Source organism: Mobula birostris, chromosome 6, assembly GCF_030028105.1.
Source record: "Mobula birostris isolate sMobBir1 chromosome 6, sMobBir1.hap1, whole genome shotgun sequence".
Classification (NCBI taxonomy): Eukaryota; Metazoa; Chordata; class Chondrichthyes; order Myliobatiformes; family Myliobatidae; genus Mobula; species Mobula birostris.
The window spans coordinates 119,269,648-119,513,440 of NC_092375.1; the positions used below are offsets into that span (position 1 = coordinate 119,269,648).

At 44.6% G+C, this 243,793-nt stretch overlaps 3 protein-coding genes across 5 annotated transcripts; 2 read left to right on the forward strand and 1 right to left on the reverse strand.

Annotated features, from left to right (window-relative positions):
• The first annotated feature begins 48,236 nt into the window (after window positions 1-48,236).
• LOC140199320 (myosin light chain 3, skeletal muscle isoform-like) lies at window positions 48,237-243,527 on the forward strand. 3 transcript variants are annotated; one of them, XM_072261165.1, is made up of 7 exons: window positions 48,237-48,443; window positions 60,895-60,922; window positions 63,407-63,550; window positions 63,676-63,849; window positions 68,070-68,147; window positions 68,250-68,292; window positions 243,517-243,527. In XM_072261165.1, the coding sequence occupies exons 1-6, from the start codon at window positions 48,318-48,320 to the stop codon at window positions 68,276-68,278; spliced, it is 579 nt and encodes a 192-aa protein (XP_072117266.1). In that variant the 5' UTR covers window positions 48,237-48,317; the 3' UTR covers window positions 68,279-68,292; window positions 243,517-243,527. The 3 variants fall into 3 exon arrangements, with proteins under 3 accessions (XP_072117266.1, XP_072117265.1, XP_072117267.1); XM_072261164.1 differs by lacking the exon at window positions 243,517-243,527 and adding an exon at window positions 70,208-70,502; XM_072261166.1 differs by lacking the exons at window positions 48,237-48,443; window positions 60,895-60,922; window positions 243,517-243,527 and adding exons at window positions 60,573-60,666; window positions 60,758-60,782; window positions 70,208-70,502.
• Window positions 91,870-98,557, reverse strand: LOC140198716 (uncharacterized). Its single transcript, XM_072259733.1, has 2 exons — window positions 97,761-98,557; window positions 91,870-96,128 (listed from the first exon to the last, which is right to left on the reverse strand). The coding sequence occupies exons 1-2, from the start codon at window positions 98,555-98,557 to the stop codon at window positions 96,104-96,106; spliced, it is 822 nt and encodes a 273-aa protein (XP_072115834.1). The 3' UTR covers window positions 91,870-96,103.
• On the forward strand, window positions 115,853-234,537 carry acadl (acyl-CoA dehydrogenase long chain). The gene is made up of 11 exons (XM_072261161.1): window positions 115,853-115,909; window positions 119,985-120,161; window positions 143,244-143,381; window positions 167,665-167,829; window positions 182,030-182,096; window positions 185,330-185,494; window positions 191,596-191,697; window positions 197,032-197,145; window positions 209,582-209,709; window positions 223,883-223,969; window positions 232,480-234,537. Exons 1-11 carry the CDS (start codon window positions 115,860-115,862, stop codon window positions 232,568-232,570), a joined length of 1,284 nt encoding a protein of 427 aa, XP_072117262.1. The 5' UTR covers window positions 115,853-115,859; the 3' UTR covers window positions 232,571-234,537.
• Window positions 243,528-243,793: the final 266 nt, after the last annotated feature.

Here is a 243,793-nt window from a genome sequence, read left to right on the forward strand (position 1 = left end):
TCTGGATTTCCAGGGCTTTCTCAGCCACCAGGAATTCATTAGCTCCCTCACACTGTGCTAGAATAAGCTTCTCTTTTGGTCTTGTTGCCAATGTCATTCTGTCAGGCCCAAGAAGTTTTCCTTTTCTTGTTCTGCCTCCAAGTCATTATCATCAAACCAACCCTGATGTTTTCTGGACCTGTACCCAAGGATGTTTTTGCAGGTGTCAAGGAAGGTGGAATTAAGCAGACCCAGTACTTCGATATCCACCGGATATTCCTGTTTGAGGTTTCCCCAAATGAGGCCCGATGGTGCTGTTGGGTGGCAGTGTCAAGCAGGTTTTCAAGTTTTAATCTTGGCCTGGTCTGCTTATTAGGGACCCTCCTCTTTTTTCATGAGTCTGATGGACAAGGTGGAGCAGATCAGATGATGACCTGTCCATCAGTCATCTGAGCCAATCATGGCCCTTGTGATAGTTACATCACAGTGGCCCCTAGCTCAGACAATGACATAGTCAATAAGATATCACTGCGTAGATCAGGGGTGCTGCCAAAGTGCCTTGAATTTCTAGCAGAAGAGTGTTTGTGATGATAAGATTGTGTTCAGCACATATGGTGAGAAGTAATACTCCACTGGAGTTGATGTTGCCAAAGCCTCCCTTTTCTATGGTACTCTTCCAAATGTCAAAGTCCTGACTGACCCTGACATTGAAGTCCCCTTGTTGCAAGGGCGTGGCTGGGGATGAACCCAAGTGCAGGACACAGATGCTGAGGTGGAGTTGTTAGGCGTAGCACCTCCGCAAACGGGGAGCCGATATCCAGGAGACAATGCGAAGCTTAGAACTAACAGTTCTCAGGAATAGGAAACAAGGTTTACTCTCACAAGAGTCGACCAATGAACGGGTGGCTTCTTGCTGTGGTCACAGGGTTTTTATCCTGCCGTTTCTGATGGGAAGCAGGCACGTGTAGTTAGTGGAACCTGGGAATGACTGGAATCTAAATGAGGTGATTGAGGCCCAATTCTTGAGGCAAATAGCAAGGTGAGGAATTGCCAGAAGGGACCATGACACCCCTAAGAGAATCATCTTAACCTGCTTGGGAATGTTCAACAGTGTCATGTCTAGGCAAGCATGGAAGGTCTGTTTTTCATACTCATGTGAGTCCAGAGTTGGTCCATAGGTACTCATGACAGTTGCCATCTGGTTGTTGGCTAACGTCAAATGGATCATCATGGGATGTTCACTGATCTCCACAGAAAGTTCAGAGAGTTGACTGACAGCTGGTTCTCTATTGCAAACCCAACACCATGGACCCTGGGCTCGTCAGTTGCCTTCCCTTTCCAGAAGAAGGTGTAACCACTCTTCACCTCTCTCAGTTGCCTTTCATCTGGCAGACAGGTTTCAGAAAGAGCAGATGGGTCAATTTGGCATCTCTGCAGTTCTCTGGCGATGATCACAATTTTCCTCTCTGATCGATCACCCATTTCACTATCTATCAGAGTGTGCACATTCCAGGCTCCAAAGGGTCTGCTTCTTTGTCTCTGACTGCACATGCTAGTCCCTCTGGATGCAGTAATACAGTCTGAAGGTTTTTAGGGCACCTTTTCCAGCCCCTTTCCCAAATAGGGCTGCCCAGTGGTGGAGAGGCTTGTGAGTTCCCGAGATCCCGAGAGTGCTGTCTGGAGTTTAGCTCCTGGTAGGGTCACTTACAGCTGTGACTTCAAGGGGGAAATTCCAGACAAAGAGGGATCCAATCAAGACCTCGGTGGTGGAGCTGGTGGAAAATGACGACACATCACAACGTCAGTGAAGCTGGGGGAAGGCTGCAGCAGTGAAGGATTCCACGTCACTGGACCCTGACCCCGATCTGCCAAGGACCGTGTGGTGGCTGTCCATGCATCAGCCCCACCGTGTTAAACTGTTGTGCACAGGCACTCTCCATTAAGGCAATCCATACTAGCATCCCAGATTAAGTTCTGTGGCGATCAGCAAGTGGCGAAGGGGGCAGGATTGTGAGGTCTCAGAACCCCTGGTCACAAGCTGGCACACTGGGCAGTGGGTGTTTGATTCAGTCACTGGGCCCTTACACTGAGGCAGAAAGAGCCCTTCAGCAGCTGCACCCACAACTGAGAGTCATTGAACAGAAACAGACCCTTTGGTTCATTAAGTCCATGCTGAACTATAACTCTGCCTAGTCCAGTCGACCTGCACCTGGTCCATAATCCTCCACACCCCTCCCATTCTCCCGTCCATGTACCCTATCCAAACTTGTCTTAAATGCTGAAACTTAACCCACATCCACCACTTCCGCTGGCAGCTCGTTCCACACTTTCATCATCCTCTGAGTAAAGTTCCCCTTTAAAGATTTCACCTTTAACCTATGAGCTCGAGTTGCACTCCCACTCAACCTCAGTGGAAAAGCCTGTTTACCCTGTCTATACACCTCATAATTTTGTATACCTCTATCAAATCTTCTCTGTCTTCCCTACGTTCTAGGGAATATAGGCGTCCGTTAGTCTCGTGAGACCATGGATTTGCGTCTTGGAAGGTTTCCAGGGCGCAGGCCTGGGCAAGGTTGTATGGAAGATAAGCAGTTGCCCATGCTGCAAGTCTCCCCTCTCCACGCCACCGATGTTGTCCAAGGGAAGGTCACTAGGACCCATACAGCTTCTACAGTTCCAGGGAATAACCTGTTCATCCTTTCCCTATAATTCAAGTCCTCAAGTCCTGGCAACAGCCTTGTAAATATTCTCCGTACTCTTTCAATCTTACTGATATCTTCCCTGTAGTATGTGACCAGAACTGCATATAATACTCCAAATTAGGTCTCGCCAACATCTTATACGGCATCAACGTCCCACGTTTGGATAAACATGTGGATAGGAAAGGTTTTGAAGGAGCAACCCACACAAAATGCTGGAGGAACTCAGCAGGCCAGGCAGCATCTCGGCTGGAGGGACCCCAAATGAAGGCAAATAGTACTAGCTGAGGTGGACACATTGGTCAGCAAGGATGAATTGGCCCCATGTCCCTGTTTCCTTGCTGTATTACTATCTGATGCCTTGGGTCTAAGTACTTTCATTAGGAAGCTGCTGTAAACAAGCAGATAACCAGACCACTCAGAGGCTAATAAACTCAAACAGCTGTAAATCTGCAACTGTTTGAACATTTCTGGTTCTCAGCTAGGTTATCAAAATTGGTAAAACTGTTACGAAGCATTTGATATTCTTTATTATGTTGATTGTGAAGAAGGACAACAAAATATACCTTCACTGGCAGAAGGTGTCCCTAACCTGTTTGCTCAGAAGGTGTCTAACGTAAAGGGCATCACTGAGCACAGGATTAATTAGGGCAACTCTTTATTTTTAACTGAAGATGGCTGATGGCCATAAGGAGGGAATTCTCTTGTGTAATATTTATAGAATGCAGTTGTAAGGTTAAGAGTTTAAATTACAATCAAGTATCTGACATTGATAAATATTCACGTAGCATGCTTGTTCAGTGGTCACGGGTGCCCCACATTGACATAATGGGTTTAATCTTTTGATGCATTCTGTTCCCCTTGTTTTTCTGAATGATTGCTAATCCGACCTGATCTTTTAGCACACTTTTGGTAGGGAGCTTGGGAGTTTCTGGCTGGTGCACTCTGACCTACCACATCATATGATGCCAGACTATACCCCTTGGCAGATTTGGTTACTCAAGTCCTTGTGCCTGATTGCTGGCGAGAGGATAGTATTCAGCAAGTTAGGAACTGCAGATTGCAAAGTACTGTTTTGAGTGCTTCAACATGATACTCTTTCAAGGACATTTCACTACATGTTAGCCTAGGTAAAAGGCAGTCTTAAGTCAGTTGTTTGTGATACTGATATTCTGCATTGACTCAAGAGATTATTCTGTAATATCATGTCATGGGCAAATCATGCAATATAATATCATGTATTAATGTACTGTGGCTGTGTAATGAGAATAGCTGGACTGCTTCGCAATTGGCAACCCTCTCTCACAACTCAAAGTTAATGTTCAAAGTTAAGTAAATTTATATCAAAGAATGTATATGTCATCATGTACTACCCTGAGGTTCATTTCCTTGCAGGCATTCACAGTAGATCAAAGAAATACAACAGAATCAAAGACTAACAAACAACCAATGTGCAAAAAGACAACCCATGCAAATACAAAAAGTCATAATAAATCAATAAATTAATTGATTGATAATATTGGGAATATGATGTATAGAGTCTTTGAAAGTGAATCCACAGGTTGTGGGATCGGCTCATTGCTGAGGAGAGTGAAGTTATTCATGGATTCACACAGCCTTATATTGGAGAGCTGAATCCTTCTGGGGTATTTGTTAAATTGTTCCTTTTTCCCAGTACTGTTGGATTTCTGTACTTTCTCGTTCTTTCTGTGTCCTTGAGGGAAATTCAAAACCACCTCAGCAGCACTTCTTGCTTATGTTCTGCGTGGGTATCTGAGCCACTAATCCCACATCCAGTCCGTTGGCTAAGATCCAGACATCTATCTCCAGAACAAAGCCGCCAACTTCTCGTTGGTGCCTGCCCATTCCGGAGAAGGGAAAACCGGAAGTATTTTAGGGAAAGAACAAATGGTTCCTCTGTCGAAGGAACAGAACAGGTAAATCGGCACAATTGTCTTTACCACATTGTACGAAATCCTTGCTGTCCACTTGAGCTTGGTTCTGAGAGCTGAGAGAGGGATTCTGTTAAGTAATAAGAATATAGAAATTAGAGGAGGGAGACTAGCCAACACTTCAAGCCTACTGGACCTTTTCCAGTATTATTGCTATATCATCTGATTCCCCTAAAGCTCATCTATCAGTGTCAGTTTCAATGAACTCATAACTAAACTTTCACAGCCATCTGAGGCTGTGAATTTCAGTGATTCTCCAAGGTCTAAGTGGGGACACTCTCCTCACCTCAGTGCAAAGCAATTTCTCTCTCACCCTTTGCTTCATGGAAAAAAAAGGATAAATGTATACACCTCCATAAGGTCACTCCTCAATCAGCTAGTTTGCAAAGAATAAAGTCCTGGCCTGCCCAGCTTCTACTTATAATTAATGCCCTCAGGTCCTAGTCTCCCAAATCTTAGAACGTAGAACATAGAACACTACAGCACGGTACGGGCCCTTTCGTGATGACATTTTAACCTACTCAAAGATCAATCTATCCCTTCCTTCCTATATAACCCTCCATTTTTCTATTAACTATGTGATAATTTAAAAGTTTCTTAAATGTCCCTAAAGTATCTGCCTTTACTACCACCCTTGGCAGGCTGTTCCAAGCACCCACCACCCTGTGCAAAAGGAGAACTTTACTGAAGAATCGTTGTGTGTGACTTTGTTTAATGTGGGGAGACTGACGCATGGACAGCCGCCGCGTGTCCTTGACAAATCAAAGTTAGTGTTCAGTGATATGGAATGCATGATGATCGGGGCCCCTTCATTGCTGCAGCCTTCCTCCACCTGTCGTCATCTTCCGCCAGTTCCACCACTGAAACCTTGTTTGGACTGCCCTCTGGAACCGCCCCCTTGACCTTACCTCCATGGGTGACCCTACCAGGAGTTAAGCGCCTGAGGGCTGAACTCCAGCGGCTCGGAATCTTAGGAAATCACAAGCCACAACAAACTGACAATCCTCGGAGAAGGATCAACCTCAGAGGTTGGTTTTCTGTGTGAAAAAAACAACTTTTGACCTCCTCCTCCCCCCATACTTTCTCCCAATCACTTTAAAAATTATGCCCCTTTGAATTTGCCATTCCTGTCCTGAGAGAAAGTCTCTGACTTTCCATGCGACCTTTACCCCTATCATCTTGTCCACCTCTGTCAAGTCACCTCTCATCCTCCTTCACGCCAAAGAGAGAAGCCCTACCTACTTTGCACCTTCTGCAACTTAAAGATGTCTCTCCTTTAACAGGGTGATCAGAACTGTAAATGGTCCTTCAAGTGCAACCTCACCAATGTCTTATACAACTGCAATATGAAGTTGCCTTCAGCTCCTCTTTAATTCATTCCCCTCTCGCCTTAAACCTACGCACTCTTGTTTTAGATTTCCCTACCCTGGGAAAAGACTATGATCATCAATTTGGCTATGCCCCTCTGATTTTCTAAATCTGTATAAGGTCACCCCATAGTCTCAGCTCCAAAGGAACACTGCCCCAGCCCATCCAGTCACTGACTGGAGCTCAACAGCTCTAGGATTCAGGTTCTTGAACTACTGGGATCTCTTCTAGAGTAGAGGTGACATGTAGAAAAGGGACAGGTTGCCCTTGAACCAAAGAAGGACCTATATTCTTCTATGGAAATTTGTTAGTGCTAAACAAGAGGCTCTAAACTATATAATCAGCGGGTTCAGACTCTGAGTAGGAGCATGACATGGAGTCTAAAAGTATGGGGCATAAATTTAGGGTGAAAGAGAGAAGTTTTAAAACTGATTTGGCTGTCAACTTTTCTACTCTGAAGATGGTGGGGATATGGAATGATCTGCTAGATGAAGTGGTTGAGGCATTTACAATAATATCTTATCAGGTGCAATTGGATAGAAACAGGGAGAGGTGGGTCTTAAAGGGATATGGGTCAAATGCAGGAAATTGGGACTAGTTAGTCAGCATGGACTCACTGGGCCAAGGGGGCTGTCCCTCTGAGACTCCTAACAGACCCCACATCGTCTGTTACTGCAGGAGTATACAACCAATAACCTGCACGTTACCTTGTCTGGTGTCTGCCTTCACCACATTTTCTGTAAGCAGTTTTGTGCCCCTTATCCAAGAAAGAGTGTGGTCGCATTAGGGAGGATCCAGAGGAGGTTCACAAGGATGATCTCGGGAATGAAAGGATGAACATATGGGGAGCGTTTGATGACTCTGGGTCTGTACTCACTGGAGTTTAGAAGAATGAAGGGGTATCTCACTGAAACCTATCAAATATTGAAAAGCCTAGATAGAGTGGGGAGCATGTTTCCTGTAGTAGGACCTGAGGACACAAGTCCCAGAATCAAAGGACATCTCTTTAGGGCAGAGATTAGGAGGAATTTCTTTAGCCAGAGGGTGATAAATCTGTGGAATTCATTGTCATAAACTGCTGTGGATGCCATGTCATTGGGTATATTTAAAGCGGAGATTTATAAGTTCCTGATTAGTAAGGGCATCAAATGTTACAGGGAGAAGGCAGGAGAATCGGATTGAGAGGGATAATAAGCCTGCCATGATAAAATGACAGAGCAGACTCAGTGGGCTGAATAGCCTAATCCTATGTCTTATCATCTTATAGAAACACAGAAACATAGAAAATAGTTGCAGGAGTAGGCCATTCGACCCTCCGAGCCTGCACCGCCATTCAGTATGATCATGGCTGATCATCCAACTCAGAACCCTGTTCCTGCTTTCTCTCCATACCCCCGATCCCTTTAGCCACAAGGGCCATATCTAACTCCCTCTTAAATATAGCCAATGAACTGGCCTCAACTGTTTCCTGTGGCAGAGAATTCCACAGATTCACCACTCTCTGTGTGAAGAAGTTTTTCCTCATCTCGGTCCTAAAAGACTTCCCCTTTATCCTTAAACTGTGACCCCTCGTTCTGGACTTCTCCAACATCGGGAACAATCTTCCTGCATCTAGCCTGTCCAATCCCTTTAGGATTTTATACGTTTCAATAAGATCCCCCCTCAATCTTCTAACTCCAGTGAGTATAAGCCTAGTCGATCCAGTCTTTCTTCATATGAAAGTCCTGCCATCCCAGGAATCAATCTGGTGAACCTTCTTTGTACTCCCTCTATGGCAAGAATGTCTTTCCTCAGATTAAGGGATCAAAACTGCACACAATACTCCAGGTGTGGTCTCACCAAGGCCTTGTACAACTGCAGTAGTACCTCCCTGCTCCTGTACTCAAATCCTCTTGTTATGAATGCCAGCATACCATTCGCCTTTTTCACCGCCTGCTGTACCTACATGCCCACTTTCAATGACTGGTGTATAATGACACCCAGGTCTCGTTGCACCTCCCCTTTTCCTAATCGGCCACCATTCAGATAATAATCTGTTTTCCTGTTCCTGCCACCAAAGTGGATAACCTCACATTTATCCACATTAACTTGCATCTGCCATGAAATTATCCACTCGCCTAACCTATCCAAGTCACCCTGCATCCTCTTAGCATCCTCCTCACAGCTAACACTGCCGCCCAGCTTCATGTCATCCGCAAACTTGGAGGTGCTGCATTTAATTCCCTCGTCTAAATCGTCAATATATATTGTAAACAACTGGGGTCCCAGCACTGACCCTTGCGGTACCCCACTAGTCACTGCCTGCCATTCTGAAAAGGTCCCGTTTATTCCCACTCTTTGCTTTCTGTCTACCAACCAATTCTCTATCCACATCAATACCTTACCCCCAATACCATGTGCTTTAAGTTTGCACACTAATCTCCTGTGTGGGACCTTGTCTTATGATAAGAGGCATAAATCATGTGGATAGGTGAGACTTTTTCCCAAGATGGAAATGGTATAATTTTAGTGAGATTGGAGTAAAGTATAAGGGGGGGGGGGGGACGTCAGAGGTAGGTTTTTTACGCAGCATGGTGGGTGTGTGGAACATCCTGCCAAGGGTGTTGGTAGAGGCAGATACATTAGGGATATTTAAGAATCCCTTAAATGGGTACATAGATGATAGAAAGATGGAGGGTGACATAGGTGGGATGTGTTAGATTGAACTTGGAGTAGGTTAAAATGTCAGCACAGCATTGTGCGCCAAAGGGCCTGGACTGTGCTGTAGTGTTCTTATGTTTCAGGTAGAGTACAGGGCCCATGGTTGGAGAATTCAAGTCATAGAGCACCACAGCACAGAAATATGTCCGTCTGACCATCAGATATCCATTTACACTGATATTACACTAATCCCATTTTTGTTCTCATCAAACTCTCCAGGTTCTACCACATACCTACACAGTGGACAACCTACATGTCTTTGGAATGTGGGAAGAAACCCACATGATCACAGGGAGAATGTGCAGACTCCACACAGACAGCACCTAAGGTCGGTGTTGATGCTGCGAGGCAGAGGCTCTCCTTGAGGTGCCGCTGAGCTGCTCCAGCATCAGAATTTCTGATACCATGCTGCTTCAGGTGGTTAGAATGTCTCCCATAGTTAACAGTAACTGTCTGCATCAGCGCCTGGCATGAAGGAGCCACTGCAGAGGACCAGGCTCTTCAGGAGGCCGTAGAGGCTCGTGGAGAATGTCCGTGCATGATTTTGTCTACCATGGGGAAGCTGATGCATGGGCAGCCACCACACAGTTCTTGACAGGGTCAGGTCCAGTGGCATGGAGAGCAAGACAACTGGGGATCTTCATTTTTGCAGCCTTCCTCTACTTTCACTGCCATTGTGATGTGTCATCAACTTTGGCCAGATCCACCATTGAGGCCAGGGTTGGATTGCTCTTTGTCTGGAACCTCCCCCCTTGACCTTCCCATCATGGGTGACCATACCAGAAGCTAAACTCCAGGCGACCTCACTCTGAGGATCTCAGGGACTCACAAGCTCTTCTTCACAACCAGGTGACAATCCTTAAAGAAGATCCCATAACATGGAAGGTACCTGACAATACGCTGACTCAGCCTTCAGTAATTTTGGTCACACGGGGTGTGTGGAGCAGGATGGAGACATTCAGTCCATGACTCTGCTCTTGGACTCACGATCCATACTTCTCTTCTCTCAACCTATTTCAGTTCATCCTAATCACTTTGTGCAAGGTAACGCAGGCATTTTTACACACTCATAACTTCATAAGCAATTGAGTTTCCAGAGAGAGTGCAGTGGAGATTTACAAGGATGTTGCCTGGACTGGAGGGTGTACCTTATGAGAATAGGTTGAGTGAACTTGGCCTTTTCTTCTTGGAGCGACGGAGGATGAGAGGTGACCTGATAGAGGTGTATAAGATGATCATGTGGCTAGCCAGAGGCTTTTTCCCAGGGCTGAAATGGCGAACACGAGGGGGCATAGTTTTAAGGTGCTTGGAAATAAGTACTGAGGGGATGTCAGGGGTAGGTCTTTCACACTGAGAATAGTGGGTGTGTGGAATGCACTGTCGGCGGCGGCGGTGGAAGCGGATACAACAGGATCTTTTAAGAGCCTCTTAGATAGGTACACGGAGCTTAGAAAAATAGAGGGCTATGCAGTAGGGAAATTCTAGGCAGTCTCTAGAGTTGGTTACATGGTCAGCACAACATCGTGGGCCGAAGGGCCTATAATGTGCTGTAGATTTCTATGTCTATGTTCTAGAACACAGAACAGTACAACCAAGGAACAGTACATCAGCCCGCAAGGTCTGTGCTGGCCATGAATGCTGATTTTAACTACTCATCTTTCTGCACGGGATCCATATCCCTCCATTCCCTGTCAATTCATGCGTCTGCCTAAATGCCTCTTAATCATCGCGATTGTTCTGCTTAGACCACTTCCCCTGCAGCACGTTCTTGGCAGCTACCACTCTTAAACAGTTGCCATGGAAACCCCCTTCATACATTACCCCTCTCATCTTAAAGCTATGCCCTCTAGTATTTGACACTTCCATCCAGACTAAACACAACCATGGTAGAAATGTATCAACTACTTCAACTGGACGTGAGCTCTTAACCTCATGATTTATTTGATTCTAGGCACAAAGTCTCTTATTCCAAGTGGTGACCAACCCGATGGTTTAAGCTTTCATAATGAAATTTAATATAATTTGAAAATGGGAGCAAAAGGTGATGGATATTTGCAACACAAGAGATTCTTCAGATGCTGGAAATCTCAAGCAGAACACACAACATGCTGAAGAAACTCAGCAGGTCAGGCGGCAATTATACAAAGGAGTGACGATTCAACATTTTGGTTTGAGACTCTAGAACAGTCCTGGTGATAATGGTAGTAGAATCACTTCAAGCGTGTATAAGGGTTTGTCAAATCATAAAACACATTCGACTTCATACATTAAAACAAAATGGGAGAAGGAAGGAGGGATAATTATATCTGAGGAAGAATGGACAATAATATGGAGGTATCAATGGAAGTGTACCCGTTCACAGAAATGGAAGGAGTTTGGATGGAAAAACTTGATAACATATTTTATTACACCCTCTCAGAAATCCCATTATGATAGTAACCTCCCTGTTTGATGGAGAATTTGTGGAAATCAAAATGCAAACCATTATCATATTTTCTGGGATTGCACCGTTATCAAAGACTATTGGAGTGGGATACATAATGCCCTACAAGACATTTTTAAATGTGAAATACCCTTAGAAAGTAAGACCATATATTTTGGGTATATACCTCAAGAATGGTTGAAAAGAGATAAATATTTAATGAATATACTGCCGGTGGCTGGTAAAAAGACCCTTACCAGGAAATGGTTATCACAGGAGAGCCCAACTTTAAATGTATGGATGGAAATTACAATGGACATTTACAAAATGGAGAAGATAACAGCATCTGTTAATCATAAGTTGGAACAATTTTATTCATACTGGGAAAAATAGTTCAACTACATAACACCTCATAGGCCTGATTTTATTCTCACAAATCGATGAATATGTTGTAAAAAAAAAAGATCACTCCCTACTTGTACATAGTTTTCTCCTTTTGCTTGTTCTTTCTTTCCTCTCTTTTTTATAGGTGTGTACCTCAGATAAATATTATGTGGAGATTTGTGACAAATATGATTATATGATATATATGTACAGTATCTGAAATACATCTTATGGAAATGTTTGTTTGATGATGAACTTCAATAAAAAATAAATTACAAACAAAAAGAACAGTCCCTGATGAAGGATCTCAGCCCAACATGTCATCTATTTATTTCCCTCTGTGGATGCTGCAACTTCTGCCACTGGGCAAGAGGTATAGAAGCCTAAAGTCCCACAGCACCAGACTCAAGAACAGGTACTTCCTTTCAACCATTTGTTTCTTGACCAGTCAGCACAACCCTAATCATTAATAGTTTAGCGACACTATGACCACTTTGATACTTTGGACTAAAATCAACTTCTTTGGTTCTAATTGTGTTCTTCCTGGTAAAAATAGTATATAATTTATGTTTAAGCTATGTTTTTCTTGTGAATGCTACTTAAATAATGTTATGTGCCTGTAACACTCCTGCATGTAAGTTTTTCATTGCATCTGTGCATACTGTGCTGCTAGGAATTTTGTGAACCCTGGAGAATTTTCCTTGTTTTGCATAAATATGAACTAAAATGTGATTTGATCTTCACATAAGTCCTAAAACTAGAGAAAGAGAACCCAATTAAATAAATAACACAAAAACATTGTACTTGCTCATTTATTTATTGATGAAAAATGATCCAATATTGCATGTATTTGTTGGAAAAAGTATGTGAACCTTTGCTTTCATTAACTGATGTGACCCCTTCAAACCAAACGTTTCTGGTAGCCGTTGATCAGCCCTGCACGTCAGCTTGGAGGAATGTTAAGCTATTTCTCCTTACAAAACTACTTCAACTCTGGGATGCTGGTGGGCTTCCTCGCATGAACTGTTTCCTTCAGATAATTCCACAACATTTCTATAGGATTAAGGTCAGGACTTCGACTCGGCCATTCCAAAACATAAAATTTCTTCTGCTTTAACCATTCTTTGGTAGACTGACTTGTGTGTTTAGGGTCGTTGTCTTGCTGCGTGATCCACTTTCTCTTGAGCTTCTGTTCACAGATGGATACCCTAATACTTTTTCTGTAGAATTTGCCGGTACGGTTCAGAATTCATACTTCCATCAATGATGGCAAGTCATCCTGGTCCCAAGGCAGCAAAGCAGGCCCACACCGTGACACTGCCACCACCATGTTTCACAGATGGGATGAGGTTCTTGTGCTGCAATGCAGTGTTTGCTTTTGCCAAATATAGCACTTCTCATATTAGCCAAAACATTCTATTTTGGATTCATCCGTCTACAGAACATTCTTCCAATAGCCTTCTGGCTTATCCACATGGTCTTCAGCAAACTTTAGACAGGCAGCAATGTTCTTGGAGAGTAGTGGCTTTCTCCTTGCAATCCTGTCATGCACACCATTGTTGTTCAGTGTTTGCCTGATGGTAGACTCATGAATACTGACATTAGCCAATGCAAGAGAGGCCTGTAGCTCCTTAGATGTTACCTTGGGTTCTTTATGACCTCCTGGAATATTACACTCCTTGCTCTTGGAGTGATTTTTGTTGATCAACCACTCCTGGGGAGAGTAACTATGGCATTGGATTTCCTCCATTTGTACACCATCTGCCTGACTGTGGATTGGTGGAGCCCAAACTCTTTAGAAATAGTTTGATCCTTTTCCAGTCTGGTGGTGTCACGTACCCCGTGACGGGTTAAAGAACCAGCAGAAATGGAAAACACCTTGGAGTCCAGTATTGTTATATTGCTATTTACTAATTTATTAGTAACTACGCAATACAATAATATAACTGCAGATAAATCAAACAGGTTATCAATGAATATATATATATATATGTGTGTGTGTGTGTGTGTGTGTGTGTATGTGTGTGTTTGTGTGTGTGTGTGTGTGTGTGTGTGTAAATATATGAAAATCAAGCTTCTTCTAGTCTAGGGGTAAATAGATAGTCTTACAATGATGAGTAAAGTTCAGTTCAGTTTGTTAGATTGAGTTGAGTAGTGACGGAGAGAGAGAGAGAGAGGGAGAGATTTGAGTCTTCAGGTGAGCTGACGCTGTCGATTTTCCTGTTGTCCTCCAAAATCTTTTAGAAGTTACCAACAGTGACAACAACAAAGGGGACCGTTCTTCTGTGGCGGAATTATCAACCCAGGTGAGGGTTAGACACACAAACAATTCCCCACCGGTCACTCCTTTTTCACACTGCAAGAGCCATTGATCAATCCACCTGATCCATCCTCCAAAACCCACCTTTTCTGTGGGCACAACAAAGCACATTCGTGTCCAAAACCATGTGTCTGTCCGTTTACCATCTGACCTTCTATTTATCTCACTGTGCGGAATACTAGCTATCACTCAAACAGCTCCTCCCTTCTCTGTCTGTAAGAGTTTCCAAGCAGGCAGTGTCCTTGTAGAAATGTAAATATGCTGCAGAAAACCCATAACATCATCCAAAGCTATCTTCGTCTCTCTCTCTCTCTCTTAAAAATGAAATGTCGGTGTTAAATAACTCTCTCTTTTTAACAAGGTGTTTGTGTTGGGCACCTCTCTCTCTCTTTTCAAAAGCACGGTTCATAGGGGTAATTCAGGACCCCGTCACAGGTGGAAACACCTGACTCTAATTTCCCCTTTAAATGAATCCTAGAGGTTCACATAATTTTTCCAACAAATACATGTAATATTGGATCATTTTTCTCAATAAATAAATGAATGAGTATAATGTTTTTGTGTTATTTATTTAACTGGTTTCTCTTTATCTAGCTTTAGGACTTACATGAAGATCTGATCACATTTTAGGTCATATTTATGCAGAAATAGAGAAAAGTCTAAAGGGTTCACAAACTTCCTAGCACTGCTGTACATGTACTTGTGCCAATGGAAAAAACATGACTTTGACATTCTACTCTGTACCCAGTTTAAAAGTTCAAAGTAAATTAATTATCAAAGTACATATATGTCATCATATACAACCCTGAGGTTCATTTTTTGCAGGCATACTCAATAAATCCATAGCAGAATAATTACTATAACAGAATCAATGAAAGACCCACCAACTTGGGCTTTCCACCAGTGTGCAAAAGACAACAAACTGTGCAAATATAAAAAGAAATAATAATAATAAATAAGTAATCAGTAAATATCGAGAACATGTGATGAAGAGTGAGTCTATAGGATGTGGGAATATTTCAGTGATGGAGCAAGTGAAGTTGAGTGAAGTTATCCGCTTTGTTCAGGAGCCTGATGGGTGAGGGGTAGCAACTGTTCCTGTACCTGGTGGCGTGAGTCCTGAGACTCCTGTACCTTCTTCCCGATGGCAGCAGTGAGCATATCCTGGTGGGGGGGTCGTGATGATGGATGCTGCTTTCCTGTGACAACATTTCACGTAGATGTATGTGCTCAGTTCTTTACCCAGTGGCTGTCAAGGGCTTTACTGTAATGGACAGGGCTGTATCCACTACTTGTTGTAGATTTTCCATTCAAGAGCATTGCTGTTTGCATAACCAGGTGGTGATGCAGCAAGTCAATGTGCTCTGCACTACACATCTATAGGAGTTTATCAAAGTTTTAGATGTTATGCCAACTCTTAAGCCCCATCATTGAAACATTCCCACATCCTCTTCACAAACTCCTAAGGAAGTAGAGGCACTGATGTACTTTCTTCATAATTTCACATACTTGCCGGGCCCAGGACAGCTCCTCTGAAATAACACTGAGGATTTAAAGTTGCCAGTCCTCAGTACCACTGATCCTCCAGCGAGGCCTGGCTCATGGATATAGAAACATAGAAACATAGAAAATAGGTGCAGGAGTAGGCCATTCGGCCCTTCGAGCCTGCACCGCCATTCAGTATGATCATGGCTGATCATCCAACTCAGAACCCTGTACCTGCCTTCCCTCCATACGCTCTGATCCCTTTAGCCACAAGGGCCATATCTAACTCCCTCTTAAATATAGCCAGTGAACTGGCCTCAACTGTTTCTTGTGGCAGAGAATTCCACAGATTCACCACTCTCTGTGTGAAGAAGTTTTTCCTCATCTCGGTCCTAAAAGGCTTCCCCTTTATCCTTAAACTGTGACCCCTCGTTCTGGACTTCCCTAACATCGGGAACAGTTTTCCTGCATCTAGCCTGTCCAATTCCTTTAGAATTTTATACGTTTCAATAAGATCCCCCCTCAATCTTCTAAATTCCAGCGAGTATAAGCCTAGTCGATCCTGTCTTTCATCATATGAAAGTCCTGCCTCCTGAAGTCAATAATTTGACAATTTAGGAACTGTCAAAGCCAATCCAGAATGGGAACTACTTTACATTCCACAATACCAATAAACTTAATTAAGGCTCAGATATGATGTCAACATACAAAAGACGTTACATTCTAATTGAAAAGTCCGTATGGGCTCCACCAGTTCAAACATGATTGATTTTTCCTGGGGCTTCCTCCAGATGCTCTGGTTTCAAAGGTAATTTTAATGTTAGAGAAATGTATACAATATACATCCTGAAATATGTTTTCTTCACAACTATCCACGAAAACAGAGGAGTGCCCCAAGAATGAATGACAGTTAAATGTTAAAACCCCAAAGCCCCCCAGCTCCCCCATCCCACACATAAGCAGCAGCAAAGCAACGATCCCCCTCCCCACCAGAAAAAAAAAATGCATCGGCGCCCCCCCCACTGAACACTTAAGCGTGCAGCAAAACATCAATAAAGTCATAGCCACACACATCAAAGTTGCTGGTGAACACAGCAGGCCAGGCAGCATCTCTAGGAAGAGGTACAGTCGACGTTTCGGGCCGGGACCCTTCGTCAGGACTAACTGAAAGAAGATCTAATAAGAGATTTGAAAGTGGGGGGGGGGGGGAAATCCGAAATGATAGGAGAAGACAGGAGGGGGACGGATGGAGCCAAGAGCTGGACAGTTGATTGGCAAAAGGGATATGACTTGCAGTACCCAAAGAATACCACATGCTCTCTCTTTCCCTAATAAGGGAAAAAGAGGTGTCTCCGTTTCACAGCAAGAGGGGAGACATAACAAACAACTCACTGGTTTACGATGTTAAAAGTCCATTGCGCCGCTTTTTCTGAGCTCTGTGCCCAAAGAACACGGGTCTCTGGGCACAGAACCAGAGATTTTCTGTCTACCACGACACACCGATTTCCTGCTGAGGCACCAACCTCAAGCCTGCCCGCCTCCAGAGCCACAATATCCCGAAACTCCGAAGGCGAGCTAATCCTCTAGGCCATGTCTTCGGCAAATCAAATAACAGCCAGTCGTGAGACCTCGAGAGCAGGTCCCATTCCCGCAAAGAACCAAAGTCAGCGTGTAACTCCAGGTCAGGGTCTTCAAAAGAACACTGAAAGGGAAAAATAGAGATACGAAAGAGAGAAATAAAGCTGTTTCCGAAGATGCAGGCAAAGGAGTTGCTATCAGCGCCATTGCCTCTCCTAAGCTCCTCCCAGAGATGTGTGAGTTAGGAAGGTAACTTCCTCTATTGTGTCAGTTATAATAGAATCCAGAAAGAAAATGGATTGGTTAAAATATGGGGAAAATAAGCTGTAATTTATCTAACTGGGTGCTTGATGGTTGTCATGGACTCAGTGGTCCAAAGGGACTTTGTGACTCCATACAACTGAATGGAGTCATGAGCTTACAAAAATACCACCCGGGAATTCTAGGATCACCTAGAAACCAGACCTGATAAGAAACTGGCAGTCAACTGCTCCTGTTTTACTCCAGATTTATTTAACTTCCTGTATTAGCTGACATGAGTAGAACTTTATTTCCCAATGCTCCCTCAGCTCCAGGTTACATATCTTTATCTTGCTAGTCCTCAGTCATAGAGTCATAGAGCAACACAGAACAAAAACAGGCCCCTTGACCCATCTAGTCCATGTCAAACTGTGAGTCTACCTCAACCAGGGGTTCCCAACCCAGGGTCCATGGACCCCCAAGTTAATGGTAGGGGTCCATGGCATAAAAAAGGTTGGGAACCCCTGCCCTAGACCAACCAACACACACCTGGACCATAGCACACCCCTCACCCACCCTGTCCATGTACTTACTGAAATTTCCTTAAATGTTGAAATTGGACCCATTTCCTCCACTTCTTTTGACATCTCATTCCACATTCTCACCTCTCTGTAGATTGTCATCTTGTTGTGGTGAGAAGCTTGTGTGGCCCTGTGATCCCGAGGGCAATGCCGTCTGGAGCTATGCTCCTGGTAGGGTCACCCACGGCGGTAAGGTCGAGGGTGAGGTCCCTGACAAAGAACAATCCAACCAAGACCTCAACGGTGGAACAGGTGGATGAAGTTACTTCGAACTCAACGGCTGTGAAGGCGGATGAAGACTGCAGCAAATCCATCGGCTCCAATCGTCGTGGTTTCCATGCCATTGGAATCAGTTGGTTGATTTGTGAAGTATCGTGCGCTTCTTGGAGTGCAAAATCAAGTACATGTTAAACAAATACACGCACAGGCGTCTTCGCTCTGTGGGCCACTTCTTCAGAATGAAGACCATCATCCTCGACCTCGAGGGATAGCCATGACGACGACACTCTCGCCACCCCCTGTGAGGACATTCCCTCTCGTACTCATCTGAAACGTTTTACCTTTCACCCTTGACCTGTGACCTTTATTTCTAATCTCATCCACCCTCAGTGGAAAAAGACTGCTTGTGTTTCCCCCATATACACTCAGGTGTCTCCTGTATCTAATAAAGTGGCCAAAGATCTTCTGCTGCCATAGCCATCCACTTCAAAGTTAGACATGTTGTGTTTTCAGACACTGTTGTAATACTTGGTTGTTTAAGTTACTATCAACTTCCATCAGCTTGAACCAGTCTGGCCATTCTCCTCTGACCTTTCTCATTAACAAAGTGTTTTCACGCTCACAACTGCTGCTCGCTGGATGTTTTTCTTTCTCACACCACTGTCTGTAAACTCTAGAGACTGTTGTGTGTGAAAATCCCAGGAGATCAGCAGTTTCTGAGATACTCAAACCATTCCATCAGGCACCAACAATCATTCCATGGTCAAAGCGACTTAGATCACATTTCTTCCCCACTCTGATGTTTGGTCTGAACAATAACTGAATCTCTTGACCATGTCTGCATGCTTTTATGCATTGAGTTGCTGCCACATGATTGGCTGATTAGATATTTGCATCAACATGCAGGTGTAGAGATGTATCTAATAAAGTGGCCACTGAGTGCATATTGTCTGAGAGTAGACCTAACAAAAGTACAAACGTTTGTAGAAAGTATAAACTAGTTCAAATTAACCCACCAACCCGCACATCATTGGGATTTATTTTATTTGGTAACATGGTCACAGGTCCTTCCAGCCTAAATAGCCTGCACTGTCCAGCTACACCCATGTGACCAACTAACCTGCTAACCCATACATCTTTGAAAAATGGGAGGAAACCAGAGCACCCTGTGGAGACCCACATGGTTGAGAGACAAATGGACAAGCTCCTTACAGCCAGCGGTAGGAACTGAAGCAGGGCAGTAGCAGCATTGCGCTAACCACTACACTACCATGCAGCACCACATTGAATACTGGACTAGGGAGGAATTCTTTCCAGCAAAGGGCCAGGACGTAAGCAGGCAAAATATATTCAAGGGGAAGGTGGACAACTCATTGGCCCCAAAGGGGAGACAAGCCACGGAAATGGAGTAAGCCAAGACTAAATCAACCTTGATCTTATTCCATGGCACAACAGCCCCCTCCTCTTCTTTCTTACGTTCTCATCTTTGTCTTCACGGTCTGCACATCTTGTTGTAACCGGATTAGAAAAGAATTACTTGGAATTATAAAGAAAACCCGCTTTGACACTAAGCTCAATGGTCTGATTTTGCATGGAGATCCTTGGTGTTCTGGAGAGCTGGAGGAGAAACATTCAGTCCTCAGCTGGCTCTACTCACGTCTCTGCTGTGGCTTGGAATACTCAAGGTGCTGAAATAGCAGTGAAGGCCCTGTAGCGGCTGCCCTTAAGAGTGACTCCAGAATTAGAAGCTACGATACTGCAGGCAGGTGGCCAGAACTGCACAGTCAGCTGATGACTATAAGTAGCACGGGGTCCAGGAAATCTCCCCAAGTGTGATAACACAAATGTGAATGGGTACAGTGAACAGAACAACGTCTTTGATTCTAAATTTTTGAACTGACATTAGTTGAAATGCTACTTTAGATATCACCTAATCTTATTGCTGTCATGTTAGTAAAAAGAATATTCTGAACATTGTTAATGACAGCTTTGTACCTTTGCTGCATCCCTGACACAATAATTCTTGCCCCTCTGGTACAAACATCCATCACTCATCTTTATTCATCACCCACATCTCAGACAACAACCAATGAATGTGAACATGCTCCACTTTTGGATTGTTCAAGAAATTGAGAACCCAGCTTGATAAAACTTTAAAACACTCTGGTTCAGCTACACGTCTGGGTTATTGCACTCAGTTCTCATTGCCCCATTATAGGAAGGTTTTGGAGAAGTTGCATTAGAGGTTTACCTGCATGCTGCCTGAATTAGAGGGCACGTGCTATTAGACAAACTAGTTGTTCCGCATGGACTAGATGGGCTGAAGGGCCTTTTGTTGCGCTGTAGTGCTCTAATACTCTATGACTAGGGTTGCTTTCTCTGGAGCCTTAGAAGCTAAAAAGAAACTTGCTAGAAATTTATAAGATTTTGTGAGGCATAGATATAGTAGACAGCTGGTATCTTTTTCTCCCAGGATTGAAATGTCTAATACTAAAGGCCATGCATTTAAGGCGAGAGAAGATAAGTTCAAAGGAGATGTGCAGAGCAAACCTCTTACATAGAGTTGTGGGTGCCTGGAATGCACTGCCAGGGTGTTAGTAGAGGCCAAAATGATGGCAGCATTAAGGAGGTTCTTAAACAGTCACATGGATTAGATTAGATTAGATTATGAGGACACTCAATCCTCGTTTATTGTCATTTAGAAATGCATGCATGCATTAAGAAATGATACATTGTTCCTCCAGAGTGATGTCACAAAAAAAACAGGACAAACCAAAGACTAACACCGACAAGACCACATAATTATAACATATAGTTACAGCAGTGCAAAGCAATACCATAATTTTATAAAGAGCAGACCATGGGCATGGTAAAAAAAAGTCTCAAAGTTCCGATCGACTCCCGATAGTCCCCGGTAGCAGGTGGCAGAAGGGAGAAACTCTCCCTGCCGTAAACCTCCAGGTGCCTACAACTGTCGATGCATTGGAAGCACCCGACCACAGCTGACTCTGAGTCCGTCTGAAAACCTTAAGCCTCCGACCAGCCCTTCGACACTGAGCACTGAGAACCATCTCTGCTGAGCGCTTCGACCCTATCCCAGCCACCGAGCAACAAGCAAAGCCAAGGACTCGGGGCCTTCTCCTCCAGAGATTCTGGATCACACAGTAGCAGCGGCAGTGAAAAAGGCATTTCAGAAGTTTCTCCAGATGTTCCTCCGTTCTCTCACGTCTGTCTCCATCAAATCAGGATTGTGCACGGCACCCTACTTGACAGATAACAGATATCATTCACCGGAGTGGCCGCTGAGCGCTGCGTCGCGCCGCCATCTTCTCTTCCTCCTGATATGCAGAGAATGGAGAGACATGGCCACTATGTAGGCAAAAGGGATTTGTTTAGTTAGACCTTGAATTAGGCACAATCTTGTGACCAAGGGGCTTGCTCCTGTACCGTATTATTCTGTGGTCAGCATACTAGGCTAAATATTATGATATCCAAAATTCCATGGGGACGTTGCAGCTACCTCACAGCTCAAATCACCCAGGTTCAATCCTCACCTCTGGTACAATCTGATTGAAATTTACACGTTCTTCCATGTTTTTTTTGTGATCAGCTCTCAGCCTCTGCGGCTCTGGTTTTGTCCTCTGGTGCTGTAAGTTATCTGTGTTTTGCAAGTGTGCAGCAGGACCTAGGTCAAGTCGAGGAGAACGTGGACAGAATAAAAAGGATTTGGCATAAATAGGTGCTTCAGGATTCAAGATTGTTTCCTGTCAGTCATCAGTACACAAGTGCAAAGGAAAACAAATTGATGTAAGGGTGACCGTTTGTGCATAGTTCCAATGGGAATCTTCAAATATTCCCCTTTAGGACCGCTGTAGCTGAAATCCACAGTCAGAGCTATAGGTATTTAAGTAAGCAGCATTGCTTTAGGATGTTTAAAAAATCTATCAATACTCATAATCGATGAGCCTCAGATGGCAGGCTTGGTTCATGAGTGCAGTTCCCCTTTAAGAAAACAGAAGAGGGGATGCCAGCCCATCTGCAAGTTCATTTGAAATGCAGAGGCTTCAGTCCCCCGCTCCAGACTATCCTGCTGGCAAATGTACAGTCTCCAAAGGTAAAACTGAAGAGCTCAGAGCAAGGTTGTTGTATCAGAGAAACATCAGGCACTGCTGTGTTCTTTGCTTCACAGAAACTTGGCTCACACCAGCAATTTTGAGTGCAGCGCTGCAGCCCAATGGCTTCACCATCCTCTACAAAGACAGGTCAGTTCAATCTTTTAAAGGTAATAGAGGTGGAATATGCTTCATAGTTAACTCATCGTGGTGCACGAACATACAGTTCTGTCTCAGTCTTGCTCTCCTAACCTGGAACATTGAGCGGTTAAATATCGTCATTTAGCTGCCAAGGGAGTTCTCTGCCATCATGCTGATAATGATGTACATTCCACCCCAGACTAATGTCACAGAAGTGCCAGAAGAGCTGAGCGATGTAATCTGCAGTCATGAAACTGCGCACCATATCATTGTGAGAAACTTCAATCAGGCCAGCTTGAAGAAGTCTCTGTACAACCACCGTCAAAGTATCACCTGAGGAACTAGAGGTGCAACACACTTAACCACTGTTGTAAACCATCAGGAGCACTTACCGTGCCGTCCCATGCGCACACTTTGGAAAGTCTGATCACCTGCTGTAACGCTGTAACTCTACTCCCAGCATATAGGCAGAGACTAAAGACTGCAGCACCAGTGGCGAGGACTGAGACTTACAGCATGGCTTTGAATCAGTGGACTGGACAATATTCAGGGATTCATCTCTAAGTGTGAATGAAGTTGACACCGACTTCATTAAGAACTGTGTGGATGTGTGCAAACCTTCAAGAACATACTGAACATACCCAAACCAAAAGCCATGGGAAACCAGGAGATTTATAGTCTTCTGAGGGCTCGATCTGTGGCATTCAAGACCGGTGATCCAGAACTATAGAAGAAGACCAGGTACGACCTATCATAAGGGTGAAGAAACAACTGTGGTTGAGGTTAGAGTCAGAATCGGATGCACGTGAGCTCTGGTGGGGTTTGCAGGCCATTGCTTCCCACAAGATGAAACATTACATCATGATTGGCTCTGATGCTTCACTCCCAGATGAGCTAAACACCTTTTATGCACGCTTTGAAAGGGAAAATAAAGTTATACCCGTGCAAATCCCTGCGGCATCTGGTGACCCTATGAACTCTGTCTCAGAGGCTGACGTCAGAATATCTTTCAAGAGGATGAACCCTTGCAAGGCATCAAGCCCTGATGGTGCACCTGGCAGGGCAGTGAAAACCTGTGCCAACCAACTGGCAGGACTGGTCGAGGAGATCTTCAGTCTCTCAGGTCTACAATCGGAGGTATCCACCTGTTTCGAAAGGGTGACAATCGTACCAGTGCTCAAAAGCAGGGTGAGCTTCCTCAATATTTATCACCCAGAAGTACTGTGATGAAGTGCATTGAGAGCTTGGTAATGGCTAGAATCAATTCCTGCCTAGGAAAGGACCCGGACCTGCCACAATTTACATATCACCACAATAGGTGGACGGTAGAGTCTCTCTACTCGGCCTTGCATCTTCTGCACAGTATCGATACCTACGTCCGGTGACTGTTTATTGACTACAGCTCAGAATTCAATATAATAATACCCTCAGTTCTAATGAACAAGCTCCAAACCCTGGGCCTCTTGCCTCCCTCTGTAACAGGCTCCTTGATCTCCTCAGCAGGAGACCACAGCCTGTGTGGATCAGAAATAACATCCCCTCCTCGCTGATATTCAACACTGCAACACTTCAAGGATGCATGATTAGTCCACTGCCCTACACTCTCTACTCCCACAATTGCGTGGCCAGGCACAGCACAAATGCCATCTATAAACTTGCTGACAACACAGCCATTGTTGGCAGAATTTCAGACGGTGACGAGGAGGCGTACAGGAGCAAGAGAGATCAGCTGGTTGCGTGGTGCTGCAGCAACGGCCTTGCACTAGAAGTCAGTAAGACCAATTAATTGATTGTGTACTTCAGGAAGGGGAAGTCAAGGGAACACACACCAGCCCTCATCGAGGGATCAGCAGTGGAAAGGATCAGCAGTTTCAAGTTCCTGGGTGTCACCATCTCTGAGAATCTATCCTGGGCCCAGCATATTGATGTAATTACGAAGCAGGAATGACAGTAGCTGTATTTCATGAGGAGTTTGAAGAGATTTAGCATGTCACCAAAGACACTCACAAATTTCTACAGAAGCACTGTGGAGAGCATTCTAACTGGTTGCATCACCGTCTAGTGTGGAGGGGTCACTGCAAAGGCTCGGAAAAAGCTGCGGAAAGTTGTAAACTCGGCCAGCTCCTTCATGGGCACCAGCTTCTCCAGCATCAAGGATTCCTTCAAAACGTGATGCATCAAAAAGGTGGCATAGTTTATTAAAGACCCCCATCACCCAGGGCATGCCCTCTTCTCATTGTTACCATCAAGGGGGAGATGCAGGAGCCTGAAGCCACACACTCAATGGTTCAGGAACAGTTTCTTCCCTTCTGCCATCAGATTCCTGTATGGGCAATGACCCATGAACGCTATGTCAGTATTTTTTCCTCTTTTTGCACTACTCACTTAATTTAATTTAATTTAATTTTTTAACATATATACTTCTTATTGTAATTTTTATTTTTATTATTATGTATTGAAACGTACTGCTGCCACAAAACAACACATTTCATGACACATGCCAGTGATATTAAACTTGATTCTGATTCTGTTACTCTGGATCTAATACAGCATTAAAAACACACAATAAGCATAAAGGACACAATCAAAATTATAGGCATCCGTTAGTCTCATGAGACCATGGAAGGTTTCCAGGGCACAGGCCTGGGCAAGGTTTTATGGAAGACCGGCAGTTGCCCATGCTGCAAGTCTCCCCTCTCCACACCACCGATGTTGTCCAAGGGAAGGACATTAGGACCCATACAGCTTGGCACCGATGTTGTCGCAGAGCAATGTGTGGTTAAGTGCCTTGCTCAAGGACACACACACTGCCTCAGCCAAGGCTCGAACTAGCGAACTTCAGATCACTAGACGAATGCCTTAACCACTTGGCCACACGCCAACACTCGATACAATAAATATAAATACATAAGATCAGCTTATTTACATAGACACAGTCTGTACATAAGTGGAGTTCAGTACGGGAATGCCTGTACAGAAGCTGACTCTGACAGCAGATGATAAAGTAATGGTGGCGGGGAGCGTGGCAGACTTGGTTAATCAGTGGAGGTGTTGATCGGCCTGACAGCTTGGGGAAAGTAACTGTTTTTGAGTCTGTTGGTCCTGACGTGGATGCTGTGTACCCTCTTCCCTGACGGGAGTGGGAAGGGTGGGTAGGAATTTTCATGATGTTACTGGCCTTTTCCCGGCACCTTTCTGTATATATGTCCTTGATGGTGGGTAGACTGGTGCCAGTGATGCGTTGGGCAGTTTTAACTACCCGTTGTAGAGTCTTTCTGTCCGCTGCAATGCAGTTTCCGTACCATATAGTGACGCAGCAGGTTAGGGTGCTCCCTACCGCACACTTGTAGAAGGTCATGAGTATTGATGCGCATAGTCCAGCTCTCTTCAGCCTCCTCAGAAGTAGAGGCTTTAGTGAACTTTCTTCATTGTGGAGAACGTGGTCAATTTCAATGTGAACTTGGTGGGCCAAGTGGCTTTTCTGGTGCTGCATAACTCTACTGTATGTCATATAAGGAGAGGCTGGACAGACTAGTGTTGTTTTCTCCAGAGTGCTGGGGACTGAGGGAGACCTGACAGAAGCTTATAAAGTTGCGAAAGGCATGGATTAAGTAGAAAATCAGAATCTTATTCCCAGAGCATAAATCACCAATTTCGAGGGTGAGAGGGGAAAGGTCCAAAGGGATGTGTGAGGCAAGGTTTCTTTTAGACATAGAGTAGTGCTGCCTAGCATGCCAAACCAATCTTGGATCCAGTTAGTTAACACACCCCGTGTCCCATGCATGGACCTGCCTACAATGCTGGACCTTGTCAAATGCCTTTTTTGAAGGAAGCATTGTATAACATTTATCTTGCTGCCCTCTCATGCAGGAAATACTGCAGAGTCTTGACAGGGTGGATGTGGAGAAGATGCCTGTCACTGTGGGAGATTCTAGAACCAGGGTCACTGATGAAAACAAAGGGGCCACCCATTTTACAGAGGTATGAGGCAATTTTATTTTTCTCCAGGGATCTATAGTTTGTAGAACTCTCTTCCTCAAAGGACACTAGAAGCAGGTTCTGTGAATATTTTTCAGGCAACAGTAAATTGATTGTTTGTCAGTGTTTGATTGTGAGTTCATCAATTCTATTGTATTTCATTGTTCTTCTGTGAATGCCTGCAAAAAATGAATCTCAAGAGTAGTGTATGGTGACATACAAGGGATGATTGATAAGTTTGTGGCCTAAGGTAGAAGGAGTCAATTTCAGAAAACCTAGCACATTTATTTTTCAACATAGTCCCCTCCTACATTTACACACTTAGTCCAGCGGTTGTGGAGCATACTTCCAAAAGTGTCCACAGTGGGGGTGATTGATAATTCATGGCCTAAGGTAGAAGGAGATCTCTTGTTACATGCACGTGCAGTTCAACTCTTTGAGTGATTATGCAGAAGGTTTGAAGTTAATAACTCATCTCCTTCTACCTTAGGCCACGAACTTATCAATCACCCTTGACGAGTTATTAACTGATGAGTTATTAACTTCAAACTTCCAAAGGGTTAAACTGCATGTGCATGTAAAGGGAGCTGTATAACTCATCTCCTTCTCAACCACTGTTCCCTCAATAATTGCAAGCTGTCCAGGCCCTGAGGCAGCAAAGCAGCCCCAAACCCTGGTGCTCCTTCCACCATGCTTCACAGTTGGGATGAGGCGTTGGTGTTGGTGTGCAGTTCCCTTTTTCCTCCAAACATAGTGGTGAGCATTTCTGCCAAAAAGTTCTTTTGTCTCATCTGTCCACAGAACATTGTCCCAGAAGTGTTGTAGAATATCCGGGTCTTCTTTTACAAATTTGAAACGTGCAACAATCTAGTGTTTTTTTTTGGAAAGCAGGGATTTCCTCTGTGGTGTCCTTCCATGAACACCATTCTTGTTCAGTGTTTTCCTTATAGTGGATACAGGAACAGAGACTTTAGCAAGTTCTAAGGTATCAATAGGTCTTTTGCTGTTATCCTTGGGTTCTTTTTCACCTTTTTCAACATTGCACATTGTGCTCTTGCTGTGATCTTTCCAGGACACCAAGGGAGAGTAGCAACAGAACTGAGTTGTCTCCATTTGTAGACAATTTCTCTTACTGTGGATTGATGGACATTCAGGTCCTTAGAAATGATTTTGTAGCCTTTTCCAACTTCATGTATCTCTACAATTCTTCTATGGTCCTCTGAAAGTTGTTTTCGAGGCATGGTGCACATAAACAGATCTTTCTTGAGAAGAACAGGCTCTGTCAGTAACCTGACTTAATGTGTCTTTTTATAGGGCAGGGCACCTCTGCAATCCACACCTCCAGTTTCATTGATTGGAACACTTGACTCCAAACAGCTTTTGCAGAAGGCATTGCCCCAGAGGTTCACATACTTTTTACAACAAATACATGTAACATTGGATCACTTTTAGAAACCATAGAAACCATAGAAAAACTACAGCACAGAAACAGGCCTTTTGGCCCTTCTTGGCTGTGCCGAACCATTTTTTGCCTAGTCCCACTGACCTGCACACGGACCATAGCCCTCCATACACCTCCCATCCATGTACCTGTCCAATTTATTCTTAAATGTTAAAAAAGAACCCGCATTTACCACCTCGTCTGGCAGCTCATTCCGTACTCCCACCACTCTCTGTGTGAAGAAGCCCCCCCGAATGTTCCCTTTAAACTTTTCCCCCCTCACCCTTAATCCACATCCTCTGGTTTTTTTCTCCCCTTGCCTCAGTGGAAAAAGCCTACTTGCATTCACTCTATCTATACCCATCGTAATTTTATATACCTCTATCAAATCTCCCCTCATACTTCTACGCTCCAGGGAATAAAGTCCTAACCTATTCAACCTTTCTCTGTAACTGAGTTTCTCAAGTCCCGGCAACATCCTTGTAAACCTTCTCTGTACTCTTTCAACCTTATTTATATCCTTCCTGTAATTTGGTGACCAAAACTGAACACAGTACTCCAGATTCAGCCTCACCAGTGCCTTATACAACCTCATCATAACATTCCAGCTCTTATACTCAATACTTTGATTAATAAAGGCCAATGTACCAAAAGCTCTCTTTATGACCCTATCTACCTGTGACGCCACTTTTAGGGAATTTTGTATCTGTATTCCCAGATCCCTCTGTTCTACTGCACTCCTCAGTGCCTTACCATTTACCCTGTATGTTCTACGTTGGTTTGTCCTTCCAACGTGCAATACCTCACACTTGTCTGTATTAAACTCCATCTGCCATTTTTCAGCCCATTTTTCCAGCTGGTCCAAGTCCCTCTGCAGGCTCTGAAAACCTTCCTCACTGTCTACTACACCTCCAATCTTTGTATCATCAGCAAATTTGCTGATCCAATTTACCACATTATCATCCAGATCATTGATATAGATGACAAATAACAATGGACCCAGCACTGATCCCTGTGGCACACCACTAGTCACAGGCCTCCACTCAGAGAAGCAATTCTCTACCACCACTCTCTGGCTTACTCCATCGAGCCAATGTCTAATCCAATTTACCACCTCTCCATGTATACCTAGCGACTGAATTTTCCTAACTAACCTCCCATGCAGGACCTTGTCAAAGGCCTTACTGAAGTCCATGTAGACAATATTCACTGCCTTCCCTTCATCTACTTTCCTGGTAACCTCATCGAAAAACTCCAATAGATTGGTCAAACATGACCTACCACACACAAAGCCATGTTGACCCTCCCTAATAAGTCCCTGTCTATCCAAATGCTTGTAGATTCTGTCTCTTAGTATTCCCTCCAATAACTTACCTACTACCGACGTTAAACATACCGGCCTATAATTTCCCAGATTACTTTTCGATCCTTTTTTAAACAACGGAACAATATGAGCCACTCTCCAATCCTCTGGCACCGCACCTGTAGACAGCGACATTTTAAATATTTCTGCCAGGGCCCCTGCAATTTCAACACTAGTCTCCTTCAAGGTCCGAGGGATCAGCCTGTCAGGTCCCAGGGATTTATCCACTTTAATTTTCTTCAAGACAGCAAGCACGTCCTCCTTTTCAATCTGTACAGTTTCCATGATCTCACTACTTGATTCCCTTAATTCCATAGACTTCATGCCAGTTTCCTTAGTAAATACAGACGCAAAAAATCTATTTAAGATCTCCCCCATTTCCTTTGGTTCCGCACATAGCCGACCACTCTGATCTTCAAGAGGACCAATTTTATCCCTTACAATCCTTTTGCTCTTAATTTACCTGTAAAAGCTCTTTGGATTATCCTTCACTTTGCCTGCCAAGCAACCTCATGTCTTCTTTTAGCCCTCCTGATTTCTTTCTTAAGTATTTTCTTGCACTTCTTATACTCCTCAAGCACCTGATTTACTCCCTGTTTCCTATACATGTCATACAACTCCCTCTTCTTCTTTATCAGAGTTGCAATATCCCTTGAGAACTAAGTCTTCTCAATAAATAAATGAACAAGTATAATGTTTTTGTGTTATTGATTTAATTGGATTCTTTTTATCTAGTTTTAGGACTTATGTGAAGATCTGATCATATTTTAGGTCATATTTATGCAGAAATAGAGAAAATTCTACAGGGTTCACAAATGTTCTAGTACCACTGCCCTATGTACGTACTTTGTTAATTTTCTTTGAACTTTGAACCTTGAAATAGACATTTTTCAGGCAAAGGCCTGAAAGGTTACCATAAGTAAATGGGAATGTAAAATTGAGGTTACAATCACAGTAGCTGTCATCCTTTTAAATGGTGGAGACATCTTGATGGGTTAAGTTGGTTCCTTCTCCCATTCCTACTCTATTTCTTCAGGAGACTAAATAAATATGGCACACTCCCTTGGACCATTACCAATCAATAAACCAAAGAAAGCACCCTATTTGGGTGTATGATGGCTTGGTATGGCAACAAGAAAATGCAGAGAGTTGTGGACACAGCTCAGCAAATCACAGAAACCATGGACTCTGTCTACATAACCCATCATCTCAGTAAAACAACCAATGTAATCAAAGACCTCACCTATTCCAGATGTTCTCTCTTCTTTCCACTCCCATCAAGTTGAAGATTTTTAAAAAAGCTTGAAAGCACTGACACCAGGTTCCCACTGTTATAAAACTATTGAACAGTTTCTTAGTACAAGATGAGCTCTTGACCTCACAGGCCTTGTACCTTATTACCAACCTGCTCTGTACTTTCTCTGTAACCGTAACACTTCATTCTGCATTCTGTAATTGCTTGTCTTGAGCTACTTCTAAGGCACTGTTGGAATAAATTGATCCGTATGAATGGCATGCAAAACAAGGTTTTTCACTGTCCAATGTAACAATAAACTTTGAATGTATATTTGTTATTGAAAAATCAATGCCAAGGACACATTCAACAGAACAGCAAGGGTTTAGTGAGAGAGGGAATTGACTGTCGTGAATTCCATGGGTTTTACTGTGACTTAACACAGAGCGAGCCAGCAGTAATGGTGACTGTGTGAAGATGCAAGGTGCAAGTTGCCAGTAACTAGTCTCCTGGTAATTACTTGAATAGCAACATGTTGTAAATCTGCAACACTATCCTGGAGACTACTCCAAGGAAGTGGAAGGATCTATGGTTCAACTCGAGGATACTCTCCCTGCACCTGTTACACTTTTATGAGTGTAGATCCTAAACACTAATGAGTCTTTGGGGTCCTCTCTTGTACGCACAGAATGTCTGTGCTCAAGCACATTGGACTGCAGGTGCTGAGCAACATATCCAGAGAAGGGACTTCTTACTTCTCTCATGACTGCTCCCACCAGCCCGAAACCTGACACTGTCCAGCACTGAGCTGCAAGCCAGCAAATCATTCAAAAGGATTTACAGAAAAGCTGCAAGTGCTGGAAAGGTGAACCCACCAAAAGACTATTGCAGCAAAACTGGGCGGCACGATAGCATAGCGGTCCACGTAATGCTATTACAGCACCAGAGGCACTAGTTCAATTCTCACCGCCGTCTGCGAGGAGTTTGAGAGCTCCTCACGTGGGTTTCCCCAGTTTCCTCCCACATTTCAAAGGCGACAGGTTAGTAGGTTAACTGGTCATGTGGGCGTGCAGGCTTCTGGGCCAGAAGGGCCTGTTACCATGCTGCCTCTGTAAATAAATTAATGCGGGCATGAGCCACTATCACCTGACAGGGTAAAACAAGCTCCAGGCTTGAGCTGCTCGTACTTTCTGCCTTCATGGTTTGCTCTCACAGATCTGAGGTCAGTCAGCAGTCTCTAGTTTGCCTAACTTATGGCACCGCTCAGTCTTTGAGACCTGCTTTGCGACAAACTGCCACCACTACCGGACGGTCCGCAATGCGTCAGGAAGGGAAGTCCCTAGTGGATGCAGGCAGTGTTATGGGGACAGAGAACACACCGCACCAGTCTACTGTGCAAGTAATAAGATCAATATTTACCACTGCAGTTCCAGGATCGCGTGGGGTTCCTGGGTGGCCCAGTTTCTCCCACCTCACGAGACATGCAGGTGATAGTTGTCCATCGACGACAACGACAAAGACCTATGTGGGAAAGTCTTTCAAGCGGAATCGCCATTGCGCTGGGCAGTTCCACTCTCTCAACCCCAGAGGTACAAGCAGCCATCACCAACCAGGAATTTCCAGTGGATAACCATAACTTCTTCTGTGCCTTGTCAAGCCCTTTGCTCTCCACGAAGCATTGCAGAACTGCCTTCCTGTCCATTGGATCTCACTGTTAATCTCATCACCCAGTCTGCCAAAGCTAACTTCACATGCTGGGACAAGCATGTCCCTATCTCACTGGGGTATGGCTACCATCACCTGGTTTAGCCCACCTGTCGAAGCGGTGTACCCGGGGTGTGGCCACTGCTGCGTGCGAACAGCTATATGAAGCTCCAGAATGGAATGACAAGCCCCTTTATCAGAGGTGTCACCCCTCCCTGGATGCCCCAGGCATGCAGAAATCCAGGCAGGAAAATGCTGGACACACACAGCAAGTCAGCCGGCTTTCATGGGTAGAGAAATGACTAACATTTCAGGGCTGTAAGCTTTTGTCAGAGCTGGGAAAGAAAGTAAAGGAAGTATTTTTCAGTGGTGGAGGAACTGGGGAGAGATGGGAAGAACAAGGCGATTAGTTTGACAGTGCATGCAAATAGAGGGGAGGGTGGCACAATCACATTACGTTTCTTTGTCTGTGTAATATGCTGTTAATGTCACATGAGGCCACATGACATGCCGAGCAGGCAAGACTATGAAAATACAGTAAAAAAGAAACTGAGCCAAAGTTTTAATGAAAATAACCAATAAAGGAAAACAAGTTACCTACAAGTTGTAGAATTCAATACCAAGTCTAGGAAGCTGCAATGTTTCAAAAGAAAGATGAGGTGTTGTTTTTCTAATTTCCAGTACTAAAGACCATAGAGAGGAATGGGAGTGCGATGGTGAATTAAAGTTATAGGCAACACAAAAATCAGGATATCTTCTACTGATTGGACATGTGTGTTCTACAAAGTAGTCACCAGACCTTGTGTCTGGTTCCTCCAACTTAGAAGAATGAAAGGGGATGGCATTGAAACCTATGGAATATTGGAAGGTCTAGCTAGAATACACGTGGAGAGGATGTTTCCTATAGAGGGGGAGTCTAGGAGCAGAGGGCACAGCCTCAGAATACAAGGATGTTCCTTTAGAACTGAGGTGAGGAGGAATTTCTTTAGCCAGTGGAATTCATTGCCACAGATGCCATTGGAGGCCAAGTCATTGGATATGTTTAATGCAGAGGTGTAATAGGTTCTTGATTAGTAAGGGTATCACAAGTTATGGGGAGAAGGCAGGAGTTGAGAGGGAAAATAAATCAGCCATGATAGAATGGTGGAGAAAACACGGTGGGCCAAGTGAACTAATTCTGCTCCCATGTCTTCTGGTCAAAGTAGTGGGCTGGCGCTGTGAGCACTGAGTCCACTACTCTAGATAATGCAGTACGGCCTGGGAACTGGCCCTTTGGCCAGCTGTGTCTGTGCTGAGCATGATGCCAAACCAAACTAATCCCTTCTGCCTGCAAGTGACCCATTTCCCTTCATATTGAGGTTTCTCTCTAAGAGCCTCTTAAATGCCTCTATTCTACCTCCCTCCACTAGCAGCCATTCCGGGTACTCTTTGTGTAAAAATTTGCCCCACTCACCTATTTTAAACTTTCCCCTTCTCACCTTAAATGTAACTCCTCTAGTATTAGACTAGACTGGGAGAAAGATTCTGACTTTTGACTCTATTTATGTCTCTCATAATTTGATGAACTTCAATCAAGTCTCCAACATTCCAGAGAAAATGAACTAAGTTTGTTCAACATCCACTTTTAGCTAATATTCTGTAATCCAGGCAACTCCTAGCAAATCTCTCAGCCCCCTTTCCAAATCTCCACGTCTGTCTTATAATGGGCAACTAGAACACCACACGATTCAGTCTAATCAAAGTTTTATGCAACCACAACATGACTTCCTGACCTATGCACATAACAATGAAGGCAAGGATGCCATATGCCTTCTTTACCACTCTGTCCACTTTCATAGAGCTATGGATTTGCATCCGAAGATCCCTCTGTACATCAGTGCTGTTGAGGGTCCTGTCACTTACTCTATACCTTCCTTTGCATTTGGCTTTCGAAAGTGCAACTCCTATTCTAGCCCAGATTAAAGGAGGTTGTTCTTGGAGCTGGTCAGAAGGCCAGCACAACATTGTGAGCTGAAGAGGCCGTACTGTTCTGTCACAAGCAAGAGAAAATCTGCAGATGCTGGAAATCCAAGCCACACGCACAAAATGGTTGAGGAACTCAGCAGGCCAGGCAGAATCTATGGAAAAGAGTACAGTCGACATTTTGGGCAGGACTGGAGAAAAAATGCTGAGGAGCAGATTTAAAAGGTGGGGGGGAGGGGAGGGAGAAACACCTTCCCAGAGGGGAGGAATGAGTAAAGAGCTGGGATGTTGATTGGTGAAAGAGACAGAAGACCATGGAAGAAAGAAAAGGGGGGAGGAGTACCAGAGGAAGGCAATGGTTAGGCAAGGAGATAAGGTGAGAGAGGGAAAAGGAGATGGGAAATGGTGAAGGAGAGGAGGGGTGGAGGACATTACCAAAAGTTCGAGAAATCGATGCCCATGCCATCAGGTTGGAGGCTCCCCAGATGGAATATAAGATGTTGTTCCTCCATGCTAAGTGTGGCCTCATCACGACAGTGGAGGAGGCCATGGATAGACGTATCAGAATGGGAATGGGAAGTGGAATTAAAATGGGTGGCCACTGGGAGATCCCGCTTGTTCTGGCAGACGAAGCGTAGATGCTTGTTGAAGTGATCTCCCAATCTATGTTGGGTCTCACTGATATGCAGGAGGCCACACCATGAGCACCAGATTCAGTAGATGACCCCAACAGACTCACAGGTGAAGTGTGGCCTCACCTGGAAGGTCTGTTTGGTGCTCTGAATGGTAGTGAGGGAGGAGGTGTAGGGACGGGTGTAGCACTTAGGTATTGTGCCCTATGTGACCCCCCCCCCCCTGTCCATTTGTCCTTCCCCACTGATCCCTCTCCTGGCACTTATCCTTGCAAGCAGAACAAGGGATTTTCCCTATTTCTCTTCTTAAATAGAGGAACACTGCTTTGGTTACTTTCCAGTCCTCTGGGCCCTTGTCTTTGATGAAAACATTTGTCAAAGCCCCAACTTGTGTCTCGCACTAACCTGGGATAGATCCCATAAAACATAGGAGCAGAATTAGGCCATTCCGCCCATTGTGTCTGCTCCACCATTCCATCATAGCAGCATAGCCCAGAAAAATGAAGAAATTATCACTATTGAAGAAAAGGTTAACCAATGAAAAAGCATGACCCTCCATGAAAGACATCCCCATGATCTGAGCAGAATAGATGTCAACAAGGAAGTATCGAACTCCTGGCTCAGATTTGGAGACCTCTTCCCAGAAACAGAGGAATTCCTTGTGCCAATAAAGGACTAGATGGTTAACACAAAAAAAAATCAAAAATACTTAATAGAAGACCAACAAATTCAAGATGATAAATATAAAAAATGCCAAGAAAAAACAGAAATAATCCAACACATTACAGGATCCTGTAGCGGTTTAACTCAATCTGATTACTTAACACGAGCACGATCAAATGGCAAACATCATTCACCGAAACTTTGCTTTAAGATACAAACTCATAAAATAAATCATGCTTTAATATAAGTACAAAAGTCTGATCTAGTTTTAGAGTCAGAATCCCACAAATTATATTACAATCGATCGTTATTACAGATAGAATAATCCATAATAACTGTCCAGATATAATATTACAGTATAAATAAGCAAAAAAAATGCACATAACATACAGAAATCAGTAAGTGCAAAACACCAGAAATATGCTGAAATAAAAGAGGAAATTGAAGGACTGTGGAACATGATCAGGGTTTACATTGTCTCGGTAGTAATATCTACAACTGGTATCATTCCAAAATCACTACACAATAGCATAAAATAATTAGGACTACACAGCAATATCTATGTAAGTCTTCAGAAAGGTACAATACTAAACACCAATATAATAGTCTAAAAGTCCTAGCAATTGAGTGTGTTTGGCTATGCCCCTACCTTAGGTTTTACCAGCTTGAGCAGAGAAAAAAAAGTAAGTATTTAATAATAACTTATTTATAGAGCACTTTTCATACAAATGGTGTCATTCAAAGTGTCTTATAATGGGATAAAGTGTAAAGATGAAAAAGAAAATAGTTGAATGGTTGGAATATGGTAAACACATCCCACTGGGGATCTAGATAGGAGGAGGTGCTGGTGATTCACGGTTTCCACTGGAAGGAGCATCTGAGTCTCTGGCTGGTGGAAGGGAAGAGATGAAGTGTTGTACTTCTTGCAGCTGCACAGCAAAGCACAATAAGGCAGTGGTTGTTGGGGTTGGAAGAGTGAGTTTGAGAGTCACAAAGGGAATGAAACATTTCCATTTTCATCTCTATTGTTTCATTCATCAGATGTTTAGATTAATTGACTACTATAAATTGCCCATGTGTGTAGGTGATGGGTAGAATGTGGAAGGAGTTGACAGGAGTGTGAAGAAAATAAAACAGGATTAGTGTCGATGGATGGCTGATGGCCAGTATAGACTTGATGGGCTGAAGGGTCTATTTCTGTGCTGGATGACTCTATGAATTGAATTGAATTTTATATTTAAAGTAAAGGAAGTTGGACATAAAATAAATAATTCCAGTTAAAGGAATGGCTTTGTTTTAAACCAACACATACAAAGTGCTGGAGGAACTCAGCAAGTCGGGCAGCATCGAGGTAGGAGGATAAGTACCCTCCTTACCTTTCCATTTCCAGCATCTACAGTGTCATGTTTCCAGTTACTTTCCAACCTTTGTCTGCCTCCCATCCTCACCACCACCCCCTCCTGGATTCAGCTGTTCTGTTTTACCTTACCTTGACCCTACCTGTCGTGCACCAACTACTGTCTCCCAACTCCAGAACAACATACGAGGGGTGATTGATAAGTTTGTGGCCTAAGGTAGAAGGAGTCAATTTTAGAAAACTTAGCACATTTATTTTTCTTATATTTGCACACTTGGTCCAGCAGTCTTGGAGCATACGGATCCCTTCTTCGTATAAGTCGGTGTCTTGGACCTCCAGAAGTGGTTCACAGCAGGGGTGATTGATAAGTTTGTGGCCTAAGGTAGAAGGAGATGAGTTATTAACTTCAAACTTCCTGCATTTTCACTCAAAGAGTTGAACTGCACGTGCATGTAACAAGAGCTATATAACTCATCTCCTTCTACCTTAGACCACAAACTTATCAATCACCCCTGCTGTGGACCACCTGGAGGTCCAAGACGTTCTCGTTACATGCACGTGCAGTTCAACTCTGTGAGTGATAATGCAGAAAGTTTGAAGATAATAACTCATCTCCTTCTACCCTAGGCCACGAACTTATCAATCACCCCTGCTGTGGACCACTTCTACAATGAAGGAATTCGTATGCTCCGCGACTGCTGGACTAAGTGTGTACATGTAGGAGGGGACTGTGATGTAAAATAAATGTGCTAGGTTTTCTAAAATTGATTCCTTCTACCTTAGGCCACAAACTTAACAATCACCCCTCGTACAAAATGCTGGAGGAACTCAGCAGGTCAGGCAGCATCTATGAACGGGTATAAATCATCGATGGGCAAAGACCCTTCATCAGGACTGGGAAGGAGGAAGGCAGAGGACAGAATCAGAAGGAAGGGGTAGAGGGAAGAGTACAAGCAGGCAGGTGAAAGGTGAAGCCAAGGTGAGGGAAAGTGGTGGGTGGGAGAAGAGGGGGATGAAATAAGAATCTGGGGGGGTGATGGGTGGAAACGGCAAAGGCTGAAGAAAAAGAAATCTGTTAGGAGACTATAGAAGAAAGAGAACTAAAGGGAGATGACAGGCAGGTGAGGAGAAGAGAAGGGGTAAAAAGGAAACCAGAACGGGGATTGGAAAGAAAGAGAGAAGGGGGAAAGGGGAAGTGATTACAGAGAGATTTCCAGCACCTGTTGAATCTGGCTTTGTTTTAAGTATTACACTTAAAACTGAAATTCTGATCTATTTCTGCCATCTTGTGTGGCAGAAGTGTGATGGAGCAGACTCATTGTGGGACAGATTAGACTCTCATTTAGTAGTTCTGCTAACGTTATAGAGATTGTGATGTAACCACCTTTCTCCCCAGAAAATTTCTCAGATCTCTTCTCAAATGATTGATAGATTCCTGAGAATATTCAATAAGCATTGACCCAGTGACCGGTGTAAATATTGACTCATTTCTTGGGGACTTCCTGCACATGCTGACATACTGCAAACAGACTGCCATTCTCCCAGATTCTCGCTGGGCTCTGGATCAGAATAACTTGCTTGCATTCCTATTTTGTGGGCTCTGAGATGGCCGATGAAGCTAATTTAGGAACTTCACTCTCTTCTGCAGGAGGCCGACAGGGCAGGCAGGTAGATAGTTTGTGAGGTGTCATCTGCCCTTCCAGGGCTTCTGTGTGGACTGGAGCTACTCAGTACCATACCATCACCACTGCCTCTTCCTCGCTTTGGAGATTCACGGCCCAGGGGTCCTCAGGAATAGTTGGGGACGTCCCCCAGAAATTGGTCAATATTTACAAGGGCCACTGAGTGTAGGTCAGTGTTTGCTGAATATTCTTGGGAATCTATCAATAGTTCACCAAAACCTTACCCATCTGCACCAATCCTACAGCAATCTTATTTTATTCTCCACACATTCCCTTTTTCGTCACCCCCAATGCCCCGCCCCCGCCCAAATGCTACCCCTCACTGACATTTTTACTTTTGTTTTATTTTGAGCTTTGAACACTAACACAGTCTGGGTCTCCCCTGTAAATACAAACATATGCTCTACTCATCTCCACCTGTCTCTTGTCATTTATTTGCCCAATGAAGACTTTTGGTTTGCTTTACGCACTCAGTGGCCACTTTATTAGTTAGACCGGTACACCTGCTTGTTTATGTAAATATTTAATCAGCCAATCACGCAGCAGCTACTCAGAGGATAAAAGCATGCAGAGATGATCAAGAAGTTCAGTTGGGGAATGGGGAAGAAATGTGATCTAAGTAATTTTGATCATGGAATAATTGTTGGTGCCAGATGGGGTGGCTGGAGTATCTCAGAAACTGCTGATCTCCTGGGATTTTCACACACAGCAGCCTCTAGAGTTTACAGAGAATGGTGCAAAAAACAAAATAAAAACATCCAATGAGTGGCAGTTCTTTGGGCAAAAACACCTTGTTAATGAGAGAGGTTGAAAGAGAAAGGCTGGACTGATTCAGATTGACAGGAAAGCAACAGTAACTCAAATTACCATGCGTTACAATAGTGATGCACAGAACAGCATCTATGAATGCACAATCTGTTGAACCTTAAAATGTATGGGCTACAGCAGTAGACGACCATGAAACAGGAAGCACCTAATCAAGTGGCCGCTGACTGTATATCAGAGTTCTACTTTTCCTTATACTCCTTTCAACTCTAGTTAATTATTTAAATATTTAACTAATCTTATGATGCTGCCAACCTGTGAGAAATCACAGAATCGAGAGAATTGAAAGTGTGGAAGGGGCAGCAAGTCAAGAGTTAAACAGACAGTGTTCAGTCAGCCCAGACAAGAAAGGTCTTTAAAAAGCATACTGTCCTTTGCACAGCAGGGGACTGGCGCTATTTGCCATACAGGGACAAGATAAGAATGTAACAGAAGGATTCAAAGAACACAAATCAATAAGGCGCAGATATTTTCCTAACTTCCAAGTATCTTCGGTCATTAGCTTGTAGTTTCTATTGCCTTTTAACACTTGAAGTGTGAATGGCGATTGATCTTGCAAATAAGGAATTCAAACATACACAGTTTACCAAACTGTCAATATCTGTAACTGCTCATCAATTTTGCATAAAAATGGCATTTCTCTGTTGAGATTTCGGAACAGTGGGGTGACAGTGGCTGTGCTGTTCTCTTTGTGCACAAGTAAATAAAGTGTGTTTGAGAAATACGTGTGAGTTTTCAGAGTCCAGTTAATCAGCGATGACACTGCCACAAAGGAATGCAGTTGGTTCCCTGCTGCCCAAAAGTAAATCATTACATTACTATTTCCCTGCCCCTATGCGATGACCTTCTGAAGTACCACCTCATCAAGGGCTCCTCCAGGAGCTGTCCTCTGCCAAGCTGGTTTAACCCACCCACTGTACCAGCAAACGCTCTCACACAGGCATTCACTCTTGTGTGTGTGTCTCTCTCTCTCTGTAGTTGCTTGCTGACTTGCTGAAAGTTCTCTCCAGCTTCTGTTTTAACTTCAAACTTAGTCTGTTGACCTGCAATTTTGTCTCCACAGAATGTGGGCTTTTCCTGCCTGTAATGTTCAGCATTTTCAATATGTCCAAACTCCATTCTTCACCCTCTTTTCATTGTTAAGTGTTGCTGCTACATCACAGAGTCATGGAGCATTACAGGCCTGATGCATGTGCTTATCCAAGATTCTCTTAGATGTTGAAATTGAACCTGCATCCACCACATCCATTGGCAGTTCATTCCACACCCTCACCACCCTCTGAGTGTAGAAGTTCAAAGTTGAAAGTAAATTGATTGTCAAAGTACACATATGTCTCCATATGCAATCCTGAGATTTGTTTCCTTGCAGGCATACACAGTAAGTCCAAGAAACACAGTAGGATAATTGAAAGACTGCACCCAAGAGAACAGATAAACAACCAAGACAACAACAGTGCAAATACAAAAAATATGTAATAAATAAGCAATAAATATCAAGAACATAAGATGAAAAGTCCTTGAAAGCTGGTGCATAAGTTGTGAGAACAGTTCAGTGATGGGTGAGTGAATCTGAGTGAAGTTATCCCTTGTGGTTCAAGAGTCTGAGGGTTGAGTGGTATTATCTGCTCCTGAAGGTGACGCAGTGAGTCCTGAGCTTCCTGTACCTTCTTCTTGATGGCAGCAGTGAGAAGAGAGCATGGTCTGGAAGGTGTGGGTCCCTAATGATGGATACTGCTTTCCTGCAACAGTGCTCTGTGCATATGTGCTCAAAGGTGGGGTGGGCTTTATCTGTGATGGACTGGACACCATCCACTACTTCTTGTATAAGATTTTCCATTCAAAGTCATGGGCGGGTTCCATTCCAGGCCATGATGCAACATCAAAATACTCTCCACCACACATCTACATAAGTTTTATTAAAGTTTTAGATGACATTGTGAATCTTCGCAAACTTCTAAAGGAAGTAGAGGTACTGCCATGCTTTCTTCATAATGGCACTTACGTGCTGGGTGCAGGACAAATCTTCTGAAATGATAGTCATAGTCATAGTCATACTTTATTGATCCCGGGGGAAATCGGTTTTCATTACAGTTGCACCATAAATAATAAATAGTACTAGAAATAGTAATAGTAATACTACTATTAGTAAATAGTAAATAGTAATAGTAATAGACACATAATAGTTATAACACAGGGGAACTTAAAGTTGCTGATGCTCTCCACCACTGATCCCCCCCATGACTGGTTCATGGACCTCCTGTTTCCTCCTCCTGAAATCAATAACCAGCTCCCTGGTCCTGCTGACATTGAGTGAGAGGTTGTTGTCATGGCTTCATTCAGCCAGATTGTCAATCTCCCTCCAATATGCTGATTCATCACCACCTATGATTCAGCCAACGACAGTGGTGTCATCAGCAAACTTGAATATGGCACTGGAGCTGTGCTTGGTCACATAGACATAAGTGTAAAGCGAGTAGAGCAGGGGCTAAGCACAGAGCCTTGTGGTGCACCTGTGCTGACGGAGATTGTGGAGGAGATGTTGATGCCATTCTGAACTGACTGGGGTCTGCAAGTGAGGAAATTGAGGATCCAGTTGTGCAAGGGGTTATTGAGGCCAGGCCCTGAAGCTTATTGATTAGTTTTGAGGGGACGATAATATTGAATGTTGAGCTGTAGTCGATAAAGAGCACCCCAATGTATGCATCTTTGCTGGCCAGATGTTCCAAGATGTTCCAGGATTGAGTGAAGAGTCAGTGAGATGGCAGCTGCTGTGGACCTGTTGAGAAGGTAGGGAAATTGGGAGTCGCGTAGGGAGTGATCCCTTCAGGAAGCAGAAAGTGGGTGGGAGGTGTAGGATGTGCTGGGTGATAGAATCCCATTGGAGATGGCAGAAATTGCGGAGAATTATGTGCTGGACATGGAGGCTGGTGGGGTGGTAGGTGAGGACAAGAGGTACCCTATCCCTGGTAGGGTGGCTGAAGGATGGGATGAGAGCAGATGTGCGTAAAATGGAAGAGATGCAGTTGAAGGTGAAGGCAAGGAAGCCCTTTTTTTTTGAAAAAGGACATCTCCTTCGTTCTGGAATGAAAAGCCTCATCCTGAGAGCAGATACAGCAGAGATGGAGCAATTGAGAGAAGGGGATGGCATATTTACAAGAAACAGGATGGAAAGAGGTATAGTTCAAGTAGCCGTGAGAGTCCGTGAGTTTATAATAGACATCAGTAGATAAGTAGTCTCTAGAAATAGAGTCAGAGAGATTGTAAAAGAGGAGTGGGGTGTTGGACATGGACCAGGTAAATTTGAGGGCAGAGTGGAAGTTGGAGGCAAAGTGGATGAAGAAGACAAGACCCCATGGGTGCAGGAAGCAGCACCAATGCTGCCATCGATGTAGGTAGGAGAAGTGGGGGACGGGCACTAGAGTGGGCATAGAACATAGACTGTTCCATGTAGCCGACGAACAGGCAGGCATAGCTGGGACTCATTCGAGGGCCCATGGCTACACGTTTTGTTTGAAGGAAGTGGGAGCAGCCAAAGGAGAAATTATTGAGACTGAGGACAAGCTCTGCTAGGCAGAGGAGAGTGGTGGTGGAGGGGAACTGGTTGGGTCTGGTATCCAGAAAGAAACAGAGAGCTTTGAGACCTTCCTGTTGGGATATGAAGGTGTATAGGGACTGGACATCCATATTAAAAATAAGACAATGAGGGCCTGGGAATTTGAATTCACAGAAAAGATCCAGAGTGTGTGAAGTGTTAGAGATGTAGGCAGGAAGGGACTGAACCAGGGGGGACAAGACAGAGTCGAGGTATGCAGATATGAATTCAGCAGGACAAGAACAAGCTGAAACAATGGGTCTACCTGGACAGACAGGGTAGGAGGTAGAAACGGGAGGTGCAGGGGGAGGGAACTATGAGATTACTGGCAGTGGATGGGAGATCCCCAGAATTAATAACGTGGGTGATGGTGTGGGAGACAATGGTCTGGTGCTACTTACTGGGATCCTGTTCGAGGAGTAAGTAAGAGGAGGTGTCTAAGGGTTGTCGCTGGGCCTCAGCAAGGTATAGGTCAGTCTGCCAGACTACTACAGCACCCCCCTTATCTGCGGGTTTGATGGTGAGGTTAGGGTTAGTGCGGAAGGAGTGGAGAGCAGAGTAATCAGAAGGACTGAGGTTGGAATTGGAGAGAGGAGCGGTGAAGTCGAGACGGTTGATGTTCCGTTGGCAGTTGGCAGAGCATGCAGAAGACCAGGGCAGGGTGCCCAGGAAGAGGAGGAGGGCTGAAGATGGAAGAAAGGCTCATCAGTGTGGGATGGAGAGTCCTTGCCGAAGAAGTAGGCTCAGAGACGGAGGCCACCCTACCAGGGATAGGGTTCCTCTTGTCCTCACCTACCACCCCACCAGTCTCTGCATCCAGCACATAATTGTCCGCAACTTCTGCCATCTCCAGTGGGATCCCACCACCGAGCACATCTTTTCCTCTCCACCCCCACCAACTTTATGCTTTCTACAGGAATTGCTCCCTGCATAACTCCCTTGTCCCTCCCCATTAATCTCCCTCCTGGGACTTACCCTTACAAGCAGAACAAATATTACACCTATCCCTACACCTCCTCCCTCACTACTATTCAGGGCCCCAAACAGTCCTTCCAAGTGAGGCAACACTTCACTTGTGAGCCTTGTGGGGTCATCTACTGTATCCAGTGCTCCCAGTGTGGCCTCCTGTATATCGGTGAGACCCAACGTGGATTGGGAGACCGCTTCGCTAAGCACCTATGCTCTGTCCACCAGAAAAAGCAGGATCTCCCAGTGGCCACCCATTTTAACCCCACTTCCCATTCCCATTCCAATATGTCTATCCATGGTCTTCTCTACTGTCGCAATGAAGCCAAACTCAGGTTAAATGAACAACACCTTACATTCCATCTGGGTAGCCTCCAACCTGATAGCATGAGCATCGATTTCACGAACTTCCAGTAATGATCCCACCCCCCTCTTCACCATTTCCCATCCCCTTCACCATTCCTCATCCCCTTTATCATTCCCCATCCCCTTTTTCCTCTCTCACTTTATCTCCTTGCCTGCCCATCTCTGGTGCTCCTGCCCCATTTTCTTTCTTCCAGGCACTCTTGTCCTCCCCTATCAGATTCTCCCTTCTCCAGCCCTGTATCTCTTTCACCAATCAACTTCCCAGCTCTTTCCTTCACCTATCACCTTGTGTTTCTTCCTCCCTTCCCCCCACCCTTTGACACCACCCCTCACCTTTTGTTCTCCAGTCCTGCTGAAGGGTCTCGGCCCGAAACATCGACTGTACTGTTTCCCATAGATGCTGCCTGGCCTGTTGAGTTCCTCAACCATTTTCTGCATGTTGCCTCTAGTTCTAGACTCACCCTATCCCAGTGGAAAAAGCCTAATTGCATTTACCCTGTACAAAGTCATACACTTCACAGTCATAGAGCTATACAGCATGAAAACAGGCCCTTCAGCCCAGCTGGGCCATGCCGACCACAGCATCCTCCCTGCTAGTCCCTGTTGCCTGAGCTCGGCCCCTTTCCTCCACATACGCTTCCAAATACCTCTTAAATTGTGCCTATCTTGACCACCATCTTACAGCTCATTCCAGGTACTCTGTGTGAATCCATTACCTCTCGACTGTCTTTTTTAAATCTCTCCACTCTTACAAAGTATCTGTGTTCTCTAGTTTTGGACTCCCCAACCCTAGGGAAAGGACTATGACCTTATCCATACCCCTGATTGTATAAACTTCTATGAGGCTGCCCCTTATTTTCTTGCATTCCAGGGAGCAAAGATCGAACCCAGTCAGTTTTTCCCGCTATCTCGGGCCCTCCAGTCCAGGCAGCACCTTGGAAAATCTCTTCTCTACCCTCTCCAGCTCAACAATGTATTTCCTATAACAGGGTGACCAAAGCTGTACACAGTTATCCAAGTGCAGGCTCACCAATGACTTATATAACTGCAATATAATGTCCCAACTCTGGTGAAATGATACTGTATCTGTTAAATAGGGGCCGTGGACAATTCTGATTTGATGGAGACAGACGTGAAAGCACAGAGGAACATCTGGAGAAATTTCTGAAATGCTGGTTCCCTGCCGCTGTTACCGTGCGATCGAGAATCTTCCAGAGGGAAGGCTCCAAAATCCCCGGCTTTGCCTGCTGCTGGTGACTGAGGCTGAGGTCAAAGCGCCGGGATAGAGATGGTGCTCGGTACTTGGTGTCAGAGGGCTGATCGGAGGCTTGAAGTTTTTGGACGACTCAGAGTCGGACTGTGGTCAGGCATGGCAGGGAGAGTTTTCTTCCTTCTCCCGCCTGCATGTGATGTGGGACTTTCGAGAGACTTTGAACTTTTTTACTGTGCCATGGCCTATTCTTCATCAAGTTATGGTATTGTTGCACTGTTGTAACTATATGTTATAATTATGTGGTTTTGTTAGTTTTTCAGTCTTGGTCTGTCCTGTGTTTCTGTGATATCACACTGGAGGAATATAGAACACAGAACATAGAACATAGAATAGTACAGCACATTACAGCCCCTTCGGCCCACATTGTTGTGCCTACCCTCAAACCCTGCCTCCCATATAACCCCCCACCTTAAATTCCTCCATACACTTGTCTAGTAGTCTCTTAAACTTCACTAGTGTATCTGCCTCCACCACTGACTCAGGCAGTGCATTCCACGCACCAACCATTCTCTGAGTAAAAAACCTTCCTCTAATATCCCCCTTGAACTTCCCACCCCTTACCTTAAAGCCATGTCCTCTTGTATTGAGCAGTGGTGCCCTGGGGAAGAAGTGCTGGCTATCCACTCTATTTATTCCTCTTATTATCTTGTACACCTCTATCATGTCTCCTCTCATCCTCCTTCTCTCCAAAGAGTAAAGCCCTAGCTCCCTTAATCTCTGATCATAATACATACTCTCTAAACCAGGTAGCATCCTGGTAAATCTCCTCTGTACCCTTTCCAATGCTTCCACATCCTTCCTACAGTGAGGTGACCAGAAATGGACACAGTATTCCAAGTGTGGCCTAACCAGAGTTTTATAAAGTTGCATCATTACATCGTGACTCTTAAACTCTATCCCTTGACTTATGAAAGCTAACACCCCATAAGCTTTCTTAACTACCCTATCCACCTGTGAGGCAACTTTCAGGGATCTGTGGACATGTACCCCCAGATCCCTCTGCTCCTCCACACTACCAAGTATCCTGCCATTTACTTTGTACTCTGCCTTGGAGTTTGTCCTTCCAAAGTGTACCACCTCACACTTCTCCAGGTATCATTTCTTAATGCATGCATTACTAAATGACAATAAAAGAGGACTGCGTGTCCTCATAATCTAATCTAAACTCCTAAACAGATGCCCCAACTGATGTTGTCCAGTATGCTAAGTGCCTTCTTCAACATCCTGTCAGCTTGCACGACTGCTTTCAGAGAACTGCACACTTGTACTCCCAGGTCCCACTATTCCACAACACGCACAACATGCTGGAGGAACTCAGCAGGTCGGGCAGCATCCGTGGAAACAAACAGTCAACGTTTCGAGCTGAGACCCTTTGTCCAGTCCTGATGAAGGGTCTCGGCCCGAAACATTGACTGTTCGTTTCCACGGATGCTACCCAACCTGCTGAGTTTCTCCAGTGTGTTGTGCGTGTTGCTTTGACCCCAGCATCTGCAGAGTATTTTGTGTTTACTATTCCACAACACTTGGCAGTGCCCTGCCATTCACTGTATAGGTCCTACTCTGCTGTGAATGTCCAAAATGCACCACCTTACAGTTATCTCAGTTGAAATCCATTTGCCCATCTCCTGAACTTATCAAGATCTCTCTGTAACCTGCTTCACATCAACTACACCCCTAATTTAATATCATCAACAAACTTGCTCATTGTAGCACATGCAAATTATTTATATGCATAATGAATAACAGAGCTCTCAACACTGACCCCGGGGGCACCCCACTATTCACGGGCGTCAAGTCAGAGAACCAACCTTCACCCATCATCCTTTGCTTCCTATCGTTGAGCCAATTCTGAATCCACTTCCACCTCACTAGCTTCCCCTGAATCCCAGGCGACCTAACCTGCCTGATCAACCCGCCATGCAGGACCTAGTCAAAGGCCAACATTCACTCCACTTCCTACATCTATCTCCTTAATTACCTCTTCCAAAAACTCCAGATTCGTCAGACATGAACTCTGCTGACTATTCCTGTCAGGCCTTAACTATCCAAGTCTTGTCCCTTAGAATGCTCTCCAGTAATTTCCCTACTACTGAAGCCGGGTTTGCAGGCCTGTGGTTCCCTGGCCAATCCTTACTACCCTTCTCCAGCCTGTGCCCAGGGTTGATCAAAGGCCAGAGGATGTAGCAGGCACTGCGCACATCTGGACAGAGGAGCGCGCACCACACATGTGCTAATAAACTGGGCTCTGTCTTATCGATAGAGGTAAGGACTGAAGCAGGTTTTGGGCGCATCTGCCCAGATGTTTGAGCTTCTGGTCTACGGTGCATATCTGCTGATGGGCTGGGACTGTGGAGGAGGCACGCTGCTCATTTGGGCAGAAGATGGATGGAGTGGGGGTGGTTGAGAGGTTGGAAAGCCGGTACTGCGCGCTGATGCGCGAATTTCTCCAGGTTTCTGCGCCCCTTGCGAACAAGTTGGAGGCGAATTTGTTGGAGCCCCGGGACAGAGTCGTCTCCCACCGTGATGCCTGGTCTTGGGCCGAGGCAGCTGTGTGGATTACGGAGCCCGGGGAGGGTCTGTGAAGTCTGGGAGGGTGCTGTGCGCTTGATTCTGGCAGACTCTCCGTCCCAGGATAGGTTTCAATTTATTTTTATCCACTCTTCCGCTTAATCAGCACTTTTAGCAGAAGGGGCTGCGGGGCGCCTGCGACCCCGAGGAATTCCCGGAATTCCCGAACGCCAGGTGGAACCAAGTTCCTGACAGCGATGTCAGGAATGTCTAACTTCAGCCGAAGTGAATTCGGTAAGTATGTTCCTCAATGTCAGCCCGTCAAGAGACTTTCGGCCGCGTACTGCTTCTCAGAATGAAGAGGAGGTGGGCTGCAGAATTCCTGCTAGTTTGGTGAAGACGCAGTTCCATTTATAGTCCGGGCTGATTATCTCCCTCCCTGTCCACTGTCCAATCGAGCGCATGTGACACGTTTGTCTTATCGATAGGGGGCATAAATACCCCAGCTCACAGCCCGACTCTGCCCCGCTCCACGCCGACAGTCTCTCATTAACCTGCACACGGCCGCACTCCGCACCGGCTATACCCCAAATGGCACCCAAGAAAGACATCAAGAAAGCCGAGCCCAAACCGGCGGCTGCTCCTGCCCCGGCGCCAGCTCCCGCTCCCGAAGCAGCCAAGCCCAAGCAGCCAGCCGTCGACTTGTCCAAAGTCAAGGTGGGTACGTTCTAGAGCAAAGCCGGCGGCTCGGAAGTGATGGAGAGCTTTGGCATTGCATTTTAGCGCGGTGACTAGGTTGCTGCCCGAGGAAGATCAAGCGAGATATCCTCAGTGTGTGCATGCTCTGAGAGTGTGAACGGGTACCAGTAAGTTCGATTGCAGCTGCCTTGTCTGCCCCGTGTATAACTCTTCCGAAGCCTGTTTTTTTTTTCATTTGTTTGGAAGTTAGAATGCCGGTCTAATTTGTGAAACGCTCGTTCTCGAAGGACCGCGTCATAACGCACCGCGGTAGAAAATTGCAACAGGGTAACTATTTCCCGTGGATTCTGGGGCCCCTCAGCCCAAATTATCAGCAGCCCCCAGCTCCCCGCTCGCCGCCCACCGCGGGGCGAGCCAGGACACAGAAACCGGTGACAGAAGTATTGCCAAATATGGGAGCGGCACCCGGGCGTGCCAGCTAATGTTACCATTAAGACGTCGTTGCTTTAAAAGGACAAACCTGGGAATGTGCCGGTCTCCCATCTGTTCCCCTAACTGGTAGCTCTCCGAGTTTGTCACTGTGTTGGACAGATCTCCGCACGGACAGACATCCTCAGCGCTCTGCCGATACCTGCTGAATGACAATTTAAGTGCTGTCCAGGAATCCGTCTTGTGCTGTCAACCAGATTCGCCTTCTTAACTTTGCGTTTCGCGTGCTGTTAACACCGGGAGCACGGAAATTAACACAGCGAACCTCCACCACCACCTGCAAGTTTCCATTGAAGTAAGGGACTCCCAGGTTCACGACCCCACGCCAATCCCACCCCCCGCGGCCGGCGTTGTGTCCCGGCTCTAGGTTTCTCTGGAGAGCTGGCTCCTTGATACCCGTGCCCACTGACCGAGCAGGAAGGCTGGCTCCTGCCTTAACGGTATTCCGAGGATATTATTGCCCCCCCCCGATATGAGGTGAAGTGACAGAAAGACGAAAGTCACCCTCAAGTTCCCGCCAAACGCGCCCCTCCCCGATATCCAGCATCACAATAACCCGATCCCGGTGGGCGTCTGTTCACGGTGGTGGGGTTTCGGTTGGGATCTGCAGGCGGGGTGAGGTGGACTTGGAGGGGGTACACGTACGGGAGTTCCCAGGCGTTAACCAGGCTAGGTCAGATTTAGAGGCAATATACAAGGGGGCTTTGAAGATGCGCTCATACGGCCTGGTGAATGAAGTAGGGTAAGGGGCGATGGGAGGGGGTTTAACTTAGTTCATGTAAACGGGCTGTGGGGACACGTACACGGGGGTTCTGCTTGACGTGAACTCAAAGGACATATGTAAAGGTACGCTGCGAGGGTATAGTTAAGTGGTCTTTGGTGAGGTTTAAATGTACTGGAAATACATAAAGGGAATTGGACCATGTAACCCTCAGCACTCTTACATATCCCACTCATTGTCCTCATGCATATAAATCATGGTCCCCCACCGTCCCCCACTTACATATACCCTGTTGTCACCTTTACATATACCCCACAGTCCCCCTTTACATGTACACCATTGTCGCCCTTTTATGTACCCCACGGTCCCTCCTTATATATACCCCACGGTCCCAATTTACATAAACCCCACAGTCCCCCATTACATAAACCCCACAGCCCCCCCTTAAATGTACCCCATTGTCACCCTTGAATGTACACCGCGGTCCATCCTTATATATATCCCATTGTCCCTCCTTATATGTACCCACTGTCCCCCATTACACATACCCTATTGTCACCCTTACATATATCTCACAGACCCCCTTGTATGTACCCCACAGACCCCCTTGTATGTACCCCACAGTCCCCCCTTGTATGTACCCCACAGTCCCCCCTTATATGTACCCCACGGACCCCCTTGTATGTACCCCATGATCCCCCTCTTGTATGTACCCCACGATCCCCCTTGTACGTACCCCACGACCTCCCCTAGTATGTACCCCACAGTCCCCCTTGTATGTACCCCACAGTCCCCCTAGTATGTACCCCACAGTCCCCCTTACATGTACCCCACTGTCCCCCTTACATGTACCCCCAAAGTCCCCCCCTTGTATGTACCCCACGATCCCCCCTTGTATGTACCCCTCGGTCCCCGCTCGTATGTACCCCACGGTACCCCCTTGTATGTACCCCACAGTCCCCCCTTATATGTACCCCACGGACCCCCTTGTATGTACCCCATGATCCCCCTCTTGTATGTACCCCACGATCCCCCTTGTACATACCCCACGACCTCCCCTAGTATGTACCCCACAGTCCCCCTTGTATGTACCCCACAGTCCCCCTAGTATGTACCCCACAGTCCCCCTTACATGTACCCCACTGTCCCCCTTACATGTACCCCCAAAGTCCCCCCTTGTATGTACCCCACGATCCCCCCTTGTATGTACCCCTTGGTCCCCCCCCTCGTATGTACCCCACGGTACCCCCCTTGAATGTATTCCCAAAGTCCCCCCCCTGTATGTACCCCATGGTCCCTCCTTGTATGTACCCCACGGTCCTCCCCTTGTATGTACCCCCCAGACCCTCCCTTGTATGTACCCCACGGTCCCCCCTTGTATGTACCCCTCGGTCCCCCCTTGTATGTACCCCACGGTCCCCCCTTGTATGTACCCCACGATCCCCCTTGTACATACCCCACGACCTCCCCTAGTATGTACCCCACAGTCCCCCTTGTATGTACCCCACAGTCCCCCTAGTATGTACCCCACAGTCCCCCTTACATGTACCCCACTGTCCCCCTTACATGTACCCCCAAAGTCCCCCCTTGTATGTACCCCACGATCCCCCCTTGTATGTACCCCTTGGTCCCCCCCTTCGTATGTACCCCACGGTACCCCCCTTGAATGTATTCCCAAAGTCTCCCCCTGTATGTACCCCATGGTCCCTCCTTGTATGTACCCCACGGTCCCCCCCTTGTATGTACCCCCCAGACCCTCCCTTGTATGTACCCCACGGTCCCCCCTTGTATGTACCCCTCGGTCCCCCCTTGTATGTACCCCACGGTCCCCCCTTGTATGTACCCCTCGGTCTCCCCTTGTATGTACCCCACGGTCCCCCCTTGTATGTACCCCTCGGTCTCCTCTTGTATGTACCCCTCGGTACTCCCCTTGTATGTACCCCCAGTCCCCCTTACATGTACCCCACTGTTCCCCTTACATGTACTCCACAGATCCCCTTGTATGTACCCCCAAAGCCCCCCTGTATGTACCCCACGGTCCCCCCTTGTATGTACCCCACGATCCTCCCCTTGTATGTACCCCACAGTCCCCCCCCTGTATGTACCCCATGGTCCCCCTTGTATGTACCCCACAGTCCCCCCCTGTATGTACCCCACGGTACCCCCTTGTATGTACCCCACAGTCCCCCTTACATGTACCCCACTGTCCCCCCTTACATGTACCCCACAGACCCCCTTGTATGTACCCCCAAAGTCCCCCCCTGTATGTACCCCATGGTCCCCCCTTGTATGTACCCCACAGTCCCCTCTTGTATGTACCCCACGATCCCCCCTTGTATGTACCCCACAGTCCCCCCCCTTGTATGTACCCCTTGGTCCCCCCACTTGAATGTACCCCATGGACCCCCTTGTATGTACCCCATGGACCCTCTTGTATGTACCCCATGGTCCCCCTACAATGTACCCCACAGTCCCCCCCTTGTATGTACCCCACGGTCCCCCTTGTATGTACCCCATGGTCCCCCCCTTGTATGTACCCCACAGTCCCCCCTTGTATGTACCCCACAGTCCCCCTTACATGTACCCCACTGTCCCCCCTTACAAATACCCCACAGACCCCCTTGTATGTACCCCACAGTCCCCCCCTTGTATGTACCCCACAGTCCCCCCCTTGTATGTACCCCATGGTTTCCCTCTTACATATACTGCATATATCCTTCTTACATATACTCCACATCCCCCTTTATATATACCCCGTTCCCCCTATATATAGCACCTTTCCCACTTATGTAATCTCCATTGTGCCCCCTTTCATATACCCCTCATTCCCCCTTACATTACCTCACATCCCTTACTCATTGCCCATATAGAGCCCTCTGACACACACACATACCTGGAGGATCTCCTTACCTAAAACCCAGCCAGAATGGGAATGTGTGTAGGATCATTGAGACTGAATTTCTCAGTATAACTACTGCCTCTGAGGGATAATACAAGGGAGCATTCAGGGGTAATTGAAAGGGCCTGTGGGGTTTATGTGTGAGGGAGATACTGAGAGGACTTTGATGGAACTTGTTGAATTGGAGGGTTTGAAGAGTGTATAAAGAAGATTCAGAAGGCGGTGTAAAGAGGAGCCCAGTTGCTCTCTTTTCCCCTTTCACCTTTTCTCTCCTTCTTCCACCCAGCTCCATCTTCCCTGCATTCCCCTTCTCTTCTGTTCCCAGCCCTACCCTGCACTTCACATCCTGGCTCTTCTTTCTCTCCCACCCCAAGTCCTGATGCAGCCTCAACCTGAGATGTTGACACATCCTTTTCTTTCTGCTTAGCCTACGGGAGTCCTCTCAACAGTGTGTGTCTTTACTCGTCCTTCTGGAAAGCACAGTCTAGTGTCCTCCTGGAGGCTGCAATGTAGCCAGGAAGATCTCAGCACTCCCAGATTCCGCCTGGCCTCATCCTATCCCTGCGAATGGAGCTGGAGGTGAACTGGGTCCCACAGGTGGGGCAGCAGAGGCCTAAGATCATCCTGCCACATGCTGTGTGATAACCCTTTACACTGACTTCAGAGATCCGCACTACCTCCCTCCCTGGGCTCATCTATTTATTCTCAAATTGTCTGGTCATTATAAATGATTATGAAATTAATTTAATGGGCTGGTTACAGCATGCCAGCATAATTATTTTCAATATTTTGCTCCTCTGGGATTATTTTCGCGATATTACTCTTTTCCCCCAGAAATCTTGTTGTCACTAATATCACTTTCTTCAATGGAAGGTTCATTCTGTTTCAGTGACTGTGTGGTGTTCTTTCTCACTTGTTTGGATTATTGCTGAATGTTCATTGATAGTAATGTCTTGCCTGTGCATTCCTCCCTTGCAATAGGTCTCTTGAGAACTCTGCAAAGGAAACAGAACATTGCAAATGCAGCTATGTCACATCAAGTTGCAGCCACTGTAGAACCCTGAGAGAGGTAGTAGCCACTGATTAGTGGATTGAGGGGCAGAATGAGGCTTTCCCACAGTCACATGAATGTTGGGTAGATGAATAATTCATCTGCAGTAATTTAAGCAACAGAAAAAAATGCAAAATTCCTCTCCCCCTCACAACCTTTCCAAACAAAACATTATTGAATACTGGACCTGAAACTGTGAACCCATACTTTTGGTGAGTTTCTGTGCCAGCTGAATTGTTGGACACCAAGGTAATCAAAACGTCTTGTTTGCCAGACCTCAGAGAACAGCGCTAATGCAGCCCACACCCTTCTTCACACAACCCTCAGCGGCTCCTGAAAACTTGGCACGGCATTTTCTGCTTCATTCCAACATCAAACCGTTGACATACAACCCAAACGGCAATGCTAAAATAGAACTTGAAATCACACAGGTGGAGACTTCTTCCTGGTCCTCATTCAGCATCAGAAAATTCCTAAGTCAACTTTCAGATTGAAATTGCATGGTATGTCACTCTCCACAATTGAATCCTCAGCTCAAATCTCTATGTGAGTTCAATACTGTAATAGCACTGTACTCCAGCCACACACTAAAAGTACAACAGAAATCCAGGGCAGGAAATCTGTTTGACATCATTATAAATATTAAAATTTATCAGAAAATTAATTTATCGACAGAAAAGTAAACACAACAATTACTGAGAATCATGTAACAATTAGCTTAATATCAGTACTAGGAATGATTTTTTGAATTTTAAGCAGGAGATTTAAGTTAGAAACACCTGAAAACAGTTAAAAAGTAATTTACTTAATTATAAGTATACTTCAACAAAGACTTACGGAAAGGATATGTTTTGCTTGGAGGAAATAGAGTATCTATTGTTTAGAAAATATATTCAGTAAAGAAGCTAAACTGTTGGGGTGCAGGGGATGAACCTGATAGGTTTATGAGTTAATGGGTTCAGGAGACACCACACAAATGAACAGATGGAGAACTTAACATAGGTTGTCTCAAACTTTGCTTAGACCCATGGTTAGAATAATACCCATTGCCCTTGACATGGAGGCCCCGGAGAAGATTAAGAGGGACTTTCTCAAAACCTGCTCGTTACAGTCATGAAAGATTCTCCTTTTTCCATAACAGAAAAGACCGAGCTACCACCTAAGCACTATCTGTAAGATTAGGAAGTGTTTGATTACATACTATAGAGGTGGAAGAGACATTTCCTTTGGTGGTCAGGTCCAAAATTAGGAATCACAAAACAATGGTTGTTAAATAATGCAATAAGGAATTTGGAGAATGAATAGCTGGAAGGATTCAGCATGTTGAACAGGATCTAATGAGGCAAAGAGGTGGTCGGTGTTTAAGGTTGAGGCCTACACCAGGATTTAAGGTCGGTGTTTAAGGTTGAGGCGCAGGGTCTTCATCCTGAATGTCAACTCTCCCTTTGTCCCCACCGATGATGACTTGACTCGTTGAATTCTTCCAGCAGTATATCCTTGCTCCAGATTCCAGCAGTGTCATCTCCAAAGAATTCTGAGACACTGCTTTAGTGTTGGGCGCGTGACCAAGTGGTTAAGGCGTTCGTCTAGTGATCTGAAGGTCGCTAGTTCGAGCCTCAGCTGTGGCAGTGTGTTTGTGTTCTTGAGCAAGGCACTTAACTACGCATTGCTCTAGTGTCTGTGCGAGGAGTGGCGCCCCACACAGACTTCCAATTTGCGCCTTGTAAGGCATGAAAATGCCCAACGCAGACCTCTCATGGTCTGAGTCGACGTTCCTCCCCCCCCCCCCCCCCCCGCTTTAGAACAAAATTGATTAGAATCAGGTGCAGTTGGACTGAGTGGCAGAAATGTGCCTAAAGTAAGGCCAGGCAAATACACTGTGGGGAAGGATAGCAAATACTGTGCTGTTTAGTTTTGACGAAGAAGGAAGAAGAGATTAGTGTAGCAGGTGTGCATCGTGTACATATCATCCACATTAGGAAATGCTCTTTTCCTCCACTGTAAATCGTAAGTAAATCTTTGGCATTTAATTGAATGCAGTATTAAACCTCGGGTGCAGATGCTCAGAGATTCCATGACAAATTTCTGGTAATGGTAGAAGTTTTCTCCTTTTTATTAATTTCTGGGGTTTGGGAGTAACCAGCAAGATCAGCCTTTATGTCCTAACCCAAGCGAACCTTGAGAGGGTGGTGGCAGGCTGTTGCCTTACTGTACTGCATGCCTTCTGCTGTAAATACTCCCATGGTTCTGCTGCAGACGGCACTTCAGGATTTAGACTCAGTGAAGTAAAAACTGATGATATACGTACAAGTTATGAGGAGTATAGATAGGGTTAATGCAATCAGGTATTTTCTCCACCAAGGTTAGGTGAGACTAGAACTAGAGGTCAGGTCATAGGTTAAGGGTGAAAGATTTAAGGGGAACCTGAGGGGGAGCTTCTTCCCTTAGAGGGTGGCGTGAGTGTGGAACAAGCTACCAGTGGAAGTGGTGGATGTGGTTTTGATTACAACATTTTAGAGCAGTTTGGATGAATACATGGCTGGGAAGTATGGAGAGCTATGGTCCAAGTGTGGGTCATGGGCTAGGCAAATAACAGTTTGGCACAGCCTAGATGGGCCAAAGGGCCTGTTTCTGTGCTGTAGTGCTCTATGAGTCAGGATGCTGTGTGACTTGGAAGGGATCACACAGGTAGCGGTGCTCCCATTCACCCGATGTCTTTGTCTTTCAAAGTGAGAGGGGTGGCTGGTTTAGGAGAAGCTCCCAGAGTAGGCTGGGTGAGGCACTGCAGAGTATTTTGTAGATGGTACACAATGCAATCACTATGTATCAGTGGTAAAGGGGCTGAAGATTAAGGATGTCTGAAGCGATGCTTTGTCTTTGATGGTTTTAATCATCATGATGCCATAAGAGTCAAGGGCAGTCAGTCACCTTGCTTGTGGAGGCCTGGAGTTAAGCATTCCTGACAAAACCTAAAATGTTCAGTAATGTAGGGCTCAGTGTAACGGTCCTACAACACTATAGGATCGGGGTTCAATTCCTGCTATCGCCTGTAAGGAGTTTGTATGTTCTCCCCATGACCTCATAGGTTTCCTCCAGGTGATCCAGTTCCTTCGCACATTCCAAAGACGTACAAGTAGGGTTTAGTAAACTGTGGACTTGTCATGATAGTGCTGGAAGCACGTGGTCACTTGCCAAGCACAATCCTTGTTGATGTGATTTGATGCCTTTCACTGTTTATTTTGATATACCTGTGACAAATAAAGCTAATCTTTATCTTTATCTTGAGGAGGTCATTGGTGAGTTAGTGACACTTCACTTTTAAACCACACTATAGGGAGGATGTTATGTTACTGGAGAGGGTGCAGAGGAGAGTCGCTAGGATGTTGCCTGGGATGAGGGGGGACTGGGCAAGCTGAGTGGAGGAGGTTAACAGGGGACTGCAGGAAGCTGGAAGTAGGAAAAGGAAGATAGATTTAGGGTATGGAATAAAAGATTCAGAGGAGATTCACTCTGGGTGGTAATTAACTGAAATGCACTGCTGGTGAGAAGAGTGGAAACAGAGTTGCTGACTGCGTGTGGGACTTGTCTGGGCATTGAAGACAACAGGCCAAGATGGGACTATTATGGATGGGTGCCCACTGGTCAGTGTGTTGAGAGAATAATGACTGGATTGCAATTAAACAAACCAGATTTCTTCTGCCGTTTTGAATGGAGGTGCAGCTAGTTCTGAAGAACAGGTCATCTTCAGTACTTTAGCTGCAATGTTGTCCAATTCTGTAGCCATTATATGACACATTTGAGCATAAGACCTGAGTCGTCGTGGTACAGTTGTTCAAAGCATTGGTTTGGAGGAGGAGATATCAAGGTGATGTGAGGGGTACATTTTTCACACAGAGGCTGGTATATGGGATGAGCTGCCAGAGGAAGTACTGGATGCAGGAACAGTAACAATTTTGAAGAGTCTTCTAAACAGGTACTTGAATGAGCAAGGCAGAGGGGGATATGGAATTAGTGGAGGTAAGTGGGATTAGTATAGATAGACCAGAAGACCAAAAGACTTAAGAGCAGAATTGGGCCATTCAGCACATCGAGTCTGCTCCACTATTCCATCATGGCTGTTTATTTTACCTTTCAACCATATTCTCCTGCCTTCTTCCCATAACCTTTGATACCTTTACTAATCAAGAACCTATCAACCTCCACTTCAAATGTACCTAATGACTGGCTTCCACAGCCGTCTATTGCAGTCAATTTCACAGATTCACCACCCTGTGCTAAAGGGATACCCTTGTATTCTGAGGCTGTGCCCACTGGTCTTGGACTCTCTCACTATTGGAAACATCTTCTCCATGTCCACTCTATTCAGGCCTTTCAATATTCTGTAGGTTTCAATGAGAACCCTTCCTCTCCCCATTCTTCTAAACTCCAGCGAGTACCGGCTCAGAGTGGGTACCTAATATGTTAACCCTTTAATTCTTGGGATAATTATTGTATATCCTCTCTGGAGCCACTCCAATGGAATGAGTCCTTCCTTAGATAATGGGGCCCAAAATTGCTCAGAATAATACAAATGTGGTTCCAACCAACCCTTTTAAAGCCTCAGCATTACATCCTTGCTTTTATATTCTAGTCCTCTGGAAATGAATGCTAACACTGCATTTGCTTTCCTTACTACTGATGCAACCTGCAAGGTAACCAAAAATTAAGGCTCCCGATTCCCTTTGTATCTCTGATTTAGAAATTCACTCTCAGTTTAGAAAATAGATTACACCTTTATTCCTTTTAGCAAAGTGCATGACCATGCACCTCTCTATAGTCTATTCCATCTGCAATTTCTCTGTCCATTCTACTATTCCTTCTGCAGGCTTCCTGCTTCCTCAACACTATCTGTCCCTCCACCTGCCCTTGGGTCATTATCAAACTTGACCGCAAAGCCATCAATTTCATCTATCAAATCATTGACATATAACATGAAAAGAAGTGGTCCCAACACAGACCCCTGCAGAATGCCACTGGTCACTGGCAGCCAACCAGAAAAAGCTCCCTTTATCCCCACTCTTTGCCTCCTGCCAGTCAGCCAATCTTCTATCCATGCTAGTTACTTTCCTGTCCATGGGTTTCTTTCTTGTCTAGCAGCTTCATGTTAGGCATCTGGTCAGAGACCTTCTGAAAATCCAAGCAAGCAACATCTCCTTTGTCTGTCCTGTCTGTTACTTCCTGAAATAATTCAGGCAAGATTTCCTTAAGGAAGCTATGCTGGCTTATTTTACTGTGTGCCTCCAAATACCCCAAAACTTCATCCTTAATAATGGACACTAACATCTTACTAAGCACTGAAACCAGGCTAACTGGCTTATAATTTCACCACTTTTGCCTCCCTCCCTTCTTAAAGAGTGAAGTGACATTTCTCAGCTTCCAGTTCTCTCAGACTATTCCAGAGTTTAGTGATTCTTGCAGGATCACTACTAATACCTCCACAATCTCTTCAGCTACCTCTTCCAGAACTCTGGGGTGTAGTCCCATCTGATCCAGGTGACTTATCTACCTTCAGCGCTTTCAGCTTCCCAAGCACCTTCTCCTTAGTAATAGCAACCACACTTATGCTCCCTGACTTTCTTGAATTTCTGTTGAGTTGCTGGTGTTTTCCACATTGAAGACTGATAGACTGAACTCAGTGGGCTAGAAGGCCCATTTCTATGCTGTACAATTCTGTAACATTTTTATATAATGTCTTCAATGAGGTGAAACAGTCCAGTGGTGGTCTCACGGAGCAGTATCATTTAAAATTTGTGATTGAGTCTTTGAGGAGCTTTTGGAATGGGCTATAAAAAGCATAGTTAAAACGTTATAATTTAGGGAACATCTTGCAGAAGTGACAGGAGGAGAGGCTTTAGTATGTGTAGATTGGGCTTCTGGTAGATAAAGGTGGAATGGGGGTGAGCTGGGAATTGCACAGAAAAATGAGAGCAGACAATGTTGAAGGGTTGTTGTGCTGTTGGAAGATACAGAGGCAGAAGACATGGTTTGCCAGCACCTCCAAAAGTGAAAGGGTAGAACTGAGAGCGCAGGAACAGCCCATCAGCCCACAAAAATGCTCCATCACCATCTTGCCAATCACATGAAGGCACACTTGTGGCACTATTTTCTACTCCCATCATCGTTCCATTTGTGCCAACCCAAGGTACCAATATTCTGCACTATTCTTCAATAATATGGCTGGACATCATTTCCCTTTTCACAAAACCGTGTTGGTTTTACCTGATTATCCTTTCTTTTAGATGTCCTTCTATCTGTAGGTTTGTGTATAGATCCTCACAGCTGCATTCAAACCTCTCAATCTTTTTACCATTTAAAACATGTATATCCAAATCAAAATATTTTATTCATATTTTAAACTGTTACATCATCAAAGGTGGTTATATCCATATTCAGCGAACATTCACATCTTTACAGTCACCTAAAAAATCTCAACACAAAACTGATGTTTCAACCCCAAACACTTTGCCATCGAAAGATTATTACCCAATGTCAATGTGCCTGTAGATCAGCGGCAGGCGAGTCCTTTACTGTGTGCAGGGACTTGACACTGTAGATCCTCTGCTTTTGTACCATGAGTTCCACGTGCCCTGATCTTATCCAATCACTTAGCCTGTCCATATCCCCTTACATAGCCCATGTATACATCCTCCCAGTGGACACCGCCACCATGGAAGAGTTTCTCGGGTTGCACCTGTCCCATCTCCCTGACATCAGTAGCTGCCCATAAAAATACCATGGCTCCTTTTACAGCAGGGAGCACCGGGGTGCACACCAAAGGTCCGGAGAAAGTGCTGACATGCCGCAGGCTCTCTCCTCGAATTCCAATGCTCCAAAAATAGGGTGGGCGGGTATTTCAGGCGCACTATTCCTGCCCTAAGAAAGTTAAAGAACTCGGGCGGAGGGGGTGGGCTGAGCCGCAACGATACCCGATCCGCTGCCCCGTCACCGACTTGCGGGCAATAAGAGGGCTGGCGTCGGGGAGCGGCAGTTCCATCCTTGGGTAGAACTCAGCGCCGTTCGTCACTCGGCCGCTCCAGCCATGGTAGGTCGCCGCGCTGCCCTCTGCAATTCACTGTCCCGTTACCGCTGCATTTGCAATGTGTCCAACCTCTGTTTTCTTCTTCTCTTTGCAGTCGTTCTCAACAGACGAGCTTGCCGGTAAGTGAGGCCGGGGTCCCGGGCCGGGGGTTGCTCTCCACATCCCCTCTGCCCACCCCCCGGCCCGGGCTCCCTCTCCACCGCTCCAAACCTCTCCCTCTCTCTCTTTCAGATCGAGTTCTCTGCGGAGCAGCAGGAAGGTGAGCAGCGGACACCGCCCGGCAAGCCGGCGCAGGAGGCGGCCACAGCCCGGAATCGGGCGGGGCGGGAGGGGAGGCTGGGCTGGGAGTGTCGATGGGCACTGCCCGTCTGACTGTAGGTGGGCGGGAGATCACTGCCGTCCGTGAGCGCCAGGTCTCTGCCCGTCTGTGAGTGGATGCGAGGGGTCGGTGGCTGAGTATACATGGGGGTGGGTCGGGTGCTGCCCACCTGTGGGACGGCAATATACTGTATTTGGCTGGGAACATTTGTTGAGAGTGGCTGTGTTGTGTGCAGTAGATTTGCCCTGGAGCATAGTGTGTATGTGGTAGAGGGTGGGTAGCTTTAGGGTGTCAATGGGCATCTGTGGGCAGGAATTATGTCGGAGTGTCCGGGCAGGTGTGCGTGAGATTATTTATTGAACTATTATGAGGTAATAGAATAGAGGTAGGGAGAATCTTCTTCAGCCAGAAGGTGCAGAAACTGTGGTATTTATTGCCACTGACAGCTGTCAAGGCCAAGTCATTGGGTATATTTAAAGCAGAGGTTGATAGGTTCTTGATTGGTAAAGATGTCACAGGTTCCTGGGAAAAGTCAGGAGAATGGGATTGAGAGGGATAATAAATCGGCCAGGGTGGAATGGTGATGCAGATTCAATGGGCTGAATGGCCTAATTGTGCTCCTATGCCTTATGGTTTTAAGCTTGGTCACTGGGACTGTGGGAGGAAACCAGGGTGCCCGGAGGAAAGCCACGCAGTCACGGGGAGAACATAGATGTTCTTTACGGGCAGTGGCAGGAATTGAACCCAGGTCGCTGGTACAGTAAACCGTTGTGCTAACCACTACGCTACCATGTGCGTGTGTAGGAAGGAGGGTCAGTGGTCAAGCCACAAGCCTGTTTTTGCTGCTGTTAAGCCACTGCTAGGTGCTCTGCCAGTAAGAACTCAAAGTCTGGGAAGTTGAGTGGGACATTGATCATTTTGAAGACGATCATCGCACCCCTGACACGGCTGGTCTGGCTAGGACAATGCTGTGGCCACCTGCACCTTCCCTGTACCCTGAGGAATGGTTCCCTTAGCTCTTCTCTCAGCCTTTTCCCCTAATCAATATATTTAGCGATGCAATGATAATTTTATTTATTTTTTATTTATTGACATACAGCGCAGAATAGGTCCTGCCAGCTCTTTGAGCCACACCGCCCAGCAATCTCCCAATTTAATCTTAGTCTAATCACGGCGCAATTCACAATGACCTTTTAACTTATCAATTGGTATGTCTTTGGAATATGGGAGGAAACCAGAGCACCCGGAGAAAACCCACACGGTCACAGGGAGAACAGCGGATGGAACTCTGCAGAAATCTTAGCAATGAAACGTCAAGCTGCTCAGTGATATTGAAAGGGTGGGGAGGGGTCTGGGAGGGGGACACATTGGTTCCCCACATGCGCCGATGAGTAGCATTACATTAGTGGAGCTGAACACATGGACTGTGCCCTTTCCTGAATACCTAGAGTTCTAATGCCAGTCCTGACTGAAACTGGCTCTGGTTTCCTCCTATACTCCAAAGCTGTTTGGGTCAAAAAGGTAATTGGCTACTGTGACCAACAGCAGCTGGTTGGCAAACTGGGTCTGGGTCTTGGTCAGCTTGTGTGACAGAAAGAGTTACAGGAAAATGCGTGGAGAAATCCAGTTGCTGTGAGAGCTGGTGTAGACCCGTACGAGGGTCTGAATCAGGCACTGTCTGTATAGAGACGTAGCTAAAGTCATCCACCTTTCATCCAGCAACTGCACTTTCTAGTGCAATCCAGTATAAAGTAGAAGGTTGGGTGACTGGCCAACACTGAAGCTAACAGAGAAGGCACCTCAAGCAGCGTGGATCAGTGTCAGCCTGACCGCTCTACCCAAAAACACCCGTGTGCCTTTAAGACGTCCACAGTCCACCATCTGCAGATACAAAACGCTGGAGGAACTCAGCAGGTTGGGCAGCATCAGTGGAGAGAAATACAGCAAATTTTTTTGGCTGGGAAACTTCATCAATTGAAATCGGCTCTTTAATCCTCTCCATAGATGCTACCTGACCTGCTGAGTTCCTCCGGTATTTTGTATGTGTTACTCTGGATTTTCTGCATCGGCAGAATCTCGTGTGTTTACCATCTGCAGTTCGTGGAATTTTTCTCTGCATACTAGCCACTTAAGCTCTACGCCTCACCAGAAAAGACTTCTGGGGATTAACTTAAACATAAAATTGGATTCACGAATGAGTAGGGGCAGGTTTGTCCCTCTACATCGCACACAGATGTGTCAGAGGTTCCCACTGGTTCCCCCATTTCCAGTGTATTTCTGCTTTCTCTACCACTCTTGATTATCGGCCTAGATCCGGATTGTGCAGGCTGGTGCCTAACCAGTGATTTTAGTGTAGTCATGGTTCAATGTATTCTTTCCAATCCTACCTATCTTATATGTGTTGTCATGTTCTCTACCCTTTAGACTTCAAGGAGGCTTTCCTCCTGTTTGACAGGACTGGTAATTCCAAGATCACCCTCGGCCAAGTGGCAGATGTTATGAGAGCTCTCGGTCAGAATCCAACCAACGCCGAAGTGAAAAAGATCCTGAACAGCCCCAGTGCAGAGGGTAGGTCTCCTGGACAGGATGGATGGGATGAATGCTATCCTACGCTGTGTAATTAAAATTCTACAAAGTCATGTGGCCAGGATCTGATTATTTGCAATGAGTTATTTTGGTGTGTTCCCCTCTAGAGCTGTCTGGAAAAACCATTGATTTTGACCAGTTTCTTCCCATGCTTCAGACCATGGCTAACCACAAAGACCAGGGATCCTATGAGGACTTTGTTGAAGGTCTGCGTGTTTTCGACAAGGAAAGCAATGGCACAGTGATGGGTGCTGAACTTCGCCACGTTCTGGCCACACTGGGTAAGGAAGGCACCCATTGACAACATTAAAGCACCAGCTTTTATCAAACGAAAAGTAAATACCGTTCAAGCAAAGTGGAGTTTGAAAGTAAAGAGGGATTTTTTTTCAAAATCTTGTAGAAAATCTTCCACTTCTGGTTACTGTCATGGTTTTGTTGCCAATGAAAGTTTGCCTTGAAGCATTTTGGCTAAATCTGGAATAAATGGGGATGCACACTTGCGTGGCCCTGTAAGAGTAAACAGCCTCATAGCACAGTCGACAATGTTGGATTAATTTGTCCAGTTAGTCCACATCAAAATCCCACAAATGATCAGGTGCCTAGTGCTTGGCAAGTGTTGCTCAAAGAAAGCATCTTAGCAAAGTCAGGAAAAAAACACTTCCTGTGTGTGTACATATTGGAACGAGCCAACAGGATCCTTAAATGTAAAGGAATACTCCCAGCGAGATTAATGAGTCTGGAAATTAATCCCTAGCAACCCATAATCTAAATTGCAAAAGTTTTGAAAGAGGTGGCTGTGGAGAAGTTAAGGTCATCTTCTACGACTCTACAGATTCAGGAATTATTTCTGTCATCGGAGGGTTGCAAATATCACCTGACATTTTAAGAATGAGACAGAGCAAGACAGAACTGCAGACCACCAATCTGGCCGTCTGACTTTAGTCATTGGGGAAACAGCTATAATGTGCAATGTGGTGACAAGACATTTTAAAAAAATCACGACTGAGTAGAGGAAACATAAAGTAGGGAAAGAGAAATCATGTTTGACAAATCTGGAGTTCTTTGAGGATATATCTAGAAGACTGAGTGAGGAAGAATCTGTGGATGTGGTGCATCTGGATTTCTAGATGGCCTTTGATAAGGTCCCAAAGGGAGCCAGTGAATAAGGTTTGACATCCACAGTTGGAGTAGTGTAACAGCATGGACAGAGATTCAAACGCAGACTACTGGAGGAACTTGGCAGTGTTTGTGGAGGCAAAGACGTGGCCAATATTTCGGGTTGATACCTGCATCAGGACTGGTAGTGAAAAGTGGAGATAGTCAGTATTAAAGCACAAGACGGGCTGACAGGCTTTAGGTGAGCCAGCCAAGGAAGGAGATGATGGGAAGTTGGAGCCAAGGAGAGGGAGTGTTGGAGCTGGGAGACTTCGGTGGAGGTGGCATGAACATAACTATTTCTCTAACTTCTGATAATTTTTCTCCTTCCGCCTCCCCTCTTGTTCTTTTCCCCATTATAGCTCCCTTCTTGCCCTTTCTCCTCATCTGGTCATCATCTCCCTCTGGTGCCCCACCTCCTTCCCTGTCTCCCATGGTCCACTCTCCTCTCCTCTCAGATTAATACTTTGTCAGCCCTTCGCCTCTTGCACCTATCACTTTCCAGCTTCTCACTCTCCCCCCTCCCCACCTGCCCCCTCACCTGGCTTCACCTATCTCCTTCCAGCCTGTACACCTTCCCCCTTTACCCCCCCACCTTCAAATTCTGGCTTCTTCCCCCTTCCTTTCCAGTCCTCTTGTAGGGCCTTAGCCCAAAATGTCAAACCATTCATTCCTCTCCATAGATGCTGGCTGACTTCCTAGTTCTTCTAGCATTTTGTGAGTTCAGAGACAGTAGCGGGTGTGTGATAGGAAGAAATGAGATAGAGTAAAACAAAGCAGATAGAGCCGGGGGTGGGGAGCGGAGCAAAGCAGAGGTTGGAAGGTGATAAGTGGAAACAGGACACTGTAGATGCTGGAATTTGAGAGGGAAGGAAGGTGATTGAGTAAGAAATTTATTGGTCAGGACACTGAGTATAAGAAAAAGGAAGTCGTGTTGCAGCTATGTAAAACTGTGCTTAGGCCACGGTATGGTATGGTGTGCAATTCTGATCACCCTATTACAGGAAGGGTGTAGAGGCTTTGGAGAAAGTGTAAAAGAGGGTTACCAGGATGCTGCCCGGATTAGAGGATATGAGCTGCATGGAGAGTTCAGACAAATTTCAATTCTTCCCTCTGGACTGGCAGAAGCTGAGGGGAAATCTGACAGAAGGTTATGACATTGTGAGAGGCATAGTTCAAGTAAATTGTCATTTCAACCTTGCATGTGTATAATGCCACATGAAACAACGCTCCTGCAGACCAAGGTGCACAACACACTACATGACTTACACAATGCAGAAAGTAATATTACCACAAATTATTAACATTTATGCCTCAAGTTAAAACATAAGCAATATAACACTACTGGTGCTTCACGTGGTAGACAGTCACAATCTTTTTCCCAGGGAGAAATGTCCACCAGCAGAGGACATATATTTATGGTGGGGGGGGGGGATAATTTAAAGGTGATATGAAGGACGGGTTTTATTTTACACTGAGACTGGTGGTTGCCTGCATTGGGCTGCCAGAGGTGGTGGTGGAAGCAGATATGACAGTGATTGTTCGATAGGCACAAGACTATACAGGGAATCGAGGATATGATTCAGAACAGGCAGAACAGATTGACTTTAATTTGGCACAGACATTATGGGTCGAAGGGCCTCTTCCTGTGCTGAACTGTTTTATGTTCTAGATTCTGACTGTATCATGGTACGCTAATTCTTGTACTCAGTGCTTTAGCCGATGAAGGTAAGCATGCTGTGCACATCCTTCACAGGACTGTACGCTAGCATGGTGGTTAATGCAATTGCTTTACTTCACCAGCGATCACTGATTGGGGTTCGACTCCTCAGTCTGTACATTCTCCCCGTGACCACGCCGGTTTCCTCCGGGTGCTCCAGTTTCCATTACAAACACATGGGGTTAGGTTTAGGATTTGTAGGTTGTGGACGTTCTACGTTGGAGCCAGAAGCATGGAAGCACTCACAGGGCTGCCCCAGCACAACCTTCACCGATTTGATTTGAGGCCACAACACATTTCACTGTATGTTTCGATGTACATGTGACAAATTAAGCTAATCTCTAAATCTCACCTTTTCTTCCTGCTTCGCCATTTTCAGTACATCTATTGGTATGTACTTGTTCTCCCCAGACTATAGTGACTATAATTCAAAAATGCACCCCAGGGCACTGTCATTCACTGTATAAATTCTACTCTGGTGTAACTTCTCAAAGTGCGTCACTTCATATTTGTCTGAGTTAAATTCCATCTGCTGTTCCTTTGGCCACTTTCCTTGCTGTAACCTGTAGACAACCTGCTTCACTGTCCACTGAACAACCAAATTTGGCAATAGCACAGTCTTACTAACCACACCACCTACATTCTTATCCAAATCATACACACAAGAAATTCTGCAGGTGCTGGAAAACCAGAGTAACATGCACAAAATGCTGGAGGAACCTCAGCAGGTCAGGCAGCATCTCTGGAAAGGAATGGAGAGTCAACGTTCTGGGCCAAGGCCCTTCATCAGGCCCTCAGCCCAAAACGCCAACTCTGTGTTAGTATGTGGGCGTGTTGATCAGTGCAGAAGACTGACTGTGACCCAGGGCTGTGAGCAAACAGTATATGCTGTGCAGAGGAGTGTAGATACTATGGAATGAGAGTGATGGGGAATTATGTGAAACATCGTTCTAGGTAACCTGCCTTCAATTAGCCTGATTTACAGATCCTGATGAATTTCTTTAGCCAGAAAGTGGTAAATGTGGAATTTATTGCCACAGACAGCTGTGAAGGCCAAGTCATTGGGTATATTTAAAGCGGAGGTTGATAGTTTCTTGGTTAGTAAGGGGGTTAAAGGTTATGGAAAGAAAGCAGGAGAACGCGGTTGAGAGCGATGATAAATCAGCCATGATGGAATTGTGGAAGAGACTTGATGGGCTGAATGGCCCAATTTATGACTTGTAGCTAAATGGCTGTGCTCGAGATTCTCAAAACTCGTGTTCATCGGAAGGACAAAATCCTCTCCAAAGTTTCAAGAGGTTTTTGGTAGGAGTGATCTGTTCACTCTTGGGAGCTCTTTATTTATAATGTTTGCTTGCGTCCCAATATTTCCTCATACCTGGAATACACGCCTGCTTTCTAGCTTAGCATCCCAGGCTCAACAACACCAAATCCAGAGTGCACTCACTCACTGGCCACTTCATGAGGTACAATGGCTCTTTAATGCAAATATCTAATCAGATGATCCTGTGATAGCAACTCGATGCATAAAACCAGGGCCAAGAGGTTCAGTCATTTTTCATCAGAATAGGGAAGGAATATGATCTCAGAGGGGATGATGTGCTAATACTTGGGTGTGTTCACCAGGTGAGAAGCTGACAGAAGAGCAGGTGGAAGAGCTGCTGAAAGGACAGGAAGATGCCAACGGCTGCATCAACTATGAGGGTATGTGCTTATATGAGCTCCTTATTTCCCTTGGTATTTCATTTTGCTTTTCCTGTATTCTATCCTTACATCTTACTAATTCATTCTTACTTTCTTTCTCAGCATTTGTCAAACACATCATGTCTGTTTAAGAGGGATCCCCACGGTATGCTGTCTTCTTTCATTCGTCTCTTTGCATCCCAGTCTGTTTCGTGTCGTGTGGCTCCTAACTTGCGACGTCCACTTGTCCCTCACTCACCTGTGGCCCATTCTCCGCACAGAAGCAATCTCGGACCATCCGCTGCTTTGCAGTTGTTTCTGATAAAGACATTTTAGAAAGCGGAAGTGCAGAGTGGGAGAAATGTATCTCAGGGTGGGTTATTCTAGCCAAAACCAGGTAGATATTACAGCTTCTTGATGCAGCAGTTTCAGGTAAATAAACTGGTTTATTTTTGCCACGTGTACTGAGGTGCAGTGGAAAAACCTGTTTTACATCCCACCCATTTCATCGCATCAGCACATCAAAGTGGGACGAGGGAAAAGCAGTAACAGAATGCAGAATAAAGTGTTACAGTTACAGAGAAAGTGCAGTGCAGGCAGACGAGAAGGTGCGAGGGCCACAATGAGGTAGATTACGGTCAATGGTTCCTCCAGCCCTACCAGGGGATTGGGGTAGGAGGAGTCTTTGGTTACGTCGGCCGCTCTACTTGAGAAGTAGAGAGTCCATGCAGGGGAGGCTGGTTCTCATGATGTTCTGAGCTTCGGCACTATATGAAAAGGGGATGCCTAAACAGTTGCAGCTGAACCTTAAAGCTTCTTTTCCCATTTCCGACTGAACTGAGCAAAAAGTATCAGTCCTCATTTTAACTGTGAGTTATTTAAGTTGATGACATGGGTGCAAGGCTGAAGGGGCTAATGTTCTCACTCGTTACAGGGTAAGGGCTTCACAGGCAAGGCCGCGACTTAGTGTCTTTCTTTAAGAGTGTGAGCTGGTATGTGTTGAACTTTCTCCCCATGACAGTACGGGGAAGATATCCTTGAATTTGGAACTAATCATACTGATGGAATGGCAAAATATATTACAATCACAGATTGATGAATTGCTAGTCATTAGGGAATTGAAGGATGAGGAGAGAGCAGGAAAATGGAAGTGAGACACAAGATCAGCCATGATGTTGATGAATGATAGAGCAGACTTTGAGGTGGGGGATACGGACGGCCCCCCTTGGGGGTCGGGGAATTGGATGGCCTGATCTTGCTGCTTTTTCATTTCTCCTGGAAGCTGGAACTAGTGCTATTTCCAACGGCACGAGTTCCTCTTCTGAGAGTGGGGTTTCTGTGTCCGGGCGAGGCGGTTGTCTAGCCTGGGGCCCTCTTCTGACAGTGGGGTTTGTGTCTGTAGGAGGCTGTTACAGTGTGGCCTGTAGGAACTACACAGAGCATTCACAGAGGCACAGATATCAGGAAGGAGAGGCTGAATAGAGCACAGATCACAGACTGTTGCAGCACAGTACAGGCCCTTTGGCCCACAATTTTGTACCCAACTTTTAACCTACTCTAAGATCAATCTGTCCCTTCCCTCCTACAGAGCACTCCCTATTTTTCATCATCCATGTGCATCTTACCTCTGACATTTACTCCCCCACATTTACTTTCCTCCAATCACCTTAAATTATGCCCCTCATATTAGCCATTTCCGCCCTTAGTGGAAGTCTGCAGCTGTCCACTCGATCTATGTCTCTTATCATCATGAGTATCTCTATCAAGTCACCACTTCTCCTCTGGATTGTTCAACCTTTCCTCATAAAACATACCCTCCACTCCAGGCAGCATCCTGGTAAATCCCCTCTGCACCCTCCTCAAATGTTCCACGTCCCTGCTATAACGAAGTGCCCAGACTTGGTGTAGGAGTTGGGGTTGGTGGAAGGAAGGATCACGCCGCGAGAAGCTGTGAGTGCTTGTAAACTCCTGGAAGTAAAGCTTTTAGAAATGTGGCCGGTTCAAGTTTTCTTGTGAAGCATTCTGTACGGCTTGGATTTGACACTTTGTTCACGTCCTTTGTACTGGTATTTCTTTCCCAGAAGTGGTGCAAATGTTTATGAATCGCTGAACACCTGATACAGCCGCGATGTCCCATCCTGGAACCATCCCATCAGTGCAATCGGTCCCCTTTCAAGCTTGCACAAGAACCACTTTTTTTTTTACACATCGAATGGACTATATTTGAAACAACAAAAGGGGAGAAAGAAAACAAAGAACCTGATATTTTTGGTACTAAACACTATGGATAAAACTACTCAGTTTGTCCACGGTGTTTTGACGTGGTTGAAAAGTGCACGCGGATGTCAGAATCCAATAAAGGCTCCGTGGTCAATCTCTGGTTGTATTGTTCCTGTTATATACCTTCCACACTGGGCAGTCCTCAAGATCAAGGTTATTTTGTAATGGCACACGTGCGCTGTGTAAAGGCCATGGAAAGTATCTTTGTGCAGCATAAAGGCCGTGAAAAGATCTTTATGCAGCAGTACAGTACTTTACAAGAGGAGGAAAAAATATAAGTTAACGTAGACTTAAATTAATATAAATTATACATATTTTACAATAAAAGAAACAATGTCATGTACAAAACTGAGAGAGACAAAAATATATAGACTGTGGTAGAATGAAGGCTTTGTTGTCTCAGCTCAGGATCTTCATGGCACTGGGGAAGAATCTGTGGTTGAACCTTGACGTGTGGGTCATCAGGATCCGGTACCTGTTGCCCGTTGGCAGCATTGAGAAGCGGGAATGGCTCAGATAGTGGGGGACCTGATGATGGATGTTGCCTTCCTGAGACATTGGCTCTCATATATGTCCTTTGGTGTTGGGGAGAGCCATACCATGATGGAGGTATTTGAGCACACTGCTGTCTGTGGCCTCTTGCATTCTCGTGGATTGGCTTCCCCATACCAGGCCATCAGTCAGAATGCTTTCCACTCTACATAAGACCGTAAGACGCAGGAGCAGAATTATGCTATTGGGCCTAGCGAGTCTAGTCCGCCATTCTATCATGGCTGATTTATTATCCCTCTTAAACCCACTCTCCTGCCTTTTCCCCATAACCTTTGATGCCCTCACTAATGAAGAATATATCAAGCTCCACTCTAAATTTACCCAATTACTTGGTACAATGAATGCCACAGATTCAGCAGCCTTTGGCTAAAGAAATTCCTCCTCTTCTCTAAATGGACATACTTTCATTCTGAGGCTCTGTCCTGATTCTAGATGCCTCCCACTATAGGAAACATCCTCTCCAGGTCCACTTTATTTAGGCCTTCCTGTATTCAGTAGGCTTCAATGATATCCCTCCTCATTCCTCTGAATTCCAGAGGGTACAGGCCCAGAGCCATCAAACACTTCTCTGCACCTACATCTCTAGTCATTTGGCAGAATCTCCAATAACATGCCAAATTTCTGGGAGTAGAGACATTGATGTGTCTTTGTGCTTGTATCTATATGCTGGACCCAGGATAAATACATAATTCATAGATACTACAAAAATTATAAATAAAATGCCAGACCTTAGCTACATTAAATTTTCAAGGAGCACTGAGTAGTGTGTTGCCATTTCTCCTAACTTTCACTATCGAGTTCTGCTATTATGGGAAGATTGCTCCCTTCTTGGAGTCTAGGACCAGAGGGCATAGCCTCAGAATAGGACATCTTTTTAGACCATAGGTAAAAAGGTATTTCTTTAGCCAGAGTATGGTGAATTTGTAGAATTCACTGCCACAGGTGGAGCAGAATCGACGGGCTAATTCTGCTCCTGTGTCTTATGATCTTATTGCTTGTTCTTAGCTCAACTGCAAAATCTTCAACTTTTCCAGAACCACCCTGATCACACAACATCAACAAAAGTAGTAGCTTTCATCTGACAATGGCCTTGTCATTTGGCATTGAATAGTATTACTTGTGGTTTCAAACCAGCAACCATGGGTGAGCCATGAAGATAGAAAACCCGGGGACTGAAGAGGTGGAATTAAAGGTAGAATGAGAATGCAGAACTAGGCACAATTTGTCACCAGAAGTAATTAGCAGTTATTGGGGTAACTTCAACATTAATGCTTGGATTCCTGATGACAGTAATACAAAGATTTACTATAAGTCTCAGGTAGGCATAGGTGTAATGCCCGGGTATAATTTCAACAAATAGTAATTCTTTAAGGTATATTGGAACCTAGAATCCACCTGCATTGCATGATGCATGGGAAACTCCATAGATGGGGTCCTTTTACAATAAGATGATCTTTCCCATTATCTCCTTCAACTCTGTCTTGGTCATAGCATAAAACAGCACAGAAACAACTCCTTTCGTCCAACTCGTCCTTAAAACTATGCCCTCTAGATTGTGATTCCTTTTCACTGGGAAAAAAGATTGAGTGTGTCCACATTACCTTTGCCCTTCATGATTTAAACACCTCTATCAATTTCCTATGTTCCAAGGAATAAAGTCCTAACCTACTTCGCCTCTCCCTATAAGTCAGGACATCGAGTCCTGGCTGCATCCTGGTAAATCTGCTTTGCATTTTTTCTTGCTTACTGATTACCATCCTATACAGGGTGATCATCTGAGAGCATAGAAAGTGGGACATGCAGTACACATAGTACAAGCCCTTCAGCCAAAGGTATTGTCCTGACCAATATAAATCCAAGTAGCACACACAAAATAATGGAGGAACCCAGCAGGCCAGGTAGCATCTATTGAAAAGAGTACAGTCAATGTTTCAGACCAAGACCCTTCAGCAGAACTGGAGAAACTACCCTACATAGCCTATAATCCTACATTTTTTTTTAGTTTCATGTGCCTGTCTGAGAGCCTTTTGAATGCACCTAGTGTATCAGCCTCCAAAGCCATGCTTACTATCCCTAATCAGAATACTCCTCTCCAAATGCTCGTATATCCTGTCCCCAAGAAGTCTCTCCAACGGAATGCCCACCACTGGTCTATAATTGCCTATTACTTTCCTTGAACAACGCAACAACATTTGCCATCCTCTAATCCTTTGGTACCACTCCTGTGGTCAGGGAGGATGCAGATGTCATTGTCAATGCCCCAGCAAACTCTTTCCTCACTTCCCATAGTAACTGGAGGTATATCCTGTCTTGCCCGAGGGGCTATCAATCCTAATGTTTATCAAAAGCTCCAAAACTGTCACATTCTGAAGTTCAACATGCTCGAGCACATGAGGCTGTATTACGATGACCTCACATTCATCAAAGTCCCTCTCCCTGGTGAACACTGAAGCAAAGTATTCATTAAGGAACTCCCTACCTCCTCTGACTCCAGCTACGTGATTCCGATTTTTCCCTGAGTGGTCCTCTGCTCACTCTGCTCGTCTTGCTGTTCTTACGGTAAGTGATGAATGTCTTGGAGATTTCCTTAATTCTGCTCACCAAGGCCATCTCCTCTCACCTTTTATCTCTCAAGTTCAATCATAAACTCCAACCTGACTACCACTCAGGAACCCTACCTGATTTTTGCTTCCTAATCTTAAGTATGCTTCCTTCTTTCTGTTGACTAAATGTTCCACTCTCTTGTCAATCACAGTTTGTTTGCCCTACCAGCCTTTCCCTGTATGAGTAGGACAAAACTATCCATTATTCTATGCAACTTCTCCCTAAACAACTTCCACATTTCTTTGAAAATGTCTCTTCCCAATTTACCTTCCCAGGGTCCTGTCATATATCATTGCAATTTGATCTCATCCAATTAACTACTTCCTCATATCGTCTGCTACCATCCTTGACCATGTCCGTACTGAAGCTCAGGAAGTTATGGCACCTTCTCTGAAATACTCACCCACCAAGACATCTGTCACCTGACTAGGTTTGTTTCTTGATACCATGTCCATTATGGCCTCTCCTCTAGTCAGTCCGACTGCACCTTGAGTCAAGAATTCTTCTGTGAAGATGACAAATGTGAGCTGGGAGGTTCACCCACATTTGTATTTAGATATTAAATTGACACCACAGCTCATGAACACAAGAAATTCTGCAGATGCTGGAAATCTAGAGTAACACACACACACAATGCCAGAGGAACACAGCAGGTCAGGCAGCGTCTATGGAGAGGAATAAAGACCATAGGCATGGGAGCAGAATTGGGCCATTCATCGTCTTGCTGGGCCATTCCATCATGGCGGCTTTATGATCCCCCTCAACCCCATTCTCCTGCCTTCTTCCCATTACCTTTGCTACCCTGACTGATCAAGAAGCAATCACTCTCCACTTTCAATGTATCCAATGACTGACCTCCACAGCCATCTGTGGCAGTGAATTCCACAGTTTCACCACTCTCTGCCAAAAGCAGTTCCACCTCATCTTTATTCCAAAGAGATGCCCTTCCAGTTCTGTGTTCTTCTGTCCTCTGGATAGTGGTCTGATGCAAAAAGACACAAAGATGTCCATTAAGACCTCCATGAGATGGGCTGTAGAGTCCCCTTCTATAGGAAGCATGCTCTCCACATCCATTCTATCTAGACCTTTCAATATTTGATAGGTTTCAATGAGAGTTCCCCTCATTCTTCTAAACTCTAGCGAGCAAAGGTGCAGAGCCATTAACGGCATCTCAAGTGAACCTCTTCTAGACCACATCCTTTCTTAGATAAGGGACTCAAAACTGCCCACTATACTCCAAGTGCAGTCTGACCAATGCCTTATAAAGGCTCAGCATTACACCCTGTCTTTTATACTCCAGTCCTCTTGAAATGAATGCTAACAATGCATTGGCCTTCCTTAACAAGTTCAAGTTTATTGTCTTCTGACATACTTGTACAACCAAACGACACAATATTCCGTCAGACCATGGTGCTCCCAAAAAATGTATACCACACACAGCACATGACCACAAATAATTTAATCAAATATAATTCAATGTGCAAGTAGTAGACAGCGCAGGTAAACAGTAAACAGCTCGCTGTCCTAGTGCTGGGGCATTCATTAGTCTCACAGCCTGAGGGAAGAAGCTGTTACCCAGTCTGGCAATCCTAGTCCTGATGCTCCTGTACCTCCTCCCTGGTACTAGTGGGTCAAAGAGATTCTGAGATTGGTGTTAGGGATCCTCAACAATGCTTCAGGCCTTTCATGTACAATGCACCTGGTAAATGTCACAAATAGAGGAAAGAAAGAACCCAGTGATCCCCTCGGTCATTTTTATCCTCTGTAGAGTTTTGCAGTCTGATACCTTGCAGCTTCTGTACAACACAATAATGCAGACAGACAAAACACACTTGATGGTGCTCCTGTCGAAATTTGTTAGAATGGGGATGGGGAGCTTTGCATGCCTCAGAAAATATAGACACTGCCGTGCCTTTTTATTTAATAAGGAGGTGTTGTGTGTCCAGCTGTTACGTGCACAAGAAACTTAGTGCTCTTCGCTCTTTACATGACAGAGCCATTAATGTGCAATGGAGAGTCGTCGACCTGCACCTTCCTGAAGTCCACAACCATCTCTTTTGTCGTGTCCACGATGAGAATCTGGTTGTTGTTCTCCGACCATTTGACAACCTTCTCCAGCTCCTTTCTGAATGCCAACTCATTGTTGTTGCTGACGAGTCCAACCACTGATGATGCAATTTGAACTGGATCTGTGCATGATCAAATTCGAATCAATTGTCATTTCAACCGTACACATGTTTACTGCCACAAGAAACAACATTCCTCCAGACCGAGGTGCCCAACACAAGATGCATAACTCACACACAACACATAAATTAATATTACCACAAATTTACATATACTAAGGGGCATTTATGTCACAAGTTGCTGAAGGTACACAGCAGGTCAGGCAGCATCTATGCCGAGGAATGAAGAGTCGACATTTCATAAAACCATAAAATAAAGGAGCAGAATCAGGCCATTGGGCCCATTGCTTCTGTTCTGCCATTCCATCAAGGCTGATTTATTTTCCCTTTCAACCCCATTCTCCTGCCTTCCTCTTATAACCTTTGCCGCCCTTACTAATCAAGAACCTATCAACCTCTGCTTTAAATTTACCCAATAACTGGACTCCACTGCTGTCTATTACATTGATTTCCATAGATTCACCACCATCTGGCTAAAGAAATCCATCCTCATCTCAGTTCTAGGGAGATGTCCTTCCATTTCTGTGCCTTTCTGCCTTAGACTGCCCCACTCTAGGAAGCATCCTCTCCACATCTACTCTGTCTAGGCCTTTCAATATTCCATAGAGTTCAATCAGATCCCCCTCATTCTCCTAAACTCCAGCGAGTACAGGTCCAGAGCCATTAAATGCATCTCATACATTAACCCTTTCATTCCCAGTATCATTTTTGTGTAAGTCCTCTGGACCCTCTCCAATGCCAGCACATCCTTTCTTAGATAAGGGACTCAAAACTGCTCACTATTCTCCATGTGCAATCTGACCAATCCCTTATAAAGCCTCAGAATTACATCCCTGCTTTTATACACTTGACCTCTGTAAATGAGTGCTAACAGTGCATTGGCCTTCCTCACAAGTACAAATTCATTGACACCTCATGTATCTACACCAGTGGTCCCCAACCCCCAGGCGGCGGACCGGTACCGAGCCGCAAAGCATGTGCTACTGGGCCACAAGGAGACAATATGATTTGGCGATATGAAACAATATGAGTCAGCTGCACCTTTCCTCATTCTCTGTCATGCACTGTTGAACTTGAACATAGGGTTGCCAACCGTCCCGTATTAGCCGGGACATCCCGCATATTGGGCTAAATTGATTTGCCCCATACGGGGCTGCCCTTGTCCTGTATTTCCCCCGCTAAGGTAGAGCGTTCGTTATGAAACCATTTGTAAGCAGAAATAGCATAAAGCAAAGAAGCAAATACCATTAATTTATATGGGAAAAATTTTTGAGCATTCCCTGACCCAAAAAAATAACCTACCAAATCATACCAAATAACACATAAAACCTAAAATAACACTAACATATAGTAAAAGCAGGAATGATATGATAAATACACAGCCTATATAAAGTAGAAATAATGTATGTACAGTGTAGTCGGGAAGATTAAGCCAAAACCGATTTGTAGAAAAAAATTGGCACGTACACGCATGCGCACGTCACGTATGCACACGTCACGCATGCACACACAGGTGCCCGCGCAAGGCTTCATGGTCATGGTAGTCTTTCTCAGGGTAAACACAAGTGTCCCGTATTTGACTGCTACTTTTGTCCCTTATTTGGGAGTGAGAAAGTTGGCAACCCTACTTGAACACCACCCCCCACCACCGTCAGCCGGTCCGCAAGAATATTGTCAATATTAAACCGGTCTGCAGTGCAAAAAAGGTTGGGGACCCCTGCTCTACACAACCAAATAAAACAACATTCCTCCAGACCACGGTGTTCCCACAACACATGATACAAATTATTACCACAAATAAAACAATAACATATAATTCGAAGTATATTAAGTGCGCAGCACAGATAAACAGTAAACAGCTTACTGACCTGGTGACGAGACCTCAGTGGTGGCAGGGTACTCATTAGTCTCACAGCCTGAGGGAAGAAGCTGTTACCCAGTCTGGAAGTCCTGGTCCTGATGCTCCTGTACCTGCTGTACCTCCTTCCTGACGGTAGTGGGTCAAAGAGATTGTGGGATAGGTGTTAACAATGCTTTAAGCCCTTCGTGTACAATGCTCCTGGTAAGTGTCACAAATAGTGGGGAGAGAGACCCTGGTGATGCTCGCAGTGGTTCTTATTATCTTGCAGTCCAATACCTTGCAGCTTCCAAACCACACAATGGTGCAGCCAGACAGAACACTATTGATGGTGCTCCTGTGGAAAGTTGTTAGAATGTAGGCGGGGAGCCTTGGTCGCTTCAGTTTACTCAGAAAGTGTAGATACTATTGTCCCTTCTTAACGAGTGAGGAGGTGTTGTGGGTCCAGGTTAGGCCGTCCATTATGCGCACACCAAGGAACTTTGTGCTCTTCACTCTCTCCGTGGCAGAACCATTAATGTGCAATGGAGAGTGGTCAACCTGCGCTTTCCTGAAGTCCACAATGATCTCCTTTGTCTTGTCCACGTTGAGACTCAGGTTGTTGTTCTCACACCATTTGACAGACCTCTGTGCCTCCTCTCTGTATGCCAACCCATCTGAAGGCAGCATCCCAATCCCTAAGCAGTGCATGAACCTCTGCAGTCAGCCATGGTTTCTGGTTTGCCTTGGCAGTGTAGTACTTAATCATGGTAATGTCGTCGATGCATTTTCCTATGTAGCCAGTCACCCATCCCACATATTCATCAATGCTGACATGATGCTCATAGGTAGCCATCTCCCTAAACCACCGACTCAACCTGCGAGTTAATCTTTAGGGAATACTATACGGTGATTCCCAAGTCCCCTTGCACCACTGATTTCTGAATTTGTTTTCCGTCAAAAGCTTTAAGTTCCTCGGGGTCAATATCACAAATGACCTGACTTGGTCCAACCAAGCAGAGTCCACTGCCAAGAAGGCCCACCAGCGCCTTTACTTCCTGAGAAAGCTAAAGAAATTTGGCCTGTCCCCTAAAACCCTCACTACTTTTAATAGATGCACCATAGAAAGCATTCTTCTAGGGTGCATCACAACCTGATATGGAAGTTGTCTTGTCCAAGACCGGAAAAAGCTGCAGAAGATCGTGAACACGGCCCAGCACATCATGCAAACCAATCTTCCGTCCTTGGACTCACTTTACACCGCACGCTGTCGGAGCAGTGATGCCAGGATAATCAAGGACATGACCCACCCAGCCAACACACTTTTCATCCCTCTTCCCTCTGGGAGAAGGCTTAGGAGCTTGAAGACTCGTACGGCCAGATTTGGGAACAGCTTCTTTCCAACTGTGATAAGACTGCTGAACGGATCCTGACCCAGATCTGGGCCGTACCCTCCAAATATCCGGACCTGCCTCTCGGTTTTTTTGCACTACCTTACTTCCCCTTTTCTATTTTCTATTTATGATCTATAATTTAAATTTTTAATACTTACTATTGATTTGTACTCCAAGGAGTGCGAAGCGCAAAATCAAATATCGCTGTGATGATTGTACGTACTAGTATCAATTGTTTGGCGACAATAAAGTCTAAAGTAAAGTAAAGTTCAGAAAATAGTCTACGCCTTTATTCCTTCTACCAAATTGGTTAACCCTACATGTCCTTACAGTGTGTTCCAACTGCTACCTCTTTGCCCATTCTCCTAGCTTAAGTCCTTCTACAGACTCCTTGCTTCCTCAACACTACCTGCCCCTCTACCTGTCTTTGAATTGTCCACAGGCTTGACCATAAAGCCATCAATTCTGTCATCCAAATCATTAACATAGTACATGAAAAGAAAAAGGTCCCATAACCAACCACTGTGGAATACCACTAGTTACCAGCTCCAACCAGAGAAGGCCTCTTTCATTCCCACTAATTGCCTTTTGCCAGTAGGCCAATATTCTATCCATTCTGGTATATTTCCTGTAATACCATGGCCTCTTATCTTGTAAAGCAGCCTCATGTGTGGGCGAAAAGGTCTTCTGAAAATCCAAGCTAACAAAATTCATTCATTCTCCTTTGCCTATCCTGCCTGGTAATTCCTCAAATAATTCCAACAGATTTGTCAGGTAATATTTCCCCTTAAGGAAACCATGCTGACCAGCCTATTTTGTCATGCGCCTCCAAGTACCCAAAAACGTCATCCTTACGAATGCACTCCCACATCTTACCAACCACTGAAGTCAGGACAACTGGCCTATAATTTCATTTATTTTACCTCTCTCCCTTCTTAAAGAGTAGATTGACATTTGCAATTTTCTAGTCTTCTGGAACCATTCCAGAATTTAGTGAGTCTTGAAAGATCATAGCTCATGCTGCCATAATATCTTCAGCTACCTGTTTCAGAACCCTGGGGTGGAGTCTATCTGGTCCAGGTACCTCATCCTCCCTTTTAAATACTTCTTCTTTGAGATGTTTCTATCCTGTGTCTTCCGAATTGCACTGGAAACCCCAGCCATTGCTGTTCTGCCATCATCCTGTTTTGGCCTGTTTCAGGCCGAGCACCTTCATCAGGATTGAAAGGGAAGGGGAAAGAAGCCAGATTAAGAATGTGGGGAGTGGAAGGAGTACAAGCTGGAAGGTGATAGGTGACGCCAGGTGAGGGGAAAGATGGGTAGGTGGGGGAGGAGAGAGGATGAAACTTTTGCACCTATCACCTCCGAACTTCTCACTTCATCCCCACTCCCCCACCCCACCTTGGCTTCACCTATCACCTTCCAGCTTGTACTCATTCCTCTCCTCTCACCTTCTCATTCTGGCTTCTTCCCCCCTCCATTTCCAGATCTAATGAAGGGTCTCGGCTCAAAACATCAACTCTTTATTCTTTTCCATAGACGCTACCTGACCTGCTGAGTTCTTCCACAAACTGCCCCTGCTTCTGTGACTCCTGAACCTTGAACCCTGGCTCTCAAACACAACCAAACCCAATACTGTCTCAACCTCGTAACGCAAATCTCATGCTGCATCCACCACCAAATGCATCGTCTTTTTACTCAGCAGCGCCAATTTCTAGTCCTAACACATGACTTCAATCCTCACCCAAACCAAGTATCTTCAATCCTTAATCAAAACAAGTAATGTCGTCCACTGATCTTTTTCTTTTCATTCATTCAAGAATAGGAAGTGAAGTATTCATGGAACCAAATATGGTGTGACTGTAGTTATATTTTTGGCCTTTAGTGACCTCAGGGTGTGTGTGGAATGCAGTGAGGTTCGTTTGGCAATGGTAAGTTTTATTTTAATTATTTCCAGATACAGTACAGTAACAGGCCCTCTTGGCCCAACAAGTCTGCACCGCACAATTACACCCATGTAATTAAGCCCGATTAGCCTACTAACCCATACATCTTTGGAATGTGGGAGGAAACAGGAGCACCCGGAGGAAACCCACATCGGCACAGGGAGAACGTACAAACTCCTTACAGACAGCAGTGGGAATTGAACCCGTGTCGTTGGCACTGTAATAGTGTTCTGCTAACCACTACACTACCATGCCACCTCTCTATGCTGTTGAACATCAAGGAGAGGTGGCTAAAGTCCCTCTTGTTGCAGACAGAAGCTGTCCAGAGGTGAATACGACTTACAGTCTAATGACCTGAATGATATGTCGCTGGGTGTGTGTGGGCTGCTTCGTTTCCTGAAATGAATATTGCAATCATCTGTAAAGTCCCATCTGTGCTCTTGATAGACCATAATACATGAGGGCAGAAATAGGCCATTCAGCCTATCAAGTCTGCTTCACCATTCCTTTCAAGGTTGAATTACTATCCCTCTAAAATCCATTTTCCTGCCCTCTCCCCGTAACCTTTGATGTCCTTACCCATCAAGAACACATCAGTTTTTGCTTTAAAAATACCCAATGACATGGCCTCCACAGATATCTATGGTAATGAATTTCACAAATTCACCACCCTCTGGCTAAAGAAATTTCTCCTCATCTCTGTTCCAAAGGGACAGAAGAGGATCCTTGTATGGATCCTAGATTCTCCCACTATTGGAAATATCCTCACTCTGTTGAGGCCTTTCAATAACCGGCAGGCTACATTGATATCCCCACTCATTTTTGTAGACTCCAGCAAGTACAGGCTCAGAGCCAAACACTTCTCATGTGTTAACCTTTTCATTCCCAAGATCAATGTCATGAACTTCCTCTGGACCATCTGCAATGCCAGCACATGTTTTCTGAGATAAGGAGCCCAGAACTGCTCATAATACTCCAAGTAAGGTCTAACGAATGCCTTATTAAGCCTGATGGAGGAACATCATTACTTCCTGGCTGTGGTGCGTGGACTACCTGAGGGAACTCATACAGTGATGACCTTGGGCTACGATAATTTGCACTCTTGTGCAAATACACTCCAGTAGTGAGAAGTTTCCACTGCTTAGGATCAAGGAAGCATAGTCAGACCAAGGGACTCACTCCTGACACCCAAAACCTTTGTCCTATCTATAAGGTATGGGCTAAGAGTGCAATGGAATACTTCCAACTTGCTTGGACGATTGCAGCTGTGACAATACCACTATCCTGACTATCATCCTTCAGCCTGATCACTGGTAGCAGGATAAGGGGGTGGCGCCAGACTCCTCCAAACCCTGATGCCCCTCCTCCCTGATTTCTTTGTTTATTTTCATCTGTGTCTTATTTTAGTTATCAGTGTCCTTGGGCCTTTAGTTTCGCTATTAAAGTTCCTTCTGATTTGGTTGCCTTTTCTACCGTATGTGTGGTGACTCTTGAGTGTTTCTAAAAATTTATCCACAAGTAAAGATTCTTTCTTCAATTCCATCCTTATCTCTGGGCTCCTCTGCATTTGGGTCCATCTGGTCCACATCTCTCCTGGTCGCCCACCAGTCCAAAGATACAGAACTTCATCATAACACACTGGCCAAATCCAGATTGACATCCGCCTTTGTTAGAGCAGGACTGAGGTATTCATGAAGTCATGAGAGAATAAGTTTCCCTGATCAATGCTGGCCAACCAGGAAGTCATGGTGACTGTCTACATAGTGAACATGTTCTCCAGCAGATCTTGACCACGCTGCAGGCAATCACCAAGGCTGTCCGGATGAGCCAGCAAACCCCTTCCACTGCCCCTACTTCTGTGCCTCCTGCCAACACAGAGGAGTCACCTGCTTGTCCTGTTTTGGTTCCCCATGGTCCCCATGCTGATTTCCTAAAGCTGCTGGCACTCGAATGATTTGATAGCAACCCAGTGGCATCTAAAGGGTTTCTTACCCAGGGCTCTCTGGCTATTGAGCTACTACCCATCAAGTTCCTCTCTGACTGCTGCAAAAGACTCTCGCCTGGGCTATGGAGATCTGGGAAAAGAACTCTCCAAGTTACCTCCTCCCTGGTGAGTTGCTCTGAGTCAGCAGATGAGAGGTGGCCAATTGACTCCTCTAAATTCGTTCGGGCATGTGTAGTGCAAGTGACTACGCAATTGAGTTCCTCACCCTGGTGGTCAAAAGTGGTGGAACACTGAAGCCCCAATAGCTGTGTTCAACTGTGGGTTATCCAGTGAAATTTAAAGATTAATTAGCAGCCAAAGACCCCATTGAAGATTTTGAGACTCTCATCTGCTTCATCAGGGTTGACAGCTGTCTCCAGGAAAGGAGAAGAGAGTGCCACGGTGAGTTCCCTACAGTTGTCAGCCTCATCATTCTCGGTGCGGTCATGCACACCACCCGACCCCTCCCCTCCAGCTCCACTCAACGTCCGCCAGAGGAGTCGATGTAGTCGGGCAGGACCCAACTTCCAGCGGCTGAGTAGGACTAGGGAATGAAGGGCAAGTGAGCCAGGCCAGGCCATTTCTGCTCTGCCTCCCTGTTCTGTTGTCAGGAAGCATACAGACCCGTCCAGGGAAGGGAAGTCTGTGACGGGTTCCACCAGATCTGCTACTTCCAAGGTCTTGTTGTCTACTGCCACCTCCTGGGGTGAACGACAAAATGCCTTTGGAACCCTTGTGGATTCTGGCACAGCAGCCAATTACATGGACCTTGAGTTAGTTAGACATCCCTGAGTTCCCCTAGCCCACCTTGACCAAATGGTCACAACTACAGCTCTAAATGAAAGGCCTCTGGGGCCTGGGAGGATTTGCCACCACACTAATTCCAGCTGACTGTAGAACAGCATACTGATACTATCCAGTTCCACCTTTTCCTCCCAAGTCCTCATTGACCTTAGGACTCTCCTAGATGGTCCTCCACAACCCACAAGTTGATTAGTCTGCCGATGCACTGTACAGATGATCTCACCACCCATCTCACCTGAGTTGTCCCTAACTCCTCTCGAGTATGCAGACCTGCCAGAGATTTTTGGTAAGAAAAGGGCCACAACATTCCTGTCTTATCAAACCTATGGCTACGCAATTGAAATGCTGCCTGGAACCTGTCTGCCCTGAGAAAGACTCTACGCCTGTCAGCTCCAGAGAAAGTGGCCAAGGAAAAGTACATCTGTAATGCCCTAGCGACTGGTTTCATTCAGCCCTCCACATCCCCAGCTGCTGAGGGCTTCTTTGTTGATAGAAGATGGTGCACTCTGACCATGTTTAGATTACTGAGGCCCCAGTAAGATCACAGTAATGCCACTGATGACCATGGGTTTCAGGTTGCTGCAAGGGCAACTATCTTTACAAAACTGGGTCTCTGAAACACATACAACCTGGTCCTTATTCGGAGGGAGAAGACTGGGAGACCACTTTTAATACCTCCACTTGCCACCATGAATATCTTGTGAAGCTGTTCGGTTTAGCTAACAGCAGTCTTTCAGGCCCTTCTCAACAACATTTTCCAAGAGATGCTAAATCTCTTTGTCTTTTTGTACCTGGATGATATACTCATCTTCTCCAGGACCTACTACAAACACATCTAACATGTTCAATGGGCCCTTCAATGTTTACTCCAGAACCAACTATTCATTAAACTGGATAAGAGTGAGTTCCTGGTCTCCACAGCCTTCTTCCTTGGGTTTACTGCCTCTGAGGGTAATCCGTGGGTGGATCCTAGCAGGACCCAGACCATCAGACATTGGCTGAAACCCACCACAATCATCAGCCCCAGTGGTTTCTGGGGTGGGGGGGCTACCGCACAGGACTGAAAGAAATTGCAGAGGGTCGTAAGTTTAGTCGGCTCCATCTTGGGTACTAGCCTACAAAGTACCCAGGACATCTTGAAGGAGCGGTGTCTCAGAAAGGCAGTGTCCATTATTAAGGATCTCCAGCACCCAGGTCATGCCCTTTTCTCATCAAGTAGGAGGTACAGAAGCTTGAAGGCACACACTTAGTGATTCAGGAACAGCTCCTTACCCTCTACCATCTGATTCCTGAATGGACATTGAATCTGTGAACACTACCTCACTTTTTAAATATATATTATTTCTGTTTTTGCACGATTTAATCTATTCAATATACATGCACTGTAATTGATTTACACTGTGCCACTGGTCTACAGGTATGTCTCCGTTTGAGTGTCAGCTTGCTTATCCAACCCCTTTGCTTCAAAAGCAGGAGCCTGAGGTGGGAGTCCCATCTGCTGAACGGCTGGCCCATCGTTGCCAGCAAAGGTGGAAGAAAGCTTGGGCATCCCTGCTGAAGGCCTCACTACAGCAACAGTGGCATGCCAACTGACCGAGGTAACTGGGGCCTTTGTTCCATCCTGCTCAGAGTCTGGCTCTTCACTAAGATCTTCCTCTGCGGGTTGAAGCTCAGAAACTTGTGCCGCTCTACATCGGATCGTTCAAGGTTCTCTGCCAGATCAACCCAGTCACTTACCATCTTCAGTTGCCTGGTGCCATGTCCCACCTTCCATTTCTCCCATCTAAAACCCCTTCTGTGCAGTCTGCTGGTGCCAGTCCAGCGATCACATCACTGACAGTCGGCCAGCATACACTATTCATTAGCTTCTGTATGCCTATCGGGTTTATGGCTGGCTCCAGTATTTGGTGGATTGGGAGGGTTACGGTCTAGTGGAAAGGTCATGGGTTTCCTCCCATGGCATCCTGGACCTGGACATAATCAGAGACCTCCATTGTTGCCCTGGGATATCAGATATCAGCCGCGTGACGGTGGGAGATTGAGTCCTGTCATGCTTCAGCCTGATCACCAGGGGGCGCTTGATTCCTCCAGGTTCTGATGCTCCTCCTCCCATGATTATGAGTTGATTGTTATCGCCTGTATCTCATTACAGTTATCAGTGCTTGTGCCTCTATTTAAGTTCCCTCTGTTTTGTTTCTTTGCTCAGATTTGAGTTTACTTACTGTGAGTGTGTGTATGGTGATTCTTGAGTGTTTTTTACAAATCAATCAACAAGTAGATACTCTTTGTTCAATTCCATCCTCATCTCTGGTTTCCTCTGCACTTGGGTCCACATGGACTAAGTCTCTCCTGGTAGTCCATGGGTTAGAAGATAGGAAACTTCACCATAACACACCGGTTCAAACCCAGCCTGGCAGCCACCTGACCAGTCATTCTTTCCACTCAACGGTACATAGAGGCTGCGGTGCTCATTGTCTGAAAAATGCATTGCAGTTTCTCACCCAGAAGCACTCACAACATCTAATACCCTGAGCAACAAAGGAGTGGCAACAGCTATAGGTTTCTTTCCCAGCCACGTGGCCTCCTGACTTGGAAATATATTTTGACACACAAAATGCTGGAGGAACTCTGCAGGCCAGGCAGTGTCAATGGAAAAAAAGCACAGTCGACGTTTCGGGCCAAAACCCTTTCGCAGGACTGGAGAAAAAATGCTGAGGAGTAGATTTGAAAGGTGGGTGGAGAGGAGATAGAAGTGCCAGGTGATAGGTGAAATTTGGAGTGGGAGGGATGAAGCAAAGAGCTGGGAAGTTGATTGGTGAAAGAGACAGAAGGCCATGGAAGAAAGAAGAGGGGAGGGAGCACCAGAGGGAGGTGATGGGCAGACAAGGAGATGAGGTGAGAGAGGGAAAAGGGAATGGGAAATGGTGAAGGGGGGGTGGGGGAATTACTGGAAGTTTGAGAAAACGATGTTCATGCCATCAATTTGGAGGCTACCCAAACAGAATATAAGGTGTTGTTCCTCCAACCTACGTGTGGCCTTATCCCAACAGTGGAGGAAGCCACGGATAGACATATTGGAATTGGAATGGGAAGTGAAATTAAAATGGATGGCCACTGGGAGATCCCGTTTGTTCTGGCAGACGGAGCGTAGGGGCTTGTGGAAGTGGGCGCCCAATCTATGTCGGGTCTCACTGTTATACAGGAGGCCACACCGGGAGCACCAGACACCGTATATGACCCCAACAGACTCACAGGTGAAGTATGGCCTCACCTGGAAGGACTGTGTGGGGCCCTGAATGGTAGTGAGGGAGGAGGTGTAGAGGCAGGTGTAGCACTTGTTCGCTTGCAAGGGTAAGTTGCAAATGTAAGTTGCATCATGCCTAATGGCATGAACATCGATTTCTCAAACTTCCAGTAATGCCTCCCCCTCTTCACCATTCCCCATCCCCTTTTCTCCATCTCATGTTATCTCCTTGCCTGCCCATCACCTTCCCATTTCCACACACCCCCCATTTTTTCTTTCTTCCATGGCCTTCTGTCTCTTTCACCAATTAACCTCCCAGCTCTTTGTTTCATCCCTCCCCCTCCAAGTTTCACCTATTGCCTAGTGTTTTTCTCTCTCCCCTCCCCCTAACTTTCCAATCTACCCCTCAGCTTTTTTTCTCCAGTCCTGCCGAAGGGTCTCGGCCCAAATCATTGATTGTACTTTTTTCCATAGATGCTGCCTGGCCCGCTGAGTTGCTCCAGCATTTTGTATGTTGCTTGGATTTCCAGCAGCTGCAGAGTTTCTCTCATTTGAAATATATTTTAACCTCCTTTTCCAATCCCGATGAAGGGTCTTGGTCTGAAATGTCACCTGCATATTCCTTTCCATAGATGCTACCTGACCTGCAGAGTTCCTCCAGCATTTTGTGTGTGCTGCTTCGGAAATGTGTATTTATTTAAAGGTACAGTATGGAAGTTATTCTGAGGAACCAAATATATGTATAAATATTTAGATAAGCAAGGCTTGATTACAGTTGGTTAACATGGCTTTGAGCATCTTGGGTTGTGTCTAACTGATTTTATAGTGTTTGTTTTTTCCAGGGAGATTACCAGCAGAGTTGATAAAGGAAAGGCAATAGATGTTGTATGCATGTTGATAAAGTCCTGCTCGGGAGGCTGGTCAAGAAGGTTCAGTCTTTTGGCATTCAGTATGAGGTAGTGGATATGATTTGACATTAGCTTCACAGCGGAAGCCAGAAGGTGGTAGAAGATGGTTGCTCTCTGACTGCTGGCCTGTGACTAGTGGTGTGCCACGGTGATCAGTGCTGGGTCCATTGTTAGTAATCTATATCAATCATCTGGATGATAATGTGGTAAATTGGATCAGGAAATTTATGTTTGACACCAGGATTGGGGGCATAATGGACAGGTGAGCAAGGGTTTCAAAGCTTGCTGTGGGATCTGGACCAGCTGGAAAAATGGGCTGAAAAATGGCAGATGGAATTTAATGCAGACAAGTGTGAGGTGTTGCACTTTGGGAGGATAAAGCAGGGTAGGACTTACACAATGAATGGTAGGGTACTGAAGAGTGCTGGTGAACATAGGGATCTGGGAATTCAGATCCATAATCCCTTGACACTGGTGTCACAGGTAGATAGGGCCGTAAAGAAAGCTTTTAGCTTTGAACTTCATAAATTCAAGTAGTGAGAACAGGAGTCGAAGTTGTATAAGATGTTGGTGAGACCAAATTTGGAATTTTGGTCACAGGCAGTCCCTACAGGAAAGATATCAACAAGATTGAAAGAATACAAAAAAGATTTACAAGTACGTTGCTGGGGTTTGAGGACCTGAATTATAGGGAAAGGTTGAATAGGCCAAAACTTTATTCTTTGGAACGTAAGAGAATGAGGGGAAGTCTGGTAGAGGATGAGGGGTATAGATAGGGTGGATAGGGTAAATGCAAGCAGGCTTTCTCCACTGAGGTTCGATGAAACTAGAACTAAAGGTCGTAGGTTAAGGGTGAAAAGTAAAATATTTAAGGGGGACATAGGAGGGAGCTTCTTCAGTCAGAAGTTTGTATGCACGTGGATAGGAAGGTTATGGCGGGCCATGGTCCAGGTACAGGTTGATGGGACTAGGCAGGATAGTAGTTTGGATGGAAGAGATGGGCTGAAAGGCCTGTTTCTGTGCTCTGTGCTCTATGACTCTATGACCCTAACCATCAATCGCTTAGCTACAATGCTGAAGCGCATTGATACTGTAGATAGTCCTGTCAGCCAAGGCAGTTTCTTCATGCAGTAGCAATACAACTCAGCAAGTAGCAGTATTGGGCCTCCTCTTAGGCAGGCCAAGTGGTAGTTAGGGAGCACTTTGGGTCCAGTGACCATAATTGTTTTAAAACAGTTACAGAAAAAGGATAGAACCAATCAATAGGTCAAAGTCCTAAAATAGAGCAGGGCCAACTTTGAGGCCAGGAAACAGAATCTAGCTCTGGTCCAAAGTTCAAAATAAATTTATTATCAAAGTGTGTATAACATATATAACACAAACTTCAGATTCATCTTCTTACAGGCAGCCACAAGACAAAGAAACACAATAGTATCCACGAAAAACCACACATGACAAAGACCAACTGATATCCAATGTGCAAAAAGAGAACAAATCATACAAACAATACAAAAATAAACAAATAGTACAGAGAGCATGAACCGAAGAGTCCCTGAAAATGAGTCCACAGCTATGGAGCCCGTTCAGCACTGAGGGGAGTGGAAGCCGGTCCAGGAGCCCAATGCCTGCAATCCCGGGATCCTAACCCTTGGCCCCAGGCTCACAGGCATTGGGCAGAGACTTGCATATGTTAGGCCTCAAGAACACGCCAACTCAGGGACTTCAACTATTGGCCCTTGATTCCACCCCACCGTGCCACAGAGTCTCACTGAGCAGACAAGCCAGAGCTCTGCCAGATTTTTGCAGGGGCAATTTTCCATTCTACAGCTGTCCCTTTCAGCTTTCATGCAGTTATCCATAAGACCATAAAACATAGGAGCAGAATTAGCCATTCCATGATGGCTGATTTATCATCCCACTCAACCCCACAGATAAAGTATGTAAAAGAGTTAACACTTCGTTGAACAATAGCAGCCTGTTTTTCTGAAAGAAACCGCTGGTGATCAACAGATGTGCTAAGCCATGCTTCTTGAAGTTAGCCAGCTAGGGTTTCAGGATGCTTATCTCCTTGTGCACTCATGCATAGAGATAGGACCACTCCAGCCTGTTTGTGTATGTTCTGTCCATTATGCCTATTTTGTAATTTGTCTTTTGGGGCTGCCATGTAGTGGATAATTTTTTGTGTGGGGGGTATCTGAACAAATGTATCTGTGTTGCAAGGGGGAATTGTTATTTAGTTGGTGGATCGGGTAGAAACAGTCACAGACAGACTGTTCCTGTTTGAGTGACTAGCTGAGTAAGCCCCGGGTGCTTTGAATAAAGAGTTTGTACTTATACGGTCTCTGAGTGACTTTATCCGGATTTGGCTTCCACACCATTTTCTCTGCAGGCCACAGCTGTGGAGTCAGTTCAGCGCTAAGGCAAGAGGAGCCAGTCCAGGAGCTCGACAGCTGTGGGGCAACTACTACTCCTGAAACTGGCGGCGTGGACCAAGACTCCTGCAGCACCTGCCTGATGGCAGCGGTGAGAAGACGGAGAGACAGGTTAATCGCAGGCAGGTGGGATGGGCTCAGGTGGGGGATCTTGACTGACATGTCTTGCCTCGACACCTTTTTAATCTGGCTCGGTGCTTAAGTCGGCTAACCATCGGCTCGTTTTTCACTCCTAGCCTCCACAATGGCCATGGCGTTGAAGGCTGTACTTGCATTCTCGAGAGTCCAATTCACCGAATCCTTCAGAAGACTACAAGTATGCCAGATTGTTCAGGCAGTTCAAAAGCACAACTCCCAAAGGGAAATTACCGGCTGCGGACTGCAATAATCATAGACCAGAAGAAGTATATTTAGTCTTGTGAGCTGTCTGCAAAACATCGCCGTATATTGCCAGCACCAACTTGGTTGGCTGAGTGACTCTATTTAAAGACAAAGGAGCTGTGGGCAAGTGGGAGGCTTTAAAAGGATCTGATAAAGGGTCCAGGGTCACCATGTTCCTGTTGGGGTGAAGGGTAAACATACCAAGGTCAGTGAATCCTGGTTAATGAGAGCCATCGAGACTCTGGTAAGGAAAAAGGAGGCATACATCATGTTCAGGCAGCTCAATATGAATGAGTCCTAATCTCAAGAGGTTCTTTGGTTATATTAACAGTAAAAGGATGACTCGGCCCTCAGACCACGAGGACTTCCTCTGTGTGGAACTGCAACACGCGGCTGAGATTTTTAACGTGTATTTCCCTTTGGTGCCAAAGGAAAGTGGGTAATTGGTAGTGAAATTTTGGATCATATGCATGTTACAAAGAAGTAAGAAGTATTTGCAGTCTATAAATTTATTAAGGTGGACAAAAGCTCAGAGCCTGAACAAGTGCATACCCGGACCTTATGGGAGTACAGGGAAGAAATTGTGGAGAAATTAAGGATGCTTGCTTTGTCATTAGCCACTGGCAAAGTTCTAGAAAACTGGAGGGTGGTGGATGCTGTTCCATTTTTCAGGATGGTTAGCAAGGACAGATCAGGTAAAACAGGCTGCTGAGTCTGACTTCAGTTATAGGGAATTTACTGGAGGGAATTCTGAGGGACAAGATCTACCATCACATGATCAGGAACAGTTGGCATATGGGAGGTCATGCTTGATAAATCTTTTGGAGTTTTGAGAAGAGGTAACCAAGAGGATGAAGTACAAATTTGAAAGTATAATTTATTACCAGAGTACATACATGACACCACCTTCAACCCTGAGATCCTTTTTCTGTGGCAATACTTCACAAATCTTTCTTTCTTTCTTTTTAAATCTTTTCATTAAATTAGTACATAAAAGCTAAACCATGTAGACACTAGTACACTGTTGCAATATAAATTTGCAAGAGATATTAATACACAAAAAAAGGTTAGTACAAACAGTGCAGTTTAGATATAAAATAACAAGGTAATATAATAGTATATTGACTTTCCATACATATCAATAAAGAGAAGGAAAAACCCAAACCCCCCCCCCCCCAAAAAACCACCGTGCAACTAATGTAAAAAGCAAAGCAAAGCAATGGGCTAACTGGGTATCAAGTAGACTTAAACAACTTAAAACAATCACGTCCTCAAACCTGACCTCCATTAAAAACAGTTAAAAAAGCAAGAAGGGAATGTAAATATGGGCAAAGAGAAAAAAAATTACATTAAATGAAAATGTTGAATAAAAGATCTCCAGGTCTGTTCAAAGGGGTGATTCTTGTAACAACAGTTTACCACGCTCTTCTTGGGCACCAGTACGATTGAAGCCTGTTTGAAGCAGGTGGGGTTGAAGATATCCGTGAATACACCAGCCACTTGGTCAGCACGGGTCTTCAGTACTCAGCCAGATGCTCTGTTCGGACCAGGTGCTTTCCTTGGATTCACTCTCTTGAAGGCAGCCTGCACATCATCTTCAGATACTGAGACCAAAGGATCATCAGGAGACATGGGGGTGCGCGATGCTTCCTCCCTGTTCTGGTGGTCAAAGTGAGCACAAAATGCATTGAGCTCATCAGGAAGCGAAGCTCTGCTGACCCATATGTCGCAACATTTAGCTTTGGAAGAGGTTATGGCATTCAAACCCTGCCACAGCGGTCGAGCATCCATCGTTGATTCCAGTCTAGTCTGCAATCTCCACTTTACCCCAGAGATGCCTTTCCGGAGATCATACCTACACCTCTTGTAGCGTGCTTGATACCCAGACTTGAATGCCTCTGATATGGCCCTCACAGGTTCCGGATTTCAATGTTCACCCAGGGCTTCTGATTGGGGAAAACCCTGAATGATTTTGTGGGGACACACTCATCCACAGCTGTTTTAATAAAGTCCGCAATGACCCTGGTGTAGTCATTCAGGTTCTCAGCTGAGTTCCTGAACACAGCCCAGTCCACTGACTACAGACAATCCTGTAACCATTCCTCAGTGTTCTGCGATCACCTCTTGGTTGTCTTGACCTCTGGAGCAGGTAGTGGTGTGCAGGTAGTAGGAGTACAGTCACATGATCAGAATTGCCAAAATGCGGTCTCGGGAAGGAACAATAAGCATTCCTTATCATTGTATAGCAGTGGTCTAGTGTGTTGGGACCTCTGGGTCAACAGGTTATGGGCTGGTGATAATTAGGCAGGGCTTTCTTCAAACAGTCCTGGTTAAAGTCACTGACTATAATTTGAGAGGTGTCGGAATGGGCCATTTCTTGTTTACAGACAACATCGTGCAGTTTTGCGAGTGCTTACTTATAATTGGCCATTGGTGGAATGTAAACTGCGGTTAGGATCATGGATAGGAACTCACGAGGCAAATAGAATAGTCTACATTTAATCGGTAGTTGTTCTAATTCAGGGGAACAAGAAGTCAATATAACCCCAACGTCCATGCACCAACAAGAATTTACTAAAAAGCATTAGCCGTCACCTCTTCCCTTACCAGAATTCGAGGTTCGATCCATTCTGAAAATCGTAAAACATTCTGGTCGGATAGCTGCATCTGGCGTAAAAGCTTTCAAGTCTGGAGATGAAGGTAGGGCAGTTGCCTATATGGATTTTAGTAAAGCCTTTGATGAGGTATCTCTTGATAGGCTTACCTGGAAGATTAGGTCGCATGAGATTCAAAGTGGGCTAGCAAGGTGGATTTGGAGTTGGCTTGAAGTTATCAAACAGGAGGTGATGGTTGAAGGTTGATTCTCCAAATGGAGGCCTCTGCTCAGGAGCCAGTGTTGAGGCTTCTGTTCTTCATTGTTTATGTAAGTGATTTGGATGTGAATATACACGGCACAATTAGGACGTTTGCTGATGGTACTATATTAGGGTGTTTTGTTGAGAGTGAAGCAGGTAACAATGAATTACAAAGAGATCTTGATCAGTTCAGCAGATAGGCAGAGGACTAAGAAAAGGATTTCCATTTAGATAAGTGTGAGGTGATGCACTTTGGACAGTCAAACCAGGGTAGGAGTTATATAGTGAATGGCAGGGAACCGAGAGTTGTGGAACTGGGACCTGGGAGTGTAAGTGTGCAGTTCACTGAAAGCGGCCACAAAAGTAGATGTTAGAGAAGAAGACGTTTAGCAAACTGGCTTTCATTAGTCAGGGCATGGCATCAAGTTTTGTGTACAGCTTTGGTTACCTTGTTACAGGAAAAGCACTGTCAAGCTGGAGGTGGTGCAGAAGAAATCTGAGGTAACTGCCTGAACTAGAGGTCCTGAGGTACCGTGATGCTGGAGAGTTCGTGAACCCTGTAGAATTTTCTCTTTTTCTGCATAAATATGACCAAAAATATGATCAGATCTTCACATAAATCCTAAAACTAGATAAAGAGAGCCTACTTAAATAAATAAAACCAAAAAATTATGTTTGTTCATTTATTTATTGAGAAAAATGATCCAATATTACATGGATTTGTTGGAAAAAGTGTGTGAACCTCTGGGGTAATGCCTTCTAAAAAAGCTATTTGAAGTTGGGTGTTCCAGACAATGAGATGAGATTGGAGATGTGGCTTGCAGAGGTGCCCTGCCCTATAAAAAGACACACAAAGTCAGGCTACTGACAGAGCCTGCTCTTCTCAAGAAAGATCTGTTTATGTGTACCTTGCCTCAATCAAAACAACTTTCAGAGACCATGAGAAGAATTGTAGAGACACATGAAGTGGAACGGGCTACAAATGCATTTCTAAAGACCTGAGTGTTCATCGGTCCCACAGTAAAAGCAATTGTCTACAAATGGAGGAAACTCAGTTCTGTTACTACTCTCACTAAAATTGGGCATCCTGCAAAGATCACACCAAAAGCACAACATGCAATAGTGAAGGATATGAAAAAGAACCCAAGGGTAACAGCAAAAGACTTTCAGGAATCTTAGAACTTGCTAAAGTCTTTGTTCATTTGTCCACTATAAAAAAACACTGAACAAGAATGGTGTTCATGGAAGAACACCACAGAGGAAACCAGTGCTCTCAAACAAAAACATTGCTGCATGTCTCAAGTTTGCAAAAGATCACCTGGATGTTCCACAATAATTCTGGGACAACGTTCCTTGGACAGATGAGACAAAAGTTGAACTTTCTGGCAGAAATACACATTGCTATATTTGGAGGTAAAAGGGCACTGTACACCAACACCAAAACCTCATCCCAACTGTGAAGCATGGTGGAAGAAGCATCAGGGTTTGGAGCTGCTTTGCTGTCTCAGGGCCTGGACAGCTTGTAATCGTTGAGGGAACAATGAATTCAAAATTGTATCAAGACATTTTACAGGAGAATAGCAGGTTAGCAGTCCGTCACCTGATGCTTAATAGAAGTTGGATAATACAACAAGACAATAATCCAAAAGATGAAAGTAAATCAACAACAGAATAGTTTAAAAAGAAGAAAAATCATGTTTTGGAATGGCCGAGTCAAAATCCCGACCGTCCCAACCATTATCCTATAGAAATGTTGTGAAAGGACCTGAAGCAAGTAGTTTGTGCAAGGAAGCACACCAACATCCCAGAGTTGAAGCAATTTTGTAAGAAAGAATTGTCTAAAATTTCTCCAAGCTATGTTCAGGTCTGATCAACAATTACTGGAAACATTTGGTTAAAGTTATTGCTGTCCAAGGGAGTCACACCAGTTACTGAAAGCAACACTTTTTCCAACAAATACATGTAATATTGAACCTTTTTCTCAATAAATTAGATTAGATTATCATAACATGCAGTCCTTGTTTATTGTCATTTAGAAATTCATGCATGCATTAAGAAATGATACAATGTTCCTCCAGAGTGATATCACACAAAAATAGGACAAGCCAGAGGCTAACACTGACAGAACCGCATAATTATAACATATAGTTACAGCAGTGCAAAGCAATACCATAATTTAATAAAGAGCAGACCATGGGCACAGTAAAAAAAGTCTCAAAGTCCCAATCGGCTCCCAAGTCCCCGATAGCAGGTGGCAAAAGGGAGAAACTCCCTGCCATAAACCTCCAGGCACCGACAACTGCTGATACCTTGGAAGCACCGGACCACAGCCAACACTGAGTCCGTTCGTCCGAAAACTTTGAGCCTCCGACCAGCCCCTCCGATACAGCCTCCCGAGCGCCATCCTCTGCCAAGCGCCTTCAACCTCACCCCGGCCGCCAAAACAAGCAAAGCCGAGGATTCGGGGCCTTCTGCTCCGGAGATTCCGGACCACACAGTAGCAGCGGCAGCGAAGCGGGCATTTCAGAAGTTTCTCCAGATGTTCCTCCTTACTCTCATGTCTGTCTCCATCAAATCAGAATTGTGCACGGTCCCCTACTTGACAGATAACAAATATCATAATAAATGAACAAGTATAATTTCTTTGTGTTATTTATTTAATTGGGTTCTCTTTATCTCATTTTAGGACTTACGTGAAGATCCTGTCACATTTTAGGTCACATTTATGCAGAAATAGAGACAATTCTACAGGGTTAATAAACTTTCTAGCACCACTGTATAGGGAGACATTGACCAGGCTGGATCTTCATTCCCTGGAATGCAGGAGAATAAGGAGCAACCTCATACAAATTTATAAAATCATGAGGGGTATAGATGAGATGGATGGTCATAGTCTTTTCCCCAGGGCTGGGGAGTCCAACACTAGACAGCACACATGCAAGATAAAAGATTTAAAAGAGACCTGAGAGGTAACTTCTTTAGACATGGGACGTGAGTACCTGGAATGAGTTGCAGAGGAAGTGGACAAGCAAGTACTGTGATGGATATTCACTGTCCAGGGCCAATGAGCCTCTTTTTTTGCCAAGCTCATGTAGCCCCCCGGCCAGCCTCAGGGTCGCTTGTCTTACTGTCGTCTAGGGAAATAGCCCTCGGCCCCGGCAAACTGGGTAATTAGTTTGTGTGGATGCTGTGTGATGTACCCCACCCCGCCCAAATAACAGACAATACACCAGATACGATTAAATGATTTACAGTTTATAGATATTACTGGAACTATATAATTAATAGAGAATAAAATATAAAAGGAAAATAAAAGGCGCCACACTTATCAAAGTTCAATCTCTTCGTGCACAAATGACAGTTGGAGCTCAGGACCCTTCTCCTTCACCCTGCGACCCCTTGGACCACCTCGACCGGCCGCCTGGGACCAACAACGGTGGGCGACCAGACGCTCCACACGAGTCCGTCTCCGTCTCCTCTCCTCGCCGAATGCCGGGCTCAGGGTCCGACCCCGTTAGCGGACTCAAAGCACCTGCTCCATCCTCTGTCTCTCTCTCCCACCTTCTGGCCCAAAACCCCGCGCATACAATATCTTACAGATACACCAAAAACATAACAACTATCGCGATTGGTTCATAACATCTTCTATCAGTAACGTGATTCAACAAGCTGCTAGCAGGAAGGACTTTCTCAGTGTTTAACAGAACAAAGAAGCGTTCCCAAGTATAACATAACAAAGAAGCCATTTTAATTAGCCTACACAGTAACATAAGAGACGAAACCCCCTTACACTCTCCCCCCACCAAATAAAGTCATGCCCTCATGACTTCTAAATAACTCGCCAACCAGTCCTGCAGACACACAACACACACATACACAGATACACAAACAGTGGACCTTATGCCCATCCCACGGGCGCTACATAGGCCAACCTATCTGGGAGCTTCTTAACCCTCTGAGACCTCCGTACCCCCTCACCTAAACCCAAAAGGCTCAGACACTACCAGGGATATCTCAGGCCTGCTTGCCAACTCCTCTCTCACTCAGGCCACCATTACAGCTCGGAGCCCCTTGTCCCATGTCCAGGGCTCCAGTTCTTTTCCTTCCTGATCCTGCCGTAACTCAGGCTGCCCACAGCTAGCCCTCCCCACTACACCTGACACAGTGGGAGAAAGGCCAAAGGTCTCTTCCTCAATCACGGGGAAGTTAGCGAAAGGCAGCATGTACCACATGTGCAGCACATCATCCTTCGAACCCGAATCCTTCCTCATTCCCTCGATCGGTAGCTGCTGTTTAAGTTTCTCCAAACTGAAACATTTAGCCGGGGCTACCCCTTCAGCCTCCTGCACCCGAGATGTCAGCTTCTTCGGGGACTCCTTCAACTCTCGCCACAGCCTCAACAGTTCTGACTCAGGGTTCTTGGCTATCTCAGTCTGGGACGCAGTTACCCCACCAGCTTCTTCCACCCTGACCTGAAAAGCAGCAGTTAAAGGATGTTCAGCCTCCAGTGCTTTCTTCCTGATGACGTCTTCCAGGTCAACTTTCAGTTTTTCCAGTTCATTTAAACTCGCGATAGTCATGTTCAGGTTCCTTTCAAGCGTTCGCCTCCCTTTTCTGAGATCTGTCCTCCATTTCTTCACCTCCTCGGGAGTGTAGTCAAACTCCCCCCCCACCCCCCGGGCTCTTGGTTTTCTGTTGGCCTTAGTCAGAACACTTCCTTGATCTTCCCCAACTTGTAAGTCTTCCAATCTTTTCTGAATTGACGTCTTGAGTTTCTGCTGATCCCTTTGAGGGTGGGTCATTGTTTCTTCTTGCTGGATTAATTCATCAGCACATGACCGCAGTGTCAGCTCGGAATTCCGTTGCTCCTTCTCCACGTTGACAAGCGTGAATTCCAAGTCTGCAATGGTCGTCCCACAGGTGCAGCACTCAGTCTCCGGCCAGTATTTCTGAGCACTCAGTTCAGCGGTGCAAATCCCCTCTCTCCCCTGTGTCTCGTTCCGATTGACGACCTGGGTTTCCATCCCCAGGTCCACCACTGTCTGTTCCAACACCAGGAAGTTCAACTGGTATGTCGGGTCATTTTTCTCACATTGCACCAAACTCCTCCGGCCAAAAACTCCTCCACATTTGACACTTCGCTTCTGTCGCCCGGGCTGAGCCACGGGCTGAGCCACGGGCTGAGCCACTGGCCTCGCTTCATAGTCCCCCCAGGCGAATCCAAGCTCTAGGCGGTCATCCACAAAACCCAAACTCCACACACCGTCACTTCCCCCATGGTCTTCCTCATGCCCCGCGGGAAGGATGCAGGGGCTCCGGATATGCCCTTGGGCATCTTTTCGGCTCGGAAGAATCCTAGGGAACTAATAACGGCCGTCTTCAGCTCAACAGCCGCACTCCTCGGGATCTGGCAACATCCACCCCTCAGATGCAGCACATTAAGCCACGTCGCATAATCCGCACACGCGCTGCCTCCATCTTCCACGGCGCCAGGGTCCAGTTGCCGCAACCTCTCTCTCACTGAGGTGTCTTCAGCAGTCAACTCCCCTCCCTAGTGGTAGTTCGGAGCATCTACGAAGAGGGTCTCACCCTCAGCTACTTTCCCCAGGCTGTACCACCGCTGGGTCTCGCTTAAATTGGGTACCGGTTCAAGGCTGCTACACACGTCCTCAGAAGCAACTCGACACGCTGGGTGCCCAGACAATGCCCCCATGAACTCCAGGGTTATTAACCAATCATCGTCTTCTGGATAACTACTGGCACTGGTACCCAAAATCTCTGGTGCCCTTGCATTTGTCAAGGGTAAATGCTTCAGACAACGGTTGTAAAACGAATTGTACAACAACTTGACCTGCGCCCCAGGATCGAGGATGGCTTTAGCATCGCTTCCCTCTAACCGTAACGACACCCTGGGGCGTGGTCCTTCTAAGCCTTCAGGAATAGGGTCTTCTCCTTTCGCAAGTTCATTGGCACCTTGCTGGGAACATGCTTCCCCAGAGACCCCAAGCCGTTCCCCGACTGGGCTTCCACTAAGTATCCCGACACCTCTCTGATCAGCTGAACAACTGAAGGAGGGGCTGATTCCCTCAAATGATCCCCCTGGCACTGCAAGCAATTTAGCCGCCCTCCTAGCCAAAGAAGACACACTGAAAACTTTCCCCCCTCTTTCAAATAACTGACAGCTGTCACTATGGTGTAAGTGAACCTGACAGCTCGAACACCGTCACCAGCCCGCCTACTTAAACTTTCAACCAATCCCTGTCGCTCTCCCTCAACCGAGCACTGCCACTCATCTAACAACTGAGAGATCCGCTCCACCCACGTCTCGCACGCCTCCGCCCCTCTTGGGGTGGACACTATCCCAAACACCAGGCGAAGCCTGCCAGAGCTAGAACATTTATTCGCACACACTACATCCAAATCAGACCACTCTTTTCTTTCTCTCCCAACAGCATGGACAGCCCCGAGTTCCACCTCCAACTCGTCAATGCTAGTCTGAACTTGAACAAAGACCTCACTCCCCACGCATACAGCAATAACCAGCAAATAACCCATAGAGACACACATTACTGATTTAAACAGGCCCACCACACAGCATACCAGTAGATCCAATCCCGGACGAGACCCCACAATGTAGACCCCCTGGCCAGCCTCAGGGTCGCTCGGTTTGCTGTCGTCCAGGGAAACAGCCCTCGGCCCCGGCAAGCTGGGTAATTAGTTTGTGAGGATGCTGTGTGATGTACCCCACCCCGCACAAATAACAGACAATACACCAGATATGATAAATGATCTACAGTTTATAGATATTACTGGAACTATATAGTTAATAGAGAATAAAATATAAAAGGAAAATAAAAGATGCCACACTTATCAAAGTTCAATCTCTTCGTGCACAAATGACAGTTGGAGCTCAGGACCCTTCTTCTTTACCCTGCGACCCCTCGGACCACCTCGACCGGCCGCCTGGGACCAACAACGGTGGTCAACCAGATGCTCCACATGAGTCCGTCTCCGTCTCCTCTCCTCGCCGAATGCCCGGCTCGGGGTCCGACCCCATTAGCGGACTCACAGCACCTGCTCCATCCTCTGTCTCTCTCTCCCACCTTCTGCCCCAAAACCCCATGCATACAGTATCTTACAGATACACCAAAAACATAACAACTATCGCTATTGGTTCATAACATCTTCTATCAGTAACGTGATTCAACAAACTGCTAGCAGGAAGGACTTTCTCAGTGTTTAACATAACAAAGAAGCATTCCCAAGTACAACATAACAAAGAAGCCATTTTAATTAGCCTACACAGTAACATAAGAAATGAAACTCCCTTATACTCGACTATCTAACAGCAGATGATATTTCCAGAGATCAAGCAGTTGTTTTTGAGTAACTTAAGCTTCAAACCAATATTCTTTGTTCTGCTTCCTGTCATAAACGGAAGCCAGTCTTCAGTTCTAAATGTAAATTGTGAAGAATAATGAGTCTGAAGTTAAGGACAGTTTTGCATACAAAGCATTGTCTATAGAACACAGGCAAATGGCCCACAGCACAGGGCTGGCTCCTGAACAGACAAAGTATAAGACAATGCTGTTCTGTTAATTGGCTTGCATCAAACCAGATAACACTGGCTAAGTTATTTAGTTCAGGGAAGCTTGCGGACCAGATTGATACTATCACTTAGCATATCAACAGCTAATCTATTAATAGTTGGAAAGTTTGTATACTTAAAGAGTCAGTTCACACATTAATTGTGGGCATCTGGGATTCTCTGTCCTGGAGATTTTAGACCACTTGTGTGAAAGAGTATCTGAAAGAATATCTTGTGTGTGAAGTCACCCAAGTGCCCCGAAAACCAGTATAAATGTAAGTGAGCAGTTGGGCTTATTAGGAATGGTTAAGAAACATCACGTCAGAGATGGGGTGAACTAGATTCCATTACTTTTCCTTCGATTTCTGCAACAGATGACTTGTTCATCTGCAATTAGTTGCATGTCTTTTTAGCTTATAGGGATTGTATCTGTGTTTTGGAAATCCTTTGTGTTTTAGAAGTCATTAGTAATTTGGAATTTTTTTGTAAGATAGAAATCATCTGCGAGTTTTAAATATGTTTTAGGAATTATATCTAAATTTAAGCATGTTCGCTAAAAATAAATGAACAGTGTTTTAACTGCTTTGTTAGCTGGAAGTATCTTGTCCATGGCAGGGAGGGGGAATGCACCACTTAAATAATGGGTAGTGGAAGCTGAACTTGCCATGGTGAATAAGCAAGGAAATAATCAAGCCTTTGAAGAGTATGTAGCCACAGTATATCCTCTCCTTAGTGAGGATATCCATAGCTATCTATATCTGATAGGGCTTAACATCTTTGTTTAGGTTTACAACTTTGCAGTCAGCAAACCAAAATACCATCACAGTACAATTGCAACATTTAAGAGGCATTTGGATAGGTAGATGGAGGGGAGGGGTTGTGGTGTTTATGGGCCAAAGTAACAGGTAGCAGGATGCGGTCAGCATAGACCATTTGGGCTGAAGGGCCTGTTTCCTTGTTGTATATCCCTATGATTCTATCCTGCTATGTCCTGCTCATTCAAGTATCTGTCCAGTTACCCCTTAAATGTTGTTATGTTTCTGCCTCCACCCCCTCCTCAGGCAGCTCATTCCAGATACCAAGTATATTTTGTGAGAAATTTACCCCTCAGTTCACTTTAAAACTCCCCCCTCTCATCTTAAACCAAATATCCTGTAGTTTAGACACCCCTGTCATAGGAAATAGTGCTGGCTACCTACCCATACATGCCTCTTTTAATTTTATATACTTCTATTGTTTCAACTTCCAGTCTCCTTCACTTCAGGTTAAACTGATCTAGCTATTCAATTTCTTCTGATATTTCAAGCCCTCCAATTCGATATCCACTGTCTACCTTCCGACAGTATGGTGACCAAAACTGCACACAAGGAATCCTGCGGGGAATTCAGAAGAAACTTCTTTAGCAGATGCGTGCTGAGAATATTATCTCACTCAGATTTGCAGGGATTGATGAGGATGATAAAGATATGCAGCGTACAAGAGAAAGATGGACAAGTTTGGGCCGGCTGGTGGCGCAATGACATCGGTGCCGGACCCGGGAGCGGAAGGTGTAGCCATATGGGCACCCGTATGGGTCCCAGCTATGCCTGCCTTTTTGTTTGCTTTGATGACTGCATTGGTGCTGCTTCCTGCACGCACACTGAGCTTGTTGACTTCATTAACTTTGTCTCCAACTTTCACCATCCTCAAGTTTACCTGGTCCATTTCCGACACCTCCTTCCTCTTTCTTGATCTTTCTGTCTCTATCTCTGGAGACAGCTTATCTACTGATGTCTACTATAAGCCTACCGACTCTCACACCTACCTGGATTATCCCATCCCTCTTCCCACCCTATCTCTTACAAAAATGCCATCGATGTAGCAAAGGAAAAGTGGGGCATGGATACCAGTATAGGCTTCAAACATGGACTGTTCCACAAAGCAAACAAAACAGCAGGCATAGCTGGGACGCATACGGGTGCCCATGGCTACACCTTTAGTTTGGAGGAAGTGGGAGGAGCCAAAGGAGAAATTATTAAGAGTAAGGACTAATTCCACTAGACGGCGGAGAGTGATGGTAGAGGGGAACTGGTTAGGTCTGGAATCCAAAAAGTGGAGAGCTTTGAGACCTTCCTGGTGGGGGATGGTGACGGATACCAGTATAGGCTTGGAACATGGACGGTCCTTTTCCTTCACGACATCGATGACTGCATTGACGCTGCTTCCTACACGCATGCTGAGCTCGTTGGCTTAATTAACTTCACCTCCATCCCCTTCTCGCAATTCTTCTGTCTCCGCCGCATCTGCTGTCAAGGTGAGGGCTTTCATTCCAGGATTTCCTTTTTTAAAGAAAGGGGCTTCCCTTCCTCCACCATCAACTCTACTCTCAAACTCATCTCTCCCATTTAACGCACATCTGCACTCACCCCATCCTCCCGCCACCCCACTAGGGATAGAGTTCCCCTTGTCCTCACCTACCACCCCACCAGCCTCCGGGTCCAACATATAATTATCCGTAACTTCCGCCACCTGCAACGGGATCCCACCACCAAGCACATCTTTCCCTCCTCCCTTCTTTTTGATTTCCGCAGGGATCGCTCCCTACGCGACTCCCTTGTTCATTCTTCCCCCCGCCCCCATCCCTTCCCATCTATCTCCCTCCCAGCACCTATCCTTGTAAGTGGGACAAGTGCTACACCTGCCCTTACACCTCCTCCCTCACCACTCAGGGCCCCAGATTCAGGTGAGGCAACACTTCACCTGTGAGTCGGCTGGGGTGATATACTGCGTCCGGTGCTCCCGGTGTGGCCTTCTATATGTTGGTGAGACCCGACGCAGACTGGGAGACCATTTCGCTGAACACCTATGCTCTGTTCGCCAGAGAAAGCAGGATCTCCCAGTGGCCACACATTTTAATTCCACGTCTCATTCCCATTCTGATATGTCAATCCATGGCCTCCTCTACTGTCAAGATGAAGCCACACTCAGGTTGGAGGAACAACACCTTATGTTGTGTCTGGGTAGCCTCCAACCTGAAGGCATGAATATTGATTTCTCTAACTTCCGTTAATGCCCCTCCTCCCCTTCTTACCTCATTGCGTATTTATTTAAGCGTGCAAGGAGCCGCCCGGGTTTGAACCCGGGACCACTCACCTCGAAGTCTGGTGCGGATGCCACTACACCACCAAATTGAACCAGTCTTAACTTTCTCAGAAGGGTCAAATTTGAAATCATAGTTTTGAGGCAGCGTTTGGTCATATTCCGTAATAGCAGCTGAGTATTATATTATCAGTCATACAACATTCTCTTTTAAATTATTTGTGTTTGCACTAGCAACAGGGTCGATAGCTTGCCATTAACTCATCCTCAGGAAATCTATTATCCAAGTGACACACATCGAATGAATGGAATAATCGGCGCAGTACCGACATCAGACTTACAGATGCAAGCAGATCTTTCACTTTGTCACTCCAATAAATAGTATTGTAACTTAAATGTAATGTGCTTTTTTTTTGCTTTTGCATATTGCAATACTTCAATTGTTTTCAAATAACCTTTGTGAAGGAATTTACAAAGAGATGTCAGATCTTCTAAAACATCATTTAGGACAATTAATGCTACTTGATATTGTGGATTGATGAAAATCTTCAGGCAGTAGTTGCTGATTAAATCATTAAATTCATTAACTTGCTCTTCACAATACTGGATCAAAACATCCTAATTACTCACTAAAGCAGTAACAGCAAAATGTCTGAAAGCCAATTCCACTGTGTTCAGTTGTCTAAATGACACTACGTAAAATTCTGTGACATTAGCTAATTCTTCCAGTTTTCCTTTTTTTAATACGAGAATATCTGCAGATGCTGGAAATACAAGACAAAACACACAAAAATGCTGGAGGAACTCAGTAGGTCAGGCAGGATTTATGGAAATGAATAAACAATCGACATTTCGGGCAGAGGCCGTTCATTCACCAGAGCTATACGCTGTTCATAGCAGTTTTTCTATATCCTGCATAATTAATATCTACAGGACATTTCACAATTATATTAACATAGATTTCAAAATTATATTAGCACAATTTCAGTTATATTAACATTAGATAAAAGAAAATTCCAGCTGCGCGGCGACAAAGGTTATGTGCACAGGAGCATTTCAGTTGCAGCGTGGCCATGCACCCATGCAATTTAAAGGGAACAGTGAAGATGGAATAAGCTTGAATGGAAACTTTGGATGGCTGGGCTCAATGATCTAAGAAGCACTGTGGGAGAGGGATGATGCCGAGGGGGCCGAACTGTGGGAGAGGGGTGATGTCGAGGGGAGCTGACACTGTGGGCGAGGGGTAATGCCGGGGGGGGGGGATTTCGACACTGTGGGAGAGGGGTGATGCCGAGGGGGGGGGGCCTGACACTGACACTGTGGGAGAGGGGTGATGCTGAGGGGGGGGGGCCTGACACTGTGGGAGAGGGATGATGCCGAGGGGGGCTGACACTGTGGGAGAGGGGTGATGCCGAGGGGGGTTGGCACTGTGGGAGAGGGGTGATGCCGAGGGGGGGGGCCTGACACTGTGGGAGAGGGGTGATGCCGAGGGGGCCTGACACTGTGGGAGAGGGGTGATGCCGAGGGGGGCCTGACACTGTGGGAGAGGGGTGATGTCGAGGGGGCCTGACACTATGGGAGAGGGATGATGCCGAGCGGGGCTGACACTGTGGGAGAGGGATGATGCCGAGGGGGGCTGACACTGTGGGAGATGGGTGATGCTGAGGGGGGGGGGATTTCGACACTGTGGGAGAGGGGTGATGCCGAGTGGGGGGGGCCTGACACTGTGGGAGAAGGATGATGTCGAGGGTGCCTGACACTGTGGGAGAGGGATGATGCCGAGGGGGGCTGACACTGTGGGAGAGGGGTGATGTCGAGGGAGGCTGACACTGTGCGAGAGGGGTGATGCCGAGGGGGGGGGGCCTGACACTGAGGGAGAGGGGTGATGCCGAGGGGGCCTGACACTGTGGGAGAGGGATGATGCTGAGAGGGGCTGACACTGTGGGAGAGAGGTGATGCCGAGGGGGTCTGACACTATGGGAGAGAGGTGATGCCGAGGGGGGCTGACACTGTGGGAGAGGGGTGATGTCGAGGGGGCCTGACACTGTGGGAGAGGGATGATGCCGAGGGGGGCTCGGCACTGTGGGAGAGGGGTGATGTCGGGGGGGGGATTTCAACACTTTGGGAGAGGGGTGATGCCGAGGGGGGGGGGCCTGACACTGTGGGAGAGGGATGATGCCGAGGGGGGCTGACACTGTGGGAGAGGGGTGATGCCGGGGGTGGGCCTGACACTGTGGGCGAGGGATGATGTCGAGGGGGGCTCGGCACTGTGGGAGAGGGATGATGCCGAGGGGGGCTGACACTGTGGGAGAGGGGTGATGCCGAGGGGGGCCTGACACTGTGGGTGAGGGGTGATGTCGAGGGAGGCTGACACTGTGGGAGAGGGGTGATGCCGAGGGGGCCTGACACTGTGGGTGAGGGGTGATGCCGAGGGGGGCTGACACTGTGGGAGAGGGATGATGCCGAGGGGGGGGCCTGACACCGTGGGAGAGGGATGATGCCGAGGGGGGCTGACACTGTGGGAGAAGGGTGATGCCGAGGGGGTCTCGGCACTGTGGGAGAGGGGTGATGCCGAGGGGGGCTCGGCACTTGGGAGAGGGATGATGTCGAGGGGGCCTGACACTGTGGGAGAGGGATGATGCCGAGGGGGGGGCCTGACACTGTGGGAGAGGGGTGATGCCGAGGGGGGCTGACACTGTGGGAGAGGGGTGATGCCGAGGGCGGCTCGGCACTGTGGGAGAGGGATGATGCCGAGGGGGGCTGACACTGTGGGAGAGGGGTGATGCCGAGGGGGGGGCCTGACACTGTGGGGGAGGGGTGATGCCGAGGGAAGGGCCTGACACTGTGGGAGAGGGGTGATGCCGAGGGGGGGCCTGACACTGTGGGAGAGGGGTGATGTCGAGGGGGCCTGACACTGTGGGAGAGGGGTGATGCCGAGGGGGGGGCCTGACACTGTAGGAGAGGGGTGATGCCGAGGGGGGCTGACACTGTGGGCGAGGGGTGATGCCGAGGGGGGGGGCCTGACACTGTGGGAGAGGGATGATGCCGAGGGGGGCTGACACTGTGGGAGAAGGGTGATGCTGAGGGGGGGGCCTGACACCGTGGGAGAGGGATGATGCCGAGGGGGGTGCCTGACGCTGTAGGAGAGGGATGATGCCGAGGGGGGGGCCTGACACTGTGGGAGAGGGATGATGCCGAGGGGGGCTGACACTGTGGGAGAGGGGTGATGCCGAGGCGCTCTCGGCACTGTGGGAGAGGGGTGATGCCGAGGGGGGCGGCCTGACACTGTGGTGAGGGGTGATGTCGAGGGAGGCTGACACTGTGGGAGAGGGGTGATGCCGAGGGGGGCTCGGCACTGTGAGAGAGGGATGATGCCGAGGGGGGCTGACACTGTGGGAGAAGGGTGATGCCGAGGGGGGGGCCTGACACTGTGGGAGAGGGGTGATGCCGAGGGGGGCTGACACTGTGGGAGAGAGATGATGTTGAGGGGGCCTGACACTGTGGGAGAGGGATGATGCCGAGGGGGGCTGACACTGTGGGAGAGGGGTGATGCCGAAGGGGGTGGATTTCGACACTGTGGGAGAGGGGTGATGCCGAGGGGGGGGGGCCTGACACTGTGGGAGAGGGATGATGCCGAGGGGGGCTGACACTGTGGGAGAGGGGTGATGCCGAGGGGGGCCTGACACTGTGGGTGACGGGTGATGCCGAGGGGGGCTGACACTGTGGGAGAGGGATGATGCCGAGGGGGGGGCCTGACACCGTGGGAGAGGGATGATGCCGAGGGGGGCTGACACTGTGGGAGAAGGGTGATGCCGAGGGGGGCTCGGCACTGTGGGAGAGGGGTGATGCCGAGGGGGGTGGATTTCGACACTGTGGGAGAGGGGTGATGCCGAGGGGGGGGGGCCTGACACTGTGGGAGAGGGATGATGCCGAGGGGGGCTGACACTGTGGGAGAGGGGTGATGCCGAGGGGGGCCTGACACTGTGGGTGACGGGTGATGCCGAGGGGGGCTGACACTGTGGGAGAAGGATGATGCCGAGGGGGGGGCCTGACACCGTGGGAGAGGGATGATGCCGAGGGGGGCTGACACTGTGGGAGAAGGGTGATGCCGAGGGGGGCTCGGCACTGTGGGAGAGGGGTGATGCCGAGGGGGGCTCGGCACTTGGGAGAGGGATGATGTTGAGGGGGCCTGACACTGTGGGAGAGGGATGATGCCGAGGGGGGGGCCTGACACTGTGGGAGAGGGGTGATGCCGAGGGGGGCTGACACTGTGGGAGAGGGGTGATGCCGAGGGCGGCTCGGCACTGTAGGAGAGGGATGATGCCGAGGGGGGCTGACACTGTGGGAGAGGGGTGATGCCGAGGGGGGGCCTGACACTGTGGGAGAGGGGTAATGTCGAGGGGGCCTGACACTGTGGGAGAGGGGTGATGCCGAGTGGGGGGCCTGACACTGTAGGAGAGGTGTGATGCTGAGGGGGGCTGACACTGTGGGCGAGGGGTGATGCCGAGGGGGGGGGCCTGACACTGTGGGAGAGGGATGATGCCGAGGGGGGCTGACACTGTGGGAGAAAGGTGATGCTGAGGGGGGGGCCTGACACCGTGGGAGAGGGATGATGCCGAGGGGGGTGCCTGACGCTGTAGGAGAGGGATGATGCCGAGGGGGGGGCCTGACACTGTGGGAGAGGGATGATGCCGAGGGGGGCTGACACTGTGGGAGAGGGGTGATGCCGAGGGGGGCAGCCTGACACTGTGGGTGAGGGGTGATGTTGAGGGAGGCTGACACTGTGGGAGAGGGGTGATGCCGAGGGGGGCTCGGCACTGTGAGAGAGGGATGATGCCGAGGGGGGCTGACACTGTGGGAGAAGGGTGATGCCGAGGGGGGCTCGGCACTGTGGGAGAGGAGTGATGTCCGGGGGGGGGGCCTGACACTGTGGGAGAGGGGTGATGCCGAGGGGGGGGCCTGACACTGTGGGAGAGGGGTGATGTCGAGGGGGCCTGACACTGTGGGAGAGGGATGATGTCGAGGGGGTCTCGGCACTGTGGGAGAGGGGTGATGCCGAGGGGGGCGGCCTGACACTGTGGGTGAGGGGTGATGTCGAGGGAGGCTGACACTGTGGGAGAGGGGTGATGCCGAGGGGGGCTCGGCACTGTGAGAGAGGGATGATGTCCGGGGGGGGGGCCTGACACTGTGTGAGAGGGGTGATGCCGAGGGGGGGGCCTGACACCGTGGGCGAGGGATGATGCCGAGGGGGGCTGACACTGTGGGAGAAGGGTGATGCCGAGGGGGTCTCGGCACTGTGGGAGAGGGGTGATGCCGAGGGGGGCTCGGCACTTGGGAGAGGGATGATGTCGAGGGGGCCTGACACTGTGGGAGAGGGATGATGCCGAGGGGGGGGCCTGACACTGTGGGAGAGGGGTGATGCCGAGGGGGGGCCTGACACTGTGGGAGAGGGGTGATGTCGAGGGGGCCTGACACTGTGGGAGAGGGGTGATGCCGAGGGGGGGGCCTGACACTGTAGGAGAGGGGTGATGCCGAGGGGGGCTGACACTGTGGGCGAGGGGTGATGCCGAGGGGGTGGGCCTGACACTGTGGGAGAGGGATGATGCCGAGGGGGGCTGACACTGTGGGAGAAGGGTGATGCTGAGGGGGGGGCCTGACACCGTGGGAGAGGGATGATGCCGAGGGGGGTGCCTGACGCTGTAGGAGAGGGATGATGCCGAGGGGGGGGCCTGACACTGTGGGAGAGGGATGATGCCGAGGGGGGCTGACACTGTGGGAGAGGGGTGATGCCGGGGCGGTCTCGGCACTGTGGGAGAGGGGTGATGCCGAGGGGGGCGGCCTGACACTGTGGTGAGGGGTGATGTCGAGGGAGGCTGACACTGTGGGAGAGGGGTGATGCCGAGGGGGGCTCGGCACTGTGAGAGAGGGATGATGCCGAGGGGGGCTGACACTGTGGGAGAAGGGTGATGCCGAGGGGGGGGCCTGACACTGTGGGAGAGGGGTGATGCCGAGGGGGGTTGACACTGTGGGAGAGAGATGATGTTGAGGGGGCCTGACACTGTGGGAGAGGGATGATGCCGAGGGGGGCTGACACTGTGGGAGAGGGGTGATGCCGAAGGGGGTGGATTTCGACACTGTGGGAGAGGGGTGATGCCGAGGGGGGGGGCCTGACACTGTGGGAGAGGGATGATGCCGAGGGGGGCTGACACTGTGGGAGAGGGGTGATGCCGAGGGGGGCCTGACACTGTGGGTGACGGGTGATGCCGAGGGGGGCTGACACTGTGGGAGAAGGATGATGCCGAGGTGGGGGCCTGACACCGTGGGAGAGGGATGATGCCGAGGGGGGCTGACACTGTGGGAGAAGGGTGATGCCGAGGGGGGCTCGGCACTGTGGGAGAGGGGTGATGCCGAGGGGGGTGGATTTCGACACTGTGGGAGAGGGGTGATGCCGAGGGGGGGGGGCCTGACACTGTGGGAGAGGGATGATGCCGAGGGGGGCTGACACTGTGGGAGAGGGGTGATGCCGAGGGGGGCCTGACACTGTGGGTGACGGGTGATGCCGAGGGGGGCTGACACTGTGGGAGAAGGATGATGCCGAGGGGGGGGCCTGACACCGTGGGAGAGGGATGATGCCGAGGGGGGCTGACACTGTGGGAGAAGGGTGATGCCGAGGGGGGCTCGGCACTGTGGGAGAGGGGTGATGCCGAGGGGGGCTCGGCACTGTAGGAGAGGGATGATGCCGAGGGGGGCTGACACTGTGGGAGAGGGGTGATGCCGAGGGGGGGGCCTGACACTGTGGGAGAGGGGTGATGCCGAGGGAAGGGCCTGACACTGTGGGAGAGGGGTGATGTCGAGGGGGCCTGACACTGTGGGAGAGGGGTGATGCCGAGGGGGGGGCCTGACACTGTAGGAGAGGTGTGATGCCGAGGGGGGCTGACACTGTGGGCGAGGGGTGATGCCGAGGGGGGGGGCCTGACACTGTGGGAGAGGGATGATGCCGAGGGGGGCTGACACTGTGGGAGAAGGGTGATGCTGAGGGGGGGGCCTGACACCGTGGGAGAGGGATGATGCCGAGGGGGGTGCCTGACGCTGTAGGAGAGGGATGATGCCGAGGGGGGGGCCTGACACTGTGGGAGAGGGATGATGCCGAGGGGGGCTGACACTGTGGGAGAGGGGTGATGCCGAGGGGGGCGGCCTGACACTGTGGGTGAGGGGTGATGTTGAGGGAGGCTGACACTGTGGGAGAGGGGTGATGCCGAGAGGGGCTCGGCACTGTGAGAGAGGGATGATGCCGAGGGGGGCTGACACTGTGGGAGAAGGGTGATGCCGAGGGGGGCTCGGCACTGTGGGAGAGGGGTGATGTCGAGGGGGTCTCGGCACTGTGGGAGAGGGGTGATGCCGAGGGGGGCGGCCTGACACTGTGGGTGAGGGGTGATGTTGAGGGAGGCTGACACTGTGGGAGAGGGGTGATGCCGAGGGGGGCTCGGCACTGTGAGAGAGGGATGATGCTGAGGGGGGCTGACACTGTGGGAGAAGGGTGATGCCGAAGGGGGCTCGGCACTGTGGGAGAGGGGTGATGTCCGGGGGGGGGGCCTGACACTGTGGGAGAGGGGTGATGCCGAGGGGGGGGCCTAACACTGTGGGAGAGGGGTGATGCCGAGGGGGGCTGACACTGTGGGAGAGAGATGATGTTGAGGGGGCCTGACACTGTGGGAGAGGGGTGATGCCGAGGGGGGCTGACACTGTGGGAGAGGGGTGATGCCGAGGGGGGCTCGGCACCGTGGGAGAGGGGTGATGTCGAGGGAGACTGACACTGTGGGAGAGGGATGATGCCGAGGGGGGCTCGGCACTGTGGGAGAGGGGAGATGCCGAGGGGGGCTTGGCACTGTGGGAGAGGGGTGATGCCGAGGGGGGCTGACACTGTGGGAGAGGGGTGATGCCGAGGGGGGCTCGGCACTTGGGGGAGGGGTGATGCCGAGGGGGACTGACACTGTGGGAGAGGGGTGATGCCGAGGGGGGCTCGGCACCGTGGGAGAGGGGTGATGTCAAGGGAGGTTGACACTGTGAGAGAGGGGTGATGTCGAGGGAGACTCACACTGTGGGAGAAGGGTGATGTTGAGGGGGGCTCGGCACTGTGGGAGAGGGGTGATGTCGAGGGAGACTGACACTGTGGGAGAAGGGTGATGCCGAGGGAGGCTGACACTGTGGGAGAGGGGTGATGTTGAGGGGGGCTCGGCACTGTGGGAGAGGGGTGATGTCGAGGGAGGCTGACACTGTGAGAGAGGGCTGATGTCGAGGGAGGCTGACACTGTGGGAGAGGGGTGATGTCGAGGGAGACTGACACTGTGGGAGAGGGGTGATGTCGAGGGGGGCTGACACAGTGGGAGAGGGGTGATGCCGAGGGGGGCTGACACTGTGGGAGAGGGGTGATGCCGAGGGGGGCTGACACTGTGGGAGAGGGGTGATGTCGAGGGGGGCTGACACTGTGGGAGAGGGGTGATGCCGAGGGGGGCTGACACTGTGGGAGAGGGGTGATGCCGAGGGGGGCTGACACTGTGGGAGAGGGGTGATGTCGAGGGGGGCTGACACTGTGGGAGAGGGGTGATGCAGAGGGCGGCTGACACTGTGGGAGAGGGGTGATGTCGAGGGGGGGGACTTGACACTGTGGGAGAGGGGTGATGTCGAGGGGTGGGGGGCTGACACTGTGGGACAGGGATGATGCCGAGGGGGGTCGGCACTATGGGAGAGGGGTGATGCCGAGGGGGGCTGACACTGTGGGAGAGGGGTGATGTCGAGGGGGCTCGGCACTATGGGAGAGGGATGATGCCGAGGGAGACTGACACTGTGGGAGAGGGGTGATGCCGAGGGGGGCTGACACTGTGGGAGAAGGGTGATGCCGAGGGAGGCTGACACTGTGGGAGAGGGGTGATGTCGAGGGGGGCTCGGCACTGTGGGAGAGGGGTGATGTCGACGGAGGCTGACACTGTGAGAGAGGGGTGATGTCGAGGGAGACTGACACTGTGGGAGAGGGGTGATGCCGAGGGATGCTCGGCACTGTGGGAGAGGGGTGATGCCGAGGGGGGCTGACACTGTGGGAGAGGGGTGATGCCGAGGGGGGCTGACACTGTGGGAAAGAGGTGATGCCGAGGGGGGCTGACACTGTGGGAGAGGGGTGATGCCGAGGGGGGCTGACACTGTGGGAGAGGGGTGATGTCGAGGGGTGGGGGGCTGACACTGTGGGAGAGGGATGATGCCGAGGGGGGTCGGCACTATGGGAGAGGGGTGATGCCGAGGGGGGCTGACACTGTGGGAGAGGGGTGATGTCGAGGGGGCTCGGCACTATGGGAGAGGGATGATGCCGAGGGAGACTGACACTGTGGGAGAGGGGTGATGCCGAGGGGGGCTGACACTGTGGGAGAAGGGTGATGCCGAGGGATGCTCGGCACTGTGGGAGAGGGGTGATGCCGAGGGGGGCTGACACTGTGGGAGAGGGGTGATGTCGAGGGAGGTTGACACTGTGAGAGAGGGGTGATGTCGAGGGAGACTGACACTGTGGGAGAAGGGTGATGTTGAGGGGGGCTCGGCACTGTGGGAGAGGGGTGATGTCGAGGGAGACTGACACTGTGGGAGAAGGGTGATGCCGAGGGGGGCTCGGCACTGTGGGAGAGGGGTGATGTCGAGGGAGGCTGACACTGTGAGAGAGGGCTGATGTCGAGGGAGGCTGACACTGTGGGAGTGGGGTGATGTCGAGGGAGACTGACACTGTGGGAGAGGGGTGATGTCGAGGGGGGCTGACACTGTGGGAGAGGGGTGATGCCGAGGGGGGCTGACACTGTGGGAGAGGGGTGATGCCGAGGGGGGCTGACACTGTGGGAGAGGGGTGATGTCGAGGGGGGCTGACACTGTGGGAGAGAGGTGATGCCGAGGGGGGCTGACACTGTGGGAGAGGGGTGATGCCGAGGGGGGCTGACACTGTGGGAGAGGGGTGATGTCGAGGGGGGCTGACACTGTGGGAGAGAGGTGATGCCGAGGAGGGCTGACACTGTGGGAGAGAGGTGATGCCGAGGGGGGCTGACACTGTGGGAGAGGGGTGATGCCGAGGGGGGCTGACACTGTGGGAGAGGGGTGATGTCGAGGGGGGCTGACACTGTGGAAGAGGGGTGATGCAGAGGGCGGCTGACACTGTGGGAGAGGGGTGATGTCGAGGGGGGGGACTTGACACTGTGGGAGAGGGGTGATGTTGAGGGGGTCTCGGCACTGTGGGAGAGGGATGATGCCGAGGGAGACTGAGACTGTGGGAGAGGGATGATGTTGAGGGGGGCTCGGCACTATGGGATTGGGATAATGCCGAGGGGGGCTGACACTGTGGGAGAGGGATGATGCCGAGGGAGACTGAGACTGTGGGAGAGGGGTGATGCCGAGGGGGGCTGACACTGTGGGAGAAGGGTGATGCCGAGGGGGGCTCGGCACTGTGGGAGAGGGGTGATGTCGAGGGGGGGGACTTGACACTATGGGAGAGGGATAATGCCGAGGGAGACTGACACTGTGGGAGAGGGATGATGCCGAGGGAGACTGAGACTGTGGGAGAGGGGTGATGTTGAGGGGGGCTCGGCACTGTGGGAGAAGGGTGATGCCGAGGGGGGCTCGGCACTGTGGGAGAGGGGTGATGTCGAGGGGGGCTCGGCACTATGGGAGAGGGATAATGCCGAGGGAGACTGACACTGTGGGAGTGGGGTGATGCCGAGGGGGGCTGACACTGTGGGAGAGGGGTGATGTCGAGGGGGGCTGACACTGTGGGAGAGGGGTGATGCCGAGGGGGGCTGACACTGTGGGAGAGGGGTGATGCCGAGGGGGGCTGACACTGTGGGAGAGGGGTGATGTCGAGGGGGGCTGACACTATGGGAGAGGGATGATGTCGAGGGAGGCTGACACTGTGGGAGAGGGGTGATGTCGAGGGGGGCTGACACTGTGGGAGAGGGGTGATGCCGAGGGGGGCTGACACTGTGGGAGAGGGGTGATGCCGAGGGGGGCTGACACTGTGGGAGAGGGGTGATGTCGAGGGGGGCTGACACTATGGGAGAGGGATGATGTCGAGGGAGACTGACACTGTGGGAGAGGGGTGATGTCGAGGGGGGCTGACACTGTGGGAGAGGGGTGATGCCGAGGGGGGCTGACACTGTGGGAGAGGGGTGATGCCGAGGGGGGCTGACACTGTGGGAGAGGGGTGATGTTGAGGGGGGCTCGGCACTATGGGAGAGGGATAATGCCGAGGGAGACTGACACTGTGGGAGAGGGGTGATGTCGAGGGGGGCTGACACTGTGGGAGAGGGGTGATGCCGAGGGGGGCTGACACTGTGGGAGAGGGGTGATGCCGAGGGAGACTGAGACTGTGGGAGAGGGGTGATGTCGAGGGGGGCTCGGCACTATGGGAGAGGGATAATGCCGAGGGGGCCTGACACTGTGGGAGAGGGGTGATGTCGAGGGGGGCTGACACTGTGGGAGAGGGGTGATGTCGAGGGGGGCTCGGCACTATGGGAGAGGGATAATGCCGAGGGAGACTGACACTGTGGGAAAAGGGCGGCCCCGCACTGTAGGCGGAAAGGGTGGACTGAGAGGACCTGCCCCCGCCCCGCTTCACGCATGCGCAATCTCAGGCAAAGATGGCGGCGTTGCGGCTAGTTCGGAGTTGTAGCCGCGGTATTGCATGTAGGTGAGTGCTCGTTCGGTCCCAGAGCTGGGACCCGAGGCAGTGACTGGATGGGAGGAAGCTGTCTGTGGCAGGGGAGCTGTGACCTGCCTGCGGTCCGGGTCCGGGGCATGGGGGGAAGGGGCGGTGACCAGTGGGAATTCGGAGTACCGTCTCCGTGACGGGGCTTGGCTGGGTGGTAGGGCAAATGGTGAGGAGTTAGTAGCGTTGGTTTTGGATTGGGAGGAGAGGGGTGTCAGTGGGCTTTTGCCGGCAGTGGGTGGAATGAGAGGGTTACTGAAGGTGTAGGTGAGGGGGAATGTGGGCGTAGTGGTGGGGGGTCATTGGGACATGACGCTGACAGGAGATTTGATATGTGGGTAGTGCAGTGTAATAGTCAGCCCAGAATCTGTGTTCAACTTGGCGTTTTTGTGAGTAGTGGGTTGCTGAAATGAGGTGTGGTCCTAGTTTGGAGAATCATTGAACGTGGTGGCTAAGGGGGTGCTCTATAAATTGATGGTTACCATTGCAGGGTTAGTTACATTTTTGGTGGGCTTGTTGTCCCTGTGGTGAGGTAATTAATTAATGGTTATTGGGGATGGGTTGGTCATTGAGTGACAGAGTGGACAGGGACCAGCTGATGGGATAGAGGACATTGTTCCAGGACAAGACATATGAATCTCTTTATAATCAGTGGGGAAAGAAAGCTTCATAATCTTTATCTTTAATCATGTTTCTTAAGATTTGTTCCAATAACTTGGTCTACCAGAGGTAAACTACTGTATCCTTTCTCCCCGGGCCTCCTGTCCCATGATCCTCTCTTATCCCTTTGCTAATCACCTGTCCAGCTCTTGGCTCCATTCCTCCCCCTCCTGTCTTCTCCTATCATTTTGGATCTCCCCCTCCCCCTCCCACTTTCAAATCTCTTACTAACTTCTTTCAGTTAGTCCTGACGAAGGGTCTCGACCTGAAACGTCGACTGTACCTCTTCCTAGAGATGCTGCCTGGCCTGCTGCGTTCACCAGCAACTTTGATATGTATTGCTTGCATATCCTTTTAAAACACATGTATAACGCTAGCAGTTTACTAATCATCTGGCATTTCCCCTGCAGCCAGGAAGATTAGTATACAATGGTTGTAAAATATTAATTTGGAATCTTACCTCTTGATATCATGCAGGAAACTTTTGGCTCTCAAATACTGCTTCGTTTGATAACCTCATGCATTGAAAGTGCCAGAGTGACTTGGGGTTCTAGAGCAGGATTTCCTTAAGTTTACCTTGCAGCTTGTGGTTGCTAGTAAGGAAGGCAAATGCAATATTAGCATTCGGTTCTAGAGGACTAGAATATAAAAGCAAGGATGTAAAGCTGAGGCTTTATAAGGTGTTGGTCAGACCACATTTGCAGTATTGTGAGCAGTTTTGGGCACTTATCTCAGATAGGATGTTCTGGCATTTGAGAGGGTCCACAAGAATGAATCTGGAAATGAAAGGGTTAATGTATGAGGAGCACTTTATGGTTCTGGGCTTGTATTCGCTGGAATTTAGAAAAAAAATGAGTACCTCATTGAAATGTTTTGAATATTGAAAGTGGTAGATAAAATGGATGGAGAGGATTATTTCCAATAGTGGGAGTGTCTTGGACCAGAGGGCACAACCTGAATAGAATGACATCTTCTTGGAACAGAGATGAAGAATATCTTTAGCCAGAAGGTGAAGAATCTGTGGAATTCACTGCCACAAATGGCTGTGGAAGCCAAGTCATTTGGTATTTAAAGTGAAGGATGATAAGTTCGTGATTAGTAAGGGTGTCAAAGGTTCTGGAGGAAGGCAGGAGAATGAGCTTGAGAGGGAAAATAAATCAGCCATGATCGAATAGTGAAGCAAACAGAATTAGTTGAATAACCTAATTCTGCTCATACGGTGTTGCTCTTTATGTATTTAAAAGCAGTGGAGCAGCAGGTGATCTGGGTTCAATGCCAACCTCCTGTGATTCTCCCTGGTCCTCTGGCTAAGGAGAATAGAACTAGGGTTACAGTGACTAAAAGTATAGTTAATTTACCATTTAGGGCTGGATTGAGGATTAAGTCTTTCTTGCAGAGGATAATGAACCTTTGGAATTCTCAAGCCCCGAAGGCTGTGGAGACTTTTGTCTGTGATTAGGTTGAAACATATTTAAGGTTTTCTGGATTTTAAAGAAAGCAAGGAAAATAGAGATAGTTGGTATTGATATGGAACATAACCTCTCACTGTTCACCTGCCCACTCCAGAGTGTTCTGTGCAAACTCAGTGATAATCCTTGATATAGCATTGGAGAGGCACGATGACATCCTGCATTCGCATCTGTGACTGCAGGAACACCTCTCCCTTGACTAACGATTCAATGCAAATGTCACATAGCGTCCATTGCTTCATGAGAACATTATGCAAGGCTGAAAGTTTCAGTATTTTAAATAATGTGGCAAGAAACTTGGACACAGTAGTTACTGTGATGCTAAAATTTCTGCCCCACATAGGAGATTTTGCCTGTGAAAATACCTGTGACTAGAGCGCAGATATGCCCATGAATTTAACTAGCTGCATATTAATATAGTTTGATGGACTGGCTATTGAATTTAGATTAGCTTACCGATCCAAACACTGTTTGCATTGAAGTTAATAGTTAATTAAATACACTGTACTCTGAGCTCATTTTTCACTTAATGTTCTCAAAAGTTCAACGCCAATTATTTTATCAAAGTGCAAAGTACATATTGCATCATATACAACCCTGAAATTCATTTTCTTGTGGGCAGACTCAACAAATATATAGCATAGTAGCTACTGCAGGATCAATGAAAGATCAACCAGAGTGCAGAAGACAACAAACTACAAATGCAAGTATAAATAAATAGCAATAAATAATGAGAACCTGAGATGAAGAGTCCCTTGAAAGTGAGTTCATTGGTTGTGTGAACATTTCAGTGACTGTACTCAAATGAACATTTATAACTCATGAACAAGAGAAAATCTGCAAATGCTGGTAATCCAAGCAACACACACAAAATTCTGGAGGAACTCAGCAGGCCAGGCAGCATCTATGGAAAAGACTACAGATGATGTTTCGGGCCAAGACCCTTCATCAGACTGTCTCTGCCCAAAACGTCAACTGTACTCTTTTCCATAGATGCGGCCAGGTCTGCTGAGTTCCTCCAGCATTTTGTGAATGATAATTCATGTCCTTAATGTTGTTCCTTTCACCGTTCCTGCATTTTGAATTGGTAGAAATGCGGGTGTAAGTTTGGCCTTTCCGATTTTAGTTCTGCTTATATTTCACTGCATTTCACCTCATCCCTCTTATAGATACCATCCTATCATGCCTGACTGTGAAGTGAGATTTATCCTGTGTGTGTAAGATATATAATACGCAGACGTGCTGTGGTGACCTGCTGGCAGAAGCACATGCCAACTTGCTTATCAGTCTAGCTAGTAATAACAAAACTTGCATTTATTAACTTAACTAAGATCGTTGTTTGTTTGGCAGGGCCTCTTAATCCACCTTCTGCCTCCTAGACCACTCCACCGTGGAGGCCTTTATATTTAGCAATTTTTGATCAATTTTTGTAAATACTCATCCAGTTAATTTGACCAGTGTATTAACCAGTGAATGTTTCTGTGTAGTGTGCTATTGAGTGTTGAACACTTAAGGGCTGCCATTTTGATGTAGCTATTGGAAACATGAAGTTTCTTGGAAGTGTGCTGATGGTGGGAATGTAGGTAAGCGAGCAGCAAATTTGTAGCGTTTGCCCTGTTCCTTGTCAATTTCTGTGGCATTGCAATGTATAGTTCACCCTCGGCTTTATTTGGGGCCCTTAAACTGCTGAACTTGTCTCTTTCATAAAAATCTTCAGGCTTTTAAAATCAAAAGTTGTCATCGCCTTATTGGTGAATTGTATTAATGTTGCATTAATAACCAAAAAAATTGATTAATGAAACTTTACAAGAAATGGCAAAGATGTACAGGCACAGGGAAATATTAATAAAGACTTTGAACACATTTTTGTAAGTATTAACATTAATATTTGATTGTAAATGTTTATACAAATTTCTTTATCTTTTTAGATTATTTACTACATCTACACAATGTAATGAAACCCACAAAGTTTCTCGTCCAGAAACTTCCTCGGCCAAGAATCTAATGGACATTGGCACTCGTCGGATATTTTCTGAAGAACATGATATATTCAGACAAAGTGTGAGGCGATTCTTTGAAGAAGAGGTGGTTCCATATCATACACAGTAGGTAGCCTTGTCACTATTGAGCAGAACACATGAAATACATAGTTTGTGATATTTTCTTCATGACACTTGATGTGATAGTACGATATTGTTGGCTATTCACCTTAAGCTATGTTGGATATTGATATTTGTCCACTGTCAGATGTGTCAATGTTATTAATACTTCAAAGCCAGCTGTGTGTGATTCTGATCACACTTGCTGTCTATGATATCAGTAGCTGTTATATATTTGTGTGATATTCATTGATGCTCACAGGTTTGTGAAGTACTGAAGGCTGCGAAGTATTGTATGTGTAATGCCCTTGTTCATATTTTTACTGTTATGCTGTATGTTTTTCATTTCGGCAGCTCTGTAAGAGCAGTCTGTTCAGTTTTCATGTTTGTTTGGGTTACTGTTGAAGATAAGAGAGAGGAGAAATGTGTGCCATCCAATTAGGATGGTTGGATTAAGGGGAGGTTTCTCTGGTGAGGGACACTGAGGCTACATGCACACTATGCCGAATAATTTTGAAAACGCCAGTTTCGAGTAAAAACGACAGGCGTCCACACCCACCGTTTTTCAAAATATCTCTGTCCACATTAGACGGATATTTGGGCGAATCTCCTCCTGGGCATGCGCAGGACACACAGAAGACAAGCAAAGAGGAAACAGTATACTTGGTGCACGTTTCTCCAGTGACAGAGTAGAAAAATTTAAAAGGAATTGCTCTTGGCTCTCGCGCAAGAGGACTTAAAACTAAAAAAAAAACAAATACTGGAGTGTATGGAGGCAATCGACAGGGAGTTCACGGACGGTACGACCCGGCTGACGACGAACATTGAAAAACTGACTAACTCTGTTGCATTAATAAAGCACCTTGTTAAATGTATAAAACATTTCTGCATCAGTGTTATCTTGTATTTCCATACAACATTACATTAGGCTGTCTATTGTCAGAGAAGTACTTGCATAAATAGGTAAACCACCTTCATACAAGCAAGGACAGAAAACAGGGCAAAGTGAGTATACTTATTCAGTAAGCTATGGGTCAAAGTATTTGGTGAGCACATTTCTAACTCTTCTGGCTTCAGTCTTGTTGCCGTCTGTTCTGAAATTGTTGGGTTCTGCGAAGCGCAGAATCAAATGTCGCTGTGATGATTGTACACTCTAGTATCAATTGTTTGGCGACAATAAAGTAATAATAATAAGAAGAAGAAAACAATGAAATGCCGCGCTGCCGCCATCTGTTCTGGCACGTCATGACAGCGGTTTTAAAAAGCTCCGTTTACCATGTCCACACTGTAATGGATATTAGGCGTTTTCAGACTTATTCGCTTTGGAGACAGTTTCTGAAAATCTCTGTTTTCGAGGGATGAAAACGCCATTTTAGTGTGGACAGAGGGTCAAAACGAAGAGAAAAAGCTTCGTTTTCAAAATTATCCAGCGTAGTGTGAACGTAGCCTAAGATTGGGCTTGGAGCTTTTGTTCAAGAGGAGATGAAGAGCGAAGATGCTGGGGAGAATCAGACATAGCATACGATCCAGTGGGAGACTCATTTGTTCGAGATGGATTGCGAGCCACATTCAGAAGGTGGTGTGTGCTCTCATATTGACTGAGGGTCCAGCGCGTGAGTGACAGGTAAGTTCAAGATGAGCTCCAACTTGTGCACATTTGACTGTTCAATTAGAATGGGCCCTTTTTGTTATTCTTTACTAACCCTTTAGTTAAGACTGGTAGATATAATTCATTTAATTTTATGAAGTGTATTGTCTGCTATTTTGTGGCATTGATTTATAACAGGGTAGCAATGACACAGCACCCACACATTCTGGGGTTGGGAGGGGTTCAAGCATGCCTCAATCTCACAACTTCAGCGGGGCCGGAGGTTGACTTCCCTAGACTTCAGTCAAGGAAACCAGGGTGTTTCATTGTGGGGGCTCATCTGGGACCAATTTCATTGGATGCTGTGTGATTGCCCTGAACATTGATCCAGTGGGTTGTGTGTTTAAGTCTGTGTTAAACTATTGTCTGGTAAGGTGATTACGATATGTGGTTATGAATGCTGCAGGGGTGGAGCAGAGGTTTGATAAAATGGCAGGGAAAGACTATGTTCTAGTTCAGACTCGTACTGAAGTAACGGCAGTCTGAGTTGGTAGCGGCCCTCACCTCCCTGGCCAATAAATGGCAAAATGCGCAGGTTAAAAATCCCTGCTGTCATAGGCTCAGCCTGTTCTTGGGAACGAAGCCCACCACTAAAGGGGAAGAGGAGTATGAGACCTGGGCAGAGCAGACCTCTCAGTTGCTGGATGAGTGGCAGTGCTCTGATGACAAAAAAAGACAGTGATTGATTGAAAGTTTGAAGGGGCCAGCTGTTGATGTGGTGAGATCTGTAAAGACACAGAACCCCTTTGCTTCCTCTGCGGCCTACGTGCAGGCGCTAGAAAAGATATTTGGCACGCTGGGAAGCCCATTAGAGCTTATGATGGGGTATCAGAAAATGTCTCAGGAGAAGGGGGAGAAGCTTTCTGCCTACATTTTTCAGCTAGAGAGGCAGCTAAATTGCTTACAGCTTGGGGGGGGGGGGAGGCGCCATTCAAACGGCTGAGGTGAATCAGTTAAGAATGGACCAAGTGGCAAAAGGCACCCATTCGCTGGACCTGATTGCTTGGGGTCTCCAAGTGTCTTGTAAGATGCTCCCCCCCCCATTTGTTGAGCTGATCAGAGAAGTAAGAGAGGAGGAGAATGTGATGGAGGTGCGGGAGGCCTCCGTCCTCAGGGTACAGTCCTCGGTAGTGGTCACCTTGGCTGAGGTGACCACTGATAACCCACCCCAGGTAGTGGTGAAGGAGCTCATGGCAGAGTTTAGGACTGAGATGCCTCCATTGTTATCAGCGGATTCCCTCCTCTCCCCATACGATAGGGCTGATCAGGAGGTGTACCCCTTAAGGGGACAGACTACGTTGGGGGCTGCTGATGGCCGGGGTTCCGCAAGAAGGGGAATGGCCGGTGTTGTCTGCTATAACTGGTGAGTAGGGATACTTCAGGCGGGAGTGTGAATGACGGGAAACCCCTCAACAAGTGAGCCCCCGTGTACCTAAGTGGAGAGACCCAGTGAGGGAATGGCCTGGCACCTCGGGGGGGGGGGGGGGGGGGAGAATCACATTCCCAGGAATATACCAAGGAACAACCTAAAGCAAAAAACCCTATTCCTGAAGGCTTAGTGGTGCCAAGCTCTAGTGTTTTGCTACAGATTGAGGGTGTTTTTAAGCTAGAGCCATACTTGACACCGGCTCTCAGGTTACTCTACCCTACCATTCATTTTACAACTGTTATTTGTTGTCAAAACCAGTTGTGTTACAGCCTGGGGAAGTAGCGAGAGTGATGGGAAACCCCAAATTTCCAGAATGCCTGAGGCTGAGGCCCACTTAGTGGATGCTCCGGAAGACCACAAAGAGGAGTCAGGCTTACCTGCTGGGGTACTGGTGAGGCCCGAACTGCACCTCGGTTGTACAGGTGGATAGGATGACAGTAGGTGTCAGGAACACTTCAGAGCAGGAGGTCACCCTTAGGTGGGGGGAGTGACAGTAATGTCTAGTATTCCTGTGAGACAAGCCGGGGGAAATTCTCTCCGAAAAGAGAAAATGATAACTGCTGAGTCATTCAACTTTGGGGACTCCCCAATATCTGGAGGTTGGAAGAAGAGGTTGATAGAAAAAATGTTGAAGCTGGAAGATCCAAGTTGATGTGAGTTGTTGCAGGAGCACTTGCCACACCATCTGGGTGACAGAGGACACCCTGTTCAGAGAAGGGTCATGGTGACTGGCACCTGAAAGGGGAAGGACATTTGGCAGCATCTGCGGAAGTCGAAGGAAGCTGGGATCATCACTGAGTCTAGAAGCTCTTGCGCGTCTTCAATTATAGTGGCCAGGAAGAAGAATGGGAAAGTACAGATGTGTTTGGACTATCGGACTCTGAAGCGTACAGTCCTCAGAATCGAGGATGCACTGGCCTGCCTGAATGGTGCAGCGTGGCTCAGTGTGCTGAACTTGAGGAATGGGTATTACCAGATACCCGTGAGTGAGGTTGATAAGGAGACTTATCTGAAGTATGTGTCTGATATGAGAAGGGAGCTGAAAAAGGTTTATGAATTAGCTGAGGCCTTGGCTGCCAAGCAGGATCAAGGAAAGTAGAGGTATGATCAAAAAGCTAGGTTCTCCCAACTCATGCCTGGAGACGGAGTCCTCATAAAGAATTTGGGGCTACTTGGGAAGCATAGTTGGCTGACTGCTGGGCGGCTACGCCCTATGTAGTCGAGAGTCAGGTGCCCAATGTGCCAGTTTTCCGGGTGAAACCAGAGGATGGGAATTAGCCTGTCAAGATTCTCCGTCGGAACTACCTCTGGGACCGGGGACAAGAGGTGTCTGTTGACCCTGAACCTGACCTGGACCCTACACCTAGTAAGAGGACTCTGTGGTGACATGAAGTGACTGAAGGATCAGCAGCAGGAACGATTATACCAGCCCCTGCCCCTGAATAGGTTGCGGATTTGGAGGATGAGGAAGTCGTCGTCGTCTTCTTGTTTTACAGTGGTCGGCACCCATCTTAATGTTGCATTACCGCCACCTTCTGCTCCGGAGTGTGCAATAGACTTGCATTCTAAATCCCTTCACCCAATCACACACACAAACATACGCATATATACCCTAAACTACACTTTATCCTCCCACCTTTGGCCATCCTAGCTTATTAGCTATTCCTGCTTATCCATCATATCCTATATAAAAAAAAACCCTGTACCCGTAAGAAAGCTAAAAATACCCTGACCTGTGCTCTCTCACCCATGCCCAGCAACCCTTTTAATGTGAATTCCTGCACCCTCAATTCCCTTAGATTAATTCTCGTCATCTCTCTTTGTATCCCATACTTCCTGCAACTCCGAACTACATGTTCCACTGACTCCTCTTCCTGACGTTTCTCACACAATCCTGTCTGGTGTTTACCTATCATTTTCAATGTTTTAATGCACAGTGCCCCAGCCTTAACGTAGTCCACACAGTTTCCTCTCTTCTGTATCTACTACCTACCCTAGTACCTGCAACACTCTTTCGTATTTGATATAAATGCCTCTCACGCCTCCCTGTCCCATCTTTCTTGCCACATTTGGTTGATTTTTTTCCCAGATAACATACACACTTAACCTCTGCTTTACTGATACTAATGTACATTTCTATATTTTCTTTCTTTAATGCCCTCTTTGCCAACTCATCCACCCTCTCATTCCCCTTAAGCCCTACATGTGCTGGAACCCATAGAAATTTTACCTGACCTCCCTGATTTGCAATTCTTGTGACTGACTGAAGGACATCATAAAGTACATCTTGCCAACGGTTTGAGTGAAAAAACCTTAAACTTGCTAGAACTGAGGATGAATCTGAGAATATCAACACTTTGACTTGTCCAGCTTTCTCCACCCATCGCAACGCAACCAACACCACCAGCATCTCCACTGTATACACCCCTAACTTATGATTCCAATTTCTTTTGCTGGTATAGCCACCCCAAACCCTGTCACTCCTGTTTCAGGTTCCTTAGCACCATCCGTATATCTGTATAAGAGGAAGTCTCTTCTCTCTTTGGTTGTCTATCAAAATCTGATGACAACGTTCACTCCTTTAGCGGTGAGATCTTTGATGACTATACAGTCCTATCCTGGACCCACAAACTCTATTGCAGGTGGGACATGTATATGTGGTAGTGGTGGCAACCATGACTGCATTTCTCCTGGCTCTCTTCTGCTGTCTTCTGGTTGTTCTTTCCATCTCCAGAATACAAACCCTGTCCCTACACAGCTGTCGCCAAGTAGTACGGTCAGCAGCAACCTCCTCCAGGTCCTGGGGTCTGATCTTGCACATCCTTAAAGCATTCTTCATCTGATCCTTATAGCGCTTTTTCAGCCCTCCAGCTGAGTGTCGACCGTGATGTAGCTGGCCATATAACACTCTGTGGGGTAGCCGACATAGGGCATCCTTATCACATGCCCCAGCCACTGCAGCTGATGCTGGGTGATCATGGCCTCAATACTCCTGCAGTTGGTCTTTACAAGTATTTCAGTGTGAGGCACCCGCTCACGCCAGGTAATTCCTGGAATGTACTGGAGGCAGCTTATGTGGAAGCGCTCCAAGGACTTGATGTGACGGCGGTAGGTTACCCGAGCTTCACAGATATAAAGGAGAGTGGTGACACAGACTGCTTGGTATACGGTGACCTTTATGGAAGGACGAAGGCTCCTGTTCTGAAAGACTCTATGCCGAAGTCTCCCAAAGGCAGCTGATGCCTGTTTAATGCGGCTCTGGATGTCATTGTCAATGCCGCTATCCTCAGACAGAATGCTCCCCAGATATTTGAAAGATGGCACTACTGACAGCTTTTCATCACCAACAGTGAAGGCAGGTAGAGTGGGTGGAACACTGGTACTCCACTGGCAAACCACTTCTGTCTTGGTGGTATTGACAGTCAGCCCCATCCTGCTGTATGCTCTCACTGCCACAGCAAGGACAGTCTGAAGATCCTCCGGAGTATGGGCCACAAGAGCACAGTCGTCTGCATACTGCAGCTCCAGGACCCACTCCCTACGGAGTTTGGTGGTTGCGTGAAGCCTCCTGATGTCAAAGAGGTTGCCATCTAATCTGACGTCCACTGCCACACTGCTGCTGTCTTCAGTCTCGTTGTGGAGAAGCTTGCTAACACACAAGTGGAAGATGTTAAAGAGCACTGGCGCTAGCACACACCCTGCCTCACCCCTGTGCGTACAGAGAAAGGCGTGGGCTGTTGTCCTCCTATGGTCACCTTAGCAGTCATCCCATCGTGGAACTGGCGGAGGATGTTAACAAATTTATTGGGACAGCCAAACCTAAGGAGGACATCCCATAAGAACTCTCCTTGCACAGTGTCGAATGCTTTGGAGAGGTCGACAAAGGCCATAAACAGGTCCTGATGTTGCTCCCAGCACTTTTCCTGAAGCTGCCGGGCTGTAAAGATCGTGTCGATCGTGCTCCTGTTCTTCGTAAATCCACACTGTGATTCAGACAGCATTGACTCGGTGATGTTGCTAATGAGTCTCTGAAGCATCACCTTAGCCAGGACCTTTCCAGCAACAGAAAGGAATGATATGCCCCTGCTATTGCCGTAGATGGCCTTGTCACCCTTGTTCTTATAAATGACAACGATGTTTGCATTTCTCCATTGCTGTGGGATGTTCTCATCAGTCCAGGCGTTGATGATGTACTGGTAGAGGGTGCGCATACACATGTACCCTCTGTTCTTCAGTAACTCAGCAGGGATATTGTCAGTGCCAAGGGGACTTCTTGTTCTTAAGGGAATGGACAGCTGATAGAACCTCCTGGAAGGTTGGTGGTAGACTGAGGTCGTGGATAGGAGGAAGTTCAGGTAGTTCATCCAGGATGGTGGGGTCTGCGTCAGAGTCCTGATTAAGCAGGGTGTTAAAATGCTCAGCCCACCTCAGCAGAATGGTATTCTGATTCTTCAGAAGTGTTAGACCATCTGCTGTTTTCAGGGGAGTAACGCATTGATTTATTGGGCCGTAGATGGTTTTGACAGCATTGTAAAAATTATGCATGTCATTATTATCAGCAAAGGACTGGATTTCATGTGCCTTGTCAGTCCACCACTCATTATGTATGGCCTGTATTGCCTTTTGCACTTTCCTCCGAGCTGCCTGCCAGTGCTGTCTGGTGCTGGTGGATGATGGGTTATCTAAAGTTGCCCGGTGTGCTTTGTGCATGTCCTTAAGCAAGTTGTGGATGGTGTCTGAGTTATCTTCAAACCAGTCTTGGTGGTTCCTGCTCTTATGGTCGATGGATTGGACTGCTGCCTCATAGAGCGCAGAGCTGATATAGGTCCACTGTTGTTCCATGGTATTTTCTGAGCTCAGACAAGGTTCCAACTCCCTTAGTTTCTCAGCTAGGATGCGTCAAAACCCATTTCTTATTTCTGTGTTTCTCAGGCGGTTGCAATTTAGCCGCTTTTTATTGGGTTTTTGCAGCCGCGGGGGGCGGGGGCGCACTTTCATATGGAGCTTGGCCACAATCATGCGGTGGTCAGTACAGCACTCTGCACCTCTCATGGTACAGGTGATGAGAACATCCTTGATGTCACTACGTCTCACAATAATGAAGTCGATCATGTGCCAATGTTTAGAGCGAGGGTGCATCCATGAGGTCTTATATTTTGTCTTCTGCTGGAAGATGGTGTTAGTTATAGTAAGGTTATGCTCAGAGCAAAAAGTAAGTAGCCTCATGCTATTTGCATTCACCTTGCCAATACCATGCCTACGTAGCACTCCACTCCATATCCTGTTGTTCTGTCCCAGCCTAGCATTGAAGTCCCCAAGCAAAAGGATCTTATCATTCTTAGGGATCTGGCAAAGAGCTTCATCCAATGTCTGATAAAAGGCTTCCTTAGCCTCATTCTCAGATGGCAAAGTTGGTGCATAGGCACTGAGAAGCGTGGCATAACGTTTCTTTGCCAGGGGGATATGGAGGGTCATTAGTCTTTCACTAACACCAACAGGTGTTTCTGTAAGACTTGGTAGAAAGGTGTTCTTGATGGCCAAGCCCACTCCGTGGAGATGTCCACCTGTGGGGGGGGGGGGGTACCTTTCCAGAAGAAGGTGTAACCCATGCCTTCCTCTGTTAAAGAGTCTTCATCCAGGAGCCTGGTCTCACTTAGGGCAGCAATGTCGATGTTGTAGCGCCTCAGCTCAGCAGCAATTAAAGCTGTTCTCCGGTGAGGTCTGTCAGAGATGCAGTACGAGTCCAGCAGAGTCCTTACATTCCATGTTGCCAGTTTTAGGTTGTATTGTTTCTTATTTCGACCGCAGTAGTGGAATAACCCGATAGACGCAGTAACCAATCCAGGTGAGTGATTGAATGGGCAATTTTTAGGCCACCTTTTCTAGGCCCTTCCCCAATTGGGGTGAGCAGTGTGGTCCCTAAATAGGGCTGCTCAGTCGCACAGGTGTCTGCCGAAAACAGCTGCCACTCAGTTCCAGCTGCTAGCGACCAAATACCCTGTGCCGCTGCCGTGCAGGGTTCTGACTAGGAGCTCCCAGTCCATTTGTACCTGCTCCTGTTGCCAGATGCCCCATTGCCGTCAGACTTCAACCATATGTAAGGTCCAGGTATTGTTCACCGTGGTCAGAGGTGGAGACCTGCGCAAGGAAGGTTTTAAAGTGCCACGGGGTGCACCATCCCCAGTAGCACTATCTTCACAATGATGAGGTAAATCCCAGTGGCAAGGGTGATCCCAGGACAACTGGTCCCACATCTTGGCTGCAGGAGGCTGCCGGGTCCTTTGTCTGTTAAGGCCCGCCTATTGTGCGTGGGCACGTGGCCAAGTGGTTAAGGCATTGGACTAGCGACCTGAAGGTCGTGAGTTCGAGCCCCAGCCAAGGGAACGTGTTGTGTCCTTGAGCAAGGCACTTAATCACACATTGCTCTGCGACGACACTGGTGCCAAGCTGTATGGGTCCTAATGCCCTTCCCTTGGACAACATTGGTGTCGTGGAGAGGGGAGACTTGCAGCATGGGCAACTGCCGGTCTTCCATACAATCTTGCCCAGGCCTGCGCCCTGGAGAGTGAAGACTTTCCAGGCACAAATCCATGGTCTCGCAAGACTAACGGATTGCATGCTACCAGCATATTGCTTTTCTGTCAGGGTGTGCTCCCTTAGCCTTGTCTCAACAGACTTACCACAAGGCAGTGGGGCTATTTGCCCATAGCTGGGACAGTGGTTGATGGGCGCCACGGCGTGTCCACGCAGTGGTGAGCCCGCATGCCACGACTCTGGGGCCCACTGCTGCTTTGAGATCCCCTGTAGTTTAGCCTAGGACCGTAAGATACCCAGTTTCTGTGTGTAGCCCCGAGGAGGCACTGCAGGAGTCTTGGTGTTGGAGAGGCTCTGTACTGGCAGGAGGAGGCTTACACACTCTGCTCCACTTTTCACCCTCTATTAAGAGGGCTAACCAGCGGCAATAGCTGTAAGCAGAGAGCACTGTGCGGCATGCAGCATGCACTAACTACAAGCACTATACACTACTACACTAGACGCTTCACACACACCCTGTGAGCAAATACTCCCACCCACACATATGAGGAAGTAGGGGTGTGGTATATGCTGCCTTTTGCTCACCCCCCCCCCCCCCCCACTCATTGAGGAAGAGGTTCCCAACCCTTCTCGCGCTGAAGCAGGTGAAATCAGGGGGGATTATCTGTGGACAGGCAGTTTCGCAGTTAGACCAAAAAGGGGGGCTGGGCTCTAACTGGGAATGAAGCTGAGCTCAGCCAAGTGGCAGAGGGACCTGAGATGCTGGAAGGCACGAGTAATAGACCGGGGAAGACCTCGCCATGTAGACAAGAAGTATCTCAAAGAGTGTCTGAAACTGAAGACTTAGATGATGGGATATGGAAGTCTCAAAGAGTCAGGAGACCCCCAGATAGGCTGGCCTATGTAGCACTGGGGGAACAGAGGGTTGTGACTATCCCCCTCCCCCTAGTGAGATATGTCACTACCATTTACAAATGGATTGGAGGTTCTAACATCATGAGATTCCTTTAAAAACTGTGTTATTAATGACGAGATGACAAATTATTTCAAAGTCATGAGGACGTGACTGTTTTGGTGGGGGGAGAGCGTAATGCCCTGGTTCATTTTTTTCTGTTATGCTGTATATATTTCATTTTAGCAGTTCTATAAGAGCAGTCTGTTCTGTTTTCATGCTTGTTTGGGTTACTGTTGAAGATACGAGAGAGGAAAAACATGTGCCACCCAGTTAGGATGGTTGGATTAAGGGGAGGTTTCTCTGGTAAGGAACACTTAAGGTTGGATTTGGAGCTTTTGTTCAGGAGGAGATGAAGAGAGAAGAGGCTGGGGAGAACCGGTTGTAGCATACAATCCGGTGGGAGACCGGTTTTTTCAAGATGGATTGCGAGCGACGTTCAGAAGGTGGTGTGTGCTTTCACGTTGACCGAGGACCCAGCGCGTGAGTGACAGAGAAGTTCAAGATGAGCTCCAACTTGTGCACATTTGACTGTTTAATTAGAATGGGCCCTTTTTGTTATTCTTTACCCTTTAGTTAAGATTTGTACATATAATTCCTTTATTTGTATGCAGTGTGCTGTCTGTTATTTCGAGGCATTAATTTGTAGCCGGGTAGTAAATGACACAGCATCCACACAAACTGGGGCTTGGGGTGGGTTTGAACGCGTCTCAATCTCACAACTTTGGTGGGGCTGGAGGTTGTCTTCCCTGACTTAAGTGCCCAGGAAACCATGGTGTTTCATATGCAATACTGAGGTCATAGTTATACAGCACACAGACAAGCCCTTCAGATCAACTAGTCCATACTAACTATGATGCTTATTTATGCAAATTCCATTTTCCCACATTAGGCCCATATCCGCCTACTCCTTGCTTATTCAAGTTCTTTTTCAAATGCCTTTTAAAATTTGGAATTGTGTCTGCTGCTAACAGTTTCTCTGGCAGGACCTTCCATGTGCCCACCACCCTCTAACTTGCCTCTCAGATCTCCTTTAAATGTTCTCCCTTCTCATCTTAAATGCCGGGCCAGATGGATTGAAAAGGCAGGGTGTTGGGACAAAAGGTGAGGGTTGTGCCAGTTCTGCTTGCTGCTACACGATGTTTACTCCTCTGTTCACTGCACTGAGGCAGTGGCCTGCTCCGGGCTTCGTGTCTGAGGACTCATTTTCTTTCTAGGTGCTATTTGCTTACTTTTATTACTTGCACTATTTGTTTTTTTCTCTCTGCACATTGGGTGTTTGTCGGTCTTTATTTTAATAAGTTCTTTTGGGCTTCTTTGTTTTGTGGCTGCCTGTAAGGAGATGAATCTCAAGGTTTATGCATACTTCATACGTGTATACATTTTTTGGTAATAAGTAAACTTTGAACTTTTAATTCCATCTACTAGTTTTAGACACTCCTAGCCTGGCAAAAAGACTGTGACTGGTCATTGTTGTAACTATGCCCGTTATAACTTGATAACCCTCTATAAGTCACACCTGATTTTATAAACCTGTATAAAGTCATCCCTCAGCCTCTACTCTGGGGAAAACAGTTCCAGCATATTCATAACTCAAGCCCAACATCTTGTACAACTGTGTCATGACACCCCAATACCTCCACTTAACACCCTGTCTGATGAAGGCACATGTTCCATATGCATTCTTCACCACACTGACTACCTGTATTGCCACTTTCAGGGACCATGTTATATTCTACAACACTCCCCAGGGCCTTTCATTCACTGTGTCTGTCCTTTCTTGGTTTTTGTGTCATTTGCATATTTTGAAATCATGCCATGTACATTCGCATCTGTATAACAAGCAACAGGGCCCAGCACCAATCCTGGTGGTACACCACTAGTCACAATCTTCCAATTCCTAAAACAACTTGCCACCAAAACACTCTGCCCCCTATCATCTAATTTTGTATACAATATTTCAACTTGACTTGGATCTAATGGGCTAACTTTTTAATACCTGCATTTCCAAGTGTAGGTTGATCTTGTTCCTCAGTATTTTTTTTCCAATAACTTGCCTTCCACTGGCATTTTCCTCTGATAATTCTGGCTTGTTGAAATGTTATATCAGATCTAGAAGTGAAAGAGGAATAGGAAGGATGCAACAGATGGTGCTGCTGCCTCACAAATGTATCAGCCTGAATTCCTGTGTTCAATCCTGACCTTTGGTGTTGTCTGTTACTGTTTGTACGTTCTCACCATGGCTATTTGGGTCTGCTTCCGCATCCCAAAGACATACTAGTTGTAGGTTAACACATTACAATCAGTTACCTGTTATGTTGGTGACGGGAGGTGAATCAATGGAGTGGCGAGGTGGGAGTTGGCAGCAGATGGACATATGAGAGTGAACAAGTTAGAGGGAAATGATAGGTTGCACTGGACTCACGAGAGACTGCAGATACTAGGAATATGAAACAACATTAGAGGAACTCAACAGGTAGCATTCGTGAAGGGAAATGGGCAGTCAGCACTTAAGGTTGAAACTCTTCATCTGGACTCCTCCCTGAGATCCTTGCGGAGGCTACACTGGAAGGCCTGGAAACTGAGTTGGAAGCCACATGGGGCAAGATGGTGGCAGAGACAAGCATCCATGGCTATGGTAGTGAGTCTAGCTGAACACATGATTGAAGCGCAAGAGTACAGTAGAGACCACAGGGGAGCAGTGAGTGAGGGTCTCTCAGAACTCTCGTTGAAGAGAGGAGGAGAACTTTGGAGATACATCTCAGTGGAGCAGCAAAATGAGACAGAGAGACTGCAGATGTTGGAACCTGAAGCACCACAAAACACTGGAGGGACTCAACAGGCCACGCAACATCTATGGAGGGAAATGGGCAGTTGACGTTTCAACTCAGGACCCTGAAGCTGGACTCAATCTTTCCTACTGTGATGTAATGAAATATGGGAATATAAAAATAACTGTTAACCATTTCTGGATGATTGACAGTCAAATTTACTGGGCACAGGCAGTAGCTCCCCCTCCCCAAAATCTGTTGAGTATTTGGAAGAAACGTACCATTCCGGCAGGCAAAGAAAGATTATGCAAAAGCAAAATCCTTCAGATTCTGATAGTCCAAGATAAATGCTAGGAGTATCAGGAGGTTAGCCAACAGTTTCCAAAAGAGAAACGGTTATTGTTTAAGAATGGCGATGATCAGTAACACCAAGCTGTGGACTCCTTGCTCCTATGTTAGGTGTTCCCAGGGCGGTCCAATGGAATGGGCAAGTGTAACTCTGCGAGTCAGATAGTGACTCATCTCTGTTTCAAGGAGGAGCGGTGTGGGTTGAATACTGATATTGCAGCATTGTGTTTAGCAAATGGTTCAGGACATATTCATGCTTTAGGTCCCAGAGCTATCTGGTCCAAATCACATTGACACTGATAAGCAATTAATGATCCTAGTCTGTCTTAAGCTCTTGTAGTATTGGTAGCTTCACTTTACCCTTATCAGGCTATGGCCATTGTAGTAGGCATTAGTGTCATGGTGTTAGTTTTATTAATTTATTTGATAGACGAAGAAGCTCCAAAGCAGTGATATCAAAGCAATTGGGACTATCAGCTCACTAACAATAAGTTCTATTGCTGTTCACAACAGAAAGCATACTTCTGAATGATTATATCGTGTGATGGGCTTACAGTTTTTGCTTTGTGAAGGAAAATTTGTGGAATTCATTGCCACAGACTACTGTGAAGGCCAAGTCATTGGGTATATTTAAAGTGGAGGTTGATAGATTCTTGATTAGCAAGGTGAGAAGTCAGGAGGATGGGGTTGAGAGGATTGATAAACCAGGCTCAATGGGCTGAGTGGGCTAATTCTGCTCCTATGTCTTGCACATTTATGGTTATGGTCTTAATGAAAGGCTGTTTAGCCATTGTCTATTTCTGTAATGAATCATCATTTCAGAGATTCAGGAATAAACCTGCATTTAAAGATCATTCAAGATACATAATTGAATTACTGGTTTTTCACCTGGAACCTACCAGCCTTCTCCTTCCCACCCTCCCCCCACCTTCTTTATAGGGCCTCTGCCCCTTCCCTCTTCATTCCTGACGAAGGGTCTCGGCCCGAAACGTTGACTGATTGTTTCCACGGATGTTGCCCGATCTGCTGAATTCCTCCAGCATGTTGTGAGTGTTAGATAATTGAATTAATGGACTTTGTTTCAATTTTCAATGCATTTCAGGAACAGGCATTGCTCAATGATTTTCTCAATATTGTTAATATAATTATTTAACATCCACTATTTTCAGTTATATATGGTAGAGTGAAGGAACTAATAGCATTGTGAACAAGTTGCAGACAATATTAAGTTAGTTGGAGGGACATGGAGGGAGGGGGTTTGCAGAAGGACTTGGACAAGTTGGGATAGTGTGCAAAGCAGCAGATGGAACACAGCATCGGGAAGTTTGGAATTATGCTCTTTGGTAGGAAGAATCAGGTCTAGGTTATTTACTAAACGAGAGAAAATTCAGAAATCAGAGATGCAAAGGGATTTGGGAATCCTAATTCATAATTCCATTAAGATTAACTATTAGGTTGAGTCAGTGGTAAAGAAGAGAAATGCAATGTTAATATTCATTCTGAAAGGACTACATCATAAAAGCAAAGGTGTACTTCTGAGGCTTTATAAGGCATTGATCCAGACTACACTTGGAATATTGTAAGCAGTTTGGACCCTATATGAGGAAAGATGTACTGGCCTAGGAGAGAGTTCAGAGGAGGTTCACACGAATGATCCCTGGAATGAAAGGCTTAACATTTGAGGAGTGCTTGATCTATCTGGGCCTGTACTCAATGCAGTTCAGAAGGATGCGGGACCTCACTGAAACCAACAGGATACTGAAAGGCATGAGTAGAATGAACATAGAAATATTCTATTCATAGAAGAGTCTAGATTCTGAGCACATGGCTACAGAATAAAAGAATCTCACTTTAAAACTGAGATGAGGAGAAATTTCTTTAGCCAGTGGGTGGTGAATCTGGAATTTATTGCCACAGGGCTGTGGAGGCAAGTCGTTTAGTGTATTTAATGCAAAGATTGATAGGTTCTTGATTGGAAAAGGGATATGATTTACAGGTAGAAGAATGGTGTTGCAACAAATAGACATTGAATGGTGGAGCAGACTTGATTGGCCAAATAGCCTAATTATGCCTATGACGTATGATCCAATAAACTCTGAAAATGCAGCACCCCATATCCTTAATACTTTGGCACCAGACTAACAGATATTCCAGATTACTGGATGTTGTTTTCCTAACACATCTGTATTTCACCATTTTTCTCCATGTGATTTTAAAAGGAGATAGAGACCCAGTTAGCTTCAACTTGTATGTTTAATGTATCAAAATGGGCTTAAACATACAAGTACTCAGACCTCACCTGCATCCTTGCTGGTTGTCCGTTGTATCCAACAATGACAGCAGACCTGTGTGGGAGGGTTTTTGAATTATAAAAGCTGTTGCACTTGGTAGTTGTGCTCTCTTGACATCGGAAATCTAGGTCCATTGATACGGGTAGACATCACATACTGGGCCCTTAGTTGCAGTAGGGGACTGTGACTACTTCTGTGACTTGTGATGCTCTTCACTCTCCACAAAGTGTTGCAGAACAGTCTCTCTGGCTGTTGGATCTTCTCTTTATCTCATCCTTCCAGTCTCCCAGAGCTGACTTCACATGCTAGGACAGATGTGTCCCTATCTCATCTCATCAGGATATACTGAACTTTTGGAGTTTACTGTGCTTACCCTTCTCTAATATTGAGAATGCAAGGTGGCTTTTGATATCCTTTGGAGTTTCTTTTCACACCTGCATTTTGTAATGCTAGCTGCACTGTCCTCTTGTTTTTTTCTCTCTCCCAGTTACCATGACTGATGTAAGCTTTAATCTTATTTACATAATCTTACATTTACATTTTTGCTTAGTTCTTTAGTAAGGTTATATGCTTTAACATCTAAACCTCCCACCACTCTAATAATTTGCAAATTTTCTCTAAATCACAGGCATCAGTCTTCAAATTTAGAACTTCAGCAGTTTTTTTCCAGTAATTGTTTTGCATTTCCCCTTTTTGAAATCAACAATAAAACTATTGTGATTGCTTTTAGATAAACATTCATGCGCGATTAAGGTTCAACCAAATCTGGCTCCTTTGCACACCAGATCTAATATATCCTAATCTTTGTTGGTTTGAGGAAAATCATCTGCAAAATATTGACCTGGAAACTCTTGAAATTCACTATTTTTCAAACAAGAAATCATTTATTTAATCTAATCTGGATGGAAATTAAAATCTTCCTTTATGACTACCCTGCCTTTGCTGCATGCAGTTCAGACTGGAAGTTGTCAAGATTAATTTGTAATCTGCGGCATATAAGAGTGTAGATGAAGAAAGTAGGAAGAGACATAAACCAAAATTCCCATTCTGACTGCAATCATCTTATTCCTGTGAATGAGCATGCATAGATGTCAAATTACTGCATCCAAGTTAACTGGGCACCAATTTCTTTTCTTTTATCCTACTTCTTATAACCCCCACTTTCAAGGAGCAAGATTAATCGCCTTTAGAAGGATACAGGGAGTGCTCTCAAAGAGCATTATATATTGTCATATCAGACAACTCACAGTGGACAACCACCAAAATAAATAAATTAAAATAAATAAATAAATAAACATACATACTTATCTGTGAACAGCCATCAGTATTGCTCCAGATATGATGTGCACAGTGTCCTGTAAAGTTGCAACATTATCTCCCAGTTTTTATATTCTGTGTTCCAACTTATAAAGCAAGTATGTCATATTTAGATTATGAAGACACACAGTCCTCTTTTATTGTCATTTAGTAATGCATGCATTAAGAAATGATACAGTATTTCCTCCGGTGTGATATCACAAAACACAGGACAGAGCAAGACTGAAAAAACTAACAAAACCACATAGTTATAACATGTAGTTACAACAGTGCAACAATACCATAACTTGATGAAGAACAGTCCATGAGCACAGTAAAAAGTTCAAAGTCTCTCAAATGTCCCACATCTCAAGCAGATGGGAGAAGGAAGAAAAACTCTCCCTGCCATGCCCGACCACAGTCCGACTCTGAGTCGTCTGAAAACTTCGAGCCTCCGATCAGCTCTCCGACACCGAGTACCGAGCACCATCTCCATCTGAACGATTCGACCTCAATCTCGGTCGCCAACAGCAGGCAAAACCGGGGATTTTGAGGCTTTCCCTCTGGAAGATTCTCGATCGCACAGTAACAACAGCAGCAAACTTGTGTTTCAGAAATTTTTCCAGATGTTCCTCTGTGCTTTCACGTCTGTCTCCATCAAATCAGAATTGTCCACGGCCCCTATTTAATGGATACGATATCATTTTCACCGGACGGCTGCACACGCGCGGCGTGCTGCTATCTCTCCTCCCGCCTATATACCTTCTGCACCAGCTATTGTTGGATCTCTATTAGTTTTTTTAACCTTGGTGGGCAGTCTTAATTGTTAATTATCATTATTTTTAAGTTAAAACAAACATAGAAATAGTAAGCAAACAAGAGAAAATCTGCAGGTGCTGGAAGTAACACATGCAAAATGCTGGAGGAACTCAGCAGGCCAAGCAGCATCTATGGAAAAGAGTACAGCTGACAGTTCAGGCTGAGACCCTGCAGCAGGACTAAACAATATGAAGCAAACTAAGTAAAGTGCTGAGAAACAAAACGGAGCTGAATGAGCAGCAAAGAAGACAAAAATAAAAGATGGCACCTCTGAAAAATCCATCACCAATATAATCAAGATGAAAGAAATTTCTTAAAGTAAACCAACGACTGGTTGAACTATTACATCACATGGATAATGTGCTAATACTTGGCAAATGAGAAAGGTGATAAACCGTTAGTTTAACTGTTATACCACTTTCTGCCAGTAAGTGGTGATGAACCACCACATACTGTGCAAAATACACGAGTTTGTTCAAAAAATCTTAAATTATGTTTAAACTACAACTTTAGTAAAAGTATAAATGACTTAACTATAACTTTAGTCTTACATTAATTCATCTTATAAAAGGTATTTTTTTTTAAAAAAGTGTTTTCCAACAGTTCTCCCCCGTTCTGTAAGGGATCCTGGCAGAATCAGATCTGAAAATTCAGAGGCGGAAAAAACTTAAAAGTATCTACATTGCAGAGTAATCGAAAACTATTTCTCAGAAGCATTTATAGTACTGCATATTCATTGTGAGTCATTTTAATCGGCACATCATGAGAAAGGTAAACAGGCAAATATATAATAACAGCAAAATAAAGTCCATAATGTCCAATAAAAAAAATCCAATAATAATTTTCATGCTTGAAGTCTTACCACCATACTTGCCTTACTCTGGAGTCACTTAGTTCTCTTGCTTACTTTTACCTTCTACTTTAATTGTTGAATTGGTAATTAACAGTACTTAGTATGGACCTTCCCACCGAGCTCTTAGGGGTTCCTTATGCGGTTTCTTGACCAGGACCTATTCACCAGATATCAAGGTGTGTCCTCCTCCCGATGGACCACTTCAATAACAGTAACCTGTTGGGAAACAGACTGATCAACTTGGGTTAATTTCACACAATAATCAATTAAACTGTCATCCATAATGTGTATATCAGCTTCTCTGAGATCGAGAGCTTCTGGTAGTGTTATAGGTTGCCTCGTCACCACTTCAATTGGACTCAATTTTGTTTTCTTGTGTTGGTTTGTCCTGATGCTGGATAAAACCAAAGGAAGTGTTGTAGGCCATGGTACACTTTCCTCGTGATTCATTCTTTGTTTGTCCTGAGGACTTTGGATGATGTGGACAATGAAAAGACCATTCAGTATTCATCACTCGACATAATTCTTGACAAACAATGAAATGTGTTCCTTGGTCAGAGTCAATGTGGCATGGCAATCCCCATCAAGGAGTACAGTCCTTAATCAGAGTTTTGGCTGTGTGTATGCTAGTAGCTTTTCTTGCTGGTATGGCTTCCACCCATCTTGAAACACCTGAATATTCTTGGCACTTTGGTAGAGTAATGTAGTCCACTTGTAGATGTAAAAATGGACCAGGTGCGGCAGGATTACCTGGTTGAGTTAGCTTCTCCGTTGATCTGGGGTTGTTTTCTGGCATGTCATACATCTCTCAATTATTTGTTAAGGTTGTATCCTGAACTTTGGATCCACCATCATTGGGAGAATCTGTCGACTATTTCCTGCACTCCAATGTGTCCTAACGACTATATCTGTTGCGCCAGATAAGGAGGCAGCTCAGCTGGAACTACCATTCAATGACTAGTGCTGTATCTCCATACTCCGTAGTTGTTTAATAATCCACCATTTTCTATCCTGTATCACTTTTCTTCATTTGAGCTCTGATCTTGCACTTCTCCAATATCTCGCATGTTCGTCTGTGACATAGTGTTTACCTTGGTTTTCATGGTTTCAGTTACTGGGTTTTCTATTTTTTCCAATTTTCTTTATTCCTTCTTTCACTACTCTTTTTGCAGTTACATCTACAAATGCATCTCCATGGCTTTCCATTGTGGTCATTTTAGAGTGACCTTTACATTTTAATACGGCCGCTTCTGATGGTAGTTACATAACTTCCATTAGTTCTTCTACTAGTTTGTCATTCTTGATTGGAGTTACCACGGCTGTAAGAAATTCTCTTTGTTTCCATAAGGTTCCAAAGGCATGAACGTCTCCGAAAGCATATCAAGAAACGGTGCAGATATTAGCTGATCTTCCTTCTGCTGACTTGCAGATGTCTATTAAAGCTTTCAGTTCAGCCTGTTGTGCAGAGGTACCAGGAGCCATGTTTCCTGAGGGTATCACTTCATTTTCTGTGACCACTCCCATTCGAATTCCTTCCTAAATGGTTGAGACATCAGTGTGCAGGATCAGATCTGAGTTCAACAAAGGCACTTCTTTATGGTAATTTGCATCTTCTTGGCATGTTATTGTTCTTGCACAGTCATGATCATGGATGTCCACTGACAACAGTGTCACTGGGTTCGCTGGACTTGCTCGTTGGATGATGGTATTAGGTGCTTCAAGAACAGTGAACCAACTGGACCACCGAGCAGCTGTCACTTGTGACGGTCAGTAAAGTATGAACTGAATGTGGACTGCGAATTTTTACAGTCTGATCCAGAACAATGTTAGACGCTTCAAACTTCCTTTCTTCAGTTTCCTTCAAGTAATCATCCTGTGTTCGGGTGCTAAGTTGTTATTTCTGATCCTTAGGGTTCTTCTGGGAGTCAAGAATGGCGAGCAGTCTCAATTCTTAACAATTGTTTACTTTAAAGTTTAAACAAACATACCCTAAACAAACTAAGTAAAGAGCTGAGAAGTGAAGCAGAGAAGAATGAACAACAAAGAAGGCGAAAATAAAAGATGGTACCTCTGTAAAGTCCATCACATTTATAATCTAGATAAGAGAAATTTCTTGGATAAAATAAACCAATCTCTGCTGGCCCCTGACACACTCGAATTTCTGGTTTCTTCCACAGTGAAGACTAATGAAAGATGCTCACTGAAGTCCTTTGGCCCATCTAGTCCATGCTGAAAATACCTGGAAAAAAACTTTGGTATCTGCTGTTATATTAATTGCTCACATAACTTCTTCTTTTCTCTCCTTATGTTTTTTTAGTTGCTTTCTGTTGGTTTTTAAAAGCTTCCCAGTCCTCTAACTTACTGTTAGTGATTTTTGGGTTTAGGTCATTTACATTTAGCAAATGGCTTTGGCTACCAGTCTCCTGTTCCTTTATAATGTATTGTGTATTTAATTTGGAACAATGCTTTTCCTAAAAGCTGTGGATCCCAGTCGAGATGCTGCTGGTGCCTTCGGGATGGATAGAATCAGAAGGTGTGACGTTTGTACATAGCTTCAAAAGAAAGCATTGTCTATATTTTGTAAATATGGAATTGTCCTTTGTGTTTAGCAAATAAATATCGAGCACCACGTCGGGCAGCAGACCTTTCAACCGAAAGCGTCTCCATATGATGCCTGCTGTATCTTGTTTTGTCGAATAAAGAAGCTGTTTTGTATCTACCAGTAACACTCTCTCTGGTGATTTCATTCACGCAACAACACTTACCACTAATTTTTGCTATATTATATGCCTTCTCTTTTGCTTTTATGCTGTTTTTGCCTTTCCTTTTCAGCCATGGTTATCTCATCCTTCCTTTTGAATGCTTCCCCTTCTTTGTTATATATTGATCCTGAAGTTTCCGATTTGTTTTCAGAAACTCCAGCCTTTGCTGTTCTGCTGACATAACTGCTGGTGTTCCCTTTCAAATGAACTTTGGTCAGCTTTTCTCTCGTGCTTCTGTAATTCCCTTTTACCCCATGGTGATACTGATACATCTAATTTTATCTTTTCTCTCTCAAACTGCAGGTGAATTCTATCATATTGCCTCCTAATGCTTCCTTTACCTTAAGTTCCCAGTCTTACTAATCATATCTCCTATATTCCCATCCTCAAAGGTTTCAAAGGTACATTTAATGTCAGAGAAATGTATACAATATACATCCTGAAATGCTTTTTCTTCATAACCATCCACAAAGACAGAGGAGTGCCCCAAAGACTGAACGAGAGTTAAATGTTAGAGCCCCAAAGTACCCCCCCCAGCTCTCCTCCCTCCCGTGGTTAAGCAGCAGCAAGCAACAATTCCCCCTCCCTCCACTGGCAAAAAAAGCATCGGCACCCACCACTGAGCACTCAAGCATGAGCAAAGCAACAGTAAAGACACAGATTTGCAGTTACCCCAAAGATTTCATGTTTTACTCAGTTTTCAACATACCACAGGCTCTTTCCCTCCCTAATAAGGGAGAAAGAGGTGTTTCTGTTTTCACAGCGAGCGGGAGACATAACGAACAACTCACTGGTTTATGATGTTAAATGTACATTATGTCGCTTTTTTTTTTAACTCTGTGCCCAAAGATCTGGGCACACGGCTTATAGATATTCTGACTCCCCCGACGACACGTGGGTCTCCTGCCTTGACACCGACCTTCGATCCACCTGTCTCCAGGACCCCAAGATCCTAGGCCTCCAAGGCCGAGCCCTTGACGTGCCGAACAACAACGGCTGGTTATGAAACCCCAAGAGTGGGTCCCATTCCTGCAAAGAACCGTAGTCAGCGTGGTCAGGTCAGAGTCTTCAAAAGAACCCTGAAAAGGGAAAAATAAAGATATTAAAGATGGAAATGCAGCTGTTTCCAAAGATGCAAGCAAAGGAGTTGCTGTTTAGCGCCATCATCACTCCGCTCTGCTCCTAGTTGTTAATGTATATGTAAAATAGCAAAGGTGATACCATATGTGAAATTATAATAAAACTGAGAATAGAAATGTCATTGCTGTAAGAATTAACAAATAGAAAACTGTGCCAGAAATGGTGAAGTGCTGCAGACACATCATGTACATTCAGTGCTCCCACTTGACATCAGGTGTCTCAGTATATAACTTTTATTGTTCCAGGTGGGAGAAAGATGGCCAAGTGAGTCGAGAAGTTTGGGAAAAGGCTGGACAGCAAGGTCTTTTAGGAGTCAATACACCTGAAGAACATGGTGGGCTTGGTGGTGATGTACTTTCTGCTGCTGTGGTATGGGAAGAACAGTAAGTATGTTATATGTAATAATAGCTGAGAATAAGGAATGTTTGCTACTGTTTATATTGATCTACAATAGCTGTAAATTGAGTGTCAAATTTGCCTTGTTGGACACAGCTCGAATATTATTGGGAGATTGTTTCTGTGATCTACCAATGAACATTTATGTGTTTTTACACAGCCTTCACATCAATGTCTCTGCAAAAGTATGAAAACCAGCAACGTAATCTGTTAGTTCTGGTTATCTCTGTCAAAAAGCTTATATGAACATAATAGACCCTCTGGTTTTCATTATCAATGTAAATTGGTAAATTGGTTTATTATTGTCACGTACACTCAGTGGTCACTTTATTAGGTACACTTGTACACCAGTTCATTAATGCAAATGTCTAATCAGCCACTCATGTGAGAGCCACTCAATACATAAAAGCATGCAGACAGGGTCCAGATGTATAGTTGCTGTTCAGGCCAAACATCAGACTGGGGAAGAAATGTTATCAGAATCGGGTTTAATATCACCGTGAAATATGTTGTGAAGTTTGTTATCTTTGCGGCAGCAATGGAATGCAATACATGATAAATATAGAGCAAAAGACGTGTGTGTATATCTGTGTATAAATGTATATTAAATAGTTTAAGATATGTAGTGCAAAAACAGAAATTTGAAAAAAAATTAGTGAGATAGTGTTCATGGGTTCAATGTCCATTTTTGAAATCTGATGGCAGAGGGGAAGAAGCTGTTTCTGAATTGTTGAGTGTGTGCCTTCAGGCTTCTGTATCTCCTTCCTGATGGTAAAAATGAGAAGAGGTCATGTCAAGTTGGTCGAGGCAGTCTTGACGAGAACTTTGTAGAATGCAATGTGACAGCTTTCTTGAAAAGCATGTTACTGAACCTACAAGGGAACGTGCTATCGTGGATCTGGTCCCGTGCAATGAGACAGGTAAAATTAGCAATCTTGTAGTTGGGGATCCTCTTGGAAAGAGTGATCACAGTATGATTCTCATATAAATGGAGGGTGCAATAGTTCGATCTAAAACCAGTGTATTATACCTAAACAAGGGAGACTACAACGGGATGAAGGAGGAGTTGGATAGTGTAGACTGGAAACACAGGCTATATAGTGGGACAGTTGAGGAGCAGTGGAAGACTTTCAAAGAGACTTTTCACAGTGCTCAAGAAAAGAATATTCCAGTTAAAAGCAAGGACAGTAAGGGTGGGCAGAGCCAGCCATAGATAACTAAGCAAATAAAGGAAGGCTTCAAACTAAAAGCTCGTGCATACAAAGTCACTAAGACAAGTGGGAAACTGGAAGATTGGGAAAACTTTACAAAGCAGCAAAGAACCACTAAGCAATCAATAAAGAAAGGGAAGATAGATTATGAAAATAAACTAACACAGAATATAAAAACGGATAATAAATTTTTTATAATTATATAAAGCAGAAAAGGGTGGTCAAGGTGAACGTAGGTCCCTTGGAGGATGAGAAGAGGGAGTTTGATATTGGGTAATGAGGAAATGGCTGAGGCTTTGAATAACTATTTTATATTGGTTTTCATGGTGGAGGACACATCTAATATGCCAAAGAGAGATTATATGGATGCAATGAGAAGTGAGGACCTTGATACAATAACTATCACTGAAGAGGTAGTGCTGAACAAACTTGTGGGCCTAAAGATAGACAAGTACCCTGGTCCTAATGGAATGCATTCCAGGGTACTGAAAAAAACAACAGAGGTTATAGTTTAGACTTCGGTGACAATTTACCAAAATTTTCTGGAAGCTGGGCAGGTCCCAGCGGATTGGAAGAAGGTGAATGTCTTGCCACTGTTAAAAAAAGAATTTAGGCAAAAGGTGGGTAACTATAAGCCAGTTGGTTTAACATCTGTAGTTGAGAAAATGCTTGAAGCTATCATTAAAGAAGAAAGAGAAAGAAATGGATTCATCAGGCAGACACAGCATGGATTCAGCAGTGGCGGGTCCTGTTTGACAAACATACTGGAGCTCTTTGAGGATATAACGAGCACGGTGGATAGAGGAGAACAGATGGACGTTATTTTACTTGGATTTCCAGAAGACATTTGATAAGGTGCTACATAAAAGACTTGTCCATAAGATAAGAATGCATAGGATTGGGGGTGATGTATTGGTATGGATAGAAAATTAGTTAACCAATACAAAGTAGAGAGCTGGGATATATGGGTGTTTCTCGGGTTGGCAATCAGTGGTGAGTGGTGTGCCGCAGGGGTCAGTGCTGGGTCCACACCTGTTCATGATATACATTAATGACTTGGGAAAGGGGACCCAGTGGAGTGTATCTAAGCTTGCTGATGACACTAAATTGAGTGGAAAAGCAAATTGTGCAGAGGATACGGAGAGTTTGCCGAGAGATATAGTTAGGTTAAGTGAGTGGGCAAAGGTCTGGCAGATGGAGTACAATGTTAGTAAATGTGAGGTCATCCACTTTGGATGGAAAAATGGAAGGTCAGATTATTATTTAAATAGTAAAAGATTGCAGCATGCTGCTGTGCAGAAGATCTTGAGAGTGCTTGTTCATGAATGGCGAATGATTAGTTTGCAGGTGCAGCAGGCTATCAAGAAGGCATATGGGATGTTGGCCTTCATTGCTAGAGGGATTGAATCTAACAGCAGGGAAGATATGCTGCAACTGTATAGGGTACTGTGAGACTACTTCTGGAGTACTGCATGCAGTTTTGGTCTCCTTACTTGAGGAATGATATACTGGGTTTGGAGGAGGTGCAGAGGAGGTTCACTAGGTTGATTCCAGAGAAGAGGGGGTTAGACTGTGAGGAGAGATTGAGTCACCTGGGACTGTACTCGCTGGAATTCAGAAGGATGAGAGGAGATCTTATAGAAACATATAAAATCATGAAAGGGATAGGTAAGATTGAGACAGGAAAGTTGTTTCCATTGCTAGGTGAGACTAGAACTATGGGACATAGCTCAAGATTCAGGGGAGTAATTTTAGGATGGAGATTAGGAGGAACTGATTTTCCCAAAGAGTGGTGAATCTGTGGAATTCTCTGCCAAATGAAGCAGTAAATATATTTAAGACAAGGTTGGATAGATTTTTACATAGTAGGGGAATTAAGCATTATGGGGAAAAGACAGCTAGGTGGCGAGGAGTCCATGACCAGATGAGCCATAATTTTATTGAATGGCGGAGCAGGCTTGATAGCCAGATGGCCTACTCCTGCTCCTATTTCTTATGTTGTTATGCCCTGGGTGGTGAGGGGTCTTTGATGATGGAAGCTGCTTTTCTGAGGCAACACTCCTTGAAGGCGTCTTGGATATGACAGAGACTAGTACCCATGATGGAGCTGACTAATTTTATAACTCTGCAGCTTACTTCGATCCTGTGCAGTAGCCCCCACCCCCGCCCCATACTAGATGGTGATACAGCCAGTCAGAATGCTCTTCACAGTACATCTTTAGGAGCTTTCGAGTGTTTTAGGTGACAAACCAAACCTCCTCAAACACCTGATGAAATATAGCTGCAGTCTTGCCACCTTTATAGCTGCAACGAAATGATGGGACCAGGTTAGATCCTCAGCAAGGTAATGCTAAAGATCATACAAGCAAGACTCCAGCAATATATGGCCATTCATAGACTTCAGTTCAGCATTCAACACAATCATTCCTCAGAAACTGATAGGAAAGCTGAGGGTACTGGGCCTGAATACCTCCCTCTGCAACTGGATCCTAGACTTCCTGACTGGGAGACCTCAGTCAGTCCAGATTGGAAGCAGCATCTCCAACACCATCACACTGAGCACGGGCCCCCCCCCCCCCAGGACTGTGTGCTCAGTCCACTGCTGTTCACTGTGCTGACCCACGACTGTGCTGCACCACACAACTCGAACCCATCATCAAGTTCACTGAGGACACGACCATGGTGGGTCTCATCAGCAAGAACGATGAGTCAGCATACAGAGAGGAGGTGCAGTGGCTAACAGACTGGTGCAGAACCAACAACCTGCCTGTGAATGTGAACAAAACAACAGAGATGGTTGTTGACTTCAGGAGGACACGGAGCGACCACTCTCTGCTGAACATTGACGACTCCTCCGTGGAGATCGTTAAGAGCACCAAATTTCTTGGTGTTCACCTGGTGGAGAATCTCACCTGGTCCTTCAATACCAGCTCCATAGTAAAGAAAGTCCAGCAGCGTCTGTACTTTCTGCGAAGGCTGAGAAAAGTCCATCTCCCACCCCTCATCCTCACCACATTCTACAGAGATTGTATTGAGAGCATTCTGAGCAGCTGCATCACTACTTGGTTCGGAAATTGCACCATCTTGGATCGCAAGACCCTGTAGCAGATAGTGAGGTCAGCTGAGATCATCAGGGTCTCTTCCTGCCATTACAGACATTTACACCACACGCTGCATCCGTAAAGCAAACAGCATTATGAAGGACCCCATGCACCCTTCATACAAACTCTTCTCCCTCCTGCCATCTGGCAAAAGGCACCGAAGCATTCAAGCTGTCATCACCAGACTATGTAACAGTTTCTTCCCCCAAGCCATCAGACTCAATACCCAGAGCCTAGACTGACACCAACCTACTGCCCTCTACTGTGCCTATTGTCTTATTTATTATTTATTGTAATGCCTGCATTGTTTTGTACACTTTATGCAGTCCTGGGTAGGTCTGTAGTCTAGTTTTTGTGATGTTTTATGTAATTCAGTGTAGTTTTTGTATTGTTTCATGCAGCACCATGGTCCTGAAAAATGTCTCATTTTTACTGTGTGCTGTACCAGCAGTTATGGTTGAAATGACAATAAAAAGTGACTTGACTTGACTTCACTTGACTTTTGACTTGAACGAGAACTCTAGATATACAAGCTGGTTATAAAAGAAGCAGAGGCACCAGAGACCAAATTGCTTACCTACGCTGGATAATGGAGAAATCGAGGGAATTCCAGGAAAGTATTTATGTTTTATTGACTAATCTAAAGCTTTTGGCAGTATGGAGAATAACAAACTATGGAAAAACTTAAAAGGAATGGGGATACCTGGACATCTGATCTGCCTTATGAGAAACTTGTACGAAGATCAAGAAGCAACAGTTAGAACTGTTAGAACATGGACAACAAACTGGTTCAACAGTTAAGAACATGGAACAACAAACTACTCAGACAGTAGTGAGGAGGACAATAAGACATGCTAAAAGAACGCACTGGAGAAAGTATTGTGATTCAATTGGAAACACAACTCAAGTAGGAGAGGTGTGGGGGATGATAAAAAGGATGGGGGAGGACAGGAGAGAGTGGAGGTACCCAGTTCTGGTTGATGGAAATGTGACTCCAGTAACAAATAAGGAAAAGGCAGAGTTGTTGGCAAACACTTTTGTTGTGGTACATAGTTCGGATAATTTGTCTGAGAAGGGTAGAAGAAGTAGAGAGAGAACAAAAGCTGAAAATATAGAGGCTTTATGTAGGAAAACTAACCTTAACGGTGTGCAAGATGTCCCTTTCAGCATGGGAGAATTAAGAAAGGCACTAGATAAAACAGGAAAGTCTGCGCCAGGTAAAGATTAAATATGTTATAGTATGATAAAACACTTGAGTGAAGGAAGTCTGGAGAAACTACTGCTTGTATAACAAAGTCTGGAATGAAGGGAGAATACCAGGGAGCTGGAAAGAGGCAATAATTATTCCAATAAGGAAACCTGGGAAAGATGCCAGCAGACCAGAAAACTACAGGCCAATTGCATTAACGTCACATGTATGTAAACTTATGGAACGTATGATAAATGAGAGGTTAGTGTACTTCTTGGAAAGTAGAGGTATGGTGACTATGTATCAGAGCGGGTTCAGGAAAGGAAGGAATACTATGGATCCAGTGTTGTGTCTAGAGGATGAAATAAGAAAAGCTCAAGTAAATAAAGAGATAGTGGTTGCAGTTTTTTTTGATGTTGAGAAAGCTTATGATATGTTATGGAAAGAGGGGCTCCTGATGAAGCTACATTTAATGGGAATTGGGGGGGCAATGTTCAATTGGGTTAAGGACTTTCTAAATGGGAGAACTATTCAGGTGAGGATAGGATCAGAGCTATCAAGCCAGTATGTTGTAGAAAACGGGACGCCTCAGGGGAGTGTAGTAACTCCACCTTTATTCTCCATTTTAATAAATGATATATTCGTAAATATTCCAACGGAAATGGAGAGATCATTGTTTGCAGATGACGGGGCTTTGTGGAAAAGAGGGAGAAATATTGAACATATAGTTACGAAAATGCAAGATGGAATTAATCAAGTTGAAGAGCAGGGGACAAAGTGGGGTGTTAAATTTTCAGTGGAGAAGACAAAAGCCATGTTCTTTACAAGGAAAAAGTTCAGGGGACTTAATCTGAATCTGTATGGAAGTAACCTGGAGAGAGCTGAAAGTTTTCGGGTTTTGGGAGTGCACTTTGACCTGAGATTAACATGGAGAGAACATGTTAGATATGTAGTTAGTAAATGTAAAAATGTGATAAATGTTATGAGGTGTCTTCCTGGATTGGAATGGCGTGCTGATTTTGCATCGCTGAAGTATATTTATGTAGCATTAATAAGATCAAGATTAGACTATGGAAGTATTTTATATGGGTCAGCAGCAAAATCTGTGCTAGCAGAACTGGATATCGTGCAAGCTCGGGCTCTAAGGGTATGCTTGGGAGCGGTTAGAACTTCCCCAGTGTGTGCACTCCACGTTGAGGCAAATGAAATGCCATTGGGACTGCGGCGTAAACAGCTGGAGGCCAGTTACTGGATTAATTTAAGGGGGCATGTTGATAGCCATCCTACAAAAAGGGTGTTGCAGACATGCTGGGAGAAGGAGCGGTCACAAAAAGAAAGTTTTGGATGGACAGGAAAGCAAACAGCAAAAGATATGGGTGTCTACGATAAAGAGTTTTGTCCAAGTGTGGTGTGGCCTGTCAGACCTTTCTTGGTATTAGAAAATCCCTCTATAGATTTAGAATTGCTTAAGATTAAGCACAGTAATAAGACGGCTGATATACTCAGTGAATATCATAGTTACAGGGAATGTAAATATAAAGGCGTACAGATTTTTACTGATAGATCAAAGGATCCAGAAACAGGTGCAACAGGGTCTGCGATTGTTGTACCAAGTTATCAAGTGGAAATTAGCAAAAGAACACCTGAATGCTTGAGTGTATATGCAGTTGAAATGTTTGCCATATTGTTAGCACTAGAATGGAGTGAGCAGGTTGATTGAAATAATTTTGTGATATGTAGCGATTCTGTATCAGCCCTTGCAAGCATTAAGGCGGGTACAGCTAGAGGTCACCAGGATCTGCTTTATGAAATCCTGTTTGCAAATTCAAGACTGGCTAGACAAGGCAAAAATATCGCATTCATGTGGGTTCCAGCACATTCAGGTATTATGGGAAATGAGACAGCAGATAGGCTGGCAAAAGCAGCAACTAAAAAAGGATCTGTAGAGGTCAATATTAAACTATCAAAATCAGAGGGGAAGAGCATAGTGTGGAGAAGGATAAATCAACAGTGGCAGCAGCAATGGGATAGAGCAATAAAAGGAAGACATTTACATTCAATTCAGAACAGTGTAGATATGGGAAGAAGTAGGGGAGTAAAGCGGAAGGAGCAAGTAATTATAAGTAGACTGAGAATTGGGCACAGCAACCTTATTGGCACTCTGGCCATCATAAATAAGCATCCAACAGGTTTTTGCGATCTATGTCAGGAAACTGAAACAGTAGAGCACATCCTTATTTCATGCCGGAAATTTGCACAGGAAAGGCAACAAATGTTACAACAATTACGCAAAATAGGACTGGTAGAGAACAGTGTTAAAGGTTTATTGGAATGTAGGGAGAGTGATCAGGGGAGGAAATGGTTGTTTAGTTATTTAAGGGCGACGGGACTGGAAAGACGGCTTTAAAGTGAATGGACAATGAAGGACAATAGATCCTGAAGATGGCAGTAATGCAACAGTGTGGGTGCCAACTGCCATAAAAACTCAAGAAGAAGAACAGCAAACTGGTTCAAGATTGGGAAAGGAGTACGAGAAGGCTGCATACTGTCATCCTACTTACTAAATCTATATGCTGAACACATCATGAGGAATACTGGTCTAGAGGACTCGAATGTTGGAATCAGAATTGTCGGACGAAATAGTAACAACCTCAGATACGCAGATGATCCTACTCTTAATGGCTGAAAGTGAGGAGGATCTGAGAAAGCTTCTAATCAAAGTAAGAGAAGAAAGTGCAAAAGCTGGCTTGTTGCTCAATATTAAGAAAACCAAGAACATCTCGACCAGCCTTACTAACACCATGGTAATAAGTGGAAAGGAAGTGGAAGCAGTGACAGATTTTGTCTTCCTCAGTTCAAAGATTTCTATAGATGGTGACTGCAGCCATGAGATTAAACAGCGCATACCTCTGGGGAGGAGCAGAGATGTAACATTGTCTATGGAGATCCGTATAGTCAAGTCTATGGTATTTCCAGTTGTGATGTATGGCTGTGAGAGCTGGACTATTAGGGAGGCTGAATACAAAAGAATCAACGCCTTTGAACTTGGATGCTGGAGGAAAGTGTTAAGAGCTCGATGGACAGCAAGAAGATCCAACAAGTCAGTTCTTGATGAAGTACAGCCAGACTGCTCACTAGGAGGCTTGATTATGAGACAAAAGCTCAAATAGTTTGGCCATATCATAAGAAGACAGGATTCCTTGGAGAAGACTCTCATGTTAGGTAAAACAGATGGTAAAAGAAGGAGAGGACGACAGAGGCTACGATGGATGGATAATATTACTCAGACAATGTGTATCACCTTGGGGGATCTCAGGCAGTTTCCAACAAGAAGGCCTGGTGTGCAGGAGTCCATGAGGTCCCGAAGAGTCAGACTCAACTTAACGACTGAACAACAAATTTGAGCTATGCCTAGCCACACAGTCGTGAGACAGTAGAGTGGTGGGCTAAGCACGTACATCCCTGAGATGTGCTAGTGTTGATTGACAGTGAGGTGGAGATGTTATTACCAATCTGCACAAATTGTGGTCTTCCGGTTAGGAAGTCGAGGATCCAGTTGCAGAGTGAGGTACAGAGGCCCAGGTTCTGCAGCTTTTCAATCAGGACTTTAGGAATGATCTAAGTGACTTTGACCATGGATTGATTGTTGATGCCTGACAGGGTGGTTTGAGTATCTCAGAAATTGCTGATCTTCTAGGATTTTCATACACAACAGTCTGTAGAGTTTACAGAGAAACAAAAAGCATCGAGTGAGTGGAAACACTTTGTTAATGAGAAGGGTTAGAAGAGAATGGCCAAACTGGTTCAAGCTGACGGTAAATCAAATAACCATGTTTTACAACAGTGGTGTGCAGAAGAACATTTCTGAACGCATTACATGTTGAACCTTGAAGTGGATGGGCTACAGCAGAAAACCATGAACATGCACTCAGTGGCCACACTGTTAGGTGTAGGAGGTATGATCTCCAGAAAGCTATCTCACATGGAAGGTGGCAATCTGAACTAAACTTGAATCACTGATGGATGCTCAACAGCTGTGGCAGGACTTGAATGCTGTCACCTCCTACAACTTACACCAAGTGGCATAAGTGACAACAAGGTTTTGCTCCCAGATGAGCTCAATGCCTGTTATGCTCGCTTTGACCGTCAAAATATGGAGTGTTTATCATGAAATACAGACACCCACCTTTTGCCTTCTCCAAATCAGCACTCTGGTCCATCCGGTGTATTGAGAATCCCTCGGTCTGGTCACCAAACCTGGTGAGTTTTGAGTTAGCTATGTTTTTGTGAAACGCAAATGCAGCAATCCCTCATTTCCCTCTGACACAGCAACCTTGCCCTTGGATCCTCAGTCTTGTTCTCCAGAGACTGTGTATTTGCTAACAAGATGCTGGGTAGTGGAAGTTTCATACCCTGACATTTCAGTCTGGCTTGGAGTCCTCCCCTCATCCTCCTCATCCGGCCATAGCAATGTGCCTTAAAGGTGCCATACCTGCATTCTTGAGAATTAAGTCCACCAAGTCCTTTGGAAGATCGGTAAAGTCACTAGTTCATTAAGCCAGTTTAAAAGTACATTTTATAGGCATCCGTTAGTCTCATGAGACCATGGATTTGTGCCTTGGAAAGTTTCCAGGGTGCAGGCCTGGGCAAGGTTGTATGAAAGATCAGCAGTTGCCCATGCTGCAAGTCTCCCCTCTCCACGCCATCGATGTTGTCCAAGGGAAGGACATTAGGGCCCATACAGCTTGGCACTGGCGTCGTCGCAGAGCAATGTGTGGTTAAGTGCCTTGCTCAAGGACACTCGCTGCCTCAGCCAAGGCTCGAACTAGCGACCTTCGAATCACTAGATGAATGCCTTAACCACTTGGCCAAAAGTACTTTATTTAAACAGAAATACAGATTGCTGTAATAGAAGTTCAGAAGAGTTATATCTAGAAGTTTTATGTGCAACCCACAAAACATCACAGTATGTCGCTATTGCCATGTTGGATGTTTGTTATTTGACTTGAAACGTTAACTGTTTCCAGAGATACCGCCTGACTTGCTGAGCATTAGCACCATTTTTTTTTCATTTCAGATTCCCAGTGTCTTCTGATTATTTGGCTTCTCTGTTTCATATAAAGTTATAGAGTTATACAGAGGAGGAACAGGCCTTTTGGCCCATTAAATCTGTGCTAACCATTTTGCCTATCTTCATTAATTCCACTTATTTATTTAAAGATACAGGGCTCTTCTGGCCCTTGGAGCCAAGCTACCCAGCAACCCCTGACAAATCCGATTTAACCTAACCCAATCACAGGACAATTTGCAATGACCACTTAATCTACCTGGTTTGTTTGGACTGTGGGAGGAAACTTGGAGCACATTCCACAGGGAGGACATGCAAACTCTTTACAGAGGACACTGGGGTTGAACCCTGAACCCTCCGATGTCCCAAGATGTAATAGTGTTGTTCTAACTGCTTCGCTACCGTGGTGTCCCTGCACTTCCCTGCATTAATTCCATATTCCTTTATGCCCTGCTCACTCGAGTACCTGTCCATAGGCATCTTAAATCTTCTTTCTGTTCCTGCCTCCACCACCTTTCTGACAACTTATTCCAGATGCCAACAACTCTTTATGTGAAAAATTTACCTCTCACATCCCCTTTAAACCTCCTTCCTCTCATGTTAAACCTGTATCTTCTAGTTTTAGACATTCCCACATGGGAAAGAGACACTGGATACCTACCCTATCTATGCCCTTCGTAATTTTATATACACTTCTATCATATCATTTCTCAGCCTCTTTTGCTTGAGGAAAACCAGACCCAGCTGATCTAATGTTGACAGGATTCAAGGGCCTGTGTTATAGGGAGAGTTTGTGCTGGCTAGAACTTAATTCCTTAGAATGGAGGAGACTGAGGTGTGTAAAATCATGAAAGTCAAAAATGGCATGGATACTCTCAAGTCTTTTTCTATAGGAAAGAAAATGCCCCCACAAGTTGGTGGGAGTTTGGAGGTTCGGTTCGCGGGAACCGACCATAAACTCACAGGGTGTAAAGGTACGATCGGTGGGAACCTGGTGTGTGTGTCCGCCCTTGCCTGGGTGCCGGGTTCACCGCAGAAGAACGGTCGTATCCAGAATGGAGGGGTCACAGTCGGTGACCACAGCGGGATAGAAGACATAAAAGGGTCCGCCCGAAACCAACTGCGAAGAACATCAAAGGCCTGCCTGAATCAAATTTGCATCCTCCCCCCCACCCCCCCCCAACGGCACAACACCGATTACTGCGAACTGTACTAAGCTGAATTGAACTCTGTGTCGCTTAAGACTGATCATTTTACCCCTAGACTGCGATAGAGCTTGGTTTGATTCCTATTACCCTAGTTCTGTGTACATGTGTGTATTATCATTGCTAACCTGTTGCATTTATATCCTTACGATTAGAGTACTGTTTTACTTATTTTAATAAAACTTTAATAGTTCCTAGTAATCCAGACTCCAACACGTGGACCATTTCTGCTGGTTTGGCAACCCAGTTACGGGGTACGTAACAAAGAAAACTGAACAATAGAGGTTGAAAGATTTTTTGATTAGTAAGGGTGTCAAAGGTTATGGGGAAAAAAGGCAGGAGAATGAGGTTGAGAGGGTGACATTACTCTCACCAGTCTACCTTGGACAGATGAACTGATGTCATGTTTTAATTCCGTCAAACACAAAATGCTGGAGGAGCTCAGTAAGTTAGAAAGCGTCTATGGAAAGGAATAAAGAGTCAATGTTTCAGGCCGAGATCCTTCATCAGGACTTGCCGCAGATGCTACCTGACCTGTGTCGTGTACCCCGTGAGGGGAATAAAGAACCAGCAGAAATAGAACACTTTGGAGTCCGGTATTGCTATTAACTAATGATATTTATTAGTAACTACGCAATACAGTAATATAAAGTCAGATAAATCAAACAGGTTAGCAATGATTTTATATATATATATATATATATATATATATATATATATATATGAAAAACCAAGCTTCTTTGAGTTTAGGGGTAAATAGATAGTCTTACTATAATGAGTAGAGTAAAGTTCAGTTCAGTTCGTGGTATTGAGTTAAGTAGTGATGGAGAGAGGGAGAGAGAGAGGGAGAGATTTGAGTCAGTTGAGCTGACACCATCGATCTTCTCGTTGTCCTCCGAAACCCTTTAAAAGTCACCGACTGTGACCACAACGAAGGGGACCGGTTTTCTTGGTGGAGCTATCAACCCATGCAAGGGTGGACACATGGACAACTCCCCACCAGTCAATCCCTTTTCTCACTGCAAGAGCGACTGATCGATCTGCCTGATCGATCCTCCAAAAACCCACTTTTCCTGTGGGCACAACAAAGCTCATTCAGTGTCCACAAACATGTGTCTGAGGTCTATATCATCTGACTTCCTATTTATCTCACTGTACTGAGTACCAACTGTCATTCAAATAACTCCTCCTTCCTTTCTCTACGTAAGAAATGTACAAGCAGGCAAATGTCCTTGAAAAGTATAAACAGGCTGCTGAAAAATCATAACATCGATTGTCCATCAAATAATGCTGCCCTCGGTCACCATAACAACTTACGAGCTGCTCGGTGCTGTCTCTCTCCAACCTAGCAGAAATCCAAAAGTTACTCCCACTGCCCTAAAGTGACAGTCCAAAAGTTATTCTTCGTCTTTCTCTCTTTCCAAAAGCACAGTTCATAGTGGTAATTCAGGACCCCGTCACACCTGCTAGTTCCTCCAGCATTTTATGTTATATAACTTATATATAATAAGTTATATTTTATAACTTTCATCAAGAAGCGCTTAGGTTCTGTTATAGAACGGATCTTGTTTCTCAAAGTAAGGCATCTATAAAGCACTGTGAACCATCAGTAGGAGCAGAAATGTATACCAGCATGACCTGTAACTTTCTGGTCCCACATCTACAGATTGGCAAGTATAACGCTGTGGCCATCTCTGAAACTTGGCTAAAGGATGGCTGCCACTGAGAGTTGAATGTCCAAGGAAATAAGGTGTATCGGAAAGATAGGTTAGTAGGCAAAGGGGGTGGTGTGGCCCTGTGTATAAGAAATAATAAATCATTAGAAAGGGATGACATAGGATTGGAAGGTGTAGAGTCTCTATTGAGTTAAGAAATGACAAGGGTAAAAGGACTCTGACGGCAGTTGTATACAGGCCTCCAAACAGCAGCAAGGATGTGGATTGTAAATTACGGCAGGAGATGGAAAAGGTGTGTTAGGAGGGCAATGTCATGATAATCGTTGGGGATTTTAACATGAAAGTGGATTGGGAAAACCAGGCCAGTACTGGACCTCAAGAGAGAGAAGTTGTAGAATGTCAAAGGGATGGCTTTTCAGAACAGCTTGTTGTTGAGCCCACTAGGGGATCAGCTGTGCTGGATTGGGTGTTGTGCAATGATCCAGAGGTGATAAGAGAGCTTAAGGTTACAGAACCCTTGGGAAACAGTGATCACAATATAATCGAGTTCACTTTGAAATTTGAGAAGGAGAAACTGAATTCCACCTTCACCTTCAACAGGACCCCACCACTAAGCACATCTTTCCCTCTTCATCTTTCTCCGCTTTCCGCAGGGATCAGTCCCTCCGCGACTCCCTGGTCCACACGTCCCTCCCCACGGATCTCCCACCTGGACCTTATCCCTGAAGCGCAAGTGTTACACCTGTCCTTACACCTCCTTTCTTGCTACCATTCAGGGCCCCAAACAGTCTTTCCAAGTGAGGCAACACTTCACTTGTGTGTCTGTTGGGGTCATCTATTACACCCGGTGCTCCCGCTGTGGCCTCCTCTACATCGGTGAAACCTGACGCAGATTGGAGGACCGCTTCGTCGAGCACCTCCGCTCTGTCTGCCACAACAGACAGGATCTCCCAGTAGCCACCCACTTCAACTCTGCTTCCCACTCCCATTCGGATATGTTATGTCCATACATGGCCTCCTGTACTGCCATGATGAGGCTAAACTCAGGTTGGAGGAGCAACACCTCATATACCGTCTAGGTAGTCTCTAGCCCCTTGGTATGAACATAGAATTCTCCAACTAACAGTAATTTCTTCCCCCTCCCTTCCTCTATCCCTATGTCACTCTGCCCCCTCCCCCAACTGCCTATCACCTCTCTCATGGTTCTGCCTCCTTCTACTACCCATTGTGTTTTCCCCTATTCCTTCTTCACCTTTCCTGCCTATCATCTCCCTGCTTCCCCTCCCCCACCCCTTTATCTTTCCCCTTACTGGTTTTTCACCCGGAACCTACCAGCCTTCTCCTTCCCACCCTCCCCCCATCTTCTTTATAGGGCCTCTGCCCCCTCCCTCTACAGTCCTGACGAAGGGTTCCAGCCTGAAACGTCAACCGATCTTTTCCATGGATGCTGCCCGACCTGCTGAGTTCCTCCAGCATGTTGTGAGTGTAACTAAATTCCAGTGTGTCACTATTTCACTGGAATAAAGGAAATTACAATGGCATGAGAACTGGCCAAGGTTGACTGGAAAGGGACACTAGCAGGATGGACAGCAGAGCAGCAATGGTTGGAGTTTCTGCAAAAAATAAGGGAAGTACAAGGCAGATATATTCCAAATAAGAAATTTTTGAATGGAAGAAGGACACTACTGTGGCTCACAAGTGAAGTCAGAGCCAAAGTAAAGGCAAAAAAGAGGGCATACAAGGAAGCCAAAGCTAGTGGGAAGATAGAGGATTGGGAAACTTTTAAAAATTTGCAGAAGGAAACTAAGGAAGTCATCAGGAAGGAAAAGATGAATTATGAAAGGAAACTGGTGACTAATATCAAAGAAGATACTAAAAGCTTTTTTAAGTATATAAAGGGTAAAAGAGAGTTGAGGGTAGATATAGGACCAACAGAAAATGATGCTGGAGATATTTAATGAGAGAGACACAGATGGCAGAGGAACAGTGGAATCAGTCTTCACAGTGGAAGACATCTGCAGTATACTGGACATTCAAGAGTGTCAGGGAAGTGAAGTATGTGCAGTGAAAATTATGACTGAGAAGGTGCCCAGGAAGCTTAATGGTCTGAGGGTAGATAAATCTCCTGGACCTAATGGAATGCACTCTCTGGTTCTGAAAGAAGTAGTTAGAGAGATTGCGTAGGCATTAACAATGATCCTTCAAGAATCGATAGATTAAACATAAAAACATAGAAAAAAGTACAGCACAATACAGGCCCTTTGGCCCACAATATTGTGCCAAACATGTACTTACCTTAGAAATTACCTAGCCCTCTATTTCTCTAAGCTCCATGTACCTATCCAGGAGTCTCTTAAAAGACTGTATCATATCTGCCTCCACTACCGTCGCCGGCAGTCCATTCCACGCACTCACCACTCTCTGCCTAAAAAAATTTACCCCTGACATCTCCTCTGTACTTACTTCCAAGCACCTTAAAACTGTGCCCTCTTGTGTTAGCCATTTCAGCCCTGGGAAAAAGCCTCTGACTATCCACACAATCAATACCTCTCTTCATCTTATACACCTCTATCAAGTCACCTCTCATTCTCCATCGCTCCAAGGAGAAAAGGCCAAGTTCACTCAACCTGTTCTCATAAGGCATGCTCCCCAATCCAGACAACATCCTTGTAAATCTCCTCTGCACCTTTTCAATAGTTTTCACATCCTTCCTGTAGTGAGGTGACCAGAACTGAGCACAGTACTCCAAGTGTGGTCTGACCAGGGTCCTATATAGCTGCAACATTACCTCTCGGCTCTTAAACTCAATCCCATGCCTTCTTAACCACAGAGTCAACCTGCATAACCTGATTATCTAATGGAATGCTAGAACAGGCCCGATGCGGTGAATGTCCTTGTACTGTTCCAATGAATGTTCACACTTCAAATTTACCCAAAGATGATGTAAATTGGAATGGTGAGGTGTGTTGTCTCTTATCCACTCTACTCCACTTTTACTTTGTACTTTATTTGTGATTGTTTGTTTAGATATTTCACCGATGATAGGTCTTTTGTATATTGCCATGTATCAAAAATCAGTCAAATATAATCCATGTTTCATTACAGTAGTAACATATTCATGATTCAGATTACTGATTCAACTCCTCAATTCTTCTATTTCAAAGAAGCAGAAAATACATTGACTATTCAATTGCTAATCTTTTCCAACCTGACAATTCTCCTGAGTATCTGCACTTCTGAAGTTTGGCCTCTAGTATCCCTGATGTTAATTATTAATCATCAATTCTGGAATGCTTTACCCCATCGTTTCTGGCATTGTACTGGATGACTAGAAAACTCCAAATGTTGCTCCATGATTTAAGAAAGGTGGGAGGTAGCGGAAAGAAAACTATAGACCTGTTAGCCTGACATCAGTGGTTGTGAGGTTGTTGGAATTAATTATTAGGGATGAGATTACGGAATACCTGGAGGCACATGACAAGATAGGCCAAAGCCAGCATGATTTCCTGAAAGGAGAATCCTGCCTGACTAACCTACTGCAATATTTTGAGGAAATTACAAGCAGGGTAGACAAAGGAGATACAGTAGATGTGGTGTACTTGGATTTTTAGAAGGCCTTTGACAAGGTGCCACACACAAGGCTGCTTAGCAAGATAAGAGCCCATGGAATTATAGAGGAGTTACTAGCATGTGTGGAGCATTGGCTGATCAGCAGAAAACAGAGAATGGGAATAAAGGGATCATATTCTGGCTGGTTGCTGGTTACCGGTGGAGTTCCACAGGGGTCGGTGTTGGGACCACTGCATTTTATGATGTATGTCAATGATTTGGACTATGAAATTAATGGATTTGTGGCTAAATTTGACGATGATACAAACATAGGTGGAGGAGTAGGTAGTGTTCAGGAAACAGAAAGCCTGCAGAGAGACTTGGATAGTTTAGGGGAATGGGCAAAGAAGTGGCAATGTTGGAAAGTGTATGGTCATTCACTTTGGTGGAAGAAATAAACGGGCAGATTATTATTCAGATGGGGAGGGAATTCAAAATGCAGTGATGCAAAGGGACTTGGGTGTCCTTGTGCAGGGTACCCTAAAGTAGTGGTCGCCAAACTTTTTAAGCCCAAGGTCCCCTACCTCAGCCTTAGTAAAAGGCAAGATCGACCTACTAAATCGTTTAGTCACACGCATGCGCATGGGGCAGAAAAGACCAAAAGTAAAACCCCGCAATCCGGAAACAACCTCTCTTTACAAACAGCTTTCCGTAGCGGGAGTGTTGCTATATTACCATTATCTTAAATAGTATTATTTATTTTTATAATGCTCACATTACAACACCTTTAGTTCTATGTTTCATTATTTAATTTTATTTCAGCATGAAAAATAAATGAATAAAAATTGACTGTTGCACTCAGTGTGATGACTGGGGCTGAATACTTTCTGCTAGTTCCCTGAAATTTGGCTCATAACTACAGACAGCCAGTCTGAGACAGTATGTGAGGTGTCTGTCAGTAAGACAGCGCCTGTACTTAGATTTCATAATTCTCATCTGTTGCAGCACAGCGCCTCGCAAACCTCCTGACAGTCTGAATATTTGAATGGACGGTTTCCTTTATTAGACTGAATGTTGATTCTGCCGCGTTTTTCAGGTGTTTTCTATTGGTAAACTGTTACTGAGACACTAGTATAAGTTTCACAGGTACGCAAGATAATGACACCACTGTTTTTTGTTTCCTAGTTATTTACATTTGGGGAATGTTAGAATTTAAAGGGGGAGAAATGTTGCAATGTGAGCGTTATAAAGTTAAGTTAATACAAATTAGGATAATGGTAATATAGCAATACTTCCACTACAGAAAGCTGTTTATAAAGAGAGGTTGCTTCCGTGTTGCAGGGTTTTACTTCCGGTCTTTTCTACCGTGGTGCATGGCGAGGGAGCTATGCGCACTGGACAGAAAGAACGGAACTAAAACCCCGCAACCTGGAAACAATCTCTTTTACAAACAGCTTTCAGTAGCGAGAGTATTGCTGTATTACCATTATCCTAATTAGTATTAGTTATTTTTATAATGCTCACATTACAACAGTATTTAGACCATAAGACCATAAGGCAAAGGAGCAGAAGTCGGCCATTCGGCCCATCGAGTCTGCTCCGCCATTTTATCATGAGCTGATCCATTCTCCCACTTAGTCCCACTCCCCCGCCTTCTCACCATAATCTTTGATGCCCTGGTTACTCAGATACCTATCAATTTCTGCCTTAAATACACCCAATGACTTGGCCTCCACTGCTGCCGGTGGCAACATATTCCATAGATTCACCACCCTCTGACTAAAAAAATTTCTTTGCATTTCTGTTCGGAGTGGGCGCCCTTCAATCCTTAAGTCATGCCCTCTCGTACTAGACTCCCCCGTCTTGGGAAACAACTTTGCCACATCCACTCTGTCCATGCCTTTCAACATTCGAAACCTTTCTATGAGGTCTCCCCTCATTCTTCTAACCTCCAAGGAATACAGTCCAAGAGCGGACAAAAGTTCCTCATATGTTAACCCTCTCATTCCTGGAATCATTCTAGTGAATCTTCTCTGTACCCTTTCCAACGTCAGCACATCCTTTCTTAAATAAGGAGACCAAAACTGCCCACAGTACTCCAAGTGAGGTCTCACCAGCACCTTATAGAGCCTCAACATCACATCCCTGCTCCTATACTCTATTCCTCTAGAAATGAATGCCAACATTGCATTCGCCTTCATCACTACTGACTCAGCCTGGAGATTAACTTTAAGGGTATCCTGTACGAGGACTCCCAAGTTCCGTTGCATCTCTGAACTTTGAATTCTTTCCTCATTTAAATAATAGTCTGCCCATTTATTTCTTCTGCCAAAGTGCATAACCATGCACTTTCCAAGATTGTACTTCATTTGCCACTCCTTTGCCCATTCTTCCAATCTATCCAAGTCTCTCTGTAGACTCTCCGTTTCCTCAGCACTACCGGCCCCTCCACCTATCTTCATATCGTCAGCAAACTTAGCCACCAAGCCATCTATTCCATAATCCAAATCATTGATGTACAATGTAAAAAGAAGCGGCCCCAACACGGACCCCTGTGGAACACCAGTGGTAACCGGCAGTCAACCAGAATACGATCCCTTTATTCCCACTCTCTGTTTCCTGCCAATCAGCCAAGGCTCTATCCACGTATGTAATTTTCCCGTAATTCCATGGGCTCTTATCTTGTTAAGTAGCTCATGTGTGGCACCTTGTCAAAGGCCTTCTGAAAATCCAAATATACAACATCCACTGCATCTCCCTTGTCTAGCCTACTGGTAATTTCCTCAAAAAATTGTAATAGGTTTGTCAGGCAGGATTTTCCTTTAAGGAATCCATGCTGAGTTCTGCCTATCTTGTCATATGCCTCCAGGTACTCTGTAACCTCATCCTTGACAATCGACTCCAACAACTTCCCAACCACCGACGTCAGCTAACAGGTCTATAATTTCCTTTTTGCTTCCTTGCCCCCTTCTTAAATAGCGGAGTGACATTTGCAATCTTCCAGTCTTCCAGAACCATGCCAGAATCTATCGACTCTTGAAAGATCATCGCTAATGCCTCCGCAGTCTCCACAGCTACTTCCTTCAGAACACGCGGGTGCATTCCATCTGGTCTGGGAGATTTATCTACCTTTAGTCGTAATTGTGACTGCGCACACTTCTCTTCCCTGCCACCCTTGAGTGTCCGGTATACTGCTGATGTCTTCCTCAGTGAAGGCTGATGCAAAATGCTCGTTCAGTTCCTCTGCCATCTCCTTATCTCCCATTACAATTTCTCCAGCATCATTTTCTATCGGTCCTATATCTGCTCTCACCTGTCTTTTACTCTTTATATACTTGGAAAAAGCTTTTAGTATCCTCTTTGATATTATTTGTTAGCTTCCTTTCATAGTTGATCTTTTCCCTCTTAATGACCTTCTTGGTTTCCTTTTGTAAGGTTTTAAAAACTTCCCAATCCTCTGTCTTCCCACTAATTTTTGCTTCCTTGTATGCCCTCTCCTTTGCTTTAACTTTGGCTTTGACTTCTCTTGTCAACCACGGTTGCATCTTCTTCCACTTGAAAATTTCTTCTTTTTTGGAATATACCTGTCTTGCACCTTTCTCACTTCTCGCATAAACTCCAGCCACTGCTGCTCTGCTGCCTTTCCCGCCAGTGTCCCTTTCCAGTCAACTTTGGCCAGTTCCTCTCTCATGCCACTGTAATTTCCTTTACTCCACTGAAATACCGACACATCAGATTTCAGCTTCTCTTTTTCAAATTTCACAGTGAACTCAATCATGTTATGATCACTGTCTCCTAAGGGTTCCTTCACCTCAATCTCTCTAATCACCTCCGGTTCATTACACAATATCCAATCCAGTACAGCCAATCCCCTAGTGGGCTCAACAACAAGCTGTTCTAAAAAACCATCTCGCAGACATTCTACAAATTCTCCCAATCCACTCGCATGTTAAAATCCCCCACAATTATCATAACACTGCCCATCTGACAAGCCTTTTCTATTTCCAGTTGTAATTTGTAGTCCACATCCCTGCAGCTGTTTGGAGGCTTATAAATAACTGCCATCAGGGTCCTTTTACCCCTGCTATTCTTTAGCTCAACCCATAAAGATTCTGCACCTTCCGATCCTATATCACCTCTTTCTAATGATTTAATATCATTTCTTAACAATAAAGCCACGCCTCCCCCTCTGTCTACCTTCCTATCCTTCCGATACACTGTGTATTCTTGGACGTTCAGCTCCTAGAGACATGCATCCTTTAGCCAGGTCTCAGTGATGGCCACAATATCATACCTGCCAATCTGTAGCTGTACAACAAGATCATCCACCTTATTCCTTATGCTGCTTGCATTTAAGTATAACACCTTAAGACCAGTATTTGATACTTTTCGCTTTGACTTCACTGCAACTCATCCCAATGGCACAAATCTGCCCCATCACCTGCCTGTCTTTCCTGACATCTCTACTGCTCACTATCTTAGATTTATTTCTGTTTTCCCCTTCCTCCGCCCTGTCATTCCGGTTCCCATCCCCCTGCCAAATTAGTTTAAACACTCCCTAACAGCTCTGTTAAACTTCCCCGCCAGGATATTGGTCACCTTCGGGTTCAAGTGCAACCTGTCCTTTTTGAGCAGGTCATACTTCCGCCAGAAGAGATCCCAATTATCCAAGAATCTGAAGCCCTGCACCCTATACCAGTCTCTCAGCCATGCATTCATCTGCCTGATCCGACTATTCTTGCCCTCGCTAGCACGTGGCACAGTTAGCAATCCCGAGATTACTACCCTGGAGGTCCTGCTTCTCAGCTTCCTTCCTAACTCCTGGAAATATCTCTTCAGGACCTCCTCCTTTGTCCTATCTATGTCATTGGTACCAACATGTACCAAGTCAACTGGCTGCTCACCCTTCCCCTTCAGAATATTCTGGACCCGATCTGAGACATCCCGTACCCTGGCACCTGGGAGGCAACACATCATGCAGGTATCTCTATCAGGCTCACAGAATCTCCTGTCCGTTACCCTGACTATGGAATCCCCTATGACTACCGCATTTCTCTTCTCCCTCCTTCTCTCCTGCACAACAGCGCCAGGCTCAGTGCCAGAGACCCGGTCACCATGGGCGTCCCCTGTCAGGTCATCCCCCTCAACAGCATCCAGAACAAGATATTTGATGCTGAGGGGGACAGCCACAGGTGTGCTCTCCACTATCCAGGCATTTCCCTTCCCTCTCTTGACAGTGACCCAGTTTTCTGAGCCGTGTAGCCTAGGGATGACTACCTCCCTGTAGCTCCTGTCTATCACCTCTTCACTTTCCCTAATAAGCAGTAGGTCATCAAGCTGCAGCTCCAGATCCCTAACACGGTCTCTGAGGAGCTGTAACTCGGTGCACCTGGCACAGATGTGGCCATCAGGGAGGCTGGAGGTCTCCCAGAATTCCCACATCTGACACCCTGAACAAAGCACTAACCCTGCAGGCATGCTATCTAATTCTACAGGAATGAAATAGGAAAAATAAATCTACTCACCCACTTACCTCGCCAAACAAACGAACTTTTTAAACCGTTAGCTCGTACCGTTAGCTGTGTATTTGTGTATTTATTTTTCTTTTTTTTTCGGGATCTGCTGGGAAAGTTTCAAAGATCGACTGATTGGCAACCGCTACCCTAAAGGTTAACCTCCAGCTTGAGTCAGTGGTGAAGGCGGCAAATGCATTTCTAGAGGTATAGAATATAAGAGCAGGAATGTGATTTTGAGGCTCTGTAAGGCACTTGTGAGACCACACTTGGAGTACTGTGTGCAGTTTTGGGCTCCTTATTTTAGAAAGGGTATACTGACCTTGGAGAGGGTTCAGTGAAGATTCAAGAGAATGATTCCAGGAATGAAAGGGTTACCGAATGAGGAAGGTCTGGCAGCTCTTGGGCTGTATTCCCTGGAGTTCAGGAGAATTAGGGGGGATCTCATAGAAACATTCCAAATGTTAAAAGGCCTGAACAGACTAGATATGGCAAAGTTATTTCCCATCGTAGGGGAGTCTAGGACAAGAGGGTACGACTTCAGGACTGAAGGACATCCACTTAGAACAGAGATGTGGAGAAATTACTTTAGTGAAAGGGTGGTAAATCTGTGGAATTTGTTTCCACGAGTGGCTGTGGAGGCTAAGTCATTGGGTGCATTTAAGGCAGAGATAGATAGGTTCTTGATTAGCCAGGGCATCAAAGGGTATGGGGAGAAGGCAGAGGAGTGCGGATGACTGGAAGAATTGGATCAGCCCGTGATTGAATGGCAGAACAGAAGCAATGGGCCGAATGGCCTACTTCTGCTCCTATATCTTATGGTCTTATCTCCCTTGTTCTGCCATTACTATAAACCAGTGTCAGTAGGATTATGGTGAGGCTTGCTGGGCGCAGCATCAGACAGATAATATGTGAAGCTGTAGTTGAGGACAATATGCACACTAAGTCACTAAAACGACTTATATTAGGTAGTGCTATGCATTGCACCATCAATGCATCAGATCTGATTTCTGCGCTCTGCCTCATTTTGTCACAATGGCGGTAAAGAAACAGTTAAAGAAGGTGAATAAGGATAGAGAAAGAGAAAAAGTCTCACCAGACAGATTAGCTTCAACTCACCTTCCATCAGCTGGCAACACCACCAGATTTATTACCAAGTCTCTCTTGGTTCCCATCTGATCTCACAAACTCTCTTTGTTCTCTTCTTCCCTTCCTTTAACTTAAGTTAAAACTTAAAACTTTTCCTAGTTTAATGAAAGGATGTTGACCCAAACATGGATGTTGTTTGACCTGCTGAGTATTTTCGTTATTTTTTGTTTGTTTTCGTTCAGATTTCCACCATTTGTAATTTTTTTTTTTAGTGGTTCAATTAGGTAAAGTAGAATTAGTCTAAATTAGAACTAAATCAGGAGCACTGCTATAAGTGAGAAAGAATAAAGAGAGGTGGGAGGGGGAGACCTGAAAAAGAATGAGAAAACTGATTTCTGGAAGGTTATCAGAGATTCTAAGGAACACATGGACTTCGCTGAAAATAAAACATGCAACAACACAACTGCAGTACATGATTTCATCATCTCATTTAAGATGGTTTTTAGTTCCATGTAAAGAGTACGTTTTCTCCATTGATTTGTACAGTACCAAATGTTCATGTAAAATGGAATTGGCATAGTGTTTAATGGTTGGTGTTGACTCAATGGGCAAAAGGGCCTGTTTGAGGTGCTGAATGATTGTATGACTGATCATTGTACTCGTTTCTAGGATGTATGTGAACTGCAGTGGACCTGGCTTCAGCTTACATTCAGACATTGTCATGCCTTACATCACTAATTATGGATCTAAAGACCAGATTGAGCGTTATATTCCTCAGATGGTTTCTGGAAAATGTATTGGTGCCATTGCAATGACGGAGCCCGGTGCTGGCAGGTAGGAGATTTGAAATATGCTGTCAGCTTTTCTGATGGGAAGTACATTGTATTGTAGTTCACTGTCAAAGAAATCATCTTTCTTTTTCATTCATTGGATAGATTTCTTCCTTGTGATGCTTCATCTCTTTCCCATCTCTCTTGAAGATGCTGACTTTCACCAGGATTATGTTTCCTACTCATTACTAGAACATATGATCAATTTTTTATGTACCACGCATTTTAACGCAGAGGTTAGTAAACTGAGATTAAGAGAAGGCATCTTGACTAAAGATAGGCAGCTCTACATGTATTCTTTGGAACTCGATCTGCATGACTTCATACTTTACCACCGTTATCATATTTTGTCACCGTTATCCCTTAATTTGGTCTAGTATAGGACCGGAGGGCATAGCTTCAAAATACAAGGACATCCCTTTAGAACAGAGATGAGGTGGAATTGTTTTTTGCCAGAGAGTGGTAAATCTGTGGAATTTATTGCCACAGATGGTTGGCCATGCCATTGGGTATATTTAAAGTGGAGATTGATCAATTCTTTATTAGTTAAGGCATCAAATGTTACAGGGAGAAGGCAGGAGAGTGGCATTGAGAAGAATAATAAATCAGCCAGGATGGAATGGCAGAGCAGACTCAATGGGTTGAATAGCCTAATTCTGCTCCTATGCTTTATGGTCTTATTAGAGAATCTTGAGTGCTGCTGTTAAGTTACAGCTTATTACAGGTGTGTGTTTTGAAAATTTTGAGTCAAAAACAGAGATGAATAGATACCTGGATAGAGGATGTGGGGATGGAGCAGGAAAATAGTGTTACAAATCAGCAAATTCTTCCTGAATGGGAAGGGGCCTGCATCTCCTCCCATTTGGTTGCTTGGATGTGCACTTACTCCTATTCTTGTGAATCAGGAGTGCACATCCAAGCAACCCAACTTTCAATTTATAACACTTAATTATGCTTAGAGTATGCCTTTAAATTTAAGTGAAGTTTCACTGCGTGGAGTCCAATTTGGCCATGAAGTACCCCATTTAAGATTTCTATTTACAGTACTCTGCATAACTCTTAGGCACATATACGGTTGCAAGAAAACATTTGTAAACCCTTTGCAACTACCTAGTTTTCTGCATTAATTACTCAAGCAATGTGGTCTGACCTTCATCTAGGTCACAATAATAGACAAACACAATCTGCCTAAACTAATAAACACACAAGCAATTGTACTTTTCATGTCTTTATTGAACATATTGTTGGACTTCTCTACTGGCTGTTGTTGGAGTAGCAGCGCTTTTATAGGTGTTCCTACTCTCCTTAATTTACTGCTTCCAACTTGTTTTGAAAACTTACTTTTAAACACAATATTGCTTTATGATGAGTCGTGCTAAAGTTACTAAAAAAAGAAGAGGACCCTCCTGTAACTTTGGAATCCATTATGGTAACACTTTGGAAGCATAAAAATGAACTTTTGGAGGAGTTCCAACAACTCAGTGCTGAATTTAAACGGATGGATGGAAAATTGGATTCTATTCAAAGAACTTTAATTGAACACGATAAACGGATAAAAGTGAACGAAGACACTCTGACGATGTTCGACGCGAAGATTGACGACCTGGAACAGATCTGTGATAAACAGTTAAAGGTTAATGAAACATTAAGACAGAAGATTATCGACTTAGAAAATAGAAACAGAAAAAATAATCTACGTATTCTGGGTTTTAAAGAGTCATTGGAAGGTAATCAGCCTTCAGAATTTTTTTGAAACCTTTTGGCTAAATTATTTCTGAATATTTTAAAATTGCCATCTAGACTGAGCTCACAGGTTCGCCTCTACCAAGACCTCCTCGGGGAGGACGCCCCCGTTCAGTGATAATTTGTCTTCACGACTTTCAAACAAAGGAACTTTTAATTCGTGAATCTCTTCGGAAAGGTATGATTGATTAGGAAGACCACAAGTTCAGAATTGTGGAAGATTTTTCACCCGAGGTGTTGAATGAGCGCTTCAAATTTTAAAAAGTCATGTCTGAGCCGTATAATAAAGGTTTTAAACCCTCTCTTCGATACCCCGCTCGTCTTAGAATCATTTTGAAAAATGGCTCTCACAGATGGTTTCATTCGACCGAAGAAGTGCAGGATTTCTTGAGTGCTGAATCAATTTCAGAAGTTTAACTGTTCAGTAACTCTTTAAATAAATTTATGCTGCGTCCGTCTGCCTAATGGATCCTTTTTTTAAAATCAGCAGTTTTAACTACTCATTACTTTTTTTTAATGAACAATTTTTTTTACTCTTGGTATACCTTTGTATCTAATTTTTTTTTGTATCTTTATCTCCTTGTTTAGAAGATTAAGGATTTAATATTAGTAAGTTTTCTTTGTGTTAATACTTTCAAAGTTAATATATTTTGAACTTCCATATTTCTTATATTTTTTATACTATAATTCTTTGAGGTTTTGTTTGATATGGTTAATTTTGCTCTTTTTTTTTGTTATGTCTTGTTGGAAGCAGTTTTGCCTTGAAATTTTTTTTGGAGCTCAGCCAGTAGATTGTTCTGGGAGGGATGATAGGTTTAGCTGTCGACTGCCCTTTGGTCGATTTTCTCTCTTTGGGTGGGAAGTGGAGAGAGGTTTTCTTTTTTTCTATCAGCTGTTTGGTTCTCTTAGCTTCATTTGTTGCTTGGTTACTTTTTCTTAAAGCTGATTGTTTGGATTTAATATATATTCCAGCAGTTTTTATTCAAATATCTCCTTTAAGCAATATTTAAAATGGACCATATTTCTAATTTACTTAGTTTTAATGTGAAAGGATTAAACCATCCTGTGAAACGTAATAAGATATTTAATTATATTAAGAAATTGAATGTCTCAATTTTTTTTTACAAGGAACTCATGTTCGTAAATGTGATAATTTACATTTTTTCAGACATTGGAAGGGTTTATCTTTCCATTCCTCCTTTCAGGCTAAGGCAAGAGGAGTTTCGATTTTTATAGACAATTCGGGCATTTTGTTATAGTCTTAGGGAAATTAGATAATAAATTAATAGTTTTTGCTAATTTGTATGCCCCGAATATAGGTGATCGAGGCTTTTTTGAACGTTTTTTTCATCTTTTACCAGGTGTAAGTTTATATTCTTTGATTTTAGGAGGAGACTTCAACTGTTGTTTAGATCCTGGTTTAGAACTTGCTTCTTCTAAACGATTGACTTGTAGTAGAACTGCCTCCTTTATCCAATCTTTTCTAATGAAATGTGATATTGTTGACGTTTGGTGTTTTCTTCATCCAACAGATAAAGAGTACTCATATTTTTCTCATGTTCATCATACGTATTCCAGGATTTTTTTTTTGTTGATAACCAATTGATTCCATTAATTCGATCCTGTGAATATAAAGAAATTGCTGTTTCAGATCATGCTCCTGTGTTTTTATCTTTAAATCTTCCAGGTATTTCCAAAATAAATAGATTCTGGCGTTTTAATTCAACTCTGTTATCAGATAAAGGTTTTTTAAAATTTTTGGAGAGACACATTATACTCTTTTTTGAAGAGAATATGCTAGAAGGGACTTCTAGTCTTATTTTATGGGATACTTTTAAGACTTATATTAGAGGTCAAATTATTTCTTTTACCGCTAGTGTTAGGAAAAAGCTAATAATTGAATTGAATTGAATTGACCAATCAGTTGAAACAGTTAGACCAAAAATATGCTTTGGCTCCAGATCCTGTTTTATATAAAAGACGTGTTGAAATTAAAACTAAATATGATCTGCATTTAACTTATCCAATTGAAATGCAACTTTTAAAAGATAAAAGTCAGTTTTATGTTCATGGAGATAAAGCGGGTAAACTATTAGCTAACCAATTAAAGACCTTTAACGTCTCATTAAAGAAATCTGTAAAGCTAATGGTGATAAAACATCTGATCATTTAGAAATAAATGATGCTTTTAGAGAATTCTACTCTAAACTTTATAGTTCTGATCCTCCTAAAGATAACACTCTAATGAATAATTTTTTAGATCGATTAAACATTCCTGCACTTTCTGATGATATTCGAAAATTGTTGGATCAACCTATTTCCTATGAGGAAATTGCCGAGGTTGTTCATTCTTTGCACTCGGGGAAGGCTCCGGTCCTGATGGATTTTCTGGAGAGTTTTATAAGGCTTTTCCTCTCTGCTTATACCTCATTTTTATTCTGTCCTTTCCAACTCTCTTAAATTAGGTAAGTTGCCACAGTCTTTTTATGAAGCCTCTATTTCGCTTATTCTTAAAAAGAATAAGGATCCGATCAAATGTTCTTCTTATGTACCTATTTCCTTACTTAATGTTGATACTAAAACTTTTGGCTCGTAGGATTGAAAATATTTTGCCATCTATTATCTCTGATGATCAGACTGGATTTATCAAATATTGATACTCCCACTTTAATATTCGTCATTTATTGAATGTTATTTATTCCCCTTCTTAAGAGATTTCAGAATGAGTGATATCCTTAGATGCTGAGAAAGCCTTTGGTCGGGTTGAATGGAATTATTTACCTAAAACTTTAGAAAAATTTAACTTTGTGTCCAATTTTATTCAATGGATTAAATTACATTATTTATCTCTTTCCACTCAGGTTCTTACTGACTCTCAGTACTCTAAACCATTCAAACTTTATCGCGGAACTAGACAAGGTTGTCCCTTGAGTCCTTTGCTTTTTGATTTGGTCTTAGAACCTTTAGCTATTGCTTTCCAGGAGTCTAATGATATCACTGGTATTTTAAGGAGGGGTATTACGCATAAAGTTTCGCTTTATGCTGATGACCTTTTGCTCTACATTTCTAACGTGGAGTCTTTTTTATCTTCTCTACTTTCTTTACTTTCTTGCTTTGGTCAGTTCTCTAGGTATAAACTTAACTTTCATAAGAATGAACTTTTTCCTTTGAATAATTTGGTATTAGTTAATACTAATCTTCCTTTTAAAATTGTAATAAATCAATTTACTTATTTGGGCGTAACAATTACTAGGAATTATAAATTCCTTATTAAGGAAAATTTTTTTACACTTCTGAATTATGTTAAGAAGGCACTTTCAAATTGGTCACTAATTCTATTAGAAAGAATATTTTGCCTAAATTTTTATATTTATTTCAGGCCATGCCTGTTTTTATTCCTAAATCCTTTTTTGAGTCTTTGGATTCTATTATATCTTATATATGGAAAAATAAAATTTCTCAATTAAGTAAAGTTCATCTTCAAAAAGCTAAAAAGAAGGGAGGTTTCGCCTTACCCAATTTCAGGTTTTATTACTGGGCAGTCAATATACGAAATCTTACATTTTGGTTATGTTATATTAATCGAGAGGACTGTCCGATCTGGGTTTCTTTAGAAGCTAATTCTGTTAATAAATTCTCTATTATTTCTCTTCTCGGATCCTCAATTCCTTTATCTTTAAGTAATTTAACTGATAATTTTGTAGTTAAGCACATTTTGAGGATTTGGGTACAATTTAGAAAATATTTTGGTTTATTGAGTTTTTCACTTTCCAGTCCCATTTTTTTCTAACTGTTTTTTAAACCTTCTATGTCTGATGTAGTTTTTAAAGAGTGGAATAGATTGGGTATTAAATGTTTTTATGATTTGTTTTTTGAAGATTCTGTGTCTTCATTTGAACAACTGTCAGTTAAGTATAGCCTACCAAGAACTCACTTCTTTTGATATTTACAAATTAGAGATTTTTTTGCGTCCTCAAGTTCATACATTTCCTAAAAGTACAGATAAAAATTTACTTGATATAATTTTTAATTTGAAACCCTTCCAAAATGCATCTATTTTTAATATTTATGCTATGTTGTTGGGAATGAGAAATATTCCTTTAGATAAAATTGAAAATCTTTGGGAACAAGATTTACAGATTTCAATCTCCGAGGACACTTGGAATGAAATTTTTAAATTGGTTAATGCCTCATTGTTATGTGCCCATCATTCCCTTCCACAATTTAAAGTGGTTCATAGAGCCCATATGTCTAAAGATAAGCTCTCCCGTTTTTATTCAGATATATCTTCCTTTTGTGATAGATGTAATATTGGAGAGGTTTATTAATCCATATGCTTTGGACTTGTCTAAGTCTTGAAAAAATATGGGAAGGAAGTATTTCAAACTTTTTTGGTGCTTTTTAAAATAAATTTTAAACCTAATCCTTTGATGGCCTTATTTGGTATTGTTGGAGGAAATGATATTATTTTGGAGGAACAGGATCTGCATATTTTGGCCTTTATAGTCATAGTCATACTTTATTGATCCCCGGGGAAATTGGTTTTCATTACAGTTACACCATAAATAATTAAATAGTAATAAAACCATAAATAATTAAATAGTAATATGTAAATTATGCCTGGAAATAAGTCCAGGACCAGCCTATTGGCTCAGGGTGTCTGATCCTCCAAGGGAGGAGTTGTAAAGTTTGATGGCCACAGGCAGGAATGACTTCTTATGACGTTCTGTGTTGCATCTCGGTGGAATGAGTCTGTGGCTGAATGTACTCCTGTGCCCACCCAGTACATTATGTAGTGGATGGGAGACATTGTCCAAGATGGCATGCAACTTGGACAGCATTCTCTTTTCAGACACCACCGTGAGGGAGTCCAGTTCCATCCCCACAACATCACTGGCCTTACGAATGAGTTTGTTGATTCTGTTGGTGTCTGCTACCCTCAGCCTGCTGCCCCAGCACACAACAGCAAACATGATGGCACTGGCCACCACAGACTCAGAGAACATCCTCAGCATCGTCCAGCAGATGTTAAAGGACTCAGTCTCCTCAGGAAATAGAGAGGCTCTGACCCTTCTTGTAGACAGCCTCAGTGTTCTTAGACCAGTCCAGTTTATTGTCAATTCATATCCCCAGGTATTTGTAGTCCTCCACCATGTCCACACTGACCCCCTGGATGGAAACAGGGGTCACCGGTACCTTAGCTCTCCTCAGGTCTACGACCAGCTCCTTAGTCTTTTTCACATTAAGCTGCAGATAATTCTGCTCACACCATGTGACAAAGTTTCCTACCATAGCCCTGTACTCAGCCTCATCTCCCCTGCTGATGCATCCAACTATGGCAGAGTCATCAGAAAACTTCTGAAGATGACAAGACTCTGTGCAGTAGTTGAAGTCCGAGGTGTAAATGGTGAAGAGAAAGGGAGACAAGACAGTCCCCTGTGGAGCCCCAGTGCTGCTAATCTCTTATAGCCAGAAGGGCATTGTTGCTTAAGTGGAAGGATGCGACTCTGGCTACTCACACTCATTGGTTTCATGATGTTATGTCTTGCTTAAATTTAGAGAAGATTCGCTGTTCAATTTCCGAACTTAGACAAGATTTTTTAACATTGTGGGGACCTTTTTTGAATTATTTTCATAATCTTTGATTTGCTATTAAGCACAGATGTTGACAAATAATATGTTATACTATATGTAAAGGATCTTTTCCTTTTCTTTTTTTTTAACCTAACGGCTGTTTTTTCTGATAGTGGGTTTAGATTTTTTTTGTAGTAATATAATTATCTCTTTTCAATATTATGTTTAAATTTAATTTTATATGGATATGGGTATGGGATTTTATATGGATATCACACCTTATGCAATATTATGTTTAAATTTAATTTTATATGGATATGGGTATGGGATTTTATATGGATATCACACCTTATCTGTGATTTCATTATATTATAATTGATATATATTCTACTGTACTCTGTATTCTTTTATGTTAGAAATTAGTAAAAATTTTGGAAAAGGAACATATTGTTTAATCATTCACAGTCCAGGCTGGAAAAAGTATGTGAAACCTTGTATTTAATAACTGGTAGAAACTCCTTTAGCAGCAATAACCTCCACCAAACGTTCCCTGTGACTGCTGATCAGACTTGCACAATGGCAAGGAGGAATCTTATACTATTCCTCAATACAAAACTGATTCAGTTCATCAATATTTCTGGGATGCCTGGCATGAACAGCCCTCTTCAGGTCATGCCACACCATCTTAATTGAATTAAGGTTCGGACTCTGACTTGGCCTTTCCAAAGCATGAATTTTCTTCCTTTTAAACCATTCTATTGTTGATTTACTCTCGTGTTTCAAATCATTGTCTTGTTGCATCATCCAACTTCTATTAAGCTTCAAGTGGCAGACTACTACCCTGACATTCTCCTATAAAATGTCTTGATACAATTTTGAAATTATTGTTTGAAATAATTGCAAGCTGTCCAGGTCCTGAGGCAGCAAAGCAGCCCCAAACCCTGATGCTCCTTCCACCATGCTTCACAGTTGGGATGAGGTTTTGGTGTTGGTGTGCAGTGTCCTTTTTCCTCCAAACATAGTGTGCATTTCTGCCACAAAGTTAAACTTATGTTTCATTTGTCCACAGAACATTGTGGAACATCCAGATGGTCTTTTGCAAACTTGAGATATGCAGCAATATTTTTTTTGGCAAGCAGTGGTTTCCTTCGTTGTGTTCTTCTACGAACACTAGTCTCGTTCAGTCTTTTTCTTATAGTGGACATGTGAGCAGAGACCTTAGCAAATTTCAGAGATTTCTGCAGCTCTTTTGCTGTTACCTTTGAGTTCTTTTTCACCTTATTCAGCATTGCACATTGTGCTCCTGGTATGATCTTTGCAGGACGCCTACTCCTAGGAAGAGTAGCAACAGTACTGAATTTCCTCCATTTGTGGACAATTTCTGTTACTGTGGACTGATGAACAGTCAGGTCTTTAAAAATACTCTTGTAGCCTTGATGCTAGTTTCATGCATCTCTGCAGTTCTTCTTCAAAGGCATGGTGCACATAAACGATTTTTTCTTGAGAAGAGCAGGCTCTGTCAGTAACCTGACTTTGTCTTTTGTCTTCTATAACCTACACCTTCAATCTCATCTCATTGATTAGAACACCTGACTCCAAATAGCTTTTGTAGAATGCATTACCCCAGAGGTTTTCATTACTTTTTTGAACCTGGACTGTGACTGTGTCAATGGTGTACTGAGTATTGATGAGAAGTACAGTTGTTTTTGGTGTTATTAGTTCAGGCAGATTATGCTTGTCTATTATTGTGACTTAGATGAAGATCAGATCACATTTATTGCAAAGGGTTCCCAAACTTTTTCTTGTAACTGTGCCTTTGGAACTAAGGTGCTTCAGACATTTGCACAGTACTGTAGTAATTTTATGTATTGTAATCATGGTTGGGAAAAAGGGAAGGGAGAGGGGAGGAGCAGGAAGCACCAGAGAAACATTCGGTAATGGTCAATAAACCAATTGTTTTGAATCAAGTGACCTTGTCAGTGTCTTAGGGCTAAGTGTGTCTGCACCTATGTCACCCCCATCCCACCCCTGGCACTCCTTTGCCACCTGTCCCATACCCCTCCCATGGCACACCACCCTCACCATTCCCAGCATACTTTACTCTCACAAGATTTACCAACTCACTCTGCTCCAAGTTGACAAATACAGCACAGTGCAAAAGTGTTAGGCACCCTAGCTATATATACATGCCTAAGACTTTTGTATAGTACTCTATATACAGCATCTGGAGCCACGTGGATTGTATTACAGACATTAGTGTGAGAGTAAAAATCTAAAGTGTTTATATCTAGCTATTAAAAAAAATTATATTCAGACTCTAGTTAGGCTGCCTTTTTAAATAAATGCATCTGGGTTAGTTTGAATTAGTATTTTGTTAACCACTGATGACTAATATTTTTTTTTAAATTATATGGTTATGTTCAGCCTTATAGAGAGGTTTTCAGTTTCCCGTTTTCAGTGTTTGGCTCCAGTGTGACCTTGAGGGTATGCTCAGTTTTTCGAAAGCAGACAATTCCCTAAAGCTCTGCCTAATTACTTTATGTGTAAGCTTGAAGAGAAAAGTACTGGATGTTCATTTGCTTGTTGAGGACATAACAGCTGAGAATGTACTTAACGCTCAGTGCTTTTTCCAGCTAGACTAGGTCCATGATCACAATCAAAATCAGGTTTAATATCACTGGCATATGTCATGAAATTTGTTTTGTGGCAGCAGTACATTGCAATACATTAAATCTATAAATTACAATAAGAAAAATATATTAAAATTAAATAAGTAGAGCAAAAAGCGAGGAAAAATAAATGCTAGTGTTCATATATTCAGTGTTGGTTCAGAAATCTGAATACAGAGAGGAAGAAGCGGTTCCCTGAAATGTCTGTGTGTCTTCAGATTCCTGTATGACTTCCTTGATAGTAGCAATGAGAAGAAGGCATGTCCTGGGTGATGGGGGTACTTAATGATGGATGCTGCCTTTAGAAGGTATCCTTGATGCTAAGGAGGCTAGTGCCCATGATGAAGCTGGTGAAGTTTACAACTTTCTGAAGCTTTTTTTGATCCTGTGCAGTGGTCCCTCCATACCATATGATAATGCAGCCAGTTAGAATGCTCTCCATGCTGCATGGTTCTATATCTGTAGGAATTTGTGAGTGTCTTTGGTGACATACCAATTCTCTTAAAACTCCTAATGAGATATAGCTGCTGTTGTGCCTTCTTTATAATTGCATCATTATGTTAGGCCTGGGATAAATCCTCAGAGATGTTGACACCCAGAAACTACTCAACTTTTTCCACTTCTGATCCCTTGATGAGGAATAGTGCATGTTCCCCCAATTTCTTCCTGAGGTCTGCAAGCAATTCTTTGGCCTTCCTGACATTGAGTGCAAGGTTGTTGCAACAGCACCACTCAACTAGCTGAACAGGTTAGGACTTTATTCCTTGGAGTGTAGAAGAATGAGGGGAGATTTGATAGAGGTTTACAAAATTATGAGGGGTATAGGCAGAGTAAATGTGAATAGGCTCTTTCCACTTAGATTAGGAGAGATAAATACGAGAGGACATGGCTTTAGGTTGAAAGGGGAAAAGTTTAGGGGAAACATTAGGGAGAACTTCTTCACTCAGAGATGATGGAAGTGTGGAACGAGCTGCCATCTGATCTGGTAAATGTGGGCTCACTCTTAAGTTTTAAGAATAAATTGGATAGGTACATGGATGGGAGAGGTCTGGAGGGTTATGGACTGGATGCAGGTCAATGGGACTAGCAGAATAATGTTTCAGCACAGACTAGAAAGGCCGAATGGCCTGTTTTCCATGCTGTAGTGTTCTATGGTTCTAAGCAGAGTATATAGCAGTCGCTGGTTTCCCTCTGATACAGCCATCCTGCTCTGAGGTCTCTTAATTTTACTTTCTGAAGGCTGTACATTTGCCAGCAGGATAGTTGGAAGTGGAAGTTGAAGGCCACTGTGTTTCAATCTTACCTGTAGGCTGGCAAGGTGTCCCTGCTTTCATTTTCTTAAAGGGGATCGGCACTTGTGACCGGAGTCTGTCTTCCAAGGCTCACTGATTTTGAGTATTGATGGTTTTATTTTAACATCTTAAGACGATGCTGCTCTATTTGTTTTATACTTCTGACTGTGTGGCTAACCAGAGCTCCAATGCCATTTTTATTTTGCTGATGACACCACTATCATTGGCCCAATTAAAGGTAGTGACAAATCATCACCTTGGAGAGAGATTCAAAATCTGGCTGAGTGGTGTCATAACAACAATTTTTCACTCAATTTCAACAAGATCAAGGAGCTGATTATTGACCAGGAGGAGAAAACCACAGGTTCATGACCTAGTCCTCATCGAGGCTTCAAAGATGGAGAGGGATAACTTTAAATTCGTCAGTGTTATCATTTTAGATGACCTGTCCTGGGCTTAGCACGTAAGTGCAATTACAAAGAAAGAACAGCAGCATCGCTACTTCTTTAGAAGTTTGCGAAGGTTTATCATTACATCTAATACTTTGACAAGCTTCTAAAGATCTGTGTTGGAGGGCACATTGAGTGTTTGCAATACAGCCTGGTATGGGAACACCAATGGCCTTGAATGGTAAATCCTGCAAAAAGTAGTGAATAGAGCCCAGTCCATCATGGGTAAAGTCCTCCCCACCATTGAGCACATCTACACAGAGCCCTGTTCATGAAAGCAGCATCTATCATGAGAGACCCTACCACCCAGGTTATACACTCTTCTCGCTGCTGCCCTCAGGAAGAAGGTAGAGGAGCCTCAAGACTCACCACCAGGTTCAGGAACAATTATTATCCCTCAACCAGCAGACCCGTGAATCAGTGGGGATAACCTCATTCAACTTCACTTTCCCTATCACTGATCTGTTCCCACAACCTATGAACTCACTTTTGAGAATTCTTTATCACGTGTTCTTAATATATATCGCTAATTTATTAATTTTTTTCTCTTTTGTATTTGCAGTTTGTTGTCATGCACATTGGTTGTTTGTCCTGTTGGATGTGCTTTTTCGTTGATTTACTGTTTCATGGATTTACTGAGTATGTCTGCAAGAAATCGAATCTCATGATTGTGTATAGTGACATAAGTATTTGATAATAAATTTACTTTGAACTTTGAAGTACGCATGTCTGTGACTCCGGTTTTCAGTTGTAGTAGGCCTAAATAGGGATATTTGATGATTTTCCGTTGGAGTTGCACGCAAAAAGTCGCTGCTTAATGGTGTCATCTTACCATGTCTATTAACTTATTAATTAAAGGCTCTGTGTAATTTTTGTTTCCTCTCTACCTTACAGTGACTGACATTTGCCAAACAAGGTGCAACTGACATAATTTAGATGTTGCTCTTCCTGACCCTCTGCTCGCATTAGTTAATATGACACAGTAGAGGTTTAAATCTTGCATCCACTTGTCTGAAATGGTCACCTTTTTGTTGCATACATCAGTCTGATCACATGTTACCTTGGAGACACAAAGGCCTGCAGATGCTGGAACCTGGGACAAAAGCAAACTAATGGAAGAACTCAGCGGATTAGTAACATCTATGGATTGAAATGGGCAAGCAATGTTTCAGTCAAGATCCTTTCTTTGGGGGTCTTAACTCAAACAGCTGACTGTCTATTTCTCTCCATAGTTGTTGCCCGCCCCGCTGAATTCTTCCAACAACACGTTACTTTAGGTTTGTATTAATGTGTCTATATTGAGCTCTCAAAATTGATGCCTACATTGATGGTAAGATAACACCATAAAACAAAGGAGCATAATTAGGCCATTCCCCTCATCAGCTTTCTCTGCCATTTAATCATGGATGATTTATTTTGTCCTCTCAACCCTGTTTTCTAGCTTTGTCTCGTAACATTTGATGCCCTTACTGCTCACAGTGCTCCAAGTGTGGTCTGATCAATGCCTTTATAAAGCCTCAGCATTCCACCCTTGTCTTTATATTCTCAAAATAAATGCTGACATTGCATTTGCATTCCTTGCTATCAACTGAACCTGCAAATTAACCTTTAGGGAATCATACACTAGGACTCCCAATTCACTTTGACCTCCAATTTCTGAATTCTCTTCTCATTTAGAAAATAGTCTATTACATTTATTTCTTCTGTTAACATGCATGGCCATATACAGAAATGTACATCCCTATATTGTATTTAATCTGTCACTTTGCCTATTCTCCTACTATGTTTAAGTCCTTCTACAGACTCCCTGTCCCCTCAACACTACCTGCCTCTCCATTTAGTTTTGTATCATCTGACCGATTCCTGCAGAACACCACTGGCAGCCTCCTCTGTCCCTACTCTTTGCCTTCTGCCAGTCAGCCATGCTAATCTTTCCTATAATGCCATGGGCTCTTGTTTAGCAGCCTCATGGACGGCACCTTGTCAAAGGTCTTCTGAAAATCCAAATAAACAACATCCACTGACTCCTTTGTCTGTCCTGCCTGTTATTTCCTCAAAGAATTCCAACAGATTTGTCAGGCAAGATTTCCCCTTAAGGAAACCATATTGACTCCTGTCTTTTGTCACATTCCATTTCCTCCCATTCACTATTTAACTGCTAAATAATAATGATATTCATGACTGGATGCAGAAGTACTGCCAAGCTTTGACTTGCTATGTTCGACAGGATTTAGTTTGTAAGATAGGGAAGGGGCTTGCAAATAAAATGTAGTATTGAATGAATCTTCACAGTGGCTCCCTTATAGCCAGAGAGAAACATGAGCCAACTCTGCCTTATCTACCTGAAACACCAAACAAGCTGACCGTGTTCTTAACTCTTCTATCAGCTGTCAGCTGATACAGTTAAGCATCTTAGAAATAAGAGGCAGGGCTTCCCACCCCATGCTTGCTTAACTTTAAATTTTGACTCTTTTTAGTGATCTACAAGGAGTACGAACAAATGCCAAGAAGGATGGTAGTGACTGGATTCTCAATGGCAGCAAAGTAAGGAATATCCACAGTAAAATTCCTTTAGGTCATGTGCCTCCTCCTTGATAATGATCAAGTGCTACAGTATGCACATTTGGCTCTTCAGATGCTGATGGAAAGTAATGCCACATAAAGACCAGTGTTTATTTGACACTTCAGTTTGCTGTTATTTCTGGCTCAGTCAGACAACTTAAGTTATTATTTTTAGAATCATTTGTCTACATTAAACTCCAACTTCCAAACTAGTCCAATTCATTTGTCTGCTTAAAAAATAGCTCTTACAGCTTTACTACGAGCACAAGAGATTCTGAAGATGCTGGAAATTCATAGTAACAGACACAAAATACTAGAGGAACTCAGCAGGTCAGGCAGCATCTGTGAAGAAGAATAAAGAGTTGACGTTTCAGGCCAAGATCCTTCATCAAGACTTCCCATTTCCCATCACAGATCCCATTTTACTAGGATGCATGTTTTCACATACTCTCAAGAGTTTATGGATGTCTCAACACTACCATTTTTTTTCTTTGCAATAATTTCATTGACTGGGACTGGGCACAGAAAGCAGTGTCACGTGTTGAGTTAGACTGATTATTTGTTGATTAACCATGTTCTATAAAAAGGATAGGGCAAGTGTTCTGCTGACCTTCAGTCCACAGATCTGTTGTGTAATGTTCCCAGGCTCTGGATTCAACTGCAGTCCGCTGCTCCCAGGTCTGGTATATAGCTGAGCCTCTGCCTATGTCAAGACATTATTTGTTACCTCAACCCTTTAACTAGAGTGTCTTCAACCTTAGCTTGCACTTTGAAAAATAGTCACCTTTGTTCCGCTGTCTCAGGCAGAACAAGGTCAAGTGAGCAGTACCGAAATAATTGCAAAGCTTTCCATTTTAATGATATTGCTTGAGAGATAAATGTTGGCTTAGACACTAGGATAACATTGAGGTTCCTTGTCAGAATAATAGACCTACCCAAATAATATACCAAAGAAAAAGATAACATGCACTGTTAACATGCAAAAGACAACAGAGAGAGTACAGTGGAGCACTTCGTCAGTTCCAGACTAGATTATCTTTCAGTGGTATGTGCAAAACCACAAAATGGAGGACCTCAGCAGATCAGGCAGCATCTACAGAAAGGAATAAAGAGTCGACGTTTTGAGCTGAGACCCTTCATCTGGTCTGTAATATCTTTGTTCTTTTCTATAGATGCTGCCTGACCTGCTGAGTTCCTCCAGCATTCAGCATTTGCAGAATCTCTCGTTAATGGCTTGTCTCTGTTTCTTTTCTACAGTATCCAATGATAGCCGAGATGGAATTTTCAAATTAAGATAAATGAAATTTAGGTTCATATGAGCTAAAAGGAATAATTCTGATTTATTTTCACATTTATCTTGGCTAAAAGGCAAAAATTTTGGCAAGTAGTTTGAGGGTTTGGTTGAAGGGGTGGTGAATTATGGAAAGGACAAAGTAGTAACAAATGGGGAGGAAGGGTAGATTTGTTTTTTTGCTGGGTTGCAGGTGGCATTACACTGTCTCTTTCAGATTCCTTTCTGCTGTTATTCCAAGGGTGGACTGTACCCAGGCCACGTCAATTTTAACTGATCACTGCCTGAACAACACCAAAGGTGAAGGAATAAGAGTAGGAAACACAATAGACAGCAGTGGCTGCCTGGCGACTGGGAAGGTCAGGGCAGTGGGGGGGGGGGAGAATAAAACAATAATTTTAGCGGTTGCACAGTAGCGTAGCGGTTGTACAAGACATTGGTGAGGTCGCGTTTGGCTTATTGTGTTTAGTTTTGGTTATCTTGCTATAGGAAAAATTACATTAAGCTGAGAAAAGTGCAGAGGAGATTTATGAGGAGCAACATACACAAAATGCTGGAGGAACTCAGTAGGCCAGTAGCATCTATGGAAAAGAGTAAACAGTCAGAGTTTTGGGCCGAGACTATCTGCTGAGGTGAGGCCACACTTGGGTTGGAGGAAAAACACCTGGTATTCCGTCTGGGTAGCCTCCAATCTGATTGCATGAATGAACATTGATTTCTTGAACTTCCAGTAATCGCCATCCCTCCACCATTTCCCACTCACACTTCCCTCTCTCTCCCTGTCTCCTTACCTGCCCATCACCTCCCTCTGGTGCTTCTCCACCTTCCCTTTCTCTCATGGTCTTCTGTCCTCTCCTGTCCCAGATTCTTCCTTCTCCATCCCTTTATCTCTCATCAATCAACTTCCCAGCCTTTTACTTCACACCTCATCCCTCCCAGTTTCACCTATCACCTACCTCCTTGTACTACTTCCTCCCCTCTCCCCAACTTTTTACTCTGACTTGTCTCTTTTTTCAGTCCCAATGAAGGGTCTGAGTTCGAAAAGTTGACTGTTTACTCTTTTCTGTAGATGCTGCCTGGCCTGCTGAGTTCCTCCAGCATTTTGTGTGTTGCTGTGGTTTTCCAGCATTTACAGATTTTCTCGTGTTTGAGATTTATGAGGATATTACCAGCACTGATGGACTGACTATAGAGGGAGGCTGTGCAGATTGGGACTTTTTCATTGGAGATCAGGAAAACGAGGAGTGATCTTATAGGAGTGTATAAAACTATGAGGGAAGTAGATGATGTGAATGCACTCGGTATTTTCCCCCATGGTTGTGGAATCAAGAACTAGAAGGCATAAGTTTAAGGTGAGGGGGAGAGATTTAATAGGAACCTGAGGAGTAAATTTTTCACACAGAGGGTGGTCACCATATGGAATGAACTGTCAGACAAAGTGGTAGAAGTAGGCACACTAACAACATGTAAAAGGTACTTGGACAGGTACATGGATAGGAACGGTTTAGTGGGATATGAGCCAAATGCAAATAGAACTTAACTGGAAATCTTAATCAGGATGGACCAGTTGGACTGAAGGGTCTGTTTCTCTGTTATATGACTGTGATTATTGGTACAAAAATAAGTGATGTTTTCACTGGTAAATATCATTAAGCAAAAGACATTATGCTTTCATAAATGGCCAAATAAACAGAGGAGACTGCAAATGTATTTTGTACACAGTATATTGAATTCAGGCACACTGTCTGAAGGACTGGTGGAAGCAAATTCAATCTTAATTATTGAAAAAGAATGAGACGTGGAAAGGAGAGATTTATAAGGGGAGTGTGACTAATTAGAGGTGGTTTCTCAAAAGTACAGACACAATGAAGAATAAATATGGTTCTAAAGGTATCTCCCTTTACCAGTAATTTCTCTTTTGTAGGTTTTTATAACAAATGGCTGGATGTGTGATGTGGTCATTGTTGTAGCTGTAACAGATCCTCAATCTCGCTCTAAAGCCCATGGGATAAGCTTATTTCTTGTGGATAATGGCATGAAGGGATTCATCAAAGGAAAGAAGCTGGAGAAGATTGGCTTGAAAGCACAGGTTAGTTTGTCTTTATCTGCACTTCTGAACTAATTTTTAAATAATTGTTTTCCGTAACTTTGTTAGACTTCAAGTTTGAATTATGTATTAGAGAGGTTACACGGTACCTAAAAGACACAATCAACACAGTGGAAGACCATTCTGGAATGGAGGAATTTCATGTAGTCCTATTCAGTCTCACCCAGTATTGTATCAAATTAAATCTTAACGGCACATCTGGCTTGGCTCCTGTAGCTAGTTAATTCAATGGTTTTTTAAAAATTATAATAATGTCTGAGTGAGTCCATTTAGAACATAGAGCATAAAAGAGTACAGCACAGGATCAAGGCCCTTTGGCCCAGATTGTTTTAGCTGAACATGATGCCAAATTAAATGGAAACACTTCAGCCTGCGTGAAATTCATATCCCTCCATTCCCTGCATATTCATGCATCTCTTAACAACCTCTACTAATGTATCTGCCAGTAGTACTACCTCGACAGCTAGCTTCAGACATTTACCATTCTTTATGTAGAAATTGGATTTGTCCTGCACATCTCCTTTGATCCTTCTTCTCACTTTAAATATATGTCCTCTTATACTTGTCATTTCTAACCTGGGGAAAGGATTCTGACTATCTATCCTATCTGTGCCTCTCATAATTTTGTAAACTTCTATCAGGTTTCCCCTCATCCTTCAGTGCTCCAGAGAAGATAACTTAAGCTTGACCAACCTCTCCTTTTAGTCCATACCCTCAAATTAAGGCAACATCTTGGCATTTTTTCCAAAGCTTCTACATAAAGCGACCAGAAATATACTCAATACTTAAAGTGTAGCTGAACTAAAGTTTTAAACAGCTGCAAACGAAGAGTACCTTACTCTATACTCAATTTCTTCCATCTAATCTTAATTTATGTTGATGCTGTCATGGCATAGAGAATTACAGCACAAAAGCAAGCCCTTTGGCCTAACTGATCCACATCGACCAAAACTTCCTTCTGAGATAGTTCCATTTGTCTGTGTATGGCTCATATATCTCTGAACCTTTCCTATCCATGTACATCCAAGTGCCTTTTAAATGTTAATGTACCTGCCTCAGCCATTCCTCTGGTAGTTCATTCCATGTACTGACCACTCTACATTAATTTTATCCAGTGTGGTAGCTAGAACAGTGCTCAATATTCCTGGTGTGGCCTAACCAATGTTCTCTACAACTGTAATGTAATGTCCCAAGTCATATACTCAGTGCCCCAAATGAGGAAGGCAAGCATGGCGTACACCTTTCTCAGACTCTGTCCACTAGTGTTCTTATTCAACAACGCTTTCCAGGGACCTGTGAGTTATGGTTCCAGTTCAAGTCTATTGTCATCTGACTGTACGTACAACCAAACTAAACAATGTTCCTCTGAACCATGGTGCACCCTCAAAAATATATCACACACAGCACATCAACTTAAAATATTACCATAAATAAGTAAATAAAATAATTCAAAATACATATAGTGCACAACACAAGTAAACAGTGCAGTAAATATTCCTACCCTTGTTTAATTTCCAAAATTCATCACCTCTCAATTGTTTGAGTTAAATTCTGTTTTCTCTTTCCTTGCCAATTTTCCCACCGTTTGTTAATTGGTTTAGTTCATTATTATTTACATTGGAGTCAAGGAAATTCCTTGCTTAGTGAAGCTCAGAGTTGATCAAAATCTTGTTATAAGTTTCGAAAGCTGTCTGCACACTTGGCACTTATATTCTCATCAAAATTATTAATAAATATCAGAAACCACAGGGGAGCTAGCACCAATCTCTGTGTCATACAGGTTTTAGGCCTCTACTCTGGAAAAACAACCCTTCACTAACCAACAGCCTCCTACCGTCAAACCTGTTTTGTATTCAATCTGCTTACTCACCCTGGATCTGAGTATTCAAATCCATTATCAAAAACTTTGCTCGAGTCCATGTAGACTGTACAAGGCTGTTCCTTTAGAACAGAGATGAAAAGGAATTTCTTTAGCCACGGGGTGGTGAGGCTGTGGAATTCATTACCACAGCTGGCTGTGGAGGCCAAATTATTGGGTATATATAAAGCAGAGATTGATAGATTCTCATGGCGTGAGGTTCACTCTGGCTTTGCTCCATTCCCTTTCCTTTTTTTTTAGATTATGAGAACACTCAGTCCTCTTTTATTGTCATTTAGAAACGCATACATGCATTAAGAAATGATACAATGTTTCTCTGGAGTGATATCACAGAAAACAAGTCAGACCGAAGACTAACACTGACAAAACCACATAATTATAACATATAGTTACAGCAGTGCAAAACAATACCATAATTTGATAGAGAACAGACCATAGGCACAGTAACAAAAAAGTTCTCAAAGTCCCGAGTCGATCGACTCCCAGTTCCCCGGTAGCAGGCAGCAAAAGGGAGAAACTTCCTGCCATAAACCTCCAGGCACCATCAACTTGCCGATACCTTGGAAGCACCCGACCCCGAGTCCATCCGTCTGAAAACTCCGAGCTTCCGAGCAGCCTCTCCGATACAGCCTCCCGAGTGCCATCCTCTTCCAAGCGCCTTCGACCTCTCCCCGGCCGCTGAAACACGCAAAGCTGAGGATTTTGGGGCCTTCAGCTCCGGAGATTCCGATTACCACACAGAAGCAGCGGTAGCAAAGCAGTCATTTCAGAAGTTTTCCAGATGTTTTGCTGTGCTCTCACGTCTCTCTCCATCAAATCAGGATTGTGCACGGTCCCCTGCTTGACAAATGACAGATATTCATCACCGAAGTGGTCGCGCGCGCTGTTGTCGCGCCACTATCTTCTTCCCCCCCCCCCCAGTTACCTGTAACCACCCCTATTTACTTTACGTTTAAATTCTTATCAAGAGGGATTAATAGCAACTATTTATGATATACTTTACTTTTACTTTATACTTTATTGTCACCAAACAATTGATACTAGAGTGTACAATCATCACAGCAATATTTGATTCTGCTCTTTGTGCTTCCTGGAGTACAAATCGATAGTAAATATTAAAAATTTAAATTATAAATCATAAATAGAAAATAGAAAAAGGAAAGTAAGGTAGTGCAAAAAAACCGAGAAGCAGGTCCGGATATTTGGAGGGTATGGCCCAGATCCGGGTCAGGATCCGTTCAGAAGTCTTATCACAGTTGGAAAGAAGCTGTTCCCAAATCTTTATATTTATGAAAATAATTATGAAAATACAGCTAGGTATATCTGATAAAATCAAAAATGAATGGGAAAGGGGACTTCAACTTCACTTACCTTTAGAGAAATGGGGAAAAAAAAATTCAATTAGTTAGCTCTTCCTCTATATGTGCTAAACATACACTGATACAATTTAAGGTAGTGCATAGGGCCCACATGTCTAAAGATAAACTAGCTCATTTTTACTCCCATATAAATACTATTTGTGATAGATGTCACTCTGAGGTGGCTTCTTTGACTCATATGTTCTGGTCCTGCTCTGTCTTGGAAAAATTTTGGAAAGATATCTTTGATATAATTTCAACAGTTCTGCATTTTGATTTACAACTCCATCCTATTACGGCAATTTTTGGTTTGCCAATGATGGAACATAGCTCTTTATCCTCTTCAGCCTGTTGGGTGATCGCATCTGTTACCTTAGTGGCCAGAAGATCCATTTTATTGAATTGGAAAGAGACCAATTTCCCTACTACATTTCATGGACCCAAAACAGATGACAGAGCAGGTGTTTGCTGTGTTGAGGCAAATTAGGGTGGATAAATCCCCAAGGTCTGACAAGGTGTTGCCTCAGAACACCTTGTCAAGCCTTGTGGGAGTCAAGTGTAGAAATTGCAGGGGCTCTAGCAGAAATATTTAAAACGTTCTCAGTGACAGGAGAGAGCTAAGGTTGTTCTGCTCTAAAAATAAACAGGAAATTATAGGCTGGTGAGCATGACATCAGTAGTGGAGACGTTATTGGAAGATATTCTAGGGACCCAATATATGAGTATTTGGATTAATATGGACCGATTAGGGATAGTCAGCATGGCTTTGTGTGTAGCATGTCATATACAGGTCCATAATTCAAGTGCCAGTATAGGTAAATAGGGTAGTAAAGAAAGCTTTTGGCACATTATCCTTTGTAAATCAAAGTATTGAGTACAGGGAATGGGATGTTATGTTGAAGATGTATAAGACATTGGTGAGGCCTAATTTGGAGTATTGTCTGCAGTCTTGGTCACTGATCTACAGCAAAGATATAAATAAGGTTGAAAGAGTATGGAGGAAATTTACAAGGATGTTGCCGGGTCTGGAAGACCTGAGTTATAAGGAAAGATTGAATAGGTTAGGACTTTGTTGCTTGGAGCATTGAAGATTGAGGGAAGATTTAATAGGGTTATACAAAATTATGAGGAGTATAGATAGGGTAAATGCAAGCAGGCTTTTTTCACCGAGATTGAGTGGGACTACAACTAGAGGTCATGGGTTAAGGCTGAGAGATGAAAAGTTTAAGGAGAACATGAGGGAAACTTCTTCACTCAGAGAGGTGTGAGAGTGTGGAACGAGCTGCCAGCGTAAGTGGTGTATGCGAGCTTGATTTCAACGTTTAAGAGAAGTTTGGATAGTTACATGGATAGTAGGGGTATGGAGGGGTCTGGTCTAGGTCAATGGCAGTGGGCAGTTTAAATGGCTTGGCATAGACTAGATGGGCTGAAAGGCACATTTCTGTGCTGTCCTTCTCTATGACTGAGAGGGAGAATAAATCAGCCATGGCTGAATGGGCTCATTCTTCTCCTATGTTAATGGTCTTAGACAACATCTACACCCTGACCTCACCAATCTTGATCATTTCTTCAAAAAACTCAATTTCATTTGTAAGACAGAATTTCCCACGCACAAATGCATGCTGTCTATCCCTAATCATTCCTTGCCATTCCAAATAAAAATAAATCTATCCCCTCAAAATCTCTTCCAGTAACTTCCCCTGCACTTATGTAAGGCTCACTGGCCTGTCATTCTCTGACTTATCTCTGCAGCCCTTCTTAAATACAGGAATATCGTTAGCTATCCTGTTGTCTTCTAGTACCTCACCTGTGGCTCACAAAGGTACAAAAATCTCTGCGAAGGCCCTACAGTCTCCTCTCTCTTCCCATATCATCCCAGGACACACTTCGTTAGGCTCCAGGGATTTATCCGTATCTATGCTGATTGTTGTACCCTTCCCTTCTACCATCCCCACCCCTATACAATATAACCGATCCAAACACACTTTTAACTTCCTTATTTATGTTGCAAGTTCTGTTTTGTGGCCTATAAATAATCCCTCTGAATGATTTCTGTCCTGTGCTGTTCACAATCTCTGCCCAAAACGATTCTATTTCTATATCATGAACTGCTGAGACAAGTTAATTTCTCACCACTCTGCTGATCTCGTCCCTGATTAACTGTACTACATCTTCTTTCCATTTTTAACTGTTCTTACTGTCATCTCCCAGTTTTGGTCACCCGGCAGCTATATTTCCATTGTATTTCTATATTTCCTAAGAAGCAGAGTCTCAAAAATAAATGGCCACCCATGCGGAGGAATTTCTTGTTAAGGATCATTAAATGTTTGGCTTAGGCTATTTCGTACAGCTATGGATGCAATTATTGAGTCTATTCAAGTGTCTAATCCACTTATCTGGATTCCAGCTAAATCAAGTCTCTGATGCTGGAGATCTGATTTATATCTCTTCCACACATTGCCTCCAGAAACTGTAAAATCTCCTTTATGCAGGCATCTAAAAGCGTGATATTGAAGTCCATTTGGTATACTGTTATCTCTAAGCATGGTGGTTTCTAATTTTAGATTTATTGATTTAAGATAATTTGCCTTTCTCTAGCTTTATAGAAAATATTTGATCATGGTTATGTAATACACTGCTTGTTGAGTGTTTATAGGACATTTTCTCCTTTTAAAAAAAGCTTTTCTGTTGCAGTTTCAACGGTTATTTAGTCTGTTCCTTGTGTCATTTGAACGTAAGAACTGAGCTTTACTGATGTTCTTTGAGCTAATGGAAAAGATACAGAAGCTGTAAGTGTTGCTGCCTTGATTGACGTGAAAATGTCCTTGTTGTTTTTCAATGGGAAGGATACAGCTGAGCTCTTCTTCGAGGATGTCCGCTTGCCGGCTGATGCTCTACTAGGAGAGGTTAATAAAGGATTCTACTATTTAATGACTGAGCTTCCACAGGTAACAGCTGCACATTTATGTATTGCTGTGTTTGCGATTTGACAGTTTATATCCTTTTTATATTCCAAGATCCCTTCTGTCTTATTATCACTTTTGTGGGCAAGAAAAGAAAATCCAATCATAGAAAAGCTCACAGCAGAACCCATTTCTAGCCCCCGATATTGACACAAAATGCTGCAGACCTATCTGCAGACAGAGATCCACTAGTTCTGTGTGAAACATTACATTGTGAGCACAAATTACTGGAACTACTCAGCAGGTCAGGCAATGATAGGTCATTGACCTGAAATCTCTTCCTCCCTGCTGAATGCACATAGCATTTTCTATTACAGTTTTCAGAATCCACAGTATTTTGCAACTGAACCTGACTCCTGCAGTGAACATAGAACAGTGCAGCACAGGAACAAACCCTTCGGCCCACAGTGTTGCGCCAAACTAATTAAGATAATGATGTCTCATTACACTAATCCCTCCTGGTGACACAATGACCCAATCATTCCATTACCTGCACATTCATCTGCCCATCTAAGAGCTTCTTAAATGCCTCTATTGTATCTGCTTCCACCAATAGCCCAGGCACTGTATTCTATGCATATCTTGCCCACACACTTCTTTTGAATTTTCCCCCTTCTACCTCAAATGCATGCCCTTGAAAATTAAATATTTTGAATTTAGGACAAAGATACCAACTGTCTATCTATGCCACTCATAAATGTTATAAACTTCAGTCAGGCCTGTGCTCAGTCTCTGCATCTCCAGAGAAAACAACCCAAGTTTATCAAGTTTCTGCCCTCCAATCCCGGCAGTACCATGATAAATCTCTTCTGCAACCTTTCCAAAGCCTCAACGTCCTATAATGGGGCAACTGAAATTGAATGTAGCCTAGGTAAAGTTCCCTAAAGTTGCAACATTAATTCTCGACCCTTGAATTCAAAACCTCGACTAATAAAGTCAAGCTTACCATACACCTTTCCCACCATATTGTGCAGCGCCTTTAAGGGAGCTATGGACTTGGACCTCAATATCCCTCTGTACATCAGTGTTGTTAAGGGTCCTGCCATTAACTGTGTACCTTCCCTTTACATTTGATTTCTAAAGTGCAGCATCTTATACTTGCTTGAGTTAAACTCCATCTGCCATTTTACTGGCCATTATCTCCAACTGATCTGTATACCACAGTTTCCTCAGCAAGGACTTGGACCCATTGTAATTTGCCTATCGCCACAAAAGGTCAACGGTGGATGCAATCTTAATGGCTCTCCACATGGCTTTAGATCACCAAGACAACACAAACACCTACATCAGGATACTGTTCATCGACTATAGCTCAGCATTTAATACTATCATTCCCACAATCCTGATTGAGAAGTTGCAGAACCTGGGCCTCTGTACCTCCCTCTGCAATTGGATCTTCGACTTCCTAACCAGGAGACCACAGTCTGTGCGGATTTGTGATAACATATCCTCTTCGCTGGCAATCAACACTGGTGCACCTCAGGGGTGTGTGCTTAGCCCACTGCTCTACTCTCTGTATACACATGACTGTGTGGCTAAGCATAGCTCAAATACCATCTACAGATTTGCTGACGATACAACCATTGTTGGTAGAGTCTCAGGTGGTGATGAGAAGGTGTGAGATACACCAACTAGTGGAATGGTGCCGCAGCAACAATCTGGCACTCCACGTCAGTAAGACGAAGGAGCTGATTGTGGACTTCAGGAAGGGTAAGACGAAGAAACACGTACCAATCCTTATAGAGGAAACAGAAGTGGAGAGAGTGAGCAGCTTCAAGTTCCTGGGTGTCAAGATCTCTGTGGATCTAACCTGGTCCCAACATATTGATGTAGTCATAAAGAAGGCAAGACAGCAGCTATACTTTATTAGGAGTTTGAAGAGATTTGGCATGTCAACAAATACACTCAAAACCTTCTATAGTTGTACTGTGGAAAGCATTCTGACAGGCTGCATCACTGTCTGGTATGGAGGGGCTACTGCACAGGACCGAAAGAAGCTGCAGAGGGTTGTAAATCTAGTCAGCTCCATCTTGGGCACTAGCCTACAAAGTACCCAGGACACCTCTAGGGAGTGGTGACTCAGAAAGGCAGCATCCATTATTAAGGACCTCCAGCATCCAGGGCATGCCCTTTTCTCACTGTTACCATCAGGTAGGAGATACAGAACCTGAAGGCACACACTCAGCGATTCAGGAACAGCTTCTTCCCCTCTGCCATCCGATTCCTAAATGGATATTGAATCTTTGGACACTACCTCACTTTTTTTGAATATACAGTATTTTTGTTTTTGCACATTTCTAAAAAATCTATTCAATATACGTAATTGATTTACTTGTTAATTTATTATTATTATGTTTTATTTTATTTATTATTTTTTTCTCTCTCTGCTAGATTATGTATTGCATTGAACTGCTGTTGCTAAGTTAACAAATTTCACGTCACGTGCCGGTGAAAATAAACCTGATTCTGATTCCTTTGGCATTCTTACTGTATCCACTTGCAACCCAAGTTCAAAGTAAATTTATTATCAAAGTACATATTATCATATTCAACCCTGAGATTCATTTTCTTGCGGCATTACTCAATAAATCCAGTAACCTTAATAGAATCAATGAAAGACCGCACAAACCAGTGTGGGAAAGAGAACAAACTCTGCAATTACAAAAAGAAAGAAAAATAAATAATAAATAATAAATAAGCAATATGAGATAAAACGCCCTTGAAATTGAGCCCATAGGTTATGGGAACAGTTTAGTGATGGGGCAAGTGAAGTTAAATAAAGTTGGCCACTTTGGTTCAAGAGCCTGATGGCTGAGGGGTAATAACTGTTCCTGAACCAGGTGGTGTGGGTCCTGTACCACCTTTCTGATGGCAGCAGCAAAAAGAGAGCATAACCAGGGTGGTGGGAGGTCCCTGATGATGGAAGATACTTTCTTGCAACAACCTAGATGTGTTCAGCGGTGGGGAGGTCTTTAGCTTTGATGGGCTGGGGTTTGTCCACTACTTTTTTTGTAGGATTTTCCATTCAAGGGCATTGGTATTTCCATACCAGTCTGTGGTGTAGTAGATATACTCCAAAAGTTTGGGCACCTCTGGTCAAAATTTCTGTTACTGTGAATAGCTAAGCGAGTAAAAGAGGTCCTGATTTCCAAAAGGCATAAAGTTAAAGATGACACATTTCTTTAATATTCTAAGCAAGATTACTTTTTTATTTCCATCTTTTACAGTTTCAAAATAACAAAAAAGGAAAAGGGCCCGAAGCAAAAGTTTGGGTACCCTGCATGGTCAGTACTTAGTAACACCCCCTTTGGCAAGTATCACAGCTTGTAAACGCTTTCTGTAGCCAGCTAAGAGTCTTTCAATTCTTGTTTGGGGGATTTTTGCCCATTCTTCCTTGCAAAAGGCTTCTAGTTCTGTGAGATTCTTGGGCTGTCTTGCATGCACTGCTCTTTTGAGGACTATCCACAGATTTTCGATGATGGCGGGGACTGTGAGGGCCATGGCAAAACCTTCAGCTTGCTCCTCTTGAGGTAGTCCATTGTGGATTTTGAGGTGTGTTTAGGATCATTATCCTGTTGTAGAAGCCATCTTCTTTTCATCTTCAGCTTTTTTACAGATGGTGTGATGCTTGCTTCCAGAATTTCCTGGTATTTAATTGAATTCATTCTTCCCTGTCCCAGTGAAATGTTCCCCGTGCCACTGGCTGCAACACAAGCCTTTAGCATGATCGATCCACCCCTGTGCTTAACAGTTGGAGAAGTGTTCTTTTCATGAAATTCTGCACCCTTTTTTCTCCAAAGATACCTTTGCTCATTACGGCCAGAAAGTTCTATTTTAACTTCATCAGTCCACAGGACTTGTTTCCAAAATGCATCAGGCTTGTTTAGATGTTCCTTTGCAAACTTCTGACGCTGAATTTTGTGGTGAGGACGCAGGAAAGGTTTCTTCTGATGACTCTTCCATGCAGGTCATATTTGTGCAGGTGTCGCTGCACAGTAGAACAATGCACCACCACTCCAGAGTTTGCTAAATCTTCCTGAAGGTCTTTGCAGTCAAACGGGGGTTTTGATTTGTCTTTCTAGAAATCTACGGGCAGTTCTCTCGGAAAGTTTTCTTGGTCTTCCAGACCTCAACTTGACCTCCACCGTTCCTGTTAACTGCCATTTCTTAATAACATTACAAACTGAGCAAATGGCTACCTGGAAACACTTTGTTATCTTATAGCCTTCTCCTGCTTTTTGGGCATCATTTATTTTAATTTTCAGAGTGCTAGGCAGCTGCTTAGAAGAGCCCATGGCTGCTGATTGTTGGGGCAAGGTTTGAGGAGTCAGGGTATTTGTAAAGCTTTGAGATTTGCATCACCTGGCCTTTTCTAATGATGATTGTGAACAAGCCATAGCCCTAACAAGCTAATTAAGGTCTGAGACCTTGGTAAAAGTTATCTGAGAGCTCAAATCTCTTGGGGTGCCCAAACTTTTGCATGGTGCTCCTTTCCTTTTTTTCACTCTAAAATTGTACAAAACAAAAATAATACACTAATCTTGCTTAAAATGTTTCATCTTTAACTTTATGACTTTTGGAGATCAGTTCATCTTCTACTCACTTAACTATTCACAGTAACAGAAATTTTGACCGGGGTGCCCAAACTTTTGCATGCCACTGTATACAGGTTTTTCAAAGTTTTAGACCTTTGTGTGAGCAATACATTTATTAATGCGCCCTCCAAGACATTTATACTTATCACATTCTTAAGCAGTGCACTGTGATATATCTTTGACTACCAGCATTAGGGGTGGAGCTGTCCATGAGTTGTTAAATTAAGGTTTGGGAGCAGTGATCTGCACTGAGAACACCTAAGAATTAATTCCAGTGTGATGATAGTATGACCAGTTACTGGGGAGAGGTTGCTGCCCAGGTAGAAGTACTGAGCTTTACTTCCAGAACCAAATTAGCAGGGATGGATGGTATATTGCCATCTCGGACTACTATAGGTCTCTGCTAAGTTAGAAGTTCATCAGGTTCACTGGAATGGGATACAGTATAACCAGTATAGACTGAAAATAGGCTCATGCTACTTGAAATTCCCTTCCCTTTCTTAAGACCTACTAGGTAAATTTTGGAAAACACCCATTCCATCAGGAGAGGGGAGAACATTGAACAACAGCTTCATTCCTGCCATTGACCAACTTCTTGTATGATTGGGTTTGATGTCTTTAGAAGGAGTAGAATTTGTACTATTATATAACCAAAAGCAGTCAGAAGTTGTTACCAGTAAAATGACTACTGTCTGAAACAACCTTTGACCCTTTATGTTTCTAGGAACGATTGCTCATTGCAGACATGGCCCTTGCCAACTGTGAATTCATGTTTGAAGAAACAAGGAAGTATGTGAGACAGAGAAAAGCCTTTGGAAAAACTACTGCTGATTTGCAGGTGAGTTTGCATTCTTTAATACAGCAGAGGAAGGATGGAATTGTGCTTCATATGTTACCTGCCTCTGGAGGAATTGGGAGGCTTCTTTGGCAGGACTTGATGAACGAAGAGGATATAACAAACTAGTCAGGCTTATTATCACTCTTATATGATGTGAAATTTGCTGTTTTGTGGCAGCAGCACGGTGCAAAGACATAAAATTACATCAAATTATGTTTAAAAAGTGCAAAAGAGGAAATAATGAGATAATATTCATGGGTTGATGGTCCGTTTAGGAATCTGGTGGAAGAGAGAAAGAAGCTTTACCTGAATCATTGAATGGATCTTCAGGCTCCTACACCACCTTCCCAATTGTAGTAACACGAAGAGGGCAGGTCCAAGATGGTGAGGGTCCTTAGTGATGGTTAACTTCTTCAGGTACCTCCTCTTGAGGGCAGGAAGGGTTGTGCCCATGATGGAACTGACAGAGTCTACAATCCTCTCTATATGGCCTCTTGCAGTCTTGTGCATTGGAGCCTCCTTACCAGACTGTGAGGTAATCGGTCGGAATACTCTCCACAATACATCTTTAGGAATTTGCAAGTCTTTGGTGACAAAGAGGATCTCCTGTGGTAAAAATAGAGATGCTAGTGTGCTGCTTTCATGATTGCATTAATGTGTTGGGCCCCGGGCACATCCTCAGAGATGTTGTTGCCCAGGAACTTGAGGCTGCTCACTCTTTCAATCATTGACCCCTCAATAAGGACTGGTGCATGTTCTCCCAACTTCCCCTTCCTGAAGTCCACAATCAGGATTGTTGTTGTTGTGACACCAATCAACCATCTGTTCTATCTCATACCTGTACACCACCTTGTTGCCATATGAGGTATTACCAACAACAGTGGTATCATCTGCAAATTTATAAATTATGTTTAAGTGCTGCTTAACCACACAGCTATGAATATAGTGAGGTAGGCAGCAGACTAAGCACATGTCCTTGAGCATATATGTTCATTGTCAGTGAAGAGGAGATGTTACCACTGGTCTGTACTGACTGTGGTCTTCTGATAAGGAAAACAAGGGTCTTGTTGCAGACCAAAGTACAGACACCCAGGTTTAGAAGCTTGGTGATTAATACTGGGGGGGATGATGGTATTGAATGGTGAGCTGTAATCAATGAACAGCGACCTGATATATGTTTTGTTGTTATTTGTGTTCCAAAGCAAACTGGACAGCCAGTGAGATTGTGTCCTTTGTAGATCTGCTGCGGTGTAAGCAAACTGCAGCTGATCCTAGTCCTTTCTCAGGTAAGAGTTAATTTTAGCACCTACTACTTTCTCAAAGCACTTCTGGACAGTAGATGAGAGTCCCACCGGGCAACAGTTGTTGAGGCAGCTCACCCTGCTCTTAGGTACTGGTTTAATAGATGCCTTTTTAAAAGTAGATGGGACCCTACATCTGCAGCAGTGGGAAGTTCAAAGGTTCAGAACTCCAATTTAATGTCAGAGAAATGTATACAGTATTCATCCTGAAATGCTTTTTCTTCACAACCATCCATGAAAACAGAGGAGTGCCCCAAAGTATGAATGACAGTTAAATGTTAGAACTCCAAAGTCCCCCCAGCTCCCCTCCCTCCCTCCCTCCTGTACATAAGTGGCAGCAAGCAACAATCCCCCCTCCCCCCACCGGCAAAAAAAATGCATCGGCACTCGCCACTGAGCACTCAAGCGTGAGCAAAGCAATAGCAAAGACACAGACTTGCAGTTACCCCAAAGACTTCACATTTCACCTGGTATACAACATACCACAGTCTCTCTCTCTCTCCCTAATAAGGGGGAAGGAGGTGTCACCCTTTTCCCAGCGAGCAGGGAGACATAGCAAACAACTCGCTGGTTTCACGATGTTAAAAGGCTGTTACGTCGCTTTTTTCAAGCTCTGTGCTCGAAGATCTCATAGATCTCGGGTCTCTGGGCACACAGCTGTAAATATTCCAACCCTCCGATGACACACGGGTCTCCTGCCATGACACCGACCCTTGATCTACTTGTCTCCAGAGCCCCAAGATCCTCGTTTCCAAATTGGAGCCAGACTCTTAGGTTGAGCCCTTGGCATGCTGAACAACAATGGCTGGTTATGAAACCCCAAAAGCGGGTCCCATTCCTGCAAAGAACCGAAGTCCCTATGTAACTCCAGGTCAGGGTCTTCAAAAGAACCCTGAAAGGCAAAAATAAAGATATTAAAGATGGAAATAGAACTGTTTCTGATGATGCAAGCAAAGCAGTCGCAGTTTAGGCGCCATCATTAGTCCGTTCCGCCTCTTCCATTGAAGATGTCCGTGAAACCTCCAGCCAGACAGTGAGCACACTGCCAGGTATACTGTTGAGGCCTGATGCTTTGAGAGTTCACCGTCATGAAGGATGTTCTCACATTGGCTTCCAAGACAGATCACAGGGATGCTGTGGGGATTTGTATAGGGGTAGTATTATTCTTCCTTTCAGGTGTTGACCTCATCAAGGAGTAAAGAATCACTGCCATTTGAGCTGTTAAGTTTCACCTTGTAGGAAGTAATGTCATGCAAATCCTGCCACAGCTGCTGTGCATTCTGTTGTGTCTGTAACTTCACACAGAATTGCCTTTTCGCTCTCATGATGGCTTTCTGTTGGCCCTGCTTGGACTTCTTGTAGGATTCTGAATGCCAGTCTTGAACACCACAGATCTAGCTTTCAGCAGATTACATATCTCCTGGTTCATCCATGGTTTCCGGTTTGGATCTTAAAAAATGCGTGTGGCTTCTTGAAAGCACGCACTCATCCCTGCAGGTTTGATGAAGTTGGTGACAACTGTGATATTGTTATTCAGATCCCACGATGAATCCTTGAGTTTGGTCCAACTTACATTTCAAAGCAGTCCTATAAGCACTACTCTGCTTCCCTTGACCATACCATTGTGATCCTCATCACTGGTGCTACGATCCTCAGTCTCTTCCTGTACATCAGGAGTAGAACTACAGCCAGGTGATCAGACTTGCCAAAATGCAGATGTAGGGTGGCAAGGTAAACATTTTTGATGGTGGTATAACAGTAGTTATGTTTCTCCTCTGGTTTCACAGGTGACATGTTGGTGGTAGTTTATCAGAGGGTTCTTCAAGCTGGCTGGTTCAAGCCCATACTATGACCAGGAAGGTGTCAGATGCACTGTCTTGTGACTCTATCACAAAATGAAATAATTAAATCTAATAAAATACTTCAATAGCATTATAAAACTTACATTTGGCCACGTAGAGATGCAGTGTACAGTTGAGCTCACCACATTACAGGAAATATGTGGAAGGTTTAGAAAGGGTTTACCAGGATGTTGCCTGGATTAAAGGGCATGTTATAGTATAAGGAGAGGTTGGGCAAACATGTTATTTTAGAACATAGAACACTATAGCAGAGTACAGGCCCTCCAGCCCATGGAGTGCTGACCTTTTAATCCAGTCTTAAGAACCCTTCCCTCCTACATAGCCTTCTATTTTTCTCTGGAGTATTGGAGTCTGAGGGAAGATGTGATAGAAATTTATAAATTTATGAGAAGCATAGAGAGAGTAGACAGTCAGACTCTTTCTTTTGTAGGATAAAAATATCAAATATTAAAGGGCATAAATTTAAGGTGAGAGGGGGAAAGTTTAGAGGAGATGTGACCGTCGAGTTTTTAACACAGAAGGGTAGGTGCCTAGAATAAGCTGCCAGAGTAGTGATAGAAGTAGGTACAATAGTAGTGATTAAGAGGCTGTTAGATAGACACACATGAATATGTGAGTGATGGAGGGATATGGATAATATAAAAACAGAAAAGATTTAGTTTAATTTGGAATTGTGTTTGGAGCTGGTGTTGTGGGCTGAGGATTTGTTCCTGTGCTGTACTGTTCAGAGTTCTATGTTGATCCAGTTATCAAAGTGAAAAGTGAAAGTTGTCGAATTATAGATCGGCTCTGAGTTGTGGAGTGCATGAATAAAATTAATTGCTATCTGTATCCCCTTTCATTCCTCGCTCTCAGAAATTTAAGAAGACTTTCTTCATTGCCCTTTTGCTCTTCCTAGATTCTGATTATTTAAAACCCTGTTCAACAAGAATTGACTGTCTTCACCAATGACACAAATATGGTAGCGACCAGATCAGATCAGAGCCTAGAATGCTCTCTGTTTGAGTGAACAGCTGCAAGTGTCAACAACTCAAATTCACCCACGCTGGGCAAAGTAGTTCACATGACTTGTACATTAGCTAATACCCTTAACATCAATTCCATCACTATCACTGCCCCGTTGGCTCCATCTACAAACACATTGCGTTACTTGCTTAGGCGACTGAGAATATATCCCAAACCTAGCAAAAAGGCAAGGGAAATCAGGTACATGGGAATTGCAGGTTCCCCTCTAAGATGAACTTTACCCTGACTGGGGTATTCAAAATCAAGTTTATTATTACAGGTGTCATGAATGTTGTAAAATTTGTTGTTTTCGTGGCAGCAGTACTGTACGAGACATTAAAAATTACGATAAAGTACAAAAAATTAATAGTGCAAAAGGGGAATGGTAAGGTAGTCTTCATGGGTTCATAGACTATTCAGAATTCTGATGGCAGAGTGGAAAGAGTTCCTAAAATTTTGACTGTGTGTCTTCAGGCTCCTGTAGAAACCTCACCAATGGTAGTAATGAGGATCAAACATATCCCAGATGGTGAGGGTCCTTGATGATGGGTGCTGCCTTCTTAGGTCACACCATAAACACAAGAGATCCTGCAGATGCTAGAAATCCAGAGCAATGCACACAAAATGCAGGAGAAACTCAGCAGCTTCATAGATGCTGACTAACCTGCTGAGTTCCTCCAGCATTCTGTGCGTGGTGCCTTCTTGAGGCACCGACCTTTGACTAGTGATGCAGCCAGCCAAAGTGCTCTCCACCGTACATCTATAGAAATTTCTGGGAGTCTTTGGTGACAAACAAAATCTTGTCAAACACCTAATGAAGCTATAGCTGCTGCTGTGCCTTCATAATTGCATCAATATGTTGGGCCCAGATCTGATCCTCAAAGATGTTGATGCCTAGGACTTCAAGCTGCTCACCCCTCACTGAGGACTGTTGTGTGTTTTTCTGACCTCCCCATTTTGAAGTCCACAATCAATAATTGGTCTGACGCTGAGTGCAAGGTTGTTGTTATGACGCTATTCAACTAGCTAATCAATCTTGCTCTTGTATGCCTCCTCATTACAATCTGAGATGCTGCCAACAGCAGTTGTACCATTGCTGAATTTATAGATGGTGTTTGAGCTGTGCCTAGCCAGACAGTCATGAGTACAGGGAGAATAGAACAATGGGCTAAGCACGCATTCTTGAGGTGCTTCTGTGTTGATTTTGAGGAGCAAATATTACTTCTGATCCACACTGACTGGTCTTCCATTTGCAGGGGCAGGTACAGAGATCCAGGTTTTAAAACTTGTTGATTAGTACTGAGGAGATGATGGTGTTGTACGCTGAGCTGTAATCAATAAACAGCAATCTGACGTAGGTATTGCTGTCCCAAGGCTGAGTGGTAAGCCAGTGCGATTGCATCTACTGTAAACCTATTGTGGCAGGCAAATTGCAGTGAGCCCAGAAGATTGTTATTCCAGGAGTTAATTCTAGTCATAACCAATCTCTCAAAGCACTTCATCACCCTGCTTCTGAGTACCAGTGAAGCATCACTGCCATTTGTGTTGTTAAGTTTCACTTTGTAGGAAGCAATGGCACGCAAACCCTGCTACAGTTATTGTGCTTCCAATTGCATACCTGATTTCATGCGGACTTAACTTATTGCTCAATGGCCTTCCTTAGGTCATTCCTGGACCTCTTGTAGGATTCTGAAACACTGGTCTTAAACGCCATGGATCTAGCCATCGACATATTCCAAATGTCCTGGTTCATCCAGGCTTCTGATTTGGGTTTGTCTGGTATGTTTTTGAAAGCACACACTCAATCCACACAGGTCTTGATGAAGTTCATGATGGCTGTGGCATATTCATTCAGATCTGAAGATGAATCCATGAATATCCTCTGATTCAAAACAGTCCTATAAATACTCCTCTGCCTCCCCTTAACATACCCTCTCAGTTTCACCAGTGGTATTGCAGTTCTCAATCTCTGACTGCATACCGGGAAAAGAAGCACAGCCAGGTGATCAGACTTGTTGAAATGTGGGGATGGAATGGCATGGTAAGCATTGTTGACAATGGTGTAACAGTATCAAGTGTGTTGGCTCCTCTGGTTCCACAGAGGAAGTATTGGAGGTAATCTATTAGAGACTTCTTTAGGCTGGCCAGGTTGAAGTCCTTCACAGTGGAAGGGATCAGGGTATGCTACCTCGTGACTTGATTAGGTGATTAGTTCCTCCAGTACCAATTTGAGCTTTCAAGAAGAACTTGAAAATATGATATTACCACTATGTAAGCCAACTAGAGGAGAGACTGTATTTGATCTGGTATTGGGAAATGAACCTGATCAGGTGTCAGATCTCTTGGTTAGAGAGCATTTTAGAGGTAGTGATCACAAATCTATCTTCTTTACCATAGTGCTGGAGAGGGATAGGAGCAGACAATTTGGGAAAACATTTATTGGGGTAGGGGAAAATAAGATGCTATTAGACAGGAACTTGGGGGCCAATATTCTCAGGGAAATACATGGCAGATGTTCAGGGAACATTTGCATAGCGTTCTGCATAGGTATGTTCCATTGAGGCAGGGAAAGGGTGATAGGGTAAAAGAACTATGGTGTACAAAGGATGTGGAACTTCTAGTTAAGAAAAGAAAAGCTTATGAAAGGTTTAAGAAACTAGATAGTGATAGAGTTCTAGAAAATTACAAGGTTGCCAGGAAGAAAATGAAGATGAAATTTGGAGAGTTAGAAAGGGCCTTGAGAAGGGCTTGGTGAGCAGGATTCAGGAAAACCCCAAGGCATTCTACAAGTATGTGAAGAGCAAGAGGATGAGCCTTGTGAGAATAGGATCAGTCAGGTGCGATAGTGGAAATGTGCATGGAGTCAGAGGAGGTGGTGGACATACTTAATGAATACTTTGCTTCAGTTTTCACTAGGGAAAAGGACCTTGGCAATTGTGGAGGTAATTTACAGTGGACTGAAACGCTTGAGCATATAGATTAGGTTAAATTATGAGGACACTCAGTCCTCATTTATTGTCATTTAGAAATGCATGCAATAAAAAAATGATACAATGTTCCCCCAGAATGATATCACAAGAAACACGGAACAAGCCAAGATTAAAACTGACAAAACCACATAATTATAACATATAGTTACAACAATGCAAGGCAATACCATAATTTGATAAAGAGCAGACCGTGGGCACGGTAACAAAAAGTCTCCAAGTCCCGATAGCCCCATCATCTCACGCAGACGGTAGAAGGGAGAAACTCTCCCTGCCATGAACCTCCAAGCGCCGCAAACTTGCCAATGCAGCACCATTGAAAGCTCCTGACAGGTCTTGATGAAGTTCATGATGGCTGTGGCATATTCATTCAGATCTGAAGATGAATCCATGAATATCCTCTGATTCAAAACAGTCCTATAAATACTCCTCTGCCTCCCCTTAACATACCCTCTCAGTTTCACCAGTGGTATTGCAGTTCTCAATCTCTGACTGCATACCGGGAAAAGAAGCACAGCCAGGTGATCAGACTTGTTGAAATGTGGGGATGGAATGGCATGGTAAGCATTGTTGACAATGGTGTAACAGTATCAAGTGTGTTGGCTCCTCTGGTTCCACAGAGGAAGTATTGGAGGTAATCTATTAGAGACTTCTTTAGGCTGGCCAGGTTGAAGTCCTTCACAGTGGAAGGGATCAGGGTATGCTACCTCGTGACTTGATTAGGTGATTAGTTCCTCCAGTACCAATTTGAGCTTTCAAGAAGAACTTGAAAATATGATATTACCACTATGTAAGCCAACTAGAGGAGAGACTGTATTTGATCTGGTATTGGGAAATGAACCTGATCAGGTGTCAGATCTCTTGGTTAGAGAGCATTTTAGAGGTAGTGATCACAAATCTATCTTCTTTACCATAGTGCTGGAGAGGGATAGGAGCAGACAATTTGGGAAAACATTTATTGGGGTAGGGGAAAATAAGATGCTATTAGACAGGAACTTGGGGGCCAATATTCTCAGGGAAATACATGGCAGATGTTCAGGGAACATTTGCATAGCGTTCTGCATAGGTATGTTCCATTGAGGCAGGGAAAGGGTGATAGGGTAAAAGAACTATGGTGTACAAAGGATGTGGAACTTCTAGTTAAGAAAAGAAAAGCTTATGAAAGGTTTAAGAAACTAGATAGTGATAGAGTTCTAGAAAATTACAAGGTTGCCAGGAAGAAAATGAAGATGAAATTTGGAGAGTTAGAAAGGGCCTTGAGAAGGGCTTGGTGAGCAGGATTCAGGAAAACCCCAAGGCATTCTACAAGTATGTGAAGAGCAAGAGGATGAGCCTTGTGAGAATAGGATCAGTCAGGTGCGATAGTGGAAATGTGCATGGAGTCAGAGGAGGTGGTGGACATACTTAATGAATACTTTGCTTCAGTTTTCACTAGGGAAAAGGACCTTGGCAATTGTGGAGGTAATTTACAGTGGACTGAAACGCTTGAGCATATAGATTAGGTTAAATTATGAGGACACTCAGTCCTCATTTATTGTCATTTAGAAATGCATGCAATAAAAAAATGATACAATGTTCCCCCAGAATGATATCACAAGAAACACGGAACAAGCCAAGATTAAAACTGACAAAACCACATAATTATAACATATAGTTACAACAATGCAAGGCAATACCATAATTTGATAAAGAGCAGACCGTGGGCACGGTAACAAAAAGTCTCCAAGTCCCGATAGCCCCATCATCTCACGCAGACGGTAGAAGGGAGAAACTCTCCCTGCCATGAACCTCCAAGCGCCGCAAACTTGCCAATGCAGCACCATTGAAAGCTCCTGACTGCAGCGGACTCTGAGTCCGTCTGAAAACTTCGAGCCTCCGACCAGCCCTCCCGACACCGAGCACCATCCCCTGCCGAGCGCTTTGACCCCGCCCCGGCTGCCGAGCAATAAGCAAAACCGAGGACTTGGGGCCTTCCCCTCCGATGATTCTGGATCACGCAGTAGCAGTGGCAGCAGTGATGCAGGCATTTCAGAAGTTTCACCAGATGTTCCACCGTGCTCTCACGTCTGTCTCCATCAAATCGGGATTGTGCACGGCACCCTACTTGACAGATAACAGACATCACCACCAGAATGGCCGCTGCGAGCTGCATTGCGCTGCCATCTTCTCCTCCCGCTAATAGACATTAAGAAAGGAGATGGTGCTGTAGCTGTTGAAAGGTTTTAAGTTCTTGCTGGGACTGGATGAGATAAACCCCAGGATACTGTGGGAAGTGAGGGAGGAGATTGCTGAGTCTCTGGTGATGATCTTTGCATCATCAATAGGGGTGGGAGAAGTACCAGAGGATTGGAGGTTTTTTTTTTATTAAGTGCAATCATGAACAATAGCCGGATCAGAAATGCTGATCAAGTCAACTATTTCCCAAAGAGAACTCTGATAGGCCAATTAGTTGGTTCACTGCTGCTCAGCGATAGAACACAAAAAAATCATATGTACAATTAAGAAACATTTAAAAATAGTAGAAATACTGGAGTCATGATGATCATGATGAAGTCTGCTGGAGAGAGACACTTATACACGTTGTCCTCCATAATTCAAAGAGATTGAAGGATAAGGTTGCGGGTGTCAAAACATGGCAGGAGCACTTGGAACTAAAAACTAATCCCTACTGGGGGAAAACAGCACCTGTGCTTTCAAACTTTGTTCCCTTGTTCTAGAAAGGGAGTAGAGATAACCCAAGAAATTATAGACCAGTCTGACTTCAGTAGTGGGTAAGTTATTGGTGAAGATCCTGAGAGGTGGGAATTATGAGCATTTGGAGAGACATAATCTCATTAGGGATAGTCAGCATGTCTATGTCAAGGGCTGGCTGTGCCTTACGAGCCTGATTGAATTCTTTGAGGATGTGATAAAACACCTTGAGGAAGGTAGAGCAGTGGATGTAGTGTGAATGGATTTCAGTAAAGTATTTGATATGGTTACCCATGCAAGGCTCATTCAGAAAGTAAGGAGCCATGGGATCCAAGGAAACCTTGCTTTGTGGATCCAGAATTGGCTTGCCCACAGAAGGCAAAGGGTGGTTGTAGGTGGTTCGTATTCTGCATGGAGGTCGGTGACCAGTGGTGTTCTGCAGGGATCTGTTCTGGGAGCCCTCCTCTTTGTGATTTTCATAAATGACCTGGATGAGGAAGTAGAAGGGTGGGTTAGTAAGTTTGCTGAAGGCACAAAAGTTGGGGGTGTTGTGGATAGTCTGGAGGGTTGACTGAGGTTACAGCGGGGCGTCAATAGGATGCAGAACTGGGCTGAGAAGTGGCAGATGGAGTTCAACCCAGATAAGTATGAAGTGGTTCATTTTGGTAGGTCAAATTTGAAGACAGAATATAGTGTTCATGGTAAGATTCTTGGCAGTGTGGAGGATCACAGAGGTCTTGGTGTCTGTGTCCATAGGACACTCAAAGCTGCTGTGCAGTCTGACGTGGTTAAAAGTCCATATGATATGTTGGCATTCATCAACCATGGGATTGAGCTCAAGAGCCGTGAGGTAATGTTACAGCTATATAAGACCTTAGTTAGACCCCACTTGGAGTACTGTGTTCAGTTCTAGTCACCTCACTACAGAAAGGGTGTGGATACTATAGAGAGAGTGCAGAGGAGATTGACAAGGATGTCGCCTGGATTGGAGAGCTGGCCTTATGAGAATGGGTTGAATGAACTTGGCCTTTTCTCCTTGGAGTGACGGAGGATGAGAGGTGACATGTTGATAGAGGTGTATAAGATGATGAGAGGCATTTATCGTGTGGATAGCTAGAGGCTTGTTCCCAGGGCTGAAATGGTTAATGTAAGGGGGCATAATTTTAAGGTGCTTAGAAGAAGGTACAAAGGGGATGTCAGGAGTAGGTTTTTCACACCGACAGTGCTGGGTGCATGGATTGCACTGCCAGTGGTGGTGGAGGCAGATACAGTAGGGGTTTTTAAGACTCTCTTAGGTACGTGGAGCTTAGAGGAATAGAGGGCTATGCGGTAGGGTAATTGTAGGCAGTTTCTAGAGCAGGTTACCTGGTCAGCGCAATATTGTGGGCCGAAGGGCCTGTAATGTGCTGTATATTTCTATGTTCTATAATTCCAGCAGTTCAGAACAATTGATATTGGGAGGGCCAATTCAATAAAGCATGACAAAGTACTTACGCAATATCGCTAATATATTACATTAAAATCAAAAGTGTTGGGGGTTGCTGCTTTACTTCTACCTATGCTTTTAAATTCTTTTCATCCTTGAAGCCACTAAAATGTCAGATACTTCCCACTCAGTATTACAATAAGGAATTTCATGTTGTGAAGCACTCCATATTTGTACATTCAAGTTCAAGTTTATTTGTCATTCAACCAAACACGTGTATACAATTTTACAAACCATTGTTCCTCCTGGGCCAAGATGCAAACACAGTGTATACAGTCACATACAGCACTCAACACATATTGTTAGGATAGCACATACTATCACAAAAATGATACTAGTGCAAGTTGCAAAGTGGCATGGCCTGTAGGTTGATGGCGCCTGGAGCCACATTTCTGCAAGAACAAGCACGCAGCAGTTCCTCATCTCCGACAGACGAAGGCAACCCAGCTTGTCTTTTTGGAGCAAACACTGGAGAGCAGCACCAATGGAGGGGCCACCCGGGCCCCACCCCCCCAACCCAGTGTGCCCACAGCCCCTCCAAAACCTCCTCCCCTGGGTGACTAACAGACAATGGTCTATGCAACAACTGAGTCTATGCAGCTTCCCTACCTTCGGTCTCGCGAATGAACCAATGAACTGGACTTGCGGTGTTTTATTATATTACCAATGTATATCAGGGTGTTGCGATCAGAAGAAAAACATTTAAGATAAATATTTGCACCATTTGTTGGACCACGGAGCACGCATCACTTCCAGCACCTTTCCTGGGTGGCTGTGGCAGGTGGTGACATGCTATGCAATAAGGCAGTGCTGTGCAGCTCCTCTGCCGTCCAACAATTTGCTAGTGAGGTAGACTTGGAATACTTGATGTTCTTAATATCCATCAGTGTCTCTTGATCATTAGAAAGATGTAAAGGATCAACAATTACACCATTGGTTGGACCCACAGAGACCGCTGCAATCAAGCGTGTGGCCATCTTACTGGAAGGGTTAGATGGGAAGTTGGTGATATTTTGCCATTAGAAATTTTTAAATCCAGTATCATGAATATTCAATATTTGCTGTCTTATCATGATCAGGAATTTCCTCTTCCTTCTCTTGCAGACTGTACAGCACAAACTGGCAGAAATTAAGACCCAGTCATGTGTGGGCCGAGCATTTATTGACAGCTGCCTACAGCTGCACATGAAGAAGCAACTGGATTCTGCTTCTGCGTCCATGGCCAAATACTGGTATGTGTGCTCCGTTCATTTTCTGTGTGCTTCAATTATCTGCCTTTCTATTAGAAATAATATTCCATCAGATTCACGTTTAATATCACTGACTGGTGCTGTGAAATACAATTTTCACAAACTACGAATTTCAATCAGAAATATACTGTAGATTCAGGTTAATTGGGACACATCGGGATCAGTACATTTTGGTCCAATTAGCCGAAGTTTGATGGAAATAATTGAAAAGGTAAGGCCACAAAGCTGTTAGGTTTTATCGAAGTTTAATTTTTAAAAATTGTTTAAAATGAACTAATTAAAATAAGACATAAAATAAATTCTAAAATATAATTACAAAAATTTTATATTAGATATTTAAAAATATTGGTCGGATCAATTAAGTTAAACTATTTTAAAATTACCTACTTTTTCCCCTTACTGCCTTTCAACTCCCTCAGTGCGCATGCGCGTGCGCACGCACACACACACACACACACACACACACACACACACACACACACACACACTCTACCTAATAAAATAAGATTATTTTACCTTCATTAATGTGTCAAGACTCCACTGCACTTTGTTTTTGAAATATATTAACTGCTCTTTATTCTGCTTGTAAAAGGCTGGTTATGCTCTGTTAGAATTGTACCTCGTATCTATTGGAGAATGGATTGTAAAATATGATCTTTGAATTAACAGATGTAGGATTGAGAGCTGCGGCTAAATTGAACCTAGCTGTCACTGTGCTCTTGTGGTGTTATTATTCATTCACTGAGACCTATTAAAATGGCTCATTGCATTTCACAGGCCACATGAGGGGGTACTTGACACAAAAATACTGTTGACTAGGCTTAGAACATGTGGAAGCTATTCAGTTTGTATCTACTGGCTCTTTGCTGGAACATTTGAAAGCAAAACCCACTGACCTTCAAAGTCTTTTGACTACTCTTGTTTATAAAATTTGTCCTACTTTCTCTCAAAAGATAATTGGAATATTTTTCGGCACCTTTGATGTAAAGAGATTTACTCTTTACTCACTTTGTAAAAATTTTAAATTGATGTTATTGATTTTCCATAGGGGAAATTGATTTTCCTTGCTGTATAAATTGATGATTTTGTAAATTCATATTATTTTCTCCTACTTACTTTGCTTCCATGAAAATAAGCCTACTATCTCAGATACTGCATAATTTCCATCTACTGAGTCTGCAGTGTTTATTCTTCATGGCTTTAATGGCCTATCTGAAATTGATCAAATCCTGTTTGGTCTGAATTTCTCATTACTTGCACTTGAATACTTTTAGCTCAGGAAGAAAAAGTTAGGTTGTCCACGTTAAGTACATTTCTTTTGTCACTACATCTTCATTTTCTTTTATATATTATTTAAACATGCAGCGTGAGCAGGCCCTTTTGGCCCAACAAGTCACACTGTCCAGCAACCCAACAGGAATTCTGCAGATGCTGGAAATTCAAGCAACACACATCAAAGTTGCTGGTGAACGCAGCAGGCCAGGCAGCATCTCTAGGAAGAGGTGCAGTCGACGTTTCAGGCCGATACCCTTCGTCAGGACTAACTGAAGGAAGAGTGAGTAAGGGATTTGAAAGTGGGAGGGGGAGAGGGAGATCCAAAATGATAGGAGAAGACAGGAGGGGGAGGGATGGAGCCAAGAGCTGGACAGGTGATTGGCAAAAGGGGATACGAGAGGATCATGGGACAGGAGGTCCGGGAAGAAAGACAAGGAGGGGGGGGACCCAGAGGATGGGCAAGAGGTATATTCAGAGGGACAGAGGGAGAAAAAGGAGAGTGAGAGAAAGAATGTGTGCATAAAAATGAATAACAGATGGGGTACATATATGGAGTACACTCAGGTTGGAGGAACAACACCTTATATTCCGTCTGGGTCGCCTCCAACCTGATGGCATGAACATCGACTTCTCTAACTTCCGCTAAGGCCCCACCTCCCCCTCATACCCCATCTGTTACTCATTTTTATGCACACATTCTTTCTCTCACTCTCCTTTTTCTCCCTCTGTCCCTCTGAATATACCTCTTGCCCATCCTCTGGGTTCCCCCCCCACCCTTGTCTTTCTTCCCGGACCTTCTGTCCCATGATCCTCTCGTATCCCCTTTTGCCAATCACCTGTCCAGCTCTTGGCTCCATCCCTCCCCCTCCTGTCTTCTCCTATCATTTTGGATCTCCCCCTCCCCCTCCAACTTTCAAATCCCTTACTCACTCTTCCTTCAGTTAGTCCTGACGAAGGGTCTCGGCCTGAAACGTCAACTGCACCTCTTCCTACAGATGCTGCTTGGCCTGCTGTGTTCACCAGCAACTTTGATGTGTGTTGCTGTCCAGCAACCCACCTATTTAACCCTAGCCTTGGACTGTGAGAGGAAGCTGGAGCAACCGGAGGAAACCCACATGCTTATAGGAAGAATGTACAAACTTCCTTACAGAGGGTGCTGGAATTGAACTCCGAACTCCAACACCTCGAGCTATAATAGTGTTGCCCTAACCACTATGCTACCACGTCACCCCAAAATTTATTACTTCTAAATCATAATCTTTTCTACTTTCCACATTAACTTGAATCATTGTACACTTTCCTTTTCCTTACCCCTCAACCACATGTTTTAATTTAGTCAAAGTCTTAGAGCTGCAAAGTACAGAAACAGGCCTTTCGGCTCAGCCCATCCATTGTCAACCACTTACCTACGATAATCCCATTTGCTTGCAATAGGGCCATATTCTTCCACCCCTTTCCTCTTTCCTATTCATGTACCTGTCCCAATGCCTTTTAAATGTTGCAATTGTTCTGACTGTACCAAGTCCTCTGGCAGCTCATAAGGATATAATGCTGAGGCTTTATATGGCATTGGTCAAATCACACTTGAAGTATTGTGAGCTGTTTTTGGCTCTTTATGTAAGAATAGATGTGCTGGCATTTGAGACGGTCCAGAAGATGTTCAAGAGAATGATCCTTGAAATGAAAGGATCATTTGATGGCTCTGGTCATGTATTCAATGGACTTTAGAATTATGAGGGGAGAGGGGATCTCATTGAAACCTATCACATATTGAAAGGCCTTGATGGATTGGATATAGTGAGGAATGTTTCCTACAGTGGGAGAATTTAGGACTAGAGTGCACAGCCTCAGAATAGAGCACATCCATTTAGAACAGATGAGGAATTTCTTTAGCCAGAGCTAAAGAATCTGTGGAATTCATTGCTACAGATGGCTGTGGAGGTGAAATAATTAGGTATATTTAATATTTAAAGTGGAGGCTGATTAATAAGGGCAGCAAAGGTTATAGGTAGAGGCAGGAGAATGGGGTTGAGAGGAACAATAAATCAGCTACGATGAAATGGTGAAGCAGACTCGATGGGCCACTTGGCCTAGTTTTGCTCCTATGTCTTATGGTCTGCATGCAGCTGCACCATTACGTCCTAGCTCCTGTACTCAGTGCATCAATTGGTGAAGACAACGAAGCCAAATGCCACCTTTTTGACCCTATTCACCATTCATTTTCAAGGAAACATGAACTTCCACCTCAGAGTCTCTCTGTGTATTAGCACTCCTAAGCTCCCTGCCATTTACTGTAAACATCCTATCAGAATTTCACTTCTCAAATTGCAATACCTCACACTTGCCTGGATTAAATTCTTTCAGCCATCACTCTGCCCAAATTTCCAGCTGTCTGCATCGTTACTCCCTTCTCACCCATTTAGGTGGTACAATTAGTAAGTGTGTTGATGGCACCAAAATTGTTGTGGTTGTAAGTAGCTAGGAAGGTTTTCTAATGATAGAGGCAGCCATAGCTCCAGCACTAGAACTTCCTGACCAACAGCATTAGGGAAACACTTCACTGCAGAATAATTCTTCAATGCAAGAGTATGGAATAAGATAGCATCAGAGACAAGTTCCCAGCAAGGACACATGACTGTAGTATGTGTCCTTCACCAAGTACATACAATAATAACTATAACAGAATCAATGAAAGACCACACCATTAATTCTTTATAGTTATTATAGTATTTATTTATCGAGAATGCCCACAAGAAAATGACTCTCAGGGTTGTATCTTGTGACATATGTACTTTGAGAATAAATTTACTTTGAATTTGAAGATATCAACAATCATCATGAATGTTACAATGAAGATGAAGAGTTGGAGGACCCAATCATTGATGCCATTGTATGAAGGCAGTCCATTATCTGCATTAGGTGTTTGCACTGATTTTGTTCGTTTCCAGTCAATCAAAAGAATGTGGTATCCTCTGTGGATAACTATTAGGAACTAATGCACAGTTTTATAGTAATGTAGTAATACTGATAGTATTCTAATTTGTTATGTATTTCATTTAAATGCATGTTATGCATAAAATGCATAACTCAGTTACATGGTAGTCTGTCTCTTTATACCTTTTATCCTTTTCCATGAAACTTTGGCTAATAGGGGCAGCTGCTTAGTTGGGTGAAAATGTACTGATCCCAATATGTCCCACTGTATATGAAAACATAACCCTTTCTAATTGGCTCACAGCTTGTAACATAAAAGTTATGTGTTTGGACAAGTAGCCAAAAGGCCTTCAAGCATTACAGTTGGAGAATTGTGATAAAATCTAGATTAAATTTGGAGTTAGGTCATACCTCTGATAGTGATGGTATATTTATCATGGTTTTGCAGAAGCTTATCACACGAAAATCAGTGTATCCCATCACCGTGCAAGCACTTAGCTTCCCTCTCAAATGACTTAGACAACTACTTAATTAAACCAGAGGCAATGTATGGACCACCTACATTGGCATTGAATTTATATAAGGAGAACACACCTTCAGTCATATGGACCATACAAAATGCTCCTTGCTAACACCTGAGAATACGTCAAAATTGGACAAGCAGTCCTGCAGAAGTTGAAACAACCTTCCTGTAATAGTATGAGGATCAGATTTGTTATCACTGACATGCGTCATGAAGTTTGTTGTTTTGTGACAGCAATGCAGTGCGTGACATAAAAATTACTGTTACGTTACCAAATAAATAAAAGAGGTCTGGTGACGTAGTACTTATGGACCCTTCAGAAATCTGTGTAGATTGTCTTATATCCATCCTCTCTGGTGGTAGTAATGAGAAGAGGGCATGTCCTAGGTAGTGAGGATCCTTAATGATGGATGCTGCCTCCTTGAGGCACTGCCTTTTGAAGATGTCTTCGATGTGGGGAAAGTTGTTCCCTTGATGAAGCTTGCGTCTACAGTCCTCTTCAGTTTCTTTTATTCCTGTACATTGGAACCTCTATACAAGGCTGTGAGGCAACCAGTCAGAATGTTCTCTAGAAATTTGCTAGAGTCTTTAGTAACATTCCAAATCTCCTCAAACTCATAATGAAGTATAGCTGCTGGTGTGCTTTCTTCATGATTGGATCAATGTGTGGGCTAAGGATAGAGATGTTGATGACCAGGAACTTAAAGCAGCTCACCTTTTCCCCCATTGACCTGTCAATGAGTGTTCTCCTGACTTTCTCTTCCTGAAGTCTGCAGTCAATTGCTTGGTCTTACTGATATCAAGTGCAAGTTTGTTGTGTGAGCAGCACTTAACCAGCTGATCAGTCTCACACCTGTATGCCTCCTCACTGCCACCTGAGACTCTCCCAACAACAGTTACTTAGTTGGGCCATCAGCAAATTTTGTAGATTACAGTCCAGCTATGCCACGCAACAGTCCTGAGTGTAGAAAGAGTAGAGTAGTGGGCTAAGCACACGTCCTTGAGGTGCACCTCATTTGATAATCAGTGAGAAGATATTATTTCCAGTTCCACACTGACTGTGGTCTCCCAATGACAAAGTTGACAATCCAGTTGCAGAGGGAAGTACAGAGGCCCAGGATTGAGGTATTCCATTCATAGTTCTCAGACCTGTCATGTTCTTAGGATTGCAGTACAGCCCCAATGGATTCAGCATAGAGTATAAAATGACTGGAGTTTCAGAGCAGCTCTAAAACAGATAGAATATATTTAGCTAATTATGGACTACAGCTTTCTATCAGTCGTTGAAAATAGTGCTCCATCTTCAAAATGACCGTGTTGAAGCATTGATGTTAACAGCATATTCTTGGTAGCAGTATGTATGAAGTGTAGCCTAATACTACCATTGTGACTGTGCCCTGAAAAATTTCTGTCAGCGGGACGCTAGGACTGTTGGTGACAGAACCAGTATGAAGGAGACGCCTAGCTGACCTCATCGTCAGTCTACATGTAGCAGATGAATCTGCTGATTTGGTGGTAGGAAATAGTACTATCCACCCCAATAATCAGCGTAACTTCATTTGCTGATCTAATTTCCTGAAAAACAGATCTCTACTATTTGCTTCATCTACATCATGTTTCATGTGTTCCATGTTGTCACTGCCTTGCAAATAAGCTTCTTCTGAATTTCCTTTATTTATTGAATTTTGGGATCTCGGAATTGCTGGCAAGGCCAAAATTTATTACTCATCCCGAATTTCCCTCACAACCCTCTTTACATCGATGGAACCACAGTGGAAACTGCGAGCAGTTTCAAACTCCTGGGAGTACTCATGTTGTGCAACCTCTCATGGTCACAGAATACTTCCGACACAAAAAGGAAAGCTCACCAATGCCTCTATTTTCTGAGTGGCTGAAGTGGGCCAGACTATGCACATCTATACTTACATCCTTGTACAAATGTGCAGCGTGCTGCATTACTGCATGGTACAGAAGGAGGAAGGCTCTACAATGGGCAGTCAAAACCGCCCATTGCATCACTGACACCAGCCTAACTGTTATCAAGGACAGGTATACAGAAAGGGCGAGTAACACACAGAGAATGCTGGAGGAATTCAGCAGGTCAGGCAGCGTCTATGAAAAAGAGTAAATAGCCAATGTTTTGGGCCAAGACCTTTTATCAGGACTGGGAAAAAAAAGATGAAAAGTTAGAAGTTAGGAAGGATATAGTGGCTTTGGAGGCGTTGCAGAGGAGGTTCACTAAGTTGATTCCAGAGATGAGGGGGTTAGTCTATGAGGAGAGATTGAGTCGCCTGGGACAGTATTTGCTGGAATTCAGAAGAATGAGAGGAGATCTTTTAGAATCATATAAAATTATGAAAGGGATAGATAAGATAGAGGCAGGGAAGTTGTTTCCTCTGGTAGGTGAGATTAGAACAAGGGGACAAGATTCTGGGGAGTAGATTTAGGATGTTGGTGAGGAGGAACTGCTTTTCCCAGTGAGTGGTGAATCTGTGGAATTCTGCCCAATGAAGCATTGGAGGCTGCCTCAGTAAACATATTTAAGACAAGGTTGGATAGATTTTTGCATAGTAGGGGAATTAAAGGTTATGGGGGAAAAGGTAGCTGGGTGGAGATGAATCCATGGCCAGATCAGCCATGATCTTACTGAATGGCAGAGCAGGCTCGACAGGCCAGATGGCCTACTCCTGCTCCTATTTCTTATGTTCTTATTTAGACCAAGAAGGTGAGGGGAGGGGAGGAAGAAGTACAGGGTGGTAAGTGATAGGTGAAAATGGGAGAGTGGGAGGGGTGAAGTAAAGATCTGGGAATCTGATAGGTGAAAGAGCTAAAGGACTGGAGAAGGGGGAATCTGATAGAGGGTAGAAGACCATGAAAGGAAAGGGAAGGGGGAGGAGTACCACGGAAGGTGATGGGCAGGGAAGGAGGTGAGGTGAGAGAGGGAAACGGGAATGGTGAAGGAGGGTGAAATTACCAGAAGTTCGAGAGATCAATGTCCATCCCATCAGGTTGGAGGCTACGTAGCATCCACACCAGGACCACAAGACTCACATAAGTAGTTACCTTTCCCAAGCAGTGACGTTGATCAACAACCTCCATTTATAATGCACCTCTTCATACCCCCACCACCACTACTTTATCACATGCTATCAGTCACCCCATGTGCAGACAATTCTGTGCCTAGGGTCACTTTATGGACGTACAGTCCAATCTATTTATATAAGCTATCTAATGTATTTATTTTTATTGTTTTTTCATTATTGTGTTTTTTTTGTTGTGGTGCATTGGATCTGGAGTGACAATTATTTCATTCTCCTTTATCTCCTGTACTGGAAATGACGGTAAACAATCTTGAATCTTGATCTGCTGCCCTGCTCTTTGTCAAGGTATCCTTTAATATAATCTGTTTAACCTGAAATTCTGCTGAACCTCATTTGTCGCACCTCATCTGAAGTTGTACCTGGTGTTGCTCTAAAGATGTCCTTCTGCACATATTGAAACAGAGCTGATCCCAGGCCTGAATATTTTCAGTAGAATGGGAGCTATAGTTTTGCATCTTACTGTCTGCCTGCACTTCGCTTTCTCTGTGTAACTGCGATACTTCATTCTGCATCCTACTATTGTTTTCCCTGTCCTGCTATGATGAACTGTTTGTAATGAAGTGATGTATGTGAATAGCATGCAACACAAAATTTTGCACTGTACCTCAAAATGTGACAATAAACCAGTTTTCAATATATGGTGCTATACCTTACTGCTGGGGGTAGCCCACAGTGGATGCACAGTTTTGAGCTGTTGGGTACATTCTCTGTCTAACCCTACTTATAGCAATTGCAATGCCACAATGGATGGTGTCCTTGATGTTAAGGATTGTTTTCTCCCCAAGGACCCCAATTGCCACTTCTACCTCTGGTATCACAGACAGATGCATCTGCTACCAGTGGCTAGCAGGGCTAATGATGGAGATCTAGTTTGCTGTTCCATCTATGGAAGAGTCCCAGTTCCCAATTTGGTTTTGTTTGTCACCTTGGAAACCACTTTTTTAAAAAAAGCGAGTCATTTGCAATCCCAAGGGAGTAACAAAGTTGAAGAATTTTCTTCAGCCCTTAAAGAACTTCAGTTTAAAAAAAAGGAACAAGAGCAGGCTACTCAGCCTCTCAGACCTGCCTCAGGATTCAATATCATTGTGGCTGATTTGACCTCATCTCACAGCCAGATCCGGTTCTTCTCTGTTCTTTCAAAGAGAATTCTGCTTCTCCTAAGTGCCCCCAATGACTTAACCACTACCATCCCCTGGTGTAGAGAATTCCATTGATCAACACCCTCTGTGGAAAATTGTTGTTCCTCACCATTTCAATTGCCTTTAAATAATTGCCTTTAACTATGTCCCCTCAATTGAGGTAGAAATATCTAAACATTTACTCTGTCATTGTCCTTTAAGGATCAAATATATTTCAGTAAGGTCATTTCTTATTTTCTTAAGCATCAAAAACTATAAATTTCTATAGCCACTGCAATAAGACAACACCCACTCCAGCTATTTGCCCAGTGAAACATTTTTGGACCACCTTAGGCTACCTATCAGTACACCTCCAACTGGCTTGTGATTGCCACTCGGGTTAAGTTTCCCCACCCCCACTAGTGGACATGTCCATAAGATATAGGAACAGAATTAGGCCATTCAACCCATTATGCCTGCCCCACCATCCTCTCATGGCTGATTTATTATCCCTCTCAAACCCATTCTCCAACCTTTTACCCATAACATTTGCTGCTCTTATTAATCATGAACCTGTCAACCTCCGCTTTAAATATACTCAATGACTTGACCTCAAAACGCATCCATGGCAATGACTTCCACAGCTTCACCACCCTCTGGCTGTCATGTCTTCATCTCATGTTCTCGATACTTATTGCTTTATTCTTTATTATGTTTTCTCTCTCTTTCTTTTAGTATTTGCATAGTTTGTTGTTTTTTGCACATTGTTGTCCGTCCTGTTGGGTGTGGTCTTTTGTTGATTCTGTTGTGTTTTTTGTATTTACTGTGAATGCCCACAAGAACTGGAATCTTCATTGTATATAATGACATAAGTATTTTGATAATCAATTTGCTTTGAACTTTTGAAGCAATTCCTTTTCATCTCTGTTCTAAAGAGATGTCCTTCTGTGTTCTCTGTAGGTTCTAATTAAGGGGACCTAAATTCAGCTATTAAGGTCCCAAATTTGGTAGAACTCCCTCCTTTCATTTCATTGTTATTTGGAAGATCTGTTGTCAATTGTTTGATCTTAACAGTACATTTTGAATTTAGTTTGATTAGACTTATGTGAAAAACCTGAAAATATTGTTATTTAAATATGCTGTAGGAATATCTATAAAGAAGTCACATAACTGTTAGCATTACTACAATTATATTGAATGTAAGTGCCATTGACAATAAGGCAGCATTTGATCATGAATAGCAACAAGGGGCCCTGGTAAAATTAAACTGAGTGCAAACTACAGAAGAGTTAGCTGAAGTTGTACGTGTCCCAAAGGAAGATAGAAGCAGGTGTTGAAAGCTAATCTCGTTAGTTCAGTGCATTGCTGTCCAGAATCCTCAGGATAGGGAATTGTTCAGTAATATCCCTTCACCAGAGATGGAGATGTTCGCCGATAACTGTAACTTTTCCCGCTCCATGTCCATTTCCTCAAATATGGGCAGCAACATTTCATTAACTTCTATTTTATAACATTGATAGGGGCAAAGTAATAATGGAATGGTACACATGTTGAGCTTCACCTAACTTTTAATCCCATCACCTTTGATACAGTTCTGGGATTTCCCACTGACAAGAAACTTAATCAGATCTTAATATGTGAGTAAGTCCGATTTTATAGCAAATAACTTTCCTGGGCCTTTCCATCAAGATGTAAGCTCAAGTGTAATGGAATACTACCCATTTTTCTGAAGAAGCTTAATGGTATTAAGACAAAACAACCCATTTTATTGAAATGGAACTCAACACCCTGAGCATTCATTCCTTCTACCATTAACTCCTCTAGAGTACTTAGAGATGATCAATAGGTGCTGGTCTAGCCAGTTATGTCCACTTTTTGTGAATGTAGGAAAACAGCCTGCCATTTAATGAAGAAACCTAGAATTCTAAAATGTAAAGGAAGTGGTGAATATCAGAACATAAAATAATTAATGTGTTTTTCACAAAATGTAATTAAAAAGTAAAATCTTAATGCTGAGTAGCTTTGTGATGTATCCACAAGAAATATTTGATGAGGTAAGATAAATTAAGATGAAGAGTTATTTTTGGCCATCTAACATGTCTGGGGAGGATGAAATCTGCCAGACCTTCATGAGGTTAGAGAGGCCTTCCTCCTTGTTCTTGCAGCCTTATAAGCACAACAAATGTTGTGTTGATAATTTAAAAAATGAAGGCTAACTCTTCCTGAGCAAAGGCAATGGTTTGATTGAAGCAATCTAAATAGTACTGAAACAATTCAAACTCTGTTCAGCATAGTTTTCTATTTTAACAAATCCTATTTTCTTGCTGAGCATAGCTAGGGGAAAGGTTTGGGAGAATGGTCCACTAAATAGTTAAAAACTGCTAGTTTAAATTGAAGCCCCTGGTATCTTGTACTGTAACTATGGACTGTAACATATAGCGAGCTTTTAGTGATTCAAAATCATTGTAACTAGATGATTTCTTACGGTAGCCTTTGGTAAACAATTTGTTGTACAACAGCTACATATTTGATGCTTCAGTGATCCTTAAAAAAAGCAGCTTTAAATACAAAAAATGTTTTTGTCAGTGAAGTAGTGAGTAGCTGAAAGGATCTGTGGGAGCTGCACTTTCAACAGTTTCGATCCAATCTACAAAGTGGGATTGATTTTTCAGTCAGCTTAGCTTCTCGTGAAGTTATATTTGTACATTTATCAGTTGATGGGAGGAGAGGGGAGTTTGAGTTAAAATATCTACTCTGTTTAAGTACATTGAAGATGATTAAACGAGTGCCCATTATTAAGTACACTCCCAGGTCAGGTATAGGTATAAATACTGTAAATAAAAAAATTCATGCAATCATCAATGTATGATAATATTAAGTTCACACATCATCAATGTGTGATTATATAATGCTGCAAATGCCTGCTATGCAATACAACCGAGAAGATAAATTGATGATATAATGTCAAACTCAGATAAAGAATTGTCCAGTGGAACATTCTGAAATATTTTAAGATCTGCAAAATTGAATACCGAAAGATTCAATGAATTGTAATAAATAGATTACCTTGGTAGGGTGGGCTGGGCTGACTACTCCCATTTTTATATAAAATTCTATTATTCTGAGTACTGTTTAAACTTCCTACAAAGTTTATTGAAGAGTTGTAGTTTGCCTTTCTCTACAGTTGTTCACAGTAATAGGTTGCTTACAAAAAAACTAACATGTAAAGCAAGGGTAGCCGTGAGATCCCAGCTTTACCCAACTCTTCATTGGCTACGTAGAACAGTCCATGTTCCAAGCCTTCACCAGTAAAACTCCCCAACTCTTTCTCTGCTACATTGACAACTGAATTGGCGCTGCTTAGTGCACCTCTACTGAGCTCATCAACTTCGTCAGCTTTGCCTCCAACTTCCATCCTGCCCTTAAATTCACTTAGTCCATTCCTGGTACCTCCTGCCTCTTTCTCAATCTCTGAAGTCAAGCCGTCAACTGACATCTTTAATAAATCTACCGATTCCCCTGGTTATCTTGAGTCTACCTCTTCCCGCCCCTCTCCTGTAAAAAAATGCTTATCTCTTCTCAGTTCCTTCACCTCCGCTGCTTCTCTTCCCAGGATGCAGCTTTCCTCTCCAGAACATCTGAGATGTCCTCCTCTTTCAAAGAACGGGGTTTCCCTCCCTCCACTGTGGATGCTGACCTCACCTGCATCTCCTCCATTTCCCAAATGGCTGTGCTCACCTCATCTTCCCACCACCTTAACAGTGTTAGAATTCCCCTTGTCCTCACCGACCACCGCATGAGCCTCAGCATCCAACGTAACATCCTCCGTAACTTCCGCCATCTCCACCACTTAACTTATCTTTATCTCCTCCCCCACCCACATTCCGCATGGATCACTCCCTCCGCGATTCCCTTGTCCGTTCATCCCTCCCCACTGGTCTCCCTCTCAGCATTTATACCTTCAATTGGCTTAAGTGCTGCATCTGCCCATTTGCCTCCTCCCTCACCTCCATTCAGGGACCTGGGTAATCCTTCCAACTGAGGCAACATTTCACCTCTGAATCTGCTGGAGTCATCTGTTATGTCCAGTGCTCCCGATGCAGCCTCTTCTGCATTGGTGGGGCCCGTTGTGGATTGGGCGACTGCTTCATCAAGCACCTCCACTCCATCTGTCAAAAATGGCACTATCCAGTAGACAAGAATTCTCATTCCAATTCCCATTCCTGTTCTGACGTATTGGTCTGCGGCCTCCTCTTGTGCCGAGATGGGGCAGCCCTCGAGATGGAGGAGAGACGCCTTGTGTTCTGTCTGGGTAGCCTCCAACCTGATGGCATGAATATCAATTTCTCCTTCCAGTAAAAACACTTCCCCTCCCCCTCCCCCTTCACTCTTCCCTCTTCCTCTATTCTCCACTCTGGCCTTTTACCTCTTCTCACTTGCCTATCACTTCCCCCGGGTCCCCTACTCCTTCCCACTCTCCTGTTACATTCCTTTTTCTCCTGCCTTTTCCTTTTCCCACCCACTTGGCTTCATCTATCATTTTCCAGTTAGCCTGTTTCCCCGCCCCCACCTTTTTATTCTGGCGACTTCCCTCTTTCCAGTCTTGAAGAAGGGCATCAGTCCAAGACGTCAACCGTTTATTCATTTCCAGAGATGCTGCCTGACCAGAGTTCCTGCAGCATTTTGTGTGTTGCTTTGTCAAGTCTGTTGTAGTAACACTGTTGATTATTTAAACACATACTAGCTGTTAATTAACAAAAAGTGCCACAATTCATTCAGAACATTGGGGGAACTTTCCATGTGTTTGGATATCTAGGTGTAACTAAGCCATACATACCATGTAGTTCTAGGTCTGTTTTCTAGCCTGTGCTGATTTGGCTGACGATAGCTATTCAGGGAACAGGTGGTGTGTGACATTATCAACTTGAGCAATCAGTAATCTCCCAGGGAGCTGTACATCCAAGTGTTGGGTAGACGTGGCAGCATGGTTGATCGAATAGCTTGCCAACACCACTGCCTGAGCTCAAATGTGAAGACTAGCTGTTTTACACAAGGGTACAGGTGTTTGGGGTCTGGTAGGAGAAAATATGCAAAGCGAAAACATTTGGTGATTCTGTAAAAATGATGTACCAATCTTCGTAATGATTGTTTTCTTTGGATATGAAAGGATATTGAATGTATTTAACTTCTTTGATTTTATAAAGGGCTACTGAGCTCCAGAATAATGTAGCCACCCAGTGTCTACAACTCCATGGCGGATGGGGATATATGTGGGAATATCCAATTGCTAAGTAAGTCCTAATTTATGAAATTATTGGAAGTTAATTTGAAGACATAAGTTTGTCCAGAAGAAATTTTTTTGTTGTTGTTACTGTTTCTCTAATGAAACTGGTACTTTATACTTCTGGCTACTGTACATCAAACTGTCTATAAACAAGCAGTGATGGATCTGCAGACTATAACCAAAGGCATGCTGAGGTCAGTGAGTGCAGTTGCTTGGTCAGAATGTTTTTTTCAGCTACAGGCTGGGCATTTGAAGTGTTAGTTAGAAACACCCTGCTTTTTAAAAAATCTCTTTTACAGCATTTTACGGTCATGCTGTAAAGAAACAGATCCTTTGCCCCCTATGCCCACACTGACCCATCAAATACCCATCTATATTAATCCCATTTGGTAGCATTTGGTTGTAGACTCCCACAACTTGGAGGTTCAAGAGCTCATCTAGGTCTTAAATATTGCATGTGTATCTATATAATTCTTGGCAGGGCTTCAGGTTAAAGATCTGCTACCCAATCATTGGAAATAGTGATAGTTCAACATCTGACTAACATGGTGATATTTGCCACGCTGGTTATCAAATGCTCAAAGCCTCAATTGCTACAATTCCCATCTGGGGAACTGGTTCCCCATTTCCCGTGTTCCCCATCCACTCACCGGTTCCTCAGTTCCCGTGTTCCCCGTCTCCTCGCTGGTTCCCCAGTTCCCGAGTTCCCCGTCCACTCGCTGGTTCCCCAGTTCCCGTGTTCCCCATCCACTCACTGGTTCCCCATCCACTCGCTGGTTCCCCAGTTCCCGTGTTCCCCGTCCACTCTCTGGGTCCCCAGTTCCCGTGTTCCCCGTCCACTCGATGGTTCCCCAGTTCCCGTGTTCCCCGTCCACTCGATGGTTCCCCAGTTCCCGTATTCCCCGTCTAGTCGCTGATTCCCCAGTTTCTGTGTTCCCTGTCTCCTCACTGGTTCCCCAGTTCCCGTGTTTCCCACCCACTCGCTGGTTCCCCAGTTCCCATGTTCCCCGTCTCCTCACTGGTTCCCCAGTTCCCGTGTTCCCCGTCTCCTCACTGGTTCCCCAGTTCCCATGTTCCCCGTCTCCTCACTGGTTCCTCAGTTCCCGTGTTCCCCGTCTCCTCACTGGTTCCCCAGTTCCCATGTTCCCCATCTCCTCACTGGTTCCCCAGTTCCCGTGTTCCCCGTCCAGTCACTGGTTCCCCAGTTCCCCGTCCAGTCACTGGTTCCCCAGTTCCTGTGTTCCCCGCCCACTTGCTGGTTCCCATGTTTCCCGCCCACTGGCTGGTTCCCGTATTCCCCGTCCACTCGCTGGTTCCCCAGTAACCGTGTTCCCCGTCCACTCGCTGGTTCCCCAGTAACCGTGTTCCCCGTCCACTTGCTGGTTCCCCAGTAACCATGTTCCCCGTCCACTCGCTGGTTCCTGTGTTCCCCGTCCAGTCACTGGGTCCCCAGTTCCCGTGTTCCCCGTCCACTCACTGGTTCCCCGGTTCCCCAGTTCCCGTGCTCCCTGTCCAGTCACTGGTTCCCCTGTTCCCGTGCTCCCCCTCCACTCACTGGTTCCCCAGTTCCCGTGTTCCCCGTCCAGTCGCTGGGTCCCCAGTTCCCGTGTTCCCCATCCCGTCACTGGTTCCCCAGTTCCCGTGTTCCCCATCTCACTGGTTCCCCAGTTCCCGTGTTCCCCGTCCAGTCACTGGTTCCCCAGTTCCCGTGTTCCATGTCCATTCCCTGGTTCCCCAGTTCCCGTGCTCCCCCGTCTCCTCACTGGTTCCCCAGTTCCCGTGTTCCCTGTCCAGTCACTGGGTCTCCAGTTCCCTGTGTTCCCTTTCTCCTCACTGGTTCCCACGTTTCCCGTCCACTCTGGTTCCCCTGTTCCCGTATTCCCCATCCAGTCGCTGGTTCCCCAGTTCCCGTATTCCCCGTCTCCTCACTGGTTCCCCAGTTCCCATGTTCCCCGTCTCCTCACTGTTTCCCCAGTTCCCATGTTCCCCATCTCCTCACTGGTTCCCCAGTTCCCATGTTCCCTGTCTCCTCACTGGTTCCCCAGTTCCCGTGTTCCCCCGTCCACTCACTGGTTCCCCAGTTCCCTTGTTCCCTGTCCAGTCGCTGGTTCCCTAGTTCCCGTATTCCCCGTCCACTCACTGGTTCCCCAGTTCCTGTGTTCCCTGTCCACTCGATGGTTCCCCAGTTCCCATGTTCCCCGTCCACTGGATGGTTCCCCAGTTCCCGTGTTCCCCGTCCACTCACTGGTTCCCCAGTTCCCGTGTTTTCTGTCCACTCATTGGTTCCCCAGTTCCCGTGTTTTCTGTCCACTCACTGGTTCTCCAGTTCCCGTGTTTTCTGTCTACTCACTGGTTCCCCAGTTCCCGTGTTCCCTACGTCACTGGTTCCCCAGTTCCCGTGTTCCCTGCGTCACTGGTTCCCCAGTTCCCGTATTCCTCGTCCAGTCACTGGTTCCCCAGTTCCCATGTTCCCCACCCACTCACTGGTTCTCCAGTTCCCGTGTTTTCTGTCCACTCACTGGTTCCTCAGTTCTCGTGTTCCCTGCATCAATGGTTCCCCAGTTCCCGTGTTACCTGTCCAGTCACTGATTCCCCAGTTCACGTGCTCCCCCAGTCTCCTCACTGGTTTCCCAGTTCCGTGTTCCCCGTCCACTCATTGGTTCCCCAGTTCCTGTGTTCCCCGCCCGCTCGCTGGTTCCCATGTTCCCCGCCCACTCGCTGGTTCCCGTATTCCCCATCCACTCGCTGGTTCCCCGGTTCCCATGTTCCCCGTCCACTCGCTGGTTCCCCGGTTCCCGTGTTCCCCGTCCAGTCACTGGGTCCCCAGTTTCCATGTTCCCCGTCCACTCGCTGGCTCCCCAGTTCCCCGTGTTCCCCGTCCAATCACTGGTTCCCCAGTTCCCGTGTTCCCCACCCACTCACTGGGTCCCCAGTTCCCGTGTTCTCCGTCCACTCAATGGTTCCCCAGTTCCCCTATTCCCCGTCCAGTCGCTGGTTCCCCAATTCCCGTATTCCCCGTCCAGTCACTGGTTCCCCAGTTCCCGTGTTCACATGATCACAAGACAAAGTGCAGAAGTAGGCCATTCGGCCCATCGAGTCTGCTGCGCAGCTCCACCATGAGCTAAACTATTCACCCATCTAGTTCCAATTTCCGGCTTTTTCCCCATATCACTTAATACCCTGACTAATTAAATACCTGTCAATCTCCTCCTTAAACACCCTCAATGATCGGGCCTCCACAGCCATATGTGGCAACGAATTCCACAAATCCACGACCCTCTGGCTAAAAAAATTTCTCCTCATCTCTGTTTTAACTGGGTACTCTCTAATTCTAAGACTATGGCCTCTTGTCCTGGACTCACCCACCAAGGGAAACAACCTTATCACATCTACTCTGTCCAACCCTTTCAACATTCGAAACGTTTCTATGAGATCCCCTCTCATTCTTCTATACTCTAATGAATACAATCCAAGAGCCGACAGACGCTCCTCATATGTTAGCCCCTGCATTCCAGGAATCATCCTCGTAAATCTTCTCTGAACTCTCTCCAACATCAATATATCCTTTCTAAGATAGGGGGCCCAAAACTGCACACAGTATTCCAAATGAGGTCTCACTAATGCCCCATAGAGCCTCATCAACACCTCCTTACTCTTATACACTATTCCTGTTGAAATGAATGCCAACATAGCATTCACTTTCCTTACCGCCAATCCAACTTGGTGGTTAACCTTTAGGGTATCCTGCACAAGGACCCCCAAGTCCTTTTGCACTTCCGATTTTTGAATTTTCTACCCATCTAAATAATAATCTGCCCGATTATTTCTTCTTCCGAAATGTACAACCGTACATTTGTCAACGTTGTATCTCATCTGCCATTTCTTTGCCCACTCTCCTAAACTGACTAAGTCTCTCTGCAACCTTTCCATTTCTTCAACATTTCCTGCTCCTCCACCTATCTTGGTGTCATCCGCAAACTTGGCCACAAAACCATTTAATCCATAATCCAAATCATCGATATACATCGTAAAAAGAAGCGGCCCCAACACCGACCCCTGCGGAACACCACTAGTAACCGGCAACCAATCAGAATAGGATCCCTTTATTCCCACCCTTTGCTTTCTGCCTATCAGCCAATGCTCCACCCATTTCAATATCTTTCCTATAATTCCGTGGGCTCTCATCTTATTAAGCAGCCTCATATGCGGCACCTTATCGAAGGCCTTTTGAAAATCCAAATACACAACATCCACAGCCTCTCCCTTGTCAATCTTATTCGAGATTACCTCAAAAACTTCCAATAAGTTGGTAAGGCAGGATCTTCCATTCATGAAACCATGCTGGCTTTGGCCTATCTTGTCATGCATTTCGAGGTATTTCATAACCTCGTCCTTGAGGATTGACTCCAATATCTTTCCAACCACTGATGTCAGACTAATAGGTCTGTAATTTTCTTTTTGCTGCCTCCTTCCTTTCTTAAATAGCGGAACTACATTTGCGACCTTCCAGTCCTCCGGAACCATGCCAGAGTCTATTGATTCCTGGAAGATCATTTCCAATGCTTCCACAATCTCCAAAGCCACCTCCTTCAGAACCCTTGGGTGCACCTCATCGGGCCGGGAGACTTATCTATTCTTAGTCCACTTAGCTTCCCAAGCACTTTCTCTCTAGTTATCTTGACTGTACCTAATTCTATTCCCTGATACCTCTGGCTATCAGGTATATTGCTCATGTCTTCCACTGTGAAGACTGATGCAAAATACTCATTCAGTTCCTCCGCCATCTCTTTGTTATCCATTTTAATTACTCCAGCATCATTTTCAATCGGTCCCATATCTACCCTTGTCACTCTTTTACTCTTCATATATTTAAAAAAACTCTTAGTATCCTTTTTTATGTTAATCGCCAACTTCCTTTCATAATTCATCTTTTCTCTCCTAATGACTTTCTTAGTTTCTTTCTGTAAGTTTTTAAAGGTCTTCCAGTCCTCACTTTTCCCACTAATTTTTGCTTCCTTGTACGCCGTTTCTTTTGCTTTTATTTTTGCCTTAACCTCTCTCGTTAGCCACATTTGTGCCATTCTTCCATTCATGATTTTCTTTTTTCTTGGAATATATTTTTCCTGCATTTTCCTTATTTCTTGTAGGAATTTCATCCAATTCTGCTCTGCCCGTCCAGTCACTGGTTCCCCAGCTCCCGTGTTCCCCGTCCACTCGATGGTTCCCCAGCTCTCGTGTTCCCCGTCCACTCACTGGTTCCCCAGTTCCCATGTTCCCTGCGTCACTGGTTCCCCTGTTCCCGTGTTCCCCATCCAGTCACTGGTTCCCCAGTTCCCATGTTCCCTGCATCACTGGCTCCCCTGTTCCCGTGTTCCCCGTCCAGTCACTGGTTCCCCAGTTCCCATGTTCCCCGTCCACTGGCTGGTTCCCCAGTTCCCATGTTCCCCATCTCCTCACTGGTTCCCCAGTTCCCATGTTCCCCGTCTCCTCACTGGTTCCCCAGTTCCCGTGTTCCCCGTCTCCTCACTGGTTGCCCAGTTCCCGTGTTCCCCCGTCCACTCGCTGGTTCCCCAGTTCCTGTGCTGTTTGTTTACTCGCTGGAGCCCCACTTCTTTGTTCCCCACCAAACAAGGGATTGGCATGAGTCCAGAATATTGATGCTTCATTTGCCTTGAAATAGCGTATTTATTTACCTGACGCCTTTCATGCATCTGAACTAATGTTGTCTGACTGACAAGTGTTTCCAGAATGTCCTGCATTAAATGAGATTTTCTGCATTGTTGGTGTTTTCCTTTTTGATTATTTTTGGTATCTACTGTTTGCCTGGTAATCTCTTCCCAGTGCTCAGGACAGGGCACTGCCTTGGGAGAGAGGTATTGAGTCTGTGAAAAAGTGTTCTGGGAACCTTGACCTGGGCAAGGATGCTCTCATTGTTTGACTTATCCTTCCAGAAAGTTGGAGGATTTTGTCAGGACAGTATTGGTGGCATTTTTCCCTGTGCTTTGTTTGCAAGGTTTGCTGTTGGTTGGTAAATTCTCAGAAGCAAATAAGAGGGCAGGTATGATTTTCAAGGACAGAATAGGGAAGACTATCCCTGGCAGGTTCCTTCTCTTGACAAAATAGTTAGATCAGAGACTTGTCAGAATGAGCAGCCTGGTTTCATCAGACGAGCAAGCGCAAAGTGTCATGGTAACATCACCAGTCCAAGTATGTGACTCACGTTGGGCCATTAGCTGAATATGGCACATCACGCTCCATAAATTTCTCTCTTCCTTTGACACTAACTGATAACAGAGAAGTATTTTGGTGTTTGGTTTAGCTGAAAGACCTTGAGTATTTCTCGGCTTTACAAATTTTAGTGCATTAATTATAGGATAGAAAGTGGCCATTGAGCCTAACGAAGTTGTTCTGTGGCAAAATTCCTCACAGATTAAAATCTGAAATAATTCTTCTCAATTTGAAGAAACTTTCAAAGTTAGGTAACTGGTTATTTGTATCTATATGATTACTGGGTAGACAGGTTATTGATTGTGTTTTCTTTATTGAGAAACACTGATGCTTAAATAGATGCATTCATTCTTTTGAGAATATAACACAATCCATAATTGAATTTTAATTTACAATTTACAGTCTACAGTTTCACAGTTTTAGCATTACTCCCCCCACCACAAAGTCCAAGCACTTCAAGTTCCTTATTGAAATAAAACTAATGATTATAATGTAACTTGGCCATTTCCAGTGTCCTGTGGAGGAAATTAAATCAATTCAAGTCCATGTAGCCTAGAGGATTCTTGTTTAGTTATTCTGTGCTAAATTTGCAGATTTATGCTGAGGTAAAGCTAGTCAGGTGTCAATAGGTTCAATAGGTACATATAATGTCAGAGAAATGTATATACTATACATCCTGAAATTATTTTTCTTTGCAGTCATCCATGAAAACAGAGGAGTGCCCCAAAGAATGAATGACAGTTAAATGTTAGAACCTCAAACCCCCTCACATCTCCCCCCTCCCACACACAAGCAGCAGCAAAGCAATGACGTCCCCCCCTTCCCCACCAGCAAGAAAGCATCGGTGCCCCCTGCCGAGCGTTCAAGTGTGCAGCAAAGCATCAAGTGTCCTTGGCCTAGCAAAGCTAAAAGGCCAACACGAGGAAATCTGCAGATGCTGGAAATTCAAGCAACACACACAAAATGCTGGTGGAATGCAGCGGGCCAGGCAGCATCTATAGGAAGAAGTACAGTCGATGTTTCGGGCCGAGACCCTTCGTCAGGACTAACTGAAAGAAGAGATAGTAAGAGATTTGTAAGTGAGAGGGGGAGGGGGAGATCTGAAATGATAGGAGAAGACAGGAGGGGGAGGGATGAAGCTAAAAGTTAGAAAGTTGATTGGCAAAAGGTATACAGAGCTGGAGAAGGAAGGGAGAGGATCATGGGGCAGGAGGCCTGGGGAGAAAGAAAGGGGGAGGGAGCACCAGAGGAAGATGGAGAGCAGGCAAGGAGTTGTTGTGATAGGGACAGAGAGAGAAAAGGGGGGGGGTGTTAATAAATAAATAAGGGGTGGGGTAAGAAGGTGAGGAAGGGCATTAGCAGGCAAGGAGTTATTGTGAGAGGGACAGAAAAAAAGGGGAAAATAATAAATAAGGGTGGGGTAAGAAGGTGAGGAGGGGCATTAGCAAGCAAGGAGTTATTGTGAGAGGAACAGAGAGAGAAAACACCTTATATTCCGTCTGGGTAGCCTCCAACCTGATGGCATGAACATTGATTTCTCTCACTTCCATTAATGCCTCTCCTCCCCTTCTTACCCCAATCTCTTATTTATTTATTATTTTTTTCCTTTTTTCTCTCTCTGTCCCTCTCACAATAACTCCTTTCCTGCTTTCCATCTTCCTCTGATGCTCCCCTCCCCCTTTCTTTCTCTCCAGGCCTCCCATCCCATGATCCTCTCCCTTCTCCAGCTCTGTATCCCTTTAACTTTCTGGCTCTTAGCTTCATCCCTCCCTCTCCTGTCTTCTCCTACCATTTCGGATCTCCCCCTCTCCCTCCCACTTTAAAATCTCTTACTATCTCTTCTTTCAGTTAGTCCTGACGAAGGGTCTTGGCCTGAAACGTCGACTGTACTTCTTCCTATAGATGCTGCCTGGCCTGCTGCATTCACCAGCATTTTGTGTGCAAAGCTAAAAGGCCTCCATTAGTGATTGCTATCTAGTTGCCCCAACTAGAAAGTATATTTGCTTTTCCTGACCCCTATGTACCATGAATCTCTACCCAGCTTTCAAATGTTGTTTTAAAACCTCATCTGAGTCAATCTGTTCTTTAGTTTGTAATATTTGCATAATGTATATTTAAATCATCTTCCCATCAAGAGGAAGGGAGAAGTCAAGGAAGAAATTCCCCTTGGGATTTTGGATTTTAAAAACATTCTTATTTTAGAGAACTTGAAATTGGTCAGTGACTTGTTTTTATGATTTTGTGTGTTAGACGCTGAAAGAAACCTAACGTCAGCCATTTTATTTTCAGGTCTTTTGTTGATTCCCGTGTTCAGCCAATTTATGGTGGAACAAATGAAATAATGAAAGAGCTTATTGCTAGACAAATTGTAAGTGACTAATGGTCCTGTGAGCTGAATGCTGATTCGTGCCAACAGTACCTTCAGATTCAGAAAATTTGTAATCCTCTTCCTCTTCATTTCATCCAGCAAAAAAATAAATCGGATTGTTCAGAGATGGAAAACTTAGCTTACTTTCTACAGTGCATTCCACCTTGATATGATCTGTATAAGTTGACTGGAATATGAATGCTTTTACTTGTGCTTTTTTGTTTACTTGCTATTTGTGGAACTGTGTCAGCAACAGTTTTAAGAGCCAACTGTGACATGTTCTGGTGGTAAAATCCTATGCGAGAATCTGTTTTGTTGAGGCAACAAACCAAGATAAATGCTTTATTGTTTTCAATCTGGGTGGGGGAAAAATCAAATCACATACTGATAGTGAAAAGAATGGAATTTTTTAAACAACTTCCCACTGTATAATCTTGAGTTTTGTAATTCTTTGTGTATTTTGGGGGAATTCTAAGGTTCTAACAGACATGTGATCAGACTGTTATAGAATTATCTGCTAGTTCTCAGAGTTGTTTTATTAAAAACATCTTGATAACTAGGGCACAGATAAGCCTTATGTTTGAGTAAAGAAGGTTATTCCACAGTGCAATCATAATCTTAAACAATCTAACTCTAAATTGTTGGAATTTGAAAATTCCCCAAGTAACTGATTTGAGGCAGATAAAATCCTAGTTTAGTTCCTGGATGACAGCGGTACTGTTGTAGGTAAAGTAACCCAAAGGATTTGTATCTTATGAGGGAAAATCAGCCAGTGTTTATACCACATAGTGCCTCTTTTTGAGGAGCATTTGTGTTTATGCAACTTGTGCCCATCACTTTAAATAGTTTTCTAATGTTCACTCCCATAGGTTACTGAGGAATGATCACCACTAATGAAACTATAACTCTGAGGATGCAAAGGGAATGGAAATTAGCAATAAGAAATGCCCCAGAAGATCTCTGTAATTTCATGTATAGAGATTGTATAGGGTACATTGGCTCCTTCATTCAAATGAATCACATTGGGACTAAATTCATGAGAAACAGAAGCAGCAGTAGAGGAGAGTAGGTTCTTGAATCTATCAATGTTATATTTCATGTTCACTTCCCATCAGATGTACTTGTGATTTGATCCCCATTGGCTCCAAAAATCTATTGACCAGGAATATATCTGGTTATCCTTGGAGAATTTACAAAGGTTTGACAACTAGAACTTCCACCCTATCTTAATCTTAAATGGCTGAACTCTTCACCAAATGATGTACTGCCTGATTCTAGACTCTCAATTTAGAGGAAATAGCTTCACAGCATCTGCTCCATCAGTCCCTCAGGAGCTTTTACAGTATATTTGATCACTTTTCATTCTAATTGTATAACCTATAGTGAGGATAGACAGATCCTATTTGATCTCACTTCTTTTGCCGAAATTATCATTGCTGGAATTGATGCAGAGAACCTGTACTGTTTGACAATCCTGTCCTTCCCCATCCAGACCCTAAAGCCCTAAATACTTGCACTGATCTCTTTACCTTGATGTTCCCTTGCACCCTCCTCCACTTTCCCACTTTGTATTTTAGCAAATTTGCAACAAACTGTATACTTGGCACCTTCATCTAATTAATTGATAAAAGTGATTAATAACTGGTTAAGTCTGCCAGCGTTTAAATTATCATGTGCATTCCAATTCTCTTCTGTTTTTTTTTAAACCGGGCCCTAATCACATTTGCCTCAACTTCATGGGCTCCTATTTTGTTTAACACTTTCCTATTGTACCTCTTGGGTGCCTTTTGAAAATCCAGATATACTGAATCCACTGGTTCTCCTTATCTAACCTACTAGTTATATACTCAGAAACTCAGTCTTTAAAGACATTATCTCCAATTTCCAGCTATAAAACTTTCCATTTCATAGCCATGAACAAATTGACTTTTATGTTATGAACAATTTGCTTTAATTTCAATAAATGTTTATTGAAAATATTTTGCCTCTGTTCTTTACTATGTTTTGGCCAGATTAACAAAAGTTATTCAGATTGTGAGTTCATATAAGATTCCTGATATAAGTTTGGACAGATTAAATAATTTAATTGAAGAGTCTCATAAGACAAACTGTAATCCATTTTAATTTCCTTGACCATGAAAATTGAAAACTTAGAGGTATTGAAAAGGTTTATTGAATTTAATTAGATAAGTTATCAGGACTGGATAGGATGTGTCCTAAGAATTTGAGGCAAATAGGAGAATAAATCAAGGGGCATTGACATCTTATAGTGTCCTTGAATGTGGCCAGAAGACTTGAAAGTGGTGAATGTTACTTTGTTGTCCAATGCAATGAGTAAGGGTAAGCCCAGTAACTCAAGCCAATCAGTTCAACCTGAAAGCTTTAAGTTAAACTGATTGGTCTGTGGTTGTTGGTCTTTGTAATTGTAGGGAAAGCTTTAGCAACAGTGAGCCAGGACAAGAGTAATAGAATCGTAATTAGGTTTATGATCACTGATATATGTCATGAAATTTGTTGTTCTGTAGCAACAGTATAGTGCAAAAGAAGAATAGTAAGATGGTATTCATGGACCATTCAGAGATCTGATGGCAGATGGGATGAACCTGTTTCTAAAATGTTGATATAGGTCTTCAGGCTCCTGTACTTCCTTTCTGATAGTAGTAATGAGAAGAGAGCATGTCCTGGATCATGCGTGTCCTTAATGATGGATGCCATCTTCTTGAGGCACTGTGATGGAGCTGGCTGAGTTGTTTTTCAGGTTCTTTTGATCCTGTGCATTGGAGCCTCAGTGCCAGGTTGTGATGCAACCAGTCAGAATGCTCTCCATTGTACCTCTGTGGAAATTTGCTGGCGTCCCTCTTGCCAAGATTCACATTGTCACTTTATCATTTCCTGATAGGGTCACCTTATACATATGCACTCCAGCATTTAGCGTCATTTTAGGTACATACAATCAGTTTGTATATAAGCTAATCTTATGTATTTACGGTTACACTCAAACAGTTACTTATACATAGATGCTGCCTGACTTGAGTTCCTGCAACATTTTGTGTGTATTGTTCTGGATTTACAGCTTCTGTAGAATCTCTTGTGTTTATGATTTGCTGCTCCACTGCAAAGTCTCTTTGAGGGATGCCGACACTGAAGGTTTAAATCTTCTCTTTGGCAGCAGTTCAGTGAAACCCTTTCTCACTGCTCGCCCTCTGTGATCTCTGCTGCCCTCTAACTCTTCAACCATGTGCTCACCCAGAGTTGCTACCACAGATTTCTCCAACTTCTGGTATTTTTTTCTTCTTCCCCTCCCTCTTCAATTCCCCACTTTAGCTTTTTGCCTCTTATCAACTGCCAACCACCTCCCCCTGGTACCCATCCCCCTTCCCTTTTTTCATGGTCCACTTTCCTTCTTCTCCAGCCCTTTGCCTTTTCCACCTATCACCTCCCAGTTTCTTACTTCATCTCCCCTCCCCCGCCCAACTACTTCACCTATCACTTTCAAGCTTGTCTTTCTTCCCCTTACCCCACCTTCTGATTCTGGCATCGTCCCCCTTACTTATCAGTTCTAATGAAGGGTCTTGACCCAAAAGGTCTATTTATTCATTCCATAGATGCTCTGGATTTCCAGCATCTTAGCAGAATCTCTTGTGTTTATGATTTGCTGCCCAACTGCAAAGTCTCTTCAAGTTATCTTTGAAGAAGTTTAAATTTTCTCTTCAGGAGTTCAGTGAAACCCTTTCGCACTGCTCCCTTCCAGCTCATTGACCATGTGCTCATCCAGACTCGCTACCACAGATATCTCCAACTTCCTGTAATTTTTCTTTCCCTTCCCTCTTCCCTCTTCTTCAATACCACATTCTGGCCTCCTACCTCTTCTCCTCATCTGCCATCACCTCCTCCTGGTTCCGCTCTTCCTCCCTTTTCTCCCATGATCCACTCCCCAGTCCTATCAGATTCCTCCTTTTCTAGCCCCTTGCCTTATCCATCTATCACCTCCCAGCTTTTAACTTTCTTCCCCTTCTGCACCCCCGATTTCATCTATCACTTTCTAGCTTGTCTTTCTTCCCCTCCCCCACCTTCTGATTCTGGTATCGCCCCACTTACTTTCCAGTCCTGATGAAGGATCTCTGCCCGAAACATGGACTGTGTATTCATTTTCATAGATGCTGCCTGACCTGTTGTGTTCCTCTAGCATTTTGTGTGTTCTGCTCTGGATTTCCAGTGTCTGCAGGATCTTTTGTGTTTACGAGTTGTATTTGTATTTATATTTGTATTTTTTTTTAAATGCTACATTGGATCCAGAGTAACAATCATTTTGTTCTCTTTTACACTCATGTTCTGAAGAATGACAATAAACTATTTTGAATATCAAATCCCCTCAAACTCCTAGCGAAACATAGCTTCTTTGTAATTGCATTAATATATCGGCTTCAAGATAGATCTGCTGAGTTGATCTCATCAGGAACTCAAAGCTGCTCACCCTTCCAACTGCTGACCCCTCAATGCGGACTGGTGTGTACACTTCCAATTTCCTTGTCCTGAAGTCTTTGATCAATACATTCATCCTGCTGATGTTGAATGCAAGGTTGTTGTGACACCATTCAGCCAGCTGATCTATCTTGCTGCTGTATGCCTCTTTGTTGTCTGGAGGAGCCTGGATTAATAAGGCAAGCCACACTCAATTTGTTAAGGACAAATCATATTTCACCAATCCAATTTGATGAAGTAATAGATATATCAATGAGCATAATGTAGTTGAAATGGTGTACATGTATAATCCAGTAGGTTCTCATGTAATAGGCATATCAGCAAAGTTGAAGCCATAGTTGAAAAGGAATAGTGATGGCACAGATGCAATGATGGCTAAGTTACAGACACCAGAAGGACATGGTAAGTGATTGTTTCTTAGGCTGGAGGAAGGAATGTGAATAGTAGAGTTTCCCATGAATCATTGTTAGTACCATTACTTGCTTTGATTAACAGCTGGATTTTGGAGGGCAAACCACATTTCTTAACTTTGCAAGTGGCACAAATTTTGGCAGTACTGTGAACGTCAGATATGATGAATTGCCGCACTATTTGAACCGGCTGGTAGAGTGAGCAAATGCATGGTAGATGAAAATTAATGCAGAGGATGGCGAGTTGACAGGCTGGATGGGGAATTGGGGTGAAGTAGAATAAAAGATCCTGTTATAAAAGGGGTGCCGGAGTGGAGGGACCTATGGGGATGATGCACTAGTGATTGAAAGTAACAAGATAGGTAGAGAATGTAGTTAAAAGGTATGTACAATTACAGGTTTTATTGATAGAGGCAGAGTATAAAGACAGGCAAGAAATGTTGAATCTTTATATGTCTGGCTTATCTACTCTGGCAGTCACAGCCTTTCTGACCTATCTTTGTAAATGAAATCATTCATTTTCTCAAATCTTTTTTTGGACTTCAACATTGCCACATCTCTCATGTAATGTGATGACTAAAAATGGACACATTACTGTAGTTGAGACCAGAATTTTATTTTTATAAAAGTTCAGCATTCAGCTTTCTACTCTGTGTGCCTCTATCAACAACAACCACCATTTTGTGCATGGAATATTTTACCTTTGATATCCATAAAATGCAAAGGTATGGAGTAATAAATACATCATGGAGAAAGGTCCTTTGGCTCAATTCATCCATTCCAACCATAGTGCTCATTTGCCATTGTTTGGCCCATATCTCTCTAAATCCCTCCTATCTATATACTTATAGTCTTTTAAATGCTTTTATTGTACATTTCCTCTGGCAGCTCATTCCATAAACGCACCAGCCTCTGTGTGAAGAAGTTGCCCCTCAGGTCCTTTTAAATCCCTCACCTCTCACCTCAAATCTATATCTTTGAGTTTTTAGTTCCCCATCCCTGGGAAAAAAACTGTGCTTTCATCTGTTCCCCCTCCCCCCCCCATCCCTCCCCACTGATCTCCCTCCTGGCACTTATCCTTGTAAGCGGAACAAGTGCTACACATGCCCTTACACTTCCTCCCTCACTACCATTCAGGGCCCCAGACAGTCCTTCCAGGGGAGGTGACACTTCACCTGTGAGTCAGCTGGGGTGATATACTGCGTCCGGTGCTCCCAATGTGGCCTTCTATATATTGGTCAGACCCGACGCAGACTGGGAGACCGCTTTGCTGAACACATACGCTCTGTCCGCCAGAGAAAGCAGGATCTCCCAGTGGCCACACATTTTAACTCCACGTCCCATTCCCATTCTGATATGTCTATCCACGGCCTCCTCTACTGTCAAGATGAAGCCACACTCAGGTTGGAGGAACAACACCTTATATTCCGTCTGGGTAGCCTCCAACCTGATGGCATGAACATTGACTTCTGAAACTTCTGCTAATGCCCCACCTCCCCCTCGTATCCCATCCGTTATTTATTTATTTATATACACACATTCTTTCTCTCTCTATCCTTTTTGTCCCTCTGTCCCTCTGACTATACCCTTTGCCCATCCTCCGGGCTTTTTCCTTCCCTCCTCCTTTTCTTTCTTTCTCCCTAGGCCTCCTGTCCCATTATCCTCTCATATCCCTTTTGCCAATCAACTGTCCAGCTCTTGGCTCCATCCCTCCCCCTCCTGTCTTCTCCTATCATTTTGGATCTCCCCCTCCCCCTCCCACTTTCAAATCTCTTACTAGCTCTTCTTTCAGTTAGTCCTGATGAAGGGTCTCGGCCTGAAACATTGACTGTACCTCTTCCTAGAGATGCTGCCTGGCCTGCTGCATTCACCAGCAACTTTTATGTGTGTTGCTTGAAATTCCAGCATCTGCAGATTTCCTCGTGTTTGTGCTTTCATTAGTCTGATGGATATTTTCCTCTCCATCTGTAGCGTTTTTAACCTTCCAATAACTGGATTCAGCTGCTTTATTGTTGAATTGTGGCTGTCTGAATTATCACCTTGATCATCAATTTTCCTCACTGCCACAATGAGTCAATTACTGCCTTGTCACCATAAGACATAGGATCAGAATTGAGCCATTCGGCCCTTTAATTCTGCTCTGCCATTTGATCATGGCTGATTCTTGTTTGACAGCCTTTTTAAGCAAAACCTATCAACCTCCACTTTAAATATACATAATACCTTGTCCTCCACAGCCAGTTGTGGCAATGAATTCCATTGATTTGCCACCCACTTGCTAAAGAAATTCCCCCTTACCTCATTTCTAAAGGAATGTTCTTGTATTCTGAGGCTTTGCCTGTATTCTGAGTCTGTTCCTCTGGTCCTAGACTCCCCCACTACTAGAAGCATCCTCTCCATGCCCCATGTCCATGCTGTCTAAACCCTTCAATATTTGGTTTGTTTCAGTGAGATACTCCCGCTCCCCCCCACCACCCCCATCATCTAGTGAGTACAGGCACTGAGCCACCAAACGCTCCTCATATGCTAACCCTTTCATTCTCATGAACCTCCTCTGTACCCTCTCCAATGCCAGCACATCCTTTTTTTTTTTAACTTAAGGGGCCCAAAACTGCATACTCCAATACTCCAAATGTGGTCTTACTAATGCCTTATGAAAGCTCAACATTACATCCTTGCTTTTATATTTTAGTCTTGAAATGAACACTGACATTGTATTTGCCTTCCTTACTACTGACTCAACTTCAAGTTAACCTTTAGGGAATCCTGCACTAGGACTCCCAAGTACCTTTCTCAGTTTCTGAATGCATGCCCTATTTAGAAAATAGTCTATGCCTTTATTCCTTCTACCAAAGTGCGTGACCATACACGTCCATCTTCCACTTCTTTGCCCATCTCCTAATATGTCTAAGTCCTTCTGCAGACTCCCTGCTTCCTCAGCACTGCTTGGCCCTCCACCTTTCTTTGTATCATCTGCAAACTTGGCCATAACCCATCATTTCCATCATCTAGCTCATTAACATATGATACGAAAAGAGGCAGACCCACACTGACCCCTGCAAAGCACCACTAGTCACCAACAGCCAATCAGAAAAGGACCCCTTTATTTTCCCCTCTTTGCCTCCTGACAGTCAGCCATCCCCTGTCCATGCTAGTATCTTTCCTGTAATACTTTTATCCTGTTTAGCAGCCTCATACGCAGCACCTTGTTAAAGGCCTTCTGAAAATCCAAGTAAACAACATCCACTGATTCGTCTATCCTGCCCATTATTTCCTCAAAGAATTCCACATGTTGTTAGACAACATTTTCCCTTAAGGAATCCATGCTGATTTCGGCCTGTTTTATCACGTCCCTCCAAATACCGCAAAATCTTATTCTTAAGAAATGGACTCTTACATCTTACCAATCTCTGAGGTCAGGCTAATTAGCCTGTAGTTTCCTGTCTTTTGCCTCCCTCCTTTTTTTAGAGAGAGGAGCGATATTTGAAAATTTCCAGGCCTCTGGAACCATTGCAGAATTTAGCCATTCTTGAAAGATTGCATTTAATTCCTCCACAATCTCTTTAGCAACCTCTTTTAGAATGCTGGAGTGTAGTCTGTTTGGTCCAGGTGACTTGTCTACCTTCAGACCTTCCAGCTTACCAAGCAACTTCTCCTAAGTAATAGCGACTACTCACTTATGCCCCTGATACTCTTAAATTTCTGACATACTGGTATCTTTCATAGTGAAGATTGATGCACAATACTTACTGAGTTTGTCTGCTATTTGACTGTCCCCCATTGCTACCACTCCAACGTAATTTTCCAGTGCTGAGACCCAATGTAGATTGGGGGACTACTTTGTTGAGCACTTTACTCTGTCTGCCACAAAAATAATGAGGTTTCCTAGTGCCCACCTATTTAAATTCAACTTCCCATTCTGACATGTCGATCCATGGACTCAACAGTTACTATGAGACCACTCTCGGGTTGGAGAAGCAGCACCTCATATTACATCTGGGTAACCTCCAACCTGATGGCATGAACATTGATTTCTCTAACTTGGGATAATTCTCTCCCCATTCTCTCTTCTTACATTCTACATTTTGACACCCCTTTCCTCCGCACTTGCCCATCTCCCCTGGTCCATTGCCCTTTCCTATCAGGTTGCTTCTTCTATAGCTTTTTACCTCTTCCACCTATCACTTCCCAGCTTCTCACTTCAATCCCCACCCCCTTGCCCACACACCAATCTTCCCCCTCACTCGATGTTACCTATAACCTGCCAGTGCATATTCCTTCTCCTCTCCCCACCTTCTTATTCTGGCTTCTCTCCCCCCTTCCTTTCCAGTCCTAATGAAGGGTCTTGACTTGAAGCATCCACTGTTTATTCCTGTCCATAGATGCTGCCTGAGCTGTTGAACACTTTCATCACTTTGCTCGTGATTGACAGTCAATTGATGGGCATTCATTTGAATTAATTGACATGCTTTCTAAAGAAGCGGTCGTTTTCCCACTTTTACTCATCTTGGAAACGAAATGGAAGATCAATCCTTAACTATTGGAATTGGAAGGTTAATTGATAAAAATCATTTTTCTCAAATGTATTGTTATTTTTGGCAGTCTAACTGTAAATTGCTTTGTGAAAGAACAAATTGCATTGTTTGCATCACTTTCAAAGTAGTTATTCCGATGATTTTATGGAATATGCAGTTGGAAGATTAGGTTTGAGTTATCTTTATTTGGAAATAGAATGCTTTAAAGTTTTTTAGACCTGTATTAGTCCTGAATTGTTGAAGTTAAAAACAGTTGGAGAGGGATATATCAGTCCGACATGCTTGTTGCATTTTGATAAGCAGTAACTCTCTGCCAGAAGTGCACATGTTAATGTTGAAGGACGAGATCAGACATGTTTACAGTGACCCTGTGCTCAGCCCGCCAACATTTGTTCACTTGAATACTTGGCTCAAGGTCTGAGGCGCTAGAGAGGTCCCAATGACCCAGCCCAGCAGCCTGCAACGTCAGCAAGTGAGAAAACTTAGTATATAGTCCATGTGCAGGTGGTTATCTTTAAGCTGGAAGTTTCCTGCCAGAATGGAAGTGAGCATAATTATAGAAAGTTCCCCTGCATTTGTTGAGCTTAACTTTCATGTTATAAACTTCAACACAGAAATATCGCTGGTGCTGAACCAATGGATTATATCCACAAACAACTGTTTCTTTTACATTAATCGTGTGATATGTCGTAAGATATCAGGGAACAATAACAAAAGAAAGCAATAGACATAGTCGTTTACATAAATTATGTAAAACATGGTAGGCAGCATGGTCGTGTAATGGTTAATGCACTGCTTTACAGCACCAGTGATTACTGATCGGGGTTCAAACCTGCCATTGCCTCTAAGGAGTTTCTGCGTTCTCCTTGTGACTGTGTGGGTTTCCTTCGAGTGCTCTGGTTTCCTGCCACATTTCAAAGCTATACGGATAGGGTTGGTCATGGGCATGCTGTGTCAGTGCTAGGACACATGCAGACTTCTCCCAACACAATCCCCGGGCTGTGTTTATCATCGATGCGGAATTACATATTTCACTGTTTCAATGTACATGTGGCAAAAAGCTAACCTGTATTTTAGATGATAAAGCTGATCTATGTCTGCTAATTCTAGTGTTTTAGTGTGTGATGCGAATGGCTGTACTCACAGGTTGGATTTGCATCACAAGAAGCAAATGAAATAAATCTATAATGTCATTGGCATGGTCCTGACTGATGTGATATCCAGTGGCTTAGGTTACAAATTCAGAAAGCAGTGATTCAAATCACAATAGAGCTATTGGATCCTATTGTGATTTATCAGATTATTCTTTTAAAAATCTGGAATAGAAAAATGTTGCTATTAGTAAAACTGACCATGGAGTAATCAGACTGCCAAAAAAAAACTGCTGTGATTCACATAGGGTAGCAAATAATTGTGGTTGTTAGTAATTTCTTAAATTATTCCTAAGGAGTATCCATACAACATCTGTGCCATGGTTCATTAGTTATGGAGATGATATGATCTGAACTTGCTCAAGTAGCCTAGCCGGATTAAGTGGTGCTCCAAAAACCAAAACAGCTGTACAGCCCAAGAACAGGATCTTTGTCCCTCATTGTCCATGCCAACCACGATGCCAAATGAAACTAATCCCCATCTGCCCTGCATATGGTCTTATCACCGCCGTTCCCTTCATGTTTATCTGCCTATTTAAGTGCCTCTTAAATGCCACCGTCATATCTGTCTCCACCAGCACTCTGCATAAAGCAAAGCTTGTCCCACACTTCTCCTTTAAACTTGCCCCCCTCTCACTTCAAAGCAGTGCCTTCTAC

Bases quoted from the DNA above. Each gene is read 5' to 3' on its own strand.
- LOC140199320 (XM_072261165.1), top strand. From the start codon at position 48,318: ATGGCACCCAAGAAAGACATCAAGAAAGCCGAGCCCAAACCGGCGGCT. The intron at 60,923-63,406 runs GTGAGCAGCGGA...TCTACCCTTTAG, and splicing joins CTCTGCGGAGCAGCAGGAAG to ACTTCAAGGAGGCTTTCCTC. The intron at 63,850-68,069 runs GTAAGGAAGGCA...TGTGTTCACCAG, and splicing joins CCACGTTCTGGCCACACTGG to GTGAGAAGCTGACAGAAGAG.
- LOC140198716 (XM_072259733.1), bottom strand. From the start codon at position 98,557: ATGGAAACCCAGGTCGTCAATCGGAACGAGACACAGGGGAGAGAGGGG. The intron at 96,129-97,760 runs GTACATGCTGCC...TCTGTCAAGTAG, and splicing joins GATGATGTGCTGCACATGTG to GGGACCGTGCACAATTCTGA.
- acadl (XM_072261161.1), top strand. From the start codon at position 115,860: ATGGCGGCGTTGCGGCTAGTTCGGAGTTGTAGCCGCGGTATTGCATGT. The intron at 143,382-167,664 runs GTAAGTATGTTA...ACTCGTTTCTAG, and splicing joins GCTGTGGTATGGGAAGAACA to GATGTATGTGAACTGCAGTG. The intron at 167,830-182,029 runs GTAGGAGATTTG...GACTCTTTTTAG, and splicing joins ACGGAGCCCGGTGCTGGCAG to TGATCTACAAGGAGTACGAA.